This window comes from Amia ocellicauda, chromosome 17 (assembly GCF_036373705.1).
Source record: "Amia ocellicauda isolate fAmiCal2 chromosome 17, fAmiCal2.hap1, whole genome shotgun sequence".
In the NCBI taxonomy this organism is placed as follows: domain Eukaryota; kingdom Metazoa; phylum Chordata; class Actinopteri; order Amiiformes; family Amiidae; genus Amia; species Amia ocellicauda.
The window spans coordinates 5640518-5882304 of NC_089866.1; the positions used below are offsets into that span (position 1 = coordinate 5640518).

The window sequence follows — 241787 nt, forward strand, 5'->3', positions numbered from 1 at the left end:
CTGGCCTGGGAATATTGACCCCCATTTCCTTCCTCTGATCGGATCTCAAGCTCACAGGCAGAAGTGTATTCTCTGACGTGAGCTTCTAAATTTACTGAAGACATCTGCCTTGTGCTGCCGGACGACCGTTCTTGGAACCGCACTGCCCAGAGCTGGAAAACGACAGTTGTGTAAGGGGAATTTTCAGATCTGAATTCAGGGTATATCGTTTTTCTAAAAGGCTCTTCTGGTCATCCCAAGCTCCCAAGAATAATACGGATGGAATGTGTTTAGCTGAATGCTCCTCACAACATGTAAACAGAAGCATCTGGAACAGCCACACTCGTGTTGAGGGAACAAGAAAAAAATAGCATGCTTGGGTATAGTCCAGGAGAAGGAAATCAAATAAAAGGTAGGTGTTATTCTTACTGATATGCAACATGATAATACATCATGAGGATAATAATCGTATGTCACTCACGGTTATTAGAATGCAATCCAATAATGTGTGCATTCTGTAACGAACACCGATCTGTTAAGTACACAGATATCGGAGCTTCCTGCATTCTCTACACACACGCACTTCCATGGGACTTGACACAGAAAAGAAAGCAGCCGTCTAAGTTATGATATTCATTCATCAAACATCTTCTTCTGGAGAATTGTCACCAGAGTGAAGCTGAACTAAAATATTGCAGCCAAGCAGAGGCAAAGAAAATACATGTTGTTATCTTCAGAAGTTGCTAAGGACTTACGCTTGGTAAACCTGAAATGTATTTTAATTAATTTTATTAAATGTTTTCTATACAAGGAACACAATTAAGGGAGGGGATTAAACCTCCTAATCAATTTAATTCATAAACAGCACAATTAACAAAAAAAAATATATAGATTTCCATTTCATGGGTGAAATGCAGAAAAATCAAGATGTTGACACTTTTCCTTGTTCCAGCTGTACCCTTCAAATGACACAGCTCATAAAGGTGCTGGGACTGAAAGCATGGGTCCATCGATAAAATGTTGGTCCTTGTGATCGGTGCTAGTATAGTACTGTGAGAGAGGTCTATGGCAACTAATCAGAGGTCTGTTTTCCTAGTGGTGGTAGAGAATAAGACAAATGCTTTAAGACTATAAGCTTTAAGCTATAAATCTTACTGAAAAGGCCTCAAACACACATCTAAAGGACCGGCAGTCTTATCTGTATTACAATAGCGGATATGGCTTTATAAAAGCGGGATAGCTGCAAGAACTAATTTGCCAGAAATAAAAACCCAATTCTGAGAAGTCATCTTGCAAAGCCTGCTTTTGGAAGTATATTTCTCTCTCTCTCACACACATGCACACATCACAAAAAGACATTGCATTTTTAATTGTAATGCTCTGGAAAGCATTTTATTAAGATGTAGACTTGCTACATATTATGTGACAGAATTAATTGGGTAGTCACGCGTTTAAGATAGATGGTTTAATTATCCATTTGGAGAGCAAACATGTACTGATGTGTGATGCTTACTCATCTGATAAGCAGCGCATTAGTGCACTAACAAACTCGCTGACCTGCAGGGCCCAAAAGGCACAGGAGACGACTGTCTGATCGCAAACTGTGCACCTTGATGAACTCAAACCAATTGGGACCACTGGCTGAATAATTAGAAAAATATACGTCTTTGAAGATTATATCGAATGCGAACTTAACATAGGATGGAAACTGCCCTTTCACAGTTAATAATCATTGAATTTACTATATCAACTCTTAATCAATACCAAGGCACTTAAAAAACATTAGACATTTTCTGCCTAATAGTATTTGTCTGTATGTAGAATAAAACACAGGAAAAAAAAAAAAAACTCACCCTCAGGTTTATAATAAAAACTACAGCTGCTACACTTAGCAATGATATCAAACAGAAACATCCATTCACTGCATCGTGATAAATATTTTAACGCTGGTGTTCGCAGGCAGAAATATTAATGACTCTCGACAACAACCACGTCACGTGCTGTTTTTTATATTTCTTACATCTTGTACATGCTGTGTTTTGCTGCTTATGAATGACCAATCATTTAATTCAGCAAACACAACAGTCTCCTCCTCTGTGCTGTGAAGCCATCCTGAGCTCCGACACGGTAAAGCAAGGCTCTGTGATCAATCAAAATAACGGCATTTGAGTTTCCTGGCCAGCAGCCTCCCGTGAGCCGGCAGGCAGTTATGTAATGTGCCGGTGTAGGATTGCTGCCGCATATTAGAGGTGGCTGCACTTTGGCGTCCTGTTGTTGGTTCAGCTGAAGATCTATTGTGAAGCGTTTGAGAACTTGGGCTATAATGTACGGTGCGCAATGTATGATGCTGATTTATAGAAGAAAAATGCAGCTGCTAATAGAATCAAGCCCAGCAAAAGGAAGCCCCCAACTGAGGGTGTCTGAATGTGACTTGCTGCCGCCCAGGTGCTACAGAAAATAACTATCGGCTACAAGGCCAGAGACTCTCCCCAGGACCACGTGGTCTGTCGGGTTGTCCTCTAAGTGATGCTCAGGATGGAAATGTCATCCATCAGCGTGAGCAAGGCATTGGTGAGTCACACTTTCGAGAGGAAGGCCATAATCTACAGGCTCGAATGATCCATCGTTTTTATTTGCTTTTCTTGCAGTGCCCACAGATATTCAAACCGAGAACCTTTTGCCTCGACAACTGCCTTCGATATGAGCAAACCTTGGCTTACTGTGAGGATTACAGTCCCTACGATTGCATGTCATGTCTCTCGGTCTCTGCCCTTTCCTTTCCAGCTTTGTGAACTGAAACGTGCCTAACAGGACGGATGAGACAGCTGTCATGGAGAGTCGGAGGTCCGAGGGGGCCGCCTCTGTCAGACTCCTTCTCTCGAGTGGGAACAGAAGCGCTGTTCCTTTGCTGCGTGTAAAGCTACAAACACTGACACTCACTGGTAAATCTTTGCCCGGGACAGATTTTTCCATCCATTTCTGTAGCAAATGGGCTGCTAACTTGAGTTCATCTGCTTAAACTTGGTGCTTTTTAAAACCTCATCCAAGTGTTTTTGTAACCATTGCCACACACCCCTCCCTCACAATGAGCGCTGGGTTGTTTGCTTCTTTTCAATTCATTTAAAATCTAAATGCGGATGTCTCACTTTGCAGGACAGTCTTGGCACTTGCAACAAAATATGCTTTATTGCAAAATTAGCACTTCTGCTAGGTAAGCACAATAAACAACACATTTTATTCACAACTGTCATCGGAATCGGAGACTTTCAAAGTGTATGCATCGCTATCCCCATATCACAGAACATACAGGTTAATACTCAGCAAATTGAATGATTTTAAAGATCATTTACGTTTCTCCCACAAGTGAAGTAATTATCTTGACCTCACAAAAAACATCTAGCCCAGGAAAAGACTTCAGGAGTGATTTAAGCTTTTTAGAAGGCCGTTTTGAGGAATATCATCAAAGTAATTGTCTGGCTAATTTATTTGGCAATGCTGAGAGGACAACCTGCCAGGCCTTTCCTTTGAACTGCAATAAAATATAAGCTTCAGTTAAAAAATATTTTAGTTTGAAAGCAATCTTTGTTTAATAAGCACTTTATGGATTTTATACGGATAGACAATGAGACATTATTGTAACAAAAATACAGGTTAACGAGCACAACCCAATTTTATGCTTGATTGCCGATCACTTTGTTAAAGGGAATAGCTTACGGCCATTGTAGAATTTTATTAGCAAATAAAGTTGTGCATGACAACACTACAAATAAATATTACTTTATTGCTCTTTCACGATCAGTTAAACAGCTGGTTGGTTTGAGGGCTGATTACCGCAAGAAAACTGCAGTGCAAATTTGCTGTAGCAGTCTTAGTTTTATTGTACACCTGAAATGAAATCCATATTTGGATATGCATCCACGGCCGAAGAAAACCTTCTAGAATGACTTTTACTTTTATTTAAATCTATATGAATCCATTATTGATCCCCTGTTCAACTCCAGTGCCACCCTTGTCCCAGAAAGGCTCGGTGTTGAAGAGTAGGCAGAGGGAGCCCAAGCCAGCTGTGCCTCGATAGATTCTGAAATGCCACTGGAGAAACCCAGACACGTCTGTCCATGAAATGTAAAAAAACACCCCAATCGGCAGTTAATACAGGGCAAGAAGTTGTCATGTTAAGTGACAAAGATGTGAGAGAGCCATCAACTTATCCACAAAATTTTGTTTTAATGCATCATCTGCATACGTCCTGCTTCTGTAGGATGAGATTTTTCATAATGTTTAAATTACTCCTTTCTCTCTGCACACCTGTATGCTGGCAGACCACAGTTTCAGAACCTGATCTACAGTATATTTAATGCAGTTCAAGTCCCTTTTCTCACTCTCACTCTGTGAATTTAATTGGGGGGAATGTGTGGGACCTAATTTCCCTGCTGTCCAAGCAAGTGTAACCTTAGCCCAGAGAAAACGCCACAGCCATGACCACCACGGCTCCATCTGCACACGAACGCGGAAACGGATCCCTCGCTATTCAACACTATGTCTCAAATGAAGTCTGCGGGTTCTGTCTGGTCCTCTGACAAGTCGAAGATAAAAACCTTCCACCAGTAGGTACTAACTTGATAATCGGCCCTGGGGTGCATTATACCCGGTCTCAAGAGTTATGCACCATCACTGCATTCATCAATGTCACCCTGGAGTCTCTCAACAGGCCTCTAAATAAGTATTTCAATGCCAGTCTCTTCAAAATAAGAACATTTTGTTAATGGTCAAAACTAGGGACAAGTTCTCATTAATTCTATTTCATAGTATGTAACCCTGTACAGTTCAGTACAACAGAAAGTATACAGCTAGCTCAAGGGGGTTTTCCTTTTCCAAACATCCTGGTTCTCATTTCAAATAAATGCATCACAAACACAAACATTCACGAAGTTTTGGAATCAGACTGTACACATGCACTAAGAGTAAAGTGTTAACGATGATCCACTAAGAACATACATCTACAGTCTGAACTGGGCTTTATTCCACAGCTAGAATCATGTTAAATTCACAAATGTGTTTTCTGTTGATATCGGTTTATCACACAAAGCTTCAGGGATACAACAAATGTGTTTCTTGTGGGGTTTAAATGGAAATGTCCAATACAGTAGAGATATAAAGCAGTAAACACTACACAGTGGTGGATGTCATGTTGAGGCTGGTGATAAGAGTCTTAATGCTCAAGCTGGGCTGTGTTTGGGAAATGGATTTGCAGCTACAGTTCGCTGCAGAGCAGATCTTTAAAAATGTTTTCTCCTTTCCACGAGAGCGCAAGCAGCGTGATCAATTGAAGATGCAGTGAGAAACACCCTGCCCAGCGATTTGTTTCCTGTCAGTCCTACAGATTAAGTGCCCACAGCCATAACTCCTGAGTAGCGACATTGCAAATAATTGAGATGAAATGCCGGTTTATGAAAGGTGACAAAGTGGAAACATCGCAGCGGCTCGGGGGCTGAATTAGATGCCTTTTTCTGCCCGTTTGGCAACTGAGGAAGCCGTCCGAAAAGATCTGGCTATCCATGAGTCAATAATACTAATATTGTGCGTTTAAGCGTTTGACGGGGAAGCGATTTCTTTGCTTTGCATCTCCATCTCTCAGGACTAAAACTACTTTTTTTGCGTCCAACTGACCGTGGCAGCGCTTTCATTTGAGTGGCATCAATATGGATTTAATAGTCACTTAATGAACCCGTAAAAGGATGGGGACAATAAATCAAACGTAATTGCATATTCAGTAGTGAGTAACACCTGCAGCGTGTAAAACACAGGTGGACGTGAGGGAAATGAGTCTGGCGGCAGTTTTCACGTATGACTGCTTAAGAAGAAGAAAAACACGAATCCTTAAGTGATAAATTTACATAATTCAGAATGTCATTTAAGGTTTCATTGCACATGTATTAAACCCTTGTGACACTGCGAATACAACAACTCCTGGACTAGCAGAGAGGATTAATCCTGTTTTATCTCCTAAATTGGTACATATCTTTTACAAAGTGAATGAAATCATGGTGTATTGTTTTGCCTCCTGCCAATATGTCTTATTACATCCACAGAGATCTACAACGCTTAACAATCCAGATACAATACAGAGCCATAAACAACCAAACACTGCTTCACTGCAGCATTGTACAGCTTAAACTGATATAAGAGACTATCACCTCTTCTGTATATTAGGAAACTTTTCACAAAGGGTTTTTAATTAGTATTCGGCTTGTATCCCGCTTGTGACTGATGTTTTGCTTTCAGGCCTGTTAAAAGAAGATTTTTTTTCATCCTCAGTTTTTAATTCACTGCAAGAAAGTGGGCTGTTGAATATCTAATCTGTATTCATGTGGGAGCAGTGAAACATTTTAATATTCTGTAACCCATTACTAAGGAAATCACTGACTAAATATTATAATCACATTAAATAATGGCTCTTGAGATACGTGGAAGTTCTTTAGCCTCGGCGATGTTAATATGTGTCCGTGCACAATAAGGCTGTGTAGAGTTATTATTACAGTGGAATAATGCCAGAATTGTTCTGTGCCAGAATAATGCATAAAACACAGATAAAGAGAGCACAAGGAAATGTCGGTAAACGGTCTGAGCGTCGACTGTTCATGCAACAATTGAGCATCGGCACACAGTCTAGCTTGTGCTGGAGAGCCCAGGTTGTCGCTGATTAGGTTTGCCTCCGTCTGCACTGCAGGGAAGAGGAAGGCAAGAATCCGAAAGGAAAATGATCCAATCTAAAAGGATACAACACAAGCTACAATGAAGACAAAGCATGGCTACTGCAGTGAGAGGAGAGATGCTATTCATGATAAAAGAATACAAATTGAATGTTTTTACAAGGCCTGATAGTAACACTTAAATGCACATAAACTAATTCAATCAGAAGAAACTCTGCCTCACATTATTTCTTCACTTTAGAGGACAGGGAGTAGATGCAACACAGACACACGGCTTAACTTGAAGCATTGGTTGTGTTCTGCCAGTAAAAGTATTTTTTGATTGCCATTTTGAATGTAGTCAATATGTTCCTTATATAGCCGTCATAAGCTTGGTGTATCTTCTCCTATATTACTGTCACAGCCTTTCCAAACAGCCTGCTATGACGAGGTAAATATCCCCTCGGTCTGAATTGATCTTCAATCGCTCAAAATAATGGATCAGTCCGTCATACTTAACAGTCGCCGACGTAGGGCCGCGATTAGCCATGTGACCCTTCAGATGTTTCCCACGTGGGACACCTTCAGTTACGTGACATGAACTGACGAGGGGCTGCCGTTGAGAAAATCTGGAGACCGCATTTCATAACAGCTGCTCTTTACAAACCTTGAAAATGACAGCACTGGATCTGGAGAGGGATGTGTCATGTTGCCTTCTTAGAAAGACGGCCCCTAGATAGACTGGGGTGGGGGGGAAGGAGTGTGCACATAGCAGACACAAAGGGACGCGAGTCTTTGACATCTGCATTTCGAAACACCCTGCCAATTTACAAAGGTCACGTATCTGTGGGTCAATAATAGTTTATTACGACTGGAGCAAGCCCTGGGCTCCCTGCAGCCCCACTCTCCCTGTGGCAGTACATTCTCTGCAAATCAAACCTATTAATTAACATACGGAGGCAGTCCGCACATAACGAGCTAGGCAGAGAAAAATAGCTCGCAGCTGTGTTGCTCTTTAAAGAACGGAGCTGGCACCAAAACCAGCTCCGAACTTGTGACGCTCAGGCAACACGGAGGAGAGCAGGCTGCAGTGTGAGCAGCAACCTAGAGAGACCCTTTTTAAAGTACAGTTACAGGTTCTCTAATTAAGAGAGAGGTAAGAATTTTAAAAAGTACAATATGTATTTCCCTACAATGAGTTGACCACTAGTAAAGAAATAGGCCTAAATTTAAACCAGGGTCCAACCGTCGTTAATTTAGTTCGCAAAATAATGGACACAACACACTTGCGTTCAACACAAGGATTAAAGCCAGTTTCTTATTTTAATAAACCCCTAGCTTTTACAGCATTTTACTTTGTGTGATCTGGACTGGACTCTGGACTATAAATGGGTCATTGTATGTAAATAATGCGATACATTTTAACAGTTGTAAGTCGCCTTGGATAAGCGTATCTGCTAAGAAATATGATAACAACAATATTATTATCTTTGTATCAGGATGATTTTGGGTTAAAAAAGAAGAGAGCAAGAAAATAATGTAATATTGATTATATTTGCTCAGGAGAAAGAGTTGTACTTATTCCACTGAAAATATTTACCTCTTATCTCTAAAAACAGCAAAGAGCTCGACTGTAATAAGTCCTTGCGTGCCGGTACCTCGGGAAACAGCAGCACCCCCAGGGTCCCCCAGTGGGACCCATCCAGCGCTACTGCAACAGGTACGATCTCCGCATTGCTACAGAAATCACTTTCCACTGAATCACAAAAGAGAGCGGTATGGCATAAATTAAGCGTCAAACATCTCCACGCTCACACTGCTGGGTTCCTCTGTGGAGGGAAAAACTGCAGCCACTTCATCAAGTGCCATTTGATGTTATTAAGGAATTTAATAACACAGAAATAGCAGAGCCACTGATTGGTATGCAGCATACGTAGTGCGGGAAAATGAAATGGCTAATCAACTCACTGTAAGAGTACCTGCTTCAACAAAGCAGAGGCACTTCAGTAATTAGGAACAGACCTTTCAAAACACGGGACGGGCTCTTTTCAGCCATCAAGCTCGCTTCTATAATTAAGACAAACTACTCGTCCGACTCTCAGGAATCAACAGCTCGCCGAGGTACCGGAGTCAATGAGCTGCCGGCACCGGACAGGAACAGCTGGCCGAATTACCTGCCTTTGTTTGCACCTTGACTAATATTCTTAGTTAATTATTTTATGTTTTATTTAAAATTACAGCACAAGACTTTAGTATGTTTACAGATGTTAAAGATGTTAGCAGATTAGCAGTGAGAATGAAATAGATTGAATTTGAAATCAAGGAGATGCAGAAAGCCAGCAATTGTCACCACTTCCAGTAAAACACAACATTATTTTACTGATCTAATCACACAGTCATTCACTTCGTGTTGTTTTATTTTTTGTTTATTCACATGGTAAGTAAAACTAGACCACCTGTTCTCAGCCCTGGTCCTGGGGACCCCTGTCCTGGTGGTTCTTGTTCTGAACAAGCTCTCAATTACTTAATTGAACCCTTAATTGAGCTAATTTGCTTCATGTGACTTTAAATTGTGTAGCTTTAAAAAGTTGGAGATTTCAAGTTCCATCTACAGTTCCATACTTAACATCAACTGTTTAAAATAATATACTCCATCAGATTAAGAAAATTATTAGTTCAATTAGGGTTCAATTAACCCTTTACATTCATCTTAATGTTTTCACCAGGAGGACAAGTGTTTAAAATGGACATTATAAGGAGACAATCTGTTATATATCTGCATAGTTGATCATGATTAGACAAACTATATTGCAGTACTACTAAGTTGTTTCACAAAAACAAAATTCATTTTTTGGCCATTTTCCTTCATTAAAGTCTATGGGATTTTATTTTTTTATTTTAGATTAAATACTTCTCATATTGAAATTTGGAGGAGTTATTGGGTGAAAATACCAAAAGAAATGAAGGAATAATGTGCATTGGAAAAAGCTGAAGAATTTAGAGGAAAATTTGTACCACAAAATACTCACAGGAGGGACAATTCTGTATTATAAGGGCCACAAGCAAGTGGGACCACTCAAATGAAAGCATACAAACTGCAGAATCAGTTTCTGCATTGCTTATCATAATTAGACACTATATTGAAACACTACCACCTTTTTCTCCACAATAAATAGCATAATTATGAATTATTATGACATTTTAGGATTTTATGAAAAAAAAAAGTCATTGTAAACTTATTTTTCTTACAATTTCTCTTAAAGTACTAGTCAAAATACAACTTTTAAAACAAACGTGAAAAAATTGATAAATACTGAAGGAGTTTAATTTATTTTTAAATGAGACAATATCTCCTCACAGCAACATCCTTAACAATCTGGTATCATTTGAAAGCCCCAGATCTCTAATATCCAGTGTTATAAAATATAAAACTATGTTTCCCGCTATACTAATTCTTAATAGATATATCTCAACCTGCCAGCAGGTTGAAAACAATGGGGTTGAGTGTAAAGGGTTAAGTACCCTACTAGTAATGAAGTAATTGAGAGCTCAGTTGGAACATCAACCAGCAGGGCAGGGCGTCCCCAGGACCAGGATTGAGAACCACTGACTAGACAGACTTCATGCTCCTTAAATGCTTAAAGAAACCCTTGCTTATAAAGTGCTTCGAAAATAACAAAAATCACAGTGCAGGGTGAGTCAGTGAGAGCCGGTCAGTCAGTAGCTAGGTGTTACGTTTCCATCAGTATAATCTCTAATCCGTCTGGATGGGTTCCTTTATACAAGTGCAGCCAGAGTGCCTCTTGGAGAAGGAGGTTAAAGTGACACTAAAGGAGAAAGACACATGGTTCACCATACTAAGCAGCAAGTGGCCGACTGTTTCACGGCTGGTCTCTGGTGTTTTGGGATGGGCTGTTAGTAACCGTTTAACTTTTTCCCTAAGGTTCTCCTGCAGAAAGTGTAACAACACCTTGTCAACCTGAATCAATAGTGCAGACAGACTCAATGAATGTGTTTTTGGAAAGAGGAATTTAAGCACCTCCTAGCAGCTACAGTTTGGGATCTTGGCAAAATTCAAAGTAATACTCAAATATGAGAATTCAGCAGACTGTGACATTTTTAAATGATCAGCATTAGATTCATAATCTTTAGTACGGGTGCTCAATACACCCAGTTTATTAAGATTACAATGTATCGATTTTGACTTGTTTTTGTTTGCCCACGTTGACGTGAAAGCCTGTAACAGCTGGACAGAGCAGCTGAGCAGAGTATGACTTGTATAAAAGACCCCATCATCGAGCTTCCTAATGGTGTCAAAGATCTCTTCTCCCATAATTCTCCTCTACTTCCTGTAATTTGCACCTACAACCTGACCACAGCATCAAAACACAAAAGCTACTACAACACCACTGCGGTCTTGGTCCGATGGACAGGCAGTAATCGAGGCCAATAAACTTCTTGCAAGGTAGTACATGTAATGTAATAATGTAATAATGTGGAGGCGGGGGAGGGAGAAGGAAGATAATTTGCAAAGAAGAGCACACAACTCACATTACAGGAATCAGAAAATAAAAATACAAAATTAAGATGCTTTTGTTGACGGTTTCTAACAAGTAGTCATGGCTCCCTCTTCTCTCTGCGAATCTGATCAGAACAAAAGCTAGAATCCATGGACACACAGACGCATTAGAGAACTACACATTAACAATTAATGATGGCAAAAAGCTGATCAAATACAACTGTCTGGTGTTCCTGCGTCGTGTCTGGTAATTCACTTCTGTACACCCGCCTCTACCTGAACACTCACTCTGCGGGACGTTATTCGTTCCCTCTCTGCAGTCCTGCGGCACGATCGGATTTCTGTCAGCATCACACGTTTAGAAACGATGGATGACAAAATGCTGCTTTCTCATTAGTTCTATTCTGGTTCCCCTTCCCTCTGGCTATCGGCGATAGTTTTGTATCACAGCTTGATCCGTTTTATGTACGAATTTCACAGGGCTGTGCGGCGAGTGATCTGCTCTACGCTGGCGATGGAAGGGACTGTCCTAGTCATCTCTCACTCTCTCGACCTTGCTGCTCCACAGGACGTCCTCCCTAAATTCAGCCGAGACCTGAATGCGATTGTCGACATCCCTCTCCTGCCTGTACTGGTCACGTTCGAGGAAAATCCAAGTGCACTTGAAATAAATGGAAGATTCCACCTTCAACTACTGAGCGCAAGGTCTACTCTAAGTGTTGCACGAAGACAACATTTGCGGCTGTTACTAGAACAGCAATAACACAAAAAACTTACTTGTTTCTCTGTGATTGTGCAAGTGGCAATCCTAAATTCATATCATGTTTCTAAAACACAACCGTAAAAGCTCCTTCAAAACAACTGCCAAATGAGATGCATTGCTTTTGGTCAATGATGCCTTAAACAACAGTGTTTTGGATTTTCCAGGAGAAAGGTACCTTTGAAACGCAAAATTCATTCATTAAAAAGGTTCTCTGACGAGTCAAGAAAGAACTACGATCTTGCACAGTTCACGGTTCATTTACAGGGATTATCACAGACATGTGAGAAGCAGTGCCATACAACATGTCAAACAGTACTAAAGTCTGGGATGCAAAACTGATTATTTTCAACATGGATTTGATTCAATCATCTTTGGTATAACATGATCAATTAAAAACCTGCCTAAGAGCCACACGTAATTGAAATGATCGATCCCACGCAAGCTGTACAAACGACTGCGATGTTTTAGTACAGGGAAACAGCATTGATAAAAGCATAATAAGGTCAGCCATCGGGGCTTACAGGAATAAATTCAGATTAAAACAGGATTTGAGCTCGAATACATCCAAGAGTCCTTCACGACTGATGACTGGACAGTGTGTCACTTTTTAAAAGGCTGACTCAGAGACTGGTGCTGTCCTTTATCCTTGAAGTAGCATTCATTTATGCTCTCCTTCTCTTTGTATGTTCAGTTGGTAGGTAGGAATAAAGGTTTAATTCAAATCATGGTCTCATGAAGAAACTAATGCACTGAAACAGATCGTGTTTCCAAGGATGTAGGCATTAGGCTGAATTTGCAACACAAATGTTTCTTTTTGTTCTGAATCCTGACAAATCTATTAATTGTGGAAAGTATTTTTTTCTCTACTTAATGACACCAGACAATTGCAGGATCTGGACAGAGCGATGCTCACAGCAGCTCAGCAGGGAAGTGAACAAAGACTACACTGAAGAAAGGAGGCATAATTACTCTCCACCCTTAATCCAAACCCCAACGACATTTATAGCTACACTTTTGAGACACCAAGCCGAGTTTTCCATTCGTCAGGGTCAACTTATTACACAATTACTTTATATCTATAAGGCTTAATTAGACTAATGGTTTGCCCTGGGATTTTAATTGTTAGTAGGGGTCTTAGTATACAAAGAACCTTTATTACAATATCAGAAATACTCAGCAGGTGGACCAAATTGGAGTTGGTAGAACATCATTTAGGTTTTATCTACGCTGTTCAAAGGGTATCTGTAGTTGTGTTGTTTACCTGGTAAAAACTCAAACATACTAATTATGCACAGCAGGCACAGAATAGTGATTTTAAAAGTAAAGGTTCAGATTGTTATGCCCACAGTCAAAACCAAATAATCTTCTGTTTTTATTCCACATGAGCCGTCATTATTTTTATTCAATTGTAAAGACTGACATTTTTCTTGCTAGTGACATTTAAATGATTTAAAGATGGATGACAAACAAAAGGACGGAGGTTCTGCAGGATTAGAAATGGTAAGTTAACTGGCACATGTAAATTAAACTCCCTCTCAATGGGAATTTAAGGTTTCAGCCCTGGTATTTGGTATTGATCAAACTACGGCCCATAACATCCTCACAGACTTGTACTACTACACTTGCACAGTCACTGGTTCTTGTTGAGAAAACAAGAGAAAAACAGAGAAAACAAGCTACAACAATGACTGTTTATAATGTTACCTCTAGAAACAAGGAAAAACTCACCTATGACAAACAAAGCAAACGAGTTTTTAAAGTGAGGACAGGATTTCAGTCAGTCTCTATAGGCAAGTTTTAAAGAAGTGAACAAACGGTGAAATGAAACCCTTTTCGAGAGTGTGATTAATGAGGTGAAAACCACATCTTGGTTTTTCGATTGGTCTCGGTATCTGTCAAGCTCGGTGGCAGGGAAAGCAAGAAGACTGCGCCCACTGCTTCGGTTCAGGCTGGGACAAAGGCTTGTTTTTTTCACAACAAAACAATGATCTTGAATGGCTAATAGCGAAGAACCAAATTTAATAATAAAAGAAGACAAAAGACAATGATGGTATTGGTGTCTGTGCAGACACAGGTAAGCTGATCTGAACTCCTGATTACACCGAGAAAGGAAACCCTCAAGCGTGAAGCGATCACATTGTTGCCCAAAAGCCTTTCATTGCAAACCTGGAAACATGATCTCGGTCTGCCTAACAGCTGTGCTACAGAACCAAGCGTGGAGGTCAGTCTGGATTGCTTTAACTCGACAGGTCAAGCACAGTTGGTAGGTGAAAAAGTGCCCTCATAGTGGTTTGCTTACTTTATTTATATGCAAAAAAAAACAGCTAAAATGTCTTGACTGCCTTTCATTTTGGTTTGTAACATCCAGCAGTCATTCAAACAATGGTAGTATAGATAATGGACAGTGATCAATGATAATTACTTAATTGAACCCTTAATTTAACTAATTTCCTTTTAATTATTTTAAACAGTAGAGCTTAAACATTTGAATAAGGAACCTTTCTTATTAAGGAAACAAACGTTTTATCAGTTACACAAATTAAAAAGTCAAATGTAAGCAATTTATTACTTCAATTAGTTCAATTAAGTAACCAAGAGCTTGGTTGGAACAAAAACCAGAAGGGTAGGGGGTTCAGCAGAGTTGGGACCCCCTGCTCGACACAGTTGTTGTTTTTTTACATTCATTTTGATGGGAAAAGAGAGTAATTTAAAATCTAAAATGTAGGTTACACTGTCTGTAGCATTAAATTGTCATCTGAAAATGTTCATCCACTTGTGGGCTGGGAGAAAATGCCTATGAATTTATCAAGATTTCCAAAGGTGAGTGTATTGTAGCAACTGACAAAAAAATGATCATTTGTAAAATAAAAAAAAACAGTCTCATCGTTCCCAGGTTATAATAAGAGCCTTGAATGTTACTGAAGCGGTGTTGCGCTGGCGGTCTGCCAAACAGCAGCATCACTGAGTCTGCAGGGCGTGCAGCGCAGGCAAAAATCATGACTGCAAGTGGATTTATATGCGTTTCGGGCTCAAGCATCGCATGAATGTGGAGGCTGACACACACACCGGTGAGAGGGGAGCGTCTGTGCATGATTTCCATGCTGATGCTTCATGGTTATCGATTGCCACCGAAAAGCGATTGCACAGAAACTCCCATCTCTCTCTCTCTCTCTCTCTCTCTCTCTGTCTCCCTGGGCTGTTTACACTGAACCTATTTAAGCCTGTTTGCTCAGCCCACAACCCCGTCTCCTGCACAGACCCATCGTAAAGCACAGCGAGCCGGGAGTTCAGTACTACATTATTCAAGTCCTAGCTGCACGGAGAGGAACTACCTGCAGCCTGTTTCTTTATGCACAACCAGGATGACGTTATTGCGGTGAAATGCAATGCATGGCCCATATTCCTCCTGTACTGCAGCTCTATCTGTGAATTAATAAAGGACACTGTTGATAAAATGCATCACTGTTTGACTGACACTGCTAGGGTATATTCAGTCTCAGCCAATGGGAAAGTATCTCGTTAAGGAGAACACAAAAGATTGATTTGGGAAGTGTAGTTCATTAAGGAGACAATTAGTACAGTTGCTACAGCGGAACAGACTTTGCGTGGAGATTGGCATGCCTCCTTTAATTTATCTGTCCCGAGGATAGATGCAGACTTCTCGAAGAATGATGTTTTAAATGTCAGCTGTTTAAGCAAACCAATACACTAGACAATTATTGCTAACAAGACCTTGGTTGCCTGGGGAATTAAATTTCCCCGGCGGAGAAAAGATAAAATAAATGACACCAAGTGCACTGAAAAATATAATCCTACCAAGAGCAGAACAGACCAGAGAATCAGGATGCTTATTGTTTTGGGTCTGAAAAGTACAAAAAACAAGAACATTCGCAGCTTCAATAAAACTGTACACCAGAGAATTTACCTTTTGTGCATTTTTGTATTAATTTATACACCAGAAGCTGATACAGTATATCATTCCCCAGAAACTGAGTCCCCTGTCTAACTGTAGTTGTTTTGGCCACTATTCTTTTCATTTACTGATGAAAGAAAATATTCTAAAAGAAATACAAACGTTTTAAACATTAGTTTTTTCTAGGATAATCGTTCATAGGGTTTTGTTCATAGGTGGATATGGGAAAAAAAAACTGGGCCACAATATCCGTGCTCGTTTGCTTGGGAAGTATAAGTGGCAAAACCCTCAGAAGTGAGAAAATGTGAAGCGGCAAAAATAAAAGTAAAAATCAAGGCCTTCATTTTCAGTCAAGCAGGTTCTTTAATATCCTTCCAGGAGATGCCATGGCTGTCACTTTAAAGTCACAGACCTGAAGAAGACTGTTTTTCACTTGATGATTACATATTCATGAGGTACATGAAAGAATTCACAAGACTAGAGAGAATCTGGAGGGATTCCCTGGAATTTGTCAATAAACCTTTTGTTTATCACAGTCTAATTAAAATATTACATCACAGCCTCATGCCTCCAACTCAGTCCTCCCGTGGGACTCCTGCAAGCTGAACAGATTTCATACTGATCTCCACAGCCTATATTCTCTCGCCCAGCCTGAAATGCATATATATTTGTGGTGAACAACCTTTTGTGATGCTCTCTTTACAGGGGTGAAATTCACAGATGCCAAGTCCAAATTTAAAAGCCTGCAAACAGACAGACAGGGACTTCCTATTAAATGCACTTCCAGACATGACAGTTTGTCCCACAGGGGGGCACCACGCAGAGGAAATTCACAAGTGCTACAAGACTGCTACACGGATGACTCTGAATGCAAACTAACGTGAGAGAGGTCGGTACATTTGTGTTACAGAGGATTAAATGAAAGAGGAACCCAAGCCAGTAGGGGCTTTGTGAGAAAACACGTGTTCACATGGCCAGTCAGCCTGTGGTTCTGGTACCAACACACGCAGGTATACAGGTGGCAGGACAGGATGTGGAAAAGAGTTCTGACAACAGAAAATCTTATACTTGGGTAAAATGGCATTAAATTAAATGGATTTTCCATTTGCAGCTGGCTGCAGCAGAGTCCAGATTTGCATTTGTGCTGTACAGTGATCAGAGGTTCCGGTTGATCATATATTATGTGAAAAATTGGGTTTTCATCCAGCAAGGCAGGGCCATTATCAGTGAAGGATGAAACCCTTAGCAGCAGCCGTACCTACAGCGAAACAGCAGCACAGACCCTTGTTTTCCTCCTAGCAAAGTAAGTTTAATTAGCCCTGGCCTGTTGTAGCTTCAGGAAAGTGGATACCAGACTAAAATAGTTCATTAGGCAAATTCCCTGGTTTATTATTATTTTTATTTGGTGCTAAGATCTCTAAATTTTAAAAAGCCCCTAATTTAAGCGATACAAAGATGGTACCCAAGGGATCTCGCACTGCAAAAACAAATCTCTCTAACAAGCCAGCCATCTGGAAGCTTAAATACATACATTGTGGGAAAACAGAGTATATTTAATCAGTCCCCACTGCTGAGGTGATGTAAATCGGTGCACTGCAAGCCCATGTATTTTAATTAGGATGGCTTCAGAAGCTTCCCAAAGATATTCAGTCAAGGAGTTTTTCCTTATAATGGTTAACTTTGGCTTTATCCAGCATCCAAATCTCAGCTGTGCTTTAGTGGAAGCCCATTTCATCAGTAGATACCCATTTAGAAACCTCAACCTTACTGGAAGCCTGTATCAATGAGGGTAAAATTTTGTTCTGGACAGATTTTATCTCCAAATTAGTTGACTCTCAATCCTTAATAATGACTACAGATACTTTCTCAATGAAGTGAGCAGAATACAATTACCAAGTTGTCGGTCTACCTGGAAATGGGAACGTTAAATAAATTATTTCAGACATGCGGTTTAAGGTTCATCTGCCAACACAGATCTGGAAACAGGTGTACAAACTGCATTTATGTCCATGATCAGAAGTCCTCTGCATAGTTAATGGGAACAATTCCTTCCTATGTCATTAACCTCTCTGTAAATTCACACCAAAAAGGCATTTCTTTTCACCCTCCACATAATAGAAATGTGACTTTTTCTCCGCAGCTTCATATAGCTTTCAGCCCCACAGATCTTTATCATAATCTGTCTGGTAATGTCTTTTATAATGAGTCACCTTGAGTTTTCTGTCTGTTTGAGCAAAAGCTCCCTGTTGCCGTTGATAAGGGAGGTCTGCCGCATATTAGCCCGGCGAGTAATAATCCCTGTAGTGTTTAATTCCGCAGCCCAGTTGGCTTGTTAGGAGGGTTATCAAGACACTGTGTAACCTTGCCTAACAAAATTATTGACAAACCGAACCTGTCCCGTTTCATGCGATTTTATTTTATTTTTAGAATCTATGTGATTATAGGAGCCAGGCATTGGGATTATCCAATTTAACGCATGCAATATTTTAGAAATACACAGTTCCAGGCAGCAAGTTTTTGGAGGTCACCTATTAAGAGGGAAGCAACCCATTGTCTGGTTGTGGTTCGATCAGATGAGGGATCACACCTCTTTTGAAATCCCAAACCTCTTATATTATGATCTGGGAATTAATTGTATCTGCATGACTAAATAACATGAATAAATTGCTAAACTAGGAGAGATTAAAATCCATCTGAACTATCGAAACTGTCTTTCCACCGTATCTTCTCCAGACATCCCTACATTTCTTGAAAATCAAATTAAGTGAATTCAATATTGTCCAAAAGAAAGATGATGCATCACTTTCGGGTTGAGTGTGCCAGACAGGTCCCTGGCAAACGCTCCCCATCTTCACCTCCTTTATTGTAAAGGTCATGACTGAGGAAGAAATGCAGCTTTTTCCAAAGGTCGCCTGGTCTTAGAAGGTCTATACACCTCTCGTGCTGAGCGCAGATCTGCTTGAAGTTAAATTAAACTTAACCCCACCATTTAAAAACCTGTATCACAGTATGAACTAAAATGACAGAACACAGAATATCTTTGAGGGGAAAGTGAAGAGAGTGAAGACATTACAGGACTGTCTGTAAGACATTGCTATCTTTATTGTTCTTGTTTCAGGAACCACTCGAGTGTAAGTCGGCATGCTTTGCAAACAGCCCTGGAAATGATAGAGATATACAGCAGGTTTCATTCCACAGATCTCTGGCTCACAAGGACCCGGTCTCGTCCTTCTCCATCCTGCAGGATCTGCCCAGGCAGGAGGGTCACTAGAGGCTGCTCCAGCACAGGTATTGTTCTGGGCTGACAGCTTCACTGCCTGCAGCCCTGATTGCGATTCCTGTCTGCAACCTCTCAGCTGTCATGTTCAGTCCACCTGGGTAATCGCATGCCTTCATCTGTGTCAATGCAGCGTCTGATCTCTCATCATCGCTGTGCCTCGGAAATACATCACGAGCGCACGGATTGTCTGTTCAACAACCAGCCATGGAACTGGGGTCCACTTCTAACGAGCGCGGGGAGGGGGTGATGAATTAGTTTTGGCCGTGGACCTGACGGCAGCACAGACACCCGCGACGTGCAGCTTAAAATAACCGCGCTTGGAGAGCCTGTCCTCGGAATAGATTGCTTTTTATAATTAAGGAACATTACAGAGGAATTACAATCGGACTGGATTGACTGAAGTTAGAAGGAAGAATCAGATTTCTATTTTTTTAAATCAGCCTTTTTGGTATTAATCGAACCCGCATGTCATGGTTTGAAAAGGTACAGTTACACAATTCAGAGAAACAAACTGCCATCTGTTCAATCGTGATCCGTTTTGTATAAAAACACTACAAATTACATGCAATGTCTGCTAATGCATCTGCTGATCCACGCAAATTATAAATTAGCATCTACAAATACAATTTGTTTAATTCAGTCACAATTATCATTCATTTTTACTTGTTTTAAGATTGTGTTAAATCATTTGTGAGCTGCACATTCACATTTTAATTCTCGTATTCTAATATTATTATTATTATTATTATTATTATTATTTCTTTCCAAAACAATGAAACCAATCTGTGATCAACCCTTTACTTCCTATCTTGCCCGGAGCAACAGAGTGTGTTGATTACAGGCAATTACTTTATTATTAACAATACTATTCCAGAGTTACGCTGATGAGAGGAGACCACCAGGCTCCTGCACAGTCAGGTCTGAGGAGATGCTAATTTATGTGACATCGGCAATTCATCTACTTCAATTCAATCCTCCTTCATCTACCTGTTGATTCATTCTGTAGTCAACCTTCTGCCAGGCAATGTCATGAAACAACATTTACAAGCTAATTAAAAGCATATTTATAACCGTTACCAGTGTCGTACTTTTTAAATTGAATTCTGTGTCATCTTAGATTTGTTTTTAGATGATTATTGTGAAGGATAACATGCAGTCATACATCAGCAAAACATTAACTTAAACATACGTCTTTGCGTTGAACTGGAAACTGGATTGTACAGCAGACCTGCTCTCAGAGGTTTCATCACTCGTGCTGGCAGGAAAGCCTACAGATTTAATTAAAGTCAGCTGCAGAGAAGTAAATTACAACTTAAGATGCATGACTATATATGAACTTAATGCATTTTAGTTTTTTGGTTGTACTCCTGACATAATGGCTTTTAAATGTCACTTGCGTCAACTGCTTCTTGTGGTTTTAAAAGCTCCACGCACAATGAACAACCGACAACAACAAATCTTTTCAGTTCCAGGGAATGACAAACTAGCAAAGTGAGAGTTTAACAGCAAATACCTGCTTGGGGTGTGCACACGTCTGTACCCACAGGTGACATTTTCAACAGAGCATATTGCGACAAAATTCATGTAATCAGTCAAGTTTGATGATTTTTGTTTGGTTTATGTTTTTTTCATTCCTTGCAACAATATGGTGGATATATACATCATCGTTCAAACTGCAGATCCCCCTCCTGTTGTCTCTCTCAGTTCAGATTACAGACCGCCATGAACACTGCCTTTGTAGGCCACACACTTCCTCATGCTATTATTCCTGTTGAATTAAAAATGCATGATAACACCACGGGAGCAAGCAAAGCAAGGCAACACTATACAGCCTAGTTTTACTGCGACACAGAGACGAGGGATGCCAGCCTGTACTCGGGGCAGATTCATTACCACCATCAGCCGAGCTCACCGCAAACAGATGACAAGGGGTCTGACCCTCTCGAAACACAAACCGCCGTTGGTCAGATTTATGAGGGAGAAGCTGTCATGATCTGACGAATGTATTAAGTATGTGTGGCGTTGCTCTAATTGAGTTATTAGAGTACCACATATTTCAGACTTTGTCTTTATGTCCACTATGAAACAGGGTTGGAAAACCCACATATAACAGATTCAGGTCAATGCTGACAAACACAGAGCATTAAAAGAAGAGTTTTCAAACCTGCGGGAGGAAGCGGACCCTTGCAAACAAGATTAAGGCTGAAACATCCCAGACAGTTGCTTTTGAATCATGCACAAAGCATTACCAAAACATTCGAGATGATAAATGGTCAGGCCACAAGGCAAACCTCCAGTCTGTTCACACGTATTTTGCTCTGTATTTATGAGGCGTATCATCAGAGTTTGTCGTTTTCAAGAAAGGTTTTTCAGCTTGATGAGTACTCAATCATCCATGAAAAAATATGAAACCATGATTTATCTACTGGCAGGAAGAAAAGAAAAAAAAAACAATACCCATATATAAAAAAGCCACTGGACTACTTCCTAGTATATAAAAGACACAAGCCCCCAAGCCTAGGTGCTAACTTGTAAATTGGACCAAATGGGTAAAAGAAGAATGGCTTTGAAAAGAAAAACGAAAAAAAAAACTGCTGGACTGGAACCCATAACTATATTTACGAGGCAGGATTTGTAGCTCAGCATCGCTGTTCGCAGTAAATCACAGACAGAAAGAGAGAGAGAGAGAGGGGAAAAAAGAAAAAGAATGTCATTCAGAGTAGGTCAATATAAGAGGCCAGATTTAATAACTATTCCTTTATCTAGCACATCATGACACTTTTGATTCTCTCCATTAAATCTGACAAACAACAAGGTCATAAAAGCGTTGGATTCAGACTTGGGTGTCTTTTTTTTCTTGCATTTATGTACGCTAGGCCCTACCTACTGAAAAACAAAGCCCTGCAGGACACACACCACTGCACAAACAGTGGGTTTTCTGTGATACTGCACACCTCAGTCACAGAATGGATGACACATGCATTGTGTTGCTTTTCTGTGTCGCAAAAGAGTGCGTTTGCCATTTTAGAGCACTGAGCACAACTGAACGGCATGAAAGTCAATCATTTTTGTAATGCACCGCACTTGTCCACACATATTTCTAAGCGAAATGGGCTTGATTGCTCAGGGTGAAAGATCAGCGATGCTAATGCAGCGTGCGGTTCACACCCGGCACAGAATGTGATATTTTCCTTTGTGCACGTTGCAGTTGATTATAATGAGACTGTCTGGGGTTAACTGCAGATGAAAGCGTACGAGAAGCAGAGGGACGGCATAAATGGAGATGAGATATGACTGTGTACAGCGGCTAAACGGGCAGAACTGCAAAGGTCAGACACGCGCAGCGAAGAACCGTACCCGAGTGGCACAGCGGCACCGACTACAAAAAGCTCTCTCTTGACATTTTAACTCCATGAGGTCTGTCTAAATTAAACAGCTGGGTACATGAATGATGCTAAAAATAGATTAACATTTTCATTCTTACTGTAAAGCTTTCATTTTCTGCTTTGCGGAGCAATGGAAATAGAAATGTGAGGCTGCTCTCAGTGCACAGAACGATACCTGCACAATCATTGCATTTTTATAGATAATGAGTTACTTATTCTCGTTATTATAGGTCACAATTATCAAGTAATTGCTGGTTTGAAAATAATCAGGTGACCATGTTCAACAACCAAGAAAGACAGACTGATTTTCCATCTTAGAAAGTCAGAAATGAATTGTGATCGAAGTGCAGCAAGAATGTATTGTAAACTTCAACCTCTTGCGTAAGTTTAGTTTTCTGATTTAGATCTCTTTCTTCCAGAATCTTCTCCCATGGGGTTTATTAGCCATTACCTTCACTGTCAGATTCTACACTGAAGGGCAGAGATTATAATAGCCAGCCACTGCCCCCTGAGTTTGAAAAATGGCTGTGATTAAAAGGTGGTTAATCAGTCATCCCCACTGGCACAGTATCTCTTTAATACATATATAACTATATTACTTCACATTTGGTTCGGTAATTTAATAAGTTCAAGAGGGATGCACTTTTCTTCCCATTAATCTATTTCTGACCTTTGACCCAAACTCATGTGTAGGAAATTAAAATACTGCAGTAGTTCAATAAGCCCCCCAAAGAAACATACAGAAGTGGGGGGACTCAAACGACTTAACGCAAGGAGAGTCATTCTAAGGGATGAGAAATGCCCGCTTGAAGCAACTGTAAAGGGTTTATCAGCCACAGCTTAATTGCTACATTTATAAAACACAGACCAGGCAGGCCCTGATAAACAGTACAAACACGCCTGCATTTGGAGACAGATGAGGATGTTCTTTCATAAACATGGCTTCAAAGATAAGACACTTGTTTTCATCCGACTTCTTCCAGACCTAATACTGCTTTAGACTGCTACTCCTGATCGACAATCTGCCTAATTATTATTAATTAAATAATTAAATCAAAGTATGAAGCAGCCCATTTATTTACTGAAAAGCAATGTCTTGGAAACAAAAAGAAAATCCAAACATCACATTTAACTCATATTTGTCCAATGTAGAGGACGTGGTTGAAACGTGGGAAGGGAGGCTTATGTGGGGATCAGGTCATGCGTACGGACTGTACTCAAATGTGCCAAAAGGACAAACGGCCAATAAGTGTAATAATCAACACCGCCCAAAAAATTGCCCGGCAGTTCGGAATACCTTGCCAAAATAATACACCAACATACAATCAGATTGCGTTCAGATGTGCTTGAACATATATTAAGATGCTATCTCGATAATTGGTTTTGTAAAACGACTTGCCGTCTTCACAATTCTCTTCCTTTAACCTTTGCTATGGTTATCAGACATGCAAAACTAGCCCGACAGTCAAGTCTGCTTCGAAGACGGTCTTCCACAGACACTTTGAAAACTCGCTGTGGAGTCACACTTATGGCATTTCATCGCAGCCGACCAGAATGACGGAGAGACGAGAGATATGAAGACAAAAACAACAACAATCTGTCCGGATGTGCGTTGGGCTACAGCTGGTTGAATCATCGTGGACGGAGGCATCAATATAATGCTGGATTGGATCGCATTATTTCTTTGATGCAAGCTTGGTTTCTTTTCTCAACACTAGCTGCAGTGCTGGAAACATTCACGTCAGGCTTCCCTCGAACTCAAACACCAGCAGTCCAATCTTACAGGTGTCCGTTTGCGTGACTGAGTGATCAAATTAAGCACATCAAACATCACCATAATGTAGATTAATATAAATTGATCTGTAAGTATGACACAAATATTGAGCTAATAAAATACAGCCATTATAAAACACTTCCTAGCGCAGAGTGAGAAGCAGGGACCTCAATAAACCCAATTCTTGCTTAGATAAATCATTTAAACAACAGACAGGCGGATATAAACAGCAATACATCACCAGCACTCTTAAAGTGAGCTAAGCTTTATCTGTGCATTCAGTTTTTCATTTCTCTTGCTGGATCTGAAGGAATAACGGTTACTGTAAACTACTGAACCATCCTTTACACAACATCCAAAAATAACTCATTTGTTTCTCATTCCGCAAGACGTGTTTTTATAATTGATTGCAATACTTGAACGGAGGCAAAATGTACCCTGAACTGAATAAATTGGATTTGAAGGAACCAAAGTTGAAACCTCTGCCCTGCATTTAATTAGCGGCTTTGACATTTCGGAGGGGGACATTTCAAACTATTGTAGTTTTATGACACGGGACGAGAGGTGAGTAGCTGGCAGTGAAACACAAAAGGTCACACAATCTCAGCCTGGGGGGGTTGGAAATGAGTGCCAAACCACCAATAGAAACCTGCAACACATTTCCCCCACCAACCTGCCTCACTCCCCATTGTGTCTTTTGATAGATCTACCTGCTAATGAATTGTGACAAGAACTCACAGATATATAAATGCAATATAATTATGCTTTTATATATAAAAAAAACAACTGCAGAACATGTAATTGTGGAATGCTTTTACCAACACCTACCTTAGTTTCAGACTAAAGTGACTTATAATAATAATTACATAACTGTTTGCCATAATTACTGTATTTGAAAAGCTTCTAGTTTGGTGGTGCTTGGCGATGACGGTCACAAACCTTGACCGGTACATTGATTATTTTTTGGTTCTGCTTCAAAGAATCCTCACACAAAAAATCAGATCAGCCATATGGGCATCTATGGGAACCGCAGATCCTTTAAGTTCGGCTTCTGCATAGCATTTGACTCACTTCCAATTCTCAAAACAGCATTTGAGCCAGTTATAGTTTGTAAAGTGTATACTACTGTAGTTACTCCAGTGCAGCACCTGGAGGAGGTCTGATTTCTGAGGAGGGAAAAGCGACACCAGCTGACGACACAAGGAACTGACAGCTGCATTTAAATCATAACAAACTGCAAGTAGAACAAAACTATGACGTAATGGAAGGAGGAAAAGACACATGACTTGGTTTTCAGCAGCTTGTGTGTAGGTGTCCTTTTAATTTAGTTTCCTAGCACAAGAAATATACATCTTAAACAAGTAAAGTCAGAGTCTGGAGTCAGGAATCCACGCGGAACTCGGAATTTAAACCACCATTCCACAATCATTCACACAAAACCCTGGTGAACATCTCCACAGATGTCCACAAACTGCAACCAAAGCAAGATCCGACCAAGACTAGTCCGTTCAAAAATACACTTCTGCTGCTTTTGTAGTTTCAGGGCTGATTTCTCAAAAGGTATTTGGAATAAATAGAGCAAAGGTCAAGGCTGATTGTCACATGCTTATTTTAGGTTTGTCTGCAGCTGTGCTTTTTTAAGAATAGACCCTAAACTGTTGACTGAAGCAGGAGCGGACACAGGTTATAGTCAGTTGATTGGATGAATGCAGTGCTTAGTTTTATTTTGGGAGGGTCGCTAGCCTAATATTGCATCAAGGCAAAGTGGCGTACATAGGCAGAAGAGTTCAAGCGAAGGATTTTGGGAGCATGTCTGTGGCGTGTTCGGGCACGGAGAGAGAGAGAGAGGAACCAAAGAGCCAACAAAGAGAGTGGGCTTGTCGAAGCTTGAAACATGTCATTGTTATGGCCAGTTCCAAAGGTACAAAGATGACCTGAAAGCTAACTGACACAAGGGGAACATGGTTTACTGTGGATTTATAGTAATATAGATACACCTGGTGCACAACTGCAAGTGTATTTGATATGGGCAGGCTGTGCTCTGCAGTGTCCAGGACATAGTACTATATGAAGCTAATAAATTCATTGTAAACTATGTTTTCCTTGCAAACCCCCATACTAATAATGGTATCTTGCTCTTTATTATGGTTTACCTAAATCGAGAATGGTTTCTTTAGAAAATATCAACACTACAATATCAATGACCTCACACAATGGTTAAATGCAGCTGTATTACTCAGAAGATGTCTAAAAACAGATTTGCTCAGTCCCAACCAATAGACAGCAAGAATGGGACAGTGGAGTTCAACATTAGAGCAACATTTCAACTCACAGTGCAGGTGCTGTTTCTTGGTCCTAATAGCAAAGTTAAATCAGAAACGAATATAATAATGTGTGACAATGGTAATTCAAAAAGTACAATACTCCATATTTACATTAGTAAGGCCACACGACATACAATACTCTACTATTACACTAGATGGAGACAAATCCAACAAGCTTTGAAGAACATATTAGTCTGGCTTGCCACAATTTCTAAAGCATTACATCCATCATCATCATCATAAAAATAATAGTAATGGGACATTGTTAGTTGTACGCTAGATACACCCCCACAGGATTAACACGGTTTTTTGATCATAAACCAAATTAAAAAAAAAACCATAACATTAAAGAACGTGCAATGCATGGTTTAAACAACCAATTGCAAGTTTGATTAAACTAGAAATATATAACAATCAAATAATAAGTAGTAGGGCAAATGCTTTATGTCGTAGAATGACTACATTGCCAACCAAAATGTGTGTCTCAGTACTACATTCATGCATTCACCAGGTGCATGTGATGACGAGTTTCAATGCAGTAGAAAACCACTAGGGAAAAACAAACACAAACAACTTGTCATTTGCTCAAACTTTACCACAGACCTATGTATAACATGCAATGTGTCTTTTCTGAAGTCAAAATAACAAAACATTTCACTTACCTTCATCCGCCACAGAATAACAATAAAGAGAGCAAATCACTGCGCCCGCGCCCGGTGACGCTGCAGCAGCAATTAACGTCCTTAATTAGACCGAATACCTGAACATACGGGCACTGGGGACCTCCACTCACACTGCAGAGGATGATGATGTAAGCCAGGCAGGTTTAGATGGCTGTGTCTGAAATCAAAACACAACGTGGAATACATATACAAGGAAGTGTTACCCTCCAACACTAATTTGGTATTTGTGCTTTATATATTACACGACTAAATAAAAAATCAAAATAGGAGTCTCGGTGTAAGTTTATGAAAAGGCCACTAGAGGTCCCTCTTGCACTGTAAAAGCATTATTCAAGGTTTTACAGAACTTGTTCTTGCTATATAGTGTGTGTGATGTGGGGAGGGATCGTCTCTGTAATTGCTTTAGATCAGCAAACTGGCTCCAATAAAGACCATGATCATTGTTACAAGGTGAAAATCCCTTTACAAAACCATGTCTTATTGTCATGTGAAAACAAGGCTTTGCATAACAATGGATTTGGACATATTGGGATGTAGACTCTGAATGTTCTATTCAATATTCATTATCTGAAGGATTTTAGGAAATGTTTTATGACTGTGGTTCATATCTCCATTGAGGAAAACATGTTGTTTTGAAGAGCTTCATTTACCATGAAAATTCACTATGAAAGCTACATCACATGAAATAAAAGCTTGCAAAGGCCAGCAAAAACATGTATCAGCCAATGAAGATCAGATATCTCTGGATCAGTAAAATGCAGTAAATATGTACCAAAACCATGTGCCTCATTTGCCTTGTTTAAGAATGCAACAGTTAGGATTTTAGGATGGTGGGATGTATTTAGGCGCTATTTTCAATTAATTATCAATCCAATGAAATGGATGACTTGCTGATGAATGACCAATGTCCTCTGTCATGATGCTGTACAATTAAAAAAATATACAAATATTATACACAACAGTGGCAAGTCTGCTCTGGCTTCCAAATCAATGTACTGTCCTGCTTCCCCAGTAACCCACTAGCACATACTATCTAGTCATAAAAATGTAAGATATTTTCTGAAAACCATCCCAAATGACATGCAAAGGGTCAACCAGTCAGAAATGCACTTTACCAATAAAATGCTCTCTGTTGCTTATTAATTGCTGAAATTCAGTACTTTGATTCGTGTGTGTGTGTGTGTGGGGGGGGGGTAATACATTTTTTTGCATCAGCAATAGTGGTATTAATCTTATATCAGCTCATGTCTTGTCAATCGCTGCACCTCCCTGCCTCTCATGCCCATCCACCAGACAAACGTGCCCGCTTGGCACACCCGGCCGCATTGTTGTTGAGCAGCCGGCGTGCGCAGCCGCAGTCCGCCCCAGCCACTTCCACAGGAACTCTCTCAGGCAACTGAGCACGCAGAACTCGAAGCGGAAATGACGCACTCCGGGGCTCACGCAACACCCAAACAATGTGGGAAACCAGCGCTGACGGATCGGGCATTGGCCAATCAGAGAGCGCGATTCGCTTCGAGGGCGGGGCGTCGGACATTATTGACGTTATATTTCCTCAGCGAGCCTCGGTCACTCATGCCTGCCTTGCCGCTCAGACGCGGGGGAACGGGGCCTGGTCTGACTTCCCCTCTGACATCTCTCACCACAGCGGCTTGGACCGTACAGTGAAGCGGGGGAGCGCGGATGTTGTTTTAAAATATATGTGAGTGACACTACTACCGATTAAAGAGGCCTCGGCTCCAGCTCTTCTCCGCAGCCAATGACGGTTTCATATTCGCGGAAGCGCCTCCTAATGGAGAACGACGGCTCCTCACACCAACCCGGGCTGAAGGGCTCGCAGTAGAGGGCGTGGCTCCAGCGGGACGCGACACCCACGCCGGCCAATCGCCGCCTCGCCTCGCCGGCCGGGACCAATCAGCGTGCGCGCAGGGCGGGCCTTCCCAAGCCTCGCGTTGTTCTGTGGCGCTCCATTGCCGTGCAGTAGAAAGCGTCGGGAGAGTGCGGGCGCAGGAGCGAGAGCTGGCGAGAGCGACGGACCAGCGAGATTTAAAGAGACAGAGTGATTTAATTTGAAAAACGGATTAATTCGCAAGCCCCAGGTACTGCGGATTCCGCCCGGCTGCCCCTTTAAATCGGAAATATTTCTGGATAATTCTTCCTGCAACGTTTTACCAGCTCAAAAAACAATTAAACTGAATGTTGTTTCTGTCATGAGTCCGGCCGGGTGCTCCCATGTGAACAGCTTTAAGGTGGAGAATTGGAAACAGAACCTGCGTGTCATTTACCAATGCTTTGTGTGGAGCGGGACTGCAGAAACCAGGAAACGAAAGGTAAAAAAAGAGACACACAAAATAAGACAGAAGGGGATGCATATTTAGTCGTGCACAAGCTGCTCCACAGTTGCCTCCATTGAAGCACACAGAACCCAGACAACATCCATCGTGGGGGGACTCGGGGTGTGCATAAAAAACAAATACAACACAGCAGGACCACGATTGAGTGTGTGTGTGTGTGTGTGGGGGGGCTCTGCTCATTGAATTGGGGAGGGAGAGGGGGGTGGGGGTGAATGACTTTTAACGGTATAAAAAAAAAACCAGACGCACACTCACACAAGCACCATCTGCAAGAAAAAACGTAAATAATGCATGATCCCTGCCTGACCTCTTCTCCACATGCGACGCGGAGGGCTCGCTTTGCTGTGTGTGTGTGTGTGTGTACACGCAATACATACGGTCACTGAACATGTTCTCCGAGAAATAGCAGTGCCTTGTGGGAAAATGTAGCCGTGCGGGGCACCAGGAAACGCAGCCGACTCGCAAGCATGCACATCTGCGCCGGTGATGCAGCCCGATGCGGTGCAAACGCGCCCTGTCGTTCGTGCTGCCCGGCCGAAATGTGCTTAGTGCGGGCATACAACCCCTGCTGCACTGTCTTTCTTCCACCCCCTTTTTTTTTTTGTTCATACCATACCAATGCGGGCACAGCATGCACATTGATTGCCCATGATCTGCAGCATAAAGGGGTTTGTTGCATTGGTCTGGGCGGGGTGCGGGACCCTATTCGTGTGTGTGGACACGAAAAAGGCTTTCGACGAGGGGGCACGAAGGACACACCGTAATGCACTAGTTTCGTTTTCAGCTTCTGCTTGTTTACTCTCCTCCACCGCCTCGGTAGACTCGTGTTTTCAGCAAGGCGAGGGCGATCAAATTGCAGATGCACAGATCCACTCCATCCACGCATTGTTTGAAACTGGGGGGGTGGGGGGATGTAGGCGACCCCCTCCCCCTTCCTCTGCCCCGGACCCGTCTCCTCTCCGCAGGCACACAGGCCCCTGCACTTCACTTTTTTTTGTGATGCCATCTGCGGTGTGTCCACCCCCCCCCCCCGGTCCCAGGTTATCGGTCATCGGCTTTATGCTGCAATCTGCGTTTTCCCCATTTAAACAGGCTCGTCTGGTCTCTCCTCCAGCTGCCCTGTGCAGACACGGAGCACTTACAAAGGGCTCTGCGCAGACAACAGCTGTAGGGAAATGATGGTTGTAACGGAGCTGTGGTGTGTGCTGAGTGTTACAATGACAGCCCTTACACAATGTGCATGCTCCCACGATTGCAATGGTGGTTGTGTTGTGTTGTTGTTGTTGTTGTGTTTTTTCTTGTTATGATGATGATCTGAGTTATTGACTAGTGCTATTGCCTTATCTTAGTGGCAGTTAGTGTCTATTCCTTTTACATGTAGTGAATAAGACCTCATTATGTAACCCAGATGTAGTAAAATGTGTAAATATGTGTTTAAAGGTAGGGCCAGTATCCAGATTGCTAGTGTCTTCAAGGCAATCGATACATTTCTTACATGTGTCATACATTTTTATTTCATTGTGATGAAATAGGTGCTTCAGAAAGATGCTGGATGGACAATGCTGGTGAGTGCAATTCCTACACGTATTAACATAACTAGCAGCCTTTTATTATTATTATTATTATTATTACAATGTTCATTTATCCTTCCACAGGAAGTTACAGTTGAGTACATGTAAATTAATAATAAAAGCACAACAAAGTACTAACCTTACAGCCATGCATTGGGTGTGGTGTCCGAACATCAACAGTTTAATGAAAAATGACACCATGTCAAATGTCTTCGGTTGTGTTTGCACCATATGCACACAGTAGTCCATGCCAAGAAGGTTGCACTGTAGAATATAAACTAATCTGTTTTAGAAATCGTATGATTCTGTATTGTGATTTGAAGTAGTGAGCATGTGGTGATAATAATAATAATAATAATAATAAATACATTGAAAGCCCTCAATAACACATTTCATAGAGTGTAATGCAGTTGTTTGGTTCTGTTTTCTTTGCCATGCCATTTTGCTTCAGGCCTGCCATGGAGGGACCAGCATGGAAACCACAAGAACTTCCCAGTTAATACAAACCTGCCCTTTTACCTCCTTGAAGGACATACTCCCTGCATAAAAAAACTTTCTGCAAGCCCTTGGCATTTAGCATGATACGTTTCAGATTTGCTGTAACCTCACTGTTGTAACTGACTTTATAGGTTTTCGTATGCTGTCAAGCCATTTCCGCACAGCTCTGAGCAGGACTGACCTTACACATTTTAATGGACGGGCTTGATTGATGCTTGCCTAGAAAATCTGATAACAGCCCATAACAGGATTTTATGGTTTTGTTTTTTGCAGTAAGCATCAGGAATTCGAAACTGACACATTCCTCAGCCTGAGTTTAACAGTTTTATTTATTTATTTTTTGTCTTGAGCACTTTGTCTCAAGCAGCCACTCTGGCACCTACATTTGAGATTGATATTAAACATGTCTGAAAGTCCAGATGAGATTCAGATATTTACAGCTCGGGGAGAAAAAAAAAAAATGCTTCAGTTTACGATTTATAGACGTGATTTATTTGACTCCAGGGCAGTTCTCACCAATTGAAACCTGGATAAAGATAATCAAACGTTTGAATTATTGGAGAGATCAGAATGAAGCTCTAGCTCTAACCCCAGCAACGGAGATTTAGTTTGCAGGATCGCTAAGGAACAGACTTTTATTTTCACTCCCTAGATGTCTGGTGCAGGATTATGTAATCAATTGAACAAAGGGACGTTCTTGACCCTAAAACGTGATGTTGGGTCACTGATATCTAACTGAAACATCTGTACGTATAGCGTGTTCGTGGAGTGTGGTGACCGAGATTGTTTTGTCTACCTGTATATTCTTCAAACATGGAGATTTGCAGGCCAACCATGGGAGGAGATGCCAAGCCGTCCATGACATTTTCTAATTCAGCACGCTCTTTAATATAGAACAGTGTAAGGAAATGTAAGTGCCATGAATTTTCATAACATTTGCGGTCAGTCTGTCATGTAATTTGCATCCTTACTCCTCACTCGCTGCATCACAAAAGTTTTATGAAAGAAATTTAGTTGGGAGGAAATCGAAGGAGGCTTGAGAGTCATCTCTTTTTTACTTCTCCCTCTCTTCCCAAAGCTGGAAACCAAAACTTGGAAAGTAAATCGGTACAATTAAAACTTGAGTTAATCTAAGAGCCGTCTTTCTGCTTATTGTATAAGATCACATTGCATCCATCAAACTTGAGGGTAAGGAGAGAGAGATGTTCAGGGAAAGGTTTGCTTTCTGTGGCACTATTAAGACCCTCTTTATGAGCACAGTTTGCATGAACACGATTGGTTCTATATCTTTGTTACATGTATACTTTCCCCCCCAAATGTAAGTAAAATATCTGCTGCAAAATATCAGAACAAAGTATACATTTCAGGTCTCTGCCTTGTATCAGAAACTGTGATTTCTCTCCCCCCCTTCCCCCCCCTGGGTAAATGTCAGTTCTGTTGCAGGGTGTTTAAATGGCCCCTGGGCAGTATGTTGAAGGATCGCAATCTCCAGCAGTGTGGTTTGCACGATACGGTGGGATTTCTTTACCACAGACCAGGCTTGCATTTAACACGGTCAGATATTGATGCGATGGTATTACAGTCGTATCCCTCGAAAATGCGTAAACCATGATTAAGACGACCATAGCTGCCGACACATCTGTGAGGTATGGCTTTTAACGTAATTCTTTTAAGTTTACATTCCCTAAATTAAATATACTGGCGAGTAGGATCTCCAGATCGTTTTTTAGTTGTAGGTAGTCCGCAGATACAATCATCAGCTGCAAGTAACTTACCCATTGACAGGTCTGGAAAAATGTCTGCTGTTGAACATCTCCTGCATGTGGTTGTGATGGGCTTGTCATGCTTTATTTATTTCTCCCTCTGTAAGGCCCGGATGTAGTTCTTGTCATTTGGTATTGTTTTCCCAGCTTTATCCATCCAAGTTCACCTGGGAGACTTGATGGACACCTTTTGCCAGCTCAGCCCTTCCATGAGGGATGGAAACCGAGACATGGGCTCTCCCTTTCATGCACCTTGTAGACTTAATGAGATCCCCTTTCTTTTTTCGAGGAGGGCATAATTTAAGCACCACAGTGTGTTTTTGTCAACACCTACCCCTTCAAGTTGAACTCCAGGTGCGCCTCCTGTATTCTGCTCTCAGCTCCGCTCTTCGAGGGCCAAAGGGAGTCTGCTTTTTCTTTGTACTGAGCTCTTGCATTACCCAATTGAACTAATTAAGGAATCGATTAAGCCAATTGAACTCCTCTCTTCTCTGATCTGAAGCAGGTGTCCATTTAGCGGAATCCCAGTCCACTTCCAGAATCTGCTTTTTAAGGCCTGGGGAAAGGGTTTAGTTCTCATGTAGCATGTAATTATTGCCCATTAACCCAAAGAGCTCTCCTGCATCATAAACGAGAAGACTGTGTGGCCTTGTAGGGCGGGACCTGGCCATCCCTGCTGTAGAAGGAGCTCAAGTCTGGCTTTTCTTGAGCGAGTACACAAGGCCTTCCTGCAGTCTGCATATGTTGTATAAGTAAGCACATGATTATTTTTTGGTTTCAAGACGTAGGGTACAATCCACACATCTTCTGATATATGGCAGCCTCCCTCCCAGGTAGGATCACCAAATTATTCAGTCTATGCCTTTTAATGACGGATGCAATTCCTGAATCCCCTACTATTATGTAGTCTTTAGAATGGTTTAATGGCTCTATTGTCAAATTAAAAGCCACTTACAAGAACAAATTCTCATTTGCTGTAGCCTTTCTAGAAGCATTATACTTTGACCTTGAGATCTTGCAGCAAACAGTGATCGCAATATAGAGGAAGTACAGATCCCATTCCCTCGCTCAGGCCATTTTGTCATTCTAACCAGGAAAATGAACTTGCACGAAATTGCCCAGGAATCCAGATTGGTTTTCGTTCTCTGAATAGTCATTTTCATTAAAGCTGTACTGAATCAATTTTTCAGTTTCCCTTTCTGAAAGGAAAAGGAGAATCAATGAGCCTTGGGATGTTTTTATAAGTACACCCTAAAAATAAATGTGACTGAATGCAAGGATTAAGTTTTAAGGCGAAGCTGATCTATTGTGGCTCAGTTATGTCAGTTTCATAGTGAAATTGAATAATTCAGTGTTTTCTTTACTTATCAAAGCCTTTTCAAGGTTCTGGCAAAGGAATTTTAGACTGTTTATACACATTATGGCAGCCAGAACAGTGTTAGTGTTGGACAATGGTCTGGCAGTTTATTAGTATACTATGTGCTTTAATTTGCTTACTTTGAAGCTAGTTTTATCTTCAATAGTTCCCTCTGGCTCTCCATTGATCTGTGAAGATGCCTACTAATCGTGCAACGGGGTGAAAGTTCAGCTCTCTTCCCAGGTAATTCTTCTGATCAAACCTCGACATAACGGGTATAATCCTGACCTACATTAGAGAATCGGGGAATCGTGATTTTATGGTTACTAATGCACATTCTTTGCATTTGTTGAATCTCCGGAGGGAAGTCGGTAGCGAGAGTGAAGTTCATTAATCTCGTAGATTCAAATGCAGGTTAATCCCTAAGTTGAAGCCTTTTCAGTCTTCAAATGAACCCTTATTTGGTTGGTCGGTGTTCTGAATAGTGTGCGTTCAAAATTCAAAGATGGTGTACTTTGATGAAGGATGTTGTGGTGCTTCTCAGTCTTCAAAATACCATCAGTTCTGGAAATACCTTCCATTCCCACAGCAGTTAAATATCCCGATGGTACAGACACGCTACCACAGGCAGGATTTAATGTGGGCAAGGAGCAGCAGATGAACTGGTTGCCTTTCTGTTGTGTATACAAAACTAAGCTTGTGCAGGAGGGAATTCTGTAAGGTCCAAGTTATACATATCGCTTCAATTGGAAGATGATTTATGGCATCATAAATAATTGTTTGTAAGCCATCAGAACATTTTTACACAAATAAATGAAATGTGAAAGGTTTTTATAGACATGTATTTACAATTCTTTCACAAAAGTAGATTTCACATTTTGAACTGGGGGGGGAAGCCAAAACTCCAGCACTACTGAAACCATTTGGGACTTTCTTTTAACGCATTGGCTAATCACCATTAAATGATTGGCTAATTAATCTATGTAATTCTACAGGGTTTAATGAGCACATTTTGTTAATTGTTTGGAAGGCAGTAATTCTGTTTTGATTTTACATCGCAGAAGAATGATTTTTCTTTGTCTGGAAACTGGAATTGTCTAGAGTTCGGCAGAATTTTAAAAACAGTCTTGTGGTTATGCATTTGCAGTTTGCCGACATATGGCATTCCGGCTCTGACTCCGACCTCTTTTCAAACCGTCTACGTTACGACTTGCTCAAGGTAAATAATTAAGTCATCACTACTGAGGGCACTCCCAGTAGTTCGAGATCTAAGCTGACTTCCATTTCACTGTAGTTCTTTTTTTCTTTCCGTTGTGGCCGCACAATGTACCCACCCTCCCAGTCTGTTCAATGCCACATTCATATTCGGCCTTCCACATGGGAAATGTGGGTGTGCGACTCTGAAGAAAACACCTGTAGTTTTCAATTACACTAACAAATACCTGATTGAGTTTGACTTGAACTTGATACCCCTGCTTTCGAGCTACGTGTCAGACTCGTCAGTTGACCCACATTAATGCGTGCTGTCATTATCGGTTAAACCAGACATAGATAGACGTGCACCCCCCCACAGAAGTAAGACAATCTGAAAATGATTTGATTTTAAATTGCCTTTCAACTGGAGATAACGTTGTACCTTTTTGTAAAAGGAGTCTTCCAGTTTGTATTAATGTCGCACATACAGAAAATACCTCTATCTTCACTCAAAACATACCAAGTAAAAACACTGGGTCAACAAATTCCCTTGCGTTAATAAGGCTAAGGGCCGACTCCCTAACCCCTGTTGATCTTCGCTCTGTTCTGTTTACTTTAAGCCCGGCTAGATGACTTATGAAATCTGTTTATAATTGTGGATGTTCCTACGATATTGAATTCTTCAGCGTTGTGTACAGTAAACGGACGTCTGGTACTTGGCGACTGATTGTGCTCCAAAATAATAGCGGGTCTGCTTCTGGGAACAGCCCGTCAACCACACTTGAGTCCCCGCAGCTGGGTTCTGTTTGAATCCAAGACCTAAAATAAATAAAATGTATTTCAGATTTAGATGTCTAGGAGCATCTATGCAGTTTTTATCTGGAAAGTCTGATTAGAACCAACATGCCGCAATTCATGTAACCTTATCCTTTTGCCTGCATTCATATTTAATATCCAATAATTCAAGATCTTACTGAAATTACCAGACTGTATATTAACATGTAAGAAACTGTGCTTTAACTCTTTACATAACATGCAAAAGATATTGTAATCCAGGCATGTAGCTTCTAATATTATACATATATGTAAGTATACCATGGAATAATGAGTAGTAATTCTCCTTTAAAATGTTTTTTTTCCCCATAGAATATGGAACTTTTATTGTATGAGTATTTTAATATCCATATAGTTAAAATTTATGATTTATATTTGTGCGATTTGGTTTATTATTGCAGATGTGTTTAATGGTGATCTGAAATCACTGATTACCCCCCTCTGTCAATCAGTATTTCTTGTGATTGGATCCAGTGGATGTAAAAATTCGGTAAGAGTATTTGCCCCACTGTTAAGATGTGATATCTGTGCTCATGATGTGAACAATTATATTTTCCCTTGCCTGTCCAGGTTTTAGACACATTTAAGTTGTGGAGTAGAGTGTCATTGTTTTTGGATAGCTTTAGTTTATCATCTTGTAGTCGGCAGCATCGATGTTAAGTCTAGCATCGCTCTATAGCCAATCACTCGGCTCCGTCGGAGAATAATATACTTTGTCAGTAGTGGTTTTCAGGCGGGTCTGATTGTTAATTCCTCCTTCCCGATTCTTAATTTGGAGCTAGCCCACATGGTTCAGTGAGTTTTAGCAAATCACTTTGGCATAAGAATCACAATCTCTAGTTCACAAGGGGTAAACGGTCTGCTTTTGCCAATTATACTTTTGGTTGTTTTGTAATCCACTTCCCCCCCAACGCCCTATAGTTCTCAGAATATTAGATGGGGTTCATAAGTGAAAGGTTGCTTTAGCAAACACGTGAGCATGTTTATATGAAAAGCCTGCGTTTGTGGTGGCAGCATCCTTATGCACCATCAAACCTACAAACGGGTGTTTAGAGGATTTTAACATGGCAGGGAATATAGTATACAATGCAAAGGCCAGGCTTCAGAAGATCTTAATGTGGCGTGCATCGTGTAGGCTTGGCACAGAGAGAGACGACTGCAGTGCTGTCTGGCACGCACGCACGGATACCTGTGTAGTAGGTGACTGTGCAGGAGTTTAATTGTCTGCAGTCCTAATCCGCCTGCCTGCAGCAGATTTCAGAGGGCCGCAACCCCAGTATAGCTCTCGAATCTGGGCACGTAGCTGCCGTTTCGAGCCTTGTATCAGACCAGGCTCTCTGCATACGTTTCTGTCCTGCTGTGGGCACAATATAGTGTCAGAATCCTGTAAATTGCCTTTAGATTTATTTACCCCACCCACCCCTTCTCATTTAATTTTGTCAGTGCCGGAGAAACAAACTAACAAATGAGTGTAGAAGAAACCGATGCATTGATGACTGAAGTTCCCTTTAACTGGAAAGATGAGAACCCCCTGCATGATTTAAGACCCCCACACGGGCTTCTGTAATCGACATAATCGTCATGTTTTTGTCGGCACTGTTAGGCATCACGATTTAAAAAAGATAAAACCCAACTTGGCCTTTGCAAAACCTAAAAGGGTATAATCTAAATATTTGGCCACTCTCTGTTTACCTTCAGATGTTGAAACCAGCGAAATATGCGGTTTTATTGTGTAGAACCATATAAGATGGCAATGCAAATGTGATGAAAGTTTCAGCCCAACAGACATTGCATTATTAAAAGCGTTGTAGCTTCTAGTCTTGTTTCAGTTTTATCTGCACAGTTGTATCATGAAGTGTTTTTCTCATTTCCTCATTATTTTTAGTACAGCTATTTTATTATTTAAAGGGTCCATATGCATAGGCAGGCTGTGGGACACCTCAAGTAAAGTTGTTAAATTGACAACTTTATTTCAGGGGTAATTGTAATGATGGAGTAGTCACCTACAGGAGGAGGCATAGGGTCCGGACATCACTGGAGTTGCTTCCGAATCTGTTCTGAAACCCAGTCTGAATTTATATATTTAATTATATAAGTACGTTTCTCCCTTTCGAGCCTTTGCTTTGAATCTTGGAGAAGCCTTGGTGGCTTTTTGTTTTGTGAACTATGATGGCTGGGCGCCCGCTAAAATACCACCGAACGTAATCTGGCAGCCGTGCTCGGACTGCTCATGCATGGCGTGCTAATCTGTGCTGGGTAAATGTCAATGAACTACGGGCCCACCCACCTTGCCTGGCCTGCGACTGGGTGGGATGGACGTCTGTCGTGGCCTTTGAAGATCGCGGTAACAGAAAGTAGGTTGTGCTTCCAATGCGGGTGAGCTAAGCGCTGCGACTAATGCATGGCTTAACATGTGCAGCACTCCTCTCTTTTGTAAACATTCATTAACCTGGAGAGGGAATACCCAAATATTGTCTCCCAGCTATCTTCCGTCATTTGCTTTTAAGTGGTTTGCCAAACTGGGTGACTAGCTACAAATATTTCTGCATATATTGGGGATATTTTTGGATGTACTTTTTAACTGAAAGGGATACAATTGTAGAGATTGCAAAATATTTGAGTTATTTCCCCATTTCTACATTTCTGCTTATTTTGAGTTTGTTTTACTTGTTGCAGAGGTTGTAGCTGCTCACATCCTCCTGAAGTCGGTTCCATCCAGTGTAACGGCAGACACCATTATGGAATCAAAGCCTTAAATTCAATTCAGGCTTATAATGGATAATAAGTTTTAAGTAGACTGCATTCTGACAGGTTTTATAATTACTTATTCGCAGTTCTAGAATGGATTTCGTGTATCGGAACGGTGTGTGATTCTCACATTTTCAGTTTATTTGCATCCTCGGTTCTATGGTGGTGGAAGTGATGACACGCTGTAGGTAAATTATATCGAAATCCTTTAACGTTGATTTGCAGGGATTTAAGTTAAAGAGAATGCTTTCTATTGTTTCTGAAATCCCCAATTCTTTACTTTTAACTTGTTCCTCACAGTCATATAAATAATGCACATATACCATATTTTATTTTGTGCATTACTGTGTGTTTTAGTTTTTGATGGGGAACAGTCTGGCACCCTACTCTATTTTGGCAACTGCTGTCGCCTAGAAATGATGCACACTGAGGTATTTTGTGTTACAGGCAATCCTCTGGTTTTCCATCACCTTCCTGATTTGGCAATATGGCCTAAACTACTTATTCACCCTCTCACCCCACTCCCTCACCATTCTTCGCAATGATAATGGTAGCAGGTGATAAATTGTGTTGATTAGTGGGCAAGGCGTTGCCTGAATGCCTTTTGAATCGATGGATGATGTATAGAAGAGTAAGCAAGTGAGGAATATAGTCTCTTCCTTTTGATTGATCTGTAACTGGGTCTTCCACAGTTTTATTAGAACCATTTGGTGATTTGAGAATCATAGACTTAAACCATTTGGTAACAAATGACTATAAAAATTAATTGTTCAGGGAAGGAAAATACTCAGAGAAGATGGGAGGCAGCCAATAGAAATGCAGGCTCCTTTTCTTTCATAAAAGTGCACAATCACTCCCATTAGCACCATGGCGCCATTCCACACTGCTGACTACTTTATAACGGGCTTAAGAAATCGTAAACCACTTCAGTCAATCGTAAATCGTATGTATTTATATATCGAAGGGAGAATCCTAACCCCGGGAGGAGCTAAAAAAGCCATTCAGCTCGGGTCTCTGGGCTTCACAGTCGAGGATAGTCTAGTAACTCATGTAACGCAACTTGTGAAATTTATCAACGGGGTTCCTGGGGGCCTGTTTTGGCTGAGCTTGAAATGGAGTTAAGTGTCTGCCTGGGTGCCGGATCTGCAGTTAACGGTTGACTTCGTGCTCGCAGACACTGGAATCACAAAATCACATTCTGCTATTCTCCCCAGCAGTAAACGTGCAGTCGTGTTCATTTAATAAAGTATTAGATTTGATGAACGTGGGGTTTCCTTCAGGAGGTGTGCTGCTCATCTCCATCACATTTGCTTAAAGGTATAGAAGTCTGATGAATATGTAGCTTAATGTGTTGTCGTGCTTTAATATTTCTCTGAGAATTGGGGATTCATCTTGGGGTAAAATTGTAACGTATTTTTGGTGAATTCAGGGTTCTGTGTGATATTTGGGACTGTGAAGAAATGTCACTTATTCAACAAAGTCGGGAGGCAAATGCTACCTACAGTGAAGTTAGACCTTGAACTCCATTTAAGATTTTCAGCGCCATTGAATCTGGAATGTTTTACATATCGGAGATCTCCCCTTAATACCAGCTGGACAGTCATTGTCTTTATCCCCGTTTCTGTGTTTCAAGATTTCTGAAACCTCAATCTTAATTTCATACAGATATGGCAATTAAATAGACCTGAATTATTTCTAATATATACACCCTACATTGGAAAACTCTGTACATGAGGTAAAACTGTCACTCAAAGCTGATTTTTTTTTTTTACTTTTAATTGAGTGGGTGGGTGGAAGTATTAGTACGTGTGATTTAGGCTTTCAAATTTTCAAAAAAACCTTGATCTATACAAATACGTTTAAATGAAAGGCCAAATCCAAAATATCCTGGCAGAGATTAAGTTTCCAGCTTTCTGTGGGAGTAACTGCGCAATCTGTTTGCTTTTCTCTCATTTCTCACAGCTTTCTAAAGAGCGGCATTAATATGTCTATTCCTAGCGTCAATGCCGCATTGTTTTAAATGGGATCATTAACTGAATGTAATTGACTGTTCAGCCGTTTTGCTTGCCAGTAGATGCACCTAAAGATACTGCTGCATGGCTGCAATGTGGTTCAGTATATGATGAACGAAGACGGGTTATGAAAGAGCAAGTTGTTTGCATTTGAAAGCTCTGGGCGGAATTGTCTTTTGTATTTAAACATCCCTTTCAGTGGGAGTGATGTACAGTGTTTCTGCGCTCATGTTTTAAAGATGGCGTGGTACAGTGATAAGATGTATAGTGGCGCAGATGGGCCTTTTGCCGAAGATTTTAAGCTTTATTTCTTCCATTACATCTGCATCAGATCTTCCAAACAAGGGGGTGAAAGAGCAAGCGGTGGAATGATTGCTACACACTCGGTCGTCTCGGAAGTCATTTTCCTAAAAGCTTGGCCTTGCTGATCTTTCCGGCATGAAGTAGTAGCCTGGAAGGTAATTTCCCAGTGGAACGGAGGGAATGTCATGCTGTATTTTTACACCTTAGGAATTCAGAGATGAGATCACTGACCAAAAAAAAAGGAAAATTGCAGGTCTAGAGCAGGTAGATTCTTGGCCTATAAGTGAGCAGATCTCATTAAAGAGATGTAATTTGCAGATTTAAAAGCCACCACTCTAGTGTTAATGTTTTATGCTACCTTATAGATGAAAAATGTGCCTTTACCTCGCACAAGTGTTCAGTTGAGTAAAATTTTAAAGCTTGTCAGATACAATCCAGAAGAGCCCGTGGTCCTGTTATCTCAAGGCTATATTCTGCCTTGTCTTGCTAGACAGGCCTTTGTCACTATTCTTGCATCCATATCCTGTATAGGTTTACTGATGGCTGTGTATTTCTCCTCATTGGGCTGTGATATGCTTGTGGTTTGCCACTATGCTTTAGGCTCTCATTAGATTTGAAACGCAGACAGTGGGTTGTGCAGACTACTTGTAAAATCTAGGCAGCGGCCTTGTCAATTTTAGTTTGAACCTAATATGACCTTTGGCAAAAAGTAAATGCAATTGTTTTGGTTTAACAGGTTTGTGGTATGTGAGTTAAATGTGATTCCAGAGGCACAGTTTGCTAAATACAACCTCTATTTAATGGAGAATAAACATTTGACTGGTTTATAGAAGGTCAACATCGTAAAAATGTACCCCTCTTGCCTTCCCCAGTGGATTTATTTGAATACTTTGATGTAGTGATTAGCACATTAGCGATTTGTTTAGTTATATTTCCATGTGTGATTATAGAAAACCATTTTCTAGAGGCGTTGGGCTTGATTTTAATTTATTTTCAGGAGATAATTGCCTACAGTTTTTGTTATTGCAAACCTCTTCATCATGAATTAACCTAAAAAAAGCATAAAAGGGACTTTGATCTTGCTTTAAATCGGAGTTTAATTTAGCACCTGCTGGCTGGACCACATAAAGAAGTGCAGGTGAAAGTACAAATCAGTGACAAGGGGAGTATTTGCATTTCTCCTTTCACAAGGCCTGTCTTTCCTGTTTGAAGCACTTCAGACTCGGTTTGTGTCTTGCAGTATGTGTTTATTATGTGCAATAATTTATTTTGTTTTTTTTTTCTATGCATGGTGTTTTCCCAGCCACAGTTACTGTATCCTCATGTTCATGTTTGTGTAAAGTAATGGTTAAATGTGTGTTTGGACCTTTTGTTTTGGATATCCCGAGATTAGGTTAAACCTGTCTGTTTTCTTTGCAATTGACTCAAAACTTGAGGCCTTTGTTTTAAAGATTCTTCACGTGCATATTGTCGTATTCTTATATTAAGTGTATTGTGTTAGGATTCGCTTGCACAATCTGCAAACTAACGGCATGGTGTGGCCGGAAATGTCTTTGAAGTTCACTGCGTCCAATCTAAAAATGGTACTGCTCCGAAGGCTAACCTCACTGGGTCCAAAACCTCAGCTGTATAACCTTCAGGCCCACATGCATCTAGGCCAATATTGTTGAGCATTTACTAACCAATTCAATCGTCTTATACACGTCTCCTGCCCAGTGGTGTTTTTTGTTAAGTCTGAACCCTTGAGTAGCTACAGTTCTGGCACTGTCCAACCATGTAATTACCCATCTCTATGGAAATGGAAGCGCAAGTTGTTTCTCCTTTTTAATTAGACCATTCCGGCTTGTTTGTGCGCCCTGTAACCTCAGAGCGATCTCTGCTCACTCGTATGCAGCGAATAGAAAGCTCTACACCCTGCACTGAAGTGTCGGACAGAAGATGAAATGACAGAATGCTGCAGAACCGACGTAGCTTGGCGTCGTTGTAATCCCGACACAAATCCAAAAACGCTCCTTTTGAAAGCACCCAAAGGTCCAATGTAGTATTATAATTATTCCCCTGTTCAAAATCACACTGAATTCAGAGGCCCTAGTGGAATAGAACCGACATTAACGCAGGAAACATCCAGGCCTTAATTTACGTCTCCAGCCACAGCTCATTGAATGTGAAATCGCACCGTGAGTCACTCTTTATGTAATGTTTGCCCTGCTACAGCTCTGACTCCTCAGTCAACGCGTGCCCCGGCGTTCCATAAAATTTTCATTTGAAGTGTTCTACAAGATGCGTGAAGTGCCCTAATCCACAAAAGCAGATTGCGGACCATGTCCTTCCATGCATGCGAGCCGGGAGAAATGACTCTCCTCTCCTGACGCCCTCTGGTGTGTACCGTCTTTGTCCTCGTGCGTGTGCTCCCTGGGGCCGTCTTTTACCACGTTTTATAGCTCCCCCCCGGCGTGCAGTTTTTACAGCAGTTGTTTGGATAGGCCAGCTAATATCCTTTACGATCCTTAAACGGGTGTTTGTCACTGACTGAGAACTGTATGTCCTTAAGTAGAGCGAGGCTGAGAAACCACGGAATAAGGTGGCAGAGTAAGTGATTACCTTGGCAACAGGAAGATGTTGTCAGACATAAATCAGGGGGAAGAAAAATGTGTTGCAATAAAAAACAATGGATATCTCCCCATACACACATATATATTATGCAGGCTATATATTGTGTGTGTATGTATGTATACATTATATAGAATAGGCAGGAGGAAAAACATCTCCATGGATTATATTCTCTATTACTAACCATGACACGTGCCTGACTCTGATCAATACATTACCTAATAGGACATTAAACCCATCAGTAGTAATGCTGACACAGGAGAATAGACAAGAAGTGAAATAGATTTTACACTGGATCCGTGGGATAAAATACGACTGCAGTATTGGCAGTAGTTCTTGTTTTTCATTTAGCCGGGTGCAGAAGTGGTGCATTGCAGAAAGCACAGATGAAATAAAACCCGCTCTTTCATGAGTTATATATACGTTCAATCGCGAAGGGTTACGCACACTTTGTTGACGTTGGCACTGTGATGTTTAGCAGAAATTAACCGGAAACCCTCGTTGATATTCGCGCTGCCCTCGGCCCCTTCTCTGTGGTACGGCCGATGGGAAGGCGATTATGATGCCTAATGGTAAACGACATGTAGCAGGACAGCCAGAAGTGCTGTCTGAAGCTTTGTCTTGCCCTCTCATTCATAGCAAAAATTCATTTCTTGCTTGACTGTGTGACTAATTGAAAACAATACTCAGGAATTGTGAATCCAGAGTCTGAATTTGTATGCAGGACCCTAATGATTCAATGAGCAGCTTAACAATCTGTGGCAGTCCAGTATTCTCTCAGGAAATGGTACCATGAATGATTTAGAAAGCAAAGCAGCTGAGTCTCTTTTTTTCCTGTCTTCATCTGAAATCTGGTGGCAGCAGTCGAACGTCGCTCAGATCTGCGAAGTACATTTTCGTCCTGATGATGAAATCGATCGTCTCCTGATCAAATTTTGGTTTCTCTCCACCCCCATCCCCCCACAATGTATATAGCGGCCTTCAGTTTTAAATTTAATTCAAATACTAGAACATCGATTTAATCAAACATGAGGCTCTTAAAATCTCTTCAGTACTTGGATAATATCTAATCTGTCTGAAATGCTTCATGCTACTTATTTTTAAAGCACAGATTCCTCTTATCTTTTAAGACAAGGTGTCGCTTGTTGAAACCTCTGCTCTGTTACTAACACAATATTTTCCTTATAATAAACGCATAATTAACCCTTGGTTAGAAATTGCATACTGAAATGACATCATGTTCTACAGTAGTTACACAATTACCCTTTGTGTCTTATTGGGCCTAGTTTCATCTTGAAGCCTGAATACAAGGAATCCTGCAGGTAAACACAGGAAATATTCAGACTGTGAACGGTCCTTAAAATGTGAACCGGTAACTATAAAGCATTAAGACCAAGACCGTACTGAGATCCTGGTGTCGGGTTACCATTCTTCAGCTCAGACAGTTTCAGTGTTTGTTGTCATTCTCCTCTACACCCTCCACCTCCTAAAAAGATCCTGTGAACATTTGACGCTTGCCCCCTCTGGCTCCGAATCTCCTGCTTGTTTTAACACATGGCACGGAGCTACAGCCCAGGGGGAGCCAAAGCACTTGTTAAGTAACATTGGCTGTTTTCACCAGCTCCTGGCCATGACACCGCAACACCTCGGGTTATGCTGCTTGCCTTTTACAAGGGCTTTTCGGGCACCCCTTAATAATTTTATTTTACTGGACGGCTGTCTTTCTTGGATACATTCCCAGCTAATTGATAAGGGCGTGGGGGGAAAAGTGCTAAGAGGGAATGATTGTGAAAAATTGCAGACTGAAGTAACCTCCCGATTGTTGAAATACTCTGAATGCAAACGGATGTATTTGGAGGTCGACGGATAGTCGGATCTCTTCAGGAGAGGCTGATTTTAAGATTGCCCCCGTTTTCCCAGCCCTCTCATCATCCCTGCTGCCAACACAAGTGCTGAACGGGGAGCGCAGTTTCCCAGCCTCGGTCCTGCGGGACCCCCTGCAGCTCAGGTTTTTGATCTAACCAGTACTTCATCCTGTAGCGTATGTATTTTTCATCTAGGATGCTGTGCTGTATACATAATTTAAACTAGTGCTGCTTTTTATGTAAATGATCGGTTACTGACGGGAAGGGAAATGTTGGATTTTTTTTTGGTCAGTTGGAAAACCATTTTGCTGACCTTGTGGGCTGAATTCTTCAGGCAGGGTGTTCCCCTCAGAGTTGTGCAGTGTGGGGAAACCGAAGTGACAACGGGAGATGCCTAAACCGTGAGATTTGGATGCTGTCAGCTCCCGAGCCAATGCAGACACGCCTCTCTTCCCAAGGCACATTGTTTTTCCTCTGTGCTCTCCTTTTCATAACCCTGCTACTCTCGCCTTCTGTGCTGGGCTACTTCCTGGCATTTCTCCTTCAATCTGTGATCTTGCGTGTACTTGCATTAGCACGGTTCGTCATGCATTCATGTTCGTGGTTCAGAAACCTTATGAAAGTGAAAATCTCTGAGGAGTTTCTCTTTCGGATGATTTGACTGCTGCACGGTGCCCGTACACTGTCTGATCCGTGCGGAGGTTTTGATTGTGGTTTCTTCCTTCCTTTTATGACATTCACTTTTGGGACTTTCTTCTCAGACTCTCAAAGGTCGCATCTCTTTTAATGCTCGGGAAATAAAAAGTGCAAAAAGTTTTTCATCTAGAACTGAGTTTTCAGTAGTAACATAATCCAGATGTTTGTTTTGCAAGGTGACGCATCATGATTTTTGGATTGCCTCTCCTCTCGTTTTGAAATCTTCCACCGTCTTATTTCGTCCTCGCAGTCCTTGAAAGTGCGTGTAGTGATACACAAGCATGTGCTCTGTTATTCCCTGTCCTCAGAATCAAGAATGTGCCACGGGAACGCCTGCAGCACAACCGTGACCTCTTCTCGCTGTACATATAATTGGGCATGCATTCTGGCTGTGAATATAGCCGGAGAAAACCCTTAAAGAGATCATATTGCAGGGGAACGAGATACTGTAAACTGCATACGAGAGCCGCTGGCTTTTTCAGGACCGATTATCCAGACAAACGGTGAAGAAATCAAGGTTCCTCTCGTCTCCCAGATCTCAGCGACTCACGCTGGCTTTCTTGTCCCGGTGTGCTTTGATCATTTAGGACTGAGGCATGTTCTCCTGCCTCTCCCCCGCCTCGGGGATTGTGCCGTGAGCTGCTGTCACCCAAAAGAAGAAGAATGTGATTTAGAAACCAGGATGAAGAATTTGTTTTGTCTATTTGTATGCAAGAATGTTCTCTGGGTTACAGATGTTACTGCCAGAAAAGTTTGAGTATTTTTAATTACTTCCACCCCATGTGTAATTTGATGTTTATTGAAATTGCCATACAAAGAGACCGATCTACCTGAGCACTTCTTGATTTAAGGTAGGCTAGTTTAGGAAGCATCTGTCTGGCGTTATTTATCGGTTTTGAATGTATTCAATCATTTGAAAGCATTAAAAGACCTTTAAAAACACATTTAATGTTGTTACAAGTTTGTTCTCCTGGAAATTAATGTTTTCTATTGTGATCTTTTATAATCTTAAAAGTTATACTTCCTACAACAATTAGAGATGGCTCTATTTTTTTTTTTTTGGCGGGGGGGGGAAACAAAGGATTCCATCTTCTTGTTTTAAAAAATAGCTACTCGTATACTAAATTCGCCACATTATACCGATTTTATCTCCTGTATGCATAACTTGGGTAGAAGACATTACACACTCCCTCAGTTCAACCAACACATTCATAAAGTATTTAAGCAGAAGCGACGGGCTCTCATTCAAGCAGCCCTGGATTACTCACTTTGGGCTTAGTTTACTCAGCCATGTCTGCCATTTGCACCCACCTCTTCATCTGAATGTTCTTGAGAAAACCACTGTGTGAGAGCGAGAGAGATTGGTTAGAGATAGTGCCACAGGCCTATGAACCCCCCCCCCCTCCCCTTTTCTGAAAATGTCTGTGTTGCTGGTTATTTGTAGGTACATAGTAACTAAAAAGTTAAAAATAGTAAGGAATGAATCTGTCCTGCAATTATGATCACGCAAGCCTGCCTCATTTGATCTCCATTCACCCCTCTCGGTGATGTCATATTCCCATCGGGGGGGAAGCCCAGGCTTCTGTGTGGAGGTGGAGTTGGTTCTCCGACTTCCTCTAGTCCTTAAGTATCGCATTCCTTTATGGGAATGTCAACTGCACTTTGACCCCACACTTCCTCAAGACTTTGCAATAGAGAATGTTTCAGATACCAGTTTGATTTAATTGACTATGAATCTGAAGCCACTTCAAACCCCCCTCTACTTTCTTCACACACAATAAGGTTATATTCACAATTGTATGCAAAACACTTCTGGGAAAGTGAGTCGGCGTCCCGTACACAGAATCTTGTTTGTGGCACCCTGTACTCAGTATGAAACAGTTTCTACATGTGCGAATGGGGTGGTCATGTAGTGTAGTGTGTTGTTTGGGTATGAGCGTTGATCTCTGTATATGAAGTCTACAGTGGAGGTGTGTAACTGCACACAACGTGCCGGCTCTGGGAATCGAGAGGGTGAGGTTGAAGCTAAACATGGTGCTCATGCAATAATCTGTATGTTCTTTGTTGGTGTGTGTGCGTGCACTTGTTTCCTCTAAATTAAGCCTAAATGTACCATGGATTATAACCCTAATCCTTGTCCCAGCCAAAATTTAACATAATTAAGGATTTCAAGGGTTGAAATTTGTGTAAAGCCCTCAAAATATTACTCTAAAAACAACCCGGATATAAATGCAAGATCTTTCAGAGCTTCACCTTTAACCTTTGACCACCATAACTGCAATCATTTTATTTATTAATACATCCAGTTAATTCAAATATTAACATTTGTTTTATAATCTTTTATTCTGAGCTAATTTTGCTTTCAGCAAAATTGTGATAAGTGCTCAATCCATTATTGAGCCAAATCTGTAAATCAAGAAATAGTGAATGTAAAATGATCCTATTACAATTATCCCATGGGACCTGATAAAGGCTAAAAGCTACACTGTAGTGTCACAGACTGCGGCAGTAGGGTGGGTCTTGTATTATGGACGCCTTCACGGCAGTGGCAGATTACCGCGTTGTTTGCTGAGGATGCCACGGGGAAGTGACGGTTTCTTTACCCCGCCACAGGCACTCTGAAAAAGCGTGACCTTATTCAGCCAGTTCCCATTTTAGCCGACAGGTGGACGGACATCGTGTGCATACGGCCGCCGTGTGCAGTGCGCGCTCGGTTGACTGCCTGGAATGGGTGATAACCACAACATTTTGAACCCTTTTTCTTTTCTCCTCTGTTTTGTTCCTCTTGACAGGCCAAATCTTGTATCTGTCACATGTGCGGCGCTCACCTCAACAGACTGCATTCCTGCCTCTACTGTGTCTTCTTCGGCTGCTTCACAAAGAAACACATTCACGAGCATGCAAAAAACAAACGGCACAACCTAGGTAAGAGTCCGGCCGCGTACCGTACATCCTTCACACATGACCCTTGTAACTGCCTAGTCTTCCAAAGCCTAAAATGTGCCGAGAATGTGACGCAAATCTGTTTGCGTGCGTTTTAAGGGGCATAATTTGTTTTTTGTTGCTATAAGAGGAATACAGTATTTTCTTCGTTCGCTTAGACATGATTTTCTTCAAAGTAAGAGTGATTAAATCTCAAACTGCACAGCCGCGCCTCGGGAGGGAAGGCACGCGACTGCTGCCCTCTTTCTGTGCCGGTCCTGACACCGTTTCAGCTCGCAAGCCGTGGCGTTCCCTGGAATTGCCTCTGAAAGTTACTCAATTAAAACTGCATCCCATTAAGGAGCCATACTTTGTGGCTTCCTGAACACATTCCATTCATGTTAAGCAGATGAGACGGGGAGCGATGGAGGAGGCAAGAGGGGGAGAAAGTTTGATCTGCATAGCAATCAAAGATTTAGCCACCAGTTAATCTGAAATTGTATATTGATCCAGCTGCAAGGTCAGCATTCCTTGAAGTTAAGTAACATTTTCTGCATTTTTTATATATATAATATATGGAGAGTGAGAGAGAGAGAGGGTGTGGGCGGAGGGAAAGAATTGGATGCACACAAGCTAGAAGACCAGTTTTAACAGTTTCCTATCTGGCAATTGATTTGCTATACACAATGTTTTTAGTTCTACTGTTGTTTTCCACCGGTTTGAGGTGGCTTAATCCTGTCCTTGTTCTAATTCCTGTGGTTCTATATATATATATACTGGAGTCCTGCCCTTGGACCCCAGGAAAATGCCTAATTACTTGAATAGGGTGATCTCATTAACAATAACTGGATAAATACTACATTGCCATCAGAATGGGAATGAGAGTATTCTGTACGCATATGGGAACCTATACATTTGAAATGGCACTTATTACAGCGTTTTGTAGAGATCGGCGTCCAATGCAAACCCTCTGCCCTGTGTGGTGGGGGGAAGGCAAAATTTTAACATTTTCTAATAGTTTTCAAAAGCAGTGAATTTAGACTTCCTTGTCCTTTGACTTTTGAAAGACAAACAACAAGGATGCTTGGTTTCAATTAAATACAGTTCATTGAGCCACATCTGCAAGGGTTGTACATTTTAAAAATCACCATGGTAACTGTCCATCCCTTTTCCAGTCCTCCTTCAAAACAAAACAGTCCTTCCCTTTCTCTCCAGTAGAGGGCAGCCCCAATCCTTATCTGTGTTGGGGGGGGGGGGGGGGGGTTTGAAGCCTGACCATTTGATTTAGCGATTTCACAGTGATTTTGGGATCCAATAATTGCCTGTCCAGACAAAATGGGACTGTGTTTTAAAGTGCTCGTACCATAATTGTTGTAAAACCTACAACCATTTTTTCAGACCCTAGGAATATCGTACCTTCCTGAGCCAGATAAAATGCGTTTTTGAACAGCACGTTCCCCAGATTTAAACTGCACAGATAACGTGAATCGCATACAGTTGACGTACAGCAGCAAGCGCTGACATTTACTCTAGATGAGTCACTCTGCTGAATTCTGTGGGAATTGGGTTGTTCCATCTTTGTGTCAAATCCTCTGCCCGCAAAACACACCTTTCCGTCTCTGTCAAGGAGCGAAGACAGATCTTTTTTTAATGAATAGCTACTCAAACTCAAGTGCCAAATAATGTGCAGCAAGATTAAAGGTTATAATTATCCCCCATACTTAATCAGGTAGGCAGCATCCAGAGGAGGGCTCAACAGAAGGGGAATAACTAGATAATTGTACTTTTCAGGACAGTAATTGTCTCCTCGACATGTCTAATAAGTATGGAAATAAATTGGGGCCGGTGCAGGAGTTGCATGTGCTTGCGATGCGCAGCGCTGCGCGTCTTGAGTGTCCCCCGGTAGAGTGTTGGTATTCAAACCCTCAATCTTCTCCAAGCTGCACTTTGTTTAGTTAATTTGTGGTTTGCAGCAAGGACAATGCTAAGCGTAAACAACAAGTGAATAAACGCCATCTTTATTTAAAATGTTTGCATCAAAGAATGGTCTTTAATAATATAATCTCTTGTTTGTGACTACGTACAGGACTTTACATCAATTTATGCAAATTACAATTTCTTTTGAGACAGTCTCCCAGATGCTTTTCAGTCAACTATGTTCCCACTGTACCCTAAGACATCCTTGTGCATGAATTGAACTGGACCCTGTGTGTTGTTCTAATACATACCCAGTGCCTTCAAAAATATAACTTCACTTTGGTAATTTAATGTAGTGTTGTGAAGTGCTGGCAGGGGGAATACAACTTATTTTCTAGGCAGGCAAATACGTTTTTTTTCGAACTAGGTTTTTCAGAAGTTCAAGCAGTAAATTAACACACAGTGGTAAATTATTTATTCCCTGTGGGTGTAACTAGCTATCAGTCTTATTTCCAGGTCTGTTATACATTGTGTTTGTTTTTGCCCCTGGAGTTTAGCCGTCACAAAACAATTAATTAGGCTGGGAACCTGCAAAGAGATGCAGATTGTGAAGTCGGGGAGACTCTCTTTGGATAGGAGCACTAATTTGAATAACCTCAACAGAATTAAGTTCTTACAACAGGTTAATCCTTTTTCTTCACGAATATATATATATTTTTTTTTAACCAGCTTCGTTTATATTTTTCATCCCAGTTCCCATGGTTACTCCAAGGCCCATTACATTGAAGGTTTATTTCGGTCTCTGGCAATAAAAGCGCTGCTTAGATTTGTCATGCACAAGTTTTCAGTTGTTTAGTATTCATAAATGTATGTGAAATTATTTATTACAAGCTAGTCAAAAATGCACTCTAGCACTAGTGTAGCCGCACTACACATAGAAGGCGTGTAATGCCAGTTATATTAAATTTGAATCTTATAAAGTAATTTGTAAGAGTAGCAAATATAATTTGATGAAGGAGGCAGCATAAAATCCTTTAAAATTAGTTTTAAAAGGTCCAAAGGCTTTTACTTGTCTTTAGCTTGAATGTTGTGTACATATTCACTCCCTATCGTACCCTTATAATTGTTATTAAATAAAAAAAATAAACCTTGTTTCAAGAGCCCATGCTTAAAATATATGGTGATCGTCTTAAATTTCTTTGCCTTATATCTCTGAAATACTTTCCAAAAAATGTATAAGGGATATAATTGCCTTCCTTGATTTGAACGTGACCTACACGTTATAAAAGTTGCTCTCGTAAAGTACAAGGAAAACCGTTTGACTTAGGAACATTTTGTCCTACTTACTGTACTTCACAAAAATGCGACTTAAATATTCCTCCACAATGTTGCACTCCGTTGGGAATCATTAAAATTACATCTTCTATTGTATTGTCACAAAGATCGTGCGTCTCATATGGCACGTGAAAAAAAAGAAAAGGGAAAAACATCTGAGAGCCTTTCAACAAGATTTAGTCTCCGGCACAGATCTGGTCGTGTTCTTCTGTAGCACATTCTCATCCGGTGTAACAATTACAGGCCCTGTCACAGAGCGCGAGGCGGGGGAGAGAAGTGGGCGGCCGGCTGAGGGAAATGAAGGACAGTTCAGCTTCGATTTAATTTCTCCTCCTGAGTATGGGAAGTGGAAGCTGTCAGAATAGTGAGGAGACGTGACAATCTCCAGTAAACCGAGGACACTCGATACGATGGCTAACGGCGGTGAAACTAATGGAGTGCTCTCCCACCACCCCCTGTTCTCGCCTGTGCCGTTTTAAGGTCTGCTGGTAAACGGTTTCTCCCACTAAGGGTGTTCTTTCGGGCCGAGATGTATGGAGCCTCGCATGCCAGCAGTCATTTATCTGTCACAAACAATGTAATGACCAAGTCCCTACTGGCTTCCCCACCCTCTCCGTCTCTGTGTTCTGCACAGCCTCATTATAGTTTGTGTTGAGCTCTGGAGAAGATATGGAGGAGACGGTGACGTATTGGCACCTCTAACCCTGTCACCCACGCCTCCTCCACCGAGAGGGAAGTTCGTTCTGTTCTCTGGCTTGGCGAAACCGGTGCCAAGGTAGCACTCGCTCGCTCTTGTGGGAGACATTCCTCCCAAGAATGTGACTGGAGCCGTGGTGGTTTTGGTAATTCTGGTGTAGAATCGAAACCCATTCCAAGCGTTCGTGGGTAACCGTCTCCCGGTTTCCTCGCATGAAGACCACGGGGCACTCAAAACAGTGTACCCGTGCCTGTGTTGACCAGTGTGGTTTTCAGGCTGTGAGGATTGTTGCTTTGTTAGACGGACATTCGAGGTGAACCCTCTTTGTAGCACAGTTGATTCACCAGTTTCTCATCCAAGATCTTCTCCGATCGAGATGCCCAGGCTGTAGTTTCAATGTGAGGAGGTTGCCAAGGAGACTGCTGTAGCGGTGCAGCTCGGGGATGCGGAGGGAGGGAGGGATGCAGCTCTGATTCACTGGGCTGTTTTTAATTCATGTATGTGTTCAGTCTCGGGGCAACTCGGGGGTAGCCTGTGTGTGGGTGACGCAGTCGAGAGCAAAGCAGAGTTGCCAGACTGGATAGGAAGCTGGGGTGTAGAAGTGATGACGAATAGGACTAATGATGCTGCATAGAGATGTAGGGGGTGGGGGCCATACAAACCTGTTTGTTAACCTTGGGTAATCCCATCTGTTCATAAGAAATCGGTTAACCTACAGTTGACCTTCTATTTTTAAAGGGTTCAATCTACAAAACAACAGATGTTTTCATCGCAGGTCTTCTGAACATATTTGAAGTCTCAAAAGAGGCAGGCCCAGTGGATGAAATGTTAATTCCTTCTTGGAGTGTTTTAACAAAACCTCTAGTTCTAATTCTGATTTAAAAGCAGATTAAAGTAATTTAGTGGATGTTTTAATAGGAACAAAAGTGATAGTTGGGTCCTTCACATAACCCTGATATTTGAATTGGGGTCATATAGTTGAATGTTTGTGGTCTTGCTTTCTGTCCCTTATTTCTTTTTTTGGAAACTACATCTTTACTGTATTTTAGTGATTCACTGTTTTATAATGGTTTTGTTTTCTTTTTCAGCCATAGACTTATTATATGGTGGTATATATTGTTTTATGTGTCAAGACTACATATATGATAAAGACATGGAACAGATTGCCAAAGAAGAACAAAGAAAAGCATGGAAATTACAAGGTATGGTCTTATTTTATTTGAGTCATATCATGGCATGTTTTCCATTTAAAAGTTGATAGGATTTTATTAGAACTAAATATCACTTAAGGACAAATTGTATGAGCCTAAAGCTGAGATTCTGCTCTGTCTACAAAAAAAAAGTTTCTTAGCAGAATTACTTATTCCAGGGCTGTTGGGTTCCAGTTTATTTTATCTACTATCTACCTCTGCATAAGGCTTACACTTAGCTGAAGTACATGGCTAATCTGATGAACATCAACACTGCAGTGAGCAACAAAATGACACTTTCCTTCAATCGCAGATTCATTAAAAATGAAGACACAAAGTTTTAGATAACAACATAGTTATACTTAATTTAAAAATACTAAAACATGATTCTAAATGTTCAAAGGCAGGAAGTAATCGGGCTGAAGGCAGTACGGCTTTTGACTTGGTGTTTTTATGGAAATGCCTAGAACTCAATTCTGCAGAGCCCAGAAGACAGGGCACAAATTGTGGACGTCGGTCTTTGTAAACCGATCTTGCCTGGGGATCTTCAGGGGGCGGAATTCAGCAGTTAGTGTAGGAAATGGAAAACTCCAGGCAATGACTTGAGACCCATTTAAACAGGAGAGGGTCAGATTCCTGTATTTTGTTACCTGTAAATATGTCCTGGATTGTTACTGGACATTTGCCCACTGACTACACTATCTGGAAAGAATTCCCCCCATCCCACACACACACCTCTTTGGCAGGAACAATATTGAAACTAGATAATTGGGAGGACCTGATTTGAATTATACATTTTCTCCTCTCTCGTAAATAATTGGTCTAATCAGCCTGCTTTGGAGTGGCTTTCCATTGCTGTGATACCAAGATCTTGTTTTCTTGCTGCTCTCCCATGCTGCCCGCAGTCTTATTCTCTTTTCCCCCTTTTCGATCGGCAGGAGTTGGCGAGAAGTATTCGACGTGGGAGCCAACGAAGCGGGAGCTGGAGTTACTACGGCACAATCCGAAACGTAGGAAAATAACTACAAACTGCACCATCGGTAAGCGCTTCAGTCACAGAGGGTCATGGAGGTGTCTTCACCAGTTTCTATGGGCTACCCAACTCCTGCTGTAAACGTCCCTGCTTGGCATGATGTAGGAGTAGAAATGGGGAAGTGTTGTAGTGTCAAGACCTTACCTTTTATATTTCTATTGATTTATTTATTTTCTTGTTTATCTGCAGAGGTAGCATGCATTCTGATTAATACTCTGTCCTTAATGGTGGCTGTCCTTTGCTGTCATGAAATTTCTTCAAGGCCGTCTCACTTTTCCCACACGTTTCTACAGTATAATGTGTTGCAGGATTGTCAGTCGCAGACATTGAGAAACTGGCAGGGACTGTCAGCACGGACTTGAAGAGCAGTAGAATCCTCCTACTCGATTTATTGATCTGACGAAATTGGCCAGGTTTTATGGAGGTCAGCGTTGAAATAAAATGCCACAAGCTTCCTATTTTCTTTGCATCCTCCCTATGAGTCATCCATCATAAATGTGCCACGTTTAAGAAAATAATAATCGTAAAACAAAACCGCACCAAATCTGTCACACTGTTCATTGTGAGCAGTTTCTCTCTGGTTCGTTTTACTTTTGAGCAGGAGGCTCCTCCCATCAGCCCTTGACATTGGCGATCCCTTTGTGCTAAATATATCCAGTCCCCCAGCACATCCACCCTGCACTGAGTCATCATGGTTGTGATTTAAAATCGATAAAAACTGCCCGAGTTAAAATGTCTGGGCCGTCTGTAATTTCGCCGTCTCCCCCGTTCCACGTGGCCGTCCCAGACCCCAGCTGCCATCGATCAATAATAAGCCTGGCCCTCGACAGATCTGTTTAAGCTAACAAGGAGATAAATGATAGATGCACCAATGATGGATTTGTTTTCAGTGTATTAATGTCAGCCGACCCACCATACTCAAATATACGACGGCAAGAAGGACCTTAAATACCACGGATGAGGGCTTATTTGCCGGAGCACAGAAGGAGTTGCGTGTTTTGGGTTTCGTGTGGAAGGATATCTTCTTGGATGAGGATGATAAACTTATTAGCCTTTCAGCTGTGTATTGTAGAATTCCCATTTTAATTTCCTAACTTGAAAAATCCTCAGTTTGTTAGTCCTCTTCGTAAGTCTTCTGGAAGCAAATGATGGTAATGCTTTACTTCTAATTTTCTACGACTCTTATAAAGACCTTTTATTTTCCTGACTTTAGTAGAAATATTCTCTCCAATTGTCACATTTAGTTGGACAGACGCACTTGGCAGAAGGCATTACTTTATTTGTGGCTTGTGAGTCCCACCATCATCGTTCCTTTCACGTGTTTCTCAGGATATTTTCCATTTCCAAATGTATTCATTTAAATTCCCACCTCCTCACTATTTTAAGTGGTGCCTGGCAGCTTTGAAACGCATGAAGCAAAAAATGAAATGTATGTTCAGAGACCTTCAAAGGGAGCAAGGATGTAGCTCTCCCAACAGTTGTGCAACTTCTGTTCTTGTGTGAGATGAAAGGTGTTTTTAAAGGGTAAGTCTTGCACAGCTAGTGCAAACAAGAGTAAGGCTGTGTACTGGCTATGGACAGGGTAATGTCAAGACTAATAGGCTCCGAAAATAGATTGCTTTAGCTTTATTTGGGAAGATAGAAGTTCCTGCAGTGTAAATGCTCTGCAGAACGATGCACTGACTTGCAATTTAGACACTGGATTCTTGTCGAGCATCACAAAATGCACAGATTCTACATGAAATCTAAAAAGAGCAGACAAATGTTTGACAGGAGGTTTTGTCATGAATTCAGCCTTTAAAACCTGCCATTACAGTGCATGAAAAAACCTAGATGTGTGATCAGTAACGCCGAGAGGGCGTACATCAAGGCAAGAGAAGACAAAATGCGAAATATCATGAAATATTGACCCTGAATCTCTCCGGCAGCAGGAGCTCTTCCTTTCGGATTGTGGTTTTCGTCATCTGTATTCGCTGGGGACGCTAAATGTCTGGCAGCACAGTATTTATTTTCAGTTTATCAGATGAATGCGGCAGAAGAATCGGCGATCTGGCTTCCCAAGGAGCGTTAGTAAGCATTAGCAGGAGATTAGCCCGCTCATTAGCATCTGAACGGACTCGGGGCTTTCCCGCACAAGGCCAACTGTCCCGTGTCGAGAGCGGGGGAAGAATATCGCACAGCTAGAGTGCCGCCCCTGGAATCGCCCGTCTCTGAAAGGGCAGGGTTGGAGAGCTTGAGGGGGAGTTGCCGGGGAGGGGGTGCTGATGGTAAATGCTGAATATAAGCAGCAGGTGGCTCGTCCAGCTGGGCACGGATACCAAGCTGTTAAGTGCTAAAGACCTGGTGCAGTGAGAATGGGTGATGAGGGAGGAGGGTTTGATTTGAATGTGGTGTCTCTTACTGTACCTTGAGGGCTGGCAGCTTCATGCGGTACCTTGAACGATTCTCCATCAGACTCCCGCTAACCCGTCCGTGCCCGGCAGATGAAACCCAAGTACGCTGTGCCACGTGTTCGGCCGGCTGTGACCACACTAAACCTTACAGGCACCAGCGCGGAGAAGGCTGTTTAAAAGTGTTTGAAAACACTTTGTTTGCCCTTCATGCAGTTTAGGATTTGCATGTCGAAATATCGGGCCAGATGTCCTTTAAACCGCCTCGGTGTGGGTCCGGCACTGCCTGCGGTTTGTGCAATTTTGTGTTTGATTACCTTTGTGCAGTCGTGTGGTTGTTTAGATTGGGGCGCCGTACGATTAAGTCAAAGCTGGGTTATTAGATGTGAAGGGTACTGGCAATGTAAATATGCTCAATGTTTATGGGGGGAGCGGAGATTAAATTTTCCTCCAGATCTAATTCTGTACTCTATAGTATTGTATCTGGGCTGTGACCAGCGCTGGTTTGAATGTGGTTCTGATCAATGTAATTGTAGAGAACGGGTTTGGGGACCTTCGGTGAAGCTTTGATGTCATTGCCCGTAAAGCGTGTTTGAGATGCTGAGCGACAGGTGTTTCTGTCCTTCACTGTCCTCACAAGGACGAGTTCTCCGCATCAGGATGCCACCGGGAGCAGAACGTCTGCAGGAAGTGCTTTCAGAGTGTGGCATAGCGATTGCATCATCTGTGGGAACTGTCTGGAGCAGAGCCCATGTGTAACCTGCTCTCCCTCCAAATGCGGTCAAGCTCATCTGGAGAAATGCATCACAGGAGCCACCAGGCACACAACGGGTCGTGGGTTTTGTCTAGACGGCTGACGTAGACAGGCTGATGGGAAATAGTATCCCTTCTCTTTAATCGACTGCATCCAGACTTGAACTAAAGGGTATGAAGTTCATCTACAGTTCACCGCAATGTGAAACGTCACAATCTTGGGTTTTCTTCTTGTGGTAATTAGATCTTAAATCTGAGAGGAAAACGCAGGAGGTCCACCTGGAAATGACTTGTTTGGTGGTGGATTGTTATTCACACATTACAGCTATAACTGAATTGTAACAAACCATTTCTGCTCTATGAAAAAGGAAATAGGAGTCATCACGGTGAGGGGGGAGATATTAAAGCCTCTGTGTCCTCACCTGGAGGGAGGGACAGATGCACAGGCCGAGAGAAGGCCGTCTTCGCCCCACAGGAGGCTTATTTGAGGTCTAGCTCATCGTGGGGAACATGGCTGGTTGCTTGGTGGCGACCCCTGGTGGCACGGCTACAAACTGCGGGGCAGGGGGGATGTACTTGACTATTAAGGTCTGTCAATCTGGAATGACATTAATGCCGATGACCTGGCGTTTCCTTTCAGTCGTCTAACTTTCTCTCCCGTCTTTTCTGTTATTATATTATATATATATATTATTGTAAATGTGGTAGATATTTTATTGTCCCCCCCCCCCCCCCATAAGGAAATTCTGAGAAAAGTATGTTTTTTTTGTTGTTGTTTTTTAATAAAGGGTTTTCTTTGATTTATAGTAGCACATTAGCATGGATCTGAAAGCTATTGTTTCCCCCGATTTCTATATTGCATAAACAGCCGCATCACAAATGAAACATACATAATCCCAAACAGGAATAATGATCAGATCTCCATATTGGCTTATGTAACACTTTAATGCAAATGTGCACATTGGAATAACTACTTTTATTTATCTTACTCCTGTCTGTTGTCAACTAAGATATCTGCAAAATTCTCATCCAGCCTTTTCTCTTTTTCTCATTCCAGGGCTACGGGGCTTAATAAACCTAGGGAACACATGCTTTATGAACTGTATTGTCCAGGCACTTACCCATACTCCCCTCCTACGAGACTTTTTCCTCTCAGACCGACACAAATGCGAAATGCAATCCAATTCCTGTCTGGTGTGTGAAATGTCCCAGCTTTTTCAGGAGGTGAGTAGCAATTGGAGGATAATGTTACCTAATGGTCTTCGGTCTTACCCGGCCTGTGTAATAACCAAACCACGGAAAGGACGTGTATGATGTCATAGTCACTGGAGTCAGTGATCTCATTTTTCTGCATTTTCCTTCAGTCAAAAGTTGCGTGAATTGTTTATGCTGAATTGCCACACATCCAGTATATTGTGCCTCCTAGATCGATTCTCCTACAAATGCAGAGGTATTGAGTAATAAGGTGGCACATTTCAGTCACAGATATAGCTTTTTTTCTTTACATAATCTAGTTTTGTCATTGCTTCATGAGTCAGTATATTTTTGTAATACCTATTTATTACACACGTTTATATCTATTATATTGGCATAATGCTGGCTGGTAGCATTGAGTCATTGTCCTTAAAGCGCTCTCCCGTCTCCAGAAGCGCAGAGTTAAATCATTTCAGTGGGTTCGGCATCCTTGCACTGGATTCACACTGAGCTGCTCACATGCTCAGCACTGCCAATAGGATTTGCATGTTTATGGGCACAGAGGAACCAATTCAGGCATTCGTGGAAAAGGATTCGCAGCAGAAAAATGTGCAGAACCGTGTAATTTTCTCCTACATCCTGCCTTGGTATAATAGTTTCACCACACGGGTGCCAATTGGGTAAACCTTGACATGCAGACTACACACTTACTGTAAACGCAGAGAGCCGTGTTTATCTACGCTGCTGGCAAAAGCAGTCGGACGGTGATGCCCAAGACTTGTATGTGTGGAATCGTGTTATTGAGATTTTTCTCCCAACTAAAAGAGAACTATGATCCTTAATGCACAGACTGATGTGGCCAAGAAGCTGTGCTGAATTATGGAGCCCATGCGCAACGTTTTCCAATTAAATTGCCTCTTGCCTCGGCCGACATCTTTCAGGTTGTCTGAGCCCTCCAGATAAGAGCCCTCGCCGTTCGCCGGCTCTTATTCACAGCGCTGTTGTCAGACTAATCGAAGAGGCTAATTCATCACACGGCAGGGTATAGTTCAGGTTGTGTTGCTAAATTGCATTGTTCTGGAAGTCGGGCCCACGCCGTTGTGTGATGCGACTGCCGTAAACGAGAGAAACAAACTCCAGCCGGAGTAATACGGGTCACTGTTTTTGTTTCCCCCTTAGTTCTACTCCGGACATCGATCCCCCCACATTCCCTTTAGGCTATTGCACCTGGTGTGGACACACGCGCGGCACTTGGCAGGGTACGAGCAGCAGGACGCGCACGAGTTCCTCATCGCTGCATTGGATGTGTTGCACCGGCACTGCAAAGGTAAGCCGCCGCAGAGAGAGGTCATCAGTGTGTAACACAACCTGGGTACGAGCTGTGAGTTCCTCTTACTTTCTGGTTACTTCGAGACTAATTGAATGTCTAGTTTAGGTGTTTGTGTGGGACAGGCAATGCAGTAAAATTACATAGATCTCTGCATCATAAGAAAGTGTCCAATCGAGAGGAGGCCATTCGCCCCACCGTGCTCCTTTGGTGTCCATTAATAAATGATCCAAGGATCCTCTCCAGTCTGTTTTTTAATGTTCTCAAATTGTCTCTTCAGCCACATCGCTGGGGAGTTTGTTCAGATTGTGACGCGTCTCCTGTTCTCTGTCTTGAATGCCTTGAAGCCCAATTTCCATTTGTGTCCCCGGGTGCGTGTGTCCCCGCTGATCTGGAAAAGCTCCTCTGGTTTGATGTGGTCGATGCCTTTCATGATTTTGAAGACATTCTATATATAAAATACATTTTAAACCTCCCCTGTGCAATTTATTTGCAGCTCTGTTCAAACCTGCCGTTGCCTTGTCTGACTCTTATTGCTTTAGAAATAAGTTTCAAATTCGTGGTGCAAAGAAATCGCTGCCTCTGACTTTCCAGATTGTTCCTGATCTGCTGACAGGTGCAAGTTTTGCGCTGCTAAGCTAAGATTTCAAAAATAAATCTGTTGGCGTCTGTGTGGGGAATTATACATTCTGTGTTTATATCTGAAGAGGTGCAGCTCGCTACTGTTGTCAGACGCATGAAAAAAATAAGTCATTAAGGCAGCGTTCGAGCAGAGCTTGACCAAGTGAAACATGTCAGGTTAATGGAGTAGCAGCCCCGAGGAGCGCTGTAATTTATTTTCATTATATTCAGAGTAAGCACATGCACGCTGCACATTGTGTAATATATTCATGGAAAGTTTACATAATGCGTCTTTGATCTTTGAGGGGAAGTCTTTAAAATACTTTTTTTAACACCTAGATTGTCATTTTTCATTTTAAAACATGCATTTCATAGCTCCTTCCCTGCAGGAGTTCTGAGAATGAATGTACGTTTTGAGGTTTATAAATTATCAAATAAGAGATGGGGGCGCGGTGGAAAGGCGGGACATGTTCAATACTGGGGGGAGTGTTGAATTCTTTTTTTGTTCAGTTTTCAATCTAATCCCTTCTAAAGACCTGGGATCACTGGTACAATATTAATTGGTTTAATTGGTTAACATTTCAGTCGTGAAGCATTCCTTCCCTTCCGGACCGCTGTTTGAATGCCCCTGCTTTTCTTCTCGTACGTCTTAGGTGACGACAACGGAAAAAAGGCCAACAACCCAAACCACTGTAACTGCATCATCGACCAAATCTTCACCGGAGGCCTGCAGTCCGACGTCACCTGTCAAGTCTGCCAGTAAGGCTTTTTTTCTGTTGTTTGTCCTGAGAAGAACAAAACATTATCAATATGTGATCCCACCCCTGCTTTTCATTGAGTGAACGAGTGGAAGGACGTGGCACGCAAACCTCCAGTCGGCCGTGCCTGCTCGGTAAATGTCACTCACTGGAGACTCAGGGTTTTGCGTCTGCGTACGTAAAATACTAAAGAAATCCTGACTTAAAGATTGGTGATGCTTCCAGAGTGCCCCAAAATGTGCATCTGGGTGCGTTTTTATCGCCATCGCTGTGGATTCTGAGAGGAATTTAGATGGGAATCTGTCGGAGCCGATGTTCTTCTATGATGTACAAATCCCTTGAAGCGAACAGGAAATGTTGCACACACTTAATTGACAGGTGCTGACAGGGATATATGTGTTTAGCGATGGCCAAAGTAAATGGTTAACTCTGTGTGTCTGGTTGCATAACACTCCGAGCTCCGGCAGATCGACGGAGTTCGACGTGCCTCCATAAATCTTCACCAAGAAAATGTATTCCCAAGTTTTACTGAAGATCATTGTCTCGTGGGCCGTATACCCCAGATTGAGTGCCCTGCATCTTAAGCACAGCGGTTTTGCAGCAGTGGTTAAAAATAAATGGTCCCTCGGGGGCTGTTGTAAGGTGTTCATCTCGCCAGGGCTGGCACTGACACAGATTGCACTGAAAAGCAGTCTCATCAGATTAATGCTGCTGCTGGAGTCTGGAGACAAATATGGCTATTGAAGGCACCGCTGCAGGTGAACCAGGACTGGGTGCCACCTTGTGGATGGATGATGTATTGCAGGATAACGACCATCAGCCCAGGATACAAGAAATGCTGTATAAATACATTGTGTGGTTTAATAAATACACCAATTTATTCATTTTTAAAATGTTTTCCATTCCAGTGTGTGTCCAGTTTATGGTTCCAAGAGTCGCAGTATCCTGTTTTGAGAACTTTTTCAGGATATAAATCCTACAATGCAGTGCGTTTTACTTGTGCGCAATGACGTGCAGGTGTCTGTCGTCTGTGCCCTGACGCGGGGGTGTTGTCTTTCAGCGGTGTGTCCACAACTATAGACCCCTTCTGGGACATCAGTCTGGACCTGCCGGGCTCCTCCACGCCCTTCTGGCCCCTGAGCCCGGGCAGCGACGGTGGCGTGGTGAACGGAGAGAGCCACCTGTCCGGGGCCACGACGCTAACAGACTGTCTACGAAGGTATCTGTCTGGAACCGCCCGCCTGTTCTGCGCATGGGTCAGACCCTCAAGTTCCTAGAGTTCATAAAGCATAGATTCTCTCCTGTGATGATACTGTGACATCGTCTGAAAGAATTGAATCCTGTAGCTCTTCCCACATGATGCGCCAAAGACTATTTTAATGCATGTATTCTGAAAGTTCCATAATTCTGCCATTAAAACTCCCTAATTTTCTACTGGAGTTCTTGCTCGGACGCGGTTATCTCTCTGCTGATAGCGTTGTGCCGTCTTCCAGGTTTACGCGGCCAGAGCATCTGGGAAGCAGTGCCAAAATCAAATGTAGCGGCTGCCATAGTTACCAGGAATCCACAAAACAGCTCACGATGAAGAAGCTTCCTATAGTGGCCTGTTTTCATCTCAAAGTAAGTCCGGGATTACCGCACATCTCCCCTCGCCGAGGTACCGAGCCACGCTTAAGGTTTCAAAAGGAATCTCGGCTCATTTAAAAATAAAAAAGACGACAGCCCAGGATTACACAAAGCTGTTCACAAATGGCAAGCCTTATCCCTGCCAAGACATTTGGTGCCTGTGATGTATTAAATCGCCTGGTGTTATTTTTATATATATATACATATTTATTGCGTGTGTGTGGAGGCAGAATAGGGGTCACTCTGGTCACATCTCTATGTGCGTGCAATGATTAATCCTACAGGCCGATGTTGCCTATTAAGTCCTATTTCAGATTTACTCCCATCCCTAATCTGCCATCCTTTCTTTAACATAAAAGGGAGGAGAAATCGAGCCTCTCTTTCAAGTCGCCTCCATCTCGATTGTTGTTCCTGTGGTCATGGTGGCGTTTGTGTGAAGTGTCTCACCCCCCCCACCCCGTGTCCTTCCCTGCAGCGGTTCGAGCACTCGGCCAAGCTGCGACGGAAGATCACTACGTACGTGTCGTTTCCCCTGGAGCTGGACATGACCCCTTTCATGGCCTCCAGGTAAGGCTGCTCTCCTGCGCGGCAGCGGCCCCGGCCCGGACCGCAGGTTTCTCTCGTGAACGTGGGTGTGTGACGGGATCTAGGACCGCTCGACAGTGTGTGGCTTTTGTAATAGTCAATGTTTTTACACGCATTTATTTTTCCTTCCATGGGTCTTGCAGTAAGGAAAGCCGGATGAACGGACAATATCAGCAACCAGTGGACACTTTAAACAACGACAATAAGTATGTATTCAGTTTTCTGAAAGTTCAAATGCCTATTTTCTGCACAACTTGTCTTACTGTGGGTGAAATTTTTAAAAGGTGTTTTGAGGACAAAGGACTTTCTTGAGCAAGTAAGGACACTAACCTTCAGCAACGTTTTAAATGTGTGTGTGTGTGGGTGGTTTACACAACCAATCCATATCTGCTCCATTTCATTTCCAGTAAGTAGACCCTCTGTGTAGAGTGCGTCTCGCCATGTTCAGACATCATTGTAAACCATGTTTAGCTTTTAAACTGGAGTCATTTTCTTGCTGCATTTTAACGAACTTTCTCTTCGAGTTCAGATTTCTAACGGCAGATATTCCTTCCCTCTCCTTCATAAAGATCTGATTAATGGGTAACTTAGATGAGGTCTGTCTGAAACACAATCTCCATGACAAGATTGTAAAGTACATTGCAGCGCTGCAAAGGATGCATACAAATCAAGGGCAGGTGTAGCAGAGTGCTGTGGGATTTCAGTAATTAAAATCTGCCGTTAGGTGACATTTGCATTTCAGTGCAGTACCTTCTCTTTGCAACTCGGTGCATCCGTTAAAAGAAGCTGGATGTTTACAGAGCCCTTCCTCTTCTCTTCCAGGTATTCCTTGTTTGCAGTAGTCAATCATCAGGGCACACTGGAGAGTGGTCACTACACGAGCTTCATCCGGCAGCACAAGGACCAGTGGTTTAAATGTGACGATGCAATCATCACCAAGGCCAGCATCAAGGATGTGCTAGACAGTGAAGGGTGAGCGGCGTTAGACAGGACTTCTGCAACAGTAAAGACTGCACGCTGTTTGTTAGGTCAGAGCTGCGTTGTTTGACTTTTAAGTCAGAAAAAAATGACATTAGACGCATGTTACCATCTTGAGTTAATTTGCTCAAAGGAGCTAGTTTTGGACACCAGTTAAAGCCACAATAGGCTGTGCTAATAAACAAAGCGCTTTAATAAATAATATATAACAGCTTCAGTATATTCACTTACAAATTAGGCTACATAAATAAAACCCCAATAAGTGCTGGTAATAAATCGTAAATTACAGATTCAGTACGTATTCAACCCCGTAGCTACATAAATAAAACCCGGTCACTTACTGTCTCTTGATTTAGATTGAATACTTCTTAATGTCCTATCGATTCCAAAACAGCCTTTCATAGACTACATGGGCCACTGTAGGATTCATTTTCAACTCTGTAATCTCACCCCTTTGTATCGATAACTCCAGCTACATGCCTGTAAGCAGTCTTCCTTCAGCAGTCTACCATACCCAGAATGCATCACTCCATTGGCGTGTGTAAATAGGGTGCGTTCACGTCCCACAGACTTGTCATTCTGCTCAGAATCTGCCCGTTTAGCCAATGGATGCTCAGACTTTCTGCTCAAAATAGTTAGTAAAATTTGTATATCGTATCTTTATCGTGTAGCGTAAAATGCTGTGATATGATTTGCGTTCATATCGTCCACACGTCTGTTCTCTCAAAGTCTCCTGCCAATTTCATGCCCTAGCAAAAGTATATTTGAGCAAATCAGGTTAATAGCGGGTTCTGATTGTATTGTATTGGTGAAAACTGACCTGTCCTGTCCATCTCCACTGATGCCTGCCCTGCTTCTCTTGTCCTCTGCAGGTATCTCTTATTTTATCACAAACAGTTCCTGGAGTACGAGTAGCCTTACCCGAGCGAGCGCAAGCCTTCAAACGACACACAAACCTACCTGAAACTTATAAAAGAAAAAGCAAACTTTTAAAAGTCAGCACTGAGCTACCAGTATCTACTTGACACGGACGTTTGGTCGAAGGAGGGAGGACGGCGGGACCTGTATGGCTTTATGGTCAGGCATGAGGCTCCAGCCATTTTGCACGAGGAGATGAAAATACGCCTCACTTTCACTCCCCTCATCCGCGGCGGACGGAGCGAGGGACGGACAGACAGACGGATGGGAGAGGAGTGGGCACATCTCATTGTTTTGTTTTTATTCCCCCACCGCCCCCCACCTACCCACGGTGCTCCAGCTCCAACTGACCAAGCAATTACGATGTTACGATGGAAAAGAAACCTTTTTATTTTTTTTAATGCATATGGGTCCGACTGCAGGAAGATGGTATTAAGACTTTGCAAGGACTTTTCTTTTCTTTTTTTTAATTATAATTTGTGAATTTAGTTATAAAATACTGTATGGAACTAGTATACATCTATTTTTTTTAAAGAAACCATAAATGCAGTACTTAGACAGGTTTTCAATATAATTAACGCGAGTTGTGCCGAAGGACTGCCGATTTGACAAAGCTGGACAGATCAGTTCAGGGCCCTGATTTTATTTTTTGTTTTTGGCGAGGGCAGGGACAATATATTATATAATATTATATAATATATCATTTTTATTTCATCCAATTCCGGTTTACTTCTTTCCACCCCACTTTTGTAGTGAGCTCCATTCGGGGGAAAAAAAATGTGCTGTCATGGTACACAACTGTTTTTGCGTTGTTTTAATCGTGAGAAGTTTGTTTTTGGTATTAAGATGGAATTTGCTCACTTGGTTGTGAAAAAAAAAAAAAAAAAAAAAAAAATCTGTGTTAATGTTTCAGATGCTCCATTTACCATAATTTCTACTCTAGTGGGAGGGGAGAGGCGGCGCATACGCGATGTATGGTGCACCCTTGCTTAATTGAACAGTATTAATCTTGGCAATGTGTTTGCTAATCCCAAAAGTATCTGTGTTGCATATGCAGGACAAAAAACAGTGCTGTACTGAATCAGTACTCCTATACCAAGCATGCAGTTTAAACTGGATAAAAGAGCAGAGATTGGAGTTTTAGGTTTTGGTTTATTTTATTTTTATTTTTTTTTAACCGTGAAATATCACCAATGTGTGTAAAATCCTCCACCCATATTGCTAGTGAGCCCCAAGGGTCATTAAATAGTATCCGACACTGTTAACGATTTTTGGAGCCTCCTGGTGTTGATAAGACTTATAAACAAAATATATATATATATCCTCAAGTGTGCTGCAGATATTTATTTTTCTTACTTTGAAAGAGAGAACATTGTGAGGGACCGTACAGTGCATTTGATGCCCCCCAGGGCTGGAAGGGCCAGCTGTGGATTTTCAGGGAATCGTCCGAAGAGAAACGAAAAGCATCCGTTTCAGTGATAAACAAAAACATGTACAAGTACTCATGTTAAAGGTGTGTGTTTGAACTTAATACATCTTTATTTTTTTGCTTCTGATCATTATCTTTGTCCCATTGACTAGACTTCGCAAACCTTTGAGAGAGCTTACTTGACATGGAAAATGAAGGGCATTGTGGGGAAAAAGTAGCAGCTCGTTGGGGTGACGCACTTCCCTCCGACTTGGATGTGGTGTCGTGTTACCCCAGTTGTGTGCATCTGGAGACTGACAGCCCTGCCGTTTAGACTGGGAATCGAGCAGGCAGCTCAAGGAGTCCGTGTCGGTCCGTTGTTCCATGAACAACGACGGGTTGGGTTGAACGCGCCAAGGCCGCCACAAACCGAAGAGCCACCAGACAGCTGCTTGGTCTCGGTCCCTCTGGGCTGGTTGGGTGCGTTTACATTCGCTGACAGGATCCGTAGCTTAAATCATGGCTTGGAGAAACGCCTGACCGTCATCTGTCCTGTCCAGTCGTATCTGAGTTGATTTTGTACATCAGTGTGCATTGATTAACCTGCCCAAACATTGCAAGCGACTTGTTTCAACTCCTCGGAGGATGGTGCAAGATCACTTAGTGGGTCATTGCTGCTTCCACCAAATGGTGTGCGAGGGTGAGGGGACGAGCTGGTCCTGCCAACGCTGTTGCTTTCTTTTCCCACAAATGCATTTTTAAATTGGTCAAATTGCTTGCGTTGGGCCAACTCAAATCACTGACGTTCCTCACAGGAGAGCGCACATGCGATGACTGGCTTAGTTATTTATCGAACTTCATGCAACCACGAAATTGAGCTATGAGTCACTGTGGTGATCCAGAATGTGGTTTAAAACCAGTGTTCCTCTGCTTGGTTATCACAAACACAGTTCTTTGGACTACGCGTTACAATAAATGCACGATTAAGGTGTTGGAAACTATTAAGACTAAGCCACATTTATTTTGTCTTTTTTGTCGGATTGTTTTATGGCAAGACATCACTTCAGGGAAAGACGTCCCATTTAGTAAATCTCTTAAACATATTCTTTAATAAACAAACTTGGGATAAAATGAAGGTTTAATGTAACAACGTCTAAGGAGACTTTAAATTTTTTCATTTTATTTTCTGGGTATCGTTTACCAAGTACATTCTGTGCTCCTCATTATATATAATTTTTTTAAGTACTAAATTGAAAAGATTACGGTTTACTAATTGCATGAAGGCACTTTTCTAATTTAATTAGATTAGTTTTTTCAGTGAAGTAAAAAGTGTCATCGCTGAAGACATCTTAAAAGATTTATTAAATTGGGACAATTTCCTCCACCCCCCCATCCAGAATGTGTGTGATAATGAAGGTGTAACAGATTACCATGACCATAAACCTGCCTCCTCTTCTAGCTTCCTCGTGTAAAGCATCCAGTGAGGTTTTAGCTCTTCATTGGGCTGCAGATGCTCATGAGCTGCTGACAGCTTTGAAGTTATTTTTCATTTTAATATAAATGTATATGCTCTTTTTATTTATTTTTTTATGCCGAGAGATCATATTTAACCTACAACCACAGTTGCACAAATGAGTGGATTTGGAAATGTGAGTTTTCCCTTCTCGTACACCGACTGGGACTGGCGCTGGTGTTGCCTCAGTACTTGTGTTCAGATCCGGAGCTTCTGTCCATTAATTGGGCAAGAATGACTTGATTTGACCTGGCAGCTTAAGGGTGTGTTCACGCTTGTAGTTCGGTTCTCTTGGTCCGGACCAAAAACGAAAATGATGCATTTAGTCCTGGTTCGCTTAGCGTTCACATTGGCATTTATAACACCAAACCTAAACAAAAGGCATAATGATAAGGTCACAACCTGATTGGACAGCTTTTATGATGTATATTTTGCGACGGAACTTGCCAAACATCGTTTAAAAAAAAAAAAAAAAAAAAAATCTGAACGCTTCACGGATTTGCGTGTCATCCGTTCGCAGCCAAACATCCAAAACCATGCCGTCTCTTGGGCTAAATGCTTTCGTTGGCTTTGCGTTTTATATGGTGGTATTCATACCAGCTGAGAACAAACGAGGAGAACATAAAATGTGTAAAGGAGGCAAAACTACTTCACTTTTATGTGGCACTGTTCCACACTCCTGTTGAACCCACTTTCCCTTAACCGATCACTGAACATTTTGAACATTTCGAGTAGGCTGGAAATATGGTCGTCGGACCAAATGTTAATAAGGAGCTTTTACTTCCTCATTGCTCTGTTTGCCATCTGCTCGTTTTGTTGTGAGTAGCGTACACCGCTGTTCCCGCTCTATGGGTCGCATCTTGTGACATCACATCTTATTGGTTCATTTAGACGCCTTTGGTCCATGTTGCGTTCATATATCAATCGAACTGCACCAGAGTTCGTTTGGAAGCGGAATGAGACCCGCTTTGCAGGCGGTCTCGGTCCGCTTGTTTGGTGCGCACCAAGGTTTGGGTGGCAGCGTTCACACTTGTTCAAATGAACCGCACTAATAGAGAGCAATCGCACCAGAGTTCGTTTTAATTGAACCAAACCTGCCAAGTGTGAACACACCCTAAGATCACTACAAATAGACTCAAGTAAGCTGCAAACAAGTGTCATTAAAAACGTGTTGAAAATGTGATCCCCTAAATGAGCCAGTGGCATCTTGTTTGTTTTTCTTCACAAATCGATTTGAAACCAAAGCTGACGGAGTTTGCCTCCATATTTCCCAACCGCATGAAAGAGCGGGACACAGGCTGGTACTGTAGCAGGGTCCGCCACGCATCTCCATCCAGGACTCGACTGGGACCGACGGGGAACCAGACCAGTTTGAAACTAACCAGACTGCTCACCTACACTGGAGAAGGACGTGCAGTGTCGGCCCAAACTCCAACTGGGTTTAAACCAAACTATTATGAATCTTAACTGCCGCCATGCAGGAAGAATGAGAGGTTTGAATAAGACTAGAGGTCGTGTGCTTCACAATCGTTTCAACTTTATTTATTTTTTTCGCAAAACGTGAGCATTGAAGGAACTCTTTCACAGTGTCCACCGGATACCCCAGTTACTCTGATGCATTCAAATATATATATCCTACTCATCTCGTATAACTCAATAGGGAATTGGGATCAGGATAACCTCTCATACCGAAAGGGTTCACAGTTGAAATAATGCCAGGAGAAATATGTCCCTGCATTGAAAACAATTCTTACATTCATACACAAGGCTTCAGAAGATGGGAGAACATATCCAGTCCTGAGCACTTCTGAAGGGATGGAAGAATAAAGTGTGCAGTGAGTCGGTGTGTTCACCAACATCCAGTCAAGATACGCTGCCCTGTTGTAGCGCTACAGTTACTGTCATCTGTGAGTCTCTTCTGCTGCTGCACTGCTCTGTTGATTAATTGTGGCCTGACTGCATTTGATTTATATTTGTTTTTTAGCGAATGAAAAGCTGCACCTTTTTGATTATTCTTTGGCCTGCATCATAAGAAGCTGAAGGACCATTGAGTCTGGTTCTGAGATGGTCCCGTCTCCCCAGGCGTCCCCCTGCTCTGTCTGAATGTTACAACAAAGAAACGGTGGCTGCTGTGTGTGTTGGTGTTCAGTTGTGTTAAGCCTGTCTGTATGACTGACCCATAAAGGCGTGAGGCCACTTGGCATGGAGATGTGATCTGGCTCTGAGAGCGGTTGGGAATAAAGACGTCTGGCTTTGGGGAACATACTGCTAAAGGAATCCCTTTTTATTCTTAGGCTTATGAAACTAGTGAGGAAACTAAGTTATTTCATTTATTTATCTTTTAAAATGTGCATTACCGAATGTGGTTTTGTTGTGTGGTGGAGAGGGGGTGTTATACTATAGACATGGTGCAGGTGACACCTCGTACCCCCCCATCTCCCCCACCACTGTGCTCTAGGTTTACAATAACATTAGATTGTGTGGTTGGATTACAATAATGTAATCTATCTACCAGAAGCCGCTGCCTCGAATATTGTCGTCCCACACTTTCAGATCTGTAAGGATTATGAATGAGCATCTTATGGGCATATCTTTCCAAAGCGCAAACGTAGGCAGACGCAGAAGCGCAGCGATGGGATTTCACCTGGGATTGCTGCGGAAGCAAAAGGCTCAGTCGGAGAACAAAAAGAAATCGCATATTGTTGACTACGCCCTCGTCTCTGGATCTGTGTTGTGTAATGCGATGCGATTGTATTATTCAATTGTCTACATATTTGAAGAGTTGAGTGCCTCCTCAGTGTAGTCGGTTGATTAGTTGCACCCTGTGAAGTCTATACTCAGGATAAGTTATCTCTGCCCACCTTATTCAAACTCCAGCGTGAATGTGGTTAGACTTCCAAAGAGCCTTTTAGGATTGTGTGTGTGTGTGAGTGAGAGGTTAAATTGCAAAGTGTCCCATAATGCAGCTTCATCTGCTAAACGGTTTTCTCCTAACAGCTACCAATAACCTTGAAACCCTGATGCAGTTTACACGAGACTCCTCCCACATGAAGACTGGAGTCCTGGTGGTTCCTCATTTCCGTTTAATTCCCAAAAAGCTGGACTAAATCATTATTCCCCAAACTCCTTTCGCATACGGCACAGTCCCACAACGCCCGCTTTCCGACCTTGAAGGCATTTCCAAAACCCGTGACGGCGTTGGGCAATCCGTGCAGCGCTCTCTCGCACGAACCCATTAAGTGCTGGTCTGGGACGGGGAGCAGATGATCTTAAACGTTCTGTCCTTCTCGTAGGGGGTAGAAATGGCCGTGCCGGTGATCAGAGGAGTGGTGGGCGCCGCCTGTTGGTAGATGGGGGACGCCTCTGTGTGCTTGCCCTCTGCTCTCCCGACCGCCTTGAGCTCTGGGAAGCAGTAGAGGCAGGTCTCCGTGGGCTTGGACGCCCCTCTCCATGCATCGGTCTCCAGCGGACCGCCGGACTCGAGCAAGTGGTCTGCAAGAATAAGGGAACTGAGGTCAATGGCAAGAGTCTGACTCAACGATACTCGGTCAATTCCTGCAGATCCACACTGGTCTCGTTATTGCAGAGGTCTCGCTCATAGTAACTATTTTTCACTGGGGTATAATTGACCATTTGTTGATGAATAGCCATTGAGGATCTGAATATAGCTTAAAACCTGCCCTTACTGTGGTTCCATCCCACCACACACTCCTCCCTCCTGTAATAAACACCGTTCTAGAACAGCCGGTCTCTAATTCGTTCCTAATCACAGCTCCAACCTCTGCATCGGCCTGGGAGAGCTGGTTTCAATATGCAACCACAGATGCTTTATGATTGTTCTGGTGAACCTACAAATGAAAATATCTCCAAATGACAAGAGGTTTCATCAAATACTCATCTCAAGAGCATATAATATAGGAAGACGAAGAAGAAATCACCTTTGGAGGACCTGGTGGGCAGCTTGCTGGGCTCCTTGCTCTCGAAGGGAGTGACGATCTTGGTGCGCTTCATCTTCTTGACCAGGACAAGCAGCGCGACGGACAGGGTGCACATGAGGACAGCGAGGGACAGGCCCAGCAGGAAGTAGATGATGGCGGCGTGGTGCTCCGTGAGTCCCTCTCCTACCGGCCTCTGCATAGGACTCACGAGCGTCGGCTCTTGAGGTAAACGCACCACACACAGGCTTTTATCCACTTTACTGGTGTTTTTTTTCCCCCCCAACTACTTAGAAACCCCCTGCTCTGGGTTGGGTTCACAGATGTTCGAGGGCATTTCTTGACTAATTCCTGACTGGATAGGATACGCATTTAAACACACTTAAGGGCTCAGTCTTAATGTTGCAAGAGAGAGGACTTACGTTGGCACACGGCGGAGCACTCCTTTATGTTGGAGGCGCACACCTCCGAGCACTGCAGGCACTGGTCCAGCAGCTTGTCGTAGTAGTTCCCTGGTGTCGATTCGCACTGCAGGACCACTGAGACGGGGAGGAAAATGTGATGAATGAAGGGGGAACACGCAAGAATAAGCTGGGCTGGGTCAGTGTCTGCCTTGTAGGAGGTACCCAGCTCTAATGGATCAGTGCCCTTGTTCTGCAGACTCCTACACCTTTAGCTCCATGGCTTCTCTAGGGTTTAAGAAGTGCTGAATACCCCGGGGGCTCAGCGGGGACCTTCTGCCTAAACTGGGGGTTTTCAACAGTGGTTTTGCTTCAGACGCATTGAAAGAGTCCAGTCCGGTCTCTGACCCCAGGATTTACAGAGGAGGGAAAAGTAACTGAAATAAAACATTGAATATGAAATGCTGATTAGAATGTAAATACAGATGCTCAATACAACACCGGGGTTTCCCCCTGCTCTCTCCCACAGGGTCTGCACAGAACTGCTTTTCGATCCATTCAATTCCGCCGTTTCATCAATTAATTAAACTACTGTATTTAGTTTCCTCAGGTATTGACGTATAGAAACATTAATCTCAGTGGACTTTGACTCACATGAAACACGGGTGTATGTTAAATGCATTCTCTCATAAATAGACCTTTTATACCATATACCCGTTACCCTAGTAATCCAGCCTTGTGCTGCCCTCTAGTGTTTATTTTTAGATTCCCTCCTCAGTCTCTGGAAAAGTAACTTTTGAAGAGAAAAAATAGAAATAATGGATTATATATATTAAAGAAAACTGAATAAAAAAAAAACATACTGCATCTATATAGATGAATATAATCTATCTATTTGATAATTGGATGAAAGATAATGTGTTCCCAAGGAGAGACGAAACTAACCGCAGAAAGGGATGCATTTCTCCGAGAGGTTTTGCTCACACGCATCCTTGCAGGGGATGCACTTGCGGAGAAGTGTGTCGTGGTACATGGTGTCTGGGCATCGCTCCATGGTGCCTCGTGTCTGGAAGGATGAGGAGTCCAATACTTCACGAAAAAAACTGAAAAACTACAAGAACGGTTTCAAAATGCTTGATAAGGATGCATGAAATTCAACTTCAGATACCTGGAATGTGTTTACATAGAACAGTGGTTTTCAAACCGGTCGTGGAGTGCCCCCTTCCCTGCAGGTTTTTGTTCCAACCAAGGTCTTAATTGCTTAATTGAATCCTTAATTGACCAAACAAAGCAATATACCATTCAATTAAGTAATTAAGACCTAGGTTAGAACAAAAACCAGCAGAGCAGGGGGTACTCCACGACCGGTTTGAAAACCCCTGCCATAGAAAATGAAGACTCCAGTAGCACCTCAGGATGCCTGGATACTCTTAAAGCAAAGTTGAGAGATGGATTGTAAGACGCCTACTGAATCACCAGCTCTTACAGCAGTCTGAACCGAAACTCATGTCACAGAAATGTTAAGCTACGCCCCGTCTGCATGTCAATTCAAATGAACCCAGTTAAAATGCAACCCTAAGACTATCAATATTAAGATGGGATTCCCACCCCCAGCTTGAACTGCACACTTAATTGGGAAACTGAACTAGTCCAAATGTCAAAAACAACCTAAAGGCGCTATAACATTTCCCTATATTCTCAATTAAACCAAAGAATAAAAAACAGAACATTTAACATTGTTTGTGTATAATCAATTAAAAAGTGTTCATGCACAATAAAGTTTTCTACAATGAGGTGCTAACCATAAATAAAAACCACTGAAAAGTCTCTAATTCATGAGGTAAAAAGCACTTATTAAGCAGCAGAGACTGCTGAGACAGTTCAATTAAAGTGAAAACCCTAGCAATCCCATTTCAAAAGTGTATATTTGTTTCACCCATATACTGCAATATGTGTCAACACATGCCTGTCCTCACTGGCCCACAGACCACAGTTTAGAAACACAGTGAATCAGTTAATTAATCCCTCAACACCTGGGCCCCACTAATTGATAATCGACACAGCCAGTGAATACAAACAAGAATGTAGTACGATAGTTTACAAGAATAAATCATGGAAAATAATGAAAACATGGATTTGAATGCATTGATTATACACATCTGTCCTTAGCATCAGTCAATCTTGAAAGATTGTCTTAAATACAGATATGGACTACAAACAAAATTGAAATCTCCAATAAATCGATTCATAAATGAACTCAAATTGAATGTCAGTCGGGTCAACTGAACTCAATGTCTGTATCCAAAAAGCTTCTCTTCTAAACAATTATTTAATTACATGAAACCCCTCTGACCGATGCCTAAACCTCGTCTATCACTACAAAAAGAGAAGCTGCTTGGATTCACTTTAATTGAGCTGTTCATCGGCATTAAGGATCTAAAGGACTGAGCTATAGAACTGGATTTGACCTTGTGAGTTGGAGACGTTTTTCCTCTGGGGTAACCAGCCCCCCGTTGTGGAAAACCTTTCTTTTAATATATAAACTATGCATCCATAGAAAAATCTTAAATATTTCTATGTACAACTTTAAAACCCTTCATTACTCACCTTTTATTTAATGTGGTTGGAGAAACACATCTAACTGCAAATACAATCTAAGAATCAATGAGTGAAACTGTAGGCAGCGATGCACGGGGCCTTTAAATGACATGCTTCCAACAGGCACACGGTTAAGTGAACTGTATCCACATGCTTTTTGTCTTAAGCGTTTCATGAATTAATAGATATATATTTACTATCCTATTTCTGACACCATATCCCCAACCACAGTCCAGCTACATGCACTGCACCGACAACAGCATGGGACCCTACAGCCCTCTCTCCACGGCCCCCCGCTCTTCCTAGACTAAAGAGAAATCAACTGCGGAGAGAACCTGCTCTCCTCTCGCCATGCTCTGGAGCACAAGGAGGAGCTGGCGAAAGGACGCCCGCTATGCCAAGATCCCAGGACCTGTGAAAAGCACCCCGATGACAAGTCACTCACCTCGGACGATCGGCAGAAATGGGCCTGGGGCGCACGCTGTCAGCAATCCCCACCCATTTAAGTAGAAGGACAATTTGGGTATGGTTGTATTCAAGCATTTCCTGGGGTTTCCCCTTCACTAGTTAAGCAGTGTGCATGTTTCCTCTCTGCTGCACCAGGAAAGCCCAGGGCGCCGCACCATCTGTGCCGTGATCAATGCTAATGGTATGAGACACTGGAGTTGTAAATCAATTAAGTTTTTCTCACTTTCAGGATTGGGGGAAAAAAAAATCTTTGGAGGTTAGGCCTTGTTTTGCTCAATTATCGTATCCCATGAAACGGCAACTACCCACACAGCACAAAATACAAGAACTTTTTTTTGTTTGCTAAAGAATAAATACAGAAAATCCCTGAAGATTTGCTCAGATTTGCTGTTCCCAGCTGAGTGTGATGAATTACACTCTGGTACAGTAAGCATCAAAATGTTTTTCCTTCTTAAAAAAAACCCAAACACCTTTTTGTATAAAAAGGAAAATAAACTACTGCTAATATAAACACATTCAGTTTTACTGTAGGGAATTACACTGTAAATTGTGGCAGTCAATTATTAAAATAGTGCTTCTGCACACAGGAAATGTATATATTTGATGAATTGCTTATCTATGGTTTTGTATTCCAGAATCTTCCCATTATAGTTAACAATATTTATGTGAGACCTACGTGTTGTGATCTTTGTCATATCAAGTTTATGAAGCCCCCCCGTGCCTGTTGCTCATCTTAAACTAAATGTGTTATCAGTCTTCATTCCAGTATTCACTATTTTTATTGAAACAGTATTCAGCCAGCATTCAAGCCAATGCCTGATGTAAATGTTAATGTCTTTGCTTTGAAAGGTAGATTTAATTTCCTGTCTTCTCTCAAAGTGTCCCAATGATCAAGGTTGGAAACAATAATGATACAAATGTTACAGTACATTTGGGGTGGAATTATATTCAATGTCACACTCAGTACATCATACATATTTATTTCCCTTTCTCTACGCCTCTGAAAGGTACAATATACACCCACAGCACTTGGCCTATTTAGAAGCATTCCCTTATGCAGAAGCATCATGGATACACAACCCTTATACAACGTGACAACTCGATGTGGAAGCAGCAGCAGACACCTCTGTGGACAATCACTCAATGCGAGGGCTCTGCTGTACGGGCCGTTCACAGTGAATGAAGCGTTTGAAATACACGACATCCTGGGTCTTTATCTCTGCTTCTATGATTACTAGGTACTGAAAACGAAACTTTCTTTAGAAAGATGTGCTTGTCACCCTTCGTTAGTCCTGGTAAACAACTCTATTAAGTGAAGCCTTTAGGGAAATACATTGTCAACATATCACCTACTTAGGCGTAAACTTGAATTTATGAACCTGAGCAAAGATGCAGGATGTATAAAAATGCCCCTCTAACTGAGAGAAGGCAAATGCGGAGAGTCATTTAGAGAGATCTGACTGACTCACTGTGAAACACAGCACACTCATAGGGGAGTGGATCGAGCTGAATCTTCCCAGTAACTTAAGATTAAACAACAATGCTCCCCACTGTCCGAAGATATAAGAAACTGCACACTTAGATCAAAATGTCACATTGAAATGCAAATTGAGTGAAACTAGACACCTAACCAGAAGAGTTGTGTTTTGACTGGGCCACCAAACGCTGAACACCACATTGTAATGTCCTTCCTACTAGATGTATATAAATATTTTCTTAACTGAGTGCCATATAATTTGTATAAGTACTTCTTAAAGATACTGCAACCCTGCACTGGATGAAGTGGTTATTGGAAATGAATGGATGGAAGGATAGACTTCTATCTATTTATCTATCTATCTCTCCAATTCACGTATTCAGAATACTTCCATTCCCATTACATTTTTCTCCAGCTTAAATTCAGTAAATCGTTCGATCATATAATTCACAGAAATCGCTCTTATGCTACAATAAAACAATCAACTTTTATCAATAGGTGAAATACATTTATATCGATATGTTATCTTGGATGTTTGTTTAGTTACACTGGATTTTTTGAAAAAAATAAACACCAAGCTGTAATCAAATAAATGAATGCAATTCCTGAGAGTTACTGTACAAATAATTTAGATCATTTATCATTTCCTCTTTGGTAACTTTAATAAAGGGCAGTTCGCTTCAAAACTACCCATTCTAGAAAAATAGAGGGTTGAGCGTTTTCCTGTATCATGTTTTCAGGTAAAAGACCATTATATTAAATGAGTCAGACATGTGCGCGTGTATGTCTGGGTCTGTCTGGGTCTGTCTGTCTGCGCGCGCGCGTGTGTGTGTGTGTGTGTGTGTGTGTCTGTGTCTCTGTGTCTTTGTCTGTCTTTGTGCGTCTCTGTGTGTCTCTTGTGTGTGTGTGTGTTGTGACTCTCTGCAGCTGTTGTCACTGTCAGATGGAAACCACTCAGCGCTGGACAGCTTGAACCATCTCGGCACAGAAAAGAGGAAATGAAGTGGAGAAAATAGCAGTGAGAAGACGAACTCCCCCCTCAAATGGGGAAGTTGGCCGCTTGCATTTGCAACCTTTCTGTTGTTTTACTAAACAAATTCAATATTAATAGTTTCACCATTAAAGCAGCAGTGTTTTACTACCAGAGGAGACCAGATAAAGTACTACTGCTTTCACACCACACTCACACCTCCCTGGAGTGAGGGGAAGGGCTTTGTCTGACTTTTAATCTTACATTGTACTGTAGTGTGCAAATATATGACCAGACCCTCACCCCCGACCACCTGTAGTGTGATTAGAGCTACATATGACATCAATGTGCTGGGACTGGAGATCCAGGGAAACCAACGGAACTAAATCACAGTGTCTTGATGCTTCCATTCTGCCCGAGCATTTATCTAATTATTCTCTCGACAGGATCAGTCCAACAACACTCCTCGGTGTTTAGTTTTCAATTCAGAGTATTAAAGAGAGCTGGAGTCTGTGTTGGAATGTAGTTTTGACCAGGATTGGGGACCCCAGCTCTGAATGATTCAGTACAGTGAGTAATTCAATAAAGACAGACATTTAGGGCAGCTGAGAGCGTCACGAGGCCAGTAATATGTATAATATGGCCTGGATACAGCACAGCGCATTATGAGGTATTATATACAGATCCACGGGTTAATTTTTGTGAAGAAAATAAAAAAAAAAGTTGTACCTTGTTGTATATATGTGTATATATTGTAAATGAAAAATAAACTGTGCTTTTAGATTTGAAATTCATAACTTTTTTTCTCATTCCTGTGTTTGTTATACAAAGAGAAAAATCTGTTTTACCTTTTCCCAAATGTTCATAGCATGCAGTGAAAACTCCTTAATTAACACGACCCCACAGTCAAACGATTGCCAAGACACATTTGTCTTCCAGAAAGCATTAAAATAAGTTACTTGTAAACAAACACATAGGAGTTTCCAAGCTTGCAAACATACTGTCCCCAAACCATAAAAATAAAAAGATTTCTTGTATTGGTTCAGTCCATGTTTTTTCTTTTGAAATCTCTTGGTGCTACACAACAGATTCAGTTTAAAGTACGATGGCCCAAGATCTCGTGCACTTGATGTAAAGCTGCCGTTTTCAGACGTTAATAAAGCAATCCGAAATGTTGTCATCTTTTCCAGTCACGGGTGGGAGACGCCACAGTGGTAGCACACGCTGACTAAACATACATGACTGGAAAATATTAACATGAGTGTGACAGGGGGGGGTTTGGAGGGCAGGGAGGTTTAAAGAAAATGACTATATTCATCAACGGCCTGGCCCAGAAGGTGATGGCCCATGTAAAGATGTTTTTGTAGTGATACAGTAAATTTAGCTGTATTTTGTGTTGTTCTTGAAGAATGCTGAAGTAAGTGGGACACAGCACTACAAATAAAATAAAATAAATCCACAAATCAAATTGTTGAATAGAAATATCACACAGTAAACCTCACAGATACAGTAATGAAATAGGTTCAAATCACACTGCCACACAATCCCAGTGGTTTTCAAACCTGCCCTAGAGGACCCCCTACCCTGCTGGTTTTTATTACTTAATTGAACCTTTAATTCAACTAATCATTTACTAAATCAGAGTCTTTTAATTATTTTTAACAGGAGGGGTTTTAAGTTAAATATAAAATTATGTAAGGAAATGATTAAGTAACCAACTTTTGATCAGTTACACAATTTAAAGAGTCCAATGTAATCAAATAACTTCAATTAAGGGTTCAATTAAGTAATTGAAAGCTCGGCTGGAACAAAAACCAGCAGGGAAGGGGCTCCTCCAGGACAGGATTGAGAACCACTGCTCTATCCGATTCAAACTTTTCCAGTGTTTCAGCAGGTGGCGACATTTTCTTACCGGACACAATAGTGACAATGCACTGTTAACAGTAGGGTAGCATTTGTCATTCAAAGGATGTAGTTAGATACATATAATAGACAATAGATTAACTATACATCTATATTCATAAACAGCAGAAGAAGAACATTCTTGGCTTTAAGGGGCAGGAGTACAGATTATTCTTTTTGCTGTTGTTGTTATGCTCTTACTGCTCTTGAAATAAATAGATATATAAAAACCAAAGAAGTACTGCACACTCTTCTCCTGTCTACACAGGTACTGACACTTCACCTTGTTTAATCATTACAGCCCAGGCAATAGGGCACAGTCTCTGTTCATAAGAGGCTAGAACTAATGTAAGCATCCAGTTCTGCTTCCCTTGGGCAAATACACCGAGAGATGTCAAGGCAGCAGTTACTGAAAAGTTAATGAGAAAACCTCTTGTTCTTTATTAATAGGAATGGACTGTAACGCACTGTTTGTTTTCAGTTTTTATTTAACTCAATTGACCGACGCACTCTACACACATACATTATATAGCACCTGAGCCAACAGCTGTGTGATTCTCAGGTGCTATATAATGTTCGTTGTTTTCTTGTCCAAGACTATTTAATCTAGATAGTTCCTGATTATTAGATGGGGCGGTGGAGAACAAAGGCATAAACAATCCTAAACTCAAATAAGTCCCGTCTCTCAAGGGTGACGGGCACAAATGATGGTCAATGCTATGCTTTGCGGCCGCTCTTTTGAAACCACCTGGTCCTTTGCATCAATAGCCGACCGAATCAAAACATTCGTTCACAAATATCACACACCTTGTGTTGAAAAAGTCTCGGTACTGGTTGCCAGCGTATGCAGACAACTGCTCTGTGCAGCGGCAGTGCTGTGGTATTTCTCTGATGGTTATCTTGGAAAAAAGAAAAGAAAAAGCTCCTTTGGACTCTTATAACAGTTACACATTTTCTTTTAACTCAGGCACAGCTAGCACTTGCTTCTACTTCCTCTGCAAATATTAGCCAAGCAATTGTATTTTTTGTCCACTACCAAGCCACACAAAGCTGCCAAATGTATACTGAAGATTGGTAAACATGGAGTAGCCTCAAACGCTAAGCAAGCTCCAGACAGGAAATGCATTTAGTGGCTCCTGTTAAGACCGAGTACGGTTCTTGGCACCCAAGTGCATCTTACTTTGTTTTTTGTAAACAGAAACATACTATAATCCACCTGAAGCCTGTAGCACTGACATCATGCCCCAGCAGATTTAGTTTATAATTTTGTCAAAACGTAGCTGACATTATGCTGAATGGGAACAAGAGTAGCATACCGCTGTGTGTTCTGTTTTGGCGGTTTGTGGATTGTGGTCTGGGAGCGGTGAAGTGGCAAATCATAAATTAAATGCATATCTGAGGTAAACACACACTTTGGCAGGGTGAGGTTTCCCCTGCCACGAAAGGGCTTGTGACACTTTCAGGTGTGTCTGTCTGCGGAGGCTTGATTGAATGATTGGCCAGCAGGAGAGTGTGGCAAACTGTCAATTATCCCCCTGGACGGGCAACACACCCTTTTTGGTTTGCCAGCACCTGTAACAGAGAGAGAGGATGGGGCAGAAAGAGATTGAGAGGGTTTCTGATGTGTCAGTTCGTGGTGTTTCGGGCCTTTTGCCACGGAAAGACAAATAATGTTGACAACGATTGATGGTTTTGTTCAATCTAAATAATAATAAAATAGTTTCCGAGTCTCCAGTGAACATCGTTTGCCTCGTATGTGCTTTGAAGTAGTGAAATATTGAAACAGGGCTGCTGTGCTGGGAAAAGCAACATGTGCAATTTGTTGTCCAACACATCACATTTATGACTAAAATAAAAACAACCTCCCGGAGAGTGCGCTCCATTGGGATTCCCCTTGGGCGAAAGCCATAGGGATTAGGTTCACCACATGCTTTGAAAAGGTTTCTAAAGATTATAAAAGTAAAGAGTACTTTATTGAGTCAAAATACTTTCTTTCTTTCTTACTCTCCTACCTGTGGTGTTTTATACAGTCATTCGAAACATTCCCATTGGTTCGACACACTTAGGCATCTGTGTGGCTGTTATATAGGTGAATAAAATAGCAGAGGCTTGCTGAAAGAGAGGTTATATTACCAAAGTGTTACAATTGGTTTTCCAGACATGCGATACCTTTGAATAGGGCGCTCGGTTTACCTGTGTTGTATTATTCAAAAGGCTGCTGTGTTCGAGCTTTTTGTTTGTGGTTTATTGGTGCCACCATCTTTACAAAACGAGGCTTATGTTGGCTTCTGCTAATTAATTCAATGAACATTTCCATTGTTTGGAGACTTACACACAGCAGGACCCACACAGGACAGTGACAGCCCCTATGGTGCAACAGGAAAATTAGATATATTAAAGAATACAAACTGAGCATGCGTAAGCTAATGTTAATGAGAGATTCATTAAAAATACAATTGCTGACATCTGTGATGGTGCAGCAAGTGTGCAGTGAAAAAACGCCCTGTAGATGCAAAGGTGTTTTATCTAGGCACATGTTTTATATTATTATACGTTTTTTTATTTTAAACCTCTGATTCATATGTATAAAGATTAAGACAAATCCTCCCTTAAAAAATGTTTAGCAAATAAAAGCAACACATTAAGTGACTGTGAATAGCCCTGCATTTATCGAGACTATACGTTTAATAGCCTTAAAAATAAGACAAAATAGTGGGTTCTGTGTAGTAATATCCACAAAAGTAATATGAAATAAAATACAACGCAGACTGCGACAAATCTCCCCCCACCAAATTGAGGCAACTTCCTCGTTTGTCCCTTAAAACTACAAATCCCAGAATGCACTGCTGCGAGTGACCCTAGAGTAACAGCTGGTGCTGGATACCAAAAACGCCAGCCTATTTGCTACGATGCCCCGGCCTGACGACCGAAAGAAAACTCATATATTTTAAGATGGATTATCACTCTAACTAATGAAAGGTTGTCACTAATAACACGGCACAAGAACTTAAACGAAACTGCTGCAGAACAGACCTGTGCGAATCACTGCTAGCGGGATCACTTCAAACTCACGGGGCTTTAAAACGGGAATAAAACAAACATTTAAAATAACGCACACACTCCATTTTTAGATATTGCATTAAATCCGTGCAGGGAAGAGATTGCTGGCAGGCGTGTTTTATACACAGAGGTCCGTGTTTAAATGTGACCCTCCCGTCACTCAGGCACTGAAAAGACCAACTCCGAGCCCGGGGCGGTCCTCCACCCATGACGTCACTAACCCCGCCCCCCAACCGTAACGCCGCTTCCCCATACGCCGCGGTGGTGTAATCTGCCTAGTAACCCGAGTTGGAGCATTTTTCTTATTGGCCCACGCCCGTGACAATCACCGCCCCCAGCCGCCTCCGCCCCGCCCCCTCCAGCGGTCCTCCGCGGAGGCGCTCCGGCAGCTCCTGAGTGAGACGCGGCTCCGGCGGAGGACGGGCTGCCATTCGCCGAGCGATGAGTGTGGGAGACGGCCGGGGAAGCGACAAGGACGACTAGGAAAGGGGGGAAACCACGCCTGGGGGACTACAGTGGCGCAGACGCCCCTTCACCAGCTCTGGCTGGCGGTGGAATAATAATAAAACAAACTTCCTTCATTATTAGCGGGTGGCTGCTGTTGCTGTCGCGCTGCCGGGTGTTTGGGAAGTTGACATGAGACCCATTCATTGGGAAGGGCAGCGCACAGACATCGGCAGCCGGGCTGTGCATGCATCTGGGCCCCCCTGCCACTGCCAGGGAGGATCCCGGGACTGATCGCCATCGGGGGGACACTCACCTGTCCGTCGGGATTGGGGGACACTCACCTGCCCGTCTCTTTCGTCTCGTTTATGGACACCTGGCAGGTCCCGGGCGGATGCCAGCGCTGGGCTCGTTTTGCACCAATGCCATGAACCTGCTCCCCCTGTGAGCGGAGGACACGCAGAAGTTGCAGCGCACATATGACACGCACGACTCCGGCATGGCCCCGCAACGCCATTAAGGGCAGATTGTTTAATTGCTGCGTTAATTAGGCTCCGGGCATGCCTTCCCATCAGCTCGGGAGACTCGGAGCTGCGCGGCGGGGAGGCTGCTTATTATAGCCGTGCTGCAGCGCCGTGGGAAGACCTGACCGATTGCAAACCCTCTCCCGGACTGCCTGTGTGTGTGTTTTAAGTCTATAAAATTGCCTAATAAGTGGGAGATTGCATTCCCAACCTGCTCTCGATCATGTCTGCCAAAGACAACCCCTGTAGGAAGTTCCAGGCCAACATTTTTAACAAGAGCAAATGTCAGAATTGTTTTAAACCCCGAGAGTCGCATTTATTGAATGACGAGGATCTGAACCAGGTAATCCCATTTTCCCTTTTGTCGCAGTTTGAAGCTCTGCGGTGTCATTCTGTCCTGCATATTAGTAGTGCTTGTGGTTGTACCCAATTATAATTATAATGTTTAGTTAAGAAAGCACCTCCACTGGTCATTAGAAGGAGACTGCTGTGTCTAATTGAGGAGTGCCTGCTCGTCCTTTATTGCACGGTCGCTGAATGTGTTATTGCTAATAATACTACTGCTATTAAAAGTAACAATAAAAAGCTAGTAAGTTCAGACGTTTCTATTTAAATTATAAGTGGATATAAACAGACCTCAAACAGCTGAACAAGGCATGGTATTATGTGTAGGCTGTGTAACAACAGGTATTGAAAATCCACCCCCGTTGGCGTGATTGTTGATTTACTTTGTAACTTGTGTATTTATTTTGTACAACATCGCCAGCACTGACACACATGCCTGGGATACATTGTTTCAGGCTCTGTTGGTCCCAGAGAAGTGAAGTTGGTTAAACACTTGACTGCACTGGGGCATTTTAAATTCCAGTGAAGAAATGCATGTAAACACTCTCAGATGTGTAAGTGTACAAGAATGTAACATTAATTTACTGATAGCAGACATTACACCGAGGCAGAGTAGCCATCTGTAAATAATGTGTGTGTGTGTGTGTGTGTGTTATATAGACAGATGATTAGATAGATAATGTTGATTGTCAACATTACTTATTTCCATGCAACCTTTAACCTCCGTTTGAAATCTCATTTAATCTAAGTGGGATTATACATTTGTGTGTGTGTATATAAAGGCTTTATAGATGCCACTAATGAAAAGAAATGGATCCCATGGGATTCTTCCCAAGTCCTCCAAGGCAAACTTGGGAAAGTTCAAAAGAAGCTGAACTCATGCCAAAGTCCAGCTCCAAACAAGGGTCTTTTATGTTTTACCGACATTTCACAAGAAACAAATTCAGAATCAGATTTCGCTGACTTGTTTACTATAGGAGACTGGACTCATAGGTCACATGAAAGATGATGGCATGCACTTGGATCCTGGATTGATGCATTTTAATTCGAGGACAGTGACATTTAACCTCCCGCACCAGGCGAATAAGGATTTGGACAGTGGCATTTCTACAGTCTCTGCTTGGACGTTATTCCTGTAGGCTACTTCATAATAATCGTCTCCTTAGGTTACACAGTGAACCCTGGCGAGGGAGCGATAGGGTCTTCATGCTCATAAAAGTCCCTGGTTACCATTGGTGTATGTTGACAGAATGTTAAATTGCCCCCCCCCCCCCCCCCCCCCCCCCCCCCCCCCCCAATAATGTCAACTCCAGCTTTTAATTACTACTTTCATAAAACAAGGCCAATAATTCTGCATGTTTTCCAATTTAACAAGGCAGAATTAATTCTTACTAGGAAATGAATGCCATAGCATAAGTTAATGCGAAAATTACCTCCAGGCTAATTGTGTTTGATTAAAACTATTGAGGTAAATCAGTTATTTATAGAATTAAAATGATTTCCCAGAAGTCCATAGCAGCATTTGATATGAATCTTCATAGATTAGGCTATTGTTCTTCGCTGCAACAACATTGCATTATAGATTCTAATAGAATGCGCTTTTAAAGGCACAATTCTTGCAGCTTTTGCTGAGGTGGCACCAGGAGCCCGATCAGGGAAAGTGTGCTTTAGTTGCCAGTCTAGTGTCAGTGGAGCATTTCGTCTGTTGATACGGAGACAGGGATTCGCCAACAGAAAGCAATCGCTGATTCAGAAAGAGCTACCAGTGCTGAGTGAGTTAGATGTTGCAGTTCAATGAAGATGCAGAGTGGAAAGTGCAGGCAGGGTGATGTGGAGATCAGGAAGGACCTGGGCTGTGGAAGAAAGAACCACACCTGTATAAACTGTACTTATTACAAGAACGCCATGATTTAAAGGCACGGAGGTCTATGTTTGTGTCTGATGACCTTTTTGTCAATCCACGAATCTGGCTGTTCACTGGGGATCATTTCTGGTCATTGAAGTCCCCCTAAAAGGGTCACATAGGGGTAGTGCTGTATATTGCGGCTCTTTCATTTTTCCCTGAAGAAACGGAAGAAACTTACCAAATTTTAATATGTACATATTTGGTAAGAGTGAAAGTGATCGTTGAGCTTCTATTCCCCTCTTTGTGGAATGTTGACGTAAACTTTTTTTTCTTACTATATATATATATATATATTTCCCTCTCCTATAAACTACCCTGACAGATGCACTTTGTTTGACATTCTCCGCGGTACGCATGGCCACACAGGGCTGCACGGTTGCCTTCCTCTATGTGTTCCGTTGTAGGCATTGTTTTCTGTTGCTCAATTGTTAACCTTGACACATTGCCTTGCGAGCTGCCAAGTACAGAATGACCTCAGCATGGGCATTGGGTAAGAAATCTTGGAAGTCAAACATAACTAAATCGCTTCACGGATCTGTCCAACAAACCTGAGAAATTAGACGGTGGAGTGTGGATAAAGAGCACACTTTGATTCCTAAAATGACAAAAATAGAATATTACACACCGGCTCTGAGAGCGGAATGATTCAGTTGTACACATCGTATGAGGGGTTCCTTTGTGGTTCTGACACCCAGCCAAAAGACAATTTCGAGACATGTTTTTTGTGTGTGTGAGTATTGCACGTGTGGTGTGCTGTTCTCCACACTGCTCTTCTGATTTGTGTCGTGTCCAGAGCAGACCACCATGGGATAGATCAGTTTTCATTTTCATCAAGGCCTGTTCTGAGGGCTGTGGCCGAGAAGTATTGAAAGGCTGTTCCTTGCATCTGTCCCTTGTTTGTTTTCATGTTCTGTGCTGCTGTTGTAAATATCGTGTGTAGTGGTGCGATATTGAATTATTTATAAATGTAATTGTCGGACTTAAAATACGTTGAGCAGCTTCATTACTGCAGTCTTTGCCGCTTCCGCATCGGCACTCGCTGTGACCGTAAAGGTCACGACTCCGACTGCTGTTGTCTCTCGGTAATCAAGCTGCTTGGGCTGTAGATCTTGGGCTGGAGAAATCTGCATATCCATAAATCATACAAATTGAGCCAAAGGCTAACGTTTCTCAACAGCAAACTGCAATATGAAATTACATGAGGAGAGTGGGACCTGAGTAATAGTTTAATATTCTTTCTTTGTGTTTTGCAAAGACAGTTTGTTTGCTAATTGAGGGTATGAACACATAGTAAGCTAAGAGGCACGGATAAGGTTTAATCTCCATTATTCACTTACATCTGGTCTGACTCGGCTTGTTAGAATATTTTCTCTTCACAGTCTATTGGTATGGTGGAGGAGGGGGGGGGACTGAACTGGATATTGAATTTTCTCACCAATGCTCTAATGGGTCAGTCGCTTGTCCTTTTGTGACCTTTGCATAGCCAATGAGTATAAAACTGAAAATAAAAAAATCAGAATCTTTGTGTTGCTGTCAAACCAGAATTCAGTGTTACTTTAACTGCTAACAACCTTCAGATCCACTGTAGAAATTGTCTTTCCAACTTTATTCTGAACACACATGTTGAGCTATTATAACATGCAACCTGGACATTAGTTTAGTCCTGTAAAACCAGTAACACCAGTGAAATGCAGTTGCAAGCACATTATTTCAGTGTCCTGTTAAAACCTATTTGAAACGTAATGTAATTGCTGCACAATCTGTCTGCTTGTTTATTGTTTGGGCACAGCCCCCATGCATAATCCCATATGAGTTAAATCTGTAGTTCTACAGTAGTGCATGTTTGGTTTCCCTTTGAAAACCATTGATCTCTGTCCCCAGCTGTTGCTGCTCCTTTGGCATTCCTCAGATGCACTTTTGGAGAGTTCTACATGATGTTATTTAAAGCAGGGAGTTAAAATGAAGGGTAGGATTTGAAAATGAAATTCACTGCGCATTAGGCCAGGCAATTCACTTGCTGTATGTCTGTACTCTTGGTTATCTTTTCTGTGCCCCTGTTCATTTCTCTTCAAACGTCTAGTGATCTTGACTAAAGGAAAAAGGTATGCATTGTTGACCCATTTTTAACCACCTAATCAGTCAGTATTTGTTACTGTACGCTGATGTCAAATGGAATTAGTTTTGATGAGCTAGCTATACAAATGCAAGCAGTTCAGGGGTTGTTATTTTATTTCTCATTGTTTTAAAGTCCTGGATGTGTTTAATAAACAGTACGTCTTTTGCTTCTGAAACTTACAATATTCACATTTTTAATTAGGGATTCACGAAGGCCCTGGAGCTAGAAAGATAAGAATACAACAGGGCCTGCAAGAGACCATTCGGCTTATTATAATTTAGTAATTTAATTTTATAGGTATGTTCTTTTAAGGTGTTTGTTGGTCTAATAATTCCGCCCCCCACTGTAAATGTTGCTTCAAATGGAGGGTGTTGGGGGTTGGGAATGACAAGCATTTGCATGATTTATTTAACCATTGAAGGGAAAACCTGACCTAGTTATCTCTCGCTCTCAGCATTAGGCTGGAGAGTGCTTGTCTTATGTATTATCATTATCAAAGACCGTCGTCTCTGGTTTCCAGCAGTGTGTATGTAGGTGAAAGTGCCACGTCACAATGGAAATCTACAATAAATACCCTGGTCTATTACACCCAACTCCTTCTTGCCTAATTAATATGTATTTTCTCCCCCCAATTTAGGCAAAGCCCATTTACGGAGGATGGCTGCTCTTAGTTCCGGAGGGGACGGACTTTGACAACCCTGTACACCGAACACGGGTGAGAGAGAGTGTGGGATCCTTCAGGAGGGAAACTTAACATAATTCATATTTCTGCATTCAAAATGGAAAACAGGAGACACTTCTTTACACAGAGAGTCGTCACAATCTGGAATAAACTACCCAGCGATGTGGTTGATGCTGAAAGTTTGGGAACATTTAAAAATAGTCTGGAGAGGATCCTTGGATCACTTAGATATTAATGAACACCAAACGAGCACGATGGGTCGAATGGCCTCCTCTCGTTTGTAAACTTTCTTATGTTCTGTTTTGATTGTATACCAACATGTGGAAATGCCAAACAATGTCTTTATGGAACAGATGTAATTGGAAAAGGAAAAGAAAGGTAGAGCTTTTGAAAACCTGCAGTGTGGGGTTTTATCTTTTATACATTCAGAGGCTCTGTCTGAGGCCGGTAATTATTGAATGTCTGTGTGATAGCGACTGATGGGTGAAGGGTGGTTCAAGGTTAAACAAAAAACGCTTGTTTGTAATCCTTTGTTTGGGTTGTTTTTCTGTTGCTGCAAAGCCCTTAAACGTTCTGCCCTTGGGATTGTCAGGACAAGGTCAAGTCTGCTAGTACGTTCAGACCCAGTTGAGCCAAAGGACAGACCATTTTACTCTGGTCTGATGGCTGTACACATTAGGGCCCAGTTTCATACAGTCTCACTAGGACTGGCTAGCCTGACTGACCGTTTCATTTGCAGCTGCTCTGAGTTTATTGGCCTGTTTATGTGTGACTTTCATTGCAGCGTAATCACAGTTACATTTATTGGCAATTGTTGAATCGGTAAAATAATGGACTGATTGTGTGAGAGGAACATTATGTATTTCAAAACTTGAAGTTGTCGATCCATCTAAGTTTTTAGGTTGTTTATTCTACCGAAAATCTGAAATAACAGTACATTTAAATTGCCTGATCTAAGTACAGTACTGCCACCGAAGGCCAGCAGAATCAAAGTCCTTTTTTTCTTGAATCGAAAATGAAATGATTGTGCTCCTAAATGCAATTAAAACAAGATACTGAGAGAAACGATATACCGTTGTATATTTTCCGTGTGTTAACGATACGGGTGCAGACAAAGCTTTGGTGAGTGAAGCTGCCTATCAGTTTGTATTTAGACCTAAATCATGATTCATTATATCTGGGCATCCTGAGTCATGTGTATATGGTGTTCTGTGGTAGGCGAGGTAAGAAGCAGATGTTCAAAAGTAATCTCTTTACGAGATGGCTGTCTGTCTTTTCTTTTACTTGATACAATACAAATATAATTACTTTATCAGCCAGGCCACAGGAGCCTACTTTTAATGTTTAATGTCCTCATGGTATAAGTATATTATCTTTCGCTGGGCCTCGACCCTCTGAATGATTTCTGTTGGCACTCCATTCAAAATCCCTGATGCCTTTTAGAGCACAAAGCGTCTCTTCATCTTTTATTGATGGTGTCCGCTGTAAACTGCAGCAAGACACTTAACGCGCTCATAACTGTATCAGAAAGAAGGAATGGTTACAGATTAAGTTAAAAAAAAAAAAAAAAAAAGAGCACTCGTGGCTCTTGGCTGCTGGTAATAATTTTAAAGCATTGCTTTGTAATTTGCCGCTGTTCCAAAGATGAATAGAATAAAAGTTGTGCACTGTTAAAAAGATATGCCCTGTTAGTTTACTTTTCAATGGTATGATTGAGTAAATATTTACAAAAGCATGAAAACAAAGGGATAGACTTAATGTGGGTAATTTCGCGTAGCTTATCGTGTGTGTTTGCGTAAATATTGTATCCAGTGTCAGAAAAGGCAAGTAAGTGTCCTGGAATAACATCACCCCATGTTGTGGTACTGAAGTGGGAAAGCTGTAGATGTACAGACCAAAAGGATTTCTCTATGTTTTCAAATACTTTGGACAAGGCAACCATATCCGTTATATACCAGTGCTAGATATTGAGGTTCTGGTGGAAAGAATAGCCAGGGAATAATGATAACCTTCAAAGCTTGGCATTTCCAGCTCTGACATTATTTCCACAAAAGAATATATCTCTTCTTTGGGATTTGCAGGGTGACTTCAATAGTATCTGTGAGAAGACCAATTAGACTTGATTATCGGTGTCCTTTTTGTTCTGGCCTCTCCTCCAAGTCCGAGCAGCTTTGTTTCAAGAATGCCGATAATGCATGGCTTCACCGGGATGCACGCTGTGTGAGATCCCCAGATAGGTTGCTCAGGATTCACATGTCACCAGCAGAGCATTCAACTTATCTGTTATTTATGTTGGAGCACTTAGCACACATTAAAGCAACAGCAGAGCTCTGTGGGAACCGTTTGTAAGTGAATCTGGAACCGGCTGTTACCAAAAGAGGAATTTTACTACAGTAGGCCGGATCCAGGTTTGTGTTTACTGACCGCTTCTTTCTTTGATGACTCCAGTTTGTCCAGGACTGATGTGTGAATGACTTTCTTGGAGTTAAGGGATTTTTCCTCCATGTAACAATTAAGCCACTATGTGTTAACAATGTAAACCTGATGTGCAGTGCCATTAATTCATAAATCTGATTAGGGGTGCATGCGGTACTTCAATTGCTTAAATCTGTTGCCTTCATATGACTGAAAATACAAGGAGGATTACCGTGTGCTCAGACTGGACTCCACAGGCATTGAAAACTCATTTTAATATTCTGTTTTTTCATAACAGGTGATGTTTTAAAATAATTGTTGTAACTAATCTAAGCCTAACTGTTACCTACCTTCATCTGTACCCCCAATTACAATTTCCCAAAATCCAGTGCTCCAGATATTCAGTTTGATATCATAACCTTAAACATCCAGGCATTGGTGAAGTGTCAATGTATACCCCCTATCATAATTTGAAATAAAACTGCATGCTGATGTTTTTGGTTTAAAGAGAACGGGTTTGCAGCAGCACTTCAGCTGACAAGGCGAATTATGGGATTGCTTGTTATCAGCTGTTTGCTCTTCTCTTGTCAAAGCAGTGTCGCTTACTAGTGGTTTGTTGTGGGTTTAAAACGCTCCGGCTGCCGCTGCAAGCTGCGTGTCAAAGTGTAGGACATCTCACACACTGCTAAACAGTACCTGGGCCAACTTAATGAAGGTTTGTGCCTGTAATGAGCATCTGATTGCCATGGCTGTTCTTTAGAGGAAAATCCCTGCTTTCCCGTGAGAAATAGACTATATAGTTGTAAATCTAGTTGCATCTGTGTGCAGTGCTGTGTGTGTATATTGTCTGTACCTGCATGTCAATATGCAAAGCAGTGTGGAATCTTATTTATCTTTATGCACCGGGGAAATGCTCTTTGCGAATAGTAGGGTCAGGTGACTGGGGACTGTATTAATGTTTTAAGGTTCCCATTCTTACAGGTCTTAAGTATTATTTATTTGTTTTTAATAAATTGATAGAATAGGATTGTGCTCTAGGCACAGAAGCGCAGTGGATTACTGTACGGCTGTAGTAGGGATTGATGTTTTCCTTGTCGTACAGTCAACATCATGCGGAAATGGGAGTGCGTCGTGCCAGTGGAGTGTTTAATGATTCACAGGTTTACTCAATTTTCTGAAAATGTGGAACAAATTTAATGCTGAATCACACAGCCCTGCGAACGACTGAATGTAACCTTCAACTAGCTCTGCTGCACAGCCCCATGCGTCGGCACTTTGGGACCCGGCATCGCATTGTCGGCTGACTCATTAGTGGTTGACATTCATTGTGGGACCACAGAATGAGTAAATAAGTGAAATTTCACTCTTCCCCTCTCATGATAAAATTGAGCTTGGCAAAACAGACGTTTTTGCACACTTTTTCTTACATCCTTAGCTCTCCAGTGGCCGGGACAGGACATATCCTGGATTTTATTAGCAGATGAAAATGCTGAGTTATGGAAATAAGGGATAAAGTTTTTTGTGGGGGACGGGACACATAAAAAAGGAAAGATGGGAGAAACCGTGCAAAGACAGTCCTCTGCTTGCCAAAGTCGAGGATTCCCACGTTCTGGTTGTTGGAATACTAGTTTTTCTTTTCCTTTCCTTTTGTAGCCCTGGGCTCAACGCCATGGATACAGGGAAAAGAAAAAAATACCCATGCAGATATTTCTATACATCTTTGTTTTTATTGGCAGTTGCTTTACCTCTAAAAACATTTTAGCTCTGCTTGAAGGAAGAAAAAAAGTCAATATCAACATCATTCAATTTGATCTCTTAAGGAGTTTACCGTGAAAAGTGAACATGGTATTAAAGATAAAATCAATTACGCTTTATTAAGTATTGTACATATTTATTTAGGGAGTGTAGTAGTAAATGTAATATCTTTTATATTCATGTTCATTCTGGATACAGGATTACATGAAGGGCTTATTTCACAGACCCAAATTAGCACTTGTCATTGGCTACCCAATGTTATTTTAGGTAGAGTAGTCTCAGATTAGTGCTGATCGCGGTCTGAGAAACCAGCCTTAAACATTGGATTGAAATTACGGTCTCCTCCCAATTAATGTTCAGCTAAATTGCAGTTTCAATCTGAATATTTATTTTTAATTTATTTTTAGATGGTGTAATTATATATACTATGTAAGTCGCCTAACCCAAATAACTTTAATTTAAAAATAGTAATAATCCCAGTAATTAACAATATACATGAGAAGTAAATATATCAGAAATAAGAAATTAAATGCAATTAATTGTGCAGGGATACTGGGGGCAAATGTCTGTGCTAAAATGTAATGTCAAAGAGCTCTAAAGTTGTGGAAATTATATTGTCATTATATAAGTTTCACTCATATTGGCCCAATTTTAGTTCAAAGAGTTGTAAAGTCAGATTTTATGAAGGCTTTCTTTGTGTGTCGACTTGCCTTCAACTGCTGAGGTTTGTGGCATGTCTGAAGAAGGAGAGGATCCTGATATTAATGATTAACTATGAAGCACAAAACTGAGCAGACCTGTACAGTGTAATGGGTCAGGTAAAAGATAACCTATTTATAGCTGATGTTTGGACCAAAGGGTGTGGAGGATACTGGACATACATTTGCGCATACGTGTTTGGGCATGCTCATTTTAATCAGACAGGGCCCTGTGCCGGATGTGTAACGACCTCAGTAGTACAGAACTGTGCCTAATACGTCCATTATTTTTGTTTCCCTTCAGAAATGGCAGAGGAGGTTCTTCATTCTGTACGAACACGGATTACTACGCTTTGCCTTGGACGAGATGGTGAGTAAAGGGTTTTTTGTTGTGTTGTTGTTCTAGCTGAGCTTTTATTTCCAGTCCCTAAATGCAGCCCACATTCCTGGCTACACCACCATTAATTTTTGCATTCGAGATGGCTTATTATGTTTGCTTTTCTGAACTGCAAAAGTATTCCAGTAATTTGATGACATAACTCTCTTTTAACATGTTTGTTTCATTCAGACTGGAGGGGCAGTTTTGTCTATATAAATGGCAATTGGGTGAAAATAGAAACTATAGCTGGTCAAAATGAACACATGCTTCTAATTGTTCTGCCTTCAAGTAGAACTCATTTGCTTGGGATTAAAAGTGTAGGAAAATGACAAACTGGCGCTGACATTTTGGCACCTTGCGTTCTCCCTCGGCAAAACCGGTGAGTAACAAATCACTCGGAGGGAAACCGGCTGTCTCTGATAAGGATCTGCTTTCCAAATTAGCTGGTGAAAAGAATTAGAGTTGATCTTGTGGTCTGCAAGTCAGGTGTTACTGTTCCTATCAGGGTAGGAACACACAGTTCACCTGGTAGCCGTACACCAAGTGAGACATTTGTTCCTAGAAGCTTAACTAAGCATGCAGAGGTTATCCAAGTTTAAACAAAATGAAAGCATAAGGAACTAGATATATTTTCTATTCTCTTCTTACTGGTGTAGTCAGATGACCCCTAGAAAACAAACAATTACGGTTGTGTTTATATTGATTTGCCTTATATTGTTTTTTACGTGAAAATGTATTCTTCAGTGATGTCTTCTCCTCAGGTTTCTTTTACCAGGTGAATAAATTATCCCTACAGCTGTGCCACGTTGTTCTGGGATTATCATTTACAAATGAAACGCGACTGGCCTTTATAGATTTAGACTTCTGCATCTCTTGGGTTAAAATTATGAGTTTTTATTTTATTTTTTTGGAACATGATAGTGTAACCACTTGACATACACTATATTTTTTGGCAAGCCTACCGCTGAATCTGCTCCAAGCTGAATAACTGCACAGTGCTAGTTGTGCGTTAATATCTAGGTGCATCGTTTGGGGAAATACAATTTGTTAAAATGAAAGACAATAGATTTACAAACCCTGGAGAGCTATTGCTTTCTGAATTATTCACATTTTCACAGTCTGTAATGCAGCTGTTTTCTAAAGCTGGAGCTGAACAATTGAAGAAGTTCAGTTTTGCTATGAATATTCATCAGTTTAAAACAGATCAGTTTACCTGCAATGTCAATGATAAAGTGCCATTGCCGTTCTCGAAAGTGCTGCAAGAGATCGTGTCAAAGCACCCCTTCGAGGCGGATGTAACCAACACATTTTTCTTTTGTTATACCCCACGAAGCGATTATGGGAGATGGAGAGCAAGCTCTGAAAACATGCTGATTTGATCTTTGGGTCACCTCGGGCCTGACGAGGAACAGCATTAGACTTTGGGGAAAATGGTTCTGCCTGTAAAGGATGCACAGCTGGTTACAGATTTCCACCTTTTTGTATTTGATGCAGGACTGGAAATAAGAGCCCATTTTACAGATGTCTGAGACACAGTAATGTTCACAAGCTGAAGGCTCTTGCAAGTAAGAAAACACCTGGTGACAGATGTGTCTTGCTGGCCACCTTTTTTTTTTTGGTACATTTGCTTTGGGAACATTAAAACCCATGGAAAACGAATGTACAAGAACACGCTTTTCAGCTTCATTGGTCCAATTTGTACAAGATTAAAATCTTTAATGGAATAGTGAAGCGGATCCTTAATACTGTCCAGTATGCAGTTTGGGTTTTATTTTCACAGTTTCTCTGGATTTAGTACTCCTGGTCATCGCATATCTTCTGTAAACTAGGCTTTCCCGGGCTGGGACTGAGCTATTTTGTTAATGACATTCATGTTATCTCTTGATCCTGTGTAGGGATTTCGGGTGGATTTAAAGCAGGGATGGCAGGATAGGCTGATTTAAAATCCGATTACCACCCTAACCAAACCCCTCTTAATGGTAAAGCTTTGATCACGGATTACTGAAAGTGTTTTTAGATTGTATTGATTAACTGGTCATAGAAGACACTGATATGAACAACAGTTCGTTATTTCAATCTTAATACGGATGGACATTTCCCTTTTCCTCTTGGTTTGCTGAAGCTCAGTACAGACCCATCCCCACCCAGGAAAATACATTTTTGTTTTGACTGTTGTATCTGTAATGTTTTGCATTACAATGTATTTTTTAAAAGCACAAAACACAACCACCTTTCATGTCTTTCTAGTTCATATTTGAATATGTGCTAAAAAACATCACTCTGTCAGGGCCACAGCTTCAAATAAACTCCAGCTAATTTCCACAAAGTTTTGTTTTGGTGAACATACTGTAGTCAATTCATTATACCCGTGACTGTCTGAACATTTTAAAGCTTAGCTACTTCATGAAAATAGGGAGCAAGTCTTGGTCTTGGGCAAGAAAATTAATTGGGACACCAGACTAGAAGAGTCATGGAGCCTGTGGAGTCATGGAGTCGCATGGGCATGGGCGCTAGTGAAGTGCAGCTCTGCCGCTGACATGTCCGTGAGTTTTAGGCCAGCGCCTGTTGCCTGTTGTGTTGACGTTTCCTCTCTCTGAACTTCAGAACATGCAGCTTCTCGTTTGGCTGTTGAGTCCTTCGCTGAAAGGAGCTGTTTTGATTTTCATGAGCCACTTCACACGTTCGTAATCCCAACTCCCTCGCTGGCCGAATGCGTGGTGCCTCGATTCCTTTTTTAATTGTTGCTCTTGGACGGTGACATTCTTCTGTCGGGGCCACAGCTTCTCTGCAATTTGTGCTCAGCTCCAGCCACACACACCCCTCAAGGGAGCCTGAAAGGATACATTCCAATTACAGAAAGCCCTTCAAATTCAATTGTCTGTTCTCTCCCCCAATGAACGATACTGTTTCCTTTACAATTAAAGCTTAAGAACATTGCTGTGGTCTACAAAAAATTCACATCAGAGCAGAACAGGCTGTGATATTTAATCTGCAACATCCCGAAGTATTCAGTCACCATATTAGGAAAAACACTAGAGATTCTTAGATCGTATTGTATTCTGTCCTCTGACCTTGATCAAATCAGATATTGGCAAACTCTTGGTGCACTTTTGTTTTTCAATTGAGTAACATTCTTGAAATAACTGCATGCTTGGAGAGAAGGGGGAAAGTATTTCACTGAATTCAGTTTGTCAGATTTGGGAACGTAAGCTTCGTCTGAGAATAAAATGTGAAATGGGAAGTACGGAATACAGTAAAAATGTCCCAAATGTAGCACTAAAATGCTCAACCGCTAATAACTTGTTACTTGACAATGCTTTAACCTCTACCTCGGGAGGAAATTGAAACCAGAACATCGAGCGTGTCCCCTTCTGACCTCCTTTCTTCACAAACTGCTTTACTGTGTTTACCCAGCACCTACTGCAAAGCTGGCTCTGCGGGCAAAACCATGCAAGCGCTTTTGTGAGCAATAAGCAAAACTGTCCGGGTCCCCCAGGTATTAACTGGGCAAGATTTACCGACTTGCAAAGCAGAGCCAGCGCTCGGGAAATGTTTATCCTGTTAATGTGTTAATTGTCATAAATCTCTGGGTGGATCAGACGATTAGACGAAAGTGAATTGTAAACGGAGGGCAGCGTTTTGGGTGTCTGTTCCTCTTTACGAGGGCACGGCAGTGTGTTCTACTTGGCAGTGAAGCAGGGCATTGTGCACGTGGCCCGGTGCCAGACAGTACACAATGTATACTCTCTCCCCCGAGTCCCACTTATGACCAAACTGGTCTTTGTAAAGGACTAATCAATGCATCGCAACAATCGCAGTATAGATGCTCCTCGTATTTCATGTTATGTCTGCAACGGAGGCAAACGACTGATCTAGTTTAACTGCTGCCTCCTTTTACTTTTATATGGTTTAATTGTACTTAAATGTCACAGATATAACCTTTTTAGTAACAAGTTTGAAAACTGATTTAAGATATTATACAGACATTAGTACATTTGAGTTATTTATTTGCTTATTCTTTGTCCTTAATTATTTTTTTAAGAAGACACTAATTCAAAAGTGGTTCTAGAATGTCATTACAGTGTAACGGTGACTCGCAAACCCACTGTGATGATTGGACCCACATTCTCGCTGATAAGCCCCCAAAGAAAGTGTCTTTCATGTGTAAAGGTCAGTTGTTGCCATTACCTAAGGTCAAGGCAATTTAGAAGAGAAGTTTTTAATGACTTTTCTCTCTCCAGACGGCATGTCGTAAAAAAGACGGGGAAATCTGTTTAGTATGAAAATGAATCTCGCCAGAGGGATCTGTGTGGCTCCAATATTATTAGCGTTGGATGAGACACCCTGTCCTTCGTGTTTAATCCTCTCGACGACCGACAACGGGAGGAAACCTTCTCGAATTCAAGTCTGTTGAATCATTAATGAGTTTAAATAATACATTTTATGTATAAAATCAATATGGATGAATTGCCTCCCCTCCCCCCATAGAAAGTAAAGCAGGGATACAGCATCCAGAATGCCAAATTAATTGTATTGCAACACTCTTCTCCAACCATATAGCACTGAGAGGAGGGTTTTCGATCTGGAAGAAAAATAGAATAGATTTTTATTACTGTACACTAGAAGCAAAAATACAATCCTGTATGAAATCACGGCCTCTAGTTCACATCTTAATATGGAAAAGACTCCTTTTGTCAGCTTTAATTACATACTAAGGGGTTTTGTGTGAGACCTGAGAGGTTTAGCAGGGCCCGAGAAGGTTGCTGTAACATGATTCGCCTCTCCCAAGTCCCGTGCGATCACCCGGGAGGTTTGTGAAGAGGGTTTTAATTCGATTTCTGGTTTCTTCTCTGAAGTTATGGACAATGCCATATAGATGTCGCCATGCATTAGCAAGTCTCCTGAGGAATGGTCCTGGAGATCAAACGGGGGAGAATGAGAGTTGATCCCTCGGACTCCCAGAGAACATAATCCACCTGAATTGGAAGCTTGTCACAATGCAAACGGTAGAAATGAACTGGGTAGCAATAGTCTTGATAAATCTACTCTAAATTGCTAATGAACCAAGTGTGTGAATCAGACAGTGAAGAGTAGGCAATGCATACATCTGCAGAACAGTGACATTTATAATACAGTAACAAGTCCACCATGTTTTTTGCTGCAGGCTTGTAATTTTATAAATAAGTAGATTGCTGCACAAACATTGTATTATTAAAAAACAAAAACATTTCATAGTTTAGTTTTGGAGGAATCCAAAAAGACTTTCTGCACCTCAGTTTCTTCAGCTATGGAATTTCGTTTAGAATTCATACCGGCTTTTGTACAATATCAGGTTGTCATGCTTTTATGTCATGTCTTTTCTTGTCTGTGTATTTATCTCACACAAATAAGGTTTTGATGGAAACTGACAGGCACTTACCTCGGCCACGTTTCACAACTAACAATTCTGTTCTCTTTTTTTTTTCTCTCTCTCCCTGAAGCAGAGATTGTTGTTGGTTTATCATTTAATAAACTTTGAAAAGGGGAACACCTGAAACTCCAGATTGTGGGATAAGTCATGTCTCCGGCAGTTGACTAATGAAAGGATTCATCCATCTGTGATATTCTAGTTTTGGAGTAAAAGCACGTAAGCATATATCCTTTTAATGAGCGTTATAGCTGGTGAAAACAGTAGGAAGATTTGGGCAAGGTGAACCGAAGAGCCTTCTCGTTTTTCAAGACAGATAATAATGATTTAAAAACATGCTCTCCGGCAACTTTATTGCTTCTGATGTATTGCACGGGGGCGGGGGGGGCTGCTGAGAGATTTTGGTCAGGTGTCAGGCATTCAGTGCTTAAAGCTACGGACAGTTGTGAAATTGGTCTGACTGTCAGGATACATATCGGGTTTGTGCTGATTTGACTTGTCTTGTATTCGCTCAGGCAACTTTCTTTCTCCATTTTCAACTATATTCCTCATCTCCCTGCCATACCACCCACTGTGTCACCGCACAGTGTTCCCCATGTCATCCTGTCATGGGTTTCTCCTGGGTACCAGATCTGTGGACCTACACGGATTAATTGAAGCGAAGGATAGTGATAGGATAGGTGGATTCTTACAATATGACTGTATCCACGTACAGCTTTTTATCGTAGCCTCTACTTGTCTGTGGTTCTTGTTATAAATCAATGAACACTCCTTATCCTGCTAGCTTTGAAGGGAAAGCGAATACCAAGCAGTGAGAAGGAAAGGAAACTCAGAGCGCAGAGTTGTGAGTTAGCCTCCATGTCCTCGAGGCTTTTGAGATTTCTCGCCCACCGTTGCAGTCTTACTCTAGCAGCAGTAGCTGGCTCTCGCCTGCATAACTGCAGCCTTGCCAGGGGATATCTCACTGTTTTATAGGAAACTTTTATTATCCTCTTCGTTATTCTGGGAGGGCGGACAAGCAGTGAGGTGGGCTGGGATTTGGGGTTCTCTGAAGTCTCTCACCTGATCATCATTGTTATGAGATGTTGCAGTATTGTTGTAAGAAGCTGCAGCTTTGTTTTAAGTATAAATAATCCTAAAAAAACCTGTATACACTATCTGTTTTGGCTAAATTGCAGCTTGACTGACTTGTTTTCATTCACTCAGGGATGAGTATATTTAAAAACTCTATTCTACGCTTAGACAGAAATGGAGCTACAATATTGCTTGCTGTTTCATGTATGGTCCAAACCCATTCAGTTAGTGTTTAAGCTCGGGGGTTTCTGTTGAACTATGTGGTTAAACGCTTGAGTATATGGAGTAAATATCTTTCCCAAAATCTGCATCAATTCTTGCACAGTCTGGAACTCAAACCTGCAAAACAGGCGCTCTGAGCAATCTCCGCTCAAATTACCAAAATGTTTTAATTAATTTAAATTGCAATTACCCATTTTACTTTCAAAAGGGTTGTGGTTTTCCTCTACACTGTAATTGTACCTGTGGTCTAGTGGATCTGCGCTGCACAGACCCTCCCTTTCAGGGCTGGTGTTTTGGCTGGGTTATGTGATCCTGGATGGAGATGGTGGTTTACATCTAATGTATGTTTTCACTACACCTTGTAAGAGCCTGTTTCGTAGGGTCATACGGACAGGGTTTATGGAAGAAGTCCTGCCCATTGGATACATTGAGAATAGGCCGTGTGAAACGAATTATTAATGTAATGAAGGGAAGAGGAACATTTAAAATGCTGAGGTTAGGTCTCTCCCCTTCAGTCCATTAACACCCAGAGATTTGTAACGCTGTTATGAGTGGTGTCATTAAGCAGTACAGTCATTAAATCGTGCACCAGTTTTGTTTTGTACTCTTTTGATGAATGTAACTAAATGTTATTAAGACGCAATCAAAATATGTGCAGTTCCACAAAGGAGCATAATTACTTACAAGAGCTGCTATGATTCACAGGTTCTTTAGATGATGAATGAGTCTGAGATTTCAGCAAATAAATTGATATACTTTCATCTAAGGAGTTCGTGCAGCAACACGTTTTAATGGCTCTGCTCATGGTTTACAGTCTGAGACATTTAAATTATTTTCCCATGCTCCGATTCATTCGGCTACTTTGAAGGTTGAATGTCAGATGGAGACGAGAACATGATTAAGTTCTTGGTTCTAGATGTAGAAGAACCATACAGAACTGTGTGAAGATGTACCTGCAGGAATTTCCAGTTGTTATGAAGAAGAGGGTGGTCTGCACATTGACATGCCTTTTTAGTTTCATCCAATTTACATTATTCACCGTTGCATTGATGTATTCATCCCTAGTAGTGCAGAGCTCTTCCATATTGAAGCAAGCAGCCTTGACACGGAGATAATGCGTGTGGCACAATGCAAGTCGAAAACTGAGCAGACTTTAACATAGTGGAGCGTCTGGAAGTGTTGGCCTTTGTGGGGATTGACACATCTGCCCCTGTATAAGAAAGATATGCTATGGAAGTGTTATGGGGAAAATTGGGTCATTTCCACAATTTTAATACAGTAGTGCTGATGTGTATATATATTTTTTTGTCGTGTCCAGGTTGGGTATGTCTTGGTAAAGGTTGGTATGAAAATGCTTGTTGTCCTCATGCAAATAAATTGGTAGTCCTTGCAGATTGATTCTACTGGCATTAACTGTTCCAGCCCTGAGGGAGTGTGCGGGGCTCTAATGGGCTGTTTGGCTGTGCAGGACCCACACATAATCTGATGTTCACTCATGACTGATGTCTGAATTAACCTACATAGTCTTGGAGCCGTGCGGCGTAATTCAAGTGTTTGACACTGCAATCATTTGGAGCAGGGCTTTGCACAGATGGGTACACAGATAATAATAATATAATACAAACCCCCAGCAGCAGACACATTTACCAACACTATTTGCTCACAGTTTTTACACAGTGAATGTTGAAGAGTACCATTTCCTCTTTAGTGTGAGATTGTCATCAACTAACCTAGTGGGGGCAGAACTATGACAATGGTTTAATCTTGGCATCAACAGGGTCTGCCACTAGACCACTGGGCTCATTTAAAGGCTGCATTATAAAGAGAGGCCAACCGCTCCTCGAATGACCTGTCTCTCCATTACTGTATGCAGTGCTTTTTGTTTTTCGGGACAAGCATTGACTTGTTAATTAGTGAAATTGCTCTGTCTTATCAGTGCGCCATGCTGGAAGCTGTGCTAATGGGATGTTTATGCTGAATAAGGAGGTTGTTCGTATCTCTATTAATACTGGAAGGGGTCCAGTGCTGAGGCATCAAACGCTCAATCCACTCCGCAGCCCAAAACTCGAACAGGAAGCACATTTCTAGAATGACTGGTGTACTTTGGGTGGGAGGGGAGGGGGAGGTGGAGGGGGTCTTTCAGTGGGAGAAAGAGACAGTGACGGAGCACAGGGAGAGAAAGGACAGACTTAAAATGCTCTGGACCATGAGAACTGAAAAAGGGAAAACATTTTTTGTGTTGCTTTTCCTGGCTCAGAGATAATTTGCAGCCGATACCCTGTATTTGAAAGATACCCCAACAGGGGGCTTATCAGCGAGATAACCATGGGCTTTATCACTTCCTCTTCTCACAGCAATGTGCAACACTGGGCCTCTTGTAACATGAGACGATCTTGTTGGTGTTTAGAGACTTCTGTGCCATTGTAATAATGGACATCCATCTAGCATGGTTTGATGGACCATAAACATCCTTTGATTGGTTTTCAAGAGCAACCGGGAACCCTGTGATCAGCACCTTACTCTGTATTGATTACCTCCTTCATAGTTCATGATTCCTATAGGAGGTTTTTAAACCTCTTTATCACCGGAGATATGATCAATAGCAAGGGCTGGATTCGCTTCAGGCAGAGGATCCTCCGCTCATCCGTCATTTACTGTTTCACAGCACGGACCGAAAAACGGAAACACGTGCTCGTTTTGGAGGTTGTCCGTGTGATCAGAGCAAAATCAGATGCATTAAGAAATAAAATTATTATAATTAAACGATGGTGCCAATGAAATAGATGTTGCTAATCAACTATTGGCTTCTAAAGCAGCACTTTTGTATTGCATTTGTTGTATTTAAGAGTTTTAAATATAACTTACGTTAGCAGTTCTGTCACTGTTGATGAGACGTTTTCTACACACACTGTTGTTATCAATTGCAGCCCATTTCCTCATATCTCTGTTATCAACGGACAATGTCACAGTGAGGTCATCTCCCAGCAGACTCCACTCCTCAATTAGATGTCCCTTGCTACACATCGACAGGTTGGACACCGAGTGACCACTTCATGTGCGTTTCTTAAGAAGCCGACTTAGCACATCTGTGACAATTGTACTGCCTTACGAGGTATTTTCACAGGAGCTTGTGTGGGCTAACGTGCCTGTGGAAATGTTTTCAGTTATTTCATTTCAGGGGAATGGAACTGGTTTGGACAAGGTGTTTTTTTTTTCTTTCTTAAAACAAAGTTGCTTGGGTACACTGGTTTCTTGATCCCTTCGTGGACAAGCATGGTGCACGCATTCTTGAGGTGTCTTTCAGTTTTATCTTGCAATAATAAGAACTGGTGAAGCTTGTTTGTATTTCTGTGGAGGCCTATATGAAAATAGTGTGTATTTTTTAAGGATGTTCTATTTAATAAGTTTAAATCTCTAAATTACTTATAGATCTTTATTGAATGAACGATTAAACCCCTGCTTCATTCCCAAGGCACAGTGAAGGGGTGGGGTTGTCAGTTTTTAGCACAGTGACAACACATCCCTTCACAACTTTTTGGAAAGGCTTCCACTGAAAACTAAACAAATTCCTAATTTCTTTCTGTCAGAGACTTTATCTTGGAACATTATTTTATTCCCTCCCTCATTGATTTATTTCAATCCTCCCAATGTCTCTGGACATCCCCACCAACCGCAAACTCGGTCACAGGACTTGACATTGATATTTAAAAAGGGGAAAAGAAAAGCGAGAGAACAACCCTCGAAATGTAGCAGTGTGTGGAATTGCAAGACGTCTTACCAGAGCAATGACATAATCATCGCCAAGAGCAATATTAATGCAACCGATTTAAGTATGGTTTAATAACTTGTCCAATACCAGTTGTCCAGTACTCAAAACATTTTAAATTCAATTGTGATCCTTTGTCTGGCAAGCCTGTTGGAAAATATTTTGCACAATGACTTAATAAAGTTAATGAAACCGCTGAAGAACTCTTGTTAAATGCTCAGTTCAACAGTGGAATAAGGTCTTTTTTTTTTTAGGCTGACATCATTGTCTTTGGAAAAGATGCTGTAGCTGAGAGGCAAGCAAAGCCAGCCTAGACTACTCTTCCTTTCCTGATCTGTCATCATGTCGTTCAAAGCACAGTGTGATATGAAAAAACAATAACTCTGTGCATAAGCATTTTTCGGGAATAGGGGCCAATGACTGGGCTTTACAATAACATTACAGATTTTATTTTAATGAGGTTCTAAGTAGGTTTTATTTGACAATTTAAACTACACAGCAATGCAGATTTGACTGCTTTTTATAGGAAGAGGTCCTCACCCAGTCTTCCATGTTATTGCACAGGAAATACCCAAGTGGCTACAGGCAACAAAATCGCTCGCTAATGTTCAACAGATGCCAAATGCGAGAAGATTGTTTGTGCACTGAAATAAGTCCAGGAGATACCTTAAGTCTGGCTTTTACATTTTTTATTTTACCTCTTCCATCCTGTACCAGGCTCTGGGGATGTGGTGTTCAGCACTTGATCTTAGCCAACACTATCCATCCACGGTCTCTGGATGCTTTTGGAGTTCACACATGGCGTCCATAACAGCATTGATATGTGGGCCTCTGTCGGTTGCAGCTTCCTGTATCGCAGCTTTGTGTAACGCTGTGCACTTGAGGTCGTCTGAGCATCGCATGCGTGTTGGAGCAAAGTGTCGGGAGTTTTAATAACGTCCTGCATCTGCTGAAGGAGCGTCAAATTCACACACGGTTATGATTTACTTTTGGTGGTAAAACGTCTTTCCTCAGTGGCTCGGCTCGTAAAGCCGTGCTGTGCGTTTTTAGTAGGTCGTCTTGCTGGTGTCCTTTGATTCCAGTTTCCCTTAAACTGATCTTGGCTACGGGATTTCAAATTGAAGCAAAGCTCTTGTAAACACCCTGCGAGAATCTTGAAATGAAGGAAAATGAAAAACCTTACATTTCTTTTTTTTTATTGCAACATTACACTTCACAGCCCTGCAGTATTGAATTATTATACTGATAAAAGTAAGATTTCTGACACTTGTTGTATCTCTGCCTTACCTTTGTCAGCGTGTTTTGAAGGGGATTTAAGGTGTGACGGCTTGTGATCGTATTTCCCAGACGGGCTAGCAATCTGTTCAGCACAGATCTGTGCCCGAGGCGTTCTGTTTATGTACATACCTCTGTATACAACCTAGCCTTCGGTCGCCTGTGATTTGAAAAACTTGAGGAAAAACTAAAATTAAATATTAACAAAACAAACAAAAAAGAAACTAAAACATTCATTCAGGAGAGAAAGCTTTTATAGATTTTATGACTTAAAGCAGAGTTTTGCTTCCTAATGCATAAAAACATTACGAGGCTTGTTTGCTGGAAGGAATTTAAAAACAAAAAATGACTGGCATTTCAACTGATAACAATCTTCACGATTGGATTTGTTTTATAATGTTCAGTCACTTGCTTATTGTAATACTTTCTCTCTTGTGTGTTGTTGTTATTATGAAAGAATATTATGTGTATTAAGTGTCTGGGCAGAAACCCATGCCTTCTGTGCAGTACAGAGTGTGGTTTGCATCATCTCACCTGCAGTGCTGTGCATTCTCAATGCTCCTGCAGACATTTGTTTTCTGGACTGGAAACATTTACAGTGTTCTGAAACCATGCTTGGATTTAAACTACGCATCATATCACTGCTTATTCTGAAATGAAGCTTGTTGATAACTGATACTCTCTCCAGCCGATGCACAATTAACAGCTGCAGCCAGGAATGTCATTAAAAAGAGCTGAGTTCAGGTCTGCATAGTCTCAGTGGCAGCCTGCTTTAGGAATCCATAGTAAGTGAGCATCAAGGACTGACCGGCACAAATACAACCCTCTCGTAGGTATCTACCAAACACTTGGTGGGATTTTAACCAGGAAACCCATGTTTCACAGCCTGCTGTTGACGGCCTACCACGTACCATTTTGCAGCGTACTTAATCGGGTACATCTGCACTTAATTTACCACACCAGAATATGTTTTGTAAATATTTCCTGAGGGTAAGGGCCATTCATTAAATGTGAAACGGCTTCTGTGGGCATTGGGCTTCAAATGCTGGTCCTTTTGTAAGTGGTATCGAAGAGCTGCTGGCAAACCGAAGATCAGATCACAGAGCCACCGAGCTAAGCATCACCATTTGATCCCTTTCTGTTTCCCCAGACTTGAGGGAAAAGGGAGTGGAGTGATGTTAACCTCGCTTCCTGGCCCTGTGCCTTAAGTCACAATTGTTGAGACTTCTGTCAATTCTGTCAATTGCCAGACAGAGCAGTTGAACATTTGTTGATTGATGTAATGGCAGAAGCCTATTTTGTCTGTTTCTATTGGAATGAAACTCTGCAACAGTATAAAGCACTACGTGGTAGGTATGTTTTGCAGCTCGCTCTCATTTAGGAAGGCCTTGAATTCTGCTATTTATCTCTTCACAATTCCTTTTTTTGGTGCCGAGTCCAAGGGAGAGGGGATTAAAGGTAATATCAGTCATTAGAGAAGGGAGTTTGCAGCAGAATGTAGACCTGGATTGAGTACAGTGGAAATCTGCATATTAAATGCAGGCTTCAATTATAGGATGAATGTGGAATGGGTAGAAAAGCAGTTTAGTGAGCGGCTGCAGGACCAAAAAACAACGAGAGCGCAAAACCACATACTGGGCCAACATTGAGTTCATTTCCCTTTGCTTTTGCCTGTCAACAGAGCGGAAATGCGTTCGGTTACATAAAACGGATAGAGTTCTTTCGGTTACGATTAATATTAAAATAACAATGGCCATCCGACTGTATTTAATCAAACTGAAAGTTCTGTAAAGCACTCTGCCTCTGGGACAAAAAGTATGACCGCACTTCTCAGAGTGGTTTAATCCCAGATCCCACAGTGTACTTGCTCCTTCACCCTCTCTGAACTGAGCACACCTGGATAAAGTAGTGGTGTCCAATGTCCCCACACAATGTCTCTTTCTGTGCAGTAAATATCAGCCTTGCAAACCTCTCCTTCCTACATGACGCACACAGCCCGGCTACCAGACAAGGATGTTATTTTGTCTGCTCCTTTTTGTGCTTGGTGTTTAGCTGCAGTGTAGTATAATAACCACTATAACGGACACAGAAGTCACGTATTATTTCATATGGTTCTTATAATTTATTGAATTACAGTTAACAAAGCTGTCAAAAATACCTGAAGCAGAAAGCCTCAATTACAGACTGGGTCACAGCAACATCTGTGGGTAATTGCTGTTAAGTAACCATCTTATTTTGAGTTTGCAGCAGCTGAAAAGTAGCCAATGGTCTTGAGAAGAGCGACTTTTTGTTTTGTTTTGCGTTTTGGTGTACGGAACAGTGTGCAGTATGCATTGTGGATGTTCCTTATGGATGAATGCTTACACGAGTGGGTTTTTGAAGTTCTCTCTGTAGACGCAGTTGTTGGTTATGTTTTTGATCCATACAGTGGATGCCAAGAAAACCATCTGAGCTGAGGTAATTCTGAAAGCTTCATTTAACAATTTTCAGTGAAGAAAAATGGCAAACGACTGAAAGGAACCTTCTCCACAGCACGAAAGATCGTTGGAGAGCTGAAAGAATATTCTGATTTGTTTCCTAAAGCATGCAAGGGATTACTAACGTAAGAGATATTAAGATTCGACTAAGTAGGCTGTTCAGAACACTTAAATGTTTCAAAGTCAGAAATTCTGAGGGGTTCAATTCAATTATTTTTTTATAATTAAGAATGTCAATATAATATTGAGGTGGCGGGGGGGTGGTTGAAGAAGAAGAAGGGAAATAAAATGTTCTTCAAGCATGAGTTCATAATAAAAATAAATAAATATACAAGTATTTGCTGATGTCATCCCATCTTCAAGACTACACTTATCCACATCAGAAACCCAGCGCTCCGTTTTGGTCAAAGATGAGAAGCCATGGCTTGATGGGCACAGAAACTGAACTGTAAGTGAATCCAGATGGTCACTTGGGTGCTTAAGTCAGATCTCAGAACTTTTTTCCTTGCCTTCTCTGCCTTGTGGGCCTCATGTGGATTATGTGTTGTTTAGAGTGACTCGGAAGTCCCTTGGGGCTCGTCCTTCATCTGCTTCTAGGAGGCAGCCATGTGTTTCAGACCAGACCTGTCTGAGGAGAGGCCGGCAGGATGGCAGGCCGCCCTCTAATTATCACCGCCGCGTTTGTTTTCGGGGGGGAAAAAAAGTCTTCTATCTTTTTGTGACCTAATTTTTATATGGTGATCATTTATTATTTATTGATTTATCTATTTACAATTAAAATGTGTTAATTTTCAGGAGAAGATGCTTCAAGGGGTTGATACCACCTGTGGACTTTTTCAAAGTCCCTTTTAACGGGGAGCACAAATGATGGAACGTCCTAATTTTTTTTTATCTCGTTGGAGGTAGTTGAGTAGTGAGAGTCTAATTCTGATTTAAATTGTGATGTAGTTTAGGTAGGCCAGATGGAGAATTTCTAAACTGGGTTAGTACCCCTTTTCAAATCACTCCAGGAGGTATTTAACGGTGACAAGGTAGTGTGATGCACAGCACTTTAATAATCTTAAATTAAGTCCGCCTGAGGACTGTGATGTGATTACCTTCATGAAACCAGCCAAGACCCAACCAAATGCCGACACACAGTCCAACCTACCAGCAGCTCTCTTGGCTTGTCAATAGCTTGCGCTGGCATACCACATGTTTAAAGCATTTTGACACCTCCGATTTCATGGGCAGGGGGAATTCTTGGCTTCGAGATCCCTGCTAATCCTGCACAAAATGACGTCGGGGATTGTGTCGTCCCGCTGGAATGCTGCCTATGGAGGTGACTGTCCTATTTTGTTGTTGGTACAGTTTAATGTGAGTGTCTTGTGCTTCAAATAGTTGCCAGTGTGGTCTTCTTCGTATTCACTGACCTTTATAACCATGTCCTTTGTTTGACGGCAAGAACTCTGTGATGCTGCCCTGCCTGCTAGTCCCCATTGAAGTTCTGCGCATGATGATGTTCTCCGTTTATAGCTGGTTGTATACATTACATCTAATCAAAGTCCTGTTCTGCTGGTGTAGAAGCACAGATGCAAGACTAGGGAAAAACCAGATGGAATAGTGTCAAATTGCATTTGCTCACCACCAACTAGCCTGGTGGTCCCCAGGTGACTCTCTCACGTGGTGATGACAACACATTGAGTGTTCACATCAATTTCCACCGGATTATATTAATTATGGCCTTCTTAAGACTGAGTTCCAACCCTATTTCTGGTTCTGGTGAATGGCTACAAGGTATTAAGCTGAAAGGCGATGGCTACAATAAGGTGTAGACGGTCCTCCTTGTGTTGGGGCCTTCCTTCATCCGAGTTGTGTCTCTGTGATCACACAATGCAGGTTTGTTTGGTTGTTTACTCCTAAATGCAGTGTTAAAGCAGCTGGCTTCAGGGCCCTCAGCTGTTGTGCTGCCTGTCTGAGAAACTCCACTCCAGCTGACACCAGGAATGCAGAAACTCTAGATTCTTTTTTTGAGGCTAAAATGAAAACATCTCTCTTTTTCAATGTGCTTTCATGTGAATCGGTTGTAACTGGAATGTGTCCTGCTTAGGAGCTGTAAGACTTTAACACTATCATAATCCCGTTTGCAATAAGAAACTGACTGTTTTTTTTATGAGGGTCGTATGCACATATTTTAGTTTTTCATAAGACCTGACCAGCGATGACCTTGCGGTGACAATGAACTCCATTCTGCGGTCATGATCCACCGGACGGTTCCTCTCTGACCCAGTCTAAAGAGTCCGCCCTATTCAGGAGGTGCTCCCGCAGCGTCTCTATCAGCCCAGGGTCCGGCCACTGATGTCCAACCAAAGCACAGTACCCTTGTTGTAACCCTGTGGTTAGTAGGCCCTCCACTTTAGGTACAGACACCAGATTAGCACCATTCCTGGACTACCCAGTTCTATCTGAACTAGTATATTTAATACTCAAGCTGTTCGAGGCCCATGAAACAAGCTATAATTATTTTTGTCTAACTGGTGTTCCCTAAAAAAGTAAATTAACTTTTTTCTATAGAAGATATTCTATCTGGTATTTAATGAATTGTGAGTATATGCATTTCCTTCCTTCTCTATTTTTAAATGCTTACAGCTCAGCCCTGTCTCTTTGCTTTGGCCATTGGAGCCAGAGTTAAGTTTTGCTTTGTTTTCTGTGGTGGGACAGAGCAACCCTTGCTTGCATTGTCCTCTGAACGCCCGGTTCATTTATAACCGCATTTTCCATTTTTAACATCAAAGACCACTTTTTTTTGTTTTTGTTTTTTTTGTTCTCTTGCTTCTAGTTGAGACTATTTTTACTCTAATTCTCTGGATGCACATTAATTAGACACTCCCACACTATCAATCCATGGAGAATGAGGGTAGGAGTGGGCTTGGGGACTGGAAAACTGCAAATTCTTTGTAACCCTTGTCCCTCATTGCTTGTTTTGCAATAATGATCCCGTTTAGGAGGACGGGGACGGCCTGTGAACTGTATCCCTGTGCCCTATTAGTCTAATACTTGATGAGCTTTTACTTTTATTAACCATTAGAGAACAATGCTACATCAAAAATAAAAAGAGCAACCAGAATAATTTGCTAGACTATATTCCATGTTAGGTAAAAAAAAAAAAAAGTTTATTTAGACTTGAACAGAAATCGTAGGCTTGATTTTTTTTTTTTTTTTTTTTTTTTTTTTAAGTAAAAAGCTTTAAATCCTCAAAAGGAGCTGACGAGTTAAATCCCCCACAATAAAACTCCAAACTCTGCAAGAATGAGAAGTGAAAATAACAGGCCATGTTTATTTATCTTTACACAGAGAGCTTTGGTTGTTTAAACTAAAACTACTAACTGTGTTGTGGAAATTGATTCACTTGGATCCGACATAAATCATTGTTGCCAAGGTCCTGGGATCAATAAACATTTGTAAATGTTCTTATTTTCTGAACAATATATTCTGAACAATATTATGGTGTAATAGATGCATTGCTGTCCTTTGAAATAAATAGCTGGAGTTAAATTTCAACACATGCTACTAATTGTAATGTAATAATGTCACATAAGGGGGTATTTTTCATGACTACTTATTGTAATCCAGCACAATCCTTAAAGTATATTCTAATGCCAACTAATTTTATATACAAGGAAATCAACATTTAGTTAGATGCTTTTTAAAGTTTATTTTAAGTTCGTTATATTATTTTCAATTCAACAAATGCCACTCTTAATTTCTTTGAAAATAGACATTTGACATCTCTTTAAACTATGATTTGCTTTTTATATACTTGACAGATTTTTGAAGGCCATATTTGCATTTATGCTAATATAAAGAAGCCTGCTTACAGACAAGTTTTAAAGGTATTTCTAAGGCATTTTTTTTTCATTAAAGCCAAGCATATGCAGCATCTGACATGAATACATTTACCTTCAAACCCAGCAGACAGAGTGAAATTGCAGCACATTGACAGCACGTCTGGAAGATAGTTGTATTAATTGGAAATGAGTAGGAAGCTGGGTTTTAGCCCAACACACGATTCGTTTTTATTTTTCAGATTAACTATACAAATGAATTGATGCCATCTACACTGGATTACAAACTGAACATCTGAAATACCGATTTTACTCTCAGGGTCTCAATCTTTGCTTTTTAATTAATTTATTTTCCCGACGTTGCTAGACAAAGAATGTGGGTTTCAACGTGCTGCTTTGGGGAAATGAAAACAAATCCAATAAATCCAGGTTGTTTGCCATTCAGTCAGTGTTTTCTCAGCTATAAACATGACATGTAGCAGCTGGTTAGGGATAAGGCTTGTCTTGGTGACATGGATGTTTTCCTCTTTACCAATATTTCCCCCAAATGTTTACCAACGGAAAGCAATACAAGTACAACAACTCTCTCTAAATTAAAACCATGCTGCAACTTCTGGTTTAGGAAAAAATGCAGATGAACACAAACTTTGTACCCTCTTGTTTTGATGTTGATTCTCCAGTCCCCAGGGAAGTGTAGGAATGGGGTGCATTTGGGCCACTCTCTCAATCTTCTGCTAGTGATTAATTGATAAACATATATTTGTTTCTCCAGGAGTTCAATTTTATTTCTCCTCGAGTAATTGATTTTCTGTTTTTATTTCTCCTCCTTCCCTTTCTGTATTTGAAGGCGGCTGTCAAGAGCAGATGGTCCTGGGTTATATATTAAATTTGTGAAATCGGGAACATGGACTCCAACTGGGGGGGGGGGGTCAGGACAATCATTCTTCTCCTTTTAATATTACTACACAAGCAAACCATTAATTATCCAGGCTATGGCAGAAAAACACTGTTATTATTCAGCACGGATGAAAGACGTTTCAGAGAGGTATAATTGTTTCATGCTATTTTAAGTCTGGGCTTTAGTTTTCTTATTGAAATTACACACTGAAGCATTGAGGAAAACAGGTGAGACATCCATCCTAATTCCTCCACAGCGGGGCCTGTCGGTGCAGGGGCCGAGGGGAGCGGGTTAGAAAGTAACGTGGTTAGGGGGAACACCGATATGGAAATGAAAGATAAACTGGATTAAGTTCACGTTAATGGACGACATATTTTATGAGTGAGTGTGAAGAGATGTGGACAAAGGGTTCTGCAAAATCACCTTCCCGATACGAGTTGTTTTTGTTTCACAAAAGTCTGTGGATAAAGATATTGAGCGTCGGAGCAAAATCCTTTTCAGAAACGGTTCTGTTCTGAGATACAAAGAGCTTTACAAATGATAGTACTGTGCCATTCATGTTTATTCAGTAACTTTTGGTTTTATACTCAGTGTATTCATTCTTACTCCAATCATCATTTTCTTTCCCTATCTGTGTGTGTTTTTAATTGGTAAATTCTCTGGCTAGTTATTTAGGTTCCCTGTGCTATTGCCCCACTGAGTTATCAAACAAATACCAGACTGTATTAGTTTAACCTGACATTGAGACGTATGCTCATTTGAAACTAGTTCATAGAAGTGTGTGAAGTGAAATGTGTTCAGGCTGGTTACCAGTGAGCGGGATGTTTCAGTTCACATCTTCAGCATTGTTAAGGAATTGGGGAAGGTATTGAATATACCTTCAATGGCCTGACACTGCATTGACAACAATTACTCACCCTAGCTTATCTGACTGGAACAGGCTGATGTATCGGGGCAGCTGTTTGACCACACTAGTCCGAGTGGAGGACTGATGTCCAATGATTGTGGGTAGGAGTGGCCAGAGATCTCAAATTGGCCTAGGAGGAATGATGCCATTGTGCCAGGGTTACTTTTGACTAGGTACCAGTGCCTGAGAGATGTGGGGCAGAGAAGCTGAGGTTTTGTTTATCGGGTTTATGTGCTTGGATAGAAGAGGAAATGCCTATAATTTCCACTGATTTAAAAGTCAAATTTTTGCTGTATTGATGTGCTGATGCAGGGTTCGTGAGATTTGCTTCAGAACTACTAAGTATGTTGCTGTTTTTTAATTTTTTCCCATTGTATATTGAAAAATCCCACATCTATACATTGTTTTTAGTCTGGCATATTTGGTTTGTTATATTGTCCATATAGGGCTTTTTGTGCTTCAAAACCCAGCTCTTTTCTCTCAGGCTATTTCTCCCCGCAACTTCAAGCTGCTATGGTTGCGTCTGTCACTGCAAAAGGGCTTCAAGACCTGTCTTTTAATTTGATTGTTGCTTTTATTGAGGCAATTTGTAGGTTCTTTGTATAAACATTTTACATTTTATTTTACTTCTAAGAAACTGGCTAGTCAGCTTTCATAAGACCTAGATTGCACGATGCGGTCCTTACGCATAAGTGTGCTGTACAAGCATACTTATGTTGTCATATAAATCAACAAAAAAGGCAGACGCACATCTTTCTTTTTCTTTCAAAAACATTCACAAACAAACATGTTCTCCGCTTTAAAAGGCTTTCAAAAGCAGTCCCAGTACCCGTCTTGTTCACATCATCTGGCGCCATGTCTTCCGTTTCATCGTTAATTTCCATTTCTCATTTGCGGCCTTTGCAGTTGTGCAGCAAAAAGAAAATCTAAACATTCGATTATTTAGCCCCTGAATATCTGTTGTGGTCTCCAGAATTTATGAAATGGAAAAAGAAAAAGAGAAAATACATTTAAATGAGAGAACCACCACCACCACCTGTCTGACTCACTCTGTAATGAATGTAGGTTTATGCTGCCAAAAGTCAGTGACTCTGATTTTAGGAGTACATTAATACACCCTCCCAGGGTGTACAGGAGCACTGAGCTGAAATTGGGAAATCGCAGTGCAAATTAAGCCATAAAATGAACTTGCAGCAGACGCATTGTAACGGCTCAATCCCCTAAACGTCTTTAAGAGCTCGCCGGTCACCGGTGCGTGAAGAGACAGATTTAGAATATGACTCTTTTGAGATAGAGGCCTTTCCTCAGATACGCTTCTCGAAATGTCTCTGTTGTTGTACTGTACTATTCCACAGACAGCATTCACCTGCTACACTCAAGCACATCTCTGCAGTTATTAAAAGACAGCTGTGACGCAATCGGAAGTACAAAAAGGAGCAGAACCCAACACACGTGTATCTAGTAGCTCAGCCTTGAATCTTTTTGTGCAGTAAGTCCTCTTTGAATGCTCAACTACTGCAAACATCTCGCTCTGGTATTCCACGCTCATCGATTTGCTTTGGGCACTTGTGTTTGTTTTGTCTAATGCAGCAAAAATGTCTAATAATGTTATCCAAACAAGGAACACTGTGCCAAGACCTGTTCCTCATTGCTTGCTCTCGGGTTTCATCTTGCCTGATAGTTCCTCTGCACTGGCCGTTTGATCGGCGTTCATGTCTGTGGTATGAGCTAAGCATGTGTGGTGTCTCTGCACCCTATTTCTCCCCGATTTGTGCAAGTGGGAACTAATGCAGTTGCTTGTAACCCCCTGAAAAGGAGGCTGTTTTTATCCCCTGACAGAGCTGCTTTGTTCTGCTCATTGTGCAGACAGGAATACTGTAATATTGTGTTGATTTGTCTTCAGGCGCTCTCTGACAGGAGAAGTTGGCAACAGCTCCCTACAATTAAGTCAACTTCCAGGCAGACAACAGTGACTGGAGAGGTTCATGGGAACGAGAGGGAAGGGAGAGAAAGTCTGTCAGTAACTCACTTTTTGGGCTATTGGTTGATACAGAGAAGATGGGGCGGCAAGGTCAACAAATCTGCACGTAAAAGGAAAATCTGGTGCTGATGTGCATTTTGCGATCTGGAAGAAGTTAAATAATTCTGATTCTGCACTTAAACTTGAGTGATTGAGTCTGTCTGTTTTGTACTAAAAGGCCTTGATTTAGATAGATGACTGCTTTTGTGCCTGCTCGCTTTTGTGCCTGCTCAGTTTAGTGCTTGGTGTTTTGTCAAAATTGAAATGTTGAGGCGGATTATAATCGTGCAGGTTTCTGGAGCAGGCTGGGCAAGGCTTGGCACTCTAGCCCTTGACAGCGCGTGATAAAGTCCCAGTTGACGGATTGATAACATCCAGATTGGCCATCCTGTTTCACAAACGTTGCACTTTCAGATTATTTTTTTTTGGCCAGTCGGAGGAATTTGGATGCTGTCCGAGCTGCACGGTTTGCATATCCTTCTTTCATTCTCCTTCCATCTGTCTTTCTCCATCTGCCACCATTTATCAGTGTCTTACATTTACTGTTGTTTACCCATCAATTGCGTATGGTACATTTTCTTTCTTTCCCCACTCATCCCTCCACTCCACACTCTATATATTACATTTTAAGCCTAGTGGTACGTGATGTTTATTGAGCAGATTCCTTTCATAAAGCCTGTCTGTAATAGTCTTTCATAGCAGCACCAGCAAGAAGTACAGAAGATATAGGCTACTCCTCTTCTTAAGATACATGGGTACTTTTTAAACTGGATTGAATAATACAAAAACTCCTACCAATTCAGCCACAAAGCCACGTGAGTTTCACACAAAGAAAACGGGTGCTCTCTCCCTTCCACCCCTCTGTTTCAGGCTGGGAACCGATGGTACGTCAGTCCGGGTGATGTATGCGCTCTTGCTTTAGTCTGAGCAGGCCCGTCTGACTCACGTCTGATCTCGCATTTAATCTGTGTGAGTGCAGTAGGCAGCCACTTAATTGGGTCCCTACCAATCCTTTTCAAATGGCAAAAGACTGCCATAGCCTCTTTGATTGGGGTTGTGATGCTAAGCTCTCACCAGCCATGATCTTTCACTACCTGAAAGTTTTGTTCGGATCGGGTTGAGGGTCTGCAATCTGATTTTTTTTCTGGCTGGAAGAGTATCAATGGTTGTGTCCTGCTTACCTTGCAGGACAGTTTAGGTCTATAGCTGTTTTCTAAAGCTTTTTAATTGCCAAGTGCGCCTGGGCTTTGATGATCAGTTATTCTCAGGACAGGACAGCTGATACATTCAATTCTGTCACTGAGCTTTCACTGGCTGCATAACTCTGCCACTGGCAGGTAGTACTGGAGTATGGGAATCGTGTGTTATCATGATAAGCCCCTTATAGTGAAATCTGCTTATTAGAAAAGCATTCAGGTAAGCTTTTACTGTATTAAGACTTCCCAGAAAATAAATAAACTGAGATGTATCTGCAGTATATCGTCAAATGATGTTGATGTGAGGGAGTGCCTGTAAAATATAGTTATAAATATTGCCTGTTTGTGAAATGCTGCGTGTCCCATTTCAGAATTGACATAGGTGTGTCATTCAATATGATGATCTAAGTGCATTGGCGTTTGATGGGGTAGGCACTTCACAAACTCTGGTACTTGGTATGCCATGCGTCCTGACAGGAGCATACAAAGCTCGGGTGTTGTGTGCCGAGTGTGTGAGTAGCCGATCGCCTTCTCCAAACAACGATTGCTCCATAAATGCCTCATTTCTGGATACAAGCCAGTTGATTTACATCTTATCAGCTACGTTCAGGTTTATCACTTTTGTGAAATCCACGACGGCTCCCCCCACCCATGTATTTCTGGAGTAAGTTGGCAATAATTACCAGCAATAATGATTTCTAAAAATGATCTTTTCCATGACCTTAGACTAAAGGATCACATTTTGTGGAATAGCTGCTACATAGAAGCAGTGCGTTAAAAAACTCAAGCTTTGTAATAATGTGTTAGTTCTAGATGATAGTACCTGTCGAAGCACAAGATACTATACTATTTAATCCATCTTGCTTTTCTGTTTTTAAGATTTCATAGCTCATAGTTTTCAAAGGTCTTCATGTATACAACTAAGTTTCATCCAGGGTATTTACATTTGTATAACTGTGTATATGTGGGTGCTAACCACCTGTAGCTACACTTCTTCCCTCCCTCACACACACACACACACAATAATGCACACCCGGAGGAACGTCTTTCAGAGTCTTTTTGCTGTTTTCCTCATGCTTGAAAAGGTCCCTGACCCCAATGTGCAGAACCCCCAAGCAACGTTGTTGTTTTTATTGTAATTGTGTGGAAAGGTGGAGAAATTGAATCCTTCCCTGGTGGTGTAGATGCATACTTTACCTCAGGAACAGCATTTGTGAGTGAGTCTAAAATGGCACTGCTTTACGTCCAGAACAGACGCATTCTACACTCTATAGGGTTAAATGCAAATTCACTCTTTGTCTTTTTTTTTTGGTTTGTTTTTCTGAATATTAAGTTATATTTTGTTCTGTTTCTGTTCTCAGCAAACCTTTTCTTATTATTCTTTCTGCTCTCGGTGGGAAGTGAAAGTGCTGCCAAGGCTGCGTAAGCTGATCCAGTCTCTCAAACGCAAGTGCAGTTCATTCCAAAGATTCATTTAGAGACATTCAGTCCACGCTTTTAATCCTTTTCCGAAAAAGGGAAATGTTCGTGTTCACGTCAAGAAGCTAAACTTCAGCGTCTCGGGAATTAGCCTAGCCTTTGAATAAAAATACCCCCTTTTTTCCTTCCTTAAAATAGAATACAGAGAACTCTACGTCTTTGAGGAATGATGTCAAAGCTGTGGCCGAGCTTTTGAGTCCTGGAGGATTGAGTATCTTCTGTACAGGTTGCTTCTCTCTTCCTTGGACAGCACATGATTAATCGTATTGAAAAAATTAACAAATACATCCTGGGACAGTTATCATAATTTTTTTTTTATCCCCAACCTCAGGTACATGAATCGTTATCTGTGCTCCCCATGGCAAAGGTGTGTGTTTGTGTATGCGTGTATGTACATGTATAGCGTCATCATCGACAGTGTCAGATTAGTGCCTTGCTACCGCTCTCCCCTGCTATGCCATTTTTTCATTCACCCGACCCAATCCAACACAACCAATTGTGTAAATTAGCTAAAGGAAATCTTTGAGGGAAACTGTACTGAGCAGTTACTTTTCTATTCCCTGTCCCTGCCCATAGGGTTGCCAACACTGAACTTCCTGCAGTGCGGTCTGGGAGGCTTTCTCGAATGACAGAACGGCCTCAAGGATAGACCTGGTAGTAATCCGAAACTTTCAGAGGGGCCATCGAAATCCATTTTATGTATTGGTTTATTTGCATTTCTGGATGTATTCTGCAATGTTTAGGAGGAAATGTTACCCACGGGTTTAATGCTAGTCTGAACCCCTAAGTAACACTGATTGGATGATTGGGAGGACCCTAGGTAAATCCGCAGCCTTACCTGCCTTCGATGTCTATCTTGTCTCGGACACGTGGTCATGAAGCGACCTTCTAGCCCTTTATAGCCCTACCCCGATGGCGTTTATCTCTGCTGCTTCAATGTTCCAGTTTATTATTTTAATTTTATATTTTTGTATCCCTCTCCTCCTCCCCTGTATGGGAATGCAGCTTCTCTCCCAGGCCCTCAGCCTTGCCGATCCTCGAAAAGCCCACAGAACGGGGGATTGTGTAGGCCTCACTTTCTTTCTCCAGCATGCCCTAATTTGGACATGCTTTTTTTTTTCATCTCTTCTCTTTCTTTTTATTCTCCCCAAGTGCTGGATGTCTGCCTAATTGAGCTTTTTATTTATGCCTCCGAAACGGCAGTGAGGGAGCGGGAGGAATGGGAATGGGGGTTGGGGGGCTGCCGTGAGCGAGGCCTATACTGTCCCAGAACTCGTTTACATCCTGAGGTCCCGGTGAGATCTTTCCCGTCCGAGGTTAGCGTTTGCCATTATTCAGAGCACTGCTCCACATACTAAATTATAGTCTTGGGCAGTAAAAACCCAGAGAACAAAAGGCCGTCTGGCATGAGAACTGTTAGTTTAACCTTCTGTGGTATACAATTTATATCTCGGCATGATTTTTATTCTGCTTTAAAGTTCCAGTCCTAGGCACAATGACAGTTTTGCAGTTTTCTACACACAGCTGCTATAAAATCCATTACAGTTAATCAATATCAGTTTGATTTGAAATGAAATGAGCCATGGATAGCAAGTTATGCTTCCAGTTTATCCCCAGTCCCCCATAGTTATTCATACACACGCAAGGATTAAGAGATGGCCTCTCGATTAGTGCTGCTGTAGTTGGCTGGGCTTTGAACGAGTTAACCGACCGCATCTCTTGACACATGAGCGAAAGAAGAGTAGTTGTTGGATTATCTATCCCAACTCGTCATAACAGAGGCGAGACCGAGAATGCGCTATGGATTGGTTTGGGGTGTGTGAAGCGGGGATGGCGAAACGACACACTCTGTAACCAGCAGCCCTGGCACCTGCTGATATGAATTGCGGCCGTGCTGAGCTGGGGGGGAGAGAGCGTCTGGACACCCAGTTTGCTCTGCAATGCAGCAGCGGCGAGATTCTGGTTGACATAAATCTTCCCCTCCTCATAACCAGGCCTGTTCTGCAGCAGCTCGAAGTCCTGTATTTGCTTTTGGAGATAATTACTGCAGTGCTGTTTTGTTTTTAATTTATTTTCTGTTCTCCATCTTCTATTTCAGCATATATGTCTGGTAAATGTTAGCAGAGATGGTATGATGATGGCAATGGCAATCATAATAAAGATGTAAATGATTAGTATTGGCACCTTTTAACAAGATTGAGCGTGCCATAATACCAAGTCTTTTCTGTTAGATTAATCTTGTGCTGCAGCACCACAACATATGGTATCAAGCAGGTAAAAGCTCCTGTAGCAGCCTAGCAAGTCCATGAAATACCTTTTCTTAAAGTTAACTTTCTGAAACCCTTTTTATTTCCCTGTTAAACATGGTCTTGGATTTCTGCAATGCTTTGTAAGCACCTGGCATCGTCCACCATGGCTAGTTTTCCAGTTTTCCATGACCAAGTTCTTTCAGGCAAGAGTGTTTCACAACAAATTATGAATTATTTTGTAGCTGGCAGAGACGGGTCGAGTCAACAGTGGTGTCCTGCCAAAGGGTGGAGCAGTGCGGCCTGGGATTTCATAAGTGACTGGCACGACTGTGTATGGACCAGTCAATCACACTGGATGTTGTTCAGATTTCCCCTCTCCTTCCACCTCATATACTATTTCTGTCCTCCTTCTCTACTTGTGCCCTTAACTCAGTCCCATTTTATGTTTATTAATCTAAACTAGTCACATTTCTCATCCAAAGTGTGTGCAGGTGGACAGTGGAGGGAGTTAGGCTTGAGGGAGATATCATCTTTTAAAAGTGGGAATTGGGAATGAGATGTTTGGGGAAATTTGCCATATGTGGCTATGATGTTTCTCCACAATAGTTTCTGCCCTCCCCCTTTTCATCTCCGGAAGGATGCTTATAAAATAAGTGCAACCTCATCACTGCAGCACATTGTCCTACATACTCACTCACACACGGACAATTTGTCATTGCCAGTTCCCCCGTGAATTTCGTATCTCACTGCACATGTATAAAGCAATCAGTGTTAATCTTTAGGTTGTAGGACAGAAACCTCTGCCTCTCCCTGCAATAACTCTTTAGTTAACGTAATCTCATTTATGATGCGTCAAAGTGCTGCATGGCTATAAATACCAAAACATGCATATGACATGATAGCGGGAAGTTCAGTAGACGCCTTAAGAATGTGCTATTTACGCTCTTGAGTGTTTTATTGAAAAAGTGCCATTAACTCCGTCAACGATGGACCGATGATGGAAAATTCCAGATAAGCAAAATGCGGTCACAACCAAGATGAGGTTTGGGAGTAGACCGCAGTTTAGGATCCACTGAACTCGAGTTACTGACAGGAATGCAGTTCGCAATCTGTTCTTGACATAACAGGGAGATCTTATTTTGAGTCTTATATAGTACATTTTACTTGTGCAATCCACAGGGAGATGGTACTAAATGTCAAAATGTTGCTAATGGCCGCTCAGAGAACAGGTAGTGAGTTTCAAGAAATGTATATCTTCATAATTCCAGTAATAATAATCGTCTAGTTACCCAGACTTTGTGAATTATTAAGCAAGAACTGAAATGGAAGGTTTCACTGTCTATTGCTCCCTAGACTTCAGCACTTCCTACATTGTACACCGTATACCGCAGGGCCTAACTACTGTAGTGTGAAATGGTATTTGTATGGTTTAAAAAATGCTTTCAGAGTGTGCCATGCTAGCTTTCTAAAGCTGAATGAAGAGATTTGCTAACGGTGTTAAAAATTCGGGACTTATGTTGGAATCTCATCAATACCTTGAACTCCACTGAATTGTGTGTTTTATTTGGGGGTGGGGGTGGGACACTGCAATTTTCCAAAAAATCACTGAAGCCTGTAGCATCCTAACGAAGCGACATGGTGAGAAACCAAAAGAACCATCTTTAACAGGTTCTATTATACAAAAAGCTTTTTTGCATTCAGGTTTTCCAGCCATTCATTACAAAGTGAATGGGCTCTTTGGAGACCATTTGAATGAGTTTACACTCGCACAGTGTTAATTTTACAGTTCCCATTAACGTGTCTGCACTTCGCCAATAAAAAGTGTACATTTCGAGACCTGTGTCATTCTTTTACTTGTCTTGCCAGCAGCCTTGCAAAATAAAACCCTGTCAAGCCACCATTCTGTCTCCTTTAGAAGAGCAAACAAAAGCACAACAACAAAAGCCTTAGTTTTAAATAAGGTGGTTTTTTTATTTCTTCCCAAAATGGGAGTGTAGTACCACAGGTTACAGAAGATGATATACAATTATATATGTATAAGGTATTTTAAGAGACTTTGAGGAAACTTAGTTCTTAGGTAAATAATTTGGTGGCGTTTCACTAAAACCTAAGTTTGAGACATTGTAACGCTAGAAACACACTGACCTGTTCAAATAAACTTTGTGCCTATTGCAAAATGACATTTATATTGATCGTGTAGGTATTGTTACTCCACACGATGGGCTGAATGCATGAAATGAAACCACGTTTTTCAACAGTAGGTAGATCGAATCATTTAGTGAAGCAGTGTTTTGTCTTGGGTTGAATTTCCTCTGCTCTGCTGATGATTTTCTCGAGGGAATGGGTTAAAGTGCACCGTACGTGTTTGCCCTGCCAGCTCGTAAATGGGAATTACACATCCGTCTGTGTGACTGTTTTGGGGGCGGCCATCTGAGCGCCTGCCATGCTGTTTTTTTTTGGGTCATTTAAGGGTGGAGAAGCTACCAGTGGCCTTGGAGTTTTGTGCTCAGCTGCCGTGGGTTGTCTCCCCAAACGCGACAGGTGGTCTTATTTTCCTTGCTGTGATGAGGAATCTGCTGGGACTTGGTGAGAAATGGGAGTGGACGTTCGGGGGCTGGACACAGGGTTTATTGCCATATTGGGTAAAAGAATTAAGAAATGTCAACATGTCTCAAGCTGGCGATGATCTGATCGGGATACATCTAACTAAATGGCCAGGGCCTACTTCATATTGGCATCTCTCTTTGTTATCTGAACCTAAATTACTGTCGGTGACCTTAACGTTAGATAATGTCTTCCCTCACAAACTTTTTTTCCTCTGAGAAAAACAAAACAGACCATACTATCACTGATGGGATCAGAACAACAAATAAAACACAAATTTAGTCTCCAAGTTCACCACAAGGAGCCCTAAGTGCGTCACCCGGATGCCCCGGCCAAACCGACAAAGCTGTTGTGAACACAGTTCCAAGAAAAAACCCAGAATTCCCACGTTTTGAAAGTAAGATTCTGTATTCATATGAAATAGTTACGTGGCTTAATCCAGCCTACCAATGGCCAATTAGATGTTTTGCAGTACAGATTATTATTATCCTCAAATCAAACTTTTCTGTTCGCTCTGCTTTGTTATCCAAGCATGGTTCTGTAATCGTATTTGACTGCAGGCGATTCTTCGGGACCTAAACCAATGTAAACAGTGCCATCTGGTACAGGGTGGCAGCAGTCCAAGGCACTACATAATCAGATGACTGCTTTTTTTTTGGGGGGGGGGGGGGGAGAGAGAGAAGAATAAGAATAAGAAGAAAATGTGAAGTTGTCTTGCAAGCCTTTGCTGTGAACTTGTTTGAGGAAACTATTCAGAAAAGACTTGGAAGAAAGGAAAACTAAAACACTGAGAGGCAGTTATTCACAATTTTGCATGGGCTTTGACAAAGGAGGGAGGATGTTGACTTTAAGATAACTGGACTCCTGAGGGTGCTTAAGTAAGAAAAATGTCAACTGCTTAACTAGTTTCATTTTACATATACTGTACCTTGTGATGTGGCAGCTGTGTACAAATGAGGTTGGGTAGTCGGAGGTCTTATTAAACCTCAAACCGGCCCCGACATTGAGTAGTGGATCGGTTAATGAATTGTTGGCAGTTTTTGTACCCTGCTTTTATCATTTTACAGTGTCTGTGTTTTACATTGATTAGTTTCTATAACTGGGATTTCATTAGCAGGGTGTTTTCAATTTGCATTTCAATAATCTGTATATTATGAAGGCTGCTTAAAATGGGATTGCTGTTAATGAAAAACACAAACGCATCAAAGGCACTTGAACTGTGACCACCCTGAGTACATCAGATTTTCATAACAAATGTGATGCAAATGTTGGACATGTTTGTCACTCGATGCAGTTTATTGTTGTAGATTAACCTTTTTATTTTTAGATCAGTCTTCATAGAAAGAGCTTTTGCTTCATTCACGTCATATAACATGCATGTTTTCAGCACAATTCTCTACAGTGGAGAAAGGACCTGGGGTGATCGCCGCAGTATTTTATTTCTTGTGTGTTTGTCAAGCAACACTGACCGCAGAAGTGAAAGCAGAGCACTGACCTCTGTTGACCTGCGTCGTGGGACGCTGAGTGTCTTGCTTTGTTATTTTTGCTGTTTCTGAAAGGCATTTCAAGGATATTTCCCCCCAGAACAGCTGTGGTTAGAGCAGGCAAGATGTTATCTGCAGCCCCCCAGTTAGCTTGGTTTTATGTGGGATTGAATTTCCTCCGAATTCAACATGTTCACAAGTGACATGTGGGGACTGCGACTGAGTGTTTGTGAGGTAAATGAGACACATGGGTGAAGAAGAGAAAACGAGAAACGGTAGTCCATATTATTTATGGTTTATTTGTTTGATATAATCTTGTAAGATTTATATCCATTGGTAATGAGCCGTAGTCTGCAACGCACAGTGAAGCTGCAGGGAGTCGGAAAGCCAGTGAAGTGCTGGCACGGAGAGGATGTGTACAGCAGAGCGGGGGTGACTCGTACGCTGGGACTCGGATGCTCTTTTAGCACTTCCAGACGGACCGGTTTGCGAAGGCCTTGTGGTGTCAGCCTGCTCCGCGGCACCGCTTTGGAGATTTGCATCCCTGATCACATTTGTTAGTGAAATCAGCGATGTCTGCATGGCGGGAGAAAGCTTGAGTCTCCGCAGGTGCCATACCTTTCAAAAGCAGGGTTTCACCTTTCCGCATCCCGTAGTTTAAATATGCCCGGGATGAGCACCGAACAGGGATGTGTGGTTGACCTTCGGTGTTCGGAGGAACTGCAGGGATGTTTCCTTTTAGAGTGACTCAAAACAGCCTGGCTCGAGCTACCTGAGACGTATAATGTATCTACAGAGCATAAGTATAATTTTTTTTCACTGCAGAGATTATGGACCACAGGAGTATTGCCTGTGAGATCAGGGATGTGATGGTAACAGGGCAGTCAATAGCAAAGGTTTCAGCTTTTTGCCAAGAACTTGTAAATGACGCACTCTTTCCTGGCGAAGGATTCAGGTTTGCATGAATCCTCACCTGTTGACATTAAAACACACGACTTTCGTAATGGACGGGATTGATTGAATGGGATTTGTGATGGTAGCTGTCGGAAACATTCATGAATAATGTCAATTAACCAAATTAATAAAAACATGTAATGTCTTCATTATGACTGGTTGAGGGATATGCTTATGTATTCAGTCTCATTACAATCATCTAGTCTATGCAGAATTAATCAGAATTAATAAATTAACAAAAATTTATTTAATTAAAAACCTCAATTAGAAACAAACGAGCAGAAAAAAAAAAAAGTATGGATTTACATATGTATGTTTGTGTGTTTTTTGTTTATCCTCTAAACCTGAAGAAACCAGACCTCTTGGAACCTGTGGTCTTCATCTAGGGCATGGAAAATATTAAAATCTATCTGGAAAGGACTTAGGGTCTCTTGAAAACCCAGGATCTCCATAATGGCAATGTACTACACTTTCAGGATTAACATATCAGAGCCCATTGGCAGCGTGATGAATAAAGATGCACAGAGTGGCCCTTTCATCTTCTTCTGTAATCTGTCCGGCAGCAGTATGTATCCCGATAGCTGGTGGTTTTACACTGCCAATCGTTAGACATTAGTTGAAGTCTGTTCCTCGCGTACCTTTTGATAAGAGGCAAATTCGAACAGGAACACTGTTCGTCGACTTTAGCAGAGTCTTGTTGAAGTCAGAAACTTTCTAATTATCCCCCCCCCATCTTTCTCATCTTCCTCTTTGAACATGGCGTGTCTGCATTTGTCCGATGCTGACAATGAATATGTATAGCAGCAATCGTACGATGGAAGTTGTTTGTAGTCGTTTGATATGAAAATTCATGGAGAAGTCTAAATGTGCCAAACAGGCTTTTACAGTGTTCAAAGGACCTTGCGGATCACATGTGTGCTTGTGGTGTGCTAAACCATACCATGTATGAAGATTCGTGGTGTTTCATATCTTAACCTGCTTAAAGAAGGTGTGGTTATGTTTCTATGTCTGATTAACGGAATGTTTTTTGCACAGTAATACAAAATCAGCGACATTTAATAGCCTATATGGGAACTGAAGCTTTTAGCAGAGACATCACACAGTAGAAGTGTAAAATGAGATCTGAGCATTACAGCATTGGAGTACACAATACATACATTTAAAATGTCCTAAACTGAAATTGCGACTACATTTTTCATTGTGTATTGCTCTCCTTTCTTTTTTGTCTGGCTGTGGGTTTTGGAACATGACCAATGTTGAAAATCAAACCGAACAGGCAGCTTCTCGAGAATAAGGCATGAAATTAAAGTGTCGAATAATGGTATTTTTCTTCTGTTAGAGCAACCGCAAAATAATCTCAGTGTTACACTGCTACTTTCATGTTTTACAATGAGATGTATACAGAATTATAGCAATCTAGCCATTATTTTTCTCATCTATGGTTTCTTGTGGGAACTGAAACATGTAAACATCGTTTTATGTTGCTAATCATTTTTTTTTTTTAATCTAGATTTCCAACCGACCCCATCATTCGTACCACCAGTGTTTATAGAGTTGTTGACACATTTGCTACCGTGATTTATTTATTTTATGTATTTGTGAAGGGAATGGGGTATTCTACACTGCAGTAGTGACTCTCGGACTGCAGTGCAATCTCGGGCTGATCGAGGCACTGGACTGCTTTCAGAGCTCCAGGAATTTGCAGAATAGCCTACCTCTGAGCAACAGCTAGCTGGAGGTCAGGGGGTCAAAGTGTAGAAAGCTAGAAATGGATTTTGAGCGGGGTCAAGGGGAAAGGGATTTGTCAGCTAATTCCTCATTCTGCTCTGCTCATAAAGCTGTTTTTACATGACTGAGCCACGTTTCTCTTTGCGTAGCTTTGGTTCTGTGAGCTTCCTATGGAATGACTTAAAAGATACTGTACATATTATTAGGGTTTCAAATAGGACTGTTTTTCTTTTGAAGCATGTCTTTCGAACACAGTGGTTGTGCCACTCGAACCTATGTTTGAAGTTTTCATGTAGGAGTCTACTTCTAGAACAGTCTAAGCCTGTGTCTTCGGCAACTGCAATCAAGCTTCACAGATTTCAGCGTTCTTGTGCGGTCACGTAGTCACACTCCGGTCACTCTCTGGTAATGTGAACCTTGGTGGCCCACAGTTTTAGAGAAGTGACAAGGGGACTGGTTTCATGTGCGGTGGTTGACCTGATGTCGGACGTTTGCCGGGCTTTAACGCTCAGAATGGCCCAAGAAAGTGGTCAAGGTTGCAGTCACATACCATTCCAGTTTCCTGTGGAAGATCCAAAGACAGTTGGAATAAACACACCTTTTATAAGGAGAAATGGCAAAGGAGCGCATTCAGTACTTCAAGTCTTTTTGAGCTGCACCTAATTATGTTCTTTAAAACAAGATAAAAGTAAACCCCAGAAGGAAGAACTAAATTCTCAATACACCTTCCTTGATGTGATCTCCCATCCACCCCTTTAATATTTTCTTCTCCTTTTGAATACTTTTTTCATACTCTAACTTGAAAAAAGTGTCTAACTTCTAGCAAAACTGGCCCTGTATTGCCCTGAGCAACTGAACATAGATCACTATGCTGCTATCAGCTTCCCCTGCCCAAGCAAGCACAGAGATTGCTAGGAGCTGACAGGCACGTAGCTGAATCGAGATGCTTGTCAGATACCTTTAAAAAGCCAAGGGGGGGAGGAGGAGCTGACTAAAAGAGGCATTTTGCAGATTTTTATTTTCTGAAATAGAGATGAATGGAAATGCAGAGCTGCTCATAACCCACACTGACAATCTCTTAATTTGCAAGACTTTTGACCAAATGCAAATTATATTTAAAAAAATTGTTGGACATGCAAGCATAAGCTCAGACGCACACACCTGAAAGCGCTGATATAGAGAGAACTTAAACCATGTTCGTTACTAATATCTTGAGGTCTTTTTTTTTCCCCTATGGAAGCTGAGTGGAAAATAAAGTGCTATCTGTGATAAAAGCATCTTTTATTATTTGCAGTGATTTTGTTTTAACTTGTACCGTTGTATTTATTATTCGTGAATGAGCGGTTTTGCATTCTATTGATGTGGAACGATGGTGAGTACGTAGCCGAATGTCTCGCATCTGGAACACCTTTGGTCCACCCTCTTTTGTAATTTGTAGAAAAGGAGGAAACAAACGCTACATCCCACAGCTTTGCCAGTTGAAAATTGAGGATTTATATTTAGTTTATGTTGCTGCAATGCAGGAAGTTGTTTCACCAACTACAAAGCTTGTGGCCTCTTCCCTGCTTGTTGTCTTTGGATGGGAGGTGTGTGGAGCTGCTGGCTGCCTCATCTTTATGTGCTAAGCTTGAGTAAGGCATGTTTTTTGCAAAATAGTAGATAAGCAATCTTTCCTGTAACCAATGGAACAACTGTCTAATATGACCTGGGTGTCTGATTAAAGAAAAACAGTCTTTCCCTGTTTTTGTGGCTCCGTTTGATATGAGCGAGTTTGTTATATTAGCATTTTTACTGCCAATGTGTAATGTTTCCTATATGCTCTCAAAGACTGTACACTGCCTCCATTGACCCTGCCATGTGAGTCAGAATGACTGCAGTTTCATGATGAACTGAGGAAAAAGATGCAGCTTAAATGATTTGTCGTTGCTCCTTCTTGGATGAATGGAGTAGTTACATGAATCTGACTAATATACTGGGAATGAAAACACTTTAAAGACTCGTATTTCACAGTTTGAACATCCACGCATTTTGAGTGTATTGTAGGTGCTTGTTTGTTTTTAAACTGTGGGAAATAAATTGCATCTTCCTTTCCTTATCCAATTCTTTAGGTTTGGTTTTTGGACTTGCTAATTTTGGTGGTTTACATAATTGGATTAAAAGTATTAAAAGTGGCTGATTTGTAAACCAAAAAAACAGCCTCCTCATTTATAGAAAGCATGGGAAAATGTAAACTGTAAAACTGGTTTGAAGTGAAATGCCAATGTAGCCTGTTCCTCTGCATTGAAGACACAGAAATGATTTAAGATGGTGATGTCATAATGGCATTCATGTTTGGTTTGCACGGTTGTATTGCTAGGTTGTAGGTAGAACTTGTTTCTTCACCTGTTTCACATAATTGTGTTCACTTGCTCCCCTTCCCCCCCCCCCATCCCCATAGGCATCAGGTGTAATTCTCCTGCTGGTTGGATTCCATGATTTAATCAACGGCATTCGTGCATGCGTGTCGGTGTGTATAATCATACATGGGGCTCTACTGAAATGAACACCCTTGTCAACACACCAGTGATAATAGAATGGAGGACAAAACGCCAAAATAAAAATGGAGCAGGCCCAAGAACATTGTTACCTGTCCCTGAAAACAAGGCAAAAGACTTCCTGCTTATACCATAGAGTGCTTAGATTACTCCAACCTATTCTGGAGTTCTTAATTCAATATGAACGGGATCCAAATGTGAATTCATGGCATTTTTGCGGTACGTGTGATAACACATGATACCTGAAAGCTTCTGTGCAGTCTTCTCAAAGCCAACATAAGCAGTTTGCCGGACTATTTCAGAGTAAGTGTGCAAAATGCACAGGGAGTTCAGTCCCTCCAGTAGGCCTATTGAAAGCAACAATGACTATGAAAGTAAAGGGTAATCAATGTAGTTCCTGACTGTCAAATCACCCATTTATCACATCTGTCCCAAGACTAATCTGAGCCCAAGATCTTCTAGGAAGAAAGGCTTCCAGAGATTTAGCTTTCTGGCACCCTCAAACGAAAAGGGGGGAAAAATAAAATCTGAGCTGCACATTTTAGTTAATGCGGTTGACCAGAACAGCCAAAAGAGAGGGAAGAGGGAAGGAGAGGAGGGGAAGGGAGGGAGTGAATCTGTCATGAGTTTTACAGATCATAACCAAAGCCAGTAGAATCTGCTTGCAATTTACATACTGCTTTGTCTTTGTGCTTTTTTTTTCCCTCTCCCCTCCTCCATGTCTCCCATATTTTCACTAGTGTCTGACAGACTGCTTTCAAAAAGCTTCTTCAGCAGCATTCATTTCCATTTCAAGTAAATCGCTCTAACTACCTGATGCAGTAGAGTAGATAATAGCGTGCAGATTTTTCTCCTCTCACCCTAATGAGAACAGCGCAGTCATCGCGGCACAGTCTGTCAGGGTTTCTGACAGGGCTTCCCGCCGCAGCAACTGACAACTGTGATGAATCTCCACGCTTCTCTGCAACCAAGTTTAAAACAATTAGGATGTCTTTATCTCAGTGAAGGTCTGCTAACTACTGTACATCTCTCTCTCTCTCTGAATGTCCGAGGCAACTGTTTCCCATCTGCTTTTCTCTTTTGCCTGGACATTGTGGTCCCCAACAAATGTAAATCTCACACTGAACTGTACTACTACAGTTGCTACCATTTTTTGATCTCCTGAAGGAAAAATTATTTTTCTGTGGCTGGTAAAAACTTACTTTTTGTATTGGTGGAACAGCAGAAAATAATCCATAATCACTTATATAGGTAACTCTAGAGGTCTCTGATTAAACATTGTGCTGTGCTTATTGAAACCAAGTAGTGAAGCCACGATTTACCTGTAATGCAATTCACAATTATGTCAGCAATGTCAGATGGTATTTAGTATGAATCGTAAGCTATAGATTTAAAATGACAAGACTTGCACAATTGGAAGTCTAAATAACGTGGAGTTCAAATTCTTGGCTGGTAAATGTAAACCTGATGATTTTTCCATAAACTAAACCGTCCTCCCTAAACTGCTGTTGATGGATCTTTATTCAGGTGTACGGATTTGGAAAGCTACAGTAAGATTGTGTGTGGGAAGGTGCACTGAATGAAAAGTGTTTCACTTGGTGTTTTATATGGATTGTTTGATACTGGGGATTGAATTATATTCTTGCATGGCATGTTAGTCATTCTCCTTTCGCCCTGTTTTGGTGCTGTTTAGAGCTATTCAAACCAGATGGAAAGAGATTTTACAACAAAATGCTTGCTAGGCACATTTTGTATATAGTTTGTTTTTCATCACCATTTAATTGACTTGAAATTTGCCTAACTGATCGTGCATTGTAATGTCATAGCGATCAACTAAATTTGGAGTACGATGCTGCGCAACATTAGTGTTACCACAACACAAAATGAAACCATGAATTGGAAGCAATGAGGCAATCAAAGACAATAACCTTCAAAACTGTTGGGGAAAGTCATGTTTTATGGAGCTTTGATACATGATGTGAAAAATGAAATCATATAGTGCATAGCCTGAAGTTGTCTTGTGCCTTCAGTTAGTGTAGGCAGTTTAGCAAAAGCAAGTAGGCGAGGGATGCTTTTTTTGTGTGGTTTTGGCTCCCAAGAAAGGTTTCTAGTAATGCCCCCAAAAGCCGGAGGATGTTTTTGGTGAGGTAATATATTGCTCATCGGGTGTCTAGCCAAAAACAACCTGGTGTTATGCAAACAATTCAACTGATAAAGATGTACCGACTGTATACATTTCCTGACTCCTTTATAAAGTAATTTTATTCTGTCATGCATTTGAAGGAGCAATTTGGGACCAGGCCAGTTTAAATCATTGATTTTGTTTTCATTTAAGGTTGCACGGGCATTTGTGGAAAACAAAATCCCTCTTTCTCCCTCTCTCACTACCATTTGTATAATTTAGAGCCTGGCAAAGATGACACAAAATCGTAAGCTTCAAAGGCCAAACTGCAAAATGTTCTAATCCCCGCTGCCATGGAAAACAGAAAATATGACGGTACAATTTCTGCTCCGTAGAAGAAAATCTGAACTACTATAACCCTTCGAGAGGTCTATCGAACATCAGCTTTTTGGCCCCTTTCCTCAGAGCCTTGGAGCAGGCCCGTCCTCTGGTGTGAACAATAAAACGGGCTTTGTTGTTTTAAGTAAACCCCAACAATTGTTTGGCAAATATTTGAGAAAATATTGGATGTGATAGGAAGTCTGTCAAGAATGATTTATTGTTGGACGGAGGTTATTTTTAGGCCTTCTGTATGCCCAGATCATGGTTGGACTGATTGCAATCAATTCACTTCCAGGTCACATTCCAATCACTTGATGCGCTATGAATGTTTGCTGTGGTTTCAGACTAGTACTGGCAGGGGTGTCATTCCCTCCGTCAGCCGATCGCCAGACAAATGGATTGTGTTAAAAGACGTCTACTGGTGCTCGTGTATTAGTTGTGGTTGAGAGATGCTTTTCACCGCGAACATGAAGAAATGCTTCTGATATAAACTGCCTGATCAACCACAGTGGTTGGCAAGACAAATCCATGTGTTCTCCCGACTGTCTGTGAAGAGTTTGTGTCTTTGTTTCTGCAGGTACTTTGAATAATGTGTCAACACTGTCTGAGTACCTGTCAACTCTCCATTATTTATAGGGACTCTCCCTTATTTTGCACACTTCTCTCAGACAGATCCCAGGCCAGATTTTCTCATATTACAAAGACCTGTTGGTGGATTGGTAGATTTTCATTACCAAGTGCACTGTGGCCAGGTATGTTCCTACCGCACAATAAATCTGATTTGATTCTTTCATTCTGAACTGACTGGCCGGAAAGAGATTTCAGTTTACAAAACCGTGTGTGGGTGTGTATAATAATCCATATCTGGCGTCGGGTTTCAGAGCCCGGAGCGATTTACCTTGAAGTCTGCCTTATTCTGAAAGCTTACTGTTGACAAGTATGTGCTTATAGCTGGACTGTAGTGAACATCAAGTTACACTGACAGCGAATCACAGCAGGTCTGGGCAAGCCATTCTTCTGGATTAAGAGTGATGAGAGGGTTAACGCTGACATTAATTGGTAGCTTTCAGAGCTAGGGATCATTCTTTTTCACCGGTAGTCTCTTTTGATTCACAGTGGAGAGGTTGCGTTTGAGATGCAGAGAGAGACGGTGACTAACTAATGGTTCCATCTGACCCAAAAAAGCACGATCATTTGGATGGATTTCATTTAATGCAGTAATACAAAAACTTAATAATGAAGTTGTAGGCAATCTGTGAATGACTGTTCTCTCTGACAGCGCTGTTATCTCAGGAATGGGCTATCGGTGTCACTTCACAGTATTAACACAGACAACCAGAAGCCAGTTCCTCCAGTATGAAGCTTACGCTATCTCTGTAATATGCTTTGAGACTTTTCACCATGGGAACGCAAGGAAACAATGTTGCATCTGCCCCTTGCACAATTTTATACTGTCATGAACAAAGTACTAATCACGCACGACTGAGGGAATTTGACGCCAGAGATATTGAAACATTTTGCAGTTGCATTACTGATAAAGCCTAAGAAAATGAAAGACGCACTTTCTTCCCATTGTTGTTTCTCTCTCCTCCTTATCCCACCCGTCTACATTTCTCGACAACTCGTCTCATGTCATCTTACCCTGCTTGTACACTTGTGTGTCAGAGAGGGAAAAACTGCAGTGTGATTAAGAAGCACATGGCATTACTGAGGCTGAAATAACAAGCCTGCAATAACACCGTGCAAGTACCAGCCGGGGATCTCGATCCACCAAAGGGGAAACGGCCGAGGAAACGCATCAAAACAATCGCGACTGCTTTTAATTACAGCAGGCGGTTCGCAGGCGTCAACACTTAGCAGTGAAATTCACGGAGACTTCTGCAATGCTTTATTATAGGTCTGCCACTCCTCCGGTTGCCAGTGGAAAGGAGTGCTAGCATGCAGGAAAAAAAAAAAAGTTTGACGTTTGCCATTTGGAAAGATGCTGACAAGAATTCAGCAACACGTTTCTTCTGGCATCTTAGATACTGTCCGAAAGCTCCTCTGGAGTCTGCCAAGCATTTCGGGGATTGTGTTTTTCGATCTTCGAGGAAGCAGGATGTTGACGTATTTGTTACAGACACGAATGAGCCGCTTGATCGGACCCGTTTATTTTTCATTTTCATACTTGTCAGCACTGCTGATTCAGTCTGAACTCTCCTGATGTCAAGGAAGATGGGTTTCTTTTGTGGTTTTGATTATTTGTTTTGGATTTTAAATGGAAAGATTCAAACGTATATGAAGATAAATGAAATATGAGTGTGGATTCATTACCAGTCATTGATGCTTGGAATTATTTATGAATTACAGTCTGAGGAGTCAAAACTGCTCCTGTTTGCAGTCCTGAACACCAGCTGGGTGTGTTCACCATAATTAGAAAATTTGACATTTGTGCAGTTGTCATTTGTACTACATTATTTTAATTAAAACATTATTTCTGTGTTATAAACTTATTAAACCATTTCATTAAACAAATCATAACCAACGTTGTTTTAGTTTACATATTGGTAGGTTACATAAATGTAACAGTTACATGACTTTAACAGTTCTTTACATGGCTGTTGGTAAGTATCATTGTTAACTAATTCAGACTGTTGTTCTTCACACAAAGATGACTATTTGTGTGGGGAAAGTAAAAGTAGTTTTGATGAGTGATTGACCATGTTTGGGCAAGAACTGGTTTAACCTCCCTCTCAGTCATCGTGCCGTCTGCCAACAGGCTCATCTGAGCGGTGAGGTATTGCGTCTCCTTACCCACAGCCAGCAAAATACGAATCCTGGATCTGTGCTTTACATGTTTGTTTGTTTGTTTGTTTGTTTGTTTCTCTTGGTGATATTCAGTTGCTGAAATGGGAGCTGTTATATTTGGAAGCACAAAACATTGTGAGGTGCTCCAAACTGTGTGGTCAGCATGTTTATTAAACCACACATTCAACACGTAGCAAAGGACAGTTTATATCTGTATTTGGAAGATTAAACTCGTCTAGCTCTGAATAGAAAACGTAGGTGGAGGGAATGTTTCTCAACTGCGAGATGTGAAAGAACACAATCCTTTTCAAACATGATACATTTATGATTTTTGGAAAAGTGCCCTTCTTTGTGAAGTTTCCTGTTGATTTCCCTATATCTGCTCAGGGATGTCCCCAGAAGTGTAGTGATAAGCAGAGTTCCCACTATAGTGTACGATCGACTCTGACCTGCAGAAACTGAGACGCTTCCCGGCCGATGACGGATTTGCTCAAATAGCAGTTAAGTCATCGGAAGTCCCAATAGACTAAACGAATGGGGGCAGCTGCGCACGGGGCCAAATCACAAGTATAACACAAACAATTTAGAAATTACCGTAAGATTGATCTGTGCTAATAGACGGCCGCAGCTGTCGCAGCGACGCTCTGGCGGTGCACCTCGTATCAGCAGCTAAGGAAAGTGCACTATGTCATACACCGAGTGACATACTCTATACACCGTCAAACCCCCAGTGGCCTACACTAATCCCTGGTGTTTTTGAAGTGGTTTTGATTATGAATCACAGCCCAGCTCTGGTTTCACCTGTGGTTTTCATCCAGTTCTTCTTGCTGGCAAGGAGGTCTGGAGTTTTCCGTTGAGTAATTTTTTTTGTGTGTGTGTGTGTTTAATACTTCTGCTTCATGCCAATACATGCATTAATGATGGCAACTGCTGTTCTGCACTAGACTCACCAAGAATTGCGATGACTCCAGACTTTTTGGACTCCAGACCACCACATTGAGTAATGCCCGACTGTGGCTATTCTTAAATCTGTGTTAAACAATTGCTTACAAAAGTAACGTCCCACTGAAGTTGCAATGCAAAGCATGATATCCATGTTTCCCTGACCCTGACTTCGTATTGTGTTGAGACTTTTTACAAGGGCTTCTCCTTGCTGCAGTGGGTTTGAAGCATTTCTAAGTGAATTAAAGAATAAGACAAATGTGTCGGGAGTTTGCGGAGGGCCAGGCTGTTTTTGGTGCAAGACTGATCGTGGCCTTAGAGCACTAACCATGAATCACCACTTTTTCACTGGGTGTGAAAAATGAATCCTTTGACATGTGAAAGCCAGGCTCTGAATTACCAGCCTTCCCTTTGTGCTGCAGGAGGTTAGGCCTCTCTACAATAAAAGCACATCATGGAAATGGATTTGATTATAGGGTATAAACAGTGTATATTCATCTGATCCTTCGATGCACAAATTAAACTAATGGTAATTGTCTATAAAAATATGATAGTGTATCTGTGCACACAGGGGGAGTAATCATACATTCCTCTCCGTGCAAGATGCTGTTAAAGCCCTTGATTTGTGAAGCGATTAATGATTGCATGTCAATAAAGATAAGTGGTTTGTTTTAGAAGGCTTTGTAGTCCTTTTAAATTTTTGACTTCTTCAAATGGACCCTTCCCACTCATTCTTTTGGTAACAACACGGGAGAAAATAACATCTGAGGATCTCTGGAATTTTATACTGGATTACGGTTTTCATTTACCTTAACATGTTCAGTACAATTCAAATATTTACAAGAACATGCTTTTAAGAATGATTTTGAGATTGCTTTGTGTGGTTTTAATTGGGTTCAGCAGGTGATGCGCACACCTACCTGCAGACCGCTGAGAAGAGGGGGTTGAAGTCAGGTTATTGCCCTGTTCAGTGCAGTGCTGTGGCATGCTTAGATGGGTTTTAGATCAATATAGATCCCATAGAATTGAGTTCTCTACTGTTATCACTCCATGGCTCTTGAGATGTGCATGGAAATACCCTGGCCTTCCACCCCAAGCTAGCTGGGTGCTATCCAACAGCTACAGTCCATAGTTCGGCTGCTTTACACATCTTTAGTATAATATGCTCATTCTTTTGGATATCAAAGACAAGGCAGACCTCGAAAAGTAGCTCTGAAGGGAATTACAAGTGGGAACCATTTGTAAGATTAGTGTAATAGTGTTTCTTTAAGTCTGCAATCTAGCTGCTCGGTTTATAATCGGTCTGCTGGTCCGTTCCACGCTGCGCACCATTGGAAGCTGTTTGACGTCGGGGACAGTCAGTCTGTTGCACACTTGGCCTCCAAGGTTAATGACACCTAATCACTGCGGCTTAGCGGCCAGTGTGCGTGAGGTTAAAAGGCTGCAATTGTTAATAAGTGTTCTGATGCAGATATAAAACAGATATTCGCTGGTAATGAATTGCAGATTTTGGAATTTGTAAAAGCCTGAAGAGCCATTGCCTACTGCATGTTCTCGGCCTCCTGCAAACGTAATGAGCGGCAGATTTCCCGAACGTGATTTCAGCGACGTAGATTATAGCTGGAGGTGAACGAAGAGGTTTCAGAGGTTTTGTGTTCAGTTGAAACTGTAAAGTTCCAGATTACTACACGGAATGTATATGTCAAACACCAAGCCTACAATTTTACACAAGATTACTTTTACAGTGGGGCAGATGCATCCTTGCGTCCAGAAATTAGGTTTTTCACTATATAGGAGACCAGTCTGATAGTTGTCCCGTTTTACACCGCTTGCAAATGAACCGAAAATCCAGGGCACATTGATCCGGGGAAATGGTTGTACAAGTCACGTGACTCAGAGGGTGTTGTGTTCACTGTTACTCGCCTATTAAAGTGCTTTTGTGATTATAGGCACATGCTAATGGATCAACAAAAGCGATCAGTTAATGGACTAGGTGCCCTATACACCATACCCTGTTGTGCTGACCATTAAGCCCTATGACCCTTGTCTTGTATTTTAGTTTTTTATTGTTCTCTACTTTCAAATCTCTCTGATATCCCTGTGGTTGCATGAAGGCATGTCCAGTTCCTGACACATTCTCCAGGTACAGTCATGTCATTCACTGAAGGAACGACCGGTGTTCTCGAAGCCAGAAAAACATCTTGGAAATTGACATCCTCCTCAAAATTGGCCATCTCTGCTAAACCCGGAGGTGAATTAGGAATCAGACGCTGGCTGCCGTCCAGGAAAGGGGCGGTGTGTTTAGCCTGTTTTTGCTGTAAACCACTTTCCGTACTCCCTGCAACAGACTGATCCATAGATCTTATTCTCTTTCATGACATGCCATGCTGATATCACATTTTAGAAATGTTTTTTTTAATTTATAATGCCAAACTAAATTGTGAAGCCATTTCCACTCTACTTATTGAATATTTTCCTATCAACAGCTTTTGGTCGGCCTCTGAAATTAACAAATATTCAGAACTTTCTCCCAGAGAAGAAGTGAATCCTTTTCTAAACCGGCTTCTGCTCTGTAATCCAGGATTCAGTCCGTTGGAGAAGACTGTGTATTTTCCCTCAGATATTACACGTAGAGGGTGTGCAGTAGCAGAAACTCTCACATCCCCTCCTGGGAACCTGGGGAGACACCACCTGCTCTTCAGACTCCTTCTGAGGGCCTTAGTTGACCTTTGTGTTACAGAGATTTGAGTGCAGGAATTGTCTTGTTCTCCAGCAATGCTCTGGATCTTTGTGTGTCTGTTTGTGCATTTATTGGCTTGTTAACCAGAATCTGCCTTTTCCCAACATGAGGCAGCAGCAGTGCGGATACGTAGACTGGAAACCTTAGCTTAATTAGTGGCATTCCCATGTGAGTGGAAGAAAACCAACCGAGAATTACAGAGCCTTGAAATAAACATAAGAAATGCTAATAACTGTCAAAACATTTTTGTTTTTCGTTTTAGTTTTTTTTTGTCCTTCCTGCCAAGCGTGAAGCTCATCGTGAATTGCAATACATCTGCTTTGTTTCTTTCTTCCTAAATAAACAAACGCACAAGAGACAACAGAATTATACGAACAGGAACGCGATGCCACAACAAATAACACAACAGCTGTAAAGCATAATGGTAATAATAATAACAATAACTAGAGAAGAGTACAAACTAGTTGTCATGGAGCCAATGGCTGTAAGAAAGGGTTTTTTAATGATTTATAAACGTCATAGTGTACCAAGTTGCCACTACTTGTATTCCCCTTTAGTCTCTTACTCCAAATATTTCAACTGGGCAAAACCTCCACAAATATGAGCAATGTACAAACTCAATGTGAGGAGAGCATTCAGACTGACAGAGTTTTAGTAACCAAAAGAAAACCTCCATACTTGTTGGCTTTGTAACAATTACATTTTCTATTTCTTTCGATTATGGCTGTTTCACAAGACCCTGCGTCTAATGTGCAGGCCTGCTTCTTGTGTCCATGGAAACTCCACCATGTCTGCCTGGGTACCGCGGTCCATCGGCGCTGCTCGTCCTTGACTTGGCTTTTGCTCGGTTTGATTCAGGTGGGATCAGAGATTTACAGCAGTCATGTCCAAGGCCTCCTGTTGTGTCGTTTGCATGTCAGATGGATGGATGTGAACTTTCAATTTAAATAAACGCAATTAAAAATGTAAGATAGCTGGGCTGTTCCAATTGAAGTGGGGGGAAAGACTTGAATCCAGATTACACCTCAGAGATGCTGTGCTTTGAGGAGAACTCTCTTGGCTGGCTGAAGTTCAATTAATTGGACATTACCATGTGACACACATTTTCATTAACGGTCCCACTCTCCACCCGTCCCCCACTTCCTGCCCTCGTTTCAACAGTAGGAACACTGACGTAACATTCCCTGAATTCCTCCCAGTTTTTCAGGGAATTCTGCAGATGGTACAATTTAATCTGACCTGCTGTAGAGGAAATCTGCACTAAGGTACCTCAGCACGCAGGGAGCACAGATGCAGTGACAGACAGGGTCAGCTCTCGTCATCAATAATGTGTTTGTTTTGGACTCGCCACAGAGTAATATGAAGCCTTCTGATATCCGTGTTTAAGAGAGGGCTGGTGAAAAGAAAGCCGAGCAGGTTGGTTTCTGTTTGATACAGTTTAGGAAAGCTGACAGGCTCCCTTTTCAATAAACCCTGCAAGCAACAAGATGAATGAGGAGAAGCTAATTTAGAATCTGGATCTGGAATAGTGCATTAGTTGTTTAATGTGATGGAGCATTATAGCCAGCAAAGTAATTGGTGACATCAATGTTGCTCTTTGTTACTAAAACCATTTTCTGTACATTTGCAATTCTAAATATCTCCTGAGAGATGCTGTATGAATTGCTACTCAAATGCAAATTTAACCCAGGTTGTTAAATTTAGTGACCCCTGTTTAGAACTAGCCCCAATTGCACCTGATTTGCTTTCATGCTCTCCTGGGGAGTTTATAGCTTTCTTGACTCAATAGACCAACTGACGTTAGGGATAAGGTTTGTCAGACAGATTGGGGTTTCATTTTGAACTTGTGCGTTTGTTGACAGAGAAGCTGGAGAGAGGCAATTCTAGGTAACTCTGATATTGTTGATTTTATTCTCATCTGATAATAATTTAAGGTTTGCAATAGTGACAATCTGTACTAAAACACCTAGAGTTACTTAAAACCTTGATTAAAACTTAAGAAATTTACTTATTTTACAAGGAAATTAAAATGCTTTGTATGGTGACATACTTTTGATTGTACAGTATGTCCTTATTTGAAATCCTTTCCTGTCCCTCAATATTGTAAGCCACATTCCTGATTTGAATAAAGTTGCCAGATTTGTCCCCGAGTTAATTTATAGTCAGGTTTTATAGGTGGAATTGGGGCCGGCGGTGCAGCCTTCGTATGAAGTGCTGCAAGAGAGGTTGGTGAGCATCCAACACTGAAAATATGCAGACTAGACCTGCCAAAAGTTAATCTGCTCTCAGAGTGTCATTAGAAAAAATCTGGAGCTTGACTTTATACTTGAGTGCCTGCAATGCTGGTGGCTTATGTCTGTTTCTTATTTCCCTAATTGTGATTCACAATCCCAGAGTGCCCTTGCAAATTAACATGGGAAAACAGGCCAACTGCTGAATGTAGGTAGCTCTTACTTTCAGGTTCTTCTAGGTATATCCCAGGAGAGGACAGGGGAGTCTTTCATGTTGTTTTCTGCTTTAAGCACAGTGGGGGTTTGATGGAAACGTCAAACCAAATATCGGAAAACTGTCCGGCCAGCCACTTAAACACAGCGACGTTGTATCAGATTGACATCCTCACAATATAACTGCAAACGAAAGAATTACGTTTTAAAAAAAGGACATTGACAGAGCGTCTTTATTAGTCCTGTAAATTATTCCAGATGTATTATATTGGGATTAATCTCTGAGTCAGGCATCGGATTAAGCATACGTGAAAGACTTTCCAAAGATTTCGGTGGATGGCTTTTGCGGCCTGGCAAATTCAGTGATTTCACTGTCTTTCCCAGAGCACACACTCCACGCCTCCCTATCGGACTTTCCGTACAGTGGAGGATCTGTGCCGTTTGTTATTATACATCCTGAGCCCTGTTGGGTCTCAATGGCTCAGCCGTACCCGAGCCCATGTAGAGTACTAGGTTTTGGCGGGTTTGGCGTATGAAATTCAATGCGGGTCCATGTTCTCTTTCTTCCAGTGAAAGGGTGACAGTTCCACATTGTGTTGATGCTGGTGTCCCACAAAGGTCTCATTGTTTGCTTTCGGCCGGGGGGGGAGGAGGCCTTTGAGGAAAAGATTTATTTTCTCCCTGTTTCACTGAGCCAGGCGAGAATCGGAGCTGACAGGTTTGGGTCCCCTGTCAACACGTGTTAGCCAAGTCCCGTGCGCACCGCTCTCTCCGGCGAGGCCTGCTATCACCAGGGCCGCAGCCCCCCACCCTCTTGACAAATTAACCTCTCTGTTGTTGCCTTTTACAGCCGCTTGATGGCCCCTTTGGTGCCTGTTACAGGACCTTGTGTCGTTTAAGGCACGAGGAAGTTAACCTGCTATTCATACTTTCTCAGCTCTCGTCTTAAAAGGATTTCGTTTTTCTCCATTTTAAGAGCTTGTTTTTTTCCGTTGTTACCTTTTCAACCAAATGTGATATGATACGCGGAGGCTATTGTTGACGGGTTTAAATATTGTCTGCTTGAAATGCAAATTTAATAGTTTATTACTATTAATTTTTAATAGTAACGTTCTTTAAAGCATTTGAGGCGGCCATGGGCTCGTTTCGGGAGAAAACGGCACAGCTCTGAAGAATAGTCGCCCACGTCTGTCATGTGCCTTCAAGTCTTTTCACACTCCAAGGTGTTACAAGTCAAATTGCTTTCAATCACATTCAGCTTTCGTTCGTGTAGGCGAAGTGTCCTCTGAGCTTCTAACATTCCTCCAGGCTGCTAGAAATGACCGTCTTCCAACCGGGTTGGGATTGAGACATGGTTTATATTTCCTATACAGCCGTGAGGGAGACTCCTCGGTCAGCTGCCTCTACAACACCCCCCCGGCATCAGTTGCCAGCTGACATCTTGGGAGTGATTGCATTCGACTCATGCGTTTAAAAACTTGTCAGGATTTGCATGAAAAATGACAGGCGTGTTCCTTAAGCACTTGGAGCATTTTTTTGTTACAGCATGGTTTAGTCTTTCAACAAATGCTGTCCTCCCATCTTCTGCCCTTTCAGTCAATTTTTACAACTCTTTTCCTTTTTTCCGGCATTTAGATTTGTGCAGAACTTATTGCTTCAGATTTAAAGACCGATCTGCTTGCATACAGGTCACATACTATGCTGTAGTGCATTCTGGGATCTGGGAAGCGGCCTCAGGGACCATATAAAAGACCGCACAGCTCAGCCGCTTCCGAGACCCCAGAACTCGGCCGGTGGCTCTGCTATTCCTTGCCCCTGATTGACAGCTGCTCACAGAAAGCTAATCAGCCGCCCGTTCTGCCTGTCCGTCACGCCGCTGAGTGACGGTGCAACCTGGGGCTCCTCCCGGCCCCCAGAGATCAGTGCAGAGGCGCCGCGTTCACCCAGTGAGTTACGACCCCCTGCCCGGTTGTCAGTTGAAAGGCAGGGAATAAAACCCACACACTCATTTATTCAGAAAGGCAACTGTGTACCACAAGATGGGAAGACAAAGTTGTACAGTCCCTCCCAAAACCCCTTTTCTTCGCTTTTCAATAAATCAAGACTCCATTTACAGAGCACAAGACACAGGAGGGGGGGGGGTTTAGGAAGCATTTTATAGAATTTGCTGAAGCTCCAAACCCCCCCCCCCCCCCACCCCACACACACTTTATAAAATGTCCCCTGCAAGTTCTGAAGCTTTTTATAATTATGACAGCCGTTTTCTAGGAACAGCTCCTTTTAAGTAGCTTGAACAAGTTCCAGCTGCATCATGTTCGCTTTCATAATTTTTGAACTAAGTTTGAGTGGCTAAATGTTTTTTTTTCTTTGTGGGCTTCATCCTCCTTTCCTTCAAATTGGGAACTTTATCTGAGGCTCCTCAGCAGCAATGTCTGAATAACATTTGTCAGAGTCAAAGGGATCATGTGTGTGTAATTATAAGGTGCACGGTTGCTCGTATTATTCCCGTCTAGATCTGTTTCGAATAAGTGACTCTGTAAAAGTTCAGTAAATATGTTACACATTTAGAGAGAGCAGCACAGCAGAGACAGTGGCTTAACTCTGTGTGTGTTTTTCCTTTTTTCCTTTTTTTATTTCTTCTTGGCTACAGACACCACATTCCTTGTCTTGCTAATGCAATGCAGGGATGATCGCATACTGTTAGCGAATTAGGCTTTGCCCAAGAACCTAAATCCCCGTTCCCTCTATGGTTTTTGATAGAGGCATCTGCAACAGGATGAGTTATTTCAATTTCGTTTATGACTAATTTGTCTGCTAAGTCATAACATTAGCTCATGTGCGTCAGTAACCTCCCCCCTTCCTTCAGAAAGTATAGGATGAAGGATTAGATTTAGATTTCAGCACAGGTTTTGGACAATTTGAATCGGGTCAGAAATGCATTGTGAATATCCCATAATGTCGAGAGGAAAAAAAAAAAAAATGAACTTGAGTTGTTGTTCTAGTTTCGGTGTTGAAGTGGCCACACAGATGGTCTTGGTCAGCATCTGCGGGTGACATGTGTTGCCCTCTGTCAAGTGCAAGTGGTCTGGATGCTGTCAGCGCAGGCAGAATATCCAGCAAAAGCTGACACGTTGACGTCAGCTCCATTAAAACACGACCGCAAGTCACAGCACAGATGACTCTGTCAGAACCGTCTGTTAGCAATGCACGTCTCATCTTGTGCCCGGGATGGGAAACTTCTTGTACATAGTCTCACTTGTGCAAAACACGAACTGTATTATTGTTATTATATTTCTGAGCAGACGCCCTTATCCAGGGTGACTTACCATTGTTACCATTTTGACATACAATTGCACATTTATACAGCTGGACTTTGACAGGAGCAATCTAGTGTAATCTAGCAGTGTCCCCCACCTGGGATTGAACCCACGACTTTCCACTCAGGACTCCACACTGCTGCCAAGTAGTACAAAACAAGTACAAAACTCAATTGCCCATCAATGAATTAATGTTTTCCACCACAGATATGAACATGACATGGAACCCCCCACGTAATCTCCTAAATATCTGTTTAATAATGGGTTGCAGCTCAGAATTGCTTTGTTTGCTTTTACAGTGTGCAATCAATGGACTGTGTGCTCCACTAGGTGACGTGGTGTCATCAGGGGATTTTAAAAAAGCACGAATGCAGCTCCACAGTAGCTTGGTCCCAACCGCAGAGTCTGACGCAAACAAAAATAGATATAATTTCTTAATACTTTTTTTAATTTTTTCTCAAGCCCGTCTTCATCTTGGTCGCCTGGGTAAAGATTGCTGTTCACAGGCCAAATGTCTTTTAATTTTCTGCTGCTTCAGCCCTTGCGCTCTTGTTATTTTTCGACATTACTTTGTGTGGGCAAACCAAGCAAGGGTTCAAAGGCACTGGCTTATGGCTCTGTGTGGTGGTCACCAACTCCCTCTAATTCATCTGCTTTCCACCACGTCTGTGGTTTCCCGGAGCTGTGAGAACTCAATTTGTAAGCTTGTCTTTGGACTCTCCACCAAAAGCGAAATTCACGTGTTTCGGTACGGTCAATACTGGTGGTCTCCGCACAGCACGTCCGATCACAAAATTGCCTCCCTAGCATGCCTGTTCTGTTAGTTAAGAGAAAGCTTGGCACTTTGTGTCCTCTTCTCATTGGAAAATTGTTAGTTTGAAGGCCTATGCTGGCCTATGTCTCCGTTCTGTCATTGTGTTGCTCACCGTGTTTCCTATGGAACCAAGATGGCTTCACTGTTGTTTCAACCTGGCCTGACAACTCAGAATAAATTACAGACATTGTTATCTTTTCCACCAAAAGTGCATCAAACTTTTTTTTTTTTACCAGGAAGCTAGGAGAAAAATATTTTTTCTTTAAAGTTGTGGGTGTTACATTTGGAAACGTCTGCTAATATTTTACAGCTTAACCTTGTACAACCTTAATGTGCCTTTTGTGATGGAAATATGTATTTTGGCAACTTTTATCTCTTTGTTAAAGAAAACATCAGTCAATACCAATGGATGCTCCAGACGAACGCCGGTGTTGCTGCTAAGCTTCGTGTGCTTATCTCAAATATTGTCAGACACACATTTCATTGTACTGCAGTACTATTTTTAGTTGGTATGAAATATTCAGACTTCTGCCTCATTCGGAGCTCCAGCGATGTCAGGATGTTATCGGGACTGTTCTTCTTGTTCTGCCATAGTTGTTTACAATGATGCATTAACGCTGGAGAGCGAGGCAATCACTTTCCAATTGTTTTAACGATCAGAATAGTGCTGGGGGACCTAGAATAAGACGTGTGGGTGACCTGAACGCAAGTTCACGGCAACAGCCTTTCACAAACCCGTGATTAAAGCGGATGAATGCAGATTAGCCGAGTGCATTGTGTGTAGGGAGAAGCCTTGAGGCATAGTGAGGCCAATATGGGTGTTCTGGAAGTAAGAGAAGACAGGTATTCGAGTTATACATGCACTGAATAGTACACCAAGTGAGAATGCATCCATTGTTCTTACAGGCACTGGTAAAACTCTGTCAGTAGACAATATTTCATGTGTAAATCCGCAGTTTTCCAGGCAGTTCTTCTGATGACAGAGTGCGTATGACTTCCAAGAAACCAAAATAAGAGGACAGTGGTGGCACGTCTCACTGAGGGGATCACGGCGCAGAATAGACGAGTGTAATACTTTCCTGCGGACAGATGTAAAGAAATGGAAACGTTTTGAGGTTGCGCTGGATTATAGCTCTCGGAAAAGACTCTGAAAGTGTGATAGGAGGCTAAGCAGTTGCAATCTGTAGAGATAATGTGGACAATTTGGACTGAAAGTAAAAAAATAATAATAATAATAAGTTTCTATATTCATGATACAACTGACGCATAGAGTTTTACAATTAATTTCAACCATGCAGGCCATTGCAGTTGCTCCACAGTTCCATGGACAATTACAATCTAAACTTCCCCCGGGAAAAACAAACCTGTATTACTTAATTTTACTTTAATATTTTAATGGTTGTCCCTATATTTCTTCAAAGAATTGATCGAAGTTGAGGTTTCAAACACGGGAGCTATACCAAGTATTTTCAGCACACTCCTCTGCTCCCCAACATGTTTTTGCCTGACTGGCGAAAGGCTGCAGTGAAGGATTGTGGGCCCGTGGTTATTACTGGAGGTCCTCGGTGCGATTACGAAGACAGAGCAGCATGTGTGATGTCTTCTCGTGCCTCGGGCTGCGCGCTGTTTGTGCACCTGGAACGAGAGCAGGAACAGATGCCTGTACAGTGCACAGCTGCAGGAAGAAGTAGGTCAACAAGAGCCTCCTACTCCCCTGTATATCAGAACGTGACATATCTCCGTACACCATCTCTCATCAGTGTTGGGGGAACAGATCTGTGTTTGCCTTTGGGCTGGTGATTGATGGGAGTTGGGGGGGTGCAAAATTAATAATTAATTCTGTTATGCATCAATAACTCTTATAGGGACAGATTGTGCAATGTTGAATAGACTGTCCATACACTTGATATCTTTGAACTTGTATTCTGTGTCCAAACCTACTCTTGGTATTTTAAAATCATGCATAAAATATTTAAAATATACCTTGGTGGGGGAAAACAAGCAAACATCATGAGTAATTTATCGTTAATCTAAAGTAAGCAATCAGAAGGAAAATATGACTTTTGGGTCATTTAAGAATGGAAAAATAAACATATGGGATTGTTCATTGTTACCCAGCTTTTGTAGTTCTTATCAAAACAAAAAAAAGTCTTCCAGGCTATTTCTGTAATGTCACGCTTGGGTAATCTTGTGTAATCCCTCAATCTGAACTGCTACCATAACATTCATAACCTGTGCATTGTACTAGTCTGTGGGCCTCTGAGTTGATGTCTGTCTCGCATACACCGTTAGATCCAGGCAGAATATCAGAACCTCATGGAAAGATGCAGCCTGAAAACTGGAAAAGGAGGGAATTACTGAAATTCATGGGCCCACTGGCAGACTTGTGGCTCTGTTTTTTGTAATTCTCAGAAAAGAAAAAGGGGGAGAGAGATTCCTGACTTTTTAAACTCGTCAGCGAGCCGGGAGAAGTCAAACTGCAAATTAAAGGGGAATTAGAGGAGCATTATTATTGAAGGAATAGGGGAGTGTGTGACTTAGCTTTCATTTCATGCCATTTAGTAAGTTTCTAATTATGTACCACAGACATAATTGTGTGTGTGTGTGTGTGTGGCATGTTTGTGAAATTTGTTTGCTCTTCTCTGTATTAGTTTTAATTCCCAAAGTCCCAAGGAAGTGTAAAAAGAGTGTCTGAAAAGAGTTAGTCAGTCCTGAAGTGCGTAAGCTAGTGCCTGTGTGTGTAGAATTAAAATAGGTTTCCAAATCAGTCCCGGTCCTGCGCTGCCGTACAGTTGCCAGGGATTGCCCAAGCGAACACACCCAATTTCATCCCCTCACATTTTAAGTTTGTTCTATATTTACTCTGTCGCTTTAATGAAGTATGCAAAAGCACTTTCAGTTTTCGTCAGGGGGTGATAGAGAGGGTCCTTTTTATGCCAAATGAAACATCATAAAGCAACAATGCCAGTGTTTATTTGTGAATGGTAAATGGGCCATTTTGTGCTTTGGTGCACACCCTCACAAAGTACGGTACAGTGGCAGAGAGCCATTGTAAAGCAGTGTGGGGACAACAATGGACGTTCAGAGAAATTTTTGAAGGGCTTCCTTATGTTTAAAGCCAAGGCAACACTTCTCTCTTCACAGATATGGCTTTATAATGTCTGCATACAATAACCGTAGTGAGTTTCTAGATTATTGCTCTTGCTGTTTGGCTGTGTTCACAAAGCATTTTACCACACAGCAGGGTTTACACAACAGCTGTAACCAGACTATCCATACAGTAATTATATGTTAATTTTAGCTTTAGCAAACGGACTCAGTATTTTTTTCTTTGTAACGGTTTAAGTTCAGTGTTAATGCTGGGGGTCACACTGAATCAATTATCAATCGGCAATTAATCAATTATCAACCTTTTGAGGCCAGCATGTGCCTCAATCCTGCGCTGCACTGGGTCTCTAGGTCTGATGTTTTTGGTGGTTTTTACATGCGATGACTGACCTGGATGTTTTCTGTTGCTTCCCCAGCCCAGTACGCTGCCCCAGGGCACCATCAACATGAACCAGTGCTCAGATGTGATTGATGGGGAGGCGCGGACGGGCCAGAAGAACTCCCTGTGCATCCTGACGCCCGAACGAGAGCACTTCATCCGAGCGGAAAACAAGGAGACCATCAACGGGTAAGAGGGACGCTCCCTGATCTCACACCACTTCTCAGATCATTTCCTGTACTGTGTATTTAACATAGTATTCCCAGGTGGTTTCACTGTTCGTTCTGTATCACTAGGTCTCTTGTAACACACGGGTAATTTTCGATTCCTTTCTCTGTGAAACATCCCACGGTGTAATAGTGCAGTGCCACTTAATATAAAACCACACATCCACACACTTTCTGGGCTCTGTTTTCGCCCTTTTTCATTCGGATCCATAACCGCCATCATTCTGGAAAAAGTGTCAGTGGTACCGATGTCATGGTTCGGTTGACATGCCGGTGAGGAAAACCATCTGGCCCCCGCAGCGAAATCGCCACTGCTGTTCTTCGACAGTCACTTCATCTTATCGGCGTACCAGGAACTGCTGCCGTGGAATCCTAAATTTAATGGTAGACGGGCAGAAGGGGAACCCATAACTGGTTTCGTCTGGCCCCCAGCAGTGACATCATTGCACGTCTCTGTAGCAGGGTGGCCACCTTTTCATAGTTCATAGTTCCTGCCACCGTGATCTAATGGCACTGCCCTTCAGGTACAGCCAAGTCAGAAGGCTCTCTTATGCTTTTAGCACATTGAAGTGGTCCTGAGAGAATGGCAAGGCCTGTTCACATGCACCACAGCCTGCCTCACTGCTGCCTGACATCTCGAGCGCCGTGCATGCCGAAAGACTGCGTGTCATATGAATGTGTATCTACGGCCTTCAACAATAACTATACAAGAATTCTAAAAGGCATGTCATGAATGCACATAAAATCGTGGCGCTTCAGATAGGATATTGTTTTTAATTAATGTCATCGCTCCATGTTTCTGCTTTTGTCTGTTTTTAGTTTTTTTGTGTGTGTGGTTTTTTTATTTTTCATGTGAACGGAAATCACTCGGATCTGTCATGGCTTGCTTTTGAAAGCTGTAAAACTCCAGAGAGTTGCAGCTGCTTGGCTTTGATTCTCACTCTTTACCCCCTAGAGAACGGCACGATACCTTGTCTGAAATCTCCTCTGGTGTCCGATGGGTTCTTTTAGTTTCTGTATTTGCTTGTTGGTTTCTTTGGTTTCTTTGAAGAACCAGAACGCGCACAATTTCATTTGCCAGATAATCAAATATTTTCAGATCTCCTTACTATAATGAAATGTTCTTTAGTAAGAAATGGTCAAAACAGTCTGTTTACCCTTCGCTGGTAGGTGCGAGAGAACAGTATTGACTGACTGTGGGAGTCACTTAATTCAGCCTTGGTGTCTTATCAGGCTTGTTTCGAACACCTGCACGTGCTGCATTTACGTATATATATATATATATATACAGTGAGGGGAAAAAAGTATTTGATCCCCTGCTGATTTTGTACGTTTGCCCACTGACAAAGAAATGATCAGTCTATAATTTTAATGGTAGGTGTATTTTAACAGTGAGAGACAGAACAACAACAAAAAAATCCAGAAAAACGCATTTCAAAAAAGTTATAAATTGATTTGCATGCTACAAGACCATCGCCAAGCAGCTTGGTGAGAAGGTGACAACAGTTGGTGCGATTATTCGCAAATGGAAGAAACACAAAATAACTGTCAGTCTCCCTCGGTCTGGGGCTCCATGCAAGATCTCACCTCGTGGAGTTTCAATGATCATGAGAACGGTGAGGAATCAGCCCAGAACTACACGGGAGGATCTTGTTAATGATCTCAAGGCAGCTGGGACCATAGTCACCAAGAAAACAATTAGTAACACACTACGCCGTGAAGGACTGAAATCCTGCAGCGCCCGCAAGGTCCCCCTGCTCAAGAAAGCACATGTACAGGCCCGTCTGAAGTTTGCCAATGAACATCTGAATGATTCAGAGGAGAACTGGGTGAAAGTGTTGTGGTCAGATGAGACCAAACTCGAGCTCTTTGCCATCAAATCAACTCGCTGTGTTTGGAGGAGGAGGAATGACCCCAAGAACACCATCCCCACCGTCAAACATGGAGGTGGAAACATTATGCTTTGGGGGTGTTTTTCTGCTAAGGGGACAGGACAACTGCACCGCATCAAAGGGACGATGGACGGGGCCATGTACCGTCAAATCTTGGGTGAGAACCTCCTTCCCTCAGCCAGGGCATTGAAAATGGGTCGTGGATGGGTATTCCAGCATGACAATGACCCAAAACACACAGCCAAGGCAACAAAGGAGTGGCTCAAGAAGAAGCACATTAAGGTCCTGGAGTGGCCTAGCCAGTCTCCAGACCTTAATCCCATAGAAAATCTGTGGAGGGAGCTGAAGGTTCGAGTTGCCAAACGTCGGCCTCGAAACCTTAATGACTTGGAGAGGATCTGCAAAGAGGAGTGGGACAAAATCCCTCCTGAGATGTGTGCAAACCTGGTGGCCAACTACAAGAAACGTCTGACCTCTGTGATTGCCAACAAGGGTTTTGCCACCAAGTACTAAGTCGAAGGGGTCAAATACTTATTTCCCTCATTAACATGCAAATCAATTCATAACTTTTTTGAAATGTGTTTTTTTTTTTTCCCCTCACTATATATATATATATATATATATATATATATATATATATATATATATATATATATACTCACCTAAAGGATTATTAGGAACACCTGTTCAATTTCTCATTAATGCAATTATCTAACTAACCAATCACATGGCAGTTGCTTCAATGCATTTAGGGGTGTGGTCCTGGTCAAGACAATCTCCTGAACTCCAAACTGAATGTCTGAATGGGAAAGAAAGGTGATTTAAGCAATTTTGAGCGTGGCATGGTTGTTGGTGCCAGACGGGCTGGTCTGAGTATTTCACAATCTGCTCAGTTACTGGGATTTTCACGCACAACCATTTCTAGGGTTTACAAAGAATGGTGTGAAAAGGGAAAAACATCCAGTATGCGGCAGTCCTGTGGGCGAAAATGCCTTGTTGATGCTAGAGGTCAGAGGAGAATGGGCCGACTGATTCAAGCTGATAGAAGAGCAACTTTGACTGAAATAACCACTCGTTACAACCGAGGTATGCAGCAAAGCATTTGTGAAGCCACAACACGTACAACCTTGAGGCGGATGGGCTACAACAGCAGAAGACCCCACCGGGTACCACTCATCTCCACTACAAATAGGAAAAAGAGGCTACAATTTGCACAAGCTCACCAAAATTGGACAGTTGAAGACTGGAAAAATGTTGCCTGGTCTGATGAGTCTCGATTTCTGTTGAGACATTCAGATGGTAGAGTCAGAATTTGGCGTAAACAGAATGAGAACATGGATCCATCATGCCTTGTTACCACTGTGCAGGCTGGTGGTGGTGGTGTAATGGTGTGGGGGATGTTTTCTTGGCACACTTAAGGCCCCTTAGTGCCAATTGGGCATCGTTTAAATGCCAAGGCCTACCTGAGCATTGTTTCTGACCATGTCCATCCCTTTATGACCACCATGTACCCATCCTCTGATGGCTACTTCCAGCAGGATAATGCACCATGTCACAAAGGTTGAATCATTTCAAATTGGTTTCTTGAACATGACAATGAGTTCACTGTACTAAACTGGCCCCCACAGTCACCAGATCTCAACCCAATAGAGCATCTTTGGGATGTGGTGGAACGGGAGCTTCGTGCCCTGGATGTGCATCCCACAAATCTCCATCAACTGCAAGATGCAATCCTATCAATATGGGCCAACATTTCTAAAGAATGCTTTCAGCACCTTGTTGAATCAATGCCACGTAGAATTAAGGCAGTTCTGAAGGCGAAAGGGGGTCAAACACAGTATTAGTATGCTGTTCCTAATAATCCTTTAGGTGAGTGTATATATATATATATATATATATATATATATATATATATATATATATATATATATATATATATATATATATGTAAGTCTTCAGATCGTATATAATTGTGTTGTGTGTGGTGATTAAATGACGGCGGAATCAATTTTGTTTGTTTTGGATGTCCTTACAGTTGATATTAAACATGTATTTGTTTGCTGTGTATAGTGTTGTACATTCAGTTCCTTCAGACATCTGCTTCTGTTACATTGATTCCTTAATTCAGATTTTTTAGTGTGTAGAATAGCAGTGTTGTAGCAACACAGATTTTGACATTTCAAACAAGTTTTTGTTAATAAAAAAATAATAATGTGGTAACAGTATCCGACAACTAAAAGAGGCAGACCCCATTGGAAGTGCTCCACATTTCAAAATGTAATGATAATTAAAAACGTATTGATCTCCGTGTGATGTTTTCTTTGTTTTTGGAAGGGCTGCCGATCAGTTATGGGACCTGGAGAGATAGGATATATAATTAGCTGGAATTGCACTCTTGGCAAGAAAGCAAATATAACTCTTGTATGGCAGCTTCAGCCAAGCTCGACGCTCTCTGCCTGCTCTTCCAGACGTTGTTTGTTTGTTTTTTTTGTTAACACAAGCCTGCATTTTCCCTGGCAAACCTGTGGTTAGCTGAGATCATCATCAAGGGACGACTGCAACAGGAATTTTAAATAGATGTGGGACAGGGTGAATTGATCCGTGCTTAAAGTAGCTGCACAAAAATAGTTGCTGATACCACCCCTTGGCTCTTGTGTCATTTAAATCAGATCTGCTTCAAAACCCACTCAGAATGAAATAGGGAGACTGGATTTCGAAATGGCCTTTACTATTGAGTAGACCAGACCCTTAAAGAACCCCTGCTTGAATTTCCTAATTTTGTCATATGATTGGTGACTAAGCCTTCCTCATACCAGTGCCAATAGATAACGAGTCATCATGCCCAGGCTGACGCCGCACTTCTTCAGACTGAAACACTCAGCTTGGTTCCTACCCATGTCATCCCTGCTATTAAGAAATGCACATCTTATGATGGATGCTTCTGTACTGTTGAAAATAAACCAAACTCCTTGTTCGCAGGTTCACCGTAAAGCATTACTGTCAGAATCTGCTGTCTGTACAAGCCTGACACCCTCTGGCCAGTTCGAGACGTGCATCTCGCTTACGTGTGGGTTGTTTTTGATCTTCGGTTTGTTTGTTTGTTTATCTGGCACTGTACAAAGCGTCATGTGCTTGAATTATCATTTATAAGTAGGATTAGAAAGTCAATTCACTTTTAATGGCCTTAGTGGAATAGCAGTTCCTGGTTTTAATGGAAACAAAGATTGTTCTATTAAACCTGTGATAAGTCTGTGGAGTTGCGTGGATGTCTCTCACATCCCGATGGTAAGCTAGCTAAATGACTGGCGCCGTGGGAGTCCTATCGGCATGCAAAGCAATTCTTTCTAAGGGATTATTGCCAAATTGTGACGGAGATGGCATTTAATTGACTCCTCAAAAGTAATCTCCGATCGGTTTCTGGTGGGCGTGCCAGATAAGAGGGAATAGACAAAAGTCTGATATCAAGACCGGCTGTGAGTGCCAGATTGAGCCGATCGAGGAGGGAGACACAAGACTGAACCAGGAGAGGTCTGAAGCCCTGCACTCGGTCTAGGGTTCATGCTAATTTCTTCTACCAGCCGGTTTAAGAGCTGAAAACGCTTAAGAAAAGTCTAATCAGAGGCATAGTTTAATTAAATGGTTCAATAAGCATAAGTAATTGAGAGATCGGGTAGCACAAAAACCAGTAGAGACGAGGGTCCTCCAGGATCAGGGTGGGAAATCCCTGAAGAATAGATGAGGTGGACAAGAAGGCGTCCGCTCTTTTGTTGCGGTGTAAAACTGAAGGACCTATTTCTGTTTTGCTTTGGTATAATTTGCTCCTGTGCCTGTGTGCAGTCTTGGCATCGACTCAGACTGCTCTGTAGCTCAGCATAGTCAGCACTTACAGGAGAAGATGGATTTTCAATTCTTCTTTTCTGATTTATTTTTTTGCTTCCTGATTCCCGCTTGTTAACAGATGACACTGGTCTCCCTGGAAACGGTCAGGCCAAGACATGACCTCCATGCTTGTGAAGATCATTTTAATTTTCACCCACCCCCACCCCCGGTCTCCGTTAGCTAGCCTCCTCCCTCAAGGCATATTACTGTTAGATAGTGCCATGAGGGAACCCTAGTGAGAGAGTAATCTTTGTATAAGGATGGAGTATTGCTTAATTAACGTAATTGTGGTCTTAGGTCCAACCTGTGCCATCAGATATCCAACTCGTGCAATATCCAACGCCTAGACGAAGATGTCAGATTTGCTTTTTGATATTTGATATGAGTATCGTTTGCAAATAGCCATTGCTTCCTTAAAGTCATTGTTTCTAAATATCCTTTTAACATTTCAGTTCCGTCCGGCAGGCATCATCTGCGAGAGAGAAAGAAAAGAGTTATCAGCAAACAATCAGGAAATCTCTCCCCCTCGTAGGCTGTCAGACTCATCATGCGGCCTTTTAAAGTTCAAATCTTTGTAAACCAGTCTTTCCGTATTCAGAGATCTCTATCAATAGCTTCACCACAGCCTTCAGAGGTATCTCTCCCTGGAATGGGGATGGAACACTTTGACAGTTCTGTTACGTGCGGAGATATTTCAATTGAGGACACAATCTGTAAATCTAGTCATACCTCACGCACATGTATGCAGCATGAATACAAGCTTGGACTTTGTGTCTGCATACGCCTGCTCCCCATTGCTGGACCGAATTCAGATCAGACTTGTTTGACATAAGCTTTCCCTCCAGAGCTCCTGCTAGGCTTTGGCCAGGAGGGATGCTAACCTGGTGCTCTCCTCCAATCACAGCTGTTGTGGGTGTTTAATTGTCAAGGGGGCTGTTTTTATGCATATGTTTGGACTTATTCCTGATGGAGCTGTCTTTGTGAAAGTTAAACCTGGACAGGAATGCTTGCACAAATGTAAAAATTGCTGTCAGTGACTTGGGGCTGATCAGGTGTCCACAGCAGTGTCTGGGATGGCGATGTCTTAATTGCACAGGGACTAATCTATGGATGATTGATATGTGCAAATTAGTACAATAGTTTGATTTAATTGAAATGTTGAAAATTTATTAAACGATTGAGTTCCTGGCAACATTAATAGAACAGTACCTCAGGGGCCAGGAAAAGTAGTTAAGTCTTTCCTTCCTTTTTTGTTTTTGGACATTTCTTTTTACAACCCTGGAAATTTCCCATGCCTTACTAGTGTCTTAATTACTTAATTCATTATGCCTTTTTAGTGTGTGTGTATCAAATTGAAAGTTGTGGTTTTATTCCTTTTTGTCGGGTCAATATACTGAATGGAGATACCTGAAAACCACAGTGATCTCCTTTCAAACCCAACTCTAAATCGGTCCTTTACAACATTTTTTGCGAAGCTGTTCGTTATCCCACCGTTTTGCTTTGGTTTCCCTGAGTGGGCCCTTAAATGACATTGGCAGTCCAGTGGTGCCCTCCTTTTAATCTTGCAATACAGTTTTTTTTGTTTTTTGTTTTTTTTTCTTTTTTTGGGGGGGTTAGTCTCAGAAGAACAGTATGTCACTGTGGAAAAACATTGGTTGGGGGACTTTTCAAAGCGCAGAGCCGAGCAGAAAACTCAATAAAGCCGCGCTCCACTATTCTCTTTTTGAAGTTTCTCGTTTTCAAAGCCTGCTTCCCAGCCAGCCCTGGCCCTGGCCTTTGGGCCCACTGCCAGGCAAGCAGTTGTTTAATACGAAAGCCCAAAATGAGACAGTAGCTTCTTTTCAATCCCTCCGCCGTGGTGATAATAAAGAGAGGCACTGTGTGGAGAAACCTTGCGTCTTGGCAGCTCTGGCTCCAGTGGCTCTCCTGCCAAGCTCAGCTGCAGTCAGAGGACTCCTCGGCAACAGCGGTGTGCCAATTTCTCCGACGCAAGTCAGCTGCACGCATATCCAGCCACTGGCCCTGCACATCTGGCTCGAGTTGACTTTCAAGTAGCTGTTGATAATTACTGCTCGCACTTTCCAGCCATTAACCGTAAGCGAAAGTGTTTGCTCAACATCACACACATTCAGAGAAATAATAAAAATGTGGTAGAGTGCAATGCACATTTATTTGACGGTTTCCCGTAGTTGTTTTGATGGCAAACCTTCTCTGAAACGGTTGGCTGTGTCAAGGCCTCTAACCCTGCAATTCAAAACGACAGCCACGGTTTTTGTGGGTGCCATTCTGACAACGAATGAGCCGGAGTGGGGATGGCATCCAGAGAAACGCAGCTCAGGTGTACAATCTGCCCCATATTGAAATCTGATATCCATTTACTATCAACACAGCCGCTTTCAAAGTTTCCAGACCCCTTTGAGAGTACAAGGGTAGGCCTTAAACGACCCCCGGGGGTGAGTGGTGTCATTGTTTTGAAAACAGTTGCCAGAGTGGAAAATTATTTGTTAAAAGCTGGTTGTCAGACGAAGCTAAGAGAAGCGAACCATACTGGTGTTAAATATTGCTGCCGGCCTATGGCTAAATGGGACACAGGCATTCGCCATTATACAATAGTTTATTTTGAAAGGTGCCTATTAATTGTGCCTGGCAGTGTCATGGAGACTGCCTTATAATTTGTCCCCGGTGATTTTCAAAAGGAGGTCCTTCACTGAGCTAAGTGTTTTAAATGTGATTTTTATTTATTCGCTGCTTCTTCCGTCTGTCTCAAACCAGCTGGTTTGAGACATACTTTTTTGAAAAAGTATGCAGAATGTACAGATCTCTGAACACTGTACTGATCAAGTGTAATGCCTCCCTGTGTTCCTGACAACTTTCATTTTGAATTTCCACACGACTCAAATGACGAGGATTTATGTTAGTCTTTAGCTGGTATATTAAAATGTAAAACTTTTTTTCTTGCCGATTCATTAAGATCGAAATAGCAGTGTCTTGTAGAAGGATGTTTTGGTTATGAGTCGGCGATTTATGTCAGTGTTGACAAGTCGTAGATAGGTCGGCGACGGCTTGTGTTGGCAGTCCTGTCAGTGCAGCTGTGTCTCCAGCACACCTGGCTGTGGGGCAGCGTCCCCTGGGAGGGGAGTTGTGGGTAAAATACTGAAGGCCTGCTTATAAAACAACCTGTAATTGATAGCCAGTCAGACGGATTCCATTCATTCACAATGGAACCTGTAAAGTACTTGTGTTTATATGGGCTGTGTCATAATACAGCCCATAAACACATCACTTCTTCCATTCAGCGGGCCCGTCCAGGGAAGTTTTATTGCACAGGCATGCCAACTGTTCGAATGGAAAAGGCTGATCACTGGCTCATAAGCCTGAATGGAATAAATCAGCAGAGAGAGTGTCTGTACAGTAGAAGGGCAGTCCAGCAATGCAGTGTCCGTAGTGTGGCACTGTGTTATAAGTGTCTCCTTAACTTCGGCCGCTATTCTAAATTAATAGCAGCGGTTGCTCTGGGTATTTGGCTTTAGTGTGAAGATATGAACTAGCAAGTCTACCAGACTGTGAAAATCTGCTGTGGTGTTCTTGCTTAACTGCAGGTTACAATGGTATACTAATACTTTTAGGCATTAACTTAAAAGCTTGTATAAGCCACTGTTCCATCCAAAGCTTTTGTTTGCTTAAACCATCTTAACTTCATGTAATTATACTTTATTTGATAAGGTTTTCTGTTGATGTCCCCTTATCCATTTTATTTCCAGAGTTAATGTATTATTGCTTTTCTGACTTAAATGGGCTCAGTGAATTTTATTATTTTTCTTGCCCTAGTCCTTTGATATTTTCATTTAACATCGTTTTCCTGTTTGTATGCAAATCGGGAGGGTCCAAAATCCCTGTTGTGCTGGAGTCTGGCGAGACGTGGCTGAGATCACCAGAGCTGGGCCCTCTCCTCTTGGACTCGGCCGATCTGGAAGATTACAGTAATTCTCTAATAGGAGGTTCAGACCGGAGGACTCCGCCCTCACCCTTGATCATCAGCATCTTGTACACTTCGCAGTGGGGATGTTCAGTTGTGAACAACCTTGTTTCCTAACAATAAAACCTACATATCTGAAATAGTAACAAATAGATTGAAAAGTGTCCCCTATGAGAGCACAGGCTGCTGCTGTCGCTTCTTCCGGCGATGTGTCGTAGTCTTATAATTCCTGAAGAGCGCCCTGTAGATAATCCAGAAAGACTGTAGCAAAACCACCCTTTACCACCTGCTTGCTGGACCGGCTCTTAAAGGGGATACTGTCACTCCTGATTGCGGCTGATCTAATATCATTAGCAGGAAAGTGAGCACCAGTGTCATAATCCCATCAAGGATTGCAGTGTTGGGTGTCACATGAGCTCCTTTAGTCAGTAACAGGGTGAGGGTTGTTGCGTTGGGAGATTTGAGTCTGGTAAGCAACAGCAGACCCTTTTTTATATTCACCACTACAACGGTTGGTTTGCCAAGTGCTTTGCTGCAAGTCTCCGTGGAGTGTCAGTGAAGTTTTATCAGTGGCAGATTCAGGACAAAATCACTGGAAATTATTCCAAGGAAGCAGCGCTGAGTGCTTGGTGTCCGAGGTGAGGCGTAGCTGAAGATACTTTATTTTAGTTCGATTTGCAAAGTTTTCTCTCTCATTGTTTGACTGGGCTGTTTGAAAGGTTATTGGTTTTTTATTTAAATTCACTTTCAGAATCATGGTCAGCTCTTCTGTGTTTTGTTTTGTAAATGTAACCATGCATCTCAAACTTTCAGAAACGTGGAGAAGGGGGCAGCATCGATATTGTGGCAAGGGTGACAGCTTTAGGTGTTTGAACGGAGAAATGTCTGAGAAACTGAAGGAGTTCCTTAGATATCTCAGTCACCAGTCCAGCGTGCAGCACGAGACCAAGCTGCCATATTTGCACATCTCCTTTGTGTTGTTTCTAATAGCATCTCAATGTTCACATTGTTGTTTGGCAGTGTTCAGTGTCCATTTGTACAGGGTCATTGCAAGGTGTAAATGTTCCTAACCTCACACCTAGTTCTGTCTTTCTTGCAGGTGGTATGAGACGCTGATTGTTTATCCGCGGACTAACAAGCAGAACCTTAAAAAGAAGAGAAAAGTGGAGCCACCTACTCCTCAGGTAATTTTAAAACTCTTCAAGAAGAGTGCATGCTGGATTCCACAAAATTGCATAGTGAGGATTTCAATGATGGATTTTTTTTTAGAGCACTGTTTGTGTGTCAGACAGATTAGGCACTTTCTGTCCGTTTCTTCGCTAGATCTCCTCTAGCAGGTCAAGCGCTCTCACACTCCTAGAAAAATGATGTTATTGTTCATTTATTGAGTCTGATATTATTTGAAGGCGGACAATGGCCAGCCAGTGTGTTTATTCAAAGGGATGGTATTTTGTAGACCCTGTTTAACAGGAGGGTGTAAAACACACACACACACTTTACAAGTGAACAGTGAGCAATTTATTGTGGCTTTCTGTGAGTCATAAACCAAATTAGGTAGGAGACTTTGACATACTGGGGTATTTGAAATATGCGCTGGCGTCTTTGAAGAGCTTTGAGTTTCGAAACGTGCCTGCTTGTATATTTTCTCGTGGATAGGTTGAGAGGCTATTAGTTACTAGGAAACACCTGGGCAAAGCCACTGGCGAGGTTTATTAAAGTTGCTTAAAGTGCTTCTATAAAAAAATACAATAAAACAAGTACGCTAGTAATTAATTGTAGAACGTCTGTGTTTTCATTGCCTAATATCAGTCTATCCCAAATTGTTTGAGATAGGTAACATCATGCCTACTTTAAAGCCCTATAAAGTGAGTCATTCTCCTATTGTAAGCATTGTAATAACGTCATATATAATGTTTAGCCAAGATACTATTTTGTGGCCTGACCCCAATACACACACTCATTTTAAAACCATTTAATTGAATGTAGGTCATCTTAACTCCTGTTCGCAGTGCCACTGATTTTCTATTTCACTGTACAGTTGTTATGGGTCCTCTTTGGCTGTTTGGCTTCCCTGCAGCCAAGACTGTTTCCACTCCGTTCCCACGAAGGACCTGTTTTCACCGTTTCAAGCTGCCCTTACAAGTGTCAATGTTCCCTCGCAGTGTTCGGAAGCTCTTTCCCAGGCTGTTGAAGAGCGTTTCTCGCTGGGTGAGACGCCACTGTTAGGCCACACTGTCCCCAAAGCTATAGCCCTCTTGGAAGGAAGCGTGTGCCATTCAGGACATCCGCCATTGTCTCCTTGAAGGGTCTAGACAAGTGGTTTCAATGAGGGATAAACTGCAAAGCTCCCTGAAGTATCTGATCTTTGACACTGTAAGTCCCTCTGTAAGGACACGGCTGTTTGAAATGGAAAAACACGATGAGTTTGTACATGTTCCAGTATCTTCCTCCCAGCTGTCAGTCTACATACAGGAGATGTGGGGTTATGAACTGAGATATTATAGATCTGAAGTATTAAAAATAGCAGGTATGTCTGTTTTCCAGTTTTTGGAACTTGACAGCTTGGAAATGGGCACAATATTTATGGTTTAGGTTATCCCAAAAATGTGTCCTTAAAGTTCTGTTCGTAATAACACACAGACTGTAACTGATAAACAAAAGTGACTTTAGACCAAAAAATATAAGCTTTTAAGATTAACTGAAATGAAAAGTGCATTGGATTTTAAAATAAGTACAAATCCAATCTATTCATTTACTGAATTCTAGTTGTATTCTATGTGGAAAATGTCAGTTGTTATTACATCTAACAATAATTTGGAACATTCAAGGCCATGGAAGGTACTACGTTTTGCCAAAATCAGTATGACAGGATGTATAGAGGCATATTAAAGAGGTATTTTTCAAGCATACATAGAAATAATGACACGTCTCCCTCTCGCAATCTGTCCTTCCATTATCACGAGTGCTGGAAGGGAATGCATTCCTAATGGGATGACTTTCTGAAAACTGGAAGTGAAATGATGTGGCAGATTTCTCGAACACTGAAAACCCGGCTGAAGGGAGCCACATCACATGGAAAGATAAGATCTCTGAACCTGGAAAAGTATCAAAGCACAGAGAAGAATAATCATTCATGCTCTGGCTGAGATACTGCTGAAAGCTGACACGGAGATGAAAGATTATATTTTTTCACGTTATTTGGAAGAGATTGCTTTCAAATGGCTGTCCTGGCACCCGCCTGTGGAATCAGCCTGAGCTCTCAGCCTGAGCTCCCAGCCTCCCTCCCCTGCCAGAAGGGCAGATGATGTGGAAAGGGAACATAGGCAAGGCCCAGGTTTTGTGGCCTGGATTTGATCTCTGTCAACACTCACTTAAAGAGGTTCTTTATCTGCTCTGCATTTTCAAATATAGAATCTGAATTTTTCCATATGCTTTTACAGGAGGTGTAACTTTTCTATCTGCAGCTAGAGTAACATGAAAACGTGGACTTTGAAATGTTACATTCCTGTGGGAGCTTTTGCAGTTGAAACCTTTTATAAGGGTCTATATTAATCAAACACTAACAAAGTACGCAGTTACTTTTAACCACCAAAAGATAGTGCCAGTTGCCATGTTTTCCTTAAAAGAGCTGCTCCATATAATGATTCTCTGGAACACAAACCCTGGAAAACCATCCTAAATTTTTTTTTTTTTTTAATAATGATGGTCCAGGGGAAAAAATGTAACAGGTGGCAGTTCTCCCAAGCTCAGATTCTGAGAGAGAGAGAGAGAGAGAAATAAATCCTGCTTTGATCAGACTGAAATCCAAGAGCACTTTATTAGTGCAGAGGCATTTATAAACTGAACACAAGGGACTGTTCACTTTTAATTTCCCATCCGTGTGTGTGTGTGTGTGTGTGTGTGTGTGTGTGGAAATGGTTTGGGGAAAAACTGCTGGTGCACCAACCATATTTGTCAATTCTTTATTTGAGAGGAGAAAACATATTTCCACCCCGTACTTCAGTTCTTCAGTCCAGTTGCTCTGATCTCCTCCGAGGGAGTGCGTAGAAAGTTGAAGCAGGAATGGTTTCCCATTCCAGAGAAACTTGATGCCACGTCAACAAGAATACAAAGGCAAACAAACAACTAAAACAATGACAACAACCACAAATGAACTTCTATATATAAAAAGTTTTTCTTTTGTAAATAATGCGTCAAAAGGAACTAATGTTTCCCCTAAACATTAAAAATGAAACCAGTGCTTGTGAAAGATGTTTATTCTAATCTTTTTATTTCTATGTCTTTGTCACATGCTCAAGTCTTGAAGAATGTATTATCTTATCAGAGGAGCATATATAAACAAACATTCATTTCCTCGAGGCTTGGCAGTATTCTAACATTTTGAAATGCACATTGCAAAGCCCATGCTTTTCTTTTGCCACCAAACCACAGATTTTTTTAAAGGGTTAAACAAGGGAAAAGAAAAGGCTGTTTTCTCTTTTTTCTTTGGTGCCAAGTCAAACAAAAACGTTATTCACAGGCTTCTCACAGGCCTGCTTACTCGCGATGACAGGAACTTGGCAGATCTGCTCTAACCACCAGACCGCCACAACTCTGCACTGATGTCCTCTGGAAGTTTAATGAAAAATAAATTGTATTGCTACTTGAGTTTTCCTAGAGATGTCTTCTATATTAAATCAATTAAATGATGAATGATATTATGAAATTATAGTCGTATTATTTGGGCTCTTTATATTTCGTGGAAGTTGACCACCCAGCTAGTGATATTTGAAGGTTCTTCAAGTTTTTTCTTTGATGGGTTCCAAAGCACAATGTCTTCCCTTCCACAGAACATTTTAAGCCTTCTCACCTTCGTCTGCATTCACCGTCAAAGATGGCAGTTAAGGGTCATGCGTGAGATTGGTACTCCACCGCAAACGGTTCTCCGCACTACAGGAACGTTCATTAAGTTTTTCCGTAGCACTTATCTGTCATCGGCTGTTGTCTCCTTTCAACTCCATAACGGTCATGCTCGACTGATCTGTATTGTCATTCGAGGGCAGCTAATTATGGTTTTGTTTGTTAGTTGCTCTCCGAAACTGTCAGGACGGTTGAAATCGGTGAACGTTGCCATGATCTTATTGTCTTTGGCAAAACCTGTAATATGTCTCGCAGAACACACTGTTAAAGTGATGAGTGATATTGTCTTAAAGCTTTACTGTAAATGGTTGCATTTTTAGATCTGTGCTTTCTGTGCACTAGCTGCGGTGAATTAACCTCTTGACAAAGCAGCGTTAAAGATGATTTGTTTTCTAATTGCTTCCTTAAGGCATCTCTAATGGAAGCCATATCGCAACACATGAGTAACTGGATTTACTGTTGAGTGTTGGTGTCTGTCTGGTGTTACACTCTCGTTTGCAAATGAGGAGATGCGGTAATTATTGCCATGGTTGTTTCACAGAAATAATAAGAGGATTTTCCATAATTTTAATATAAATCCATACCCTATCCTTCCTCGTTTTTGTTAATCCTTAAATATTCTCGCTGCCTTACAAATGTAATCGAAACAAGCTTGAGATCATATCCAGCCATTTACAGACCGAAAGCAATGGTAGTGTACATATAAAAATTACTAATTTCCATTTTCACTTCTAAAAGCAATAAACAGGGCGTGCGAGGGAAAGTGTTGATGTTTTTGCAGGAATTTTTAGCCGAGTGTGTAGGACCACCTGTTGCTGCTGGTGATTATTCCCTGATCGGGCACAAGGGCCGGCAGCCCTGGCCTTTTACTTCTGTTTCTAGGGGAACAGAGCACGGGGCAGTGGGGAACGGCTGTTATTGTATTAAAACATTAGCTATCCAAATCACACTTCCTGATTGGGGAAAGCTGGCCCAAACTTCAAAAGGCGCCCGGCTCAGCCCGTCACTTCTAATCTGTCGACAGGCCCTGAAATATTACTTTAACAAACAGGCACAGGAAACGCACGGGCTGGGCTTCCACCACTGGGCTCAGCGTGGAGGAAAACCAAGCAAAACAAAATAACTGACATTTCAAAGGCGTCGAATGACAGAGATTTTTTTGAACACCCACTCTGTGGCAGTGAACTTGTGTATTTGTAGCTAAAAAAAACCTGCTAATCCCCCCCCGAACCCCCCCGGTCTTCAAAGCCTTGAATTGGATGCTTTTGCTGCACATACATTTAACCTATAGAACTGTTTACAATAAGTCCTCTGTCTTCAGTGTAAATGCAGGTGAAGCTTTACTCTGTGGAGGAGTGTAGGTGGATTACCAGCTCTGATTGCTCATCTTGATTGGACTGTAGAAAAGACAGAACTGAAGAGACAATCACTTTGATGTCAACGTGTCAATGATGCAATGTCCTGGGGGATGTGCAGCATAGATATTACAATATTGTACAGGTGCAGCAAGATGGGACACCTGACTTTGGTCCCTGCAATGTCATGCCAGACAAATTTGTCGGAGCCTTAAAGGAACCACAAAAATTGATCCAGTTTTGTCCCTCAGAATTCGATTGTTACACTGTGACTGTAACAATCGACAGCTATTATAGGTCCCTCAGTAGCTGGGCAATAAAAACGTGTCTTTTCAGTTATTGTGAAACCAGACTGGTTTGAGCTCCGAGCACCTGAACGTTTTATTAAGGATTTCTTATCTTTTTTTTTCCTCCTCACAAGTGATTTTCCCTCCGTGGAACAAATTGTGCATCCCACAAACATTTGAGTTTATTCTCCATATTGATAAACATGTTTTGAATATTGTGGCATATTGGTTTTGTAGTGGCAGATAAAGACACTAAGGCTTGGTGCGTGTCAGATATAGTGTGTGTAGAGTAAATATAATCTGATATTGTTTTCATAGTGCTATTTCTATGCATTTTATGTAATTTTACTTCGCTAATTTTAGCCAGATAGATGGTTGAAAATTACTCCATTGATGCATTAATGCAATTTGTGTCGATTTTTTTGAAATATCAGTGTGTCCACTTTGTTCCAATTTGACATTCACAACTTTTCAACTGTTGTAAAAAGCTGCTGCCTACTTGAGCTGTTTTTGAACCATGTTTGAAAGGTGACATCTTTAAAAGATTCTCCAACTAATGCATCTCTGTTTCAATAGGAAACTTCTCTAAACAATCCCTGAAACTGAACTTTATAATGTTTTTAGACTACAAAACACTGCATTCCATGTATTGGGAACATCCAAACAAAAGCACTGTGAATTTTTGTTGAAGACTTGCACAATGTAAAGATTAACCATTGAACAGGTACAATAAAAGTGACGCCCCTCGCAAAGCAACAAGAATAGGTTTGCAAAGCTGGGGTTGGGAGGCTGTTTTTTTTAGTGAGTCAATTCTGCAACAGGAGCCTGATCTCGGTTGTCATTGGCAGGAGGGTCCTCCCAGCAGCGCCCAGATTTCTTCGGGAAACATGAATGGACATCTTGTGAGTTATAAAAAAAAATAAAAAAAAAATCTAAAAATCAAGTTAAACCGAAGAGCTGATTGATTGGGTTTGTTTTTGAGTTGGTGTTTGTGTGGGGAGGGAAACCAATTGTATGGGAACATGCAGATTAAAATAAAATAAGTAAATTAAAAAATAGTAATAATAATCACTTTTCACTATGCTTCGCTGTGTTGATTACATTTGATGGGACACTGGTTTTGATCCTGGTGATTGGTGGCATTGGCTTGGACCTCTCGGTGAAGCTGTGAAACTAATTTGCAGTGCTGCTTGTGTCTGTGATGCAATCGTCCAGCTTGCCTTGATTGTGACACCTGTTGTAATGCTTGGCCTACAATCCAAAATGTTGCCTTCTCTTCAGTGTAAATGTTTACGTGTTGATGATGAATGAGGTGCCCTTTATAACGCTGGTGTAAAAAAAACAACAAAGGAACAAAGAGAGGAACTGAAATACTGGAATGGAAAGAATGACGGAAAAAAAAAAGTTATTGAAAGAGCTGTCAACCATTATGAAGATTAATTTGTTTTCAAAATACGAATTCAGGCCCGTACACTTTAACCACAGAGGTCTGCAGTACTGTTACAGTAGGTGCAAGTGTGTGGCTCATTGTCTTCCCAAATGTGGCACAAGATGTATAATTTTGAAGTGCAATTTGACGTAGGAATGAGACCATATGGTTTGTGTCCTCAAAAGAAACCTTAATTTGAAATGTACTTTCACTAATGTTACAAACATCAATACAAGCAGAAAATGATTCAAAGACCAAAGGGACTGAGCCTATTAGCAGCTTTAAGGACTAGTTGAAACCGATTTTCCAGTGTCACTTCCCCTCTTTTCTTTCCTCTCGCGTTCTGTTATGAATTATGTTTTTAAAAGCTGTTGGCAGGTCCATTCAGCCCCTCTTGCACTGTATTCTTCAAGGTATGTCAGTGAACAATGGCTTCAGTTTAGAAAGACGTTTACCCAGGGTGGCGATTTTGCACCCTTTCTCTGAGACTGCGTTGTGAAATGTGTTCAGCAGCACAAACACAAGTGAGGCCTACTTTCGGAAAGATCTGCACTTCTTAGTGGGGTGGGGGAAGGGGTGAACGTGATTGAATGAATTGCAAAACAATGCAGATTACACCTCCAATAAAAATTATCATCCAAACGCTTCATAAGGTAGTTAAAAAATAAAATAAAGATACCCATGATAGTGTTTGTACTTTTGTATATTATATTAGTGTTCTTTCACACTTTAGGTTCTCAGTTCACATCAGGAAATCCAGCACATAAGAAAGGCTCACAATATTTATTATGACATTTAGAGCACTCTTGAGTCTATTTTGGCTAGTTTAGTCTACTTATCATGGGCTATAAATAGCTACGTAAGCAACGTTTTTTGGCGTTTCTTGCTATTTTAGGATAATGTTTCAAAACATCCCTTTTATGATGGGTTGGATTGAATACCAACATCCTAATGTAATCTGGGAGAATGCTAGATCAAAGTATTTTCACAAGTCAATCTGGTTTCTAAAATGGAGAAGTAACCTTTAAGAAAAAAAACTGGTTGCTGAGCTTTACCCCGTTTAATTACTCATACTGTTGTAGTAATTTGCTACTCAATGGGTTATTTAAATGGAATCAGGAGTGAGGATTAAAAGCAGCAGCTGAAATCTTTTCATATTGAGACGGAGGGGAAATGTAATGGACTGTGATCGCACTGCGCAGAACATTAGCTCAGGGTCATGTATTCATTACGCGTGTGCCATACACTTCTGTAGTGATACTGTGTGTCTGATTGGTGCAGTGCAGGACAGCAGATGCACATCATACCATAGAAGGGAAAAGCCTGTGTGATTTTTGGAAAGCCAGTAATTCTTTCACGTTCTGAGCATGTGCTGAATGATTCGATTGGCTCTTTGCCTTGAAAATGTATTACATTTTATTAAGCTATTAAGACACTAAGTATGAAGTTTGGCTGTCATCAACGCTGAACAGAACTGAGTGTTTAAAGATCATTTTAGGACTGTAGTCTGATGACTTGAATGGACCGGAGCCCCAGGCTAAAGCACTGTCTTTGTGTGTACAGTTCATTGGAAGGAAATGATCGCGATTAAAATCATACTGTTTCTGACAACTACAAATTTCCCATCACCCTGCAAACCCATCTTCTGATTTAAGAAGCGTCTACATTTAATTAAGCCCCGGTGATTAATGATCAAATCTGTACGTGCCCTGGTATTTAAGGTCCAGTTGAAACTGAAGTGGCTTTGATGAAGGTGTCGAAGATCGTTGTGCAGACGGGATGGGCTCTTGGCTTGGGAAGGGCGTTGCAGCTCCAGAGGAACACAGTTTAAGTGCACATATCCCACGCTTTTAAACTCTTGCTGAGTGGGATATCCCTTCGGCTCAGCCTTCGTGTCCCTCTCAAAGCAGGGTACTGTCAGCGTTGCCCTGGCTCTCCCCTCCTCAGGAGCTACACCGTTGATTTAGTGTTGTATAGTAGCAAACAAGTGCGTTGCCTTAGGGATGAGTCTTCAGCATTACCTAATTGGCTCAATGAAGTCTTAACTCATACTTTTGGAGGCCAAAAGGTGCTGCATGGCTTTCCTCACCGTGCGTGCTAAAGACTTCACCAAATTCACAGCCAGCTGGCCCCAAATCTTACAGAATTATTAACACACAAACTCTATTGTCTTTATAGATGCTTTAGGAAAATAATTGCCCGTTTTAAGCTATTTGTTTGAAGGCGGGGGGGGTCTTGGTCCTTCCTATGTTGCTTCATGCAATTTCTATTTTCTGTTGCCCTGTTCAAATCCTTTTCCAATCTAGTTTTACTCCAGGAGGAGACAAATAAATATGATGAAAATGCTGTAACTACCAACTGTGTCTTATTCCAAGTTAACATGACCTGATTTTCATTTAATTCTTGAGTATTAAGGCCTCAGAGTGATGCCAGAGACTGTTAGTAGGAAATCAGTTTTGATATTTAAACAGCAGCTTTGGTCTGTTAACATTTTGTATAAGGTCTCAATCCCTAAAAAATACATACATATATATATATATATATATATATATATATATATATATATATATATATTTGTGCTGAGTGAGAGAAGGCACTGGTCTGTCCGCCCTCCCTAGAGACCACTTAATTACTGAACGACATCTGGGAAAACGCAAGGATTTTTTTCGGCACCTTTAAGTTTAGAATGAGATGCATAAATCTTTCAGCACAGTGCTAGTTTTGTCTGTGTATAAATGTGTGTTATATTAGACTTTATTTAATTTAGTCAAAAGAAACCGGTCAGTTTTGTCATAAATTCCACCGGGGATGAACTGCCTGCCTATTCATTCATATTTCATGTCTGTTCCAGTATGCAGAAATTAGCATCTTGATTTTTGCTTTAACAAAAAACATATGCAAAGCGTCCGCTGTGCTGACAGGTTTATGAATTGTGCTTTCACTGTCTCTGCTTATGACTAAAGGAAGTGTATTTGACATGAACTCTTAAGAGGTTATCCTAAATCTTTCCCCTCTCTAGATTATTCTGTGCATATTCTTAGTTTTACTATTACATAATGATAAGGTTTCATGTTACCTGCTGAGACACTCACGATATTTCTTCACATCACCCCGAATGCCTCCAGTCATCCTGCACTCCAGGGTATTCCCCCTGATTTATCTTGAAATGGGAAACGTTTCACACCTGTGAAGTGACAGCTTTGTCATCTTGTCATCCTCATTCCTGTCATGCTGTGGTTACAAGCTGTGGGTGGCAATCAAATTCTTCGATGCTGTCTATCATCAGCACAATGACTGAGGCGTTTCATTTACCCAGGTAGGAACCACATTAGATGCAGCGTTTGTGGTTTTAAGAGGTCAACATAGCACAGTGTTCAATAATTGTTCTAGCGAAATCAGTCTGAGGAAGCTTTATATTTAGTATTCTTGAGGAAACCAGTCCATTACATTCATAACCTTTAAGGTTCACGGGGATGCAAATATAACCAGTTTGATTTACGATCAGTGAGTGTCTTTGGCTTGCTTTTTTTCTGGGTTGTCACATCGCTGCTCACACCCACAGGGTCACACGCCGGTCACTCGAGAGGGTAATGCGTTTGAACATATCGATAGGATCTGTCGGACCATGCTTCTGACAAAATGGAAGAATCACATACCATAAAATGAAATGGTGCTGCTTTTATACGACTTCCATATCCTGCTGTCCTGCATAGTGGTGCTAAATCTCCCGCTGATGAGCTTAAACGCAAATGGTGATTAAGGGCCTTGTGTCAGATGGGGAATAAATTGAATTACAAGCAGGGATCTTCTTGGGATTGTGGCACATACACACAGATTCCCAGGGGATCAGGGACCCGGGGGGGGAGTTTAGAAGCTGCTTGTTTGTGTGGCTAAGAGGGGTTTTAGCCCCATCCCAGTCGGATTGGCTGGGGTCTGTCCACCCTGCGACCTGTGTGGCACTGTCCTGTCTTCTCCCGTGCTGTGTTGAACATTGTCCCTCGTCCTCTTCTCACAGGAGCCAGGACCTGCCAAGGTGGCGGTGACCAGCAGCAGCAGCATAGCTTCTGTGGAGAAGGTGCCCACCTGCAAGTCCACCCTGTGGCAGGAGGAGAGGAGAGCGAGGGGTGGCATCCCTTGCAGTCGAAGTGCCTCCTGTCTTAGCCAACTGAGCCAGGCCAACCACTCCCAGAGCAGCACGTCCTCCACAGCCAAAGAAGGTAAGGATGGGGATCTCTGGGCACAGGCACCGAAACAACATGTTCTGGTAAAATGGCATAAATCACAGTGACTCTTGGATGTATTTCTACACCACGGTGGATAGATTGATGTGAAGATTTAGAGATCTATATTCTTAGATTAACAAGACTTGATTTGCTTCTGCTGGCTCTGCTGTTCTCTGAAAGTTTTAGAAGGTTTTTCATGCCTCTTTAAAAAGAATATGAGCAAAGTGCTTGCCAGTGTTTAATGGCTGTTATGGTTTTTCATTGAACGTTTTTGTTGTTTGTTTATTGATGTAATATATATATATATAATATAATGTGCAAGCCCCAATGGCGAGTATCTGGGTGTCAGATTATGGAGTCATTAAATGGAGCCAGCGGTCTGACTTCACACTCCATTCGAAAATCATCAAAAGACCATAACAGCGCAGAACAGTGGGTTTGACTTGTAATCTGCGCGGTTCCCCTGCCAGCGTCTCGGATCCTCAGTTCTAATGAGGGCATGGCGTATGAGTGTGTTTGGGTTTATCACAGTAGTGTCCCAGCATCTGAATTGGCTTAGCGATAACACGAGGCTTTGCTGGTCTGCAGAACTGTTCAAGGTAAGCCTCCTTTGTTTGAAGCCCGAGTGATTGAGAGAGCAGCTGACGGAAGAGCTAGACCAGATCTCGGAAAGGGAACCCCTATTTCTGCGTTGTTCATTTTAGGTCTAAATATATCATCTTTGTGTTTTTTACATTTCCTTAAGCTACAAATAACAGGGCTTTCTTTTTCTCACTTAAAAGCGAGGTGTAAATTATTTGGAAATTCAATGGAGCAGAGTTGGAGCAAAAAGCTTTTTCTTCTCAAACCTCTATTTGACTCGGACATTCCTCCCAACAGCTGTTTTGCTTTGCTAGCCGAAGACTTTTATACCTTCTGACAGTGTCAAGAGATTGCTATTTAAAGCTGAGTGGTTGCCTTCTGTCAGGACTGCAGGCAGCAATGCTAATCGGATGAGAGAGAGGGGAATGCTCACACCTGCCTGTAATTATGTAGACATCGGGCAGCTCTTCTGTTTAAACCCAGGATAAAATGGCAGCTCAAGGCTCCAGGCCCCTGGGATAATCCCAATTAGGTGTCAGCAAACACGCTTAGAACCCCAGATCCATACCGTCTTAAATGTCCTACTGTCTTCCTCCTTAACATGCCTGAAGTCTTGTATGGTGTCCTCCTAATTCATATATTTTGAGTGGTGAATGTTGTTGCACATGGTTTTTAACCAAGGTAACCAAGGCCCCAGGTATGTGGCTGATGAATGAATCGGAACTCTCTAGTTATGTGCCTCGTAATGCTCGGTACTTCTCTGTGTGGGGGTGTTGTCTCGGGAATGAGCCTCCCCCAGAAATCAGGGATCGTCTTTCCTCATTCCAGCCGAGCCCATTGACTTAAATAGACCAATATTTGCTTAATAAGTAGGCTGTGCATTAACATGTTTAACCTAATTGAATTGGCGTCACACCTGCAACCTGCAGGACCTGGTTTGCAGACCCCCAGGAACTGTCAGAGGGAGCTTACTGACAGCATTCAGAGAGATAAGATGACAGCTCCCCATGAAGTGTGTTTAATTGCTTCTAATGGCTGTCCAATTCGCTGCAGGTGTCTCTTTACCTCAAACTTCAGCAGAACATTTAGGAAGGGCTGTTTGTCCATGTAAGGAACTGCGCGAGACTGCGTACTTCAAGCCGATTCCCAGCCACTGCGGAAGGGACAGTTTAATTTGGGCCGGTAGTAAGGACCCATAGCTGAAAAGGCGTTACTTCCTGTGGAAAACGGGAGCTGTCGGCTGCTGTGAAATGGCGAGGGAGTTCAATGCTGGACAGGAAGGTCCACCCCGTTGACCATAGTAGTGGAAGGGGTGAAGCTGTCAACACCCTCATTCAGTGATGTTTACATTTTCCTTGAGTGCCGTCCGATCCTCTTTAAATCGGCTTCAGCAGACGTGATGAACGCTCTTTCAGGCAGGGCCATGAGAGCTGATTTGATATGAGCCATTTACGGTTTTATTTCTGCAACCAAATGCAGTGGTTGAACTTGACAGACAGGCTGGTGTCTTCAGCAAGGTGTGTTTACAGGACCTGGTGGCAGTGGGGCAGTTTAGAGTCAGTGCAGCAAAAACACGAATGCTTTCAAACGTCTCTGAATACATTTGGCTGTTTTCCTTGACGTAATCCTTTCTAAGGGACCAGGTCAGTGGCAGTGCTTGCAAGGTAAAAACCTAAGCAGGCGTTACAAATGTAAGACATTTGTTTTTATTTTCCTGCCTTTGAGGGGTTAATTTCTAACAAGTAGTTTTTAATTAATATCAACTATTGAAAAAGAGCATTAAGGATTATTGGAATTTAATCTCGATAGGAAGGGGAGTTAGCGGTTTCTTTATATTAAAACAAAGAAACCTTGTTCCCTTTCTGAGCTAATCCTCCCAGCAGCTGTCCTGCAAGCCCACAAACCCCATGTCAGGAACATTAATATCAAAACAGACCTCATTGCCTATTGATAAGAGGGGAAAAAACAATCTTGCGCCTGAGCTAAATGATCGTTGTGAGATTTCCAAACATGCCCCGAGTCCTGGGCTGCCGGAGGTGAGAATGTTTACCCGTCACTCCTGCACATGTCAGGGCTTCCTGGGAACAGCTGTGTTCATTTTCTGTCGGGCTGCAGAAGGCTCGGCTCTTCAGTCTTTCAACAGGGTCGTGGCTCGTTCCGTCGGGTGCCGTGTTTAGACCTACGGTGCTTTTTCTTTCGGCAAGGAGTACGGCATCTGCTTTGACAGTTGCTGAGATTTCCCAGCTCTGCGGAGGGGAGCGACTCTCCGAGGTTTGCTCTCGGAGCCAGATGGAGCACATCTGCGGTTTTGCGGCAGTTTCTTGATGTAGTCCTGTATTGGCTTTGTCCTGTTAGCACTGGTGCGGTCAGTCTGTCATCCAGCCTCCTTATCCTGACCCAGGAAAGTCAAAGTCATGGCTGTTCAGTTTTTGCCATATTTATGTCAACACCTGCATCCACAACACTTCATTTATGTTGTGATTGTTATTTAAATAATACCTTTCCCCCACAATAATTCAACAGCAGCTGAGATTAATATCCTCCTGCTCAGCATTTTTATAAGTTGGCAGTCAATCAAGATATCCCAGGTTAAAGATGCATATATATAATATAAATATACAGAAAAAGCACTTTCTATGTTAGCTTAGAAGTCAGCGAGTTTTGTTGTTGCGGCGACCTTGCCTCAGTTTTGGTACCGATGCCCTCTCTCCTCTTCCCGACACAGAGCAGGCCGTGGTGAATGGCGGACGCAAGGCTCGGGTAGAGAGCGGCTACTTTTCCCTGGAGAAGACCAAGCCGGACCCTCCACCCCTGCAGCAGCTCCCTCTGGCCACCTCCTCCAGTCCCGGCGGCCCCGACAGGTACAGTTCCCCCGACACGGACCCCCTGACCTCCCCGCCCTGCCGCTCCCCCGACTGCGGCGGCGGCGACCCCTTCCTCTCCCCAGGGCCGCTCTACTCCAATGGCTCCTCCGCCATCAGCTCCTCGCAGAGCTCCCTGGACTCGGAGGTCAGCAGCACCACACAGACCAGCGGCGCCAGCTGCGAGGGCCACCGGGGCGGGGGGGTGGCCGGTGGCGGCGGCAGTGAACGAGCGGGGCGCATGGGCCGCAGTGCCAGCGACTACGCCTGCCTGGCCGACGTGCCCAAAGCCAAGAGGATAAGCCACCGGGACGCCTTCCGCGCTGAGAAGAAGCGGCAGGAGCAGAGGTCCCGTACGCGCAGCCCCGGCAGGGAGGAGGTGGCCAGGCTGTTCGGCCAGGAGCGCAGGTGAGGGTCTCTCCGGGGGTCTTCGGGGTCAGGAAAGGCTAGGATCAGGAGGCTCATGCTAGTAAGGCTTGATTTAACCATTTCATGCATGGCTCGGGAATATGGAGGTCTGAAGATCATAACATGTTTTTCTTTTTACTTTTTTATGTTTTTATTTGTCCAGTGCTTTATAAGTTGAAAATGTGTCATCCTGATATGAGATCATCGCACAACAGTTAATAATCAAGATTAACGAGTCTAGTTGTTAAAAAGTCTTTAATGGATGGTGAATTGGCACCCCTTAGATGATGGAAACTACTTTTCACAACATGGGTCCGCTGTGTGAAATTTAAAGCTTTCTTCTTTTGCTCATAAATGGCGACGCATCGCTTGGCAGTTGGAGAATTCAGAGATGAAGCTGGCTGTGATCAAAACTCATGGTTTCTGTTGACAACAGTGCAGACATTTCTGGTTTACACACATACGGCTTTCACCACGATCAGGCCCATTTCAGTGATTGCAGTACAGAGCAGTAAATCCGTTAACACATTTCAAAAGGGCTTGTGTTCCCCATCAAAGAGAGGGGCCATCCGAGAGCCAGGGTCGTTCCCTCACACAGCCCAGACCGGGCCGAGCAGCGGGCACCCGTCCTCTCGGCGGTCAGGGCCACCGCTCCCCACTGTCCGCCCGCCCATCCTCTGCAGAGCGAGCATTCCTCAGGGGACGACTTACAGGCTGGCAGGACGCCACGCTAGAGCACGCCGTCTCAAGCACTGAGAAACAATGCAAAACTAAATTCCCCTGGAAGTGGTACCGGTTCTTGTGGCTAATTGACATTCTGTTCATGCAACACATGTGCTGTAACTTCCCCCCCATATGCTGTCGTTCACAACGAGAGAGGCAGAGAGAGAATTATTCCCTCTGTGCTGCTGTTCCCGTTCGGCTGCGGAGAGCCGTTGCTTACAGATGTATGTCCAGGTTACATGTTCATGTCCTGGCACTAAGCAGAGGTTTATATTCTTCCAAATCAACAGCTACAGCTAGTCGACTCTAATTTAACGACTTTCAAAGCTGACTGCTCCAGAGCAATCCTCCAGTGATTCGAGCTTTAATTGAGCTACAGCAAATTTTCCAAACTTTAGTCTGTTTTTTTTTCCTCCCTCTCTCTCTCTCCTTAAAACACTGTGCCTTTGTGATTCAGTGAAAAGCTTTATCAGAATGTACAGCCAGAAGATTTAGACCTGGTATCAGTTACACTACTTAGAAATGGGCGAATCTGACCTTCATAGGGTCTGGGATTAATGCTCAGGTGAAACATTTACTCCTGTATGAAGCCACGCCTAGCTCGTATTGGAGTTAGTCTCACTGCTGTGCAACTGGCAGGTGTCCTCCTTCAGTGTTCACCATTTTTAACCTATTACTGATGAGCCCAAATCATTTTTCTGACCTCCGTTCAATTAGACATTGACGTCATGTCAGTGATAGAGGGAGAGGGATGCGTCTCTTCCATGTGTTATCAGCCTCACCTTGACAGCTGTCAGCAGGGATATTTAGGGATATTTTGTCCTCTTTTAAAGCCGTAAGCTGTCAGCTTACATTTCAAAGTCCAGGCGCCTGCAGAATCAATACCTTTAAAGACTAGGATGCAAGTGCTAGATCTAAAAGCGTTTCCTGTAAAAATGCCATACGAAAGAATACATGTTCCTCATATATATATGTATCTATATCTCACATGTTCTATTGCCTGGGTACAGGTATACATTTTTTAGATCAATTTCTTGTATTCGAAAACAGCTTTCACTGCAGTTTTAATGTGCCGCTAGTGATACACTGAGGTACTGCATTGGTTTACTGTATGTAGGGGATGGAATCCTGCCCATTCCCAAAGACAGACGTATAAATTACAACCTTTTTGTCGTAATGGATTATCAACTCTGCTTCCTTCCTCATTGGGATTGACTTCAGACAGTATAAAAGGCCACTAGAGGCTGCGTTGTGTTATGTTAGTAACAGACAATTACTTTATCTGATTGGCAGTAAAACAAAGGTACTTTAATCCTGGTAAATTGATTGATTAGCCATTTATCAGTGTCATGTACTATCCTCCCACCTGGTACACAACAAAGATACAGCGAAACCCGTTAGAGTCTGGAAGAGTTCTCTCTGGAGGAGAATGTGAACCCTTAAATGATCAAAAGCAACAGGGCCATAAAAAAAATCCCCACTTCCTTTTCTCCATTTGCTGTGTTATCTTTGGATTATCTCTGACTACATGATTACATGATTTTGGTTTATTAGTTGAGATAACACAGTGCAGATCAGCGAGAGGCCTATCTCAGCTACTCTATCATCCTCTACTAGTTCTCCCTTTAACGTTGAGAACGATGTCCCTCCAACTCATATCGATTAATAAACAATCAATCAACATTGAAGAGTCCGCAACATTGTAGCGAGCGTCCGACTTTGCCCAGTGACACATTGCCTGGCGTGTGAATGTGCCTGACATGAGCCATGTCCTGGGCTCGCACCTGCAGGTCTGCTCCAGCACCTCCAGGTGTTTTGGCAAGCCGCCCCAAAGTCTTCTCATTGCCGAGTGACGTCATCACCGCAGACTCGTCCCACACATTCAATTCTTTCACACCGCGCTCAGCCGGAACAGCTGTACGGCTCCTCCGAGTTCTGTGACCTTTGATCCCTCTCTCGAGGCGCATCTGTGGAGACATCCTCCCGAGCTGTGACACTCCTCAGCTCACATGTCTGGGTTTTCAGGGGTAAATCATTCACTCGCCACGGTGCCGTGTCCTAGCGGAACACGATAATTATAGGTGTGTCTGCAACAGTATAAATAAGCCTGCCGTGGCTCCCGGCCAGTCCAGAGCCGTACTGCGGTGCACAGCAGGAAAAAACAACACGAAAGTTCAGCCTTTGGTTCCACCTAGTGGCTTTAAGAGACACGTGCGTTAAGGCAAAGGGATTGAAGAGCAGAACGTCTTCAGCAGAATGGGTGCTGTGGAGCGGTCACTGAATTGTGCCGAGTTCCTTTGCACATTTAAGTGGTGTGTCTTCCTGTCCGGTGTTAACTCGAAACATCATGCAGTCGGCAGTGTGGAGTGGGTGGGGGGGAAGGGAGAAGTAGGGAAAGTAGTAGTGGAGAAAAGTGAGAGTAAAATCTTTACTATACATTTAAGTTGACATTATTGACCCTTGTCCTTAATTCTTATTTCTTTTCATTACAACAAATGCTCAGGCACTTAAGTTACCTTTTTCCTTTCATGGCTTACTCATTTGTGTTTTTTTCTTTTGCATTTTTTGTATGCGTGCTTTCTTTTTCTGATGGGTAAAATGTAGGTTTCTCCCTCTTGCCTTCTGAACTGCCCCCTCCAGCTCGGTCTCTCTGTTGTGCTTTGTTTTCCCAGGATCCTCGCTGCCCTCCCACTCTGCACTGTCCTGCCTGTGGCGCTGCGCCCGCTTGCTTCCATTCCATCTCCAATCTGTGCCCACGCTGACCGAGGGAGCGCTTTTCCTCTCATTGACAACTCAAAAACACTCGCTGCTGCTGCACAGGGCCGTCCACGCGGCTCTTTCTCCTCTTCGTTAATTTGTTTTATTGTTTTTCTCAATCTGTTCCGCTACATGATCAGACACAATCCAATCCACCTGCTGTTTCGGGAACATTGTGATCTAATTCATGCCCCTCTTCCCGTTTCCCATTCTCTGCTCCTGTGCCTAGGATTGAAAGTTGCAGTTTAAAAATGAAAAAAAAGGAAATACTAAACAAATAAAGACATCCCTTACTGAGCCAAATAGCTCCAAACTCTTCATCAAATTCTACAGTTCCTTTCCCCTTCTTCCTAACCTGAATGGGTCTTTAATATGCACTTTTTCTAAATACAGGGAATGTACATCCTTCATTTATTCTTAAAAAATCACCTGTGCCATAGTTCCTCAATATGTATTATGCAGAGCCTTTAAGAAGTGCAAAGCAATGGTGAGAGACTTCCCTTGAATGTACATGTTCTGGGATGCTTCAGATGCCGAGGCAAAGCCCGAACCGAGTGTCCTGTAGAGGCCTGTGCTTCCGTGCAGTGTGTGATGGTGTCCCCCCATCCTGCTTCCCTCCAGGCGGTCCCAGGTGATTGAGAAGTTCGAGACGGTGGACTCGGAGAATGCGGAGCACATGGAGACCAGCTCCTCCTCCGAGCAGCCCGCCCTGGCAGCCAGCGTGGCTCGGCAGGGCCGCAGCGAGAGACGCCACTGCCCCAAGAAACAGGTACGACCGCACTGCCGCCACGCCAAGCTCTGCCGTTCAGTTGAAACTGGACTGGGCTGTGTCATGGTTTTGTTATGATGTTTTACAAAGGTATAACAAATTAATCAATGAAATAGACGAGCCCTAGAGATGAGGCAACTTAAAAAAGACGCTGAGCGGGAAATAGGGCTCTAACTCTATTAGCCTTATTATGAACTGAAGTAGTAGCCACCTCTATAGAAGTTTAATTATTATTACTAGTGCTAATCTGATGCCACTCCCGCGCTCTACTTGTTTCAGGAATTCTCTCTGGACAACTCAAGCGAAAGGTCTATGCCCGACGTCTCCACCTCCACCATCTCCCCGTACCGCCGAGCCAAGTCCCTGGACAGGAGAGCCACCGAGTCCTCCATGACGGTGAGTCCACCTCCCCTGTCGCTGCTCCCTCAGGGGTCTCTGGACGCAACTCCTTCCCAATCAGCGGAAGAATGATCCAATTCACTTCATCCACTTTATGATCCAATAGGCCAAATGACTCCATACAGTGACATTATTTAGGAAATTAAACTGAGCTTTTTTAATGCACTTGCAGTGTTCTGTGAATTTAATTGAACGACTTTCATAGCTTGGTTACCTGAATATTATAAAATTGGTAATAATAGCCTAGAAACTATGGGTTATTGTATTATCTTTAAAAATGTAGCTCCTTGTTAGTGTCACATCGTTTGGGCCCCCTAGCCTCCTATAACCATTATAACCGAGGGAAACTGTATCACAGAGGTCCTGAGGAACAGGGATCCCACCCTGGGTGTTACTAAAGTTTAAGGAGCTCCCTCGCACCACGTGGGCTGCAGCTGTCAGAATTGCCCTGGGGTTATAAATAGATCGAGGGGGACATTATAGCTACTGTGTTGTGAGCGAGAAAAGGGGGAGAGAGAGAGAGGGTCTTTCTTGTCACTGTGACCAATGAAGCTGAACAGAAACAAGGTAGGCCCCTCGGCTCTGTCCGGCTTGCTCGGTGTGGAATTGGCTGGGCTTCGTTTTGAGGCTGCCGTCGCTTGGTCGAGCTCCAGGACGTTAATGACCGAGCTGAGCGAAAACCATTAGAGCTGCAGGACTATTTATACAGTGCGCCAGCATTCATTCAAACTGACAGGGTGGAGAGCAGCTTGCAGGAGTAAACTTTGGGGTTACACTGCAGCTCTGGCTGTGCTAACATGGAGAGTTTTACTTGAGGCAAAGGTTTTTGGTTTCTATCATGTATGAGGAGAAAAGGGAAAATGCGTAGATTTTTATTTTTATTTTTTCAGTAATGATGCTCGAGTTCTTAAATAATTAGATGCAAAGGGAATTGTGCTCTTTTGTCGTATTGCAGCCGAAGCGAATAGAATTGGCCCAGGGTAACCGATCCAAGTCTTTCTCTCCATCTCGGACATTTCTGCATTTTGGAGATCACGTGCTGAAATAAATCACACGCATGCGGTAGATATGTGTATTTTTTTTTCCCCATGTATCGCTCTGCTTTCCCTGTCGCACCACAAAATAAAAAACGCTTTCAAAACATACCCGATTAGCCATTGTTCGTTAAGATCACTGTATGTTTACTGTGATGTAATACGGAAAGTGCAATACTAAGGAATTGTTTTAATCTATCTCAGTTGTTTGTGGACAGTTCTCTCATTTTTATTGTTCGTTCTTTTACAGCCTGATTTATTGAATTTCAAAAAAGGATGGATGACCAAGCTTTATGAGGATGGGCTGGTAAGTGTGGCTTGAGGAGTCTTGTAAAAGTCTTCATTCAGTCATATATGTATATATTTCTTAAAGTATTTACGCTGATAAAATGATCTTTTCATAGTGGAAGAAGCACTGGTTTGTCCTGACAGATCAGAGTTTGAGGTACTACAGGGACTCCATCGCAGAAGAGGTAAGAGCTTAAGCATTATTTGATCGGCATCTTAATTTTGATCAAACATAACATATTCAAACAATGATTCTACAAACTTACAGAATAAGTTACTGGAAAATGAGAGAACGATCTTGGCGGTCAGTCCCTTATTTTAAGTATTGTTTAAATACTTTGTGAATGATGACTTAGGAGTGAAAAGAAAACAGAAATGTTACTCTGACTGATAAGTATCTATAAGAAGCTGTATATTTGAGAATGCGTAGATGTCCAACTCTTTTGTACCATTTACTGGGAATTTAGCATAATTCACAGAGGACCAACATTTTTCCACAATGACTATCTCTAGATCTTCCTGTATACCTCATAAGGACCCCCCTGAGGTTGATAACTGTTTCTGTGATTCTAGGCAGCAGATTTAGATGGGGAGATTGACCTGTCCACTTGCTATGATGTCACAGAATTCGCAGTCCAGAGGAACTACGGGTTCCAGATTCTTGTAAGTGCAATCTTCCCTCTGTAATGTCAACACATACACTGATCTCCCAGAGAGGACTAAATCTGTATTGTTCTACACCTCTTAAGCTGCAGACCTTTCACTCCAGTGAGAATCACCTGACTGCATATGAAAGTGTGTGTTACTTCATCTGGGCTAATTTTGCTCTCCCTTAGTGACCGTGAACTACAGACTGTCTGGGTCCGCTCTCGAGCGACCGCATGACTTCATTCACGTTTCAAAATAACACGTTTACTTAGGCCTGCAAGAACAAACCTGCGCAGAGCTCAACAATAACCCGACACTTCGGTCGTTGAACCCACAGGGGAGGGAACTCACGCTGGGCAACATTTCTGTGTGCCCCAATCCAGAGCTCTGCCCACTGTTGTTGCTTTAGGCATCTCGCGATAAAGGACAGGTTACGAACAGAATCAATCCTCTCAGAGTTGTTACCCGGCCATTTCATGAGTTCGTTCCAGGCACCTGCAACTCTCCTTGTGTATGAATGGCAATATCGTGTTTCCTCTGACAGACTAAAGAAGGCGCCTTCACCCTCTCTGCCATGACCTCAGGTATTCGACGCAACTGGATTCAGGCCGTCATGAAGAATGTCCGTCCCACAACCGCCCCTGATGTCACCAGGTAACCCGGGGGCTGTGCGTTTGCTTGTTGGCAAATAATTGGGTGAAACAAAATTTGACAGCTTGCATGTAGCTTATGTAAATGGATCCTTTAACTATGTAAAAGTTATTACTTTGACCTGTTACAGTAAAGAAAAAAGTATGCCATTGTTGTAGGACAATATATTGCATGTGAAAATTGTGGTTGTATATGAAGACTGACTGGAAAATGTCCAGGCTTCTCTCCCTTCTTTTCCTCTTTCCTTATTCTGATCTTTGTCTATTTAAATAACACATTGCATGCTTCTGCCGTACAGCGCTAAACATTTTCTCAACCTCTGTCCTGCGGTTTCTCTTGCTTTCCACGCTGTCCCAGGAAAAACTTCTCTCTGAAACTGTCAGTTCTGCAGTCCAGGTTGGAAAGTTGGTTTCTCTCCCGTATAATTGTCTGACTGTCTGTACCGTCTGTTCCCTCAAACGTGTGCAGATTAATGATGTTCAGCAGTCATTAAACTCCAAATTATACACAGACGGGCATATTTATCAGGAAGAAGCAGTACATTGTGTAAAGCTTCCCCTCGGTTTAATGTGCTTTTAATCATTTTACATTATTTCAAAAGAAATTACTACATGACCGAAAATTATAGACCAGAGTCTTTTCTCTATGTGCGTCTGTGTGACCACGATATTAATTTCTGTGTTCGTTTATTTTTAAAGAGATTGCTTTATCATTTTCTCTGCTACCTCTGATGTCAAGAGGCTGAGAATTACACGTTTGTGCTGATGTCATCAGACTGAAATAGATTGACTAATGTGCTGTATATCTGTTTAATAAACTCACCAAAAGTTGCTCATGGAGGAAAATTTAATAAAAATCATGGAGGATAATTAAATATGACACAAAACTTTTTTATTAGACAATGGGGTCATTTTATCACAATGGAAAAATGTTGGTGAATATCTGTTCTTATGTGGGAAAAGTTTTCATGAGTTTCCCAGACAGCCGTGCGCTGGTGATGGCAGCATCACATCCTGTTTGTTTAACATCCAGGCTTACTGCACAAGGATCTGATTCCCCCCCACCCCCCCAAGCTCAGAGAGAAATGCCTGATATTTTTGGTGCTCCCCCACAGACACCTCTCAGACACCTTCCTTTTTCTGGCTTTGCCTGCAAGACGGATCAAAATAAACCCTTTCGTCAGCTTGTTTTTAGGTGTCTGGTCCCCCACGGTTGATATTAATAACACAGTAGACATGTACCCTTAGGAACAGAGGGGCAGATCGGCAGCCTGGAGGGTATTTGACAGGGCCATTTCTTTTGTTCTTGTTCCAGTGCAATGTTTTAGCTGATCAGGTGCTAATCCTAAAGGGCACAGCTATAACCGTTCTGAATATAATATCTTCATTTAGGAAGCAATTAGGATTCCGTTTCTGCTTCTCATTCATGTGCCTCCTTTGACTATGAGCTTTTCTAGTTTGTCAGAAGGTTTTGTTTGTTTATTCTTACTTTAAAAACCAAACTGTTTATCTCCACTGATAAAATGACTAGAGTTACTAATCTGTTGTCTGTCTTTTTACTACTTCAAAAAACATTCCTGGAGATGGGCCATGTCCCAGTGGTGCTGATGGGCTTGATCTTTCCTCAGTTCTCTCCCCGAAGAGAAGGCCAAGGCAGCCTTCGTGAGCAGCCAGGCCCCCGCCGAGACCCCCGAGAGCTCGGCCGGCACTGAGGCAGAGGGCAGCAGCTCGGAGCAGCGGCGGAGCCGGGTGCGTGAGCGCAGGAGAGAGGGCCGCTCGAAGACCTTCGACTGGTCCGAGTTCCGGCCTGCGCAGGAGAAGGGGGATGAGGAGGGGGACGCGGCCTCTTCCCCTTCGCCTCCCAGCTCTGCCTCCAACGCAGCCCTCCAGGACCCGGGCGATGCAGGGGAGCTGGAAAGGGAGCGGGCGCGGCGCCGGGAGGAGAGGAGGCGGCGCTTTGAGACGGTGGATGGCAGCTCCGAGGACAGCAGCCGCATGGAGGTGGATCGGTCCCCCGTGTCGTCGTCTGTGTCCCCCGCATCGTCGTCTGTGTCACCCGTGTCGCCCTTGTCCTCCATCTCACCCCCCACCCCAGAGGATGGCAAGGGCCCGGATGTCCATGTGGAAATTGAGCAGCGCTGGCACCAGGTGGAGACCACCCCCCTCCGAGAGGAGAAGCAGGTGCCCATCGCCACGTTGCACACCTCCGAACCCGGCGCAGACCGGCTGCCTCCCCAGGAGCTGGCAGCTCTGCTGGATAGAGAGGTGGGAGAGGGAGAAACTGCAGGGGTGGTTTGAATTAAAACAGAAGGGCACCCGAGAGATCATTTCTCTTATAGATGTATAATATTGGTCATTTGTAGGTAGACCATCAAAAATTGGAAGGAAAAAACTAAAGCAAAATCAATCATTTTCCACACTAGCGAATATATGCACGGGGCATTCATGGTTTTCCTGTTTCAACGTGTTTTCTAGATGTCTAAAGAAAACTAAAAACATCTAGAAAACACATTGAAACAGGAAAGCCACAAATGCCCCATGCAAATATTCGCTTGGAAAAACTATGTATTTTTTTCAATGAGATGTTGTGCATTCGTTGAGGAACAGCATGAGTCAGCAGCACAGACATCTAGAATATTGTGCCCTGGAGGGAAACTGCCCTGGGAGTGAAACACCATGGTCTCTTGCGTTCCCTCCTGTTTGAACCGGTGAATGTCACCAGCACTAATGCCACGGCTTATGGAAGAGCGGTGTTGAAAACCTGTGTCCTTGTGCAGCTCGAGCAGACCCAGAAGGAGCTGGCCAAGCTGCAGGAACAGAACAGCCTCCTCCAGGACCAGCTGAAGGAGGCGCGGGGGCGAGAGCTGAGCGCGCGAGAGGGCTACGTGCTACAGGTACAAACCCCAGAATGCCTCTCTGTGGGCTCTCTGCTCGCACTCTTCCAGAGAGATGCAGTGCAGCAGGATTGAATATTTTAGGGAAATTAACTTTATGGAGAAAGAGGTGTGAATAAGTCCTATTTGGGAGTTCGATCTAGAGGATTTTCACCCTATAGACCTCCCATCATTCACTCCCTTGTCTTCCCTCCAGATTATCATTCTTCAAAATGTATAGGACTATGAAACCAAAATTAATGTTAACAGTAGGGCAAAAAGCTGAAGGGTGTTCAGCTGTCATTTATTCTGTGAATAAAGTATCCAGTAGAAAAATAATAACTAATGTATAATGTATGTGTTTGTATTTTTCCCATTGTCAAAGTCTTATTGTATTTTGAGCTTTTTGAAATGTCACGTACCCTAAAGTTGAAGATGAAATATTAGTAGTGTCAATGTGATCTTCACTAACAAGACTAGGGGGCTTAATCAAATGACTGATTTGCATGGTTGTGGTTTTTAAGCATGGATTCTGACTAACTTTAACTGAGTATCACATCTTTGGGATATCATAAAAAACTCAAAGGTAAGAGAACAATGCAGAAAAGCTTTGGGCTGTGCTTTTTCCCTTTTCGTCATTTTGTATTTTCTTACCTCTTTGTTTGCATGACACTGGGTTATTGTGGCAAAACTGCATGCTCAGATTTTCATTTGATGTTCACTTTCTCAATCGTTTGGGTATTTATGCTTTTGTTTTTTGTTTTTTTGTCTACACTATAATACACTGGTAATCTAGTAAAAAAAAAAAAAAAAAAAAAGTATCTAATGAAAGAAGGGTTCCACATTGTTTTTTGTCTGACATTTCATTTTTACATATCTACTATTAGTTCTAAAAAGGTTTTCACATTCTACCTCATATGAATTTACTGTTACACACATTTTGTTTTATCCCTTTATTGTTTTCATTTTTGCAATCATCTCCCTGAAAAAGCACAGTGGAAAGCTTTGAAGATGCAGTATGTGTTCTGAGTTCCAGGGGAAAAAACGAAAATGCATTTTCTGTTCTACTCAGAGATGTGACACTCAGTGTCTGGAGAAAAAGTGTGACTAACCTAATGTCTAATCAATTTCTTAAAGAATGACTCCTCAGCTTCACCGACGGGCGCATGGCAAAGGCTACACAAACTTAACCAAGACCTTCAAAATGAGCTGGAGTCCCAGAGCCAGCGCCAAGACCTCACAAACCAGCAAGTTCAAGCCTTGAAACGGAACTACAGTGAAGCCAAGGACGTCATCAGACACCACGAGTCAGAAATCCAGAGTCTACAGACCAAACTCAACAATGCCATGGCCGAGATTCTGATAAGTGAGCAAGCAGTGGCCAAAATGAGGAGCGAGCTGAAAATGGAGCAGGAGAAGTTCAAAGAGCGCATGGAGGAATGGGAGCACAACGAACAGACCCTTCGGACTCAGCTGAAAGACAGTGAGGACAGACTGAAGGATGTGGAAGCCCTGTTGCTGGAGAAGAGCCAGGCTTTTAGGGATCTGGAGAGGCAACAGGCCCTGCAGAGGGACTATCTTAAGGAAGTACAGAGGCTGCAAGATAGGCTTGCAGAGGTTACAAACCAGCTGATAACTACTGAACAAACACAGACCTTGAAGGAGGAGAGGTTTCAGAGGAACTATGAGATGCTGAAGGAGAGTCAGGAGAAGGAGAAGGAGTCTCTTACTCGAAGGCTGGTGGAAGCGGAGGGGAAAGTTAGAGAATTGGAGGACAGACTTCAAGAGGCAGAGCAGCAGGTAGAAGACCTGCTGAAGGAGAAACGGGCTACTGGTCTGGAGAGCAGCGAGGTGGTGCACCAACTTGAGGAGCAGCTGGCCATCAGGACTTCCACTATCCAGAAGCTCACGGAAAATATCCGGGAGTTGGAAGAAGAGAAGGACCAGTTGACCTGTAGGTGCCAAGAGCTGATAAACCAGATAACAGAGGCCGACAACGAGGTAGCCAAGCTCCAGTCTCGACTGAAAACTGAGGAGACTGACTACTACAACCTGGAGCACTCCTATGAAAAGGTGTCGGAGCAGTTCCAGAAGATCAACAAAGTTCTACGAGAAAAGGAAGAGGAGATCAGGGAAGCAAAGGAAATGTATGAGAGGCTGGTGGAAAAGAAAGAGCAGGACCTCAATGAGGCACTGGTAAAAATGGCTGCTCTGGGGAGCAGCTTGGAGGAAACGGAGATGAAGCTGCAAACAAAGGAGGAACTGTTAAGCAAGATGAGTCATGACGAGATGGAGTTGGATGATGCCGGGAAAGATATACAGGCTAAGTTAGAAGTGGCAGAGGATCGCATAACTGAGCTTCAGCAACACCTCAACGATCTCCAGCTGGGCTATGCTGATCTCCAAATGGAGAACGGCAAGCTACAAGAAGATTGTGATGTCCTTGAAAGCATGCGGAAAGGTGAGGCATCTTCTGCGGCCGTAGGTGAATCGCCCCAAACAGACGTTAGGCCGAAAGTCAAATCCAACACAGATATGGGGGCCTCACTTGCTAAAAGACAGCGGATACGATTTTCAAGCATACACTGCCAAAAGTATGTCCATCCAGATGGCACAGAGAAACTGTGGGCTAGTAGCACGTCCTCAGACACGAGCCAAGATAGATCCCTTTCTGAAGAGAGTGGGTCATCCGATCCACCATACCATTACATTACCTCCACTAGTAGTGACCCAGAGAAGTTTATTTCAATTATCCATTCGCTGGAGACCAAACTATACGTGACCGAAGAGAAGCTCAAAGAGATCACGTTAAAGTTGGAAGCACAACAGGGCAGACAGCTTGAGTCAATGATCGAACGCCATAGCCAGTGGGCAAAGACTGAAACTGAGCTCCAAGGGCAGCTCAGCGAAAGTCTGTCCAAAGTAGACAAGCTGACCACACAGCTCCAGGAAGAAATGGACAAGAGAAACACATTTGCTCAGGAAACCAGCTGCTGTATCAAAGCAGTGAACACCAAATATGAAAAGGCCCTCGCTTGTGTAGAATCGAGCAGGGAGAAAGTCCACTCCATCATTAAGAGCCATAAAGAGGATAGTGCAGATCTAAAGCTTCACACATTATCAGAGATCGAGACACAGTTAGTTAATGCAACCATTTATATTAGGCAGGGAGGAAGCTCATTAGTAGAGCAGCAGCTTAAATACCAAGAGACACCAAACAGGGAGCTGAGCGAGAGCGAGATGACCGACGAGGACAGGATCAAGCTGTTTGCTAAAACCTTAGCCTTTGAGGCTTTGGTTTTAAACAAGATGGCATTCTCGATACAAAATCCCAATTTCGACCTTTTGCAGGGCCTTAGCGCAGTCCATCAGGAAGCAGAGAAGTTGAAAAGAAGCGACGAGTCCTACGTAGCGATTGTATATGCAGATGTCTTAACTCAAAAGCTGATGTTAGAAAGTGAGTTTTGGGCCGAGGTGGAGAAGCTGAAGACGCAGTTTGAGGAGAGGGAAGGCGGTAGTCAAGGTGCCGAGTCCACAGAGAAGGACCTGGCTGGAGAAGCAGTGATTAAGACTGCCTGTGTCAAAGCCGAACTGGCATTCGCAGTGCAGAATGTGAAACACTTTTATGAGCAGAAACTCCAAAAAGTTAAGGAAGATCTTCTGGAGGCTCATAAGAATCTCCAACAAAGGGATCGCACGTTAAAAGAAATCGTAAAAGCTTATAAAATGCCAGACTTTGACAGGGTAATTCAAGAGGTGACAGATGAGTTTAGTGCAGAACAAGGTAGAACCCTGGCCGATATCAGTCCTCCGGAACTTGCTCCTTATGTGGAACAAATTAAAATGGAGGAGGCTCATCATTTAGCAGAACAAATCATTGACCGACACCTCCAGACAGATTTGCCTTCCTGTAGCATCGATGCTGTCGATTCTCCACACATTGGACGGGACAAACTAGCAGAGGAGCTGAAACGGCAAGCGGAGATTCTCCACCATTTATCCCAAGAAATAGAGGCCACTTGTGATGCAGAGGACAGCGATGTCCCCCACAGGTTAATTGACATTTCCCGTGTACGGCCTTGCTACACACACCCCAGCAACATGGACAACAGTTCGCTCTTCATGCGGGAAGCCATGGTTCAGGCTCAGATCGCCTACGTGGCTTGCAAGCTAAGAGCGGACCATGAAAAAGATTTACAGCAGTGCCGGGACGCCTGCCAGAGCATGGACATTCTGTGTCAGGAACATGCCAGGAATGTGAATGCCATCCGTGATCGCTACGAAAGCTCCCTGCAGGAGGAGCGGCAGAGCTTCTCGCAGGCAGTTTCTGGCCTCAAGGAGGAGAACGAATCCCTGAGAGGAGAGGTGTCCCGTCACATGTCTGAGCTCTCTCTGCAGCAGGAGCGGCTGCAGCAGACAGAGCAGCGCTTCAGACAAGAAATGGAGGAGCTGAAGCAACGGTACCAGCAAGAGCTGCAGCAAGCGGAGGAGAAACGGGCGGCAGCCGAGATGGCCATGAAGGACAAGACTGCAGAAAGCCAGCGGAAGCTCGAGACCATACTGTTAGACATCGAGAACATGGAGGACAGGCACGAAGAGCACGTGCAGAAGCTGGAGGACAAGTTTCACTGCAAGATACAGGAACTGCAACGGATTCACGAGGAGGAAATGCAGAGGTTGCACGGCCACTACACTCAGACCATCAAAGCCATGCAGGAGACCCTGGAAGCATTGAGGTCCAGGCACCCAGAGGATCCGCCCGTCGAGTCTTCCACGCCTCCCCAAGACTCCTGGCCCATGGAGGAGGCGGACGGGACGCAATCTCCAGTCAGAAGGATGGAGCTGGATTCCATGACTGTGCTGAAGGACAGGATCCAAGAGCTGGAGACGCAGATGAACGTCATGAGGGACGAGCTGGAGCACAAGCACCTGGAGGGGGACGTGTCCAGCCTGAAGGAGAAATACCAGAAAGACTTTGAGAACTTAAAGGTTTCTACACATTTTGTTCTAGTCTTTAGACAGGTTTGGGTTTTATGCTGCAATGGTACATGCTCTTTATTTCCATCATTGGGTCCAGCTCTTGCCCTAAATATTAAATATATTTTGCTTTTACTGTTTATCAGTGGTTTTGTTGATCATTACTACTAATTGTGTAAAGGAATGGTTAATTGTAAACATTTATTTCTGCCTTTCTGTGTGGATACTCTTAACCACTGGGCGTGGCTCATTTCAAATCGAAATAAATGTTTACAGCAAAATCGAAGGTTTGTGCTTTGGATATTTCATACAAATTCAGTCCAGAATTGTGAAAATCCTGGATAACCTTGGATATGATAGGATAAGAGGGTTTGTGCCAGAAAAGCTTGACATTTTCCACGTTTTTATCTCAAAATATGATTGTGAAGCTTTTCCAACTAAATATATTTGAAAGAGGGCCATTGCAGCATTTAATCCATTCTGTTCTTCCAAGACCAATAGACCCTCCCACCTATCCCATAATCCTCCACCTTGCATCTCACACGATTGCTCTGACTCACTGACACTTCATTGACATACTGCATCAAATTTGCTCAGTAATCTTCTAATTGCCGGCAGCAGTCTGAAATTCAAACTTCCTGACATCCCGACCTCTGGGCTCTGGAGAAACGGGCTGTTGAGCCCCTGAAAATCTGCCAGCTTTTCAGGGTTGAAAGCTTCCCGAATAGTGCATGCGAGAATCTGTTCTTCCTCTGTTGCTGAATACTTTGGGAGGTATTTCTTGATTTGTAGAATAGTAGAGTGGTAGTTATTTTAGTAGTGCTTTCATTATTTCAGTTATGGACATAGCAGGATTTTAGAAGCCACTTGTGTTGCTGTTGGTGAGAAACAATGCGTCCCCAATTTGGTCATAGTCCAACCAGTACACCAGTTCTGAAGTTGACTGCTCTGCTCTGAGTCTGTTCTAGCAGACATGTTTCTCCAGTGGTCTGTGTGTCGTCTTATGAAAGTGGCCGGGGGAGAAGTCTGCATGTCCCCCCCATTTCATTTCAGCCAAGATTGTCCTGAGCTACAGCAGCACAAGAGAGCTTTTGCAATTAGATCCAGTTGCCCACAGAAAGAAAAACAAAAATAACAGCATATACATTGAAAATATAATGATCTCTCTTCTGAATGAAGAAAACAGTGGATGAAAAGGACACATTGAAGTTTGATTTCAGTGGGCAACCCGTTACGGTCATCCTGCTGAGACTGAAATGAAGGCAAAACCAACAGTCTTCCAATGGCGAATGATGTTTGTTCTGGAAAGTCCTCTGATGTGATTCAATACACTTTTATACCCCCAAAAAAGTAAATAAGACGACGTTCAATACTTTACCCAAGCTGGTGTCCATATTGCATGTTGTATGTCCTGTGGACTGACTAAAGCCTTGTCACTAACACCTGGTCGATCATCACTGCTAACTCCTGCATGACATTGTAATTGTGGTTGATTTCATCAAGGTGCACCATGGACTGAATGCAAAGGGTAAAGTTTGTGATGTACAGTTGCACTTTCCACAGACTCACAAAGTGCATATGAATACAATTGGTTGTACAATTAAATTCAACAATTGGCAAAGCTGTCAATGTAGCTGAGTGTGGCGTTTTCCTAAACAAAGAAACATTATTGGCTTTAAGAAATGTAGAATATCCCCAATTACTGTTATAAATTAGTTTTCACGGATTGCTAGTGGTAGTAGAGAAGCTTGTACTTGCTGCTACTCCACCCTGTGGCCACTCCAGAGGTTGCATGAATAATAGTACAGTGCTGAGTGCTGTAATTAATAGGGCATCTTCTCAGCTGTGAAGAACCTGATTAAAAATATATATATATTATAAAGGAACAGGCTAAAAAAAAAACTACATAAGTGGGATAGTAACAGTAAGTACAAACAAGTGCCCTAGCCTCTGTAGATCTGTAGATACAAGGCCTAGTTTTGACCAGTTTGTGTGTGGACTAGCTGACCCGGCGGGGGTGCATTCTTGCGGTTTCCCAGGCCACTTGCGAGCGGGGCTTCACAGCCATGGAGGAGACGCACCAGAAGGTCATCGAAGACATCCAGCGGCAGCACCAGAGGGAGGTGTGCAAGCTGCTGGAGGAGAGGGAACGCCTACTGGCTGAGGAGACGGCTGCTACCATTGCTGGTAAGACCTGCATTTGGCTGGATCTGAAGCGTGCCGACTCAGTGGTCATCGTGGCATGATTGTCGTTTATATTATATTATATTATATTATATTATATTCTTAACCATTTTTCTTTTCTCCTCTTCTCCCAGCTATCGAAGCCATGAAGAACGCGCACCGGGAGGAGCTGGAGAAGAACCAGCGCTCCCAGATCAGTGGCATGAGCTCAGACATCGACGAGCTGAGGAGACAGTATGAGTAAGCTGGAAAAAGCGGACGTGTGTTACGAAGGCCTTCACAGAATAGTGACAATACAGAGCTTGGCTAGTTTTCAGTGTTCATCCTGCATGTCGTGTGCGAGATGGTCCCGGTCGTGCACTAGTTCATGTAGAGCGCTCATTTTAGTCTGCTGGGCTCAGTGCGCACAGAAAGGTAAACCGCTCTCTTCTGGGCTCCCAATACCTCTCTCCTCTCCACAGTGAGGAGCTGCGGTCCATCTACCGAGAGCTGGAGGTCCTGTCAGAGCAGTACTCCCAGAAGTGTCTGGAGAACGCACACCTGGCGCAGGCCCTGGAGGCCGAGCGGCAGGCCCTACGCCAGTGCCAGCGCGAGAACCAGGAGCTCAACGCACACAATCAAGTGAGCAGAAACAGACGAACGCATGCACACTACCTCACACACACAAAATGCATATAAGCACACTGACTTTCTTGTGAAGTGCATGATTTTTCAATTATTTCTTTTAACTTAAGGCTTTCAGATTGGCTTTAGTGTTCTTTTTGTTTTGGGAAGAGTTAAATCTAGGAACTGTCCATCTTCCAGCAGGAAAAGCTTGTGGTTTGTTTGCAGTGTAAGGGGGGAGATTAGGGTTGGGTGTGAGCTTTGTGCACCGTGTCTTTCAGGAGCTGAATAACCGCCTGGCATCGGAGATCACCCGACTACGGTCCTGTATCACTGGGCAGGATGCCACGTCCCCCCTCACGCATGGCAAGGACATCTACGAACTGGAGGTGTGACTTTAATGCTTCACTCTTGTCTTCGACAGTGACCACGCTTGTGGAGAGTCCTGAAGTACTGTTCAACCTCAATCTTTATATTTAACTTGGATAAACTTAGTAATAAAATCTATTGCTTTGAGTGTGATTGTTCTTTTTCTATCCTCAGGTCTTATTGCGGGTCAAGGAGTCAGAAATCCAGTACCTTAAACAGGAAATCCACTCCCTCAAAGACGAGCTCCAGTCGGCACTGAGGGTACGGCTGACCAAGTTCACAAATCTGTGGGGTAGCATTGGCATGCCAGTGAATTACTGTGCATCAAATGTAAAACTTGATATTGTCCTTCCTTCATTTCCACTCATTATGTTTGACATTTCTGATTATTGCATCTGCCGAGATCATTCGCTTATCTGTATTCATTCAGCAAATTCATTAATTCATGACGCCGAGTAACACCCTTCATGTCTTGTATAGGACAAGAAATATGCCACGGATAAGTACAAGGACATCTATACAGAACTGAGCATAGTGAAAGCTAAAGCCGACTGTGACATCACCAAGCTAAAAGAGCAGCTGTTGGCGGCCACCGAGGCTCTGGGCCAGAAGACGGCGGACAGCACGGCGGTGTCCGGATACGGTGAGCCGAGCCGGCGATGGCCAGATCAGCCCAGATGGGAATAGGTCATCCCTGCCTTGCTGGTCCTATTGCTCAGTAAATGCATGCTGGGTCACATGAAAAAGCATACATCTGTTCAGATTCAGGACCATTTTAGGATCACCTTCCAAGCAGTTAAAAACATACAGTAATAATCTGTGACCACTGCCTCAAGATTTCTCTCAATCCCCTTGAGTGTAAAGCTGATGCATTGAGTGCTGTTTAAATCACGATAATGCTGGAGTTGAACCATTTCCTAATCTGTTGGTGTGCTCCTCGCAGATATCATGAAATCTAAAAGCAATCCTGATTTCCTCAAGAAGGAAAGGTCAACCATCAGCCGGCAGATTCGAGGGGTGAGGTCGAAGGTGAGTAGTCTGAAGGGCGCCGGATAAGAGCATTTCTTACTGCAGGTTTTCCTTTGGCTTTCAGAATAGAGAGATTAAGAAAAGCACTGATTAGATTCACAGACCAATGCTTCAAATGTCACAGTTAGTAATAGCTCTGCAATTTCATGATAATTGCTGTGATTGCTTCGTGATTTAGACAACATGGTGTCTATACAGTGAAGGGTTCACACACCGAGTCACACAACACGTTGATGATAACGTAACCTGCCGAATATGGAGAACTTAAAACCCACAGGGAGCCAATTTAATACAGTCCAATGAGGCACATAGATCTTTTTAATCAAACCGTGCATTACTGTGTCATGATACATTGTTATACCGGGCTCTTGCAGCTCGGAGCTGAAATTGTACCTTCAGAGACAGATGTTTGGAAAATGTCAACCTCAGTAGAGCTGTACAGGTTTGCGGTGGAAAGATTTACCACTGCTTTTGTCAAGCGAACCCACCCCCCCCCTGCACCGCTCATCCTGTGTAACCCAGAAACTGTATTGTGCTTTTTTGTGTCTTGTGTCTAAGCCTATACCTCGTCTTTTGCCCTGACAGTCTGTAATTGAGCAGGTCTCGTGGGACAGCTGATGGCTGCCAGGGGGCGGGTTTCCCCGTGACGTAGGTAACTGCGACAAGCGTGTCCCATTCTGCATGCCACACGTCCGTCTGCCTCCGGGCCGCTCTCGGGCCTGGCTCTGAGGGACACAACCCTGGCACTTTCCCTCCATTGGCAAGGCCCTCAGAATCCAGTCTAAGGCCCATATAATTGCAATGCTCAACCCCATTACCATCAGTAAGATCACTAAAATAGTCGAGGATGAATGGGCTCCAATTCTTGCGGTTTCATGGAGCGGGAGTGCCGGTGTTGTCTACCCCTGGTCTAGCACATGCCCTGCGAACATGTCTGTGTATGCATGTGTGCCACGGTGTGATCTCCAGGACTGGCAGGACTTGCATCAGTTTTGTTTCTTATTTTTTGGCTGGCTCGTTTGTATCCTATAAATTGTTCTCTGATACAATACTGTCAGTGTATCAATTTTCCATTCCAGAAAATGGAGGTTTACAGTTTATAGATGTCTTTCCTGGAACAAATCTTGTGTTCGTTAGTCTGTGGGAAAGGAGTTATGCCACAGAGATCAAACAAAACCACTCTCCAATACTTCAGGACTCAAAGAACGTTTCCTAAATACAATAGCCTTTAAACCACATCCTAACCCATCTGAAGATATGCAGGAACGGCAGAGGAGAATAACAGAATGATTATAGACCACAAAGTCAAAACAGATCTGAATTTATATGGCTTAATTGTAACAGAAGACGTAAAGCAGGAAAATAAACAACACAATTCGACTCATTACTATTAAATCTGTGCTTGTTTTTATTATGTCTAAATAATGTATACATAATAAAAACAAGCACAGATTTAATAGTAATGAGTCGAATTGTGTTGTTTATTTTCCTGCTTTACGTCTTCTGTTACAAGTAAGCCATATAAATTCAGATCTGTTTTGACTTTGTGTCAGGTAAAGAATATTAAAAATGGTTGGTTAACTTGGTTTACTTGGAGCATTGAGTAGAGGAGCTAATGTCAGGTGCAACAGAGGCTAGAAGGTACTACTATAAATTAGCAAACCAATCGGTATAACCACTCGGTGCGCTCCATCTCTCTCTGGTCCATGGTGTCCTGCTATATTACAGTATTCTTCAAATCCAGACCTTCAGAGTCGCAATCCAGTAGATTTGTTTGAGTCACTGTAGATCGTTACGTGCATTGGACCTAAAACTCATTCAACTGGTGTTCAGTGACTAATTAGTTCAGGCACCTCGTTAAGAGCTTGAGTGGGAATGAAAACCAGATGAGCTCTGGCCCGGATTTGAAGACCACTGAAATATTATAACATTAATTGTAACATTTTGATATTTCAGATTGTAATTCAGTCTATTTCAGTATGTATTTGTTACCATGAAGAATGTTAGCTGATGTACATAATAGCTGAAATTCTCACGAGGGAATGGATGCACTTTCAGACGAGTCCTGTTTGAATAACTTCATTTTCGACAGCATGCAGAACTAACCTGTCGGCACGCCCCGTCTCACTGGCTTTCTAATGTTTCATGTACCAGTGGTTCCCAGTTCACCCATTTCTCCCAGTTTCTGTCCAGGTTCAGGTATCACTTCTTTCATTCAAAGGCAACCAGGTAAACAAGTTTAAAACGCAAAGCCCAGGTTTCCAAAGACTGCCGGAAGCCATCACTACACAGATTAATGCATTTCCTGAAAACATATTTGTTGCATTCATTCTAATTCATATTTTTTTGAGTCGGCAAAATCTGAACAAAATTGCAAAGTGAAATATAATATAAGAGCTGATCAGAAAGGGCAAAAAATAAAATAACAAATAATCTGGGCTTTTGTCAATAGTGAAGCAGTTTTTAGGAATAATTGTATAGTGTTTGCACTTTCATTTCATCTCAGGTTTTATATCTTGGTGTATTTTATATCTTGCTCAGTCCATCCCACTGCCTCCTCTTCTCTGTAAACTTGCAATAAGACGGGGAAACTCGCACAAAGGTGTTCACAAACTTGGCACTTGTCGGTACTTCTGTATCACCGTGGGTCTGGTCATAATTACTGATCCCCTGTTTGGTGACTGTTGATGAAATGCAGAGCCCTGCCATATTAAAATCAGCAGCCCCAGCACAGGTACTAAACTATACGTGATAAAACCCCATGCACAAAATAGCGCAAACTCAAACACAGGAGAACTTTTTGGCATCACAGAAGTCCTAATGCCCTTCATTAGGCTGATATTGATCACTGGCATGGAGGGTACAGGAGACAAATTGGCCACTTCCAGTATTTGGACGGGGGGGAAGCTAATTTGATAATGGCTGGGCTCTGTAATTGAAGCCAGAGTCTCTTTGTTTTTTAAGGTGGTGCAGTGGAGTTCAGAAATCTAAGAGTGACTCTGGGAACCACTGACTGTTATATTTCTACAGCCTGTGTTAACATGTGGTCTCCCTCTCTCTCTCTCCCTCCCTTCCTTCATCTTTCTCTTGCCTCTTTCTCTCTCCTCTCTCCCACAGAGCCTGAAAGAGGGTTTGACAGTGCAGGAGCGTCTGAAACTGTTTGAAGCAAGAGACTCCAAGAAGATCTGAGCACGGTGCCCCGGTGCCATCGGGACTCAGCTCTCCCTGGTCTTCTCTGCAGGGCTGTGGCCAATTTCGACAGCTTATGAACGTGCGATTCATTTCAAACCCATTAAACACACACTCAACACATACAACCAGTTGGTTTTTTAGCAGAGGGGTTCATCGGTGGCCATAAGTTTACCCTCCTGTCTTTTCAGTGCAAATTGCCCACATACTATGACTATGTAACGACAATATCTGTGAATAAGTAAAGAAGATTATATATTCCTTTAAGCTTGGGTTTATCTTGGAAATTTTAAATCTGAGTAAGAATCGAGAGACAGAACCTGTCCAGTGAAGTTTGTGTTATTTTGTGACGCATGTTCATTTCAAAGTCAGAGATTTTACACAACCGGTAGAGCCATTGATATGAGTGTGTCGAATTATCTTTGCATTGAAAAGAAAGGAGGATGTGCAACTTTTTGTCCCCTACTTTGACCAGTCCTACACCGTGTCCATCATTTTTCTGGAACTGTTTCACAGATACACTCGTTATTAACTGGCCATTTCTCCAGTCTCAACATCTTCCTGCTGACTGCTTTTGTGCATTTACGTGACGCTTCCAACCTGTGGGAATCCATACATATTGAATCTGAAGTCTTCCTGCACATGATTTTATTTTACTCTAAAGAGATTTCCAAAAGGAACTCGGTTGATTTGATACATTTGCAAAAACGTTTTCCCCGGACAATGGAGCTCTGACGCTGAAGGATTGACATCCGCCTTTTATTTTTTCTTTTGTCTCCATTGTTATAATTTAGGAATACAGTCTCCATGACTCTTGTTTTGGACATATTTATTATTATTTATTAAAAAGGAAAACACATAAGATTGGGATTAATTTTTTCGGGTGAAATAACAGCTGTACAAAAATGAAAGAAAGGAAGAAAACAGTTATGATGAGCAGCTGCATCAAAATAAATCTGAAACCATGCAGGAAAGTATGTGTGCCCAGTCCCTTAAAGCAGTTTATTTTCCAGGAAGTCTTGATGATAAATTGAAAAGTCTTTGAAATCTTTGTTTGTTTTTTGGCCCTTGTGATAATAAGGCATATTATTACTATAGTAAGTTAACCAATCAAAATTGAATGACACGGCATTACATTTTACCAGAGCTTACCCAGTAAGTATGAACTCCTGCGGTGTTCTCTCCAAACCCAGACTGATTTACTAAATCCGGGAGAATTCATGTTTTAATCTCATAACAATCTAGAATGATGTGAGAGAAAATAATATTCTACCAAAAAACCAACAAAAACAGAAAAGGATTAATGCATTTTGATTTAGTTTGCCTTTCCTTACTTATATGCCAATAAAAGCGGTTCAGTCAGCCCTGTCCCAAGGAAAGTATTTGCAAACAGTTTTAAAAATTCTATCAGTATATATTATATAATATTTTAAGTGTAAAGCTTGTAGCGGTGGAAATATAATGTAGGGGCTGCATCATATCAAATTAATATTGTAAATCAATCTAGGGGAAGGGTAGAATAAAATGATTGTGGTAATATTAAGAGTATACTGAATCCTGAATTAAATCCATTCTAAACCTATCTAATAATTTTTTAACGCTGCTTAATGCACTGCAGGGAAACGATTAGTATGAAGACTACACAACACAGATAGTGTTCGTATCGGTTTTGTTGTGTGCCTCTTCTACGTTCTGCCAGAACTCACAGAGACAGTGTTAACGCACATTAAACCATGTTGATCTGCGTCCTCTAGAGGAGTCGACGCTGTCCGAGAGTAGCACAGGTCGACGAAGCTTCCATTCGGAGTGCTAATGGGCTAAAAGAGCATTAACGGTGTCCCCTCTCCATGCCAGGCCGTCTGACACACTTACTGCGTAAACTGCTGCTCCACTCACTCAAGCTCTTCGCTTCACAGTTATGAAATGTTGTCTAACTTTCTAATAATAAAAAAGGAAACTGTATAGTATTCAAAGCACGCCTTGTAAATATTTGTTACACAGAATCTAGTTTTTGTGATTTTATCTGTTTTAAATCTATATCCTGCTACTAGCACTATAAATATATATATATTTTTTATTTTGGTTTGAATGTATTCTCTGAAAGAGGCAACGCGTCTCTGACTCGGACCACTTCTGAAATTCAAAGTCTTGGCAGAGGACCCCACTGTGCACGTCGCCACAAAAGGCTCTTGTGTTCGAAGTGGCGTCGACATTATACTGTCCGAAGCGCGTGGGCGGGGAAATCCGTGCTTTGGGATTTTATTGGAAAGCGAGATCCTGAACTCTAAACGTTCTGCCACAGATCTGTGCTTTGCTAACGATTTGTGCTGTGTGACCCGTCACTGGCTGACCCTTCACTCATTCACAAGCAAGGCAATATGGCATCATAATATGGATAATAGATTAAACAGGAAACACAGCCACCAAGGTCACTGATTCGCAGTCTTCTAGTGCGGTGAGCTAATGATTAACCATCTCCGAGTGGTGGTCTGCAAGGGGGATTCCCCGAATCACCGTTGAATCCTGAGAAAGTTTGCAGCACATCGCAGTGTTCAAGGGTGTGAAATTACAGAGCTGCTCGTTTTAATGTGTAAACGTGTGGCTTTTTGGCCGCCAGCTGCCATAGTTCTAGTCTGTATCACCTGACAGTTAATTCCTTTTTTTTACATTTTTCTTTTGCAATTAAGCTTAAAGGATTTTATTTCTAGTTCTGTATGTGGTGCTTGGGAATGATACAAGTGAAGATTTTGCAGTGATATTTACAGCAAATACATTTGAAGATCTTTTTCTGTTTAGTTTGTGTGTGTGTAAGCTAAAAATGAAGCGTCTAGGATGGGACATTACAGAGAATGACATGAATCCTAAACGTGCACCTTTGTCTGTGTGTCGAGGAAACTCAGGAAGTTGAAATTGAAATGTGTATCGCTACTGCAAACACAAGCATCTGAGTGAAAATGGGAAGATTCTGCATCTGCTGTCGGGCTCTTTAGTGTTTTATGATCTTGAGAATTAAGATTAAAGTTATGTTATTGTTTTTTTCAGCTTTAGTAGTATATTGTTTTTTGCAGTTTTGTGTCCCTACTTTTCTGCTGTTGTTTTTATTTGTTTTTGTATATCTTCTGGTAATAAGTTTTGAATGCCCCAGATGTTCAAGCCTTCAGGAATGGGGAGTTCAGCAAGTTGAAATGTTTTAAAGCGTCTGATCATTATTCAGTGACCCTCCCATCTTCCAGAAGTGAGAAATCTCCTCTCCTCTTCTGACACGATACATTTGAATTTCAGAAAATGGTCGGGTCTGATGTGTCAGTCTCCACATGAAACAGCTCGGTGACAGTGTTGTCCTGGTCTACTTTATTTTATGCCAATTAATTGTTCATTGTAATTGGAAACCTCGCTCATCACATATTTATTTCTGGACTGTATGGCTTTTTATTAGATTTGTGGTTTTAGTTGTCATTTTTATTTTGTAAATATGAAAACCCTACTTTATATAATCTATAACAGTAATAAAATATTTTTGCACCATCTACATGTTTTGTATTGTTTTCATAGGAAAGCTACATGTAACACATACCTGTATAAATCAATATATGCTAAAGATCAGGGGTAATTTAGCTGAGGTAACACATGCTTGTAGTTTATTGCAAAGATGTCTAAGATTCATTTTAAGATTAAGATTAATTGAATGTCACCATTTGCGTGTTATTTAGGTGGGAATGTAATGTATAAATGTGTATTTGTTTATGTCAGGCAAACGCAGATTGGTTAGAAACTGGGCCTTTATATTTAATATCCCTCAGAGAAAATGACAGTCTTACATCTTTCAGCTCAAGTAAGTATTTTAGCCTTTTCCTATTACTTAAAATTCATGTAAATCTCCTCCCAACATACACTAATCCCCATGCGTGAGTATTTTAAAGCTTACAGCGCTGAAGCTGACTGTCATACAAAACCAGTTTCCTGTTAATATTTACAGTTAAATCCCGAGGACAGGACCGTCTTCAAGGTTGGCAGGGATTCCTGGGTTGTGTCCCATGATGCTCTACGCTTGGCATCGTTTGTGGTTTACAAGAGATGGGCTGGTCTGGCACATTTTAATGTCACCTGTAGATTAATATTATGGGAGGGGGGGGATTCTTACCCTATTTTACACAATAAATAGAAAGTACACATGAAAACAAGGGAAGGAAGGGTCTCTGAAGAGCCTAAAACGTGTAGGGAATATACACTCACCTAAAGGATTATTAGGGACACCATACTAATACTGTGTTTGACCCCCTTTCGCCTTCAGAACTGCCTTAATTCTACATGGCATTGATTCAACAAGGTGCTGAAAGCATTCTTTAGAAATGTTGGCCCATATTGATAGGATAGCATCTTGCAGTTGATGGAGATTTGTGGGATGCACATCCAGGGCACGAAGCTCCCGTTCCACCACATCCCAAAGATGCTCTATTGGGTTGAGATCTGGTGACTGTGGGGGCCAGTTTAGTACAGTGAACTCATTGTCATGTTCAAGAAACCAATTTGAAATGATTCGACCTTTGTGACATGGTGCATTATCCTGCTGGAAGTAGCCATCAGAGGACGGGTACATGGTGGTCATAAAGGGATGGACATGGTCAGAAACAATGCTCAGGTAGGCCGTGGCATTTAAACGATGCCCAATTGGCACTAAGGGGCCTAAAGTGTGCCGAGAAAACATCCCCCACACCATTACACCACCACCACCAGCCTGCACAGTGGTAACAAGGCATGATGGATCCATGTTCTCATTCTGTTTACGCCAAATTCTGACTCTACCATCTGAATGTCTCAACAGAAACCGAGACTCATCAGACCAGGCAACATTTTTCCAGTCTTCAACTGTCCAATTTTGGTGAGCTTGTGCAAATTGTAGCCTCTTTTTCCTATTTGTAGTGGAGATGAGTGGTACCCGGTGGGGTCTTCTGCTGTTGTAGCCCATCCGCCTCAAGGTTGTGGCTTCACAAATGCTTTGCTGCATACCTCGGTTGTAACGAGTGGTTATTTCAGTCAAAGTTGCTCTTCTATCAACTTGAATCAGTCGGCCCATTCTCCTCTGACCTCTAGCATCAACAAGGCATTTTCGCCCACAGGACTGCCGCATACTGGATGTTTTTCCCTTTTCACACCATTCTTTGTAAACCCTAGAAATGGTTGTGCGTGAAAATCCCAGTAACTGAGCAGATTGTGAAATACTCAGACCGGCCCGTCTGGCACCAACAACCATGCCACGCTCAAAATTGCTTAAATCACCTTTCTTTCCCATTCAGACATTCAGTTTGGAGTTCAGGAGATTGTCTTGACCAGGACCACACCCCTAAATGCATTGAAGCAACTGCCATGTGATTGGTTGGTTAGATAATTGCATTAATAAGAAATTGAACAGGTGTTCCTAATAATCCTTTAGGTGAGTGTATATTAAATAAGAGAATAGTGTCCATACTTGAGCCTCAGAGCTGTTAAACAATGATGCTCACGCTCTCTAGATGCTCTCTGGTCAGGTTTATAAGGCCAGAGTGGCAGGTCCTTCATCACAACTCTACCAAATGAACACATTAATCGTTTTGAACACAAAGTCCAGTTTTTATTTTTGTAGTTAATGCAGCAATCATGCTTCCATCTGAACATTGATAAATAAAACACTGACAAACTTAGTTTTTTTTGTTTCCTTAGCCCCCCCTCCCCTCCAGACATTGTGTGAAAGCATACATGAAATATTCAAACGTTCGTTTTCTTGAAGGAGGTCCAGGCTCCACAGGCTCCTGCGTTTTTAAAAACCTCTGCCCCCCCCGAGCCCGGCGCGTGGCACTCCTCGCCCCCCCGCTCCGCGGCGCTTCAGGAGTAACTCGACGTCTTGCTTCCTACGTCATCGTCTTGTGATCCCATACTCTGCAAGACAAAGCGGGCACTCAGACTGCGTTTCTAGAACGGCAGTCACTGTGCTGAGGCCAGTCCTTTCACAAACCAACAAGGACTGGAGAACAAAAATGAAAAACAAATGCAATTATAGTCCATTCAGGAACACATTCAGATTCTCATCATACCTTCTGTACAAACTGTGGGTTTACTGTGATCTCCTGATCCATGGATTTTAGCTTCTCATCCAGTTCTATACACTTCAGCATCTGAGGAGAAGGGAAAAGAAACGAGACAGGACATGACAACCGGGTTTCACTCCAGCCCCTCACACTGTTAACAGCAGAGTAAAGGTGTTTCATCTAGAAATCCGACTCTGACCATGTTTATAAGATGTCACTACATCTACACACACAGCTGGCTTTCATGTTAAAACTGTCGAGGCAAGTAATCGAGTACAAATGAGAAATGTCACAGTGCATCACAAAACTGACATTTAAGCTGCATTAATTAAGAACTTGTTTTAGCTGCAATATATATATTTTTTGCCGGTTTGTACACACATATATCCACCCATATCGATCCACGGCTGGATGTAGGCCTCCCCAAGATGTTTCCACTTGCATTGATCTATAGCTTCTCTTTTCCACATCACACCTGCTAAATGTATTTATTCTTCCCATTTATGTGGTCGTGTTCTAGGTCTTTTTTTTTTTTTTTAATCCCTTTGGACCCATTCGACAGCTTCATTCACCCATCTTTGATCTGTTCTTCTTGCGATGTGTCCGGCACCTTGCCCTTTTAACATTTTCACTTTTTGAACGATGTCACAGTTTGTTCTCGGATGCTTTCATTTATTTTTCGGTCTCTTCTCGTTATTCAAACTCTACGCTGGTCCGTGCTGCTTCACATCATCTGCCGTTTGAAACATTGTGGCGTTCAGTGACCGGGTTTCACTGCCAGTAGTGATCGCTGGTACAATGCATCAATCAAATACTCTTCTCTTCAGCCAAATGGGTAGATTTCCTTTCATCAGTATGCAGTTTCTTCCAGTTTCTTGTTTGCACCCATTTTCACTCTGCTGTTGATCCATAATATCTACATCTGTGCTGATTTGGTTTCACTCAAAGTCATTTTAAATCCCTGTCCCTGCTTGCGGCCGAGAGAGTTAATTCAGTATGAATCTGCAGGACTACATTTTTTTTTTTTCCAAATATGATTGTCAACTTCAAATTGTCGGTAGTTTAAATCAGCTCCATATTTAACTGGACTCCTTTTTCTTCCCAGTCCAAAGTCTTTAACTCTTCACAAGTTGCCACGTGCTCCTTCACAGATCACGATCTTGTTGATGCAATATTGTTTAAGGTATATTTAATAAGAGTTATACAGGTTTTCCAATGAATACACTTTTAGCTTGAATGGCGATTAAAGGTATTCTTACCTCTTGATCAATTTTGTGGAGCATTGCAGGGTTATTGTATTTCTCTGGGTTGTCATGAAAACTGACCATGCCATCTTTCTGGTTAATACTGGCATAGATTTCACCATCTTCTATCTGAATGTAGTAGGAAAGGGAGAAAATAATAATCAGACAGATGTCAGACCTTATTTATGTCTTTTTATTGTGAGCCCGTCCAAATATGTTTTTGGAGGCACGTAAACGTTATGCTCATATATATGTAAATTCAGATGAAGGCTCAAGGATTAAATGCTATTTATTTATTGCAAATGTAATCGAATGCATGATCAATATAATACACATGGCGTTTACAACTCGTACTATAAAATACCAATAAAATTACGACATTATGGAAGTATGATCATATTCTAAACACGTCATGAACACGGAATTACATGTTCCTGGCCAACGTAAAGACACAGCGGACAGTTTCGCTCGTTTGTAGATCGAAGACGGGTCACGCTCAAACTCTTACCATGTGCAGGACGTACTTCTCCGCCTCCTGTGGCCCGGAGAGCTGCACTCGGCTGGCCATGTCTTGTAAGGACAAGGTCAAGAACGTCTGCAAGGCGAAAGCAGATCCAGATGAAGAAATGAACTTGACTGACACAGAGAACCCCCTCCCACAGCATGGCCCTCCATCGTACCTTGGTTAGCCTCTGGATGTTCTTCTTGTATAAGGACGACAGGCACTGCTTGACCAGACCCATGTTGCTGTCTCGTGTGAAGGACTCGCTGTGCTTGCTCACCAGGTTACGCAATTCAGCTGGGTTATTAGTAGAATAGACCTGTGCGAGTTCGTGGTAGGCATTGCTTAGAGGCTGAGGAAAGGACACACACACACACACGCACACACTATTAGTAATGTGAGGAGCATCATGTGATCAGGACAGAATCCATCCACACAAACACTTCACAATTAAGAAGACTGAACACACCGCTCTCCACAAACCAGCATTTATAATAACCTTCCAAACCAAACCATGTATTTTGGCCAATCCTGCAAAAAGCATACAGATCTATATACAGTTCTAAGTATCATTTCTTTTGGAAGGAAAAAAAAGGAAGTCACGCTTGCAAAGACCGATTTCTCACCTTGATGAACCGTCCCACAATCTGTGACGTGTACTTGGGAAGCTGCTGGACTTTGCCATGCAGGATGAGGGAGACCAGGATATACTTTTTATATGCCTCCAACATAATATGACTGACTGCCATGGCTGGAGTGGTTATAGCCTAAAAGACACAATGCAGATCCGATCACACACTCAATCAGAGAGATTTGCACACAAGGTTTGAACCAAGAGGAGTCTGAGCGTGAATCGCCCTCTGTTCATCTCGACATCTGAGCTGTAGATACTTAGGTTTTGAAGTGCAAATGTAACTTACTGATACATGTTTTATTAATAAGTTTAATGGTCTATCAGCAGCCCTAACGTAGGAAACAAACTCTCTGCAGGACTTTAAGGCGAGATTACCTGTTCATAAAAATAGAGTGCCCTTTCAAAGTTTTTCAGGCCGGTGTAGATCATTCCACCATAATAGTAGTAACACAGAAAGTGCTTCGCATCGTAAGCGCCATTCTCTTTACATATATCCATCATGTCCAGTTCAAGGTATGGGAGGATGGGTTTGAAGCACTTCGCCAACAAGCACAGCTGTGGAGACAGAGGAACAAGAGTCAGGACAAGCGAGGAAGGAAACTCGGGTCGACGCAGCTTTCTAGTAAAATATCTTCGACACTGGGCTTCGATGGGTTTCCAAAGTTATGTCATCATCAGTGTAAAAGTCTGAACCGTATGTTTGGTCCGAGTACAAAATAACTAAACATACTAAAATCTGAGTGGATAACCTTTTTTATTAAGTATATCTATAAAATATATTCAGGGTTAGTGGCTCAGCTTTTGAAATCGAACAGAAATTACTTATTTACAACGTTTTGTCCACAACTCTCATGCATGTTCTCACCTGACAGAGGTCTGCATGGATTGAGGTAAGCTGGTTCGTATTCATCTGCATTTTGTCTATGGCCTGTTTTAGGATGCCAACGCCCCTCAGTGGCTGTGGAGAAACAGATTGCTTAAGTTACTTTAATGAAATAAAAGAATAAATAAGAAACAACCCTGACAGTCACACTAGGTGAACCGATTTTACGAATGAGGAAAATACAGCAGTGCCTTACTAATCTCTTAGGGTGGTTATCTATGAGAGTCATGATTATCAAAGTAATTCAATTCCTAAAACTAATAATAATAATAATAATAATAATAATAATAATAATAATAATACAAAGTACAGGGTTTCTCTTTTACCTGTTTCCTTTCTACCAGCGCATTTGTCAACTGATGGCAAAGGCCAGCAACTGCAAAAGAAAAGCCCTGAATTAGATCCTACAGGTAAACAGAAAAAAGTCAGGACAATCCAAGCAGCACTGGAATGCATTGAACTAGGTATATGTGTAGACTTACACGTGTCTGTTGCATATCTGATGTGTTCTCCATTACAAGTGCTGATGAAGAGCTGAACCTGCGAGAATAGCGTTTCAAAGTCGGGGATATTTGGCATTGAAAACTTTACGAACCTGCAGAATTAAAATGACAGACAGATGGATGAATATATAAAATCTAAATGAATAACAATTGAAACATGTTATTATTTATTTTTACAAAATCTCAAAGTGGATTCCAGACTAGTTTCTGACAACTAACTAAACAACTAAATGTACCCATACATTTTATCATAGAAATAGCAAGAAAGGCTGCAGTGATTCTGTAGAATAGATAATGTACAATTTATCCTAATAAATATAAAATAGCTTCATGCTACAAAGTTAAAGTATCAAAAGTGAATCAGATTCTTCCAGACTCCCAGCTGTGCCCGTACAGGACTGCACAAATCACTTCACTGCATTTATATTCTCCATTGGGAATCTTCACAGTATTTGAACAGTTATTTGGTCACCACTGAACCATTCGAATGCTTGAAAGACTGAGTTAACAGGCCATCCCACGGTTACTCTCTGCACTTACAGCACTGCCAGCACCCCCAGCGAGTGCTCCTGAATGTCCAAGGCCCCCAGAACAGTGTCCAGGTGGGACAGGTTTTTTGCCAGCAGCTCTCCACTCTTATTGATCAGCTCACATAGTTGTGTCATTTGACCTAGAAGAAGCGTACAAGGAGCATACACCATTAGAGCTTACACACATGAACACAACAACAACAATGCATTCATAAAAGCCGTTTACATGATGGACTAAATCTTGCTTCACTGTGTTTCACAGTGAAATGAGGAAAGGGAATGAATCTGATCATTTTCTAATATCTGGACATCAATCAATCAATTTTTATTTGTATAGCGCCCTTCACAGGATAGCCACAGTGCTTTACAGTGATAAACATAGTACAAGAAAGTAAACCTTGAACAGTTTAAATAAACCAAAAAAGTAAACCAACATAAAACAAGAACATTCAATGCCCCCCCGGACCCACTCCAATGTAGGCCTGGCTCCAAAGGCGTAGGGAATGTGTCCCCCCCCCCCCAATATTGAGGAGTTTGAGAATTTGGGTGCCTTTTCATATTCAACCTGACGTCTGCAATGGTTTAAACGTATTAATAAGATCTAATTAGGCCAATTAACTCAATTAAGGAATTGAGAGAACAGAAACTACTGGGTCCCCAGGGCCAGGATTGGTAAACACTGCTATAGAGGAACAAACACATGCATTCCTGCACACGAACACTGTGTGCACTGCTAGGCGGCTGTCCTAAGCATTACAAACGCACAAGAGCAATGCGGGCTGCACGTCAGCTCTCTCTGCGGGTCTGAAACACAAGCTGCTGGTGACATGTTGCTGCGGGGGTGTCAGCTGTCATGGTGGATTCAATCCGGATGCAAATTCCGTGTCAGATGAATATGCGCTTTTAAAAGCATCTGAAGTGGGAGCCTCACAGTCTGAGCGGTTACCACACTGCCGATTTTAACCAGTGCCCGAGATCGCAGCGCTGCCGTCCAGAGGATCCAGCCCGCCGGGCCTCCACGCATTTCTCCACGGAAGTGTCGCAGCCCCGCTTAGTGACGGGCTCGATAGCCAATCAGCGCCGTTCAAATCGTGGCCTGGCCAATAGGAACAACGCTTGGGCGGGACTACCTGTCGATAATCTTAGAAACATTATCACAAGGGGAAAATGTGAGTTTTGCGCGTTTTGTCGCGTTTAGATGAATATAATATGTGACGACCTTGTTTGTAAGCCCTGCCCTCCAGTGCGGGGGAGATACAGAGCGCTGCGCCGCGGCCGAGAGCCCGGTGTGTTTACATGAGAAAGCAAAAAATGCAGGCGCTGCTCGGGGGAGAGATGCGTGTTTATAATCCCGGTTTTTGCGGCAAGGCGGGCGAAAGCACCTACCCTGGGCGGAGAGCTGCCGGACATTGTTCACGAACTGCTCCAGAGCTGAAGCCATTGTGGGTTTGCGGGTTTGGAGTCGCTGTTTTCAGTCTGTTCTCATTCAAAAGTCGGGAACAGCACGGCGTGTAAGTGAGGGGGCCACAGAGCCGCCACTGAGGGGAAGTATCGCGATGCTTGCTTGTGGACCAGCGGCGGTCGGCGAGATCTCACGCCATTCGCTGGGCTCTTAAAGGTACACACCTCGATATGTCCATATGGGTTCGTGTGTTTCAACACATAGCTTTTGAAAAACTGCACTTTCATATTAAAAGTGTGCACCGTGTTTGGTGGAAAATGAGGCATTGGCTGGGATGTACAATTATTAAGATATGAATTTGTAATTATATCTGCGCATTATGGGCTTGCACATATCATGGATGTATTATTATTTTAGGTACTCTGTGGTATATGGAGGACCATATAATGCCACCATAAAAAATACATAAGTACTTAAGTAAATTAATGTGGAAATGAATGCATAAATAAATGTGGCCGGCCTCCTAACTGGTGTGTTTTCATTTAAGAGTGAATGCCGCACAAAACAAAAAAATGACCGACCTAGTGCTTCCGGGTTTCCGCAGTAGTTGTTTTGCAAAAGGTTACGAGCTGAACCGCTCTGAGCTCCAGTGTGTGTGTGTTTGCAGTGTCACACCGATTGTGATGACAGCAGCACTGCGGGCCTGAGACAGAACTGCACATCTGCACTGTTGTAAACAAGTCCACACACACCTTTCTATGTATATGTGAAAATGGACACTGTTTTGTGCAGAAGCTCCGAATGCAAAGATCGGGTTTTCAGACACAGACATTGTAAAGGTTGAACATTTTGGCTGCAGGGGAAAGCACTGATGGGCGTGCACAAGCCAGCTGTCAATAGCTTTGGCCGATCATAAAATAGCAATCATAATAGAACAGCATATTGCTTATGTTGTTTAGGATTCCTTTTCGAATTTTAGATTAAGGAGTTCGAGAATTACCTAGCATTTAAATGCAAGCCATCCGTTTGAGGGGCAAGGCGTTGCAGCAGGCGTATTTAATTTGCAACTTCTTTAGGTGGACCTTTGAGCCTTCTTATCGGTTGCACTATAAAGTACGTAATATATGACAATAATGGTTTTATTTGCTCGAATTGTGCATCTGCTCAAGGCGGACAGGGCTCTGGTTTGTACACCGATCAGATGTGTCTCTGAGCATATTCACACTTCGGACAAAATGCATGCGTCAAGTTCTTCAAGCAAAAGGTTGCGAGTTCTGGTCGACATGGACGGGGTCATAGCGGATTTCGAAGGAGGATTTTTGAAGAAATTCCAGGCCAGATATCCGAAGGAGCCGTGCATTAGTTTGGAGGATCGCAGAGGATTTTGGGTGTCGACCCAGTATGGACAACTCAGGAGTGATCTTTGCGTAAGTGTCATACATACTTTTTAGTTTGTATTTGGTCAACTTTGTCTGTGCACGTGAAATGTATGCATTTTGTAAGAAAATGCTGTTGGTCAGGATGAAAACAAAAAGTGTAGTAATTACGCGGTAAACAGACGTATACAATTGTTTAAGAGTAATGTACAATTTTGGGCGGGGGTGGTGATTAAAAAGTGTTTGCAAAATGTACTATAGGCTCTACACGGAACTAGATGTAGTACCAATTGAAACCTGATACTGGAGCGGCTGTTTTTCTGTCCTCTCACCTAATGCAGGCCAACCTAGAAAGTCATTAACAGCACCGGTGTTTGTGCCGCGATGCCATGGTGACGTCATCGTGGAACGGTCACGTTTCTGTTAGATATGCCGACCTTTAAACACGGATTGGCCTCAAGACATGCCAGAAAATATACATAGTAAAGCTAGGTGTGAAGGTGTCCAACCACAAGGATCTGCTTTACCTTTTGTTTTAATTGAACTATCAATTAAAGGTTTAATTGCTTTGTACACAAGCAGCACCAAAAATATGAGTCTGCTCAGTGCTGTTGGAATATTAGAGTTTACAGCCATTCCTGGACACTCAAATAAACACATAATAATAAGATGTCATGCATTGTATAAAGGTCTTTCTATGCCATGAAATAAAGCGAAAGATGACACATTGAACCAAGGAACAGAAATCTCGGATACAGTATATCCATTTATTTGTGAGCACATTGGAAGCCGCAGCCAATCCCCCACATTCTGCTTTGTATGAATCCATACATGACATTTTGTTTTTCACTTGCTAACAATTATCCCAGTAATTTTTAGGTACTCTGTAGTATATGGAGGACTATAAATGCCAGCTGCAGACTTTGCACTATGTATAGTGAGCTGTCAGATCAGCAGACTTAAGGTGGATACTTTGTTTTAAGGAGAAGGCCATCAGCGTATGGGAATCGCAAAACTTCTTCATAGACCTGGAGCCACTGCCTGGTGCTGTGGAAGCAGTGAAGGAGATGTCTAAGCTTAAAAAGTAAGGTTTTCATCAGGGAAAGTATATATGTATGTGTGTGTGTGTGTGTGTGTGTGTGTGTGTGTGTGTGTGTGTGTATAATATCTTATCTTGAAGGCCTCCCCAAGATATTTACACTTTTGTCTTGTATCTCGGGGAGGCCTCATCCAGAAGTGGGTCAATAAAAGCTGCTGAAGATGATGATCCATTTGTTTTGTGATTAATTCATTTGATTTGTTTCCCTTATCTTTCAGCACTGATGTTTTTATTTGCACTAGTCCAATAAAGAAATACAACTACTGTCCTTACGAAAAGGTAAGTTCATCCTTTTACTCCTTTGCCTTTATTTTTTAGAAGACTTAGGGAATTTTGAATTGTGTGACATGTCGGTCTCTAGATGTGTGCATGGTTAAAGTGCTCAGCTTTTCTTCCTCTCAGTATGCCTGGGTAGAAAAGCATTTTGGCCACGAGTTTTTGGAGCAGATCATACTGACCAGAGACAAGACGGTGGTGTCTGCGGACCTTCTCATCGATGACAAGCCAGACATCACGGGTAAGGCTGAGCAGCTACTACTGTGTTGTGTAATCATGTCAAACTGCCTACAGTAGATTAGACGGGTTTAGACAGCTTGAAAATAAGAGGTCGGCCTAAGTAATGATGCTCTTAAGATACCCCCATAATTCCTTTACCCTTCCTTGTGAATCAGAATCGAGTTGTTCACATTAAAGGACCAAATCAGGGCCCCACAGACGCAGGACATGCCTGCACTGTGAGGGTGTGTCACAGAGGTGTGCTGTTGTGTAACAAGTGTTGTACTTTTCACAGTTATGCTTTTTTTTATCTTTAATGGTTGCTAAAAGTATCTGGACCTCCGTGTAATGTAAATCCTTGTTTATTGTGTGTGAAGGGGCTGAACCCAATCCCTCCTGGGAGCATATCCTTTTCACCGCCTGCCACAACAAACACCTGCCGCCCAGCTCGTGCCTCCGGAGACTCCAGTCCTGGTCGTGTGATTGGAAGGCCCTTCTGGACAGCAAGAGGCCATGACAGCACGGGTTCGATGTCCGCTTTAGACACACACAAAAAACACAGACCTTTTTTTGTTATAGTTTTGTTTTAATTTTTTTAACTTCATGGGTCATATTTGTAACGCACCAGGCCAATTGTACTCCAGTTTGTTTAAACAAAAAACTAAACAAAAACAAACCCCAACTGTTACAAGGTTACAACTACCTCCAGGGATGTCAGTTTATACTTCTGTTATTCTGTCATGTTATACGTTACAGTTACTCAATAAGACGATGATGCTGGTTAATGTTTTATGAATACGGCCCGGTTCTTATTACTTTTATAGGAAACACTTTTATGATTATAGTTCATTGTAAATGTGACTACTAAAAACGAGTGTGGGGGGAGAGGAAATGTTAAATATACAAGCATCTTTCATGTCATCACTTTTAAATGTCCTTCCGCAGTCTGTGGTGTTAAGAGGCTAAAAGGTCCTGCCAAACGATGGGGAAGAGATGTCCGACACTGTGCATGCCACTGACTAATGTTTTAAAGGTGTCTGTAACTTTTTAGTTGTTTTAATTTAATATACGGGTTCGGTCCTCTTTAGATAGTTTACCGATATGATTGCGTTGTATACGTTTTTCCTAGAGGGTGTCCTGTCCACAGACGAATCTCGAATCTTTAAAAGATTCATATCTTGGTCATATTCACAAAAATATGCAACACAGTGAATTGATTCATTCTCTACACGGTTGCTTCTTTTCTGCAAAGATGGTCCCAGTTGATTCACTACAAAAGCCTACATAAATATATCCTGTTATTAATAACTTAAGAATTATTAATACAGCAGTATTTCTATATAGTGTAGTTCTTTAAACTTGTGGAAAAAAACCTACAGGACTTACACAAATTCCTTTTCTTCAGTTAAAGACATACATCCGATAGGAATTTACTTCAGTGGAAACCTTTAGGATTACTTTGGGTTCAATTCATTTGTCTACTTTTTCACCTTGTTACAGGAAGTGGAACTGGAATGTGGAAATGTTTAAGATGCATGTTACTCAAATACTGAGCCCCTAAAGAATCTAAGTGTATATCTGTGGGATTTTTCACAGGACTACCTCATCTGGGTATCAGTGGTGATTCTTTGGGAGTTTTGGTGACTTGGGTACTTATTTTCCCTGAGGGCAAACTGCCCACTCTATACTGAATGAATTACATCTTGTTCGCAGCTTGCCCACAAGGAAAATCAGATCCTGGAGGTTTTGCTTTGATGGTTTAAGTGTCCTTTCATTATTTTTTTTGAACTACCCTGATGAAAACACTCAACAACTAGGGAGTTTGTTAGATAGTTAAACTTAGCTTAAATTACTTGAGCCATTTGGCCCTCAGTACAGTTAGGTATACTTCAATATACTCTATGTACACTCCATTATAGTTATCATTTTTTCAGGGTAGAGCTGATTGACTGAAGTAATGTAAGCTTACATTAAACAGTTTAACATGCTCCCTCATTGTTGAGTAATGGAGAACACAACACAGTTCTGCAGTGACACGTCTTTGTATTACATTTGTAATATTCAACTTTGAAAATGGAAGGCAAACAGGTCAAGCCTACAGGATTTCAAGCCAGTGCTACGTAGCTCAGAAGGCAAAGAGAAAGCAGGGGGGGGAACCATTTCTGGCATGGGCTAATTTGAAGGGAAACCGCTTTGCAATGAGAAATAATTCCCTGATATAACGAATGTGTTTTCCCCCTGCTGTACCATCGTGACCAGTCTCTTTAAAAAAAAAAAAATGAAACTTGATCAATTTGAAATGATCAAGCGCGGTCATTTAGTCTTTGCTGTACAGCGAGGTGCTTCTCACATGCATGATATAAACCACTTTGTGATATAACATGATTGACTGTGCTCTCCTGCTCGTTGATTCTCTCTAATTCAGAACTTTATATCAAACTACACAGAGTTTGCGAATTATTAGCGAATTGGGGAGTGGGAAAGTGTCAGCCACACATTACATATTTTTTCTCAGTGTGATTTGCTTTCCTGCGATGTTTTTTGTTGCTCCCTTCTGGACCACTAAGGTGCGAAACTACCTGGCACTTTTTGTGCAACTTGTATCTTCAGGGGAATGTTCTGCTCAGTGCTTTCTGTTGGTATGGTCCTGGTGTTTATCCTGAAAGGCATCAAATATGTACGTCTGGATCAATTATTTAATTCTTGTGCATGTGTTTGTTTTCTCACTAGAACAAAACCCGCCCACTTGAAAGCTCTGGAGACACCATTTATTGTTTTGTACACAAAGTGGTGGCATTCTTACTTGCAGTACTGTACTGTTGTCGTCATTTGTCTAGTCATTTCATTTTGTTTACCTTACTTTTACATTTATTTCTCTGTTGTTCGCCCATTGTTGTCCTTCAATACAGAAATCACATTTTCATGTATGCCTATAGAAGGAATAGTGAATGTCTCTTCACACAGTCTTGCTATTCACCCAGGCACTTAACGAGTCTGGCGCTGTGAGCCGACACTTGCTTTGTGTCCTTTCGTGCGACAACAGTTTTCTTGTCGATTTGTTGTTCCTTTCAAACCTTGAATGCTTGGAAGTTTTGAACAAGTTGAGTTTCTTTTGTTTGTGTGTTTCTTTGTTTTATTTTGGCTGAATAACCACTGAATTCTATTAAAATAAATCTATAATTTTTTTCCAGATTTGCAATTCCTCTTTTCTTTGTGTTTTTTTGCTTTTGGTGTTGAATTACCAAAGTTTTTGACCTGTAATTCATGTATAACTGTGTTGGATTGCCTCTGGTTCTAACCCTGTAAACCGTTTAGATTTTCTGTTGCACTGTACTAAAACTGTGCCAAAACTCTTCACACAGAGGAAGAGAGAGAGAGACCATTTAGCTCTGTGCCTTTTACAGTCCTGTTTGTTCATACGCACCATGTCAAAATCGTTCATTACAGTCAGAAACAGATGTCACTTTTCCAATTTATATGCTCCTTTTTATTTTCAAAGGTTGATCAACAGTAGTGTTTCTATTAAATTAATTGAGTAAATTCACATGTATTGTATAGCATCTTAAATGAGTTTGAGAATCACAGAAAAACAAATACAATTTTAATTTATCATTATTATGCATAAAAAGTGTTTCATAAAGTTAGTGTACATACTGTTTTTCCTGTTTGAAAGAGAGATCCTATTTCCCACCTCTCATATTAGTATGGTTGAAGAGCACTTGTTTCTTATTAAGCCACCTGACATGAATAATAATATATGCAATAGAAAGCCATAATAAAATAACAAACACTTTATCGTAACCCATACGCATGCTAATATAGACACACCTATTTTATCTGCCATGCGAGGGGGAATGTTTGTGCAGTGGCAATAGTGTTCATATCCTGTCAAAAAATTAAGATTTTCACTGTCAAATCGCACAGGGGTTCAAATGTGATTTTCTTTTTTCAACGTCTTATTATTGGTGCTTAAAAATAATAATTGTTATAATAAGCCAATATCTTTAAGGATGATTTAATAAAGAATGCCACAGAAAACTGGTGTTTCAATTTCTTTCTCAAGGTGAATTGTGTGAGACTTTAGATCTTGTGTGTTCATATTTTATGGACCCCTCTGCCTTTTTCCATCGTTGTAGCATCTCGGCCTTTACAAGAAAGCTCACATATTAATAATTATCTCGTTTTAACAAGATCCTGTTGCTTTCTGCTCACTTCTTGTGACACAGTAGCTGAGGTCAATGTTTTGGACTTAAACTCAACACAATCCATCATTAGGCCTAAGAGAAGTGAGGTGTTAGTTTCTTTTGGCTTGCTCTTTCACGACAATCCTACTTCAGAGGTAAAGCTCTTGGATTATTGATGATTAGATTAATGAACAATGTGTTTTTGGTTCTTTATTTATTTAAGTTTTTCTGGTCACGTTACTCTCTAAAACAACATTTGGCTTTTCTCAGAATTCATGGAAACTGATGCAACCTTCACAATCAAACCAAGGATGCTTCAAGGGATCTAGCAGGCTAACAAAGCCATCTGCTAGCAGGATGGTTGGCATGCCGCTGTGTTGTCAGCAGAGGGCAGCCTTGTAATAGTTTTACGGCCCGTAGCTTTATAATTCACGACGTGATCCTTGTGCCACTAGGTTTTTGCAAAGAAATAAAATATTTTACTTTATTTTGCTAATAATTGGCTTTGGCTCGTGTATTTTACAGGACGCATACAAGACAGTTATGTTAAACCAGGTACAAGGTTGAACTCTGCAGTCGTCCCACCTTGTGTCAAGTAGCTTACATATAATTTTATAAAAGTTTGCTTCGTCCTTTCAGATGGAAGTTCCTGCAAGTTCCTCTCATCACCACCTCGTCGTGATTCAGACTGTGAGATTCAAATGTTTATTAAGGTCAGCTTGTGTTATTAGTAAATTCTATTTTGGAAAGAGAGAAAGGTGGTAGGTGGGACCTCAAGTGACCCGACTTATTCAATTCCACCTCAGGGCTTCAGGAAACTCAGGGAAGGCTTGAAGGGAGCCTTTGATTGCTGTGGTTAGCTGGTTGGTTGCTGGACTATATGATCTTAATCAGCAGGTTTAGTTGGAGATTTCCACTTTGATGATCGTTCACATGTTCTGCTTATTTATATGTGCCTACTCTCTGAAAGGAGATGTCCTTGGATGTACTCCAAGACTAGAACACATACCATTGAAATGAAGACGGCCAAAAATCACGCGCATCTGCCTGCAAACACACAAGAAATCACTGTGATGTAAATCAAACAGGCCTTATTTTAAAGCACTACTTGTGTAAACTCTGTGTGGCTGTTTAAACATAACCTTTCCTGTATTTCTAATGATAATTATAGTGCTACTAATATCAGCCTGTCTTTGGCTTCTCCGTATTATTAGACATTTACTTTTCTTTTCCTAGAAAATGTGAGTGTGTGTACAATTCCTTCGCTCAGCCTTCAATATCGGGGAATAATTGTGTGCATTGTGAATGTGCACTCGGAGAGGCAGAGGAGAGATCTGTCAGAGCAGCTCTTGGGACTGACATTTAAAGGTTTCTGCATCCAGCAGAGGTTAGGTGTTGCGTGCGACTGGTGATTTTAATTAACAGTGCTTTACCTTGCGTGTTAGCTGAGCTTCTTGATTGTAGACAGTTGGAACCGAGCCCAACCGCAGTGAGAAGCCTTTGACTGATGATACCTTTTTAAGCACAGAGAAATATCCCACCAATTTGTGAGGCAATTAAGAACAAAAGAAGGACCACAGACACAAGGGTTTTCTTTCCCCTCCATCTTGCTGGTTATGTTGGTATACATTTTTGTGTGTGAAGGTACCAGGAGGGTTTGCTTCAGCTCACGTACAAATAAGAAATCGGGCCTCGATGGAGAAATCGCAACATATCTGTTGTTTTTATATATATATATATATATATATACACACTCACCTAAAGGATTATTAGGAACACAATACCAATACTGTGTTTGACCCCCTTTCGCCTTCAGAACTGCCTTAATTCTACGTGGCATTGATTCAACAAGGTGCTGAAAGCATTCTTTAGAAATGTTGGCCCATATTGATAGGATAGCATCTTGCAGTTGATGGAGATTTGTGGGATGCACATCCAGGGCACGAAGCTCCCGTTCCACCACATCCCAAAGATGCTCTATTGGGTTGAGATCTGGTGACTGTGGGGGCCAGTTTAGTACAGTGAACTCATTGTCATGTTCAAGAAACCAATTTGAAATGATTCGACCTTTGTGACATGGTGCATTATCCTGCTGGAAGTAGCCCTCAGAGGATGGGTACATGGTGGTCATAAAGGGATGGACATGGTCAGAAACAATGCTCAGGTAGGCCGTGGCATTTAAACGATGCCCAATTGGCACTAAGGGGCCTAAAGTGTGCCAAGAAAACATCCCCCACACCATTACACCACCACCAGCAGCCTGCACAGTGGTAACAAGGCATGATGGATCCATGTTCTCATTCTGTTTACGCCAAATTCTGACTCTACCATCTGAATGTCTCAACAGAAATCGAGACTCATCAGACCAGGCAACATTTTTCCAGTCTTCAACTGTCCAATTTTGGTGAGCTTGTGCAAATTGTAGCCTCTTTTTCCTATTTGTAGTGGAGATGAGTGGTACCCGGTGGGGTCTTCTGCTGTTGTAGCCCATCCGCCTCAAGGTTGTACGTGTTGTGGCTTCACAAATGCTTTGCTGCATACCTCGGTTGTAACGAGTGGTTATTTCAGTCAAAGTTGCTCTTCTATCAGCTTGAATCAGTCGGCCCATTCTCCTCTGACCTCTAGCATCAACAAGGCATTTTCGCCCACAGGACTGCCGCATACTGGATGTTTTTCCCTTTTCACACCATTCTTTGTAAACCCTAGAAATGGTTGTGCGTGAAAATCCCAGTAACTGAGCAGATAGTGAAATACTCAGACCGGCCCGTCTGGCACCAACAATCATGCCACGCTCAAAATTGCTTAAATCACCTTTCTTTCCCATTCAGACATTCAGTTTGGAGTTCAGGAGATTGTCTTGACCAGGACCACACCCCTAAATGCATTGAAGCAACTGCCATGTGATTGGTTGGTTAGATAATTGCATTAATGAGAAATTGAACAGGTGTTCCTAATAATCCTTTAGGTGAGTGTATATATATTCATTTGCATGTTCAAATAACAAGAGCTTTTCCTGCTCAGGTTCTTACAAACACGATCTCACAGTGTCAGTGCAGTGTCTGTGTAACAGGTAAATGTTTCCTGAGCGTGGGGGGCCTATGTTAATTATTATGATGGTGGTACATCTATTTGTACAAATGTATTTTAACGATATGAAGTCACTTCTGATAGATAAACTGCATTGTCCATCTGAAGGTAAGACTTCTCCAACTCACATCCTTAGTTCTCTTCTTTAGTTTATGTGAGAGGAGGGCTACAGGTTAACCTCTATTTCTGTTTTTAAGAATAAACTAGTTACTTCTTCATCAGTGACATATTTATCCCTAGATATTGAAGGCATGACCCCAAATGACAGTAAGACTGTCTAGTTTAAGTGCAACCCTCAGACTGTTAAAACCCTTATAAATGCCAACCCCTGTCAACATATTGTCAGTTTACATGGCTTTTAATGCTACAGGAACTCTGCAACACTAAAACTTCAGCTGTAATCATAATAATAATGAAATGTGCGGATTTCTCACACTAACGTTGGTTTAAATGCTTTTGAGTACATGCTTGACATAGAGATTGCCTGGTTTTGGGGCAAATTCTAAAAATCCACAATACCATGCAAAATGGAATTGCATACTATGTCATGGAAAAATGACCAGAGACCTTTTATGCTCCATTTGGTTTCCTGGAAAAATACTGGGAAATAGTTTAGACTTCGATATGTCATGGCCATGCTTTTTCCATCAGCTGAAAAAATTCCGCTGTGAAAATGGGAGCCTGCCTAATGGTAATAACCACTCATGTGGACAAAGCAGCCATTTAACCAGTTTTTTTGTAAATTATTGTGTACTATTAAGACCTGGAATTCATAATGATTTCCATTTCATTATGAAAATAGGTAAACACGGTAATATCCGGTAATGTTAACATGGGTAAATAGGCAATGTCATAATCATTTTTTGGTTGTTGCTCAGGATTGAAGTTGTGTATGAGACACTAGTGCTGTGCTATTGAAAATATTGTCTGGCGGGGGGGAGGGTGATGTTTCCACATTTTTCAGTGACAGATTGCTTTTGGCGTTGTTGCCGTATGGCTGGCCGGGAGTGTGTGGTACTCAATGTCTGTATTATAGAATTAAAGGAAGCAAATATGTTTGTTTGCTTGTTTTGAATCAGGGAACTAAGATGTCTTTGACTGGCTTACTGCTTTGCCCAACCTAAAAGCTAAGTGAAGGAGTGTAAGGAAGCCACACACAGATTTTACATATGCATAAGTTAACACCATGCAAACTGCAAGCAGATCCAAGGTCAACAACTTCGGTGCATGTTTGTGTTTTAGTCATGGCACAGACTGTTGATACTTTTATCCTATTCTCCAAGCCCCCCCACTCCACTTCAGTGTTTTGATATATTTCCGTGATTCCCTATAAGAGCTCAGCCTCTGCCCGTTAACCGCAGCAAGGTGTTCTGTTCTGTTGTCATAATTTCCATTTCCCAGCTTCTGCGTGCTTACCTAGGATCCTGTGGCATGCTTCCACTAGTCCCCGTAGGTTTTGTTTGCTCTTCTTCTCCTTCGATGGCCAATTTAGTATCATACTATGGGCCTGCTCTAGAGCACGTACTGATTTGGCTCCGGTCCCTGCAAAATAAAGTTTGCTGAGTTTCAGATGTTAAATTAGGGTTTTTATCACCATGTAAGTGTGGGTAGTATTGCCTCATCCTGTCCTAACTGGACCATGGGTCTCCAGTGTGCATTCAGCAGGGACAGATATGCTGTTGTATCATTCAGATTTTTGAGAACCAACTTTATGTGATTTTGAGGCATGCCAATCAGGGAAAATACATTTAAAAATAATCTAGTTTTTTGTACGGCAGGCATACATGGTTTCTCATGATACAATCTCTCTGAGCCTCACAATCTTTTAACTTGGCAATCTTACTACATGAGTAAGCCACAGAGCCAGATCTGACAACAGCTACCTAATGCCACCACTGTTTATTAGAGGTTTTGTATGATTGTTATTCCTGTGATGTGAATGATTGAATTTTGATTTGTGAGCGAGAGAGAGATTCACGTGAGCTTTGGGGTTTGAGTACAATTCTTTGGAAGACAATAATAATAATTAATTAATGTTATATACCCTTGCCAAACGGTTTCAGTAAAAAGTAATTATTCATTTTCTTGAATCTAAACTGACCGGATCATACAAAATGGATTACTCCTTTTAAGCAGACACTGTGGGGAACCCAGAAAAGACAAAATACAAAGCCAGTCACTTTTTCCTGAAAGCTCATACGATCTTGTTTGTTTGTATTGCAAGTGCCCCAAATCGACAAGACCTCAGACTAATGTAACTAATTAAAGCATAGTTCTTCCCTGTCGTGAACATTTTGTCTTATCCCCTTCTCTATTGATTTGCCGTTCACCCAGTGGATGTACTGTGTTTGTTTGTTTGTTTGTTTGTGCTGCTAAAGGGCATTGAGTAAAGTGATCTGAAACAGTGATGCCGTAGAGAAGTTAGTATTAAAATTAGAGGTCAACTGCAAAGCTTAGCTTGGACTGTGAGCATAGATCAATTAAGACTCCACAATAAGCAATTATGTTTCTTTTGTTTCTTTTGTTGTCTTCTTCAGTATTTGATGGAAGATGTGTTTTTAAACTTGCCAGCTGGCAGAGTTAATGCAGAATCTGCAGAATGGTATCTGCAAATGTGTTGGTGAAAAGAAAAAAGCATGATTCACGGCTTTGGGAGAAGGCAGATTGATCTGTTTTCTGAAGGCTGTAGAAACTGCAGAACATTCACGATCGTTGCAGACTGGGGACCATAGAACTGAAGTACAATCAATTCTCCCATGGTCAGATTTCATTATCTGTGCTAGGGGTCATGAATACACTGACTCACTTGCATGTTTATCATGTGTAGGCTCTGGTTGAACAATAATCACATTATTTTGGTCGCTGAATAGATGCTTAGGTTTGGAAGTAAAGGAATAAGTGGTTCCAGAGCACAGAGCATCAAAGAGAAAAGACAAGGGGGGAAAAAACAAGGACTTTTGTAGTCAAGGTTCTGTCTCACAGATAGTACTCCTTGTACAAGACAACACATGGGAAGCAAATTAAACGTTCATCACGTTAATGGGAGGCTGTTTTGCACACCGTTTGCATTTGAAAATTATGCCTTCAAAAAATAAATTATGGCTGCAGAGTTGAAGCCAGCAAACCCTGCGATTATGTCATTTTCTCTCCTCTGCTCTGTCTTGCCATCCGCTTGCTTAATTCAATTAAAATCCCAAGAATAGCTCTGATCATCTTGCAGTCTTTATTTGGAGATGCAATCCGTGTCATGAAGATTGACTGCGAAATGAGTCCCTAAAATCTGAAATCTTAATTGCATTTATTGTGAGAGGAGCGTAATTGAAAATGCTGCCGTATGCGAAGAATAGAACAACCAGTTGACAGAAATAGCTCTGCGGTTTCTTGCTCTCCCGAAATAAACATCAGATCACTTGAGTTTGCTGATAAATTGGTATTCAAGTTAAAGCTTTTGACACTCAATCTGTATTCAGTTGTGGGTAGGATTCCAAGTCTATTTTTGAGCAACATGACGTTGTTCTTGTATATTGAATTGTTCCTCTTTTGTTTAGTAGCTGGCCTATGATTCAACTTGAAGAATGAAAAGAAAAAGTTAAAAAAGGTGATTTATTCCAACATGATTTCATCTAAGTCATGTTCAGGCAAAGCAATAATGTGGAATCCAAAACTGAACATAACATATAAAACATATGTGTGTAACATTTTAAATTCCACACTTTACACTGAGTATACACAGAGTATATCAAAGTATCTCTTATAGCTTTTGGCTTTCCCACATTGTCTATAGGACAGTGACATATCAGAATAACCCTCTTTATGGTCTCAAGTTATTTACTTTACTTTTATGGCCTGGAGTTATACAGATTTGATTCTACATCACAAAAATATATATCTTTCAAGATTAACAATAAATTATATGTGTGTGGGGGGTGGAGGATAGCACATTGGATTGGTGAAGATGGACCTGAGTTAGCAGGACTGTGAGATGTAGGTACACTGGCTCCTGTTGGCTTTGCATGTCTGTGGTCCCGGTCATAAGCACTTAAACATAGTATGACAACATTCACTCTTTATGGCATGTAGATAGGGGGTGTTTACATGATTCTTGTTTATAGCTTTGCCTTCACACTAAGTGCTTTTATTTTCATTTTAAATAATATCTGACTAATTGGTTTAATGAAGATATGAGTTTATTATTATTATTATTATTATTATTATTATTATCATCATCATCATCATCATCATCATTGTCGTCATTACCCTAATAAAGCCCACATTGCTCGGTTATCTTCCCTGTGAGATATATTTGCTTTCGTATTTCCAGCAGCAGATAACAAAGCATGTTAAACAGAAAATCTATTATTATTATTCGAGAAATTAGGAGAAATATTACTCTGTAAACCAATAGATGTAAGTGTTTGACCATCCCAATGTCTTATACTATTCAGCCTCACAATATCCCTCTTTCGTGTTCCTTCTTCAGTCTAGTCCAGCCATGAAGGTTAGGGTTACGAAAGGTTTAGTGATGAAAGCCTTTTATATACCCAAAGCCAAAGAGTTTTCATATTTTCCACTTAAAACTTCATTTTAAACATACACACATTATTTTTGGACTTTTGTAGCTTTAAGTCTTCAATTTGGTGTCTGCAATGGGATTAACACATTCTGCTCATGTTCTCTTCATGTCAATATGTCACTTTTCTGCAGACTATCAGAAGGAAGCTCACAGACTTCAAATAGTCCAGGCAGAACTCAATGTGTCCACAGGCGGGGTCACTCCTTGGTGATGTCACTTCCCAAACCTGGAAGAATCTAAAAATGACACTGAACGTTACATAACCATGCCTCCACCTACCACTTTTCTGTAGTCATCAAATACAAACATCCCTAGTGTATATTTGGAAAATACAGAATGGAAAATATCCCTTCTGTTCAATATGAAAAATAACGTTTCCAGCACAAAAGTTAGCCAGTTGAGTAACCGAAGCAGCCGAGAACAGAAACTGAAGAAACTCGATATAAAATTCAATGTTTGTCTCGCTCTGAAGGAACACTCCCTGAATCATATTTTCCACGCTCAAGTCTCACATATCCTCAGGGCCCCGATGTATTATGCAATCACTGTGATATTGTTCTGTGACATCTGGGGTAAACAGAGCAAGAGGCTTCGTTAGTAATGGTGTTCAAAATCACGTCAATCTCTCCAGTGCGGCCGTTGAAACCCAGCGGTCCAATGTCACTCATGACGCGCTCCTATTTACAAATTGTCAGATTCATAGCGTGCAAAGTTTTTAGGAAGATATAGATCTTATTTTACAATGAGTTTTGTTTGTTTTTTGTATGTCTTTGTGACTGCAATATACAATATGGAGGTATCCAGTTTCAGAATCTCTCCTTTATTCCTGTTCCATGCGAAAAGGAATATACAGAAAAATAAATAAAAATATGTGTTTCATTTACGCAGAGATTATGTAAAAATATAAACTATAATAAGTCTCCTTGGATAGATGCATTGGCCAAACTAAATAAATATTCTAATGATGGGTTTAAAACATGCAGCTGCAGAAACACACTGAAATAGCTGTGAAACCAAAAGAAGCCTCTGTACTATTACTCAACAAATGCAAATAGAAAGAGAGAGGGAAAAAGACTTGCAGTTCATTCTTTGGTAATTGTTGTATGCTAATAGGATCTATAAATGGGGAATGTGATGAAACTCTCTTGACGACCAAGCACATGCAGGGTGAGATGTATTCAGTGGGTGCCTGTCAGTCTGAGCAGAGCTATTTCCAGCTTATTACTCTTATTAATGAGGTTCTTAAAAGGCTAATGATTTTTTCCCTGCAAAATATTGAATTTTAATCTCCAGTTGTGGAGGAGAATGGAACTGAGTAACTTATTTTAGATTACACTGCATAATTACGAAACGTGTGCGCCTCGGTTGCTTGCTATGCTACGCTCTGACTATATACCACATGTATGTAGATCAGTCATTCTGTGTAACTGTTCTGTGGGGCTTGAACTGCTGCTGAAATGGGAAGAAAGGGAGGGGGTTGCTCTGACGTTGAGCTTTGGTGGGGGTGGGGGTTGTGAGGAGTCAAGAGCGTGCTTCTTTAGAATAGGGTCAGATGGGGAAAAGCAAAAGAGGAAGGTACAGTGGCTCTCAAAAGTATTCACCCCCCACATTTAGTTTTTGCCACTGATCAAAACAGAAAATGTCCATAATGTCAAAGTGACAAATATAATCTGCAAATTGTTCTAAATTAATTACAAATACAAAACAGAAAATACTTGAATGCATAATAACAGCAATTACAGCCATGAGTCTATGTGGATAAGTCTCTACCAGCAGCTTTGCACATCTGGACACAGCAATTTTTGCCAATTCTTCTTTAAAAAATTGCTCAAGCTCCATCAAGTTGGATGGGGACCTTTGGTGAACAGCAATTTTCAACTCTTTCCACATTGACTGGGCCACTCCAGGACATTGACCTTTTTGTTTTTAAGCCACTCCAGTGTGGATTTGATAAGTGACAAAAATCCAGTCTGATTTCATGTTGTAACACAATGATATGTGGAAAAGTCCAAGGGGGGTGTAGGATGGACAGAGGGAGAGAAGGGATCGGGGGGGTTTTATGAGGATGATAGATCAGGTCGGTGGGGAGGGAGGCGTCGTTAGACATGGCCATTTACCCTGTCATGGATCTCTTTCATCTTTTATCAGTTGGTCCTGTCTTGCTTCACACTTTAATGAGCTTGTTTTCTGGTAATTCCACTTGGTTACGCAACGCATATGAAACTAAGAAAGGCTTCTTTTAAAGTAACAAAAAAAGAAAACAAAAAGCAGAGCCGTCAGACTGAGAAATCATGAGTTGCCCATCAAACTCTCCCGTAATTTCAGCCATGCCCCTCTTTTGGGTTTGCATGAAGCTTTTCCTACACCTTCTTGGGAATTTTAAGTATGAGACGGACATAGATAGTTTCACAAGAGGTGTCCCAGTTCGTACTGGAAATCTGGGGCTGGCCATGGTGGTTGATTCCCTGCCCAGACTACACATTGTCCAGAGGAATTTCACTTTTGTAAATATTTAAAATGCCCCCGGAAAGGAGTTACCCATTGTGATTAAGCTGACACATGCAGCTAGATAACAAACGTCCCCCCGTCTCTGCATTTTGAGGACCATTGAACTGTGTAACTTCCTCTGCCTGGATTCTGACACGTTCTTCTTCAGATACAGAACCCTACTCACTTTATTGTGTACCTTATACTTATCCTTGACTTGTTGAATTAATCGAGACTAAACCAGAACTGTGGCTGTGTACATACAGTGCATCCGGAAAGTATTCACAGCGCTTCACTTTTTCCACATTTTGTTATGTTACAGCCTTATTCCAAAATTGATTAAATTCATTATTTTCCTCAAAATTCTACAAACAATACCCCATAATGACAACGTGAAAGAAGTTTGTTTGAAATCTTTGACCTCCGAGACAGGATTGTATCGAGGCACAGATCTGGGGAAGGGTACAGAAACATTTCTGGTCCCAATGAGCACAGTGGCCTCCATCATCCGTAAATGGAAGAAGTTTGGAACCACCAGGACTCTTCCTAGAGCTGGCCGCCCGGCCAAACTGAGCGATCGGGGGAGAAGGGCCTTAGTCAGGGAGGTGACCAAGAACCCGATGGTCACTCTGACAGAGCTCCAGCGTGTCTCTGTGGAGAGAGCAGAACCTTCCAGAAGAACAACCATCTCTGCAGCACTCCACCAATCAGGCCTGTATGGTGGAGTGGCCAGACGGAAGCCACTCCTCAGTAAAAAGCGCATGACAGCCCGCCTGGAGTTTGCCAAAAGGCACCTGAAGGATTCTCTGGTCTGATGAAACAAAGATTGAACTCTTTGGCCTGAATGGCAAGCGTCATGTCTGGAGGAAACCAGGCACCGCTCATCACCTGGCCAATACCATCCCTACAGTGAAGCATGGTAGTGGCAGCATCATGCTGTGGGGATGTTTTTCAGCGGCAGGAACTGGGAGACTAGTCAGGATCAAGGGAAAGATGAATGCAGCAATGTACAGAGACATCCTTGATGAAAACCTGCTCCAGAGCGCTCTGGACCTCAGACTGGGGCGAAGGTTCAACTTCCAACAGGACAACGACCCTAAGCACACAGCCAAGATAACAAAGGAGTGGCTACAGGACAACTCTGTGAATGTCCTTGAGTGGCCCAGCCAGAGCCCAGACTTGAACCCAATTAAACATCTCTGGAGAGATCTGAAAATGGCTGTGCACCGACGCTCCCCATCCAACCTGATGGAGCTTGAGAGGTCCTGCAAAGAAGAATGGGAGAAACTGCCCAAAAATAGGTGTGCCAAGCTTGTAGCATCATACTCAAAAAGACTTGAGGCTGTAATTGGTGCCAAAGGTGCTTCAACAAAGTATTGAGCAAAGGCTGTGAATACTTATGTACATGTGCTTTTTTTAATTTTTAATACATTTGCAAAGATTTCAAACAAACTTCTTTCACATTGTCATTATGGGGTATTGTTTGTAGAATTTTTAGGAAAATAATTAATTTAATCCATTTTGGGATAAGGCTGTAACATAACAAAATGTGGAAAAAGTGAAGCGCTGTGAATACTTTCCAGATGCACTGTATAGTGCTAATTACTGTTTGTGGAGCTTCTCGTTTTGTGTGTCTATCCCCCCACTATCTGTGATGAGAACCTAAGGCTGGTCTTTGGATACGAAATGCTGCAGATCCACTCCCGGTAGTCTTAAACCCTTTCCTCTCATGGAGTAGAGTTATAATCCTTACTAGAGATGAGGATGCAGGAGAAAGAGAGAAGAAACCCCTTCATATGTTAATCTGCAGCTAGAGGGAGACGAAGTACATGTAACCGAGCCATTACTCCACACTGATGACAGCAGCTCCCTGCATGATCATGCGACACAGATGGGCTGCTAGCGCTGCGTTGTCTAGACCTTGGACTTTATCAAGGATAAGTTATTTCATGGTCAATCATTGGGCAACTTCTGTGTGAAAGAGTAGACCATCCTATTTGTTTTTGTTCTTTCTCTGTACATTAACTTCTTCCCACTGAAACCAACGACCTTGAACTCCCTAATTTCCCACACAGCCGTTTGGGTTTGTATTGGAGGGCATTAAACTTCAAACAAGCTTTCTCTCATTCCCACTTGGCCTCAGCTGGCGTACACTGAACTGCATTGCACTTAGTTGGACTTTCCCCGTGATCTGTTGAAGAGAGACATAGTATTGAACTCCTGCAATACATTTAAATATTGATGGTGGAAAAACAAACATCAACATTTCTAAATTGATTTCTAAAATATAGTCTGTTTAACCTCAGCTTTGCTTTGATTAAGAACTTTTCAGTTGTACAATATATTCCTGCTGCACTCTAGTTTTTAAACACATAATTGCAGTAAAGGTCAATTCTGCATATTTTTTTTAATGATGTGTTTAAAATAATGAAGACATTTCTTGCTTTTTGATGTCAGAGGTGCGGATCTGAGTAGAAACACTGCAGATAAGTGATCAGGAGCAGCGATTTCCCCTTCGCATAGTGACGTGGGCATCATTAGAGCAGACAGGAAGGAACCTCTCCCTCCATCGGTGCTGTCATGTTCGTATCATCAGACGGATGCTGAGTGACACACTCAGATCTGACACACATTAGGTTACGTGGTGAAACTAAATGCTTGTAAATCCCACTTTAGCCTTTGGTTTAAAGTAATTTCAAGTATTGATTCCTCATGATCCATGTTTCATTCCCTCCCCATAGAATAATAAATAATAATAAATGTCACGCCTTGTAAAAATGTGAATAAAGCAAATCATCTCATCATTATCTGACAGTAGTATACCTTTATTGAGTGCCTGATTTGTGTATACAGTGCATGCCTATACTTATTTTCTGACACATGCATATCAGGGAAATGTATATCAAATAAAAAGCTCCTCAAAGGAGATGGCAGTTCCCTCATGATGTAATTTTGAGCACTTTATAGATTTATATGAAGAGTCATTTGAATATCTGCTATATATGTTGACGCTTTTTACCACTGTATTATCATCTCGAACCAGACCTTTTTTGTTATGGCCTCTAGGTTAATGGGATTAACTGAGTTGCCCCTCTCTCTCTGCTTTTATTAGAGATACCACAGTCAAACACACACAGTTTCACCACATTTACCACACACATCATTCAAGTTTTTAAAAAGAATAATTCAAACCTTTCCAAATATTCCTATTTATCGAACCCTGTGTTGTTTGTTTATGTTGTTTTGTTTTCTTATTTTCTTCTCTCTCTTTTGTGTTTTTATTCTTTCTTTCTCACACATCCCACGAGCTCTGCATGGTTTCACATCTTCCTTTTAACAGGCACATAAAGTCTTTTCCCATTCATAGTATATCTGCACAAGTCAGTTTTTGACCAGAATTGTGGCTCCAGCACTTTTTAAAACCATTACCAAAACATCCACCTCGATCTGACTGGACAGGTCAGATAGACAAGCAGGGGGAATTTATAATCAATAGGGTTGAGACAATAACCTTGTCCTTTTTTGTTGCTGACAGCATTTTAATAGCACCAAAAAACTGATTTTACATTTTCGTTGCACATATTTTTTGCTATAATATTGATGTATTCTTTGGAATACCTTACATAATGAAATCAAAGCCAATTTAATAGAACAAGCAGTTATCTATAATTGCAATAGAAAAACTAAACATATTCTCATTATCCACTAGACTGTAAACTTTAGTTTGAACTCAAGCTGTTAAACAGATTATTTTAGCATGCTTTACATAAATGTTTTGTTGCGGCTTCTATCAAACATTCTGCTTTGTGGGGGCAATTAACACAATATCTGATCATGATGGTGCAGTTGCATAATGATATTCATGCAGCTTTTTCAAATGTTGAATTAAATAACCCATGTATGAGAGCTGAACATAAATTACAATTACAAATCACTACAATTAACAGAAATGTTCAGCTTGACTCGTCAATTTGTGGTAGTAGTTTTTCTTTCCTCTACAAACTTCTTGTGACAAAAATATTCCCAGAAAGCATTAGCTCGTACGGTACAGTTGCTGTGCTAAAGACTCAATACTGCTGCCTGAAGTTCAGCAGACAGATTCCTGGAAGCAGGGCGTCATTTTGGGACAGTTCCACCAAGACAAACAGCAGTAATGGACACAATACGATGAGCAGACAAACGGCTTGAATCGAGAGATCAGCTGTCTGCCCAGGAGGACAATTGATCACGTGAGCAGATGTTGGACAATAGCAATCAGGTTATAACCTCGACAGAGGTTATACCAACAATGTTCAGACTAAGAAAGCCAAATATAATGAAGTGCTTAAACTCTACATATTAATGGAGGACGATGCAGTGACCTTTTCTGACCTGGGATAAGAAAATGTATATTACTTCAATGAAATCATGTTGAATTCCCATGTTGAAGAAATTAGAGACTATATTACCATTGATAACACACACACACACACACACACACACACACACACAGAATGGTTTCATGTTCAGCACAAAATGTGACGTGAGTAGTGGTTTAATTAATAGGCTTAATTATAGCTAATTATGACAACTGCTTGGCGATCTTTCAATGCAGGAGAGTTTTCATGAGGTCAAAGCATTATGTAACACAAAATGTTCCACTTAATTCCATAACAGAACACAATTTAAATCTCTGCACAAATGAGGACAGGGATGACTATACCATCACCAGTTTTGTATTAATAAGCTCAATAGAAAAGCAAGTCTTCATGCCATTTTGTTCAGAGAACAGTGATTCTGAGAAAAAGATATATAGAAGAAAGGTTATTTTATTTTATATATATATATATATATAAAATAACAGTTGCTTTTGGAACTTACTTCAACGTCATTAGTGTGTTTTCTTGTGACGGTCTGTAATCAGTGTTCAGTGCTGTCTTTGTTCCGAGCTGAATTATGTTATTCTGCCTGTTAATGATATTTACAAACGCAGGATACTGTCTGTTTGTTTTCAGGGATTTCAAGATGTTAGTTGAAGAATGACAGAGCAGTGAATGGCCGCTGTGTTCTTTGCTAATACTTATCAAAGGAAGTGAAAGAATAACATATTTGGGGGCATTCCTAAGTGTCAAATGATCAATTACTCATCACCGTTTCACATTTTAAAGTGCACCAGGTTTTTTTTCCCCCGATAAAACATGCTTATTTCTGTTTGAGATTCTATCACTTAAACTTTGTATGCCTTACAAAGCGTTCATCGTCAAGTCAAACTCAAGTCAAGAGTTTCATGAAACGACTGAGTGGGTGTGACACACAACACTATAACATATACATTTGTTTGTTGGCTTATTGTTTCTTTATTGGTCTAAAGTTGAAGTAAAGCTCAGTGCTTACTGCAGCTCAGCATACATTGACTCATATGTGATACAATGTGCAGAATGCATGCTGTGGCTACGAAATCCAGTTCAAGCCAACATTGACAGTTTGTGAACAGTTTATAAAAATTCAGACAAACTAATGACATGGCAATTTACATTCCCCAAAGCTTGCGAGAATGACAGCACTCTGCATGTGTAACCGTCACGTATCACCTGTTATTGCCAGATCTAAGTGAAAGAGGTGCCGATGCTGGATTTATGAGTTGGTTCGGTCGCCTCTTGGATGCAGGTCTCCGTAGCTTGGCAACAGCAGTTAACGAGCCTGGATGAGGAGCTGGCTGGTGACATGCAGTGCAATTACTATCGATGCAGCAATACATGGAAAGCTGAAATCTGGGCTGTGTCTTAAATTAAGTCAAATATTGTGTACTGTGTTGTGCAGGAGAACTGAGCTGCCATTAGTTTTAGTCTTGTGAAAGGCAGTGTGTCAAGTTGAGATTGTGTTTAAACACACGGAGGAATCTATATCTATCTTTATATACATTTAAAAGGGATGTTGTAAAGTGCTTCAGCTCTAATCTGAAGAAATGTGTTATTCCCTCCTAGCAATGGACCCATCGTAGTTGCAGATGTGCTCCAGATAATCAATTGCATCTCCAGAAGTGTTACTGCTGTGCGAGCATTTCACTGAAGTTTCCAGACAGACAGCCTTCCCTGCCACGTCTCTGTAGTTCTTGACAGATTATATTGTGTCTGTACTAGAATTGCAGGCCTGCCAGAAGGGTGTACTTTCACAGCCATCAATCAGCCACACGTTGATCTGACAGAGATGCACAAAAAAGAGCCTGATAGCTTTCTTATGTAATCACTCCCAAATGCTTGTGCTCAGAACCCAGTTTTCACTTCCTCCCATGGTCAGCCCTTTGGCTCCTTCACTGCCAGCTGCAGGTCCATTCTCTGTCTTCCCTCCTAGTCCCTTGTTCCAAAGCCTGGCATTGTTTCTCCTGTTGGAGATGCTGTGATTTTGCACTCTCTAATAGTAATGTCAGAAAGTCATAATGGTTCCTCTTGGGTGTGTAAACGCTGGCTGTAGCTTTTACAACCCTTTCTCACATGTTTCTGCATTTGACCCTCAACGATGATAAATGCTTGAGTTATGTTCGCTGGTGAAGGCCCTATACTCTTTATGTAGTCACAAGAACAGCCAGAAGACTATCTCGATGAACACACACTTTCATTCCCAACTCTGAACATCCTGTGTGAAACAGCTTTTCAGTGACGTCTCTCTGAGCTCAGGTGGTCTCAAATCATGAAACAACATCAGTAATAGGAACCGTGGATCGCTGTCACTGAAATTAATACTATTTTGAAAGCATATAGAGGTATAGTAAACCATGATCCATGTGTTGTAATATAACCATGATAGAACTATGGTAGAACTGTCAAATCACTGTGTAAATGTACTGCGGTACACTTCAATAAGGGTAGCACCAGTTTGCAGCCAGCTGGAACCTACAATCGCACAGGCAAGCAGCCAGACCATCGGTCAGAATTACGCTGTTTATTTTGTTATCATGTTGACTTTTTGCCACAATTAGTAGGGAAACAGATGCCTAAGAAAACCTGAAAACGAACTTAACAAAAACAACGTGTCAATACATTTGTCAATTTGTAGTTTCCCACCACTTTGATGATGCTTTTAAACTGGGAGCAAATTCCAGTTTATATTTGGAAGTGGAGATATAGGAGAACCTGTGGAGTTTCCTTGGGTCTGCACAAATGGATTTCATTAGTTACATAACTGGAAGCGACATAACACAAAACGGACCTTACTATTTCGCTGGCTATTAACAGGTATGTTTCAGCAAGTTAACATTATTCTAGGTGCTTAATTAGAAGCAAAGTATTGCCTCATCACTTTAAAAACATGTCCGGCTCCATTACATTCCAGTGTTCAGTGACTGGCACAGTCTCACCCAGGTGCCCAACCGGAAAATGAGTAACTATGTGAATGAAACATTAAAATAAAAGCTGAGCAGGGATAAAATAGTTTGGACAATACGGTCAATTATGCCTTCACTATGACAATGATTTCTGCAAATGTAAATTTATTGTTTCCGGTCTTTACCAGTATAAATATTATTTAATGTCGGCTGTTATGTGTATATTCCAGCGGTGTCACTGGGAAGAGTTATGGTTAGTATAAGAATCTGCTTTACCAGAATAAATACTGGCAATGAATTTTGCAAAGTCAGTGGCAAAAGGATGATATATTTCAAGTTTGTGACAAAAAATATATGAAATTATACAGAAAACATTGCCTCAGGTAAAAAGTTCAAATAGTAATAGATTCTCAATTAAACAATGCGGTTGCCATTTACTTCAAGGTTGCTGGCATTACTCCTGACTCAGCATGGCATTTGTGTCTATATTTCTCTCCTGACTGATGTGCAATCAATGAATATATAAATAAAGACATAATTAACCATTTCTGAGGAAATCATCTGTCACAAACAAACATCATTGACTAGCATTATTGCAGTGCTGATGAGAACATGTGTGCTACAGCCGGCAATTGATCCTAATCAGAATGACACTGAAATCCCGAGATCTCTCCTCCTTCACAGTCGTGCTCTGAATGGATGTGTGCTGTGCTCACATGCAGCACAGAGGACACACTGCGACACATGTAGAAAAAACTCTGAACAACAGCCCTTGACTGTGTGAAACCGAATGTTGTTTGAGGGCAGAACATCTCTTTCAGGAGCAATATAAACTTTTGGCACACACAATTCTGGTGTGCTGTGAGTCTCACGTGCACTTAGTAAACAGGCCAAGATCAAAAAACTAAAAATACGTGTGTGTATATATCTACAGAACATGTATATGTGTGTGTGTGTGTGTGTGTGTGTGTGCATATATGCAAAATCATGAAATATAACTGTGTTTTACATCTGAAAATCAAGTTATATAAAGCCTATTTCAAATTGATATAAGCTTATGCATAGATATTCAAAACATGGTCAATCTACGTCTCTTTCTATACTTGTGACCTAGTTGAGATCAACCTGTGAAATGTTGAAAAAAATAAAAAATAAACAAAAAGTTCATTTACATCTGGGTCAGCGTTTTCTGTGTTGACTTTTACTGACCTAACCTTCGATGTCTCCCTCCCGCCCCCCGCCTCCCCCGTGTGCTGCCATAACTGCCATATTTTTCTGTTAATGGTCTAATAAAAAACATTTTGATTGGGTTTCACATTTAAGATACTCACCGAACTCAACGAGGGAGACCTACATAAGAATATATATTTTTTCCCTAGGATTTATACTATATAATATATATAATAGTACCTGTGTTTGGAGTAAAACATAAACAGAGTAATCAGATAATGATGTAATCTACACAATCAACAGGGGATTGTATTTCTGGCTGTTCCTTGCTCTGATGACTGACCTCATTTCTTGTAAAACCGAAGAGACATCTATATCGTCTTTTTACGATATCCACGAGATATGAGAACCATCAGTTGAAAATAACAGTAAACCTACTTCTAACAGACGAGCTTACGAGAAAGCTAGAGAACTTAAAGATTGCGTAAAAGCTTAATAATTATCAAATGTATTAATAATTAGGTAGTGGAACCAACAAACCTTTGGACATCAGAGAAGGAGGTATTATTTCATTTTCAGGAAAGGTTTATGTTTTGAGTCTTGTGTTATTGTGATTGCACACTATAAATTATATGTTTTTCTATGTTTTTCACACACAAAGGGTTTTAATTGTCGCCATTGGACTGAACCAATTCCATTCATGAATGTAATAAGTTAAACGTGAGTCTAAAACATTCCTATTGTGATGCATCTATATTAGTGAATGCCCAATTGACCTGAGGGACTTATATATATATAAAATGTCTTCATTATAACATTATGAGTGCCTGAAGCAGACAGTGCTGTAAAAGATTAAAGAGTTGGGTGCCAAACACAAGGCTAATGGAAACCAACTCCCAGCTATTTTCACAGGCAGTTCAGTTCTGCTGTTCTGTTTTTTGTTCTGTAAAAAGGACAGATCCACTGCTTTGTTGTACATGTAGGAGTTAGTGTATTAACCCCAGAGGATATTTATAAAAAGCTTTGTTCTGAAGCCACAAAAGGCTCTGGTGTTTCATTTTAACAAGAGAAAACTTGGCACATTTGTCAGCGCTTTGTAAATAGCACTGAAAGACACACACACACCTGCCCCCACACACATAATACACATTTTAATTAGCAAATTTGGCCATCTTATTGGCTCTGCAAGTCCTCATAAATTGGCTGTGTGTCAGTGTACAGAGATGGTAAGGATCCCCACAAAGTGTTTGCTGATTGCAGGTCACACATAATACAGTTACATAACATCCCAAAGCGTGGATGCAGCAACGAGCAGGGGCTGTAAAGGAATAAGCAGGTGAATTAATTAGGACACATCATATAATAAATTTGGGTCAGGAAGGATTAGGAGGCCAAGAGGTGATAATACAAGCTGCGCACAGGAAAGACAGAAAGGGAAAATATCAACTCATAGGAGGTGTTAGTGTTCACACCGCTATGAGTTCTGTTATATTCCGTCTCTGATTTGATGCAGTACTTTTTTTATTGTTCTATTATAATTTCAACTGATTGCCAACATGTGTAACATACTAGACTGAACTGAAAGTTGTCAACTGGTTGGACAAGTTTACCCAGAACTCAAAAATATTATAACTGATGACAGCGCAAACCTCTGCTCCTGTCCGAAGCTCACTGGAACCTTGTATGGGACTTTGACACTTACCAAATTACTTGGAGAAAAGGGAAAATGCCAAAAATGAATACAGAACTAGTCAACAGTGTATTCCCCATTACCAAATACAGTATTTTCTACTATGCACTGGTATTTCCAAGAACAATGTAGGACGTTGAAATGTAAAATCTGAGCAGCAGCCAAGATTGAGAACATATAAGCACTGCAACTGAAGACCTTTACCTTCAGGATTGAGAGCACAGGAGCTAGAACAGACGGAAGAGAAATTGAGACACACATCAGCACAAGAAAAGAAAAGATAAAGAAAAACTTGCTCAGTCATCAGACAGTTCAATACTAGTGACTGCTGTCTGAATCCGTCTCACGGACAGGAGAATCCATGCAAAGCAAGACAAAAAATAGAAGCAATTATCTATGCAGGTCAAGGGTTGAAAAACATTAGCTGAAAGAAAAATGATTAGTGAATAGGTAGTAAATAGCTAATGTGACCTGTCACCAAACCAATAATGCTGCTGCACAACACTTTAGATACAGTTTTCTACGCTCTCCTATTTATGCTGCGTGGTTTGGTGGTTTGGCAGTGTGAATTATTGTAGCACATTCATCAGAATGAGCAGCAAGGGTTAAGAGTACGTGAAGGATATTTAATGTGTGTGTCTTTTATATGCTTCCATACAACACAACCTCACTTATACAAACTCAGTATAATAATCAGATAGACGCTTAGAGACAGAGAGCTGCAACTGACAGCATTTCAAACAGATAAATTAAATGTCTGCAGCAGACTTTTACCCTGCTGTGTGTCTTTGCATCACTGCAAAATCCACTTACGCAGGTCTGTGACGTCCACATTGGTCTTCAGTCTGTAGACAAAGAGCGGGCAGAGCCAATAAAATAATAAGCTCCCGGTTCCCTGCCACTATAAGTGTAACAAATCAAACAGGATTCAAATCAATATATATATAGCTATGAAGGCCTCCTGTCAGGATGGTTTTTCCTAACATTTAAACCCTTTAAACAAACAGGTATGCATATCACTGAATGTATTTGTATCTAGCTGAATATTTTAAATACAAATTAAATTCCACTTCAAAATTGTATAGCCCAAGGTGGTCTCTCCTGTGTTTTTGAGGCACAGAGGAGGCGAATTGATTATACATTTTTAATTGAGTAGAATTACATATTTTAGCTCTCTTTAATTACAACATTTAAAGCCATTAGCTAAAAAGCCAGTTGTTCTGCAGCAGCTTTGTTTCTCACATTTTTGTGTCACTGTGCACAATTCGTAAGACAATTGTGACTCATTCGAAGAGTGTTTTCTGTGGATGCAAACACAAAAGGGTGTTTTGCGAATGCCTGACGAATAATAGGTCAGGAATACGTCATTCTCTTAAGAAATCCCCACAGGATCACGTAAGGCAAGGGTATTTTAATTAAATAAATGATAGGGGGGAAATATCAGGCAGTTACTGTCGAGCATTCATCAATTATGATCTCCTAGTCACTTCTGCAGAAATGTGCTATAATTTAGTTTTCACTGCAATCGGTTACTAAGCAGGAACAATTTCTGTAACACAGATTTATCATAAAGGATCACATTTATGACAGCATATCCCTTTACATCCATTGCAGGCAATTTTAACATTTCTTTAAATGCATACATAACATAACCTCCCTTGTAAATGCCACCTGAATTCTGAGGTGGAGATAATGTGGTGTGTATTACTCATGTATTCAGACCATGAGGCATACAGTCAATGTCCTATTTTAACCTGCACTTTCCAATCATTTGCACACTATATTATATACAATCATTGTGAAGCTGACAATTTTTTGTTATCCAATTGGCTTCAAAACAACCTATATCGATCCATTGCTGGACAAAGGCCTCCCCATAGTCTTTCCACCTGCTTCGATCTATAGCTTACCTTTTCCATGTCTCAGCTGCAAAGTATATATTTAATTTTAAAAAACATTTATCTTAGATCATTTGCAGCGTATGTCTGGGGAATCATGACATGACAGACATCAGTTCAAATAGATTTTATATAAATTACAATCTTTGGTATTAAAGAGCAGCAAGGATGTGGACTGTGAGTAATGCTGGCATCAAGGTAAAATATATATATTATCAAAGATGAAAGGTAGAACTACAGAGTGCAGAAAGAGCGCAACAAAACGTAAGCAAAATTTCTATATGCAAGAGATGAGAGCGCCCTGAGGCAGAAAGCTGGACAGCACTTGGAAATTCAATGAGTGTGAAACCCATGTGCACGTTTTTATATATATATATATATATATATATATAAAAAGGTCAAAAAGCCTTTGAAGCATTTGAAGGCACGTTGTGTGTGAAGCTGAACTGGCAGACTACATTTTTAAAATGTCGGCCTGTCTCCTGTCTCCTGTCTCCTGGCATCTGTAGGGCAACACTAATGCTCTCTGATCTATACGGCACTAAATAATATCAAAGAATATGCCAATTCACTTCTCTGTTTCTCTCTTTTGAATGCTAAACAAAAGAATAACATAAATAATCTTTAAGGAGAAAGCTTTGAGAACTCAGAAGCATATACCTTCAAGTTGT

General features: G+C 41.8%; 5 protein-coding genes across 13 annotated transcripts; 3 read left to right on the forward strand and 2 right to left on the reverse strand.

Moving 5' to 3' along the window:
- Window positions 1-28856: 28856 nt before the first annotated feature.
- On the forward strand, window positions 28857-68687 carry usp22 (ubiquitin specific peptidase 22). 3 transcript variants are annotated; one of them, XM_066688794.1, is made up of 14 exons: window positions 28859-29640; window positions 31197-31229; window positions 49908-50040; window positions 55075-55188; window positions 56115-56216; window positions 60410-60576; window positions 61726-61873; window positions 63148-63253; window positions 64313-64471; window positions 64746-64872; window positions 65354-65445; window positions 65607-65669; window positions 66286-66435; window positions 67314-68687. In XM_066688794.1, the coding sequence occupies exons 1-14, from the start codon at window positions 29521-29523 to the stop codon at window positions 67354-67356; spliced, it is 1557 nt and encodes a 518-aa protein (XP_066544891.1). In that variant the 5' UTR covers window positions 28859-29520; the 3' UTR covers window positions 67357-68687. The 3 variants fall into 3 exon arrangements, with proteins under 3 accessions (XP_066544893.1, XP_066544892.1, XP_066544891.1); XM_066688796.1 differs by lacking the exon at window positions 49908-50040 and having other exon boundaries at window positions 28857-29640; XM_066688795.1 differs by lacking the exon at window positions 31197-31229 and having other exon boundaries at window positions 28858-29640.
- Window positions 68688-71992: 3305 nt separating this feature from the next.
- Window positions 71993-75822, reverse strand: tnfrsf13b (TNF receptor superfamily member 13B). Its single transcript, XM_066688797.1, has 4 exons — window positions 75562-75822; window positions 74638-74754; window positions 74219-74437; window positions 71993-73772 (listed from the first exon to the last, which is right to left on the reverse strand). Exons 1-4 carry the CDS (start codon window positions 75668-75670, stop codon window positions 73516-73518), a joined length of 702 nt encoding a protein of 233 aa, XP_066544894.1. The 5' UTR covers window positions 75671-75822; the 3' UTR covers window positions 71993-73515.
- Window positions 75823-85475: 9653 nt separating this feature from the next.
- On the forward strand, window positions 85476-203524 carry LOC136712307 (myosin phosphatase Rho-interacting protein). Of its 6 annotated transcripts, none has more exons than XM_066688799.1 (25): window positions 85476-86402; window positions 91064-91141; window positions 96281-96346; window positions 151525-151676; window positions 162561-162645; window positions 173447-173648; window positions 176962-177505; window positions 181607-181754; window positions 182034-182150; window positions 183438-183494; window positions 183592-183660; window positions 184049-184138; window positions 184668-184777; window positions 186402-187038; window positions 187551-187667; window positions 188784-192635; window positions 194663-194810; window positions 194942-195047; window positions 195269-195428; window positions 195692-195799; window positions 195954-196040; window positions 196260-196422; window positions 196723-196808; window positions 197394-197460; window positions 199926-203524. In XM_066688799.1, exons 1-24 carry the CDS (start codon window positions 86283-86285, stop codon window positions 197424-197426), a joined length of 7335 nt encoding a protein of 2444 aa, XP_066544896.1. In that variant the 5' UTR covers window positions 85476-86282; the 3' UTR covers window positions 197427-197460; window positions 199926-203524. The 6 variants fall into 6 exon arrangements, with proteins under 6 accessions (XP_066544896.1, XP_066544897.1, XP_066544895.1 ...); XM_066688800.1 differs by having other exon boundaries at window positions 197394-197456; XM_066688798.1 differs by lacking the exon at window positions 197394-197460.
- A 2059-nt stretch (window positions 203525-205583) lies between these two features.
- cops3 (COP9 signalosome subunit 3) lies at window positions 205584-211906 on the reverse strand. Of its 2 annotated transcripts, none has more exons than XM_066688772.1 (12): window positions 211742-211906; window positions 210366-210495; window positions 209805-209917; window positions 209649-209698; window positions 209305-209397; window positions 208815-208994; window positions 208432-208572; window positions 207984-208157; window positions 207812-207898; window positions 207319-207432; window positions 206066-206146; window positions 205584-205910 (listed from the first exon to the last, which is right to left on the reverse strand). In XM_066688772.1, the coding sequence occupies exons 1-12, from the start codon at window positions 211794-211796 to the stop codon at window positions 205857-205859; spliced, it is 1272 nt and encodes a 423-aa protein (XP_066544869.1). In that variant the 5' UTR covers window positions 211797-211906; the 3' UTR covers window positions 205584-205856. The 2 variants fall into 2 exon arrangements, with proteins under 2 accessions (XP_066544869.1, XP_066544868.1); XM_066688771.1 differs by lacking the exon at window positions 211742-211906 and adding an exon at window positions 211121-211330.
- A 120-nt stretch (window positions 211907-212026) lies between these two features.
- Window positions 212027-218765, forward strand: nt5m (5',3'-nucleotidase, mitochondrial). Its single transcript, XM_066688773.1, has 5 exons — window positions 212027-213184; window positions 214117-214217; window positions 214451-214511; window positions 214635-214749; window positions 215105-218765. The coding sequence occupies exons 1-5, from the start codon at window positions 212882-212884 to the stop codon at window positions 215242-215244; spliced, it is 720 nt and encodes a 239-aa protein (XP_066544870.1). The 5' UTR covers window positions 212027-212881; the 3' UTR covers window positions 215245-218765.
- Window positions 218766-241787: the final 23022 nt, after the last annotated feature.

Bases quoted from the DNA above. Each gene is read 5' to 3' on its own strand.
- nt5m (XM_066688773.1), top strand. From the start codon at position 212,882: ATGACAATAATGGTTTTATTTGCTCGAATTGTGCATCTGCTCAAGGCG. The intron at 213,185-214,116 runs GTAAGTGTCATA...CTTTGTTTTAAG, and splicing joins AACTCAGGAGTGATCTTTGC to GAGAAGGCCATCAGCGTATG. The intron at 214,750-215,104 runs GTAAGGCTGAGC...TTGTGTGTGAAG, and splicing joins TGACAAGCCAGACATCACGG to GGGCTGAACCCAATCCCTCC.
- usp22 (XM_066688794.1), top strand. From the start codon at position 29,521: ATGAGTCCGGCCGGGTGCTCCCATGTGAACAGCTTTAAGGTGGAGAAT. The intron at 56,217-60,409 runs GTAAGCGCTTCA...TTCTCATTCCAG, and splicing joins AACTACAAACTGCACCATCG to GGCTACGGGGCTTAATAAAC. The intron at 64,472-64,745 runs GTATCTGTCTGG...GCCGTCTTCCAG, and splicing joins CTAACAGACTGTCTACGAAG to GTTTACGCGGCCAGAGCATC.
- cops3 (XM_066688771.1), bottom strand. From the start codon at position 211,184: ATGTCACCAGCAGCTTGTGTTTCAGACCCGCAGAGAGAGCTGACGTGC. The intron at 209,398-209,648 runs GTAAAAGAGAAA...GTTTCTCCACAG, and splicing joins CGCTGGTAGAAAGGAAACAG to CCACTGAGGGGCGTTGGCAT. The intron at 206,147-207,318 runs GTAAGAATACCT...CCTTCTCCTCAG, and splicing joins TCCACAAAATTGATCAAGAG to ATGCTGAAGTGTATAGAACT.
- LOC136712307 (XM_066688798.1), top strand. From the start codon at position 86,283: ATGTCTGCCAAAGACAACCCCTGTAGGAAGTTCCAGGCCAACATTTTT. The intron at 151,677-162,560 runs GTAAGAGGGACG...TCTTTCTTGCAG, and splicing joins AACAAGGAGACCATCAACGG to GTGGTATGAGACGCTGATTG. The intron at 194,811-194,941 runs GTAAGACCTGCA...CTCTTCTCCCAG, and splicing joins GACGGCTGCTACCATTGCTG to CTATCGAAGCCATGAAGAAC.
- tnfrsf13b (XM_066688797.1), bottom strand. From the start codon at position 75,670: ATGGAGCGATGCCCAGACACCATGTACCACGACACACTTCTCCGCAAG. The intron at 74,755-75,561 runs GTTAGTTTCGTC...TCCCCGTCTCAG, and splicing joins GAAATGCATCCCTTTCTGCG to TGGTCCTGCAGTGCGAATCG. The intron at 73,773-74,218 runs GTGATTTCTTCT...TTATTCTTGCAG, and splicing joins GCCCACCAGGTCCTCCAAAG to ACCACTTGCTCGAGTCCGGC.